The sequence below is a fragment of the Lissotriton helveticus genome (assembly GCF_964261635.1).
Source record: "Lissotriton helveticus chromosome 1_1 unlocalized genomic scaffold, aLisHel1.1 SUPER_1_unloc_5, whole genome shotgun sequence".
In the NCBI taxonomy this organism is placed as follows: domain Eukaryota; kingdom Metazoa; phylum Chordata; class Amphibia; order Caudata; family Salamandridae; genus Lissotriton; species Lissotriton helveticus.
This window is the reverse complement of record NW_027611692.1, coordinates 4,127,861-4,416,218: the sequence shown is the minus strand read 5'-3', so window position 1 is coordinate 4,416,218 and position 288,358 is coordinate 4,127,861. Positions and strand designations below refer to the sequence as shown.

General features: G+C 50.3%; 1 long non-coding RNA gene across 1 annotated transcript; it reads right to left on the bottom strand.

Annotated features, from left to right (window-relative positions):
- Positions 1–84,664: 84,664 nt before the first annotated feature.
- LOC144806157 (uncharacterized) lies at positions 84,665–268,608 on the bottom strand. The gene is made up of 3 exons (XR_013605705.1): positions 268,517–268,608; positions 267,152–267,280; positions 84,665–84,786 (listed from the first exon to the last, which is right to left on the bottom strand). It is a non-coding gene; the product is annotated as an uncharacterized LOC144806157 (long non-coding RNA).
- Between the last annotated feature and the right edge of the window lie 19,750 nt (positions 268,609–288,358).

The window sequence follows — 288,358 nt, the reverse complement described above, 5'->3', positions numbered from 1 at the left end:
CTTTCTGCAATTCTTGGCTGGCCTCCAGGTTTTTGGATGCTCTTTCCATGTACTCAGCCATCCTGGAGCGGAGACCAAGTACATAGTCCACTATGTCTAGTTTGGGCTTTTTGAGAGGTAACTCCCATCCTTCCTTCACCAAACACAATGGACCCCTCACAGGGTGGCCAAACAAAAGTTCAAAAGGGCTGTAGCCAACCCCCTTTTGTGGGACCTCTCTGTAAGCAAAGAGCAGGCAGGGTAAAAGAATGTCCCATTTCCGCCTGAGCTTCTCTGGTAATCCTTTTATCATGCCTTTAAGGGTCTTGTTAAATCTCTCCACAAGCCCATTGCACTGTGGATGATATGGGGTGGTAAACTTATAGTTTACTCCACATTCCTTCCACATTGCTTTCAGATAGCTGGACATAAAATTCGTCCCTCTATCTGATAGTACCTCCTTAGGAAAGCCCACTCTTGAGAAAACTGCAATGAGGGCCTTTGCCACCACAGGTGCTGTGGTGGTCCTTAGGGTAATAGCCTCTGGGTACCTGGTGGCATGATCCACTACCACCAGTATGAATCTGTTCCCAGATGCTGTTTGGGGGTCCATTGGACCCACAATATCAATTCCAACTCTCTCAAAGGGGACCCCCACCACAGGTAGTGGTATTAGGGGGGCCTTTGTTGTGCCACCTGACTTACCACTGGCTTGGCAAGTGACACAGGAGCGACAAAACTCCTTGACATCCTCTGACATGTGAGGCCAGTGAAAGTGTGGAACAAGCCTGTCCCACGTCTTGTTCTGGCCTAAGTGTCCTGCAAGGGGAATATCATGGGCCAAGGTAAGGAGGAATCCCCTAAACTGCAGAGGTATCACCAACCTCCTGGTCATGCCAGGCTTGGGGGCTCTAGCCTCTGAGTAAAGGAGTCCCTCATCCCAATACACAGTATGGGTACCTTGGGCATCCCCAGCAGCCTCAGCAGCAGCCTGCTGTCTGAGGGGTTCAAGGGAAGGGCAATCTAATTGAGCATGCCTCAGGTCTGCCCTTGAGGGTCCCCCTGTCCCCAGAAACTCAACCTGGTCAGGTTCAAGCTCCTCAGAGACAGTCTCCTCTTGGACTGCAGAATCAGTTTCCTCTGAAACCTGATCCTCAACCTGGGGCAAGGTGGAAGGCGAGGCCTTTCCTCTCTTGCTCCTTCTCTTGGGTTGTGGCTGGTCTATTGTCTCAAGATCCACCACTGGTTCAGGAAGGCACGTCTTAGCCTGAGCCCTTGTCATGGCAAGGACATGCTCTGAAATCCCTAGCATTTCTGCATGAGTCCTGTACTCCACTTCTGACCATGCTGAGCTTTCAAGGTCATTGCCTAACAGACAGTCTACTGGTAGGTCTGCACTCACCACAACTTTCTTTAGGCCATCCACCCCTCCCCAGGAGAAGTTCACAACTGCCACACTATGGGAGGTAGTGGAGTTGCTGGCGTTGGTTACTAGGTAGCTCTCTCCTAGTACAATCTGTCCAGGGTCCACAAAGTCAGGTGTCACCATTGTGACACTGGCACATGTGTCCCTGTATGCTTGAGCCAGTTTCTCATTAATTAAGGGAGTCTGCCTGTATTTGCCCAGGTTAGTGGGGCTTACTGCAGTGGGCAACTCAATGTCCACATCATACAGGAGAACTGCCTGTGTAGGGACTCTGACTAGGCCAGATCCTACTTCAATCCCCAGGGTCAACCCAGCTACACCCTTGGACTGTGTTCCACCACTGCTTACTGTACTTGGGGTTGCAGTTGCTTTAGGAGCTGTAGTGGTGGGAACTGGATTTGCCTTGGTGCACTCACTGCCCCAGTGTGAAACTGATTTGCAGGTATTACACCAAGGTGTCTTTGGACCTTTGTTCTTCTTCTTCTTGTTACCATTTTGGGAACCACCCTCCTTACTATTAGTTTGGGGGCCTGAAGACTTCTGGTCTTTTTCTTTATCTTTCTGATTCTGATTACCACCCTTCTGGTCTGTTTTCTTCTGGTCACCACCTTGGTTCTGGGGTTTCTGCTTAATCCTTGTTCTGACCCATTTGTCTGCCTTCTTTCCCAATTCTTGGGGAGAGGTCAGATCAGAGTCAATAAGGTATTGATGCAACAGCTGGTTTGTACAGTTATTAAGGATCTGTTCTCTCATCATAAGATTGTACAATCCTGTATAGTCTGAAACTTTACTTCCCTGCAACCAACCCTCCAAAGCCTTAGTGGCACACTCAACGAAATCAGTCCAGTCTTGAGTCTGTGCTTTCTGGGTGTCTCTGAACAACAACCTGTATTGCTCAGTGGTTAGGCCATACCCTTCAATGAGAGCACTCTTCAAAACAGAGTAGTTTTTGGCATCCTCAGGTCTAACTGTGAGGAGCCTGTCCCTCCCTTTCTCAGAAAAGGAGTACCACAAAATTGCAGCCCACTGTTCCTCAGGAACCTGCTGTACCATGCAGGCTCTCTCAAGAGCAGTCATCCATTTGTGGATGTCATCCCCTTCTTTGAAGGGGGCCACAATTTTAGTCAGGTTTCTATTGTCATAGGCCCTGTCTTTTTCTCTTGGAAAATTGCTGCCACCAGTGACATCTAAGCCACTTAATTTCTGCTCTCTTGCCAAGGCAAGTTTAGCTTGAGCTAAGGTAAGCTTAGCTTGACTCAGGGCTACCTCCTCTCTCTCTATCTGGAGTCTGACAGTCCTCATTCTAGCCCTATGCTCAGCTTTCTGAGAAGCACTCATGCCTCTCTCTGATTCTCTGGAGGCACTAGAAATATGAGAGTCCCCTGAGGGAGACCTCACTCTTCTGTTGCCTGGGAGAATCCCATGTTGGGTTCTGGGGAGGTGCTGGCCCTCTCCATTCCCCAGTAGGTCCAAGTTGGCCTGGCTAAGCCTACCAACTGGAACCTGGCTACCCTGATCCTGTACTTCTAAGTCCTCAACATCTGAGTCCTCATCCAAGTCATCATCATCCTCCTCTTCAGGGGGATCAACTACAGGGGGGTTCCCTCCATTTCCTGTGTCTAGGGAAGCTGCTTTTGCCTTCTCTAAGTCATCCTGTTCTAGGATTTCTACCAGGATTAGGCAGGTGGGGCTTCTGCCCCTTTTTAACCCTCTTGCTTTGCACAAGGCAATCAAGTCTCTGCGGGTTAACTTGTCATATCCAAAAGTTGCCTGGGTAGGGTCAACTGTCGCAGGACTAGACCCTGAGGCCTTTCCTGTGTCAGACATGGTTACTAGTGAGGTGTAAGTGGTGCACTTACATACACTAAGTGTTTTCCTACTGGACCTTGCTAGTGAGTTGTAGTCAGGGGTGTGCTACTCCCTTCAACCTACAACTACTAAGTTCAGTAGAACTTAATATGCTAAGCTTTTGATTTTATATGTACCTAGAGGTACTTGATGTGATCTTTCAATTTGATATAAAGATTGCAATGGTAAAACAACAGCAAGCTCAAATCCGCACCGCTGCTCACCAATGTGAGAAGTTGGCCTGGTAGGGGATGTTTCCAATTCTGGAACCACCTACTACCTGACCAAACAATCCCTTATGGTGTCTGGTTGTAAGTCAACCTTATTAGACAAGCTATCCTAGGGGTAGCATGGACTAAGCAGCCTAAAGGCTTAACTTAAGAGGTCGTGTTAAGCGAGCTGTTTTACCACATACAATCCTGTAATATCAAATGAAAGGACACCACACAAGTATATATTATAAAAATATATGTGTTTATTACTAAAAACAATCCCCAGTATTCTTTATGAATAAAGGGGCACAAGCGTTAAATCAAAAGCACTGTTTAAACATACAAAGTTGCACAATTATGGATGAGGGCAGGGGGCCACTCAAACCATATACTAAACAAGTGGTATAAGAGAGGCCACTCGAGCAGTGGTTAGGCCTAGGGCCTAGGGAATCGCTGGGAGCAGTCAGGACAAGCAATGCTGAAGTCGGGAATGGCCCTCGGGATTCGGGAGAGGTGCGGGAAGCGCACGCACGCACCAATGTTAACCAATGGTGCGTAAAAGTTGTAAAGTTAAAGTTAAAGGACACTTCCGCTGAACCTAGAGGAACAAAACTTAACACACAGACCCTAGAGGTGTGCACCAGTGTGGGAACACCGGCGGAGCAAAGTTACCTCACCCACAGGAAGTGGGTGCACAGGGTCGAAGTGGCGTCGGGTTCTGACACGCAGGCTCTTGGTGCTTGGAGCTGAAAGGGCTGCAGGCGGGTTAAAGATGAAGTGTCCGGTGGAGTCCAAGGGTGGACTCAAGTCGAAGAGTACCTGAAAGCAGAGGGGACAGAGTCTGGGTCACTCAGCAGTGACCAGGGTGGAACCAGGACGGAACCAGGCAATGTCGGGCGCAATCAGGTGGTCGTCGAGGAGCTTCTCTCCGCTGTCACGTGGGCTCTGGGGCATCTGCGACGTCCAGGAGCAGGTCACGATCTGTCCCACGCAGGCTCTCACCGTCGGTGCAGTCGGCTTCAAGTTTGGAGCAAACAAGCCTTGGCAAGAGCGATCCACGCGGGATCAGAAGATTGCTTCTCACTCGGACCAGGAAGGTCAGAGTCGGGGCTCCTTTTCAGGGGAGCTGGTGTGGATCTGGAGCAACCAGGTTCACGAGTCTTCTTAGTCGTTTCGTCGGCACAGGGACCACTAGCCAGCTGGCAAGTGACTGGGCCAACGCGTTGAGCCAAATAGAGCCAAAGGGCCCCACGCAGCACTCGTCGAGTGTGGAGGGCTGAACTTCGGCTCAGGAGCAGCTCAGGGTGGGGGCTTCTCAAACCCCGGTGCACAGCTTCGAGGATCACTCGTGGGCTGCACGGTCAGCGTCTCGTGGTCAATTCAAGATGGCGTGCCCCACGCTTCCGGTCGCCTCCACGGGTCTCAGCTTTGCAGGGACTGTGGATCGGGCTGTTAAAAGGCAGGCAGGCTTGATCTCGTCAATCTCAGTCGCTCGAGTTCCGGCGGGAACTGCAACTAAGTAGACGTCGAGGGCTGGATGGTGCCTGCTGCTGCAGGGTGGTCACTCCTTGACCACAAGGGAGATTCTTCGGGCTTCCACGTTGAGATGGAGGGCGAAGGGTCCAGAATTTCGTTTCAAATGTTTCTTCCAGGAAATCTGATGTGCATTGGCACTGCTCCCACTCTTATTCGAATCTGGGGGGCGTGATTACCTGCTAGGTCCCCTCCTATGGGTGGGACCCAGGAAGTGGGTGGATACACCCCCTTCCTTTGATCCAGGCCGCCCTGGCACGAGGGCTGGAGTGCCCCAGAACCGGTTTGGCCGGATTATGCAAGGGGCAGCCTTGTGCGCCCCAAGCAGTGTCTGGTTTCTTTCAAACCTCCCTGCTACAATCCACTATCTCCTGTCTGGAGGGCGGTGACACCCTCCTGTGACAGGAAACCCTTTGTCCAGGACCCATTTGGTTGAGTTTCGGTCAACTGCAGGGGTCCAGACATTTGTCTGTGGCAGAGGCATCCATTTTGTGGATCTTAAGGTCTTTGGAGAAATTAACCGCATTTAAGTGAAGTAACATGTCTTACCCCTCTAGAGGGGTGGAATGCCATCCCCGTCGCCAGAACTGGCGAGGGGATGGTATTCCAAATCGTATGACACCTTACACGACATGTTTTGATAAAGCCAAACCAAAGTTGCTATTTAACCGCGAGGATTATAAGGCACTTAAGAGTATATGGTATGGCATTATCCTGAAACAGCTTAGGGAGTTGTTCCCGACAGCTGCAGACAGGCTCAGCTCATGCTAGAGCTCCATCTCACATAAAACCACGCACTCTGCCTCCAGGATTGATGAGGCCTTCCATAGGAGTGGCTCACAGGTTTACATGTGTCCAGATATAGGTTTAGACATAGGTATACTATATCTAAGCAAGGGGTGTGTACACCACCTTACCCCAGCTGAGTGATCAGCCAGTTGTGTCAATTTAAGAACCAGCCAGGGGTGGCAAAAGATAGGCTGCAGCCCCTGGTAGGCCTTGGTGGCCCCTATGCCCTGGGCACCTATAGTGCATTATACAGGGGCTGACAAGGAGTCCATTTCCAATTGGTATGTGCCTATAGCACATGTGTGAGAAGTTGGCCTGGTAGGAGATGTTTCCAATTCTGGAACCACCTACTACCTGACCAAACAATCCCTTATGGTGTCTGGTTGTAAGTCAACCTTATTAGACAAGCTATCCTAGGGGTAGCATGGACTAAGCAGCCTAAAGGCTTAACTTAAGAGGTCGTGTTAAGCGAGCTGTTTTACCACATACAATCCTGTAATACCAAATGAAAGGACACCACACAAGTATATATTATAAAAATATATGTGTTTATTACTAAAAACAATCCCCAGTATTCTTTATGAATAAAGGGGCACAAGCGTTAAATCAAAAGCACTGTTTAAACATACAAAGTTGCACAATTATGGATGAGGGCAGGGTGCCACTCAAACCATATACTAAACAAGTGGTATAAGAGATGCCACTCGAGCAGTGGTTAGGCCTAGGGCCTAGGGAATCGCTGGGAGCAGTCAGGACAAGCAATGCTGAAGTCGGGAATGGCCCTCGGGATTCGGGAGATGTGCGGAAAGCGCACGCATGCACCAATGTTAACCAATGGTGCGTAAAAGTTGTAAAGTTAAAGTTAAAGGACACTTCCGCTGAACCTAGAGGAACAAAACTTAACACACAGACCCTAGAGGTGTGCACCAGTGTGGGAACACCGGCGGAGCAAAGTTACCTCACCCACAGGAAGTGGGTGCACAGGGTCGAAGTGGCGTCGGGTTTTGACACGCAGGCTCTTGGTGCTTGAAGCTGAAAGGGCTGCAGGCGGGTTAAAGATGAAGTGTCCGGTGGAGTCCAAGGGTGGACTCAAGTTGTAGAGTACCTGAAAGCAGAGGGGACAGAGTCTGGGTCACTCAGCAGTGACCAGGGTGGAACCAGGACGGAACCAGGCAATGTCGGGCGCAATCAGGTGGTCGTCGAGGAGATTCTCTCCGCTGTCACGTGGGTTCTGGGGCATCTGCGACGTCCAGGAGCAGGTCACGATCTGTCCCACGCAGGCTCTCACCGTCGGTGCAGTCGGCTTCAAGTTTGGAGCAAACAAGCCTTGGCAAGAGCAATCCACGCGGGATCGGAAGATTGCTTCTCACTCGGACCAGGAAGGTCAGAGTCGGGGCTCCTTTTCAGGGGAGCTGGTGTGGATCTGGAGCAACCAGATTCACGAGTCTTCTTAGGTAGTTCGTCGGCACAGGGACCACAAGCCAGCTGGCAAGTGACCGGGCCAACGCGTTGAGCCAAATCGTGCCAAAGGGCCCCACGCAGCACTCGTCGAGTGTGGAGGGCTGAACTTCGGCTCAGGAGTAGCTCAGGGTGGGGGCTTCTCAAACCCCGGTGCACAGCTTCGAGGATCACTCGTGGGCTGCACGGTCAGCGTCTCGTGGTCAATTCAAGATGGCGTGCCCCACGCTTCCGGTCGCCTCCACGGGTCTCAGCTTTGCAGGGACTGTGGATCGGGCTGTTAGAAGCTGGGCAGGCTTGATCTCGTTGATCTCAGTCGCTCGAGTTCCGGCGGGAACTGCAACTAAGTAGACGTCGAGGGCTGGATGGTGCCTGCTGCTGCAGGGTGGTCACTCCTTGACCACAAGGGAGATTCTTCGGGCTTCCACGTTGAAATGGAGGGCGAAGGGTCCAGAATATCGTTTCAAATGTTTCTTCCAGGAAATCTGATGTGCCTTGGCACTGCTCCCACTCTTATTCGAATCTGGGGGGCGTGATTACCTGCTAGGTCCCCTCCTATGGGTGGGACCCAGGAAGTGGGTGGATACACCCCCTTCCTTTGATCCAGGCCGCCCTGGCACGAGGGCTGGAGTGCCCCAGAACCGGTTTGGCCGGATTATGCAAGGGGCAGCCTTGTGCGCCCCAAGCAGTGTCTGGTTTCTTTCAAACCTCCCTGCTACAATACACTATCTCCTGTCTGGAGGGCGGTGACACCCTCCTGTGACAGGAAACCCTTTGTCCAGGACCCCCTTGACTGAGTTTCGGTCAGCTCCAGGGGTCCAGACATTTGTCTGTGGCAGAGGCATCCATTTTGTGGATCTTAAGGTCTTTGGAGAAATCAACCGCATTAAAGTAAAGTAACATGTCTTACCCCTCTAGAGGGGTGGAATGCCATCCCCGTCGCCAGAACTGGCGAGGGGATGGTATTCCAAAGCGTATGACACCTTACACGACATGTTTTGATAAAGCCAAACCAAAGTTGCTAAATAACCGCGAGGATTATAAGGCACTTAATAGTATATGGTATGGCATTATCCTGAAACAGCTTAGGGATTTGTTCCCGACGGCTGCAGACAGGCTCAGCTCATGCTAGAGCTCCATCTCACATAAAACCACGCACTCAGCCTCCAGGATTGATGAGGCCTTTCTATAGGAGTGGCTCACAGGTTTACATGTGTCCAGATATAGGTTTAGACATAGGTATACTATATCTAAGCAAGGGGTGTGTACACCAGCTTACCCCAGCTGAGTGATCAGCCAGTTGTGTCAATTTAAGAACCAGCCAGGGGTGGCAAAAGATATGCTGCAGCCCCTGGTAGGCCTTAGTGGCTCCTATGCCCTGTGCACCTATAGTGCATTATACAGGGGCTGACAAGGAGTCCATTTCCAATTGGTATGTGCCTATAGCACATGTGTCATTAATTTAGTGAGAGAACAGCAGGCTGGGGGTCTGATCAGCAGGCCCACAGCCTCAGTAGTCGAAAACCAGTGAAGCAAAAAGCAAAAATTTGGGGTGACCATAGGATAGCAGACCCTACTCTCCTACACAACCCCCCCCCAAACGCAGGGACATTAAACTAACCTTGACCAGATAAGTCTTCATGTTCTAAGTGGAAGTACCTGGAGAGACCATCTGCATTACCATGGTCAGTCCCTGGGCGGTGCTCCACTGTAAAGTCCATCCCCTGTAGGGAAATGGACCACCTGAGCAGTTTGGGATTTTCACCCTTCATCTGATTAAGCCACAAGAGGGGCTTATGGTCTGTTTGCACCAGGAAGTGAGTTCCAAACAAGTAGGACCTCAACTTCTTTAATGCCCAAACCACAGCAAAGGCCTCCCTCTCAATGGCTGACCAACGTTTTTCTCTTGGGGTTAGCCTCCTGCTAATGAAAGCAATTGGCTGGTCTTGACCATCTTGATTAAGTTGTGAGAGTACAGCTCCCACCCCCAACTCAGAAGCATCTGTCTGAACAATGAACTGTTTGGAGTAGTCAGGACTCTTTAGGATAGGTGCAGAGCACATGGCCTTCTTCAGGTCTTCAAATGCCTTCTGACAGCTAACTGTCCACTGAACCTTTTTTGGCATCTTCTTGGATGTCAAGTCATTTAATGGTGTCACTATAGACCCATAGTTCTTCACAAACTTCCTGTAATACCCAGTCAGGCCCAAGAACGCTCTGACTTGTGTCTGGGTAACTGGAGGAGCCCAGTCCTGTATGGCCTGGATTTTGCTCTCCAGTGGCTGAACCTGGCCTCCACCAACTAGGTGGCCCAGGTATACAACCTTACTCTGCCCTATCTGGCACTTAGTGGCCTTGATAGTTAGGCCTGCCTTTTGCAGGGCCTCCAAAACTCTCTTCAGGTGGATCAGGTGATCCTCCCAGGTGGAGCTAAAGACAGCAATATCATCCAGATAAGCTGCACAAAAGTCATCCAACCCAGTAAGGACTTGGTTCACCAACCTTTGGAAAGTGGCAGGTGCATTCTTCAAACCAAAGGGCATTACCACAAACTGATAATGTCCACTAGGGGTAGAGAATGCTGTCTTGGCCTTTGACTCCTCAGCTAATCTGATTTGCCAGTAGCCAGCTGTCAGATCGAATGTGCTCAGAAACTTGGCAGAAGCCAATCTGTCAATGAGCTCATCTGCTCTTGGAATGGGGTGAGCATCTGTCCTAGTGACAGCATTGAGACCCCTGTAATCCACGCAAAACCTCATTTCTCTCTTACCATCTTGGGTATGAGGTTTTGGCACCAGGACTACTGGGCTGGCCCATGGGCTCTCTGATGGCTCAATCACTCCAAGCTCTAACATCTTTTGCACCTCAGCCTTGATGCAGTCTCTGACATGGTCAGGTTGCCTGTAGATCTTATTCTTGACAGGCAGACTGTCACCAGTGTCCACAACATGGGTACACCAGTCAGTCTGGCTGGGTGTGAGTGAAAACAAATGCCTGTGGGCCTGCAAAACTTGTCTGCAGTCCATCTGTTGCTGGTCAGTGAGGCTGCCTGCCAAGGCTACTCCATCAACTGAACCATCATCAGGGTTCTGGGAAAGCAGGTCTGGGAGAGGGTCACTCTCTTCCTCCTGTTCCCCATCTGTGGCCATGAGCAAGCTCATGTCCTCCCTGTCCACAAATGCTTTCAAGCGATTCACATGGATTACCCTGTGAGGGCTCCTGGGTGTTCCAAAGTCTACCAAGTAGGTGACTTCCCCCTTCTTCTCAATAATAGGATAGGGTCCACTCCATTTGTCTTGGAGTGCTGCTGGAGCCACTGGCTCCAGTACCCACACCTTCTGTCCTGGTTGGAACTCTACCAGCACAGCCTTTTGGTCATGCCAAGCTTTCTGCAATTCTTGGCTGGCCTCCAGGTTTTTGGATGCTCTTTCCATGTACTCAGCCATCCTGGAGCGGAGACCAAGTACATAGTCCACTATGTCTAGTTTGGGCTTTTTGAGAGGTAACTCCCATCCTTCCTTCACCAAACACAATGGACCCCTCACAGGGTGGCCAAACAAAAGTTCAAAAGGGCTGTAGCCAACCCCCTTTTGTGGGACCTCTCTGTAAGCAAAGAGCAGGCAGGGTAAAAGAATGTCCCATTTCCGCCTGAGCTTCTCTGGTAATCCTTTTATCATGCCTTTAAGGGTCTTGTTAAATCTCTCCACAAGCCCATTGCACTGTGGATGATATGGGGTGGTAAACTTATAGTTTACTCCACATTCCTTCCACATTGCTTTCAGATAGCTGGACATAAAATTCGTCCCTCTATCTGATAGTACCTCCTTAGGAAAGCCCACTCTTGAGAAAACTGCAATGAGGGCCTTTGCCACCACAGGTGCTGTGGTGGTCCTTAGGGGAATAGCCTCTGGGTACCTGGTGGCATGATCCACTACCACCAGTATGAATCTGTTCCCAGATGCTGTTTGGGGGTCCATTGGACCCACAATATCAATTCCAACTCTCTCAAAGGGGACCCCCACCACAGGTAGTGGTATTAGGGGGGCCTTTGTTGTGCCACCTGACTTACCACTGGCTTGGCAAGTGACACAGGAGCGACAAAACTCCTTGACATCCTCTGACATGTGAGGCCAGTGAAAGTGTGGAACAAGCCTGTCCCACGTCTTGTTCTGGCCTAAGTGTCCTGCAAGGGGAATATCATGGGCCAAGGTAAGGAGGAATCCCCTAAACTGCAGAGGTATCACCAACCTCCTGGTCATGCCAGGCTTGGGGGCTCTAGCCTCTGAGTAAAGGAGTCCCTCATCCCAATACACAGTATGGGTACCTTGGGCATCCCCAGCAGCCTCAGCAGCAGCCTGCTGTCTGAGGGGTTCAAGGGAAGGGCAATCTAATTGAGCATGCCTCAGGTCTGCCCTTGAGGGTCCCCCTGTCCCCAGAAACTCAACCTGGTCAGGTTCAAGCTCCTCAGAGACAGTCTCCTCTTGGACTGCAGAATCAGTTTCCTCTGAAACCTGATCCTCAACCTGGGGCAAGGTGGAAGGCGAGGCCTTTCCTCTCTTGCTCCTTCTCTTGGGTTGTGGCTGGTCTATTGTCTCAAGATCCACCACTGGTTCAGGAAGGCACTTCTTAGCCTGAGCCCTTGTCATGGCAAGGACATGCTCTGAAATCCCTAGCATTTCTGCATGAGTCCTGTACTCCACTTCTGACCATGCTGAGCTTACAAGGTCATTGCCTAACAGACAGTCTACTGGTAGGTCTGCACTCACCACAACTTTCTTTAGGCCATCCACCCCTCCCCAGGAGAAGTTCACAACTGCCACACTATGGGAGGTAGTGGAGTTGCTGGCGTTGGTTACTAGGTAGCTCTCTCCTAGTACAATCTGTCCAGGGTCCACAAAGTCAGGTGTCACCATTGTGACACTGGCACATGTGTCCCTGTATGCTTGAGCCAGTTTCTCATTAATTAAGGGAGTCTGCCTGTATTTGCCCAGGTTAGTGGGGCTTACTGCACTGGGCAACTCAATGTCCACATCATACAGGAGAACTGCCTGTGTAGGGACTCTGACTAGGCCAGATCCTACTTCAATCCCCAGGGTCAACCCAGCTACACCCTTGGACTGTGTTCCACCACTGCTTACTGTACTTGGGGTTGCAGTTGCTTTAGGAGCTGTAGTGGTGGGAACTGGATTTGCCTTGGTGCACTCACTGCCCCAGTGTGAAACTGATTTGCAGGTATTACACCAAGGTGTCTTTGGACCTTTGTTCTTCTTCTTCTTGTTACCATTTTGAGAACCACCCTCCTTACTATTAGTTTGGGGGCCTGAAGACTTCTGGTCTTTTTCTTTATCTTTCTGATTCTGATTACCACCCTTCTGGTCTGTTTTCTTCTGGTCACCACCTTGGTTCTGGGGTTTCTGCTTAATCCTTGTTCTGACCCATTTGTCTGCCTTCTTTCCCAATTCTTGGGGAGAGGTCAGATCAGAGTCAATAAGGTATTGATGCAACAGCTGGTTTGTACAGTTATTAAGGATCTGTTCTCTCATCATAAGATTGTACAATCCTGTATAGTCTGAAACTTTACTTCCCTGCAACCAACCCTCCAAAGCCTTAGTGGCACACTCAACGAAATCAGTCCAGTCTTGAGTCTGTGCTTTCTGGGTGTCTCTGAACAACAACCTGTATTGCTCAGTGGTTAGGCCATACCCTTCAATGAGAGCACTCTTCAAAACAGAGTAGTTTTTGGCATCCTCAGGTCTAACTGTGAGGAGCCTGTCCCTCCCTTTCTCAGAAAAGGAGTACCACAAAATTGCAGCCCACTGTTCCTCAGGAACCTGCTGTACCATGCAGGCTCTCTCAAGAGCAGTCATCCATTTGTGGATGTCATCCCCTTCTTTGAAGGGGGCCACAATTTTAGTCAGGTTTCTATTGTCATAGGCCCTGTCTTTTTCTCTTGGAAAATTGCTGCCACCAGTGACATCTAAGCCACTTAATTTCTGCTCTCTTGCCAAGGCAAGTTTAGCTTGAGCTAAGGTAAGCTTAGCTTGACTCAGGGCTACCTCCTCTCTCTCTATCTGGAGTCTGACAGCCCTCATTCTAGCCCTATGCTCAGCTTTCTGAGAAGCACTCATGCCTCTCTCTGATTCTCTGGAGGCACTAGAAATATGAGAGTCCCCTGAGGGAGACCTCACTCTTCTGTTGCCTGGGAGAATCCCATGTTGGGTTCTGGGGAGGTGCTGGCCCTCTCCATTCCCCAGTAGGTCCAAGTTGGCCTGGCTAAGCCTACCAACTGGAACCTGGCTACCCTGATCCTGTACTTCTAAGTCCTCAACATCTGAGTCCTCATCCAAGTCATCATCATCCTCCTCTTCAGGGGGATCAACTACAGGGGGGTTCCCTCCATTTCCTGTGTCTAGGGAAGCTGCTTTTGCCTTCTCTAAGTCATCCTGTTCTAGGATTTCTACCAGGATTAGGCAGGTGGGGCTTCTGCCCCTTTTTAACCCTCTTGCTTTGCACAAGGCAATCAAGTCTCTGCGGGTTAACTTGTCATATCCAAAAGTTGCCTGGGTAGGGTCAACTGTCGCAGGACTAGACCCTGAGGCCTTTCCTGTGTCAGACATGGTTACTAGTGAGGTGTAAGTGGTGCACTTACCTACACTAAGTGTTTTCCTACTGGACCTTGCTAGTGAGTTGTAGTCAGGGGTGTGCTACTCCCTTCAACCTACAACTACTAAGTTCAGTAGAACTTAATATGCTAAGCTTTTGATTTTATATGTACCTAGAGGTACTTGATGTGATCTTTCAATTTGATATAAAGATTGCAATGGTAAAACAACAGCAAGCTCAAATCCGCACCGCTGCTCACCAATGTGAGAAGTTGGCCTGGTAGGGGATGTTTCCAATTCTGGAACCACCTACTACCTGACCAAACAATCCCTTATGGTGTCTGGTTGTAAGTCAACCTTATTAGACAAGCTATCCTAGGGGTAGCATGGACTAAGCAGCCTAAAGGCTTAACTTAAGAGGTCGTGTTAAGCGAGCTGTTTTACCACATACAATCCTGTAATACCAAATGAAAGGACACCACACAAGTATATATTATAAAAATATATGTGTTTATTACTAAAAACAATCCCCAGTATTCTTTATGAATAAAGGGGCACAAGCGTTAAATCAAAAGCACTGTTTAAACATACAAAGTTGCACAATTATGGATGAGGGCAGGGGGCCACTCAAACCATATACTAAACAAGTGGTATAAGAGATGCCACTCGAGCAGTGGTTAGGCCTAGGGCCTAGGGAATCGCTGGGAGCAGTCAGGACAAGCAATGCTGAAGTCGGGAATGGCCCTCGGGATTCGGGAGATGTGCGGAAAGCGCACGCATGCACCAATGTTAACCAATGGTGCGTAAAAGTTGTAAAGTTAAAGTTAAAGGACACTTCCGCTGAACCTAGAGGAACAAAACTTAACACACAGACCCTAGAGGTGTGCACCAGTGTGGGAACACTGGCGGAGCAAAGTTACCTCACCCACAGGAAGTGGGTGCACAGGGTCGAAGTGGCGTCGGGTTTTGACACGCAGGCTCTTGGTGCTTGAAGCTGAAAGGGCTGCAGGCGGGTTAAAGATGAAGTGTCCGGTGGAGTCCAAGGGTGGACTCAAGTTGTAGAGTACCTGAAAGCAGAGGGGACAGAGTCTGGGTCACTCAGCAGTGACCAGGGTGGAACCAGGACGGAACCAGGCAATGTCGGGCGCAATCAGGTGGTCGTCGAGGAGCTTCTCTCCGCTGTCACGTGGGCTCTGGGGCATCTGCGACGTCCAGGAGCAGGTCACGATCTGTCCCACGCAGGCTCTCACCGTCGGTGCAGTCGGCTTCAAGTTTGGAGCAAACAAGCCTTGGCAAGAGCAATCCACGCGGGATCGGAAGATTGCTTCTCACTCGGACCAGGAAGGTCAGAGTCGGGGCTCCTTTTCAGGGGAGCTGGTGTGGATCTGGAGCAACCAGATTCACGAGTCTTCTTAGGTAGTTCGTCGGCACAGGGACCACAAGCCAGCTGGCAAGTGACCGGGCCAACGCGTTGAGCCAAATCGTGCCAAAGGGCCCCACGCAGCACTCGTCGAGTGTGGAGGGCTGAACTTCGGCTCAGGAGTAGCTCAGGGTGGGGGCTTTTTAAACCCCGGTGCACAGCTTCGAGGATCACTCGTGGGCTGCACGGTCAGCGTCTCGTGGTCAATGCAAGATGGCGTGCCCCACGCTTCCGGTCGCCTCCACGGGTCTCAGCTTTGCAGGGACTGTGGATCGGGCTGTTAGAAGTTGGGCAGGATTGATCTCGTCGATCTCAGTCGCTCGAGTTCCGGCGGGAACTGCAACTAAGTAGACGTCGAGGGCTGGATGGTGCCTGCTGCTGCAGGGTGGTCACTCCTTGACCACAAGGGAGATTCTTCGGGCTTCCACGTTGAAATGGAGGGCGAAGGGTCCAGAATATCGTTTCAAATGTTTCTTCCAGGAAATCTGATGTGCCTTGGCACTGCTCCCACTCTTATTCGAATCTGGGGGGCGTGATTACCTGCTAGGTCCCCTCCTATGGGTGGGACCCAGGAAGTGGGTGGATACACCCCCTTCCTTTGATCCAGGCCGGCCTGGCACGAGGGCTGGAGTGCCCCAGAACCGGTTTGGCCGGATTATGCAAGGGGCAGCCTTGTGCGCCCCAAGCAGTGCCTGGTTTCTTTCAAACCTCCCTGCTACAATACACTATCTCCTGGCTGGAGGGCGGTGACACCCTCCTGTGACAGGAAACCCTTTGTCCAGGACCCCCTTGACTGAGTTTCGGTCAGCTCCAGGGGTCCAGACATTTGTCTGTGGCAGAGGCATCCATTTTGTGGATCTTAAGGTCTTTGGAGAAATCAACCGCATTAAAGTAAAGTAACATGTCTTACCCCTCTAGAGGGGTGGAATGCCATCCCCGTCGCCAGAACTGGCGAGGGGATGGTATTCCAAAGCGTATGACACCTTACACGACATGTTTTGATAAAGCCAAACCAAAGTTGCTAAATAACCGCGAGGATTATAAGGCACTTAATAGTATATGGTATGGCATTATCCTGAAACAGCTTAGGGATTTGTTCCCGACGGCTGCAGACAGGCTCAGCTCATGCTAGAGCTCCATCTCACATAAAACCACGCACTCAGCCTCCAGGATTGATGAGGCCTTTCTATAGGAGTGGCTCACAGGTTTACATGTGTCCAGATATAGGTTTAGACATAGGTATACTATATCTAAACAAGGGGTGTGTACACCACCTTACCCCAGCTGAGTGATCAGCCAGTTGTGTCAATTTAAGAACCAGCCAGGGGTGGCAAAAGATATGCTGCAGCCCCTGGTAGGCCTTAGTGGCTCCTATGCCCTGTGCACCTATAGTGCATTATACAGGGGCTGACAAGGAGTCCATTTCCAATTGGTATGTGCCTATAGCACATGTGTCATTAATTTAGTGAGAGAACAGCAGGCTGGGGGTCTGATCAGCAGGCCCACAGCCTCAGTAGTCGAAAACCAGTGAAGCAAAAAGCAAAAATTTGGGGTGACCATAGGATAGCAGACCCTACTCTCCTACAACATGTGTCAGTAATTTAGTGAGAGAACAGCAGGCTGGGGGTCTGATCAGCAGGCCCACAGCCTCAGTAGTCGAAAACCAGTGAAGCAAAAAGCAAAAATTTGGGGTGACCATAGGATAGCAGACCCTACTCTCCTACACCTGCCTTCTGCAGGGCCTCCAAAACTTTCTTCAGGTGGATCAGGTGATCCTCCCAGGTGGAGCTAAAGACAGCAATATCATCTAGATATGCTGCGCAAAAGTCATCCAACCCAGTAAGGACTTGGTTCACCAACCTTTGGAAAGTGGCAGGTGCATTCTTCAAACCAAAGGGCATTACCACAAACTGATAATGACCACTAGGGGTAGAGAATGCTGTTTTGGCTTTTGACTCCTCAGCTAGTCTGATTTGCCAGTAGCCAGCTGTCAGATCGAATGTGCTCAGAAACTTGGCAGAAGCCAATCTGTCAATGAGCTCATCTGCTCTTGGAATGGGGTGAGCATCTGTCCTAGTGACAGCATTGAGACCCCTGTAATCCACGCAAAACCTCATTTCTCTCTTTCCATCTTGGGTATGAGGTTTTGGCACCAGGACTACTGGGCTGGCCCATGGGCTCTCTGATGGCTCAATCACTCCAAGCTCCAACATCTTTTGCACCTCAGCCTTGATGCAATCCCTGACATGGTCAGGTTGCCTGTAGATCTTATTCTTGACAGGCAGACTGTCACCAGTGTCCACTACATGGGTACACCAGTCAGTCTGGCTGGGTGTGAGTGAAAACAAATGCCTGTGGGCCTGCAAAACTTGTCTGCAGTCCATCTGTTGCTGGTCAGTGAGGCTGCCTGCCAAGGCTACTCCATCCACTGAACCATCATCAGGGTTCTGAGAAAGCAGGTCTGGGAGAGGGTCACTCTCTTCCTCCTGTTCCCCATCTGTGGCCATGAGCAAGCTCATGTCCTCCCTGTCCACAAATGCTTTCAAGCGATTCACATGGATTACCCTGTGAGGGCTCCTGGGTGTTCCAAAGTCCACCAAGTAGGTGACTTCCCCCTTCTTCTCAATAATAGGATAGGGTCCACTCCATTTGTCTTGGAGTGCTGCTGGAGCCACTGGCTCCAGTACCCACACCTTCTGTCCTGGTTGGAACTCTACCAGCACAGCCTTTTGGTCATGCCAAGCTTTCTGTAATTCTTGGCTGGCCTCCAGGTTTTTGGATGCTCTTTCCATGTACTCAGCCATCCTGGAGCGGAGACCAAGTACATAGTCCACTATGTCTAGTTTGGGCTTTTTGAGAGGTAACTCCCATCCTTCCTTCACCAAACACAATGGACCCCTCACAGGGTGGCCAAACAAAAGTTCAAAAGGGCTGTAGCCAACCCCCTTCTGTGGGACCTCTCTGTAAGCAAAGAGCAGGCAGGGTAAAAGAATGTCCCATTTCCGCCTGAGCTTCTCTGGTAATCCTTTTATCATGCCTTTTAGGGTCTTGTTAAATCTCTCCACAAGCCCATTGCATTGGGGATGATATGGGGTGGTAAACTTATAGTTTACTCCACATTCCTTCCACATTGCTTTCAGATAGCTAGACATAAAATTCGTGCCTCTATCTGATAGTACCTCCTTAGGAAAGCCCACTCTTGAGAAAACTGCAATGAGGGCCTTTGCCACCACAGGGGCTGTGGTGGTCCTTAGGGGAATAGCCTCTGGATACCTGGTGGCATGATCCACTACCACCAGTATGAATCTGTTCCCAGATGCTGTTTGGGGGTCCATTGGACCCACAATATCAATTCCAACTCTTTCAAAGGGAACTCCCACCACAGGTAGTGGTATTAGGGGGGTGTGAGAAGTTGGCCTGGTAGGGGATGTTTCCAATTCTGGAACCACCTACTACCTGACCAAACAATCCCTTATGGTGTCTGGTTGTAAGTCAACCTTATTAGACAAGCTATCCTAGGGGTAGCATGGACTAAGCAGCCTAAAGGCTTAACTTAAGAGGTCGTGTTAAGCGAGCTGTTTTACCACATACAATCCTGTAATACCAAATGAAAGGACACCACACAAGTATATATTATAAAAATATATGTGTTTATTACTAAAAACAATCCCCAGTATTCTTTATGAATAAAGGGGCACAAGCGTTAAATCAAAAGCACTGTTTAAACATACAAAGCTGCACAATTATGGATGAGGGCAGGGGGCCACTCAAACCATATACTAAACAAGTGGTATAAGAGATGCCACTCGAGCAGTGGTTAGGCCTAGGGCCTAGGGAATCGCTGGGAGCAGTCAGGACAAGCAATGCTGAAGTCGGGAATGGCCCTCGGGATTCGGGAGATGTGCGGAAAGCGCACGCATGCACCAATGTTAACCAATGGTGCGTAAAAGTTGTAAAGTTAAAGTTAAAGGACACTTCCGCTGAACCTAGAGGAACAAAACTTAACACACAGACCCTAGAGGTGTGCACCAGTGTGGGAACACCGGCGGAGCAAAGTTACCTCACCCACAGGAAGTGGGTGCACAGGGTCGAAGTGGCGTCGGGTTTTGACACGCAGGCTCTTGGTGCTTGAAGCTGAAAGGGCTGCAGGCGGGTTAAAGATGGAGTGTCCGGTGGAGTCCAAGGGTGGACTCAAGTTGTAGAGTACCTGAAAGCAGAGGGGACAGAGTCTGGGTCACTCAGCAGTGACCAGGGTGGAACCAGGACGGAACCAGGCAATGTCGGGCGCAATCAGGTGGTCGTCGAGGAGCTTCTCTCCGCTGTCACGTGGGCTCTGGGGCATCTGCGACGTCCAGGAGCAGGTCACGATCTGTCCCACGCAGGCTCTCACCGTCGGTGCAGTCGGCTTCAAGTTTGGAGCAAACAAGCCTTGGCAAGAGCAATCCACGCGGGATCGGAAGATTGCTTCTCACTCGGACCAGGAAGGTCAGAGTCGGGGCTCCTTTTCAGGAGAGCTGGTGTGGATCTGGAGCAACCAGATTCACGAGTCTTCTTAGGTAGTTCCTCGGCACAGGGACCACAAGCCAGCTGGCAAGTGACCGGGCCAACGCGTTGAGCCAAATCGTGCCAAAGGGCCCCACGCAGCACTCGTCGAGTGTGGAGGGCTGAACTTCGGCTCAGGAGTAGCTCAGGGTTGGGGCTTCTCAAACCCCGGTGCACAGCTTCGAGGATCACTCGTGGGCTGCACGGTCAGCGTCTCGTGGTCAATTCAAGATGGCGTGCCCCACGCTTCCGGTCGCCTCCACGGGTCTCAGCTTTGCAGGGACTGTGGATCGGGCTGTTAGAAGCTGGGCAGGCTTGATCTCGTCGATCTCAGTCGCTCGAGTTCCGGCGGGAACTGCAACTAAGTAGACGTTGAGGGCTGGATGGTGCCTGCTGCTGCAGGGTGGTCACTCCTTGACCACAAGGGAGATTCTTCGGGCTTCCACGTTGAAATGGAGGGCGAAGGGTCCAGAGTTTCGTTTCTAATGTTTCTTCCAGGAAATCTGATGTGCATTGGCACTGCTCCCACTCTTATTCGAATCTGGGGGGCGTGATTACCTGCTAGGTCCCCTCCTATGGGTGGGACCCAGGAAGTGGGTGGATACACCCCCTTCCTTTGATCCAGGCCGCCCTGGCACGAGGGCTGGAGTGCCCCAGAACCGGTTTGGCCGGATTATGCAAGGGGCAGCCTTGTGCGCCCCAAGCAGTGTCTGGTTTCTTTCAAACCTCCCTGCTACAATACACTATCTCCTGTCTGGAGGGCGGTGACACCCTCCTGTGACAGGAAACCCTTTGTCCAGGACCCCCTTGACTGAGTTTCGGTCAGCTCCAGGGGTCCAGACATTTGTCTGTGGCAGAGGCATCCATTTTGTGGATCTTAAGGTCTTTGGAGAAATCAACCGCATTAAAGTAAAGTAACATGTCTTACCCCTCTAGAGGGGTGGAATGCCATCCCCGTCGCCAGAACTGGCGAGGGGATGGTATTCCAAAGCGTATGACACCTTACACGACATGTTTTGATAAAGCCAAACCAAAGTTGCTAAATAACCGCGAGGATTATAAGGCACTTAATAGTATATGGTATGGCATTATCCTGAAACAGCTTAGGGATTTGTTCCCGACGGCTGCAGACAGGCTCAGCTCATGCTAGAGCTCCATCTCACATAAAACCACGCACTCAGCCTCCAGGATTGATGAGGCCTTTCTATAGGAGTGGCTCACAGGTTTACATGTGTCCAGATATAGGTTTAGACATAGGTATACTACATCTAAGCAAGGGGTGTGTACACCACCTTACCCCAGCTGAGTGATCAGCCAGTTGTGTCAATTTAAGAACCAGCCAGGGGTGGCAAAAGATATGCTGCAGCCCCTGGTAGGCCTTAGTGGCTCCTATGCCCTGTGCACCTATAGTGCATTATACAGGGGCTGACAAGGAGTCCATTTCCAATTGGTATGTACCTAGGGTACATGGAATCCATTTTACAGAGAGAGCAGATGGCCTGGGGCCCTGATTAGCAGGGAACCAGGTCAACTAAGTCAAAAAACCAGCTAAACACAGGCAAAAAATATGGGGTAACCATAGTCAGGTAGCCACCTTCCTACAGGGGGCCTTTGTTGTGCCACCTGACTTACCACTGGCTTGGCAAGTGACACAGGAGCGACAAAACTCCTTGACATCCTCTGACATGTGAGGCCAGTGAAAGTGTGAAACAAGCCTGTCCCACGTCTTGTTCTGGCCTAAGTGTCCTGCAAGGGGAATATCATGGGCCAAGGTAAGGAGGAACCCCCTAAACTGCAGAGGTATAACCAACCTCCTGGTCATGCCAGGCTTGGGGGCTCTAGCCTCTGAGTAAAGGAGTCCATCATCCCAATACACAGTATGGGTACCTTGGGCATCCCCAGCAGCCTCAGCAGCAGCCTGCTGTCTGAGGGGTTCAAGGGAAGGGCAATCTAATTGAGCCTGCCTCAGGTCTGCCCTTGAGGGTCCCTCTGTCCCCAGAAACTCAACCTGGTCAGGTTCAAGCTCCTCAGAGACAGTCTCCTCTTGGACTGCAGAATCAGTTTCCTCTGAAACCTGATCCTCAACCTGGGGCAAGGTGGAAGGCGAGGCCTTTCCTCTCTTGCTCCTTCTCTTGGGTTGTGGCTGGTCTATTGTCTCAAGATCCACCACTGGTTCAGGAAGGCACTTCTTAGCCTGAGCCCTTGTCATGGCAAGGACATGCTCTGAAATCCCTAGCATTTCTGCATGAGTCCTGTACTCCACTTCTGACCATGCTGAGCTTTCAAGGTCATTGCCTAACAGACAGTCTACTGGTAGGTCTGCACTCACCACAACCTTCTTTAGGCCATCAACCCCTCCCCAGGAGAAGTTCACAACTGCCACACTATGGGAGGTAGTGGAGTTGCTTGCATTGGTTACTAGGTAGCTCTCTCCTAGTACAATCTGTCCAGGGTCCACAAAGTCAGGTGTCACCATTGTGACACTGGCACATGTGTCCCTGTAAGCTTGAGCCAGTTTCTCATTAATTAAGGGAGTCTGTCTGTATTTGCCCAGGTTACTGGGGCTTACTGCAGTGGGCAACTCAATGTCCACATCATACAGGAGAACTGCCTGTGTAGCATTGCTTGTCCTGACTGCTCCCAGCGATTCCCTAGGCCCTAGGCCTAACCACTGCTCGAGTGGCATCTCTTATACCACTTGTTTAGTATATGGTTTGAGTGGCCACCCGCCCTCATCCATAATTGTGCAACTTGTATGTTTAAACAGTGCTTTTGATTTAACGCTTGTGCCCCTTTATTCATAAAGAATACTGGGGATTGTTTTTAGTAATAAACACATATATTTTTATAATATATACTTGTGTGGTGTCCTTTCATTTGATATTACAGGATTGTATGTGGTAAAACAGCTCGCTTAACACAACCTCTTAAGTTAAGCCTTTAGGCTGCTTAGTCCATGCTACCCCTAGGATAGCTTGTCTAATAAGGTTGACTTACAACCAGACACCATAAGGGATTGTTTGGTCTGATAATAGGTGGTTCCAGAATTGGAAACATCACCTATCAGGCCAACTTCTCACACACAGCCTGGGGGACCAAGAGCAACCAGGGGGACCAAGCACAGCCTGGGGGACCAAGCACAGCCTGGTGGACCAAGAGCAACCAGGGGGACCAAGCACAGCCAGGGGTACCATGCACAGCCAGGGGGACCAAGAGCAACCAGGGGGACCAAGCACAGCCTGGGGGACCAAGCACAGCCCGGGGGACCAAGCACAGCCTGGGGGACCAAGCACAGCCTGAGGGACCAAGAGCAACCAGGGGGACCAAGCAGAGCCTGGGGGACCAAGCAGAGCCTGGGGGACCAAGCACAGCCTGGGGTACCAAGCACAGCCTGGGGGACCAAGAGCAACCAGGGGGACCAAGCACAGCCTGGGGGACCAAGCACAGCCGGGGGTACCAAGAGCAACCAGGGGGACCAAGCACAGCCAGGGGTACCAAGCACAGCCAGGGGGACCAAGAGCAACCAGGGGGACCAAGCACAGCCTGGGGGACCAAGAGCAACCAGGGGGACCAAGCACAGCCTGGGGGACCAAGCACAGCCTGGGGGACCAAGCACAGCCTGGGGGACCAAGCACAGCCTGGGGGACCAAGAGCAACTGGAGGGACCAAGCACAGCCTGGGGGACCAAGCAAAGCCTGGGGGACCAAGCACAGCCTGGGGGACCAAGAACAGCCTGGGGGACCAAGCACAGCCTGGGGGACCAAGAGCAACCAGGAGGACCAAGCACAGCCTGGGGTACCAAGCACAGCCTGGGGGACCAAGCACAGCCTGGGGGGCCAAGAGCAACCAGGGGGACCAAGCACAGCCTGGGGGACCAAGCACAGCCTGGGGGACCAAGCACAGCATGGGGGACCAAGCACAGCCTGGGGGACCAAAAGCAACCAGGGGGACTGTGAGAAGTTGGCCTGGTAGGGGATGTTTCCAATTCTGGAACCACCTACTACCTGACCAAACAATCCCTTATGGTGTCTGGTTGTAAGTCAACCTTATTAGACAAGCTATCCTAGGGGTAGCATGGACTAAGCAGCCTAAAGGCTTAACTTAAGAGGTCGTGTTAAGCGAGCTGTTTTACCACATACAATCCTGTAATACCAAATGAAAGGACACCACACAAGTATATATTATAAAAATATATGTGTTTATTACTAAATCAATCCCCAGTATTCTTTATGAATAAAGGGGCACAAGCGTTAAATCAAAAGCACTGTTTAAACATACAAGTTGCACAATTATGGATGAGGGCAGTGGCCACTCGAACCATATACTAAACAAGTGGTATAAGAGAGGCCACTCGAACAGTGGTTAGGCCTAGGGCCTAGGGAATCGCTGGGAGCAGTCAGGACAAGCAATGCTGAAGTCGGGAATGGCCCTCGGGATTCGGGAGATGTGCGGAAAGCGCACGCACGCACCAATGTTAACCAATGGTGCGTAAAAGTTGTAAAGTTAAAGTTAAAGGACACTTCCGCTGAACCTAGAGGAACAAAACTTAACACACAGACCCTAGAGGTGTGCACCAGTGTGGGAACACCGGCGGAGCAAAGTTACCTCACCCACAGGAAGTGGGTGCACAGGGTCGAAGTGGCGTCGGGTTTTGACTCGCAGGCTCTTGGTGCTTGAAGCTGAAAGGGCTGCAGGCGGGTTAAAGATGAAGTGTCCGGTGGAGTCCAAGGGTGGACTCAAGTTGTAGAGTACCTGAAAGCAGAGGGGACAGAGTCTGGGTCACTCAGCAGTGACCAGGGTGGAACCAGGACGGAACCAGGCAATGTCGGGCGCAATCAGGTGGTCGTCGAGGAGCTTCTCTCCGCTGTCACGTGGGCTCTGGGGCATCTGCGACGTCCAGGAGCAGGTCACGATCTGTCCCACGCAGGCTCTCACCGTCGGTGCAGTCGGCTTCCGGTTTGGAGCAAACAAGCCTTGGTAAGAGCAATCCACGCGGGATCGGAAGATTGCTTCTCACTCGGACCAGGAAGGTCAGAGTCGGGGCTCCTTTTCAGGGGAGCTGGTGTGGATCTGGAGCAACCAGAATCACAAGTCTTCTTAGGTAGTTCGTTGGCACAGGGACCACAAGCCAGCTGGCAAGTGACCGGGCCAACGCGTTGAGCCAAATAGTGCCAAAGGGCCCCACGCAGCACTCGTCGAGTGTGGAGGGCTGAACTTCGGCTCAGGTGTAGCTCAGGGTGGGGGCTTCTAAAACCCCGGTGCACAGCTTCGAGGGTCACTCGTGGGCTGCACGGTCAGCGTCTCGTGGTCAATACAAGATGGCGTGCCCCACGCTTCCGGTCGCCTCCACGGGTCTCAGCTTTGCAGGGACTGTGAATCGGGCTGTTAGAAGCTGGGCAGGCTTGATCTCGTCAATTTCAGTCGCTCGAGTTCCGGCGGGAACTGCAACTAAGTAGACGTCGAGGGCTGGATGGTGCCTGCTGCTGCAGGGTGGTCACTCCTTGACCACAAGGGAGATTCTTCGGGCTTCCAAGTTGAAATGGGAGTCCAAGGGTCCAGAGTTTCGTTTGTAATGTTTCTTCCAGGAAATCTGATGTGCATTGGCACTGCTCCCACTCTTATTCGAATCTGGTGGGCGTGATTACCTGCTAGGTCCCCTCCTATGGGTGGGACCCAGGAAGTGGGTGGATACACCCCCTTCCTTTGATCCAGGCCGCCCTGGCACGAGGGCTGGAGTGCCCCAGAACCGGTTTGGCCGGATTATGCAAGGGGCAGCCTTGTGCGCCCCAAGCAGTGTCTCGTTTCTTTCAAACCTCCCTGCTACAATACACTATCTCCTGTCTGGAGGGCGGTGACACCCTCCTGTGACAGGAAACCCTTTGTCCAGGACCCCCTTGACTGAGTTTCGGTCAGCTCCAGGGGTCCAGACATTTGTCTGTGGCAGAGGCATCCATTTTGTGGATCTTAAGGTCTTTGGAGAAATCAACCGCATTAAAGTAAAGTAACATGTCTTACCCCTCTAGAGGGGTGGAATGCCATCCCCGTCGCCAGAACTGGCGAGGGGATGGTATTCCAAAGCGTATGACACCTTACACGACATGTTTTGATAAAGCCAAACCAAAGTTGCTAAATAACCGCGAGGATTATAAGGCACTTAATAGTATATGGTATGGCATTATCCTGAAACAGCTTAGGGATTTGTTCCCGACGGCTGCAGACAGGCTCAGCTCATGCTAGAGCTCCATCTCACATAAAACCACGCACTCAGCCTCCAGGATTGATGAGGCCTTTCTATAGGAGTGGCTCACAGGTTTACATGTGTCCAGATATAGGTTTAGACATAGGTATACTATATCTAAGCAAGGGGTGTGTACACCACCTTACCCCAGCTGAGTGATCAGCCAGTTGTGTCAATTTAAGAACCAGCCAGGGGTGGCAAAAGATATGCTGCAGCCCCTGGTAGGCCTTAGTGGCTCCTGTGCCCTGTGCACCTATAGTGCATTCTACAGGGGCTGACAAGGAGTCCATTTCCAATTGGTATGTACCTAGGGTACATGGAATCCATTTTACAGAGAGAGCAGATGGCCTGGGGCCCTGATTAGCAGGGAACCAGGTCAACTAAGTCAAAAAACCAGCTAAACACAGGCAAAAAATCTGGGGTAACCATAGTCAGGTAGCCACCTTCCTACATAACCCCCCCCCAAACGAAAGGAGATAAGGCTATCCTTGGCCAGGTAAGCCTATATTGCCTGAGTGGCCATATAAGGAAGTACCTGCACTAGCATGGGTACCCCCTGTCTCATGGTCCACTAAGCAGTCCCTCACCCTTTGGGTATTAGAGGGTCTCCACCATAGGGAATCACTACCTTGGGTGTGTTTATGCAAAGTTAAAGGCTGGTTTGGATATGGAGTATTGAAGCGAGGCTCTACTAATTTAGGGCTTAGCTTCCTCCAATTATCTTCCACCATGTGTGCCTTTCTCTCTTTAACTGAGTTGCACTGTGCTCTCAGGGTCAACCTCTGGCTACCTAAAGCTGGAGGCTGGGTCCCTCTGTTTGGCTTGCTGGAGGGACAGTTCAGGTTTGGGCCCCTTGGGTCCCAGGTTTGGCTGTGCCCAACAGAATCCATCTGTGGGAGGTCCCTAACTGTTTTTAAGGGGGCTCCCTCAGGAGTTTTTAAAGTTTTCACCTTACTAGGGCTACTAGTTTTGGTGCACCTAATCTTTTGATGGGGGTGCTTTATTTGACAGGGGGCCCTCTGGGTCTCACTGTCCTTCTTGTCCTCTGCAGCCCTGGGCTGGCTAAGGCAAGGTAGAGAGGGGCAGGTTACCTGCTCCAGACTGGGTCCCACCTGAGAAGGGTCCACTGACATCAGAGGTTTTGTCAGGCTAGGCCCAACCACCTCTGGGGCAGTTCCTTCATCAGGGGTAAGATCAGTTCCCTGAGGAGGCTGATCCTGTCCTAAAGTCTGGTGAGGGGGAGATTTCTCTTCCTCCTCCATGCTCTCAGTTTGTGTGGAGTTATCCATCATTTCAGGTTTCACAACACACGTGTCAGTTTGAGTTTGGGCTGTGGCCATCACAGCCCCACCAACCTTTTCAGGAGGAGACTCAGTTTGGGTTTCTGCTGTTATCATAACAGCTTTGCTATTCTGTTCAGGAAGAGCTTTTGCTAAAGATGGGGCAGAGAGTTTCTCAGCCCTACCAACCTTTTCAGGAAGGACATCTTGAATTGGGGCTGTAGCCATTACAGCCCCACTAACCTTTCCATTGGAATTCACCATTCTAGAATGGGTTTCCTATTCAACCTCAGCCCAGGCTGAGATCTCCAAATCATTACCAAGTAGGCAGTCTACAGGCAAGTTTGGTGACACTGCCACTCTCTTTGGGCCAATGACACCTCCCCAGCTGAGACTTACTACTGCCATGGGATGATTGGTTTGGATTCCATCAATGTTTGTAACCTGGTATGTGGCACCAGGTAAAAGTTGCTTAGAGGGGACTATGCCATCAGCCACCATGGTGATGCTAGCCCCTGTGTCTCTAAAAGCCTCAACTTTCAAACCATTGATGATGGGTTCTTGTCTATACTTGCTCAAGGTATTTGGGCAAGCAGAGAAGTTGGCAAACCCCATGCCAGTCTCATAGACAAGATCATTGGGTGATGGGGACCTGGATAGGCCAGGGTCCACCTGAGCTCCAACAGTAAACCCACCCAGATTCCTGGGTGTGCTTCCACTTCCTGGGGGATTACTGCTGACAGTAACAGGAGGTGTGGAAGCTGGCTTTGGAGGTATATTTTCTTTATTGTTATTCTTGGGACAACAGTTGTCTGTTTTGTAATGCCCCACCTGTTTACAGGCATAACAATAAGGCTTTTTCTCAGTTGAAGAAGTGTCTTGGGACCCACCCCCATCCTTGGAGTTTTGGGGCCCTGGGGAAGTCTTTTCTTTATTTTTATCCCCACCCTTATCTTGAGGCTTGGTAGACTCCTTCTTCTGGTTACTGTCCTGATTCTTAGGCCTAATCCTGGTTCTGACCCATTTGTCTGCCTTCTTTCCCAATTCTTGGGGAGAGGTCAGATCAGAGTCTACCAGGTGCTGGTGTAAGAGCTGGTTCTGACAATTACTTAGGATCTGCTCCCTCATAATCAAATTATACAATCCTGTAAAGTCATGTACTTTGCTGCCATGTAGCCAACCCTCCAGAGCCTTAGTAGCACAATCTACAAAATCAGTCCAGTCCTGAGTCTGTGTCTTCTGGGTATCTCTGAACTTCAACCTGTACTGTTCAGTGGTTAAGCCAAACCCATCTATCAGAACACTCTTCAGGACTTTGTATTTGTTTGCATCCTCATGTCTGACAGTGAGGAGCTTGTCCCTCCCTTTCTCTGAAAAGGAGTACCATAAGATTGCTGCCCACTGTTCCTCAGGAACCTGCTGTACCATGCAGGCTCTCTCAAGAGCAGTCATCCATTTGTGGATGTCATCCCCTTCTTTGAAGGGGGGCACAATCTTTGTCAGGTTTCTACTATCATAGGACCTGGGTTTCTCTTTAGGAATATTGCTGCCACCAGTGGAATCTAAGCCACACAATTTTTTCTCTCTTGCCAAGGCAAGTTTAGCTTGGGCCATGCTAAGTTTAGCTTGAGCCAAGGCTACCTCCTCCCTCTCTATTTGGAGTTGGACAGCCCTCATTCTGGCCCTATGCTCAGCTTTTTGAGAAGCAGTCATGCCTCTCTCTGATTCTCTGGAGGCACTAGAAATATGAGAGTCCCCTGAGGGAGATCTCACTCTTCTGTTGCCTGGGAGAATCCCTTGTGGGGTTCTGGGGAGGTGCTGGCCCTCTCCATTCCCCAGTAGGTCCAAGTTGGCCTGGCTAAGCCTGCCAACTGGAACCTGGCTACCCTGATCCTGTACTTCTAAGTCCTCAACCTCTGAGTCCTCATCTTCATCATCCTCCTCCTCTTCAGGGGGATCAACTACAGGGCCGTTCCCTCCATTTCCTGTTTCTAGGGAAGCTTCCTTCACTTTCTCTAAGTCATCCTGTTCTAGGATGTCTACCAGGATTTGGCAGGTGGGGTTTCTGCCCCTTTTTAACCCTCTTGCTTTGCACAAGGCAATCAAGTCTCTGCGGGTTAACTTGTCATATCCAAAAGTTGCCTGGGTAGGGTCAACTGTCACAGGACTAGACCCTGAGGCCTTTCCTGTGTCAGACATGGTTACTAGTGAGGTGTAAGTGGTGCACTTACCTACACTAAGTGTTTTCCTACTGGACCTTTCTAGTGAGTTGTAGTCAGGGGTGTGCTACTCCCTTCAACCTACAACTACTAAGTTCAGTAGAACTTAATATGCTAAGCTTTTGATTTTATATGTACCTAGAGGTACTTGATGTGATCTTTCAATTTGATATAAAGATTGCAATGGTAAAACAACAGCAAGCTCAAATCCGCATCGCTGCTCACCAATGTGAGAAGTTGGCCTGGTAGGGGATGTTTCCAATTCTGGAACCACCTACTACCTGACCAAACAATCCCTTATGGTGTCTGGTTGTAAGTCAACCTTATTAGACAAGCTATCCTAGGGGTAGCATGGACTAAGCAGCCTAAAGGCTTAACTTAAGAGGTCGTGTTAAGCGAGCTGTTTTACCACATACAATCCTGTAATACCAAATGAAAGGACACCACACAAGTATATATTATAAAAATATATGTGTTTATTACTAAAAACAATCCCCAGTATTCTTTATGAATAAAGGGGCACAAGCGTTAAATCAAAAGCACTGTTTAAACATACAAGTTGCACAATTATGGATGAGGGCAGTGGCCACTCGAACCATATACTAAACAAGTGGTATAAGAGAGGCCACTTGAACAGTGGTTAGGCCTAGGGCCTAGGGAATCGCTGGGAGCAGTCAGGACAAGCAATGCTGAAGTCGGGAATGGCCCTCGGGATTCGGGAGATGTGCGGAAAGCGCACGCACGCACCAATGTTAACCAATGGTGCATAAAAGTTGTAAAGTTAAAGTTAAAGGACACTTCCGCTGAACCTAGAGGAACAAAACTTAACACACAGACCCTAGAGGTGTGCACCAGTGTGGGAACACCGGCGGAGCAAAGTTACCTCACCCACAGGAAGTGGGTGCACAGGGTCGAAGTGGCGTCGGGTTTTGACTCGCAGGCTCTTGGTGCTTGAAGCTGAAAGGGCTGCAGGCGGGTTAAAGATGAAGTGTCCGGTGGAGTCCAAGGGTGGACTCAAGTTGTAGAGTACCTGAAAGCAGAGGGGACAGAGTCTGGGTCACTCAGCAGTGACCAGGGTGGAACCAGGACGGAACCAGGCAATGTCGGGCGCAATCAGGTGGTCGTCGAGGAGCTTCTCTCCGCTGTCACGTGGGCTCTGGGGCATCTGCGACGTCCAGGAGCAGGTCACGATCTGTCCCACGCAGGCTCTCACCGTCGGTGCAGTCGGCTTCCGGTTTGGAGCAAACAAGCCTTGGTAAGAGCAATCCACGCGGGATCGGAAGATTGCTTCTCACTCGGACCAGGAAGGTCAGAGTCGGGGCTCCTTTTCAGGGGAGCTGGTGTGGATCTGGAGCAACCAGAATCACAAGTCTTCTTAGGTAGTTCGTTGGCACAGGGACCACAAGCCAGCTGGCAAGTGACCGGGCCAACGCGTTGAGCCAAATAGTGCCAAAGGGCCCCACGCAGCACTCGTCGAGTGTGGAGGGCTGAACTTCGGCTCAGGAGTAGCTCAGGGTGGGGGCTTCTCAAACCCCGGTGCACAGCTTCGAGGGTCACTCGTGGGCTGCACGGTCAGCGTCTCGTGGTCAATTCAAGATGGCGTGCCCCACGCTTCCGGTCGCCTCCACGGGTCTCAGCTTTGCAGGGACTGTGGATCGGGCTGTTAGAAGCTGGACAGGCTTGATCTCGTCGATCTCAGTCGCTCGAGTTCCGGCGGGAACTGCAACTAAGTAGACGTCGAGGGCTGGATGGTGCCTGCTGCTGCAGGGTGGTCACTCCTTGACCACAAGGGAGATTCTTCGGGCTTCCAAGTTGAAATGGGAGTCCAAGGGTCCAGAGTTTCGTTTCTAATGTTTCTTCCAGGAAATCTGATGTGCATTGGCACTGCTCCCACTCTTATTCGAATCTGGTGGGCGTGATTACCTGCTAGGTCCCCTCCTATGGGTGGGACCCAGGAAGTGGGTGGATACACCCCCTTCCTTTGATCCAGGCCGCCCTGGCACGAGGGCTGGAGTGCCCCAGAACCGGTTTGGCCGGATTATGCAAGGGGCAGCCTTGTGCGCCCCAAGCAGTGTCTGGTTTCTTTCAAACCTCCCTGCTACAATACACTATCTCCTGTCTGGAGGGCGGTGACACCCTCCTGTGACAGGAAACCCTTTGTCCAGGACCCCCTTGACTGAGTTTCGGTCAGCTCCAGGGGTCCAGACATTTGTCTGTGGCAGAGGCATCCATTTTGTGGATCTTAAGGTCTTTGGAGAAATCAACCGCATTAAAGTAAAGTAACATGTCTTACCCCTCTAGACGGGTGGAATGCCATCCCCGTCGCCAGAACTGGCGAGGGGATGGTATTCCAAAGCGTATGACACCTTACACGACATGTTTTGATAAAGCCAAACCAAAGTTGCTAAATAACCGCGAGGATTATAAGGCACTTAATAGTATATGGTATGGCATTATCCTGAAACAGCTTAGGGATTTGTTCCCGACGGCTGCAGACAGGCTCAGCTCATGCTAGAGCTCCATCTCACATAAAACCACGCACTCAGCCTCCAGGATTGATGAGGCCTTTCTATAGGAGTGGCTCACAGGTTTACATGTGTCCAGATATAGGTTTAGACATAGGTATACTATATCTAAGCAAGGGGTGTGTACACCACCTTACCCCAGCTGAGTGATCAGCCAGTTGTGTCAATTTAAGAACCAGCCAGGGGTGGCAAAAGATATGCTGCAGCCCCTGGTAGGCCTTAGTGGCTCCTGTGCCCTGTGCACCTATAGTGCATTCTACAGGGGCTGACAAGGAGTCCATTTCCAATTGGTATGTACCTAGGGTACATGGAATCCATTTTACAGAGAGAGCAGATGGCCTGGGGCCCTGATTAGCAGGGAACCAGGTCAACTAAGTCAAAAAACCAGCTAAACACAGGCAAAAAATCTGGGGTAACCATAGTCAGGTAGCCACCTTCCTACAGGGACCAAGCACAGCCTGGGGGACCAAGCACAGCCAGGGGGACCAAGCACAGCCTGGGGGACCAAGAGCAACCAGGGGGACCAAGCACAGCCTGGGGGACCAAGCACAGCCTGGGGGACCAAGAGCAACCAGGGGGACCAAGCACAGCCTGGGGGACCAAGCACAGCCTGAAGGACCAAGAGCAACCAGGGGGACCAAGCAGAGCCTGGGGGACCAAGCAGAGCCTGGGGGTCCAAGCACAGCCTGGGGGACCTAGCACAGCCTGGGGGACCAAGAGCAACCAGGGGGACCAAGCACAGCCTGGGGGACCAAGCACAGCCTGGGGGACCAAGAGCAACCAGGGGGACCAAGCACAGCCAGGGGGACCAAGAGCAACCAGGGGGACCAAGAGCAACCAGTGGGACCAAGCACAGCCTGGGGGACCAAGCACAGCCTGGGGGACCAAGCACAGCCTGGGGGACCAAGAGCAACCAGGGGGACCAAGCACAGCCTGGGGGACCAAGCACAGCCTGGGGGACCAAGAGCAACCAGGGGGACCAAGCACAGCCAGGGGTATCACGCACAGCCAGGGGGACCAAGAGCAACCAGGGGGACCAAGCACAGCCTGGGGGACTGTAGGAGAGTAGGGTCTGCTATCCTATGGTCACCCCAAATTTTTGCTTTTTGCTTCACTGGTTTTCGACTACTGAGGCTGTGGGCCTGCTGATCAGACCCCCAGCCTGCTGTTCTCTCACTAAATTAATGACACATGTGCTATAGGCACATACCAATTGGAAATGGACTCCTTGTCAGCCCCTGTAGAATGCACTATAGGTGCACAGGGCACAGGAGCCACTAAGGCCTACCAGGGGCTGCAGCATATCTTTTGCCACCCCTGGCTGGTTCTTAAATTGACACAACTGGCTGATCACTCAGCTGGGGTAAGGTGGTGTACACACCCCTTGCTTAGATATAGTATACCTATGTCTAAACCTATATCTGGACACATGTAAACCTGTGAGCCACTCCTATAGACAGGCCTCACCAATCCTGGAGGCTGGGTGCATGGTTTTTATGTGAGATGGAGCTCTAGCATGAGCTGAGCCTGTCTGCAGCCGTCGGGAACAAATCCCTAAGCTGTTTCAGGATAATGCCATACCATATACTATTAAGTGCCTTATAATCCTCGCGGTTATTTAGCAACTCTGGTTTGGCTTTATCAAAACATGTCGTGTAAGGTGTCATACGCTTTGGAATACCATCCCCTCGCCAGTTCTGGCGACGGGGATGGCATTCCACCCCTCTAGAGGGGTAAGACATGTTACTTCACTTTAATGCGGTTGATTTCTCCAAAGGCCTTAAGATCCCCAAAATGGATGCCTCTGCCACAGACAAATGTCTGGACCCCTGGAGCTGACCGAAACCCAGTCAAGGGGGTCCTGGACAAAGGGTTTCCTGTCACAGGAGGGTGTCACCGCCCTCCAGACAGGAGATAGTGTATTGTAGCAGGGAGGTTTGAATGAAACCAGACACTGCCTGGGGCGCACAAGGCTGCCCCTTGCATAATCCGGCCAAACCGGTTCTGGGGCACTCCAGCCCTCGTGCCAGGGCGGCCTGGATCAAAGGAAGGGGGTGTATCCACCCACTTCCTGGGTCCCACCCATAGGAGGGGACCTAGCAGGTAATCACGCCCACCAGATTCGAATAAGAGTGGGAGCAGTGCCAATGCACATCAGATTTCCTGGAAGAAACATTTTGAAACGATATTCTGGACCCTTCGCCCTCCATCTCAACGTGGAAGCCCGAAGAATCTCCCTTGTGGTCAAGGAGTGACCACCCTGCAGCAGCAGGCACCATCCAGCCCTCGACGTCTACTTAGTTGCAGTTCCCGCCGGAACTCGAGCGACTGAGATCGACGAGATCAAGCCTGCCCAGCTTCTAACAGCCCGATCCACAGTCCCTGCAAAGCTGAGACCCGTGGAGGCGACCGGAAGCGTGGGGCACGCCATCTTGAAGTGACCACGAGACGCTGACCGTGCAGCCCACGAGTGACCCTCGAAGCTGTACACCGGGGTTTGAGAAGCCCCCACCCTGAGCTACTCCTGAGCCGAAGTTCAGCCCTCCACACTCGACGAGTGCTGCGTGGGGCCCTTTGGCACGATTTGGCTCAACGCGTTGGCCCGGTCACTTGCCAGCTGGCTTGTGGTCCCTGTGCCGACGAACTACAAAGAAAGACTCGTGATTCTGGTTGCTCCAGATCCACACCAGCTCCCCTGAAAGGGAGCCCCGACTCTGACCTTCCTGGTCCGAGTGAGACGCCATCTTCCAATCCCGCGTGGATTGCTCTTACCAAGGCTTGTTTGCTCCAAACCGGAAGCCGACTGCACCGACGGTGAGAGCCTGCGTGGGACAGATCGTGACCTGCTCCTGGACGTCGCAGATGCCCCAGAGCCCACGTGACAGCGAAGAGAAGCGCCTCGACGACCACCTGATTGCGCCCGACATTGCCTGGTTCCGTCCTGGTTCCACCCTGGTCACTGCTGAGTGACCCAGACTCTGTCCCCTCTGCTTTCAGGTACTCTACAACTTGAGTCCACCCTTGGACTCCACCGGACACTTCGTCTTCACCCTGCCTGCAGCCCTTTCAGCTTCAAGCACCAAGAGCCTGCGTGTCAAAACCCGACGCCACTTCGACCCTGTGCACCCACTTCCTGTGGGTGAGGTAACTTTGCTCCGCCGGTGTTCCCACACTGGTGCACACCTCTAGGGTCTGTGTGTTAAGTTTTGTTCCTCTAGGTTCAGCGGAAGTGTCCTTAAACTTTAACTATTTGACTTTTACGCACCATTGGTTAACATTGGTGCATGCGTGCGCTTTCCGCACATCTCCCGAATCCCGAGGGCCATTCCCGACTTCAGCATTGCTTGTCCTGACTGCTCCCAGCGATTCCCTAGGCCCTAGGCCTAACCACTGCTCGAGTGGCCTTTCTTATACCACTTGTTTAGTATATGGTTTGAGTGGCCCCCTGCCCTCATCCATAATTGTGCAACTTTGTATGTTTAAACAGTGCTTTTGATTTAACGCTTGTGCCCCTTTATTCATAAAGAATACTGGGGATTGTTTTTAGTAATAAACACATATATTTTTATAATATATACTTGTGTGGTGTCCTTTCATTTGGTATTACAGGATTGTATGTGGTAAAACAGCTCGCTTAACACGACCTCTTAAGTTAAGCCTTTAGGCTGCTTAGTCCATGCTACCACTAGGATAGCTTGTCTAATAAGGTTGACTTACAACCAGACACCATAAGGGGATTGTTTGGTCAGGTAGTAGGTGGTTCCAGAATTGGAAACATCCCCTACCAGGCCAACTTCTCACATTGGTGAGCAGCGGTGCGGATTTGAGCTTGCTGTTGTTTTACCATTGCAATCTTTATATCAAATTGAAAGATCACATCAAGTACCTCTAGGTACATATAAAATCAAAAGCTTAGCATATTAAGTTCTACTGAACTTAGTAGTTGTAGGTTGAAGGGAGTAGCACACCCCTGACTACAACTCACTAGCAAGGTCCAGTAGGAAAACACTTAGTGTAGGTAAGTGCACCACTTACACCTCACTAGTAACCATGTCCGACACAGGAAAGGCCTCAGGGTCTAGTCCTGTGACAGTTGACCCTACCCAGGCAACTTCTGGATATGACAAACTAACCCGCAGAGACTTGATTGTCTTGTGCAAAGCAAGAGGGTTAAAAAGGGGCAGAAGCCCCACCTGCCTAATTCTGGTAGAACTCCTAGAACAGGATGACTTAGAGAAGGCAAGAGCAGCTTCCCTAGATACAGGAACTGGAGGGAACCCCCCTGCAGTTGATCCCCCTGAAGAGGAGGATGATGATGACTTGGATGAGGACTCAGATGCTGGGGACTTAGAAGTACAGGATCAGGGTAGCCAGGTTCCAGTTGGTAGGCTTAGCCAGGCCAACTTGGACCTACTGGGAAATGGAGAGGGCCAGCACCTCCCCAGATCCCAACAAATGATTCTCCCAGGCAACAGAAGAGTGAGATCTCCCTCAGGGGACTCTCATCTTTCTAGTGCCTCCAGAGAATCAGAGAGAGGCATGAGTGCTTCTCAGAAAGCTGAGCATAGGGCTAGAATGAGGGCTGTCAGACTCCAGATAGAGAGAGAGGAGGTAGCCCTGAGTCAAGCTAAGCTTACCTTAGCTCAAGCTAAACTTGCCTTGGCAAGAGAGCAGAAATTAAGTGGCTTAGATGTCACTGGTGGCAGCAATTTTCCAAGAGAAAAAGACAGGGCCTATGATAATAGAAACCTGACCAAAATTGTGCCCCCCTTTAAAGAAGGGGATGACATCCACAAATGGATGACTGCTCTTGAGAGAGCCTGCATGGTACAGCAGGTTCCTGAGAATCAGTGGGCTGCAATTTTGTGGTACTCCTTTTCTGAGAAAGGGAGAGACAGGCTCCTCACAGTTAGACCTGAGGATGCCAAAAACTACTCTGTTTTGAAGAGTGCTCTCATTGAAGGGTATGGCCTAACCACTGAGCAATACAGGTTGTTGTTCAGAGACACCCAGAAAGCACAGACTCAAGACTGGACTGATTTTGTGGAGTGTGCCACTAAGGCTTTGGAGGGTTGGTTACAGGGAAGTAAAGTTTCAGACTATACAGGATTGTACAATCTTATGATGAGAGAACAGATCCTTAATAACTGTACAAACCAGCTGTTGCATCAATACCTTATTGACTCTGATCTGACCTCTCCCCAAGAATTGGGAAAGAAGGCAGACAAATGGGTCAGAACAAGGATTAAGCAGAAACCCCAGAACCAAGGTGGTGACCAGAAGAAAACAGACCAGAAGGGTGGTAATCAGAATCAGAAAGATAAAGAAAAAGACCAGAAGTCTTCAGGCCCCCAAACTAATAGTAAGGAGGGTGGTTCCCAAAATGGTAACAAGAAGAAGAAGAACAAAGGTCCAAAGACACCTTGGTGTAATACCTGCAAATCAGTTTCACACTGGGGCAGTGAGTGCACCAAGGCAAATCCAGTTCCCACCACTACAGCTCCTAAAGCAACTGCAACCCCAAGTACAGTAAGCAGTGGTGGAACACAGTCCAAGGGTGTAGCTGGGTTGACCCTGGGTATTGAAGTAGGATCTGGCCTAGTCAGAGTCCCTACACAGGCAGTTCTCCTGTATGATGTGGACATTGAGTTGCCCACTGCAGTAAGCCCCACTAACCTGGGCAAATACAGGCAGACTCCCTTAATAAATGAGAAACTGGCTCAAGCTTACAGGGACACATGTGCTAGTGTCACCATGGTGACCCCTGGCTTTGTGGACCCTGGACAGATTGTACTAGGAGAGAGCTACCTAGTAACCAATGCAAGCAACTCCACTACCTCCCATAGTGTGGCAGTTGTGAACTTCTCCTGGGGAGGGGTTGATGGCCTAAAGAAAGTTGTGGTGAGTGCAGACCTACCAGTAGACTGTCTGTTAGGCAATGACCTTGAAAGCTCAGCATGGTCAGAAGTGGAGTACAGGACTCATGCAGAAATGCTAGGGATTTCAGAGCATGTCCTTGCCATGACAAGGGCTCAGGCTAAGAAGTGCCTTCCTGAACCAGTGGTGGATCTTGAGACAATAGACCAGCCACAACCCAAGAGAAGGAGCAAGAGAGGAAAGGCCTCGCCTTCCACCTTGCCCCAGGTTGAGGATCAGGTTTCAGAGGAAACTGATTCTGCAGTCCAAGAGGAGACTGTCTCTGAGGAGCTTGAACCTGACCAGGTTGAGTTTCTGGGGACAGGGGGACCCTCAAGGGCAGACCTGAGGCAGGCTCAATTAGATTGCCCTTCCCTTGAACCCCTCAGACAGCAGGCTGCTGCTGAGGCTGCTGGGGATGCCCAAGGTACCCATACTGTGTATTGGGATGAGGGACTCCTTTACTCAGAGGCTAGAGCCCCCAAGCCTGGCATGACCAGGAGGTTGGTGATACCTCTGCAGTTTAGGGGATTCCTCCTTACCTTGGCCCATGATATTCCCCTTGCAGGACACTTAGGCCAGAACAAGACGTGGGACAGGCTTGTTCCACACTTTCACTGGCCTCACATGTCAGAGGATGTCAAGGAGTTTTGTCGCTCCTGTGTCACTTGCCAAGCCAGTGGTAAGTCAGGTGGCACAACAAAGGCCCCCCTAATACCACTACCTGTGGTGGGGGTCCCCTTTGAGAGAGTTGGAATTGATATTGTGGGTCCAATGGACCCCCAAACAGCATCTGGGAACAGATTCATACTGGTGGTAGTGGATCATGCCACCAGGTACCCAGAGGCTATTCCCCTAAGGACCACCACAGCACCTGTGGTGGCAAAAGCCCTCATTGCAGTTTTCTCAAGAGTGGGCTTTCCTAAGGAGGTACTATCAGATAGAGGGACAAATTTTATGTCCAGCTATCTAAAAGCAATGTGGAAGGAATGTGGAGTAAACTATAAGTTTACCACCCCATATCATCCACAATGCAATGGGCTTGTGGAGAGATTTAACAAGACCCTTAAAGGCATGATAAAAGGATTACCAGAGAAGCTCAGGCGGAAATGGGACATTCTTTTACCCTGCCTGCTCTTTGCTTACAGAGAGGTCCCACAGAAGGGGGTTGGCTACAGCCCTTTTGAACTTTTGGTTGGCCACCCTGTGAGAGGTCCATTGTGTTTGGTGAAGGAAGGATGGGAGTTACCTCTCAAAAAGCCCAAACTAGACATAGTGGACTATGTACTTGGTCTCCGCTCCAGGATGGCTGAGTACATGGAAAGAGCATCTGTGAGAAGTTGGCCTGGTAGGGGATGTTTCCAATTCTGGAACCACCTACTACCTGACCAAACAATCCCCTTATGGTGTCTGGTTGTAAGTCAACCTTATTAGACAAGCTATCCTAGGGGTAGCATGGACTAAGCAGCCTAAAGGCTTAACTTAAGAGGTCGTGTTAAGCGAGCTGTTTTACCACATACAATCCTGTAATACCAAATGAAAGGACACCACACAAGTATATATTATAAAAATATATGTGTTTATTACTAAAAACAATCCCCAGTATTCTTTATGAATAAAGGGGCACAAGCGTTAAATCAAAAGCACTGTTTAAACATACAAAGTTGCACAATTATGGATGAGGGCAGGGGGCCACTCAAACCATATACTAAACAAGTGGTATAAGAAAGGCCACTCGAGCAGTGGTTAGGCCTAGGGCCTAGGGAATCGCTGGGAGCAGTCAGGACAAGCAATGCTGAAGTCGGGAATGGCCCTCGGGATTCGGGAGATGTGCGGAAAGCGCACGCATGCACCAATGTTAACCAATGGTGCGTAAAAGTCAAATAGTTAAAGTTTAAGGACACTTCCGCTGAACCTAGAGGAACAAAACTTAACACACAGACCCTAGAGGTGTGCACCAGTGTGGGAACACCGGCGGAGCAAAGTTACCTCACCCACAGGAAGTGGGTGCACAGGGTCGAAGTGGCGTCGGGTTTTGACACGCAGGCTCTTGGTGCTTGAAGCTGAAAGGGCTGCAGGCAGGGTGAAGACGAAGTGTCCGGTGGAGTCCAAGGGTGGACTCAAGTTGTAGAGTACCTGAAAGCAGAGGGGACAGAGTCTGGGTCACTCAGCAGTGACCAGGGTGGAACCAGGACGGAACCAGGCAATGTCGGGCGCAATCAGGTGGTCGTCGAGGCGCTTCTCTTCGCTGTCACGTGGGCTCTGGGGCATCTGCGACGTCCAGGAGCAGGTCACGATCTGTCCCACGCAGGCTCTCACCGTCGGTGCAGTCGGCTTCCGGTTTGGAGCAAACAAGCCTTGGTAAGAGCAATCCACGCGGGATTGGAAGATGGCGTCTCACTCGGACCAGGAAGGTCAGAGTCGGGGCTCCCTTTCAGGGGAGCTGGTGTGGATCTGGAGCAACCAGAATCACGAGTCTTTCTTTGTAGTTCGTCGGCACAGGGACCACAAGCCAGCTGGCAAGTGACCGGGCCAACGCGTTGAGCCAAATCGTGCCAAAGGGCCCCACGCAGCACTCGTCGAGTGTGGAGGGCTGAACTTCGGCTCAGGAGTAGCTCAGGGTGGGGGCTTCTCAAACCCCGGTGTACAGCTTCGAGGGTCACTCGTGGGCTGCACGGTCAGCGTCTCGTGGTCACTTCAAGATGGCGTGCCCCACGCTTCCGGTCGCCTCCACGGGTCTCAGCTTTGCAGGGACTGTGGATCGGGCTGTTAGAAGCTGGGCAGGCTTGATCTCGTCGATCTCAGTCGCTCGAGTTCCGGCGGGAACTGCAACTAAGTAGACGTCGAGGGCTGGATGGTGCCTGCTGCTGCAGGGTGGTCACTCCTTGACCACAAGGGAGATTCTTCGGGCTTCCACGTTGAGATGGAGGGCGAAGGGTCCAGAATATCGTTTCAAAATGTTTCTTCCAGGAAATCTGATGTGCATTGGCACTGCTCCCACTCTTATTCGAATCTGGTGGGCGTGATTACCTGCTAGGTCCCCTCCTATGGGTGGGACCCAGGAAGTGGGTGGATACACCCCCTTCCTTTGATCCAGGCCGCCCTGGCACGAGGGCTGGAGTGCCCCAGAACCGGTTTGGCCGGATTATGCAAGGGGCAGCCTTGTGCGCCCCAGGCAGTGTCTGGTTTCTTTCAAACCTCCCTGCTACAATACACTATCTCCTGTCTGGAGGGCGGTGACACCCTCCTGTGACAGGAAACCCTTTGTCCAGGACCCCCTTGACTGGGTTTCGGTCAGCTCCAGGGGTCCAGACATTTGTCTGTGGCAGAGGCATCCATTTTGGGGATCTTAAGGCCTTTGGAGAAATCAACCGCATTAAAGTGAAGTAACATGTCTTACCCCTCTAGAGGGGTGGAATGCCATCCCCGTCGCCAGAACTGGCGAGGGGATGGTATTCCAAAGCGTATGACACCTTACACGACATGTTTTGATAAAGCCAAACCAGAGTTGCTAAATAACCGCGAGGATTATAAGGCACTTAATAGTATATGGTATGGCATTATCCTGAAACAGCTTAGGGATTTGTTCCCGACGGCTGCAGACAGGCTCAGCTCATGCTAGAGCTCCATCTCACATAAAAACCATGCACCCAGCCTCCAGGATTGGTGAGGCCTGTCTATAGGAGTGGCTCACAGGTTTACATGTGTCCAGATATAGGTTTAGACATAGGTATACTATATCTAAGCAAGGGGTGTGTACACCACCTTACCCCAGCTGAGTGATCAGCCAGTTGTGTCAATTTAAGAACCAGCCAGGGGTGGCAAAAGATATGCTGCAGCCCCTGGTAGGCCTTAGTGGCTCCTGTGCCCTGTGCACCTATAGTGCATTCTACAGGGGCTGACAAGGAGTCCATTTCCAATTGGTATGTGCCTATAGCACATGTGTCATTAATTTAGTGAGAGAACAGCAGGCTGGGGGTCTGATCAGCAGGCCCACAGCCTCAGTAGTCGAAAACCAGTGAAGCAAAAAGCAAAAATTTGGGGTGACCATAGGATAGCAGACCCTACTCTCCTACACAACCCCCCCCCAAACGCAGGGACATTAAACTAACCTTGACCAGATAAGTCTTCATGTTCTAAGTGGAAGTACCTGGAGAGACCATCTGCATTACCATGGTCAGTCCCTGGGCGGTGCTCCACTGTAAAGTCCATCCCCTGTAGGGAAATGGACCACCTGAGCAGTTTGGGATTTTCACCCTTCATCTGATTAAGCCATAAGAGGGGCTTATGGTCTGTTTGCACCAGGAAGTGAGTTCCAAACAAGTAGGACCTCAACTTCTTTAATGCCCAAACCACAGCAAAGGCCTCCCTCTCAATGGCTGACCAACGTTTTTCTCTTGGGGTTAGCCTCCTGCTAATGAAAGCAATTGGCTGGTCTTGACCATCTTGATTAAGTTGTGAGAGTACAGCTCCCACCCCCAACTCAGAAGCATCTGTCTGAACAATGAACTGTTTGGAGTAGTCAGGACTCTTTAGGATAGGTGCAGAGCACATGGCCTTCTTCAGGTCTTCAAATGCCTTCTGACAGCTAACTGTCCACTGAACCTTTTTTGGCATCTTCTTGGATGTCAAGTCATTTAATGGTGTCACTATAGACCCATAGTTTTTCACAAACTTTCTGTAATACCCAGTCAGGCCCAAGAAGGCTCTGACTTGTGTCTGGGTAACTGGAGGAGCCCAGTCCTGTATGGCCTGGATTTTGCTTTCCAGTGGCTGAACCTGGCCTCCACCTACTAGGTGGCCCAGGTATACAACCTTACTCTGCCCTATCTGGCACTTTGTGGCCTTGATAGTTAGGCCTGCCTTTTGCAGGGCTTCCAAAACTTTCTTCAGGTGGATCAGGTGATCCTCCCAGGTGGAGCTAAAGACAGCAATATCATCCAGATAAGCTGCACAAAAGTCATCCAACCCAGTAAGGACTTGGTTCACCAACCTTTGAAAAGTGGCAGGTGCATTCTTCAAACCAAAGGGCATTACCACAAACTGATAATGTCCACTAGGGGTAGAGAATGCTGTTTTGGCTTTTGACTCCTCAGCTAGTCTGATTTGCCAGTAGCCAGCTGTCAGATCAAATGTGCTCAGAAACTTGGCAGAAGCCAATCTGTCAATGAGCTCATCTGCTCTTGGAATGGGGTGAGCATCTGTCCTAGTGACAGCATTGAGACCCCTGTAATCCACGCAAAACCTCATTTCTCTCTTACCATCTTGGGTATGAGGTTTTGGCACCAGGACTACTGGGCTGGCCCATGGGCTCTCTGATGGCTCAATCACTCCAAGCTCCAACATCTTTTGCACCTCAGCCTTGATGCAATCCCTGACATGATCAGGTTGCCTGTAGATCTTATTCTTGACAGGCAGACTGTCACCAGTGTCCACAACATGGGTACACCAGTCAGTTTGGCTGGGTGTGAGTGAAAACATTTGCCTGTGAGCCTGCAAAACTTGTCTGCAGTCCCTCTGTTGCTGGTCAGTGAGGCTGCCTGCCAAGGCTACTCCATCAACTGAACCATCATCAGGGTTCTGGGAAAGCAGGTCTGGGAGAGGGTCACTCTCTTCCTCCTGTTCCCCATCTGTGGCCATGAGCAAGCTCATGTCCTCCCTGTCTACAAATGCTTTCAAGCGATTCACATGGATTACCCTGTGGGGGCTCCTGGGTGTTCCAAAGTCTACCAAGTAGGTGACTTCCCCTTTCTTCTCAATAATAGGATAGGGTCCACTCCATTTGTCTTGGAGTGCTGCTGGAGCCACTGGCTCCAGTACCCATACCTTCTGTCCTGGTTGGAACTCTACCAGCACAGCCTTTTGGTCATGCCAAGCTTTCTGCAATTCTTGGCTGGCCTCCAGGTTTTTGGATGCTCTTTCCATGTACTCAGCCATCCTGGAGCGGAGACCAAGTACATAGTCCACTATGTCTAGTTTGGGCTTTTTGAGAGGTAACTCCCATCCTTCCTTCACCAAACACAATGGACCTCTCACAGGGTGGCCAAACAAAAGTTCAAAAGGGCTGTAGCCAACCCCCTTCTGTGGGACCTCTCTGTAAGCAAAGAGCAGGCAGGGTAAAAGAATGTCCCATTTCCGCCTGAGCTTCTCTGGTAATCCTTTTATCATGCCTTTAAGGGTCTTGTTAAATCTCTCCACAAGCCCATTGCATTGTGGATGATATGGGGTGGTAAACTTGTAGTTTACTCCACATTCCTTCCACATTGCTTTTAGATAGCTGGACATAAAATTTGTCCCTCTATCTGATAGTACCTCCTTAGGAAAGCCCACTCTTGAGAAAACTGCAATGAGGGCTTTTGCCACCACAGGTGCTGTGGTGGTCCTTAGGGGAATAGCCTCTGGGTACCTGGTGGCATGATCCACTACCACCAGTATGAATCTGTTCCCAGATGCTGTTTGGGGGTCCATTGGACCCACAATATCAATTCCAACTCTCTCAAAGGGGACCCCCACCACAGGTAGTGGTATTAGGGGGGCCTTTGTTGTGCCACCTGACTTACCACTGGCTTGGCAAGTGACACAGGAGCGACAAAACTCCTTGACATCCTCTGACATGTGAGGCCAGTGAAAGTGTGGAACAAGCCTGTCCCACGTCTTGTTCTGGCCTAAGTGTCCTGCAAGGGGAATATCATGGGCCAAGGTAAGGAGGAATCCCCTAAACTGCAGAGGTATCACCAACCTCCTGGTCATGCCAGGCTTGGGGGCTCTAGCCTCTGAGTAAAGGAGTCCCTCATCCCAATACACAGTATGGGTACCTTGGGCATCCCCAGCAGCCTCAGCAGCAGCCTGCTGTCTGAGGGGTTCAAGGGAAGGGCAATCTAATTGAGCCTGCCTCAGGTCTGCCCTTGAGGGTCCCCCTGTCCCCAGAAACTCAACCTGGTCAGGTTCAAGCTCCTCAGAGACAGTCTCCTCTTGGACTGCAGAATCAGTTTCCTCTGAAACCTGATCCTCAACCTGGGGCAAGGTGGAAGGCGAGGCCTTTCCTCTCTTGCTCCTTCTCTTGGGTTGTGGCTGGTCTATTGTCTCAAGATCCACCACTGGTTCAGGAAGGCACTTCTTAGCCTGAGCCCTTGTCATGGCAAGGACATGCTCTGAAATCCCTAGCATTTCTGCATGAGTCCTGTACTCCACTTCTGACCATGCTGAGCTTTCAAGGTCATTGCCTAACAGACAGTCTACTGGTAGGTCTGCACTCACCACAACTTTCTTTAGGCCATCAACCCCTCCCCAGGAGAAGTTCACAACTGCCACACTATGGGAGGTAGTGGAGTTGCTTGCATTGGTTACTAGGTAGCTCTCTCCTAGTACAATCTGTCCAGGGTCCACAAAGCCAGGGGTCACCATGGTGACACTAGCACATGTGTCCCTGTAAGCTTGAGCCAGTTTCTCATTTATTAAGGGAGTCTGCCTGTATTTGCCCAGGTTAGTGGGGCTTACTGCAGTGGGCAACTCAATGTCCACATCATACAGGAGAACTGCCTGTGTAGGGACTCTGACTAGGCCAGATCCTACTTCAATACCCAGGGTCAACCCAGCTACACCCTTGGACTGTGTTCCACCACTGCTTACTGTACTTGGGGTTGCAGTTGCTTTAGGAGCTGTAGTGGTGGGAACTGGATTTGCCTTGGTGCACTCACTGCCCCAGTGTGAAACTGATTTGCAGGTATTACACCAAGGTGTCTTTGGACCTTTGTTCTTCTTCTTCTTGTTACCATTTTGGGAACCACCCTCCTTACTATTAGTTTGGGGGCCTGAAGACTTCTGGTCTTTTTCTTTATCTTTCTGATTCTGATTACCACCCTTCTGGTCTGTTTTCTTCTGGTCACCACCTTGGTTCTGGGGTTTCTGCTTAATCCTTGTTCTGACCCATTTGTCTGCCTTCTTTCCCAATTCTTGGGGAGAGGTCAGATCAGAGTCAATAAGGTATTGATGCAACAGCTGGTTTGTACAGTTATTAAGGATCTGTTCTCTCATCATAAGATTGTACAATCCTGTATAGTCTGAAACTTTACTTCCCTGTAACCAACCCTCCAAAGCCTTAGTGGCACACTCCACAAAATCAGTCCAGTCTTGAGTCTGTGCTTTCTGGGTGTCTCTGAACAACAACCTGTATTGCTCAGTGGTTAGGCCATACCCTTCAATGAGAGCACTCTTCAAAACAGAGTAGTTTTTGGCATCCTCAGGTCTAACTGTGAGGAGCCTGTCTCTCCCTTTCTCAGAAAAGGAGTACCACAAAATTGCAGCCCACTGATTCTCAGGAACCTGCTGTACCATGCAGGCTCTCTCAAGAGCAGTCATCCATTTGTGGATGTCATCCCCTTCTTTAAAGGGGGGCACAATTTTGGTCAGGTTTCTATTATCATAGGCCCTGTCTTTTTCTCTTGGAAAATTGCTGCCACCAGTGACATCTAAGCCACTTAATTTCTGCTCTCTTGCCAAGGCAAGTTTAGCTTGAGCTAAGGTAAGCTTAGCTTGACTCAGGGCTACCTCCTCTCTCTCTATCTGGAGTCTGACAGCCCTCATTCTAGCCCTATGCTCAGCTTTCTGAGAAGCACTCATGCCTCTCTCTGATTCTCTGGAGGCACTAGAAAGATGAGAGTCCCCTGAGGGAGATCTCACTCTTCTGTTGCCTGGGAGAATCATTTGTTGGGATCTGGGGAGGTGCTGGCCCTCTCCATTTCCCAGTAGGTCCAAGTTGGCCTGGCTAAGCCTACCAACTGGAACCTGGCTACCCTGATCCTGTACTTCTAAGTCCCCAGCATCTGAGTCCTCATCCAAGTCATCATCATCCTCCTCTTCAGGGGGATCAACTGCAGGGGGGTTCCCTCCAGTTCCTGTATCTAGGGAAGCTGCTTTTGCCTTCTCTAAGTCATCCTGTTCTAGGAGTTCTACCAGAATTAGGCAGGTGGGGCTTCTGCCCCTTTTTAACCCTCTTGCTTTGCACAAGACAATCAAGTCTCTGCGGGTTAGTTTGTCATATCCAGAAGTTGCCTGGGTAGGGTCAACTGTCACAGGACTAGACCCTGAGGCCTTTCCTGTGTCGGACATGGTTACTAGTGAGGTGTAAGTGGTGCACTTACCTACACTAAGTGTTTTCCTACTGGACCTTGCTAGTGAGTTGTAGTCAGGGGTGTGCTACTCCCTTCAACCTACAACTACTAAGTTCAGTAGAACTTAATATGCTAAGCTTTTGATTTTATATGTACCTAGAGGTACTTGATGTGATCTTTCAATTTGATATAAAGATTGCAATGGTAAAACAACAGCAAGCTCAAATCCGCACCGCTGCTCACCAATGTGAGAAGTTGGCCTGGTAGGGGATGTTTCCAATTCTGGAACCACCTACTACCTGACCAAACAATCCCCTTATGGTGTCTGGTTGTAAGTCAACCTTATTAGACAAGCTATCCTAGGGGTAGCATGGACTAAGCAGCCTAAAGGCTTAACTTAAGAGGTCGTGTTAAGCGAGCTGTTTTACCACATACAATCCTGTAATACCAAATGAAAGGACACCACACAAGTATATATTATAAAAATATATGTGTTTATTACTAAAAACAATCCCCAGTATTCTTTATGAATAAAGGGGCACAAGCGTTAAATCAAAAGCACTGTTTAAACATACAAAGTTGCACAATTATGGATGAGGGCAGGGGGCCACTCAAACCATATACTAAACAAGTGGTATAAGAAAGGCCACTCGAGCAGTGGTTAGGCCTAGGGCCTAGGGAATCGCTGGGAGCAGTCAGGACAAGCAATGCTGAAGTCGGGAATGGCCCTCGGGATTCGGGAGATGTGCGGAAAGCGCACGCATGCACCAATGTTAACCAATGGTGCGTAAAAGTCAAATAGTTAAAGTTTAAGGACACTTCCGCTGAACCTAGAGGAACAAAACTTAACACACAGACCCTAGAGGTGTGCACCAGTGTGGGAACACCGGCGGAGCAAAGTTACCTCACCCACAGGAAGTGGGTGCACAGGGTCGAAGTGGCGTCGGGTTTTGACACGCAGGCTCTTGGTGCTTGAAGCTGAAAGGGCTGCAGGCAGGGTGAAGACGAAGTGTCCGGTGGAGTCCAAGGGTGGACTCAAGTTGTAGAGTACCTGAAAGCAGAGGGGACAGAGTCTGGGTCACTCAGCAGTGACCAGGGTGGAACCAGGACGGAACCAGGCAATGTCGGGCGCAATCAGGTGGTCGTCGAGGCGCTTCTCTTCGCTGTCACGTGGGCTCTGGGGCATCTGCGACGTCCAGGAGCAGGTCACGATCTGTCCCACGCAGGCTCTCACCGTCGGTGCAGTCGGCTTCCGGTTTGGAGCAAACAAGCCTTGGTAAGAGCAATCCACGCGGGATTGGAAGATGGCGTCTCACTCGGACCAGGAAGGTCAGAGTCGGGGCTCCCTTTCAGGGGAGCTGGTGTGGATCTGGAGCAACCAGAATCACGAGTCTTTCTTTGTAGTTCGTCGGCACAGGGACCACAAGCCAGCTGGCAAGTGACCGGGCCAACGCGTTGAGCCAAATCGTGCCAAAGGGCCCCACGCAGCACTCGTCGAGTGTGGAGGGCTGAACTTCGGCTCAGGAGTAGCTCAGGGTGGGGGCTTCTCAAACCCCGGTGTACAGCTTCGAGGGTCACTCGTGGGCTGCACGGTCAGCGTCTCGTGGTCACTTCAAGATGGCGTGCCCCACGCTTCCGGTCGCCTCCACGGGTCTCAGCTTTGCAGGGACTGTGGATCGGGCTGTTAGAAGCTGGGCAGGCTTGATCTCGTCGATCTCAGTCGCTCGAGTTCCGGCGGGAACTGCAACTAAGTAGACGTCGAGGGCTGGATGGTGCCTGCTGCTGCAGGGTGGTCACTCCTTGACCACAAGGGAGATTCTTCGGGCTTCCACGTTGAGATGGAGGGCGAAGGGTCCAGAATATCGTTTCAAAATGTTTCTTCCAGGAAATCTGATGTGCATTGGCACTGCTCCCACTCTTATTCGAATCTGGTGGGCGTGATTACCTGCTAGGTCCCCTCCTATGGGTGGGACCCAGGAAGTGGGTGGATACACCCCCTTCCTTTGATCCAGGCCGCCCTGGCACGAGGGCTGGAGTGCCCCAGAACCGGTTTGGCCGGATTATGCAAGGGGCAGCCTTGTGCGCCCCAGGCAGTGTCTGGTTTCTTTCAAACCTCCCTGCTACAATACACTATCTCCTGTCTGGAGGGCGGTGACACCCTCCTGTGACAGGAAACCCTTTGTCCAGGACCCCCTTGACTGGGTTTCGGTCAGCTCCAGGGGTCCAGACATTTGTCTGTGGCAGAGGCATCCATTTTGGGGATCTTAAGGCCTTTGGAGAAATCAACCGCATTAAAGTGAAGTAACATGTCTTACCCCTCTAGAGGGGTGGAATGCCATCCCCGTCGCCAGAACTGGCGAGGGGATGGTATTCCAAAGCGTATGACACCTTACACGACATGTTTTGATAAAGCCAAACCAGAGTTGCTAAATAACCGCGAGGATTATAAGGCACTTAATAGTATATGGTATGGCATTATCCTGAAACAGCTTAGGGATTTGTTCCCGACGGCTGCAGACAGGCTCAGCTCATGCTAGAGCTCCATCTCACATAAAAACCATGCACCCAGCCTCCAGGATTGGTGAGGCCTGTCTATAGGAGTGGCTCACAGGTTTACATGTGTCCAGATATAGGTTTAGACATAGGTATACTATATCTAAGCAAGGGGTGTGTACACCACCTTACCCCAGCTGAGTGATCAGCCAGTTGTGTCAATTTAAGAACCAGCCAGGGGTGGCAAAAGATATGCTGCAGCCCCTGGTAGGCCTTAGTGGCTCCTGTGCCCTGTGCACCTATAGTGCATTCTACAGGGGCTGACAAGGAGTCCATTTCCAATTGGTATGTGCCTATAGCACATGTGTCATTAATTTAGTGAGAGAACAGCAGGCTGGGGGTCTGATCAGCAGGCCCACAGCCTCAGTAGTCGAAAACCAGTGAAGCAAAAAGCAAAAATTTGGGGTGACCATAGGATAGCAGACCCTACTCTCCTACAGCATCCAAAAACCTGGAGGCCAGCCAAGAATTGCAGAAAGCTTGGCATGACCAAAAGGCTGTGCTGGTAGAGTTCCAACCAGGACAGAAGGTATGGGTACTGGAGCCAGTGGCTCCAGCAGCACTCCAAGACAAATGGAGTGGACCCTATCCTATTATTGAAAAGAAAGGGGAAGTCACCTACTTGGTAGACTTTGGAACACCCAGGAGCCCTCACAGGGTAATCCATGTGAATCGCTTGAAAGCATTTGTAGACAGGGAGGACATGAGCTTGCTCATGGCCACAGATGGGGAACAGGAGGAAGAGAGTGACCCTCTCCCAGACCTGCTTTCCCAGAACCCTGATGATGGTTCAGTTGATGGAGTAGCCTTGGCAGGCAGCCTCACTGACCAGCAACAGAGGGACTGCAGACAAGTTTTGCAGGCTCACAGGCAAATGTTTTCACTCACACCCAGCCAAACTGACTGGTGTACCCATGTTGTGGACACTGGTGACAGTCTGCCTGTCAAGAATAAGATCTACAGGCAACCTGATCATGTCAGGGATTGCATCAAGGCTGAGGTGCAAAAGATGTTGGAGCTTGGAGTGATTGAGCCATCAGAGAGCCCATGGGCCAGCCCAGTAGTCCTGGTGCCAAAACCTCATACCCAAGATGGTAAGAGAGAAATGAGGTTTTGCGTGGATTACAGGGGTCTCAATGCTGTCACTAGGACAGATGCTCACCCCATTCCAAGAGCAGATGAGCTCATTGACAGATTGGCTTCTGCCAAGTTTCTGAGCACATTTGATCTGACAGCTGGCTACTGGCAAATCAGACTAGCTGAGGAGTCAAAAGCCAAAACAGCATTCTCTACCCCTAGTGGACATTATCAGTTTGTGGTAATGCCCTTTGGTTTGAAGAATGCACCTGCCACTTTTCAAAGGTTGGTGAACCAAGTCCTTACTGGGTTGGATGACTTTTGTGCAGCTTATCTGGATGATATTGCTGTCTTTAGCTCCACCTGGGAGGATCACCTGATCCACCTGAAGAAAGTTTTGGAGGCCCTGCAAAAGGCAGGCCTAACTATCAAGGCCACAAAGTGCCAGATAGGGCAGAGTAAGGTTGTATACCTGGGCCACCTAGTAGGTGGAGGCCAGGTTCAGCCACTGGAAAGCAAAATCCAGGCCATACAGGACTGGGCTCCTCCAGTTACCCAGACACAAGTCAGAGCCTTCTTGGGCCTGACTGGGTATTACAGAAAGTTTGTGAAAAACTATGGGTCTATAGTGACACCATTAAATGACTTGACATCCAAGAAGATGCCAAAAAAGGTTCAGTGGACAGTTAGCTGTCAGAAGGCATTTGAAGACCTGAAGAAGGCCATGTGCTCTGCACCTATCCTAAAGAGTCCTGACTACTCCAAACAGTTCATTGTTCAGACAGATGCTTCTGAGTTGGGGGTGGGAGCTGTACTCTCACAACTTAATCAAGATGGTCAAGACCAGCCAATTGCTTTCATTAGCAGGAGGCTAACCCCAAGAGAAAAACGTTGGTCAGCCATTGAGAGGGAGGCCTTTGCTGTGGTTTGGGCATTAAAGAAGTTGAGGTCCTACTTGTTTGGAACTCACTTCCTGGTGCAAACAGACCATAAGCCCCTCTTATGGCTTAATCAGATGAAGGGTGAAAATCCCAAACTGCTCAGGTGGTCCATTTCCCTACAGGGGATGGACTTTACAGTGGAGCACCGCCCAGGGACTGACCATGGTAATGCAGATGGTCTCTCCAGGTACTTCCACTTAGAACATGAAGACTTATCTGGTCAAGGTTAGTTTAATGTCCCTGCGTTTGGGGGGGGGTTGTGTAGGAGAGTAGGGTCTGCTATCCTATGGTCACCCCAAATTTTTGCTTTTTGCTTCACTGGTTTTCGACTACTGAGGCTGTGGGCCTGCTGATCAGACCCCCAGCCTGCTGTTCTCTCACTAAATTAATGACACATGTGCTATAGGCACATACCAATTGGAAATGGACTCCTTGTCAGCCCCTGTAGAATGCACTATAGGTGCACAGGGCACAGGAGCCACTAAGGCCTACCAGGGGCTGCAGCATATCTTTTGCCACCCCTGGCTGGTTCTTAAATTGACACAACTGGCTGATCACTCAGCTGGGGTAAGGTGGTGTACACACCCCTTGCTTAGATATAGTATACCTATGTCTAAACCTATATCTGGACACATGTAAACCTGTGAGCCACTCCTATAGACAGGCCTCACCAATCCTGGAGGCTGGGTGCATGGTTTTTATGTGAGATGGAGCTCTAGCATGAGCTGAGCCTGTCTGCAGCCGTCGGGAACAAATCCCTAAGCTGTTTCAGGATAATGCCATACCATATACTATTAAGTGCCTTATAATCCTCGCGGTTATTTAGCAACTCTGGTTTGGCTTTATCAAAACATGTCGTGTAAGGTGTCATACGCTTTGGAATACCATCCCCTCGCCAGTTCTGGCGACGGGGATGGCATTCCACCCCTCTAGAGGGGTAAGACATGTTACTTCACTTTAATGCGGTTGATTTCTCCAAAGGCCTTAAGATCCCCAAAATGGATGCCTCTGCCACAGACAAATGTCTGGACCCCTGGAGCTGACCGAAACCCAGTCAAGGGGGTCCTGGACAAAGGGTTTCCTGTCACAGGAGGGTGTCACCGCCCTCCAGACAGGAGATAGTGTATTGTAGCAGGGAGGTTTGAATGAAACCAGACACTGCCTGGGGCGCACAAGGCTGCCCCTTGCATAATCCGGCCAAACCGGTTCTGGGGCACTCCAGCCCTCGTGCCAGGGCGGCCTGGATCAAAGGAAGGGGGTGTATCCACCCACTTCCTGGGTCCCACCCATAGGAGGGGACCTAGCAGGTAATCACGCCCACCAGATTCGAATAAGAGTGGGAGCAGTGCCAATGCACATCAGATTTCCTGGAAGAAACATTTTGAAACGATATTCTGGACCCTTCGCCCTCCATCTCAACGTGGAAGCCCGAAGAATCTCCCTTGTGGTCAAGGAGTGACCACCCTGCAGCAGCAGGCACCATCCAGCCCTCGACGTCTACTTAGTTGCAGTTCCCGCCGGAACTCGAGCGACTGAGATCGACGAGATCAAGCCTGCCCAGCTTCTAACAGCCCGATCCACAGTCCCTGCAAAGCTGAGACCCGTGGAGGCGACCGGAAGCGTGGGGCACGCCATCTTGAAGTGACCACGAGACGCTGACCGTGCAGCCCACGAGTGACCCTCGAAGCTGTACACCGGGGTTTGAGAAGCCCCCACCCTGAGCTACTCCTGAGCCGAAGTTCAGCCCTCCACACTCGACGAGTGCTGCGTGGGGCCCTTTGGCACGATTTGGCTCAACGCGTTGGCCCGGTCACTTGCCAGCTGGCTTGTGGTCCCTGTGCCGACGAACTACAAAGAAAGACTCGTGATTCTGGTTGCTCCAGATCCACACCAGCTCCCCTGAAAGGGAGCCCCGACTCTGACCTTCCTGGTCCGAGTGAGACGCCATCTTCCAATCCCGCGTGGATTGCTCTTACCAAGGCTTGTTTGCTCCAAACCGGAAGCCGACTGCACCGACGGTGAGAGCCTGCGTGGGACAGATCGTGACCTGCTCCTGGACGTCGCAGATGCCCCAGAGCCCACGTGACAGCGAAGAGAAGCGCCTCGACGACCACCTGATTGCGCCCGACATTGCCTGGTTCCGTCCTGGTTCCACCCTGGTCACTGCTGAGTGACCCAGACTCTGTCCCCTCTGCTTTCAGGTACTCTACAACTTGAGTCCACCCTTGGACTCCACCGGACACTTCGTCTTCACCCTGCCTGCAGCCCTTTCAGCTTCAAGCACCAAGAGCCTGCGTGTCAAAACCCGACGCCACTTCGACCCTGTGCACCCACTTCCTGTGGGTGAGGTAACTTTGCTCCGCCGGTGTTCCCACACTGGTGCACACCTCTAGGGTCTGTGTGTTAAGTTTTGTTCCTCTAGGTTCAGCGGAAGTGTCCTTAAACTTTAACTATTTGACTTTTACGCACCATTGGTTAACATTGGTGCATGCGTGCGCTTTCCGCACATCTCCCGAATCCCGAGGGCCATTCCCGACTTCAGCATTGCTTGTCCTGACTGCTCCCAGCGATTCCCTAGGCCCTAGGCCTAACCACTGCTCGAGTGGCCTTTCTTATACCACTTGTTTAGTATATGGTTTGAGTGGCCCCCTGCCCTCATCCATAATTGTGCAACTTTGTATGTTTAAACAGTGCTTTTGATTTAACGCTTGTGCCCCTTTATTCATAAAGAATACTGGGGATTGTTTTTAGTAATAAACACATATATTTTTATAATATATACTTGTGTGGTGTCCTTTCATTTGGTATTACAGGATTGTATGTGGTAAAACAGCTCGCTTAACACGACCTCTTAAGTTAAGCCTTTAGGCTGCTTAGTCCATGCTACCACTAGGATAGCTTGTCTAATAAGGTTGACTTACAACCAGACACCATAAGGGGATTGTTTGGTCAGGTAGTAGGTGGTTCCAGAATTGGAAACATCCCCTACCAGGCCAACTTCTCACAGGGACCAAGCACAGCCTGGGGGACCAAGAGCAACAAGGGGGACCAAGCACAGCCTGGGGGACCAAGCACAGTCTGGGGGACCAAGCACAGCCTGGGGGACCAAGAGCAACCAGGGGGACCAAGCAGAGCCTGGGGGACCAAGCACAGCCTGGGGTACCAAGCACAGCCTGGGGGACTAAGAGCAACTAGGGGGACCAAGCACAGCCTGGGGGACCAAGCACAGCCTGGGGGACCAAGAGCAACCAGGGGGACCAAGCACAGCCAGGGGTACCAAGCACAGCCAGGGGGACCAAGAGCAACCAGGGGGACCAAGCACAGCCTGGGGACCAAGCACAGCCTGGGGGACCAAGCACAGCCTGGGGGACAAAGCACAGCCTGGGGGACCAAGAGCAACCAGGGGGACCAACCACAGCCTGGGGGACCAAGCACAAGCCTGGGGGACCAAGAGCAACCAGGGGGACCAAGCACAGCCTGGGGGACCAAGCACAAGCCTGGGGGACCAAGAGCAACCAGGGGGACCAAGCACAGCCTGGGGGACCAAGCACAGCCTGGGGGACCATGAGCAACCAGGGGGACCAAGCACAGCTGGGGGACCAAGCACAGCCTGGGGGACCAGGAGCAACCATGGGGACCCAAGCACAGCCTGGGGGACCAAGAGCAACCAGGGGGACCAAGCACAGCCAGGGGTACCAAGCACAGCCCGGGGGACCAAAAGCAACCAGGGGGACCAAGCACAGCCTGGGGGACCAAGCACAGCCTGGGGGACCAAGCACAGCCTGGGGGACCAAGAGCAACCAGGGGGACCAAGCACAGCCTGGGGGACCAAGCACAGCCTGGTGGACCAAGAGCAACCAGGGGTACCATGCACAGCCAGGGGGACCAAGAGCAACCAGGGGGACCAAGCACAGCCTGGGGGACCAAGCACAGCCCGGGGGACCAAGCACAGCCTGGGGGACCAAGCACAGCCTGAGGGACCAAGAGCAACCAGGGGGACCAAGCCGAGCCTGGGGGACCAAGCAGAGCCTGGGGGACCAAGCAGAGCCTGGGGTACCAAGCACAGCCTGGGGGACCAAGAGCAACCAGGGGGACCAAGCACAGCCTGGGGGACCAAGCACAGCCTGGGGGACCAAGAGCAACCGGAGGGACCAAGCACAGCCTGGGGGACCAAGCACAGCCTGGGGGACCAAGCACAGCCTGGGGGACCAAGCACAGCCTGGGGGACCAAGAACAGCCTGGGGGACCAAGCACAGCCTGGGGGACCAAGAGCAACCAGGAGGACCAAGCACAGCCTGGGGTACCAAGCACAGCCTGGGGGACCAAGCACAGCCTGGGGGACCAAGAGCAACCAGGGGGACCAAGCACAGCCTGGGGGACCAAGCACAGCCTGGGGGACCAAGCACAGCATGGGGGACCAAGCACAGCCTGGGGGACCAAGAGCAACCAGGGGGACCAAGCACAGCCTGGGGGACCAAGCACAGCCTGGGGGACCAAGCACAGCCTGGGGGACCAAGAGCAACCAGGGGGACCAAGCACAGCCTGGGGGACAAAGCACAGCCTGGGGGACCAAGAGCAACCAGGGGGACCAAGCAGAGCCTGGGGGACCAAGCACAGCCTGAAGGACCAAGAGCAACCAGGGGGACCAAGCAGAGCCTGGGGGACCAAGCAGAGCCTGGGGGACCAAGCACAGCCTGGGGGACCAAGCACAGCCTGGGTGTAGGAAGGTGGCTACCTGACTATGGTTACCCCAGATTTTTTGCCTGTGTTTAGCTGGTTTTTTGACTTAGTTGACCTGGTTCCCTGCTAATCAGGGCCCCAGGCCATCTGCTCTCTCTGTAAAATGGATTCCATGTACCCTAGGTACATACCACAATTGGAAATGGACTCCTTGTCAGCCCCTGTAGAATGCACTATAGGTGCACAGGGCACAGGAGCCACTAAGGCCTACCAGGGGCTGCAGCATATCTTTTGCCACCCCTGGCTGGTTCTTAAATTGACACAACTGGCTGATCACTCAGCTGGGGTAAGGTGGTGTACACACCCCTTGCTTAGATATAGTATACCTATGTCTAAACCTATATCTGGACACATGTAAACCTGTGAGCCACTCCTATAGAAAGGCCTCATCAATCCTGGAGGCTGAGTGCGTGGTTTCATGTGAGATGGAGCTCTAGCATGAGCTGAGCCTGTCTGCAGCCGTCGGGAACAAATCCCTAAGCTGTTTCAGGATAATGCCATACCATATACTATTAAGTGCCTTATAATCCTCGCGGTTATTTAGCAACTCTGGTTTGGCTTTATCAAAACATGTCGTGTAAGGTGTCATACGCTTTGGAATACCATCCCCTCGCCAGTTCTGGCGACGGGGATGGCATTCCACCCCTCTAGAGGGGTAAGACATGTTACTTTGCTGTAATGCGGTTGATTTCTCCAAAGACCTTAAGATCCACAAAATGGATGCCTCTGCCACAGACAAATGTCTGGACCCCTGGAGCTGACCGAAACTCAGTCAAGGGGGTCCTGGACAAAGGGTTTCCTGTCACAGGAGGGTGTCACCGCCCTCCAGACAGGAGATAGTGTATTGTAGCAGGGAGGTTTGAAAGAAACCAGACACTGCTTGGGGCGCACAAGGCTGCCCCTTGCATAATCCGGCCAAACCGGTTCTGGGGCACTCCAGCCCTCGTGCCAGGGCGGCCTGGATCAAAGGAAGGGGGTGTATCCACCCACTTCCTGGGTCCCACCCATAGGAGGGGACCTAGCAGGTAATCACGCCCACCAGATTCGAATAAGAGTGGGAGCAGTGCCAATGCACTTCAGATTTCCTGGAAGAAACATTTGAAACGAAACTCTGGACCCTTGGACCTCCACTCCAACGTGGAAGCCCGAAGAATCTCCCTTGTGGTCAAGGAGTGACCACCCTGCAGCAGCAGGCACCATCCAGCCCTCAACGTCTACTTAGTTGCAGTTCCCGCCGGAACTCGAGCGACTGAGATCGACGAGATCAAGCCTGCCCAGCTTCTAACATCCCGATCCACAGTCCCTGCAAAGCTGAGACCCGTGGAGGCGACCGGAAGCGTGGGGCACGCCATCTTGAATTGACCACGAGACGCTGACCGCGCAGCCCACGAGTGACCCTCGAAGCTGTGCACCAGGGTTTGAGAAGCCCACACCCTGAGCTACTCCTGAGCCGAAGTTCAGCCCTCCACACTCGACGAGTGCTGCGTGGGGCCCTTTGGCACGATTTGGCTCAACGCATTGGCCCGGTAACTTGCCAGCTGGCTTGTGGTCCCTGTGCCGACGAACTACCTAAGAAGACTCATGAATCTGGTTGCTCCAGATCCACACCAGCTCCCCTGAAAAGGAGCCCCGACTCTGACCTTCCTGGTCCGAGTGAGAAGCAATCTTCCGATCCCGCGTGGATTGCTCTTACCAAGGCTTGTTTGCTCCAAACTTGAAGCCGACTGCACCGACGGTGAGAGCCTGCGTGGGACAGATCGTGACCTGCTCCTGGATATCGCAGATGCCCCAGAGCCCACGTGACAGCGGAGAGAAGCTCCTCGACGACCACCTGATTGCGCCCGACATTGCCTGGTTCCGTCCTGGTTCCACCCTGGTCACTGCTGAGTGACCCAGACTCTGTCCCCTCTGCTTTCAGGTACTTTTCTACTCGAGTCCACCCTTGGACTCCACCGGACACTTCATCTTCACCCCGCCTGCAGCCCTTTCAGCTTCAAGCACCAAGAGCCTGCGTGTCAAAACCCGACGCCACTTCGACCCTATGCACCCGCTTCCTGTGGGTGAGGTAACTTTGCTCCGCCGGTGTTCCCACACTGGTGCACACCTCTAGGGTCTGTGTGTTAAGTTTTGTTCCTCTAGGTTCAGCGGAAGTGTCCTTTAACTTTAACTTTATAACTTTTACGCACCATTGGTTAACATTGGTGCATGCGTGCGCTTTCCGCACATCTCCCGAATCCCGAGGGCCATTCCCGACTTCAGCATTGCTTGTCCTGACTGCTCCCAGCGATTCCCTAGGCCCTAGGCCTAACCACTGCTCGAGTGGCATCTCTTATACCACTTGTTTAGTATATGGTTTGAGTGGCCCCTACCCTCATCCATAATTGTGCAACTTTGTATGTTTAAACAGTGCTTTTGATTTAACGCTTGTGCCCCTTTATTCATAAAGAATACTGGGGATTGTTTTTAGTAATAAACACATATATTTTTATAATATATACTTGTGTGGTGTCCTTTCATTTGGTATTACAGGATTGTATGTGGTAAAACAGCTCGCTTAACACGACCTCTTAAGTTAAGCCTTTAGGCTGCTTAGTCCATGCTACCCCTAGGATAGCTTGTCTAATAAGGTTGACTTACAACCAGACACCATAAGGGATTGTTTGGTCAGGTAGTAGGTGGTTCCAGAATTGGAAACATCCCCTACCAGGCCAACTTCTCACATTGGTGAGCAGCGGTGCGGATTTGAGCTTGCTGTTGTTTTACCATTGCAATCTTTATATCAAATTGAAAGATCACATCAAGTACCTCTAGGTACATATAAAATCAAAAGCTTAGCATATTAAGTTCTACTGAACTTAGTATTTGTAGGTTGAAGGGAGTAGCACACCCCTGACTACAACTCACTAGCAAGGTCCAGTAGGAAAACACTTAGTGTAGGTAAGTGCACCACTTACACCTCACTAGTAACCATGTCTGACACAGGAAAGGCCTCAGGGTCTAGTCCTGTGACAGTTGACCCTACCCAGGCAACTTTTGGATATGACAAGTTAACCCGCAGAGACTTGATTGCCTTGTGCAAAGCAAGAGGATTAAAAAGGGGCAGAAACCCCACCTGCCAAATCCTGGTAGAAATCCTAGAACAGGATGACTTAGAGAAAGTGAAGGAAACTTCCCTAGAAACAGGAAATGGAGGGAACCCCCCTGTAGTTGATCCCCCTGAAGAGGAGGATGATGAAGATGAGGACTCAGAGGTTGAGGACTTGGAAGTACAGGATCAGGGTAGCCAGGTTCCAGTTGGTAGGCTTAGCCAGGCCAACTTGGACCTACTGGGGAATGGAGAGGGCCAGCACCTCCCCAGAACCCCACATGGGATTCTCCCAGGCAACAGAAGAGTGAGATCTCCCTCAGGGGACTCTCATATTTCTAGTGCCTCAAGAGAATCAGAGAGAGGCATGAGTGCTTCTCAGAAAGCTGAGCATAGGGCTAGAATGAGGGCTGTCAAACTCCAGATAGAGAGGGAGGAGGTAGCCTTGGCTCAAGCTAAACTTAGCATGGCCCAAGCTAAACTTGCCTTGGCAAGAGAGCAGAAATTGTGTGGCTTAGATGCCACTGGTGGCAGCAATATTCCTAAAGAGAAACCCAGGTACTATGATAGTAGAAACCTGACAAAGATTGTGCCCCCCTACAAGGAAGGGGATGACATCCACAAGTGGATGACTGCTCTTGAGAGAGCCTGCATGGTACAGCAGGTTCCTGAGGAACAGTGGGCAGCAATCTTATGGTACTCCTTTTCAGAGAAAGGGAGGGACAAGCTCCTCACTGTCAGACATGAGGATGCAAACAATTACAAAGTCCTGAAGAGTGTTCTGATAGATGGGTTTGGCTTAACCACTGAACAGTACAGGTTCAAGTTCAGAGACACCCAGAAGACACAGACTCAGGACTGGACTGATTTTGTTGATTGTGCAACTAAGGCTCTGGAGGGTTGGCTACATGGCAGCAAAGTACATGACTTTACAGGATTGTATAATTTGATTATGAGGGAGCAGATCCTAAGTAATTGTCAGAACCAGCTCTTACACCAGCACCTGGTGGACTCTGATCTGACCTCTCCCCAAGAATTGGGAAAGAAGGCAGACAAATGGGTCAGAACCAGGATTAGGCCTAAGAATCAGGACAGTAACCAGAAGAAGGAGTCTACCAAGCCTCAAGATAAGGGTGGGGATAAAAATAAAGAAAAGACTTCCCCAGGGCCCTAAAACTCCAAGGATGGGGGTGGGTCCCAAGACACTTCTTCAACTGAGAAAAAACCCTATTGTTATCCCTGTAAACAGGTGGGGCATTACAAAACAGACAGCTGTTGTCCCAAGAATAACAATAAAGAAAATATACCTCCAAAGCCAGCTTCAACACCTCCTGTTACTGTCAGCAGTAATCCCCCAGGAAGTGGAAGCACACCCAGGAATCTGGGTGGGTTTACTTTTGGAAATCAGGTGGACCCTGGCCTATCCAGGTCCCCATCACCCAATGATCTTGTTTATGAGGTTGGCATGGGGTTTGCCAACTTCTCTGCTTGCCCAAATACTTTGAGCAAGTATAGACAAGAACCCATCATCAATGGTTTAAGAGTTGAAGCTTTTAGAGACACAGGGGCTAGCATCACCATGGTGGCTGATGGCATAGTCCCCTCTAAGCAACTTCTACCTGGTGCCACATACCAGGTTACAAACATTGATGGAATCCAAACAAATCATCCCATGGCAGTAGTAAGTCTCAGCTGGGGAGGTGTCATTGGCCCAAAGAGAGTGGCAGTGTCACCAAACTTGCCTGTAGACTGCCTACTTGGTAATGATTTGGAGATCTCAGCCTGGGCTGAGGTTGAACAGGAAACCCATTCTAGAATGGTGAATTCCAATGGAAAGGTCAGTGGGGCTGTAATGGCTACAGCCCCAATTCAAGATGTCCTTCCTGAAAAGGTTGGTAGGGCTGAGAAACTCTCTGCCCCATCTGTAGCCAAAGCTCTTCCTGAACAGAATAGCAAAGCTGTTATGATAACAGCAGAAACCCAAACTGAGTCTCCTCCTGAAAAGGTTGGTGGGGCTGTGATGGCCACAGCCCAAACTCAAACTGACATGTGTGTTGTGAAACCTGAAATGATGGATAACTCCACACAAACTGAGAGCATGGAGGAGGAAGAGAAATCTCCCCCTCTCCAGACTTTAGGACAGGATCAGCCTCCTCAGGGAACTGATCTTACCCCTGATGAAGGAGCTGCCCCAGAGGTGGTTGGGCCTAGCCTGACAGAACCTCTGATGTCAGTGGACCCTTCTCAGGTGGGACCCAGTCTGGAGCAGGTAACCTGCCCCTCTCTACCTTGCCTTAGCCAGCCCAGGGCTGCAGAGGACAAGAAGGACAGTGAGACCCAGAGGGCCCCCTGTCAAATAAAGCACCCCCATCAAAAGATTAGGTGCACCAAAACTAGTAGCCCTAGTAAGGTGAAAACTTTAAAAACTCCTGAGGGAGCCCCCTTAAAAACAGTTAGGGACCTCCCACAGATGGATTCTGTTGGGCACAGCCAAACCTGGGACCCAAGGGGCCCAAACCTGAACTGTCCCTCCAGCAAGCCAAACAGAGGGACCCAGCCTCCAGCTTTAGGTAGCCAGAGGTTGACCCTGAGAGCACAGTGCAACTCAGTTAAAGAGAGAAAGGCACACATGGTGGAAGATAATTGGAGGAAGCTAAGCCCTAAATTAGTAGAGCCTCGCTTCAATACTCCATATCCAAACCAGCCTTTAACTTTGCATAAACACACCCAAGGTAGTGATTCCCTATGGTGGAGACCCTCTAATACCCAAAGGGTGAGGGGCTGCTTAGTGGACCATGAGACAGGGGGTACCCATGCTAGTGCAGGTACTTCCTTATATGGCCACTCAGGCAATATAGGCTTACCTGGCCAAGGATAGCCTTATCTCCTTTCGTTTGGGGGGGGTTATGTAGGAAGGTGGCTACCTGACTATGGTTACCCCAGATTTTTTGCCTGTGTTTAGCTGGGTTTTTGACTTAGTTGACCTGGTTCCCTGCTGTGAGAAGTTGGCCTGGTAGGGGATGTTTCCAATTCTGGAACCACCTACTACCTGACCAAACAATCCCTTATGGTGTCTGGTTGTAAGTCAACCTTATTAGACAAGCTATCCTAGGGGTAGCATGGACTAAGCAGCCTAAAGGCTTAACTTAAGAGGTCGTGTTAAGCGAGCTGTTTTACCACATACAATCCTGTAATACCAAATGAAAGGACACCACACAAGTATATATTATAAAAATATATGTGTTTATTACTAAAAACAATCCCCAGTATTCTTTATGAATAAAGGGGCACAAGCGTTAAATCAAAAAGCACTATTTAAACATACAAGTTGCACAATTATGGATGAGGGCAGGGGGCCACTCAAACCATATACTAAACAAGTGGTATAAGAGAGGCCACTCGAACAGTGGTTAGGCCTAGGGCCTAGGGAATCGCTGGGAGCAGTCAGGACAAGCAATGCTGAAGTCGGGAATGGCCCTCGGGATTCGGGAGATGTGCGGAAAGCGCACGCATGCACCAATGTTAACCAATGGTGCGTAAAAGTCAAATAGTTAAAGTTTAAGGACACTTCCGCTGAACCTAGAGGAACAAAACTTAACACACAGACCCTAGAGGTGTGCACCAGTGTGGGAACACCGGCGGAGCAAAGTTACCTCACCCACAGGAAGTGGGTGCACAGGGTCGAAGTGGCGTCGGGTTTTGACACGCAGGCTCTTGGTGCTTGAAGCTGAAAGGGCTGCAGGCAGGGTGAAGACGAAGTGTCCGGTGGAGTCCAAGGGTGGACTCAAGTTGTAGAGTACCTGAAAGCAGAGGGGACAGAGTCTGGGTCACTCAGCAGTGACCAGGGTGGAACCAGGACGGAACCAGGCAATGTCGGGCGCAATCAGGTGGTCGTCGAGGAGCTTCTCTCCGCTGTCACGTGGGCTCTGGGGCATCTGCGACGTCCAGGAGCAGGTCACGATCTGTCCCACGCAGGCTCTCGCCGTCGGTGCCGTCGGCTTCAGGTTTGGAGCAAACAAGCCTTGGTAAGAGCAATCCACGCAGGATCGGAAGATTGCTTCTCACTCGGACCAGGAAGGTCAGAGTCGGGGCTCCTTTTCAGGGGAGCTGGTGTGGATCTGGAGCAACCAGATTCACGAGTCTTCTTTGGTAGTTCGTCGGCACAGGGACCACAGGCCAGCTGGCAAGTGACCGGGCCAACGCGTTGAGCCAAATCGTGCCAAAGGGCCCCACGCAGCACTCGTCGAGTGTGGAGGGCTGAACTTCGGCTCAGGAGTAGCTCAGGGTGGGGGCTTCTCAAACCCCGGTGTACAGCTTCGAGGGTCACTCGTGGGCTGCACGGTCAGCGTCTCGTGGTCACTTCAAGATGGCGTGCCCCACGCTTCCGGTCGCCTCCACGGGTCTCAGCTTTGCAGGGACTGTGGATCGGGCTGTTAGAAGCTGGGCAGGCTTGATCTCGTCGATCTCAGTCGCTCGAGTTCCGGCGGGAACTGCAACTAAGTAGACGTCGAGGGCTGGATGGTGCCTGCTGCTGCAGGGTGGTCACTCCTTGACCGCAAGGGAGATTCTTCGGGCTTCCACGTTGAGATGGAGGGCGAAGGGTCCAGAATATCGTTTCAAATGTTTCTTCCAGGAAATCTGATGTGCATTGGCACTGCTCCCACTCTTATTCGAATCTGGTGGGCGTGATTACCTGCTAGGTCCCCTCCTATGGGTGGGACCCAGGAAGTGGGTGGGTACACCCCCTTCCTTTGATCCAGGCCGCCCTGGCACGAGGGCTGGAGTGCCCCAGAACCGGTTTGGCCGGATTATGCAAGGGGCAGCCTTGTGCGCCCCAGGCAGTGTCTGGTTTCTTTCAAACCTCCCTGCTACAATACACTATCTCCTGTCTGGAGGGCGGTGACACCCTCCTGTGACAGGAAACCCTTTGTCCAGGACCCCCTTGACTGGGTTTCGGTCAGCTCCAGGGGTCCAGACATTTGTCTGTGGCAGAGGCATCCATTTTGTGGATCTTAAGGCCTTTGGAGAAATCAACCGCATTAAAGTGAAGTAACATGTCTTACCCCTCTAGAGGGGTGGAATGCCATCCCCGTCGCCAGAACTGGCGAGGGGATGGTATTCCAAAGCGTATGACACCTTACACGACATGTTTTGATAAAGCCAAACCAGAGTTGCTAAATAACCGCGAGGATTATAAGGCACTTAATAGTATATGGTATGGCATTATCCTGAAACAGCTTAGGGATTTGTTCCCGACGGCTGCAGACAGGCTCAGCTCATGCTAGAGCTCCATCTCACATAGAAACCATGCACCCAGCCTCCAGGATTGGTGAGGCCTGTCTATAGGAGTGGCTCACAGGTTTACATGTGTCCAGATATAGGTTTAGACATAGGTATACTATATCTAAGCAAGGGGTGTGTACACCACCTTACCCCAGCTGAGTGATCAGCCAGTTGTGTCAATTTAAGAACCAGCCAGGGGTGGCAAAAGATATGCTGCAGCCCCTGGTAGGCCTTAGTGGCTCCTGTGCCCTGTGCACCTATAGTGCATTCTACAGGGGCTGACAAGGAGTCCATTTCCAATTGGTATGTGCCTATAGCACATGTGTCATTAATTTAGTGAGAGAACAGCAGGCTGGGGGTCTGATCAGCAGGCCCACAGCCTCAGTAGTCGAAAACCAGTGAAGCAAAAAGCAAAAATTTGGGGTGACCATAGGATAGCAGACCCTACTCTCCTACACCTGCTAATCAGGGCCCCAGGCCATCTGCACTCTCTGTAAAATGGATTCCATGTACCCTAGGTACATACCACAATTGGAAATGGACTCCTTGTCAGCCCCTGTAGAATGCACTATAGGTGCACAGGGCACAGGAGCCACTAAGGCCTACCAGGGGCTGCAGCATATCTTTTGCCACCCCTGGCTGGTTCTTAAATTGACACAACTGGCTGATCACTCAGCTGGGGTAAGGTGGTGTACACACCCCTTGCTTAGATATAGTATACCTATGTCTAAACCTATATCTGGACACATGTAAACCTGTGAGCCACTCCTATAGAAAGGCCTCATCAATCCTGGAGGCTGAGTGCGTGGTTTCATGTGAGATGGAGCTCTAGCATGAGCTGAGCCTGTCTGCAGCCGTCGGGAACAAATCCCTAAGCTGTTTCAGGATAATGCCATACCATATACTATTAAGTGCCTTATAATCCTCGCGGTTATTTAGCAACTCTGGTTTGGCTTTATCAAAACATGTCGTGTAAGGTGTCATACGCTTTGGAATACCATCCCCTCGCCAGTTCTGGCGACGGGGATGGCATTCCACCCCTCTAGAGGGGTAAGACATGTTACTTTGCTGTAATGCGGTTGATTTCTCCAAAGACCTTAAGATCCACAAAATGGATGCCTCTGCCACAGACAAATGTCTGGACCCCTGGAGCTGACCGAAACTCAGTCAAGGGGGTCCTGGACAAAGGGTTTCCTGTCACAGGAGGGTGTCACCGCCCTCCAGACAGGAGATAGTGTATTGTAGCAGGGAGGTTTGAAAGAAACCAGACACTGCTTGGGGCGCACAAGGCTGCCCCTTGCATAATCCGGCCAAACCGGTTCTGGGGCACTCCAGCCCTCGTGCCAGGGCGGCCTGGATCAAAGGAAGGGGGTGTATCCACCCACTTCCTGGGTCCCACCCATAGGAGGGGACCTAGCAGGTAATCACGCCCACCAGATTCGAATAAGAGTGGGAGCAGTGCCAATGCACTTCAGATTTCCTGGAAGAAACATTTGAAACGAAACTCTGGACCCTTGGACCTCCACTCCAACGTGGAAGCCCGAAGAATCTCCCTTGTGGTCAAGGAGTGACCACCCTGCAGCAGCAGGCACCATCCAGCCCTCGACGTCTACTTAGTTGCAGTTCCCGCCGGAACTCGAGCGACTGAGATCGACGAGATCAAGCCTGCCCAGCTTCTAACAGCCCGATCCACAGTCCCTGCAAAGCTGAGACCCGTGGAGGCGACCGGAAGCGTGGGGCACGCCATCTTGAATTGACCACGAGACGCTGACCGCGCAGCCCACGAGTGACCCTCGAAGCTGTGCACCGGGGTTTGAGAAGCCCCCACCCTGAGCTACTCCTGAGCCGAAGTTCAGCCCTCCACACTTGACGAGTGCTGCGTGGGGCCCTTTGGCACGATTTGGCTCAACGCGTTGGCCTGGTCACTTGCCAGCTGGCTTGTGGTCCCTGTGCCGACGAACTACCTAAGAAGACTCGTGAATCTGGTTGCTCCAGACCCACACCAGCTCCCCTGAAAAGGAGCCCCGACTCTGACCTTCCTGGTCCGAGTGAGAAGCAATCTTCCGATCCCGCGTGGATTGCTCTTACCAAGGCTTGTTTGCTCCAAACTTGAAGCCGACTGCACCGACGGTGAGAGCCTGCGTGGGACAGATCGTGACCTGCTCCTGGACGTCGCAGATGCCCCAGAGCCCACGTGACAGCGGAGAGAAGCTCCTCGACGACCACCTGATTGCGCCCGACATTGCCTGGTTCCGTCCTGGTTCCACCCTGGTCACTGCTGAGTGACCCAGACTCTGTCCCCTCTGCTTTCAGGTACTTTTCTACTTGAGTCCACCCTTGGACTCCACCGGACACTTCATCTTCACCCCGCCTGCAGCCCTTTCAGCTTCAAGCACCAAGAGCCTGCGTGTCAAAACCCGACGCCACTTCGACCCTATGCACCCGCTTCCTGTGGGTGAGGTAACTTTGCTCCGCCGGTGTTCCCACACTGGTGCACACCTCTAGGGTCTGTGTGTTAAGTTTTGTTCCTCTAGGTTCAGCGGAAGTGTCCTTTAACTTTAACTTTATAACTTTTACGCACCATTGGTTAACATTGGTGCATGCGTGCGCTTTCCGCACATCTCCCGAATCCCGAGGGCCATTCCCGACTTCAGCATTGCTTGTCCTGACTGCTCCCACGAATTCCCTAGGCCCTAGGCCTAACCACTGCTCGAGTGGCATCTCTTATACCACTTGTTTAGTATATGGTTCGAGTGGCCCCCTGCCCTCATCCATAATTGTGCAACTTTGTATGTTTAAACAGTGCTTTTGATTTAACGCTTGTGCCCCTTTATTCATAAAGAATACTGGGGATTGTTTTTAGTAATAAACACATATATTTTTATAATATATACTTGTGTGGTGTCCTTTCATTTGGTATTACAGGATTGTATGTGGTAAAACAGCTCGCTTAACACGACCTCTTAAGTTAAGCCTTTAGGCTGCTTAGTCCATGCTACCCCTAGGATAGCTTGTCTAATAAGGTTGACTTACAACCAGACACCATAAGGGATTGTTTGGTCAGGTAGTAGGTGGTTCCAGAATTGGAAACATCCCCTACCAGGCCAACTTCTCACAATTGGTTACTAGGTAGCTCTCACCTAGTACAATCTGTCCAGGGTCCACAAAGTCAGGTGTCACCATTGTGACACTGGCACATGTGTCCCTGTAAGCTTGAGCCAGTTTCTCATTAATTAAGGGAGTCTGTCTGTATTTGCCCAGGTTACTGGGGCTTACTGCAGTGGGCAACTCAATGTCCACATCATACAGGAGAACTGCCTGTGTAGCATTGCTTGTCCTGACTGCTCCCAGCGATTCCCTAGGCCCTAGGCCTAACCACTGCTCGAGTGGCATCTCTTATACCACTTGTTTAGTATATGGTTTGAGTGGCCACCCGCCCTCATCCATAATTGTGCAACTTGTATGTTTAAACAGTGCTTTTGATTTAACGCTTGTGCCCCTTTATTCATAAAGAATACTGGGGATTGTTTTTAGTAATAAACACATATATTTTTATAATATATACTTGTGTGGTGTCCTTTCATTTGATATTACAGGATTGTATGTGGTAAAACAGCTCGCTTAACACGACTTCTTAAGTTAAGCCTTTAGGCTGCTTAGTCCATGCTACCCCTAGGATAGCTTGTCTAATAAGGTTGACTTACAACCAGACACCATAAGGGATTGTTTGGTCTGATAATAGGTGGTTCCAGAATTGGAAACATCACCTATCAGGCCAACTTCTCACACACAGCCTGGGGGACCAAGAGCAACCAGGGGGACCAAGCACAGCCTGGGGGACCAAGCACAGCCTGGTGGACCAAGAGCAACCAGGGGGACCAAGCACAGCCAGGGGTACCATGCACAGCCAGGGGGACCAAGAGCAACCAGGGGGACCAAGCACAGCCTGGGGGACCAAGCACAGCCCGGGGGACCAAGCACAGCCTGGGGGACCAAGCACAGCCTGAGGGACCAAGAGCAACCAGGGGGACCAAGCAGAGCCTGGGGGACCAAGCAGAGCCTGGGGGACCAAGCACAGCCTGGGGTACCTTGGCCTGGTAGGGGATGTTTCCAATTCTGGAACCACCTACTACCTGACCAAACAATCCCTTATGGTGTCTGGTTGTAAGTCAACCTTATTAGACAAGCTATCCTTGGGGTAGCATGGACTAAGCAGCCTAAAGGCTTAACTTAAGAGGTCGTGTTAAGCGAGCTGTTTTACCACATACAATCCTGTAATACCAAATGAAAGGACACCACACAAGTATATATTATAAAAATATATGTGTTTATTACTAAAAACAATCCCCAGTATTCTTTATGAATAAAGGGGCACAAGCGTTAAATCAAAAAGCACTGTTTAAACATACAAGTTGCACAATTATGGATGAGGGCGGGTGGCCACTCAAACCATATACTAAACAAGTGGTATAAGAAAGGCCACTCGAGCAGTGGTTAGGCCTAGGGCCTAGGGAATCGCTGGGAGCAGTCAGGACAAGCAATGCTGAAGTCGGGAATGGCCCTCGGGATTCGGGAGATGTGCGGAAAGCGCACGCATGCACCAATGTTAACCAATGGTGCGTAAAAGTCAAAGAGTTAAAGTTTAAGGACACTTCCGCTGAACCTAGAGGAACAAAACTTAACACACAGACCCTAGAGGTGTGCACCAGTGTGGGAACACCGGCGGAGCAAAGTTACCTCACCCACAGGAAGTGGGTGCACAGGGTCGAAGTGGCGTCGGGTTTTGACACGCAGGCTCTTGGTGCTTGAAGCTGAAAGGGCTGCAGGCAGGGTGAAGACGAAGTGTCCGGTGGAGTCCAAGGGTGGACTCAAGTTGTAGAGTACCTGAAAGCAGAGGGGACAGAGTCTGGGTCACTCAGCAGTGACCAGGGTGGAACCAGGACGGAACCAGGCAATGTCGGGCGCAATCAGGTGGTCGTCGAGGAGCTTCTCTCCGCTGTCACGTGGGCTCTGGGGCATCTGCGACGTCCAGGAGCAGGTCACGATCTGTCCCACGCAGGTTCTCACCGTCGGTGCAGTCGGCTTCAAGTTTGGAGCAAACAAGCCTTGGTAAGAGCAATCCACGCAGGATCGGGAGATTGCTTCTCACTCGGACCAGGAAGGTCAGAGTCGGGGCTCCTTTTCAGGGGAGCTGGTGTGGATCTAGAGCAACCAGAATCACAAGTCTTCTTAGGTAGTTCGTCGGCACAGGGACCACAAGCCAGCTGGCAAGTGACCGGGCCAACGCGTTGAGCCAAATCGTGCCAAAGGGCCCCACGCAGCACTCGTCGAGTGTGGAGGGCTGAACTTCGGCTCAGGAGTAGCTCAGGGTGGGGGCTTCTCAAACCCCGGTGTACAGCTTCGAGGGTCACTCGTGGGCTGCACGGTCAGCGTCTCGTGGTCACTTCAAGATGGCGTGCCCCACGCTTCCGGTCACCTCCACGGGTCTCAGCTTTGCAGGGACTGTGGATCGGGCTGTTAGAAGCTGGGCAGGCTTGATCTCGTCGATCTCAGTCGCTCGAGTTCCGGCGGGAACTGCAACTAAGTAGACGTCGAGGGCTGGATGGTGCCTGCTGCTGCAGGGTGGTCACTCCTTGACCACAAGGGAGATTCTTCGGGCTTCCACGTTGAGATGGAGGGCGAAGGGTCCAGAATATCGTTTCAAATGTTTCTTCCAGGAAATCTGACGTGCATTGGCACTGCTCCCACTCTTATTCGAATCTGGTGGGCGTGATTACCTGCTAGGTCCCCTCCTATGGGTGGGACCCAGGAAGTGGGTGGATACACCCCCTTCCTTTGATCAAGGCCGCCCTGGCACGAGGGCTGGAGTGCCCCAGAACCGGTTTGGCCGGATTATGCAAGGGGCAGCCTTGTGCGCCCCAGGCAGTGTCTGGTTTCTTTCAAACCTCCCTGCTACAATACACTATCTCCTGTCTGGAGGGCGGTGACACCCTCCTGTGACAGGAAACCCTTTGTCCAGGACCCCCTTGACTGGGTTTCGGTCAGCTCCAGGGGTCCAGACATTTGTCTGTGGCAGAGGCATCCATTTTGTGGATCTTAAGGCCTTTGGAGAAATCAACCGCATTAAAGTGAAGTAACATGTCTTACCCCTCTAGAGGGGTGGAATGCCATCCCCGTCGCCAGAACTGGCGAGGGGATGGTATTCCAAAGCGTATGACACCTTACACGACATGTTTTGATAAAGCCAAACCAGAGTTGCTAAATAACCGCGAGGATTATAAGGCACTTAATAGTATATGGTATGGCATTATCCTGAAACAGCTTAGGGATTTGTTCCCGACGGCTGCAGACAGGCTCAGCTCATGCTAGAGCTCCATCTCACATAAAAACCACGCACCCAGCCTCCAGGATTGGTGAGGCCTTCCATAGGAGTGGCTCACAGGTTAATATGTGTCCAGATATAGGTTTAGATATAGGTATACTATATCTAAGCAAGGGGTGATTACACCACCTTACCCCAGCTGAGTGATCAGCCAGTTGTGTCAATTTAAGAACCAGCCAGGGGTGGCAAAAGATATGCTGCAGCCCCTGGTAGGCCTTGGTGGCTCCTATGCCCTGGGCACCTATAGTGCATTATACAGGGGCTGACAAGGAGTCCATTTCCAATTGTGGTATGTACCTAGGGTACATGGAATCCATTTTACAGAGAGAGCAGATGGCCTGGGGCCCTGATTAGCAGGGAACCAGGTCAACTAAGTCAAAAAACCAGCTAAACACAGGCAAAAAATCTGGGGTAACCATAGTCAGGTAGCCACCTTCCTACAGTGCTCATGCCTGGCTCTAGACCAGTCTTGCCCAGACAGCACGCAGGAAGGCCCAGCTCATCAGAAATGTCATAACTTCAATCGACGATACTGTAGTGTTTAAACATTCAACGTTGCAGAATATTGCACTGCTAGGCAATTACCTCTCAGCACGGGAGAATTATAGCTGATGTCCACCTTTCTGCCCAGATTTTGTTGGGTTTTTCCCAAGCACAGAGCTGTTTTCCATGGACAAGTTTCATAAGGTTTTACCTGACCAAATGTGTCCATGAGAAACCCACAAAGTGCAGTACTGTTACTCTTTTTGCAACACCCCTTAGATCAGAAACTCCAGTTTCTGCGCAAAATCGAATTTACAAACTTGTAATGAAGGTGTTTTTGGTGTCACAATGAAGGCATGATGTAATGTCAAGGCTTTTTGCTCAAATAACATTTGAGTTCTAAGATTGACAGTTCTATTTTGTAAAGGATGTTCTAAGTTTGGAATGAGAGTTCTAATTTAGAATTGAAAGAATTCCTTTAGAATGTAGATTGGAACACCGCTTCTAATTTGGAACGTTCGAACTATGTATGGAATGCAAATTCTACATTTGGAATGCCTCTTGCACAAAACATACATGTTTTTTTAAGGTTGAAGCAGCCAGCAGCTATGTGTGATATCTTAATTTTGTGAGTAGGAAACAGTACATCCCAAGACTACATATTCCTTGGGCACCATGACCCCCCAGGGTACCCAGAACTACCTTCTATTGAATGGATGTGTGTGTGCAATGCTCTTGAAGCCGTGTGTAGTTACACAAGAAGGAGTCTATGGGAGGCCAGGCCAGCAGAAAGGCTAACACAGACGAAGACTCAGAGCCCAGCCATAAGACCGCTGCCAGGCTCTGCTAGTCTGTGCAGAAGACTGATGTAAGGTGTCTTCTAACCCTTAGATCCCACCCTGCCATTTGAATACCTGAATCCCACCTGTGAAATGGGCAGAGCAGATAGGAAGAAACAGAATGACAAGCTGTGCATTCCTATGCAGTACACTAGGCCCATCTCACCATCGCCTTTACAGATTCTGTTAACATGTATGCAATAAAGAGAAAACAGGAAACCTTAATAATACGATTATTGTAACTGACTTCCTTCGCTCAATCTTCTGCTTCCGTGATGTTATGCGAAAGATGGACCTATATCTACCAACATAATGTATCACTGGTCCCCAAAGGCAGCCTTGAGTGTTATCAGCATTTCCCATCAATCGGTTGTGATGTCATCTCCTACACCACACCCCTGACCCTGGCAGGTGTAGGAAGGTGGCTACCTGACTATGGTTACCCCAGATTTTTTGCCTGTGTTTAGCTGGTTTTTGACTTAGTTGACCTGGTTCCCTGCTAATCAGGGCCCCAGGCCATCTGCTCTCTCTGTAAAATGGATTCCATGTACCCTAGGTACATACCACAAATTGGAAATGGACTCCTTGTCAGCCCCTGTATAATGCACTATAGGTGCCCAGGGCATAGGAGCCACTAAGGCCTACCAGGGGCTGCAGCATATCTTTTGCCACCCCTGGCTGGTTCTTAAATTGACACAACTGGCTGATCACTCAGCTGGGGTAAGGTGGTGTACACACCCCTTGCTTAGATATAGTATACCTATGTCTAAACCTATATCTGGACACATGTAAACCTGTGAGCCACTCCTATAGACAGGCCTCACCAATCCTGGAGGCTGGGTGCATGGTTTTTATGTGAGATGGAGCTCTAGCATGAGCTGAGCCTGTCTGCAGCCGTCGGGAACAAATCCCTAAGCTGTTTCAGGATAATGCCATACCATATACTATTAAGTGCCTTATAATCCTCGCGGTTATTTAGCAACTCTGGTTTGGCTTTATCAAAACATGTCGTGTAAGGTGTCATACGCTTTGGAATACCATCCCCTCGCCAGTTCTGGCGACGGGGATGGCATTCCACCCCTCTAGAGGGGTAAGACATGTTACTTCACTTTAATGCGGTTGATTTCTCCAAAGGCCTTAAGATCCACAAAATGGATGCCTCTGCCACAGACAAATGTCTGGACCCCTGGAGCTGACCGAAACCCAGTCAAGGGGGTCCTGGACAAAGGGTTTCCTGTCACAGGAGGGTGTCACCGCCCTCCAGACAGGAGATAGTGTATTGTAGCAGGGAGGTTTGAAAGAAACCAGACACTGCCTGGGGCGCACAAGGCTGCCCCTTGCATAATCCGGCCAAACCGGTTCTGGGGCACTCCAGCCCTCGTGCCAGGGCGGCCTGGATCAAAGGAAGGGGGTGTATCCACCCACTTCCTGGGTCCCACCCATAGGAGGGGACCTAGCAGGTAATCACGCCCACCAGATTCGAATAAGAGTGGGAGCAGTGCCAAGGCACATCAGATTTCCTGGAAGAAACATTTGAAACGATATTCTGGACCCTTCGCCCTCCATCTCAACGTGGAAGCCCGAAGAATCTCCCTTGTGGTCAAGGAGTGACCACCCTGCAGCAGCAGGCACCATCCAGCCCTCGACGTCTACTTGGTTGCAGTTCCCGCCGGAACTCGAGCGACTGAGATCGACGAGATCAAGCCTGCCCAGCTTCTAACAGCCCGATCCACAGTCCCTGCAAAGCTGAGACCCGTGGAGGCGACCGGAAGCGTGGGGCACGCCATCTTGAAGTGACCACGAGACGCTGACCGTGCAGCCCACGAGTGACCCTCGAAGCTGTACACCGGGGTTTGAGAAGCCCCCACCCTGAGCTACTCCTGAGCCGAAGTTCAGCCCTCCACACTCGACGAGTGCTGCGTGGGGCCCTTTGGCACGATTTGGCTCAACGCGTTGGCCCGGTCACTTGCCAGCTGGCTTGTGGTCCCTGTGCCGACGAACTACAAAAGAAGACTCGTGATTCTGGTTGCTCCAGATCCACACCAGCTCCCCTGAAAGGGAGCCCCGACTCTGACCTTCCTGGTCCGAGTAAGACGCCATCTTCCAATCCCGCGTGGATTGCTCTTACCAAGGCTTGTTTGCTCCAAACCGGAAGCCGACTGCACCGACGGTGAGAGCCTGCGTGGGACAGATCGTGACCTGCTCCTGGACGTCGCAGATGCCCCAGAGCCCACGTGACAGCGAAGAGAAGCGCCTCGACGACCACCTGATTGCGCCCGACATTGCCTGGTTCCGTCCTGGTTCCACCCTGGTCACTGCTGAGTGACCCAGACTCTGTCCCCTCTGCTTTCAGGTACTCTACAACTTGAGTCCACCCTTGGACTCCACCGGACACTTCGTCTTCACCCTGCCTGCAGCCCTTTCAGCTTCAAGCACCAAGAGCCTGCGTGTCAAAACCCGACGCCACTTCGACCCTGTGCACCCACTTCCTGTGGGTGAGGTAACTTTGCTCCGCCGGTGTTCCCACACTGGTGCACACCTCTAGGGTCTGTGTGTTAAGTTTTGTTCCTCTAGGTTCAGCGGAAGTGTCCTTAAACTTTAACTATTTGACTTTTACGCACCATTGGTTAACATTGGTGCATGCGTGCGCTTTCCGCACATCTCCCGAATCCCGAGGGCCATTCCCGACTTCAGCATTGCTTGTCCTGACTGCTCCCAGCGATTCCCTAGGCCCTAGGCCTAACCACTGTTCGAGTGGCCTCTCTTATACCACTTGTTTAGTATATGGTTTGAGTGGCCCCCTGCCCTCATCCATAATTGTGCAACTTTGTATGTTTAAACAGTGCTTTTGATTTAACGCTTGTGCCCCTTTATTCATAAAGAATACTGGGGATTGTTTTTAGTAATAAACACATATATTTTTATAATATACACTTGTGTGGTGTCCTTTCATTTGGTATTACAGGATTGTATGTGGTAAAACAGCTCGCTTAACACGACCTCTTAAGTTAAGCCTTTAGGCTGCTTAGTCCATGCTACCCCTAGGATAGCTTGTCTAATAAGGTTGACTTACAACCAGACACCATAAGGGATTGTTTGGTCAGGTAGTAGGTGGTTCCAGAATTGGAAACATCCCCTACCAGGCCAACTTCTCACATTGGTGAGCAGCGGTGCGGATTTGAGCTTGCTGTTGTTTTACCATTGCAATCTTTATATCAAATTGAAAGATCACATCAAGTACCTCTAGGTACATATAAAATCAAAAGCTTAGCATATTAAGTTCTACTGAACTTAGTAGTTGTAGGTTGAAGGGAGTAGCACACCCCTGACTACAACTCACTAGCAAGGTCCAGTAGGAAAACACTTAGTGTAGGTAAGTGCACCACTTACACCTCACTAGTAACCATGTCCGACACAGGAAAGGCCTCAGGGTCTAGTCCTGTGACAGTTGACCCTACCCAGGCAACTTCTGGATATGACAAACTAACCCGCAGAGACTTGATTGTCTTGTGCAAAGCAAGAGGGTTAAAAAGGGGCAGAAGCCCCACCTGCCTAATCCTGATAGGACTCCTAGAACAGGATGACTTAGAGAGGGCAAAAGCAGCTTCCCTAGATACAGGAACTGAAGGGAACCCCCCTGCAGTTGATCCCCCTGAAGAGGAGGATGATGATGACTTGGATGAGGACTCAGAAGTTGAGGACTTAGAAGTACAGGATCAGGGTAGCCAGGTTCCAGTTGGTAGGCTTAGCCAGGCCAACTTGGACCTACTGGGGAATGGAGAGGGCCAGCACCTCCCCAGAACCCAACATGTGATTCTCCCAGGCAACAGAAGAGTGAGATCTCCCTCAGGGGACTCTCATCTTTCTAGTGCCTCCAGAGAATCAGAGAGAGGCATGAGTGCTTCTCAGAAAGCTGAGCATAGGGCTAGAATGAGGGCTGTCAGACTCCAGATAGAGAGAGAGGAGGTAGCCCTGAGTCAAGCTAAGCTTACCTTAGCTCAAGCTAAACTTGCCTTGGCAAGAGAGCAAAAATTGTGTGGCTTAGATGCCACTGGTGGCAGCAATATTCCTAAAGAGAAACCCAGGTCCTATGATAGTAGAAACCTGACAAAGATTGTGCCCCCCTACAAGGAAGGGGATGACATCCACAAATGGATGACTGCTCTTGAGAGAGCCTGCATGGTACAGCAGGTTCCTGAGGAACAGTGGGCAGCAATCTTATGGTACTCCTTTTCAGAGAAAGGGAGAGACAAGCTCCTCACTGTTAGACATGAGGATGCAAACAATTACAAAGTCCTGAAGAGTGTTCTGATAGATGGGTTTGGCTTAACCACTGAACAGTACAGGTTCAAGTTCAGAGACACCCAGAAGACACAGACTCAGGACTGGACTGATTTTGTAGATTGTGCTACTAAGGCTCTGGAGGGTTGGCTACATGGCAGCAAAGTACATGACTTTACAGGATTGTATAATTTGATTATGAGGGAGCAGATCCTAAGTAATTGTCAGAACCAGCTCTTACACCAGCACCTGGTAGACTCTGATCTGACCTCTCCCCAAGAATTGGGAAAGAAGGCAGACAAATGGGTCAGAACCAGGATTAGGCCTAAGAATCAGGACAGTAACCAGAAGAAGGAGTCTACCAAGCCTCAAGATAAGGGTGGGGATAAAAGTAAAGAAAAGACTTCCCCAGGGCCCCAAAACTCCAAGGATGGGGGTGGGTCCCAAGACACTTCTTCAACTGAGAAAAAACCCTATTGTTATCCCTGTAAACAGGTGGGGCATTACAAAACAGACAGCTGTTGTCCCAAGAATAACAATAAAGAAAATATACCTCCAAAGCCAGCTTCAACACCTCCTGTTACTGTCAGCAGTAATCCCCCAGGAAGTGGAAGCACACCCAGGAATCTGGGTGGGTTTACTTTTGGAAATCAGGTGGACCCTGGCCTATCCAGGTCCCCATCACCCAATGATCTTGTTTATGAGGCTGGCATGGGGTTTGCCAACTTCTCTGCTTGCCCAAATACTTTGAGCAAGTATAGACAAGAACCCATCATCAATGGTTTAAGAGTTGAAGCTTTTAGAGACACAGGGGCTAGCATCACCATGGTGGCTGGTGGCATAGTCCCCTCTAAGCAACTTTTACCTGGTGCCACATACCAGGTAATAAACATTGATGGCATCCAAACAAATCATCCCATGGCAGTAGTAAGTCTCAGCTGGGGAGGTGTCACTGGCCCAAAGAGAGTGGCAGTGTCCCCAAACTTGCCTGTAGACTGTCTACTGGGTAATGATTTAGAAATCTCAGCCTGGGCTGGGGTTGAACAGGAAATCCATTCTAGGATGGTAAATTCCAATGGAAAGGTTAGTGGGGCTGTAATGGCTACAGCCCCAATTCAAGATGTCCTTCCTGAAAAGGTTGGTAGGGCGGAGATACTCCCTGCCCCATCTTTAGCAAAAGCTCTTCCTGAACAGAATAGCAAAGCTGTTATGATAACAGCAGAAACCCAAACTGAGTCTCCTCCTGAAAAGGTTGGTGGGGCTGTGATGGCCACAGCCCAAACTCAAACTGACACGTGTGTTGTGAAACCTGAAATGATGGATAACTCCACACAAACTGAGAGCATGGAGGAGGAAGAGAAATCTCCCCCTCACCAGACTTTAGGACAGGATCAGCCTCCTCAGGGAACTGATCTTACCCCTGATGAAGGAGCTGCCCCAGAGGTGGTTGGGCCTAGCCTGACAGAACCTCTGATGTCAGTGGACCCTTCTCAGGTGGGACCCAGTCTGGAGCAGGTAACCTGCCCCTCTCTACCTTGCCTTAGCCAGCCCAGGGCTGCAGAGGACAAGAAGGACAGTGAGACCCAGAGGGCCCCCTGTCAAATAAAGCACCCCCATCAAAAGATTAGGTGCACCAAAACTAGTAGCCCTAGTAAGGTGAAAACTTTAAAAACTCCTGAGGGAGCCCCCTTAAAAACAGTTAGGGACCTCCCACAGATGGATTCTGTTGGGCACAGCCAAACCTGGGACCCAAGGGGCCCAAACCTGAACTGTCCCTCCAGCAAGCCAAACAGAGGGGCCCAGCCTCCAGCTTTAGGTAGCCAGAGGTTGACCCTGAGAGCACAGTGCAACTCAGTTAAAGAGAGAAAGGCACACATGGTGGAAGATAATGGGAGGAAGCTAAGCCCTAAATTAGTAGGGCCTCGCTTCAATACTCCATATCCAAACCAGCCTTTAACTTTGCATAAACACACCCAAGGTAGTGATTCCCTATGGTGGAGACCCTCTAATACCCAAAGGGTGAGGGACTGCTTAGTGGACCATGAGACAGGGGGTACCCATGCTAGTGCAGGTACTTCCTTATATGGCCACTCAGGCAATATAGGCTTACCTGGCCAAGGATAGCCTTATCTCCTTTCGTTTGGGGGGGGGTTATGTAGGAAGGTGGCTACCTGACTATGGTTACCCCAGATTTTTTGCCTGTGTTTAGCTGGTTTTTGACTTAGTTGACCTGGTTCCCTGCTAATCAGGGCCCCAGGCCATCTGCTCTCTCTGTAAAATGGATTCCATGTACCCTAGGTACATACCACAAATTGGAAATGGACTCCTTGTCAGCCCCTGTATAATGCACTATAGGTGCCCAGGGCATAGGAGCCACTAAGGCCTACCAGGGGCTGCAGCATATCTTTTGCCACCCCTGGCTGGTTCTTAAATTGACACAACTGGCTGATCACTCAGCTGGGGTAAGGTGGTGTACACACCCCTTGCTTAGATATAGTATACCTATGTCTAAACCTATATCTGGACACATGTAAACCTGTGAGCCACTCCTATAGACAGGCCTCACCAATCCTGGAGGCTGGGTGCATGGTTTTTATGTGAGATGGAGCTCTAGCATGAGCTGAGCCTGTCTGCAGCCGTCGGGAACAAATCCCTAAGCTGTTTCAGGATAATGCCATACCATATACTATTAAGTGCCTTATAATCCTCGCGGTTATTTAGCAACTCTGGTTTGGCTTTATCAAAACATGTCGTGTAAGGTGTCATACGCTTTGGAATACCATCCCCTCGCCAGTTCTGGCGACGGGGATGGCATTCCACCCCTCTAGAGGGGTAAGACATGTTACTTCACTTTAATGCGGTTGATTTCTCCAAAGGCCTTAAGATCCACAAAATGGATGCCTCTGCCACAGACAAATGTCTGGACCCCTGGAGCTGACCGAAACCCAGTCAAGGGGGTCCTGGACAAAGGGTTTCCTGTCACAGGAGGGTGTCACCGCCCTCCAGACAGGAGATAGTGTATTGTAGCAGGGAGGTTTGAAAGAAACCAGACACTGCCTGGGGCGCACAAGGCTGCCCCTTGCATAATCCGGCCAAACCGGTTCTGGGGCACTCCAGCCCTCGTGCCAGGGCGGCCTGGATCAAAGGAAGGGGGTGTATCCACCCACTTCCTGGGTCCCACCCATAGGAGGGGACCTAGCAGGTAATCACGCCCACCAGATTCGAATAAGAGTGGGAGCAGTGCCAAGGCACATCAGATTTCCTGGAAGAAACATTTGAAACGATATTCTGGACCCTTCGCCCTCCATCTCAACGTGGAAGCCCGAAGAATCTCCCTTGTGGTCAAGGAGTGACCACCCTGCAGCAGCAGGCACCATCCAGCCCTCGACGTCTACTTGGTTGCAGTTCCCGCCGGAACTCGAGCGACTGAGATCGACGAGATCAAGCCTGCCCAGCTTCTAACAGCCCGATCCACAGTCCCTGCAAAGCTGAGACCCGTGGAGGCGACCGGAAGCGTGGGGCACGCCATCTTGAAGTGACCACGAGACGCTGACCGTGCAGCCCACGAGTGACCCTCGAAGCTGTACACCGGGGTTTGAGAAGCCCCCACCCTGAGCTACTCCTGAGCCGAAGTTCAGCCCTCCACACTCGACGAGTGCTGCGTGGGGCCCTTTGGCACGATTTGGCTCAACGCGTTGGCCCGGTCACTTGCCAGCTGGCTTGTGGTCCCTGTGCCGACGAACTACAAAAGAAGACTCGTGATTCTGGTTGCTCCAGATCCACACCAGCTCCCCTGAAAGGGAGCCCCGACTCTGACCTTCCTGGTCCGAGTAAGACGCCATCTTCCAATCCCGCGTGGATTGCTCTTACCAAGGCTTGTTTGCTCCAAACCGGAAGCCGACTGCACCGACGGTGAGAGCCTGCGTGGGACAGATCGTGACCTGCTCCTGGACGTCGCAGATGCCCCAGAGCCCACGTGACAGCGAAGAGAAGCGCCTCGACGACCACCTGATTGCGCCCGACATTGCCTGGTTCCGTCCTGGTTCCACCCTGGTCACTGCTGAGTGACCCAGACTCTGTCCCCTCTGCTTTCAGGTACTCTACAACTTGAGTCCACCCTTGGACTCCACCGGACACTTCGTCTTCACCCTGCCTGCAGCCCTTTCAGCTTCAAGCACCAAGAGCCTGCGTGTCAAAACCCGACGCCACTTCGACCCTGTGCACCCACTTCCTGTGGGTGAGGTAACTTTGCTCCGCCGGTGTTCCCACACTGGTGCACACCTCTAGGGTCTGTGTGTTAAGTTTTGTTCCTCTAGGTTCAGCGGAAGTGTCCTTAAACTTTAACTATTTGACTTTTACGCACCATTGGTTAACATTGGTGCATGCGTGCGCTTTCCGCACATCTCCCGAATCCCGAGGGCCATTCCCGACTTCAGCATTGCTTGTCCTGACTGCTCCCAGCGATTCCCTAGGCCCTAGGCCTAACCACTGTTCGAGTGGCCTCTCTTATACCACTTGTTTAGTATATGGTTTGAGTGGCCCCCTGCCCTCATCCATAATTGTGCAACTTTGTATGTTTAAACAGTGCTTTTGATTTAACGCTTGTGCCCCTTTATTCATAAAGAATACTGGGGATTGTTTTTAGTAATAAACACATATATTTTTATAATATACACTTGTGTGGTGTCCTTTCATTTGGTATTACAGGATTGTATGTGGTAAAACAGCTCGCTTAACACGACCTCTTAAGTTAAGCCTTTAGGCTGCTTAGTCCATGCTACCCCTAGGATAGCTTGTCTAATAAGGTTGACTTACAACCAGACACCATAAGGGATTGTTTGGTCAGGTAGTAGGTGGTTCCAGAATTGGAAACATCCCCTACCAGGCCAACTTCTCACAGCAGGTTTGTGACATCATGTACTACATCACACCCCTGGGTCTGGCAGGCTTTATGACATCATTCACCTCTTTGGTATATATAGAGTTAATGAAGGTGTTTTTGGTGTCACAATGAAGGCATGATGTAATGTCCAGGCTTTTTGCTCAAATAACATTTGAGTTCTAAGATTGACAGTTCTATTTTGTAAAGGATGTTCTAAGTTTGGAATGAGAGTTCTAATTTGGAATTGAAAGAATTCCTTTAGAATGTAGATTGGAACAGCGCTTCTAATTTGGAACGTTCGAACTATGTATGGAATGCAAATTCTACATTTGGAATGCCTCTTGCACAAAACATTCATTTTTTTAAGGTTGAAGCAGCCAGCAGCTTTGTGTGGTATCTTGATTTTGGGAGTAGAAAACAGTACATCCCAAGACTACATATTCCTTGTGCACCTTGACCCCCCAGGGTATCCAGAACTACCTTCTATTGAATGCATGTGTGTGTGCAATGCTCTTGAAGCCGTGCATAGTTACACAAGAAGGAGTCTATGGGAGGCCAGGCCAGCAGACAGGCTAACACAGACGAAGACTCAGATCCCAGCCATAAGACCGCTGCCAGGCTCTGCTAGTCAGTGCAGAAGACTGATGTAAGGTGTCTTCTAACCCTTAGATGCCACCCTGCCATTTGAATACCTGAATCACACCTGTGAAATGGGCAGAGCAGATAGGAAGAAACAGAATGACAAGCTGTGCATTCCTGTGCAGTACACTAGGCCCATCTCACCATCGATTTTACAGATTCTGTTAACATGTATGCAATAAAGAGAAAACAGGAAACCTTAATAATAAGATTATTGTAACTGACTTCCTTCGCTCAATCTTCTGCTTCCGTGATGTTATGCGAAAGATGGACCTATATCTACCAACATAATGTATCACTGGTCCCCAAAGGCAGCCTTGAGTGTTATCAGCATTTCCCATCAATCGGTTGTGATGTCATCTCCTACACCACACCCCTGACCCTGGCAGGTTTGTGACATCATGTACTACATCACACCCCTGGGTCTCGCAGGCTTTATGACATCATTCACCTCTTTGCTATATATAGAGGCATAGTCGGAGATGCCTGCAGTGTGTGTGCAGTCTGTGGACTGGGCTATGAATGGTGTGAAAGAGGGGTGAATGGGGGACTTGGGGGCACCGAGCTAACATCAGACTCACAGGATGGCCGCGGCAGTTTTGCTTCTCGTGGCCTCTGCCATGTGTTGTTTGGTCGTTCAGTGGGAGAAAACAGGCAGCACCTCGCCGACCGCCAGAGAGATGCACTTTGAGGTGGGGGCGGAGCCTTCCATAAGGTGTGGTAAGGGCTTATGAGGTTCCTTGTCGTTGCAGTAAACAGCTTTTAATAGCAATTCCTGGGGTTCTCTTTGCAGGTGAATTGAATTTTGCCTTGAGCGCCAGGAACTTTGGCACCGCCCCTATCTGGAGCTGGGTGCGGAATGTCTGTGGGTCTAATGGGAAGCACGGTAGTATGAATGAAGGTGTGAATGGGGGACTTGGGGGCACTGAGCTAACATCAGACTCACAGGATGGCCGCGGCAGTTCTGCCTCTCAAGGCCTCTGCCATGTGTTGTTTGGTTGTTCAGTGGGAGAAAACAGGCAGCACCTCGCAGACCACCAGAGAGATGCACTTTGAGGTGGGGGGGGACGGAGCTTTCCATAAGGTGTGGGAAGGCCTTATGAGGTTCCGTGTAGTTGCAGTAAACAACTTTTAATAGCAATTCCTGGGGTTCTCTTTGCAGGCAAATTGAATTTTGCCTTTCGCTCCAAGAACTCTGGCACCGCCCCTATCTGGAGCGGGGTGCGGAATGTCTGTGAGTCTAATGGGAAGCACGGTAGTATGAATGAAGGTGTGAATGGGGGACTTGACCAGATCAGATGCAATTTGTTTCCCTGACATAATTTTAGATTGAGTACAAAGAAATCAAATATTTCCCAAAAAACAATCATCCATGTTGTGTTTCATTATTTCATGATCACCAGGACCTCCCAGGGGCAAGGCGACGGCGACAGAGACTCCGGTGGCAGAAGGTGAACAGGAGCAGTCCCTTGCAGGCTCTTCTGCTGGCCCCAGTAAGTTGTTCTATTGTTATATTAATACTTATACTTCCCTAACTTTTACAGCTCCTATTCATTACAAACTGGTTCCTAATAATTCTATGTTTTACAAAATAGTCTTTGATCTTCTTCTAATGTGGACTACTTTCTACATTCTTATCCTGCCTCTACCATCACTCTCTGTGCTACTACTATTTACAATTATGAGTCGGTCTGTGTAGGTAGCTAAGCTTGTCCATTCGGCAAACGGTGTGAAACAAAACTCTGATACAGCAATAGCTCTAGGCACTGAGTGCAGTCCTCTGGGTTGCCCTTGCTGTCTATTCCAGTCTTCTTAATGTAAGTGCTTTGACAATTTCCAACAACAAAATGTCATTGTTTACACCAAGTAAAAGGTAGCAGTTGCCTTTTTGATTTGAGAGGAGCACATCCCATACCGCTACTGTTTCAGGGACTATTCTTCACACAAAGAAGTATGAACAAGATAAATAGGACATTGTTGATGATAGGTGCAGTTCGACTTTCGACATACCTCAGTCCGAACAGAAGTTGAACCCCCATTCCCCTGACCGACTATCTAGAATGTCTGACCAATGATTTTACGACCCAGAAGAACAGAAGAAGAGAGACTACCTCCGAGTCCTGGCCTATCTGAGTTACTGAAACATGACTGCCAAGTGCAGTAGTTCAAACCATTCCGCTCACTCACTCGTGAACAAAAACCACACAGTGTTTGTTAGTTTTTAATTTTTATTTTCAATTGAGAAATGAAAACATTATTTCTTTATTTTTAATAGCGTAGTATTCTTATGGATGAAGATGACGTTAAAGTTTACTTTAAACAACATTCCCATGAATGAAATTAGTATGACTCAAACTTAAAAATAGTTAACACTAACAGACACAGGAAATTAGTAGAATAACTGTGTGTGAGCCCCCACCTTCTTTAAAGTACTTAAGTACTGCTGGTGGTGACTCAGTAGTAGTTGGTGAATCGTCTGGCTGAAGGGCAATGGAATCTTCTTTCTGTAATGAGAAAAATGGTGCACGTTAAGCAAGCATTAATCAGTTGTCAAAAGAAGAAGTGTAGCATTTAATGGAATAAGCATCTAAAAGGTTAACACCCTCCCCAAAACCGTAACATTTTTCCAATCCCAGAAATACAAAATGTGTTATGTAACATTTCCTTCCATTACGAGACAAAATAGGGGGTTGTGTATGGCATCTGAAAATATGACATGTTTTTCCTAGACGTCACAACATCTGATGCGGCACAGATGACCATCCGTGCTGGGGCCAGCAGTGCGGAGGGGTCCACTCTGGATGCGGCGGTGCCAACAGGAGGAGCTGGGGGGGAAGGCTCAGCGGCGGCGGATGGTGGTAAGTTATTATAATACTTACTTATTATATTTTTTTTGAGTAGGCTCGTAAAGGAGTGTATGATGTACTGTACAGTAGTACACAGTACACTAGTATAAGTACACTGTACTGTCAAGAACATTTACTAATTTATAACTACTTTTTGGGCTATCACGGAGAAGACAGTCAACCTTGACTTGTAATAGCATTAGTGGCTGTACTTCTCTGGTAACCAATGGTCCCCTCTATTTCACTTGAACTCAGCTGGCCAATTTTTATTTTAAAGCCAAGTCATATCAGATCAGATGTAGTTTAGGGATGTGAAGAACGAAAAGCTAAAGAAGAGTGAAACGAAGGACGAGCGAGTCTTAATATTTATTTATGACTGTAAAAAATGGTTTTGTTGAATGCAATTCAACATAAGAAAGAATACAGCGGTTTCCAAAATATAATGAAAAGGGTGTAAGTTGGTTGTTAACAAAAAGAAATTTTGGTACATTTGAGACATTAAGAAGAATCATAGACGTACTTTGTAAGCCTGGATGTTATCTTCTTTATCCTCCTCGTCGATAGCAGAGGTGTATGATGTAGTAGCGCAGACGCTGAGTGGATGAAGTATGGCCAGTGGCAGTGCCACCCCTATAGAAAAGTAAGACATTCCTATTCCCACCTGCATGTACTGCTTAAAGTACTGCGAGTCTGCATCATCATGGCCTGTGTCTGTATTTCTTGGGTTAAAGCTGAGTGAGCTGCCATTATGGCGGCTACCACAAGTTCACGTACCAGTAATTTCTTTTGCAAAACAAGAGAAAAAAGTAAAAAGGCATTTTTTAGTACTATCTGACTATGTATGTACTAGTAGTGAGTCCACCTATAGTGCTGCTTGTGGAATTCCTGAAACTCACAGTGTCACAGGCTTACAAAGACGGCGGAAAGATACAGGCCAAAATGTTTTACTGTGTTTGCTACTTGCTGGTGTTACTGAGTGTCACAGGCTCTGTAGAAATGACTGTCCCCTTTTTGGAGCCTCGCTGGGCTCTGAATAAACAAATGGCCCCTGAGAATCTCTGGGCTCTCAAAGATAGTTGTGGCGCCTGAGCCCCTCGTGGGCTCTCAGTAAATCAAAATGCCCCCTTGAGCCTTTCAGGCTCATACACAAAATACGGCCGTTGGAGTCCCTCCGGGACTCAAGAGAACAAATGGCTCTGGGCGTTGGAGTCCCTCTTCGGGGGACTCGAAAGGAAATGATGCCACCCAGAGCCTCTCGCGGCCCTGAAGAAATGCCCCAGTAACGTAGGAGCCCGCCCGGGGCTCAAATCTGCAGGGAGGCCCCCCCGGGGCCTCTCAGGCTCTTTGACAACAAAGCCCTGGTACTGGAGGGGAGGGCGGGCGCCGGCAATGTGCCCCGACGCCCTCCTCCCTAGACGGGAACACCGAGCCCCACTTACCCGGTTTCTGGTGGGCGCTCCCAGGGTCTCCAGGCTCCTTCTCTTCCTCGGCAGCTGCGGGGCTCTCCCCACACCACGGTTGCCCCGCTGCTGGACAGAAGGCTTCTCTCTCTCCTGGGTGAGTGCACCGGATCCCAGGGTCGGCTCCCGGTAGCTTCCGGCTCCCTCCTTCCTGTCCCGGGCTGGCAGCCAATCAGAGCGCGGCCTGGGGAATGAGGTCACGGCCTGCCTGACTTCCTGTACGGCCGGGCGGCGACGGGGAAAACTTCACAGGGCAATGCCGGGTGGGCACCGGCCTTAAGCTCAATAAAGCGCTCCCAAAGCGCTCGTGACAGGGTAAAGCACAAGGTCCTTGGCAGGGTGGGCACCTGCCAGGGGACTGTCAAATCGGCAAAAAGTGGCGTGGGCAGCCACGAAAAGGGAAAGTAAAGCGCTCCCAGCGCTCAAAGACGATTCGCAGCGCTCTCAGCGCTAGGGGTGCAGGCACAGCGCTCCCAAGCGCTAGGGGCACAGCAAAGTTCCTTAAAGCAGGCAGGGGGCAAGGCTGGGCCCAGAGCCAGCTCACTGGGTCTCCAGGCAGGGAGATAATCCAAGTGGCGGTCTTCCTGGCCCCAGCAACAGCAGCAGCCCCCTCAGGCAGGATCCTGGCAGAGAACAGTTTGTGTGGCGACACAGCCCCATTTTTATGCACCACATTCCTTTGTCTGTAGGTGCAGGGTGGGGGAGAAAACAGTCACAGCTGGTTTTGGAGCACCCTTGATGTGCTCATCACCTCACTCTATTCACTGGCAGGGCTAGGGTCGTTAGACGCACCACAGGGGGCGGGGCCAGCATTGTGTGGGGAAAGCCCAGCCCCATCAGGAACCAGGTGCAGCCCTCCCCTCACATCAGCATGCTGATCTGAGCACTCACCACTGGGCAGACCCATCCAGACATCCTGGATCCTGGTATCCCAGCCAACTCCAGCCAATCACACACCAGCACCCTCACAGCCATCTACCACTTCGCCGCGCTGGCGCTGCTACTAGCGCTGCTACTAGCGCCGAGTACTTTTTAAAACTTCCTGTTTTGCATTTGGGTTCGTTTTTCTGTTTCATTCTTCCCTGATTTTAGCCTGCCTGCTTGCTGCCAGCGCCCCCTTCTCCCCTTACCTGCACCTTAAAAACGGCATTTTCTGCCTGCCAAGCACCACCACTTTGGTGGGTCCGGGTCCTGGGGGTCATTTTGGGCGCCATCTTTGTTTGGGCTACTTCAGCCAGCGGCGGCCGCCATCTTGGAGCGGACTCGCACGCTCAGGCTTGATTGGAGCGCCTACTGAAGGCGGGCTCTAGCGTGGTGCTGGTTAGACCATCTACCACTTCGCCGCGCTCGCGCTGCTACTAGCGCCGAGTACTTTTTAAAACTTCCTGTTTTGCATTTGGGTTCGTTTTTCTGTTTCATTCTTCCCTGATTTTAGCCTGCCTGCTTGCTGCCAGCGCCCCCTTCTCCCCTTACCTGCACCTTAAAAACGGCATTTTCTGCCTGCCAAGCACCACCACTTTGGTGGGTCCGGGTCCTGGGGGTCATTTTGGGCGCCATATTTGTTTGGGCTACTTCAGCCAGCGGCGGCCGCCATCTTGGAGCGGACTCACACGCTCAGGCTTGATTGGAGCGCCTACTTAAGGCGGGCTCTAGCGTGGTGCTGGTTAGACCATCTACCACTTCGCCGCGCTCGCGCTGCTACTAGCGCCGAGTACTTTTTAAAACTTCCTGTTTTGCATTTGGGTTCGTTTTTCTGTTTCATTCTTCCCTGATTTTAGCCTGCCTGCTTGCTGCCAGCGCCCCCTTCTCCCCTTACCTGCACCTTAAAAACGGCATTTTCTGCCTGCCAAGCACCACCACTTTGGTGGGTCCGGGTCCTGGGGGTCATTTTGGGCGCCATCTTTGTTTGGGCTACTTCAGCCAGCGGCGGCCGCCATCTTGGAGCGGACTCGCACGCTCAGGCTTGATTGGAGCGCCTACTTAAGGCAGGCTCTAGCATGGTGCTGGTTAGACCATCTACCACTTCGCCGCGCTCGCGCTGCTACTAGCGCCGAGTACTTTTTAAAACATCCTGTTTTGCATTTGGGTTCGTTTTTCTGTTTCATTCTTCCCTGATTTTAGCCTGCCTGCTTGCTGCCAGCGCCCCCTTCTCCCCTTACCTGCACCTTAAAAACGGCATTTTCTGCCTGCCAAGCACCACCACTTTGGTGGGTCCGGGTCCTGGGGGTCATTTTGGGCGCCATCTTTGTTTGGGCTACTTCAGCCAGCGGCGGCCGCCATCTTGGAGCGGACTCGCACGCTCAGGCTTGATTGGAGCGCCTACTTAAAGTCGCTCCCTCACGCGCAGCGTGACGCGCAGGTGGACGCCCTCGCTTAGCCTGAGTCGTGCCGGAGTCCTGCCCGTCTGCGCCCGTCAGCGTCCCGGAGGCGTCGGGGCGGCGGGGGACCCCGGTCCGGCAATACTCTGGCTGAGATGATTTGCTATTCCTCTGCGTCATTGCGGGACATGCGGGGCCATTCTAGCTCTTGCCGCTCCATTTTCCCGGGGCGGTTTAGGGGCAAACGACGCTGTCCGGGCTGTGGTCGGACGCCTTCCTGGATTTGTGCTACGGTTCCTCACCCGGCAACAGCTGGCGTGAAGCATCTTTGCCTGCTGCTGAACACGAGGTCGGTAGGGCGCCACGCCCTGCACATTTACGATCTTCTGGTCAGGGAAAATCCCCTGTGCTTGCTACTGACCGAAACTTGGCTGGGAGAGGCTTCCAATCCGGACGTCTTCTCAGCCATTCCTCCTGCGTACAATATCTTCCGGCAGGACAGAGTTAAGGGCAGGGGAGGGGGAGTGGCGGTTGTGGTGAAAAAGAGCGTCTCCTGCTCGGTGCTTCCCCTGAACTCCATTGGGAATGCCGAGTCGCTCGCCTTCACGCTCAGACTGTCCCCAGGTCAGGCCTTGAAGGGGTTGTTGGTTTATAGACCACCAGGCCCGGTGGGTTCCTTTTTGGAGGATCTGCAGACAGCCGTCTCTGAGCTGGCGCTGACCACACAGCATTGTGTTGTGGCCGGTGATTTCAACTTCCACCTTTACACGGCGGACGACCCTGTTGCGGCCAAATTGCTGGATGTAGCCGTACGCTATATAAAAGCTACTTAACATAACAACATAACATAACATAACAGCACACGTACAGCCATGTCTAGAAGTGGTACTTCCCCACTAGACACTGTAGGAAGGTGGCTACCTGACTATGGTTACCCCAGATTTGTTGCCTGTGTTTAGCTGGTTTTTTGACTTAGTTGACCTGGTTCCCTGCTAATCAGGGCCCCAGGCCATCTGCTCTCTCTGTAAAATGGATTCCATGTACCCTAGGTACATACCACAATTGAAAATGGACTCCTTGTCAGCCCCTGTATAATGCACTATAGGTGCCCAGGGCATAGGAGCCACCAAGGCCTACCAGGGGCTGCAGCATATCTTTTGCCACCCCTGGCTGGTTCTTAAATTTACACAACTGGCTGATCACTCAGCTGGGGTAAGGTGGTGTAATCACCCCTTACTTAGATATAGTATACCTATATCTAAACCTATATCTGGACACATATAAACCTGTGAGCCACTCCTATGGAAGGCCTCATCAATCCTGGAGGCAGAGTGCGTGGTTTAATGTGAGATGGAGCTCTAGCATGAGCTGAGCCTGTCTGCAGCTGTCGGGAACAACTCCCTAAGCTGTTTCAGGATAATGCCATACCATATACTCTTAAGTGCCTTATAATCCTCGCGGTTATATAGCAACTCTGGTTTGGCTTTATCAAAACATGTTGTGTAAGGTGTTCTGGCGACGGGGATAGCATTCCACCCCTCTAGAGGGGTAAGACATGTTACTTTACTTAAATGCGGTTAATTTCTAAAAGGACCTTAGATCCACAAAATGGATGCCTCTGCCACAGACAAGAGTCTGACCCCCTGCAGCTGACCGAAACTCAGCCAAATGGGGCCTGGACAAAGGGTTTCCTGTCGCAGGGGGGTGTTACCACCCTCCAGACAGGAGATAGTGGATTGTAGCAGGGAGGTTTGAAAGAAACCAGACACTGCTTGGGGCGCACAAGGCTGCCCCTTGCATAATCCGGTCAAACCAGTTCTGGGGCACTCCAGCCCTCGTGCCAGGGCGGCCTGGATCAAAGGAAGGGGGTGTATCCACCCACTTCCTGGGTCCCACCCATAGGAGGGGACCTAGCAGGTAATTCAGCCCCCCAAATTAGTATAAGACTGGGAGCAGTGCCAATGCACTTTAGATTTCCTGATGAAACATAAGAAACGAAACTCTGGACCCTTCGACATCCTACTCAACGTAGAAGACTGAAGAATATCCCTTGTGGTCAAGGAGTGACCACCCTGTGCAAACAGGCACCATCCAGCCATCGACATCTGCTTTGTCGCAGTTCCCGCCGGAACCCGCGCGACAGAGATCAACGAGATCAAGCTTGCCTGCCTTCCAACAGCCCGATCCACAGTCCCTGCAGAGCAGAGACCCGTGGAGGCGACCGGAAGCGTGGGGCACGCCATCTTTAATTGACCACGAGACGCTGACCGTGCAGCCCGTGAGTGACCCTCGAAGCTGTACACCGGGGTTTCAGAAGCCCCAACCCTGAGCCACTCTTGCACTGAAGTTCAGCCCTCCACACTCGACGAGTGCTGCGTGGGGCCCTTCTGCTCCATTTGGCTCAACGCGTTGGCCCGGTCACTTGCCAGCCGGCTAGTGGCCCCTGTACCGACGAACTTTGAAATTCGACCTGCAAATCTGGTTGCTCCAGATCTGCACCAGCTCCCCTGAAAAGGAGCCCCCACTCTGACCCTCCTGGTTCGAGTGAGAAGCAATCTCCCGGTTCCGCATGGATTGCTCTTGCCAAGTGTTGTTTGCTCCAAACTTGAAGCCGACTGCGCCGACGGTGAGAGCCCTTGTGGGACAGATCGTGACCCGCTCCTGGACGTCGCAGATGCCCCAGAGCCCACGTGACAGCGGAGAGAAGCTCCTCAACGACCACCTGATTGCGCCCGACATTGCCTGGTTCCGTCCTGGTTCCACCCTGGTCACTGCTGAGTGACCCAGACTCTGTCCCCTCTGCTTTCAGGTACTTTTCGACTCGAGTCCACCCTTGGACTCCACCGGACACTTCTCTTTCACCCCGCCTGCAGCCCTTTCAGCTCCAAGCACCAAGAGCCTGCGTGACGAAACCCGACTCAACTTCGACCCTGTGCACCCGCTTCCTGTGGGTGAGGTAACTTTGCTCCGCCGGTGTTCCCACACTGGTACACATCTCTAGGGTCTGTGTCTTAAGTTTTGTTCCTCTAGGTTCAGCGGAAGTGTCCTTAAACTTTAACTTTACAACTTTTACGCACCATTGGTTAACATTGGTGCACGCGTGCGCTTTCCGCACTGCTCCCGAATCCCGTGGGCCTCTCCCGACTTCAGCATTGCTTGTCTCGACTGCTCCCAGCGATTCCCTAGGCCCTAGGCCTAACCACTGTTCGATTGGTATCTCTTATACCACTTGTTTAGTATATGGTTAGAGTGGCCCCCCGCCCTCATCCATAATTGTGCAACTTTGTATGTTTAAACTGTGCTTTTGATTTAACGCTTGTGCCCCTTTATTCATAAAGAATACTGGGGATTGTTTTTAGTAATAAATACATATATTTTTATAATATATACTTGTGTGGTGTCCTTTCATTTGATATTACAGGATTGTATGTGGTAAAACAGCTCGCTTAACACGACCTCTTAAGTTAAGCCTTTAGGCTGCTTAGTCCATGCTACCCCTAGGATAGCTTGTCTAACAAGGTTGACTTACAACCAGACACCATAAGGGATTGTTTGGTCTGATAACCGGTGGTTCCAGAATTGGAAACATCACCTATCAGGCCAACTTCTCACATTGGTGGCAGCGGTGGGATTTGAGCTTGCTGTTGTTTTACCATTGCAATCTTTTATCAAATTGAAAGATCACATCAAGTACCTCAAGGTACATATAAATCAAAAGCTTAGCATATTTAAGTTCTACTGAACTTAGTAGTTGTAGATTAAAGGGATTAGCACACCCTGACTACAACTCACTAGCAAGGTACAGTAGGAAAACACTTAGTGTAGGTAAGTGCACCACTTATACCTCACTAGTAGTCATGTCTGACACAGGAAAAGCCTCAGGTTCTGCTCCTGTGACAGTTGACCTTACCAAGGCAACTTCCAGCTATGACAAATTAACCCGAAAGGACTTGATTGCCTTGTGCATATCAAGAGGGTTAAAAAGGGGCAGAAGTCCCACATGTCCTATCCTGATAGCCATTCTAGAACAGGATGACTTAGAGAAGGCGAATGAAGTTCCCTTAGAGTCAGGAGATGGAGTGAACCCCCCTGTAACTGATACCCCTCCGGAGGAAGGAGAAGAGGAGGAAGAAGAGGAGGAGGAGGACTCAGATGTAGAGGACCCAGAAGATCAGGATCAGAGGGGTAGCCAGGTCCTAGTTGCCAGGCTTAACCAGGCCAACTTAGACCTACTGGGAAATGGAGAGGGCCAGCACCTCCCCAGATCCCACCATATCATTCTCCCAGGCAACAGAAGAGTGAGATCTCCCTCAGGGGACTCTCATATTTCTAGTGCCTCAAGAGAATCTCAGAGAGGTATGACTGCCTCTCAGAAGATAGAGCATAGGTCCAGAATGAGGGCTGTCAAACTCCAAATAGAGAGGGAGGAGGTAGCCTTGGCTCAAGCTAGACTTGCCTTGGCAAGAGAGCAAAAATTGTGTGGCTTAGATGCCACTGGTGGCAGCAATATTCCTAAAGAGAAACCCAGGTCCTATGATAGTAGAAACCTGACAAAGATTGTGCCCCCCTACAAGGAAGGGGATGACATCCACAAGTGGATAACTGCTCTTGAGAGAGCCTGCATGGTACAGCAGGTTCCTGAGGAACAGTGGGCAGCAATCTTATGGTACTCCTTTTCAGAGAAAGGGAGAGATAAGCTCCTCACTGTTAGACATGAGGATGCAAACAATTACAAAGTCCTTGTAGGAAGGTGGCTACCTGACTATGGTTACCCCAGATTTTTTGCCTGTGTTTAGCTGGTTTTTTGACTTAGTTGACCTGGTTCCCTGCTAATCAGGGCCCCAGGCCATCTGCTCTCTCTGTAAAATGGATTCCATGTACCCTAGGTACATACCACAATTGGAAATGGACTCCTTGTCAGCCCCTGTATAATGCACTATAGGTGCCCAGGGCATAGGGGCCACCAAGGCCTACCAGGGGCTGCAGCATATATTTTGCCACCCCTGGCTGGTTCTTAAATTGACACAACTGGCTGATCACTCAGCTGGGGTAAGGTGGTGTAATCACCCCTTACTTAGATATAGTATACCTATATCTAAACCTATATCTGGACACATATAAACCTGTGAGCCACTCCTATGGAAGGCCTCATCAATCCTGGAGGCAGAGTGCGTGGTTTAATGTGAGATGGAGCTCTAGCATGAGCTGAGCCTGTCTGCAGCTGTCGGGAATAACTCCCTAAGCTGTTTCAGGATAATGCCATACCATATACTCTTAAGTGCATTATAATCCTTGCGGTTATATAGCAACTCTGGTTTGGCTTTATCAAAACATGTCGTGTAAGGTGTAATACGATTTGGAATACTATCCCCTCGCCAGTTCTGGCGATGGGGATAGCATTCCACCCCTCTAGAGGGGTAAGACATGTTACTTTACTTAAATGCGGTTAATTTCTAAACGGACCTTAGATCCACAAAATGGATGCCTCTGCCACAGACAAGAGTCTGACCCCCTGAAGCTGACCGAAACTCAGCCAAATGGGGCCTGGACAAAGGGTTTCCTGTCGCAGGGGGGTGTTACCACCCTCCAGACAGGAGATAGTGGATTGTAGCAGGGAGGTCTGAAAGAAACCAGACACTGCCTGGGGCGCACAAGGCTGCCCCTTGTATAATCAGGCCAAACCGGTTCTGGGGCACTCCAGCCCTCATGCCAGGGCGGCCTGGATCAAAGGAAGGGGGTGTATCCACCCACTTCCTGGGTCCCACCCATAGGAGGGGACCTAGCAGGTAATCCAGCCCCCAAAATTAGTATAAGACTGGGAGCAGTGCCAATGCACTTCAGATTTCCTGATGAAACATAAGAAACGAAACTCTGGACCCTTTGACATCCTACTCAACGTAGAAGACTGAAGAATCTCCCTTGTGGTCAAGGAGTGACCACCCTGTGCAAACAGGCACCATCCAGCCATCGACGTCTGCTTTGTCGCAGTTCCTGCCGGAACTCAAGCGACAGAGATCGACGAGATCAAGCTTGCCTGCCTTCCAACAGCCCGATCCACAGTCCCTGCAGAGCTGAGACCCGTGGAGGCGACCAGAAGCGTGGGGCATGCCATCTTGAATTGACCACAAGACGCTGACCGTGCAGCCCACGAGTGACCCTCGAAGCTGTACACCGGGGTTTGAGAAGCCCCATCCCTGAGCCACTCTTGCACCGAAGTTCAGCCCTCCACACTCGACGAGTGCTGCGTGGGGCTCTTCTGCTCCATTTGGCTCAACACGTTGGCCCGGTCACTTGCCAGCCGGCTAGTGGCCCCTGTACCGACGAACTTTGAAATTCGACCTGCAACTCTGGTTGCTCCAGATCTGCACCAGCTCCCCTGAAAAGGAGCCCCCACTCTGACCCTCCTGGTTCGAGTGAGAAGCAATCTCCCGGTTCCGCGTGGATTGCTCTTGCCAAGTGTTGTTTGCTCCAAACTTGAAGCCGACTGCGCCGACGGTGAGAGCCTTCATGGGACAGATCGTGACCCGCTCCTGGACGTCGCAGATGCCCCAGAGCCCACGTGACAGCGGAGAGAAGCTCCTCAACGACCACCTGATTGCGCCCGACATTGCCTGGTTCCGTCCTGGTTCCACCCTGGTCACTGCTGAGTGACCCAGACTCTGTCCCCTCTGCTTTCAGGTACTTTTCGACTCGAGTCCACCCTTGGACTCCACCGGACACTTCTCTTTCACCCCGCCTGCAGCCCTTTCAGCTTCAAGCACCAAGAGCCTGCGTGACGAAACCCGACTCAACTTCGACCCTGTGCACCCGCTTCCTGTGGGTGAGGTAACTTTGCTCCGCCGGTGTTCCCACACTGGTACACATCTCTAGGGTCTGTGTCTTAAGTTTTGTTCCTCTAGGTTCAGCGGAAGTGTCCTTAAACTTTAACTCTACAACTTTTACGCACCATTGGTTAACATTGGTGCATGCGTGCGCTTTCCGCACTGCACCCGAATCCCGCGGGCTTTTCCCGACTTCAGCACTGCTTGTCCCGACTGCTCCCAGCGATTCCCTAGGCCCTAGGCCTAACCACTGTTCGATTGGTATCTCTTATACCACTTGTTTAGTATATGGTTTGAGTGGCCCCCCGCCCTCATCCATAATTGTCAACTTTGTATGTTTAAACGGTGCTTTTGATATAACGCTTGTGCCCCTTTATTCATAAAGAATACTGGGGATTGTTTTTAGTAATAAATACATATATTTTTATAATATATACTTGTGTGGTGTCCTTTCATTTGATATTACAGGATTGTATGTGGTAAAACAGCTCGCTTAACACGACCTCTTAAGTTAAGCCTTTAGGCTGCTTAGTCCATGCTACCCCTAGGATAGCTTGTCTAATAAGGTTGACTTGCAACCAGACACCATAAGGGATTGTTTGGTCTGATAACCGGTGGTTCCAGAATTGGAAACATCACCTATCAGGCCAACTTCTCACAGTCCTGAAGAGTGTCCTAATAGATGGGTTTGGCTTAACCACTGAACAGTACAGGTTGAAGTTCAGAGACACCCAGAAGACACAGACTCAGGACTGGACTGATTTTGTTGATTGTGCAACTAAGGCTCTGGAGGGTTGGCTACATGGCAGCAAAGAACATGACTTTACAGGATTGTATAATTTGATTATGAGGGAGCAGATCCTAAGTAATTGTCAGAACCAGCTCTTACACCAGCACCTGGTGGACTCTGATCTGACCTCTCCCCAAGAATTGGGAAAGAAGGCAGACAAGTGGGTCAGAACCAGGATTAGGCATAAGAATCAGGACAGTAACCAGAAGAAGGAGTCTACCAAGCCTCAAGATAAGGGTGGGGATAAAAATAAAGAAAAGACTTCCACAGGGCCCCAAAACTCCAAGAATGGGGGTGGGTCCCAAGACACTTCTTCAACAGAGAAAAAGCCTTATTGTCATGTCTGTAAACAGGTTCAACAAGTTCAAAAGGGCTGTAGCCAACCCCCTTCTGTGGGACCTCTCTGTAAGCAAAGAGCAGGCAGGGTAAAAGAATGTCCCATTTCCGCCTGAGCTTCTCTGGTAATCCTTTTATCATGCCTTTTAGGGTCTTGTTAAATCTCTCCACAAGCCCATTGCATTGTGGATGATATGGGGTGGTAAACTTATAGTTTACTCCACATTCCTTCCACATTGCTTTCAGATAGCTAGACATAAAATTCGTGCCTCTATCTGATAGTACCTCCTTAGGAAAGCCCACTCTTGAGAAAACTGCAATGAGGGCCTTTGCCACCACAGGGGCTGTGGTGGTCCTTAGGGGAATAGCCTCTGGATACCTGGTGGCATGATCCACTACCACCAGTATGAATCTGTTCCCAGATGCTGTTTGGGGGTCCATTGGACCCACAATATCAATTCCAACTCTTTCAAAGGGAACTCCCACCACAGGTAGTGGTATTAGGGGGGCCTTTGTTGTGCCACCTGACTTACCACTGGCTTGGCAAGTGACACAGGAGCGACAAAACTCCTTGACATCCTCTGACATGTGAGGCCAGTGAAAGTGTGAAACAAGCCTGTCCCACGTCTTGTTCTGGCCTAAGTGTCCTGCAAGGGGAATATCATGGGCCAAGGTAAGGAGGAACCCCCTAAACTGCAGAGGTATAACCAACCTCCTGGTCATGCCAGGCTTGGGGGCTCTAGCCTCTGAGTAAAGGAGTCCATCATCCCAATACACAGTATGGGTACCTTGGGCATCCCCAGCAGCCTCAGCAGCAGCCTGCTGTCTGAGGGGTTCAAGGGAAGGGCAATCTAATTGAGCCTGCCTCAGGTCTGCCCTTGAGGGTCCCCCTGTCCCCAGAAACTCAACCTGGTCAGGTTCAAGCTCCTCAGAGACAGTCTCCTCTTGGACTGCAGAATCAGTTTCCTCTGAAACCTGATCCTCAACCTGGGGCAAGGTGGAAGGCTGAGCCTTTCCTCTCTTGCTCCTTCTCTTGGGTTGTGGCTGGTCTATTGTTTCAAGATCCACCACTGGTTCAGGAAGGCACTTCTTAGCCTGAGCCCTTGTCATGGCAAGGACATGCTCTGAAATCCCTAGCATTTCTGCATGAGTCCTGTACTCCACTTCTGACCATGCTGAGCTTTCAAGGTCATTTCCTAACAGACAGTCTACTGGTAGGTCTGCACTCACCACAACCTTCTTTAGGCCATCAACCCCTCCCCAGGAGAAGTTCACAACTGCCACACTATGGGAAGTAGTGGAGTTGCTTGCATTGGTTACTAGGTAGCTCTCACCTAGTACAATCTGTCCAGGGTCCACAAAGTCAGGTGTCACCATTGTGACACTGGCACATGTGTCCCTGTAAGCTTGAGCCAGTTTCTCATTAATTAAGGGAGTCTGTCTGTATTTGCCCAGGTTACTGGGGCTTACTGCAGTGGGCAACTCAATGTCCACATCATACAGGAGAACTGCCTGTGTAGGGATTCTGACTAGGCCAGATCCTACTTCAATACCCAGGGTCAACCCAGCTACACCCTTGGACTGTGTTCCACCACTGCTTACTGTACTTGGGGTTGCAGTTGCTTTAGGAGCTGGAGTGGTGGGGACTGGATTTGCCTTGGTGCATTCACTGCCCCAGTGTGAAACTGATTTGCAGGTATTACACCAAGGTGTCTTTGGACCTTTGTTCTTCTTCTTCTTGTTTCCATTTTGGGAACCACCCTCCTTACTATTAGTTTGGGGGCCTGAAGACTTCTGGTCTTTTTCTTTATCTTTCTGATTACCACCCTTCTGGTCTGTTTTCTTCTGGTCACCACCTTGGTTCTGGGGTTTCTGCTTAATCCTTGTTCTGACCCATTTGTCCGCCTTCTTTCCCAATTCTTGGGGAGAGGTCAGATCAGAGTCAATAAGGTATTGATGCAACAGCTGGTTTGTACAGTTATTAAGGATCTGTTCTCTCATTATAAGATTGTACAATCCTGTATAGTCTGAAACTTTACTTCCCTGCAACCAACCCTCCAAAGCCTTAGTGGCACACTCAACGAAATCAGTCCAGTCTTGAGTCTGTGCTTTTTGGGTGTCTCTGAACAACAACCTGTATTGCTCAGTGGTTAGGCCAAACCCTTCAATAAGAGCACTCTTCAAAACAGAGTCGTTTTTGTCATCCTCAGGTCTAACTGTGAGGAGCCTGTCCCTCCCTTTCTCAGAAAAGGAGTACCATAAAATTGCAGCCCACTGATCTTGAGGAACCTGCTGTACCATGCAGGCTCTCTCCAGAGCAGTCATCCATTTGTGGATGTCATCCCCTTCTTTAAAGGGGGGCACAATTTTTGTCAGGTTTCTATTGTCATAGCCCCTGTCTTTTTCTCTTGGAAAATTGCTGCCACCAGTGGCATCTAAGCCACTTAATTTCTGCTCTCTTGCCAAGGTAAATCTAGCTTGAGCCAAGGTAAGTTTAGCTTGAGCCAGGGCTACCTCCTCCCTCTCTATTTGGAGTCTGACAGCCCTCATTCTGGCCCTATGCTCAGTCTTTTGAGAGGCAGTCATACCTCTCTCAGATTCTCTGGAGGCACTAGAAATATGAGAGTCCCCTGAGGGAGATCTCACTCTTCTGTTGCCTGGGAGAATAAGACTGTGGGATCTGGGGAGGTGCTGGCCCTCTCCATTTCCCAGTAGGTCTAAGTTGGCCTGGTTAAGCCTGGCAACTAGGACCTGGCTACCCCTCTGATCCTGATCTTCGGTGTCCTCAACATCTGAGTCCTCCTCCCCCTCCTCTCCATCTTCCTCCTGAGGGGTGTCAGTTACAGGGGGTTTCTCTCCACTTCCTGACTGTAAGGGAATTCCATTCACCTTCTCTAAGTCATCCTGTTCTAGGATGTCTATCAGGATTTGGCAGGTGGGACTTCTGCCCCTTTTTAACCCTCTTGATTTGCACAAGGCAATCAAGTCCCTTTGGGTTAGTTTGTCATAGCTGGAAGTTGCCTGGGTAAGGTCAACTGTCACAGGAGCAGACCCTGAGGCTTTTCCTGTGTCAGACATGACTCTAGTGTGGTGTAAGTGATGCACCTACCTACACTAAGTGTTTTCCTACTGTACCTTACTAGTGAGTTGTAGTCAGGGTGTGCTAATCCCTTCAACCTACAACTACTAAGTTCAGTAGAACTTAATATGCTAAGCTTTTGATTTTATATGTACCTAGAGGTACTTGATGTGATCTTTCAATTTGATACAAAGATTGCAATGGTAAAACAACAGCAAGCTCAAATCCGCACCGCTGCTCACCAATGTGAGAAGTTGGCCTGGTAGGGGATGTTTCCAATTCTGGAACCACCTACTACCTGACCAAACAATCCCTTATGGTGTCTGGTTGTAAGTCAACCTTATTAGACAAGCTATCCTAGGGGTAGCATGGACTAAGCAGCCTAAAGGCTTAACTTAAGAGGTCGTGTTAAGCGAGCTGTTTTACCACATACAATCCTGTAATATCAAATGAAAGGACACCACACAAGTATATATTATAAAAATATATGTGTTTATTACTAAAAACAATCCCCAGTATTCTTTATGAATAAAGGGGCACAAGCGTTAAATCAAAAGCACTGTTTAAACATACAAAGTTGCACAATTATGGATGAGGGCAGGGGGCCACTCAAACCATATACTAAACAAGTGGTATAAGAGAGGCCACTCGAGCAGTGGTTAGGCCTAGGGCCTAGGGAATCGCTGGGAGCAGTCAGGACAAGCAATGCTGAAGTCGGGAATGGCCCTCGGGATTCGGGAGAGGTGCGGGAAGCGCACGCACGCACCAGTGTTAACCAATGGTGCGTAAAAGTTGTAAAGTTAAAGTTAAAGGACACTTCCGCTGAACCTAGAGGAACAAAACTTAACACACAGACCCTAGAGGTGTGCACCAGTGTGGGAACACCGGCGGAGCAAAGTTACCTCACCCACAGGAAGTGGGTGCACAGGGTCGAAGTGGCGTCGGGTTCTGACACGCAGGCTCTTGGTGCTTGGAGCTGAAAGGGCTGCAGGCGGGTTAAAGATGAAGTGTCCGGTGGAGTCCAAGGGTGGACTCAAGTCGAAGAGTACCTGAAAGCAGAGGGGACAGAGTCTGGGTCACTCAGCAGTGACCAGGGTGGAACCAGGACGGAACCAGGCAATGTCGGGCGCAATCAGGTGGTCGTCGAGGAGCTTCTCTCCGCTGTCACGTGGGCTCTGGGGCATCTGCGACGTCCAGGAGCAGGTCACGATCTGTCCCACGCAGGCTCTCACCGTCGGTGCAGTCGGCTTCAAGTTTGGAGCAAACAAGCCTTGGCAAGAGCGATCCACGCGGGATCAGAAGATTGCTTCTCACTCGGACCAGGAAGGTCAGAGTCGGGGCTCCTTTTCAGGGGAGCTGGTGTGGATCTGGAGCAACCAGATTCACGAGTCTTCTTAGTCGTTTCGTCGGCACAGGGACCACTAGCCAGCTGGCAAGTGACCGGGCCAACGCGTTGAGCCAAATAGAGCCAAAGGGCCCCACGCAGCACTCGTCGAGTGTGGAGGGCTGAACTTCGGCTCAGGAGCAGCTCAGGGTGGGGGCTTCTCAAACCCCGGTGCACAGCTTCGAGGATCACTCGTGGGCTGCACGGTCAGCGTCTCGTGGTCAATTCAAGATGGCGTGCCCCACGCTTCCGGTCACCTCCACGGGTCTCAGCTTTGCAGGGACTGTGGATCGGGCTGTTAGAAGGCAGGCAGGCTTGATCTCGTCAATCTCAGTCGCTCGAGTTCCGGCGGGAACTGCAACTAAGTAGACGTCGAGGGCTGGATGGTGCCTGCTGCTGCAGGGTGGTCACTCCTTGACCACAAGGGAGATTCTTCGGGCTTCCACGTTGAGATGGAGGTCGAAGGGTCCAGAATTTCGTTTCAAATGTTTCTTCCAGGAAATCTGATGTGCATTGGCACTGCTCCCACTCTTATTCGAATCTGGGGGGCGTGATTACCTGCTAGGTCCCCTCCTATGGGTGGGACCCAGGAAGTGGGTGGATACACCCCCTTCCTTTGATCCAGGCCGCCCTGGCACGAGGGCTGGAGTGCCCCAGAACCGGTTTGGCCGGATTATGCAAGGGGCAGCCTTGTGCGCCCCAAGCAGTGTCTGGTTTCTTTCAAACCTCCCTGCTACAATCCACTATCTCCTGTCTGGAGGGCGGTGACACCCTCCTGTGACAGGAAACCCTTTGTCCAGGACCCATTTGGTTGAGTTTCGGTCAACTGCAGGGGTCCAGACATTTGTCTGTGGCAGAGGCATCCATTTTGTGGATCTTAAGGTCTTTGGAGAAATTAACCGCATTTAAGTGAAGTAACATGTCTTACCCCTCTAGAGGGGTGGAATGCCATCCCCGTCGCCAGAACTGGCGAGGGGATGGTATTCCAAATCGTATGACACCTTACACGACATGTTTTGATAAAGCCAAACCAAAGTTGCTATTTAACCGCGAGGATTATAAGGCACTTAAGAGTATATGGTATGGCATTATCCTGAAACAGCTTAGGGAGTTGTTCCCGACAGCTGCAGACAGGCTCAGCTCATGCTAGAGCTCCATCTCACATAAAACCACGCACTCTGCCTCCAGAATTGATGAGGCCTTCCATAGGAGTGGCTCACAGGTTTACATGTGTCCAGATATAGGTTTAGACATAGGTATACTATATCTAAGCAAGGGGTGTGTACACCACCTTACCCCAGCTGAGTGATCAGCCAGTTGTGTCAATTTAAGAACCAGCCAGGGGTGGCAAAAGATAGGCTGCAGCCCCTGGTAGGCCTTGGTGGCCCCTATGCCCTGGGCACCTATAGTGCATTATACAGGGGCTGACAAGGAGTCCATTTCCAATTGGTATGTGCCTATAGCACATGTGTGAGAAGTTGGCCTGGTAGGAGATGTTTCCAATTCTGGAACCACCTACTACCTGACCAAACAATCCCTTATGGTGTCTGGTTGTAAGTCAACCTTATTAGACAAGCTATCCTAGGGGTAGCATGGACTAAGCAGCCTAAAGGCTTAACTTAAGAGGTCGTGTTAAGCGAGCTGTTTTACCACATACAATCCTGTAATACCAAATGAAAGGACACCACACAAGTATATATTATAAAAATATATGTGTTTATTACTAAAAACAATCCCCAGTATTCTTTATGAATAAAGGGGCACAAGCGTTAAATCAAAAGCACTGTTTAAACATACAAAGTTGCACAATTATGGATGAGGGCAGGGGGCCACTCAAACCATATACTAAACAAGTGGTATAAGAGATGCCACTCGAGCAGTGGTTAGGCCTAGGGCCTAGGGAATCGCTGGGAGCAGTCAGGACAAGCAATGCTGAAGTCGGGAATGGCCCTCGGGATTCGGGAGATGTGCGGAAAGCGCACGCATGCACCAATGTTAACCAATGGTGCGTAAAAGTTGTAAAGTTAAAGTTAAAGGACACTTCCGCTGAACCTAGAGGAACAAAACTTAACACACAGACCCTAGAGGTGTGCACCAGTGTGGGAACACCGGCGGAGCAAAGTTACCTCACCCACAGGAAGTGGGTGCACAGGGTCGAAGTGGCGTCGGGTTTTGACACGCAGGCTCTTGGTGCTTGAAGCTGAAAGGGCTGCAGGCGGGTTAAAGATGAAGTGTCCGGTGGAGTCCAAGGGTGGACTCAAGTTGTAGAGTACCTGAAAGCAGAGGGGACAGAGTCTGGGTCACTCAGCAGTGACCAGGGTGGAACCAGGATGGAACCAGGCAATGTCGGGCGCAATCAGGTGGTCGTCGAGGAGATTCTCTCCGCTGTCACGTGGACTCTGGGGCATCTGGGACGTCCAGGAGCAGGTCACGATCTGTACCACGCAGGTTCTCACCGTCGGTGCAGTCGGCTTCAAGTTTGGAGCAAACAAGCCTTGGCAAGAGCAATCCACGCGGGATCGGAAGATTGCTTCTCACTCGGACCAGGAAGGTCAGAGTCCGGGCTCCTTTTCAGGGGAGCTGGTGTATGTAGGAAGGTGGCTACCTGACTATGGTTACCCCAGATTTTTTTGCCTGTGTTTAGCTGGTTTTTTGACTTAGTTGACCTGGTTCCCTGCTAATCAGGGCCCCAGGCCATCTGCTCTCTCTGTAAAATGGATTCCATGTACCCTAGGTACATACCAATTGGAAATGGACTCCTTGTCAGCCCCTGTAGAATGCACTATAGGTGCACAGGGCACAGGAGCCACTAAGGCCTACCAGGGGCTGCAGCATATCTTTTGCCACCCCTGGCTGGTTCTTAAATTGACACAACTGGCTGATCACTCAGCTGGGGTAAGGTGGTGTACACACCCCTTGCTTAGATATAGTATACCTATGTCTAAACCTATATCTGGACACATGTAAACCTGTGAGCCACTCCTATAGACAGGCCTCACCAATCCTGGAGGCTGGGTGCATGGTTTTTATGTGAGATGGAGCTCTAGCATGAGCTGAGCCTGTCTGCAGCCGTCGGGAACAAATCCCTAAGCTGTTTCAGGATAATGCCATACCATATACTATTAAGTGCCTTATAATCCTCGCGGTTATTTAGCAACTCTGGTTTGGCTTTATCAAAACATGTCGTGTAAGGTGTCATACGCTTTGGAATACCATCCCCTCGCCAGTTCTGGCGACGGGGATGGCATTCCACCCCTCTAGAGGGGTAAGACATGTTACTTCACTTTAATGCGGTTGATTTCTCCAAAGGCCTTAAGATCCACAAAATGGATGCCTCTGCCACAGACAAATGTCTGGACCCCTGGAGCTGACCGAAACCCAGTCAAGGGGGTCCTGGACAAAGGGTTTCCTGTCACAGGAGGGTGTCACCGCCCTCCAGACAGGAGATAGTGTATTGTAGCAGGGAGGTTTGAAAGAAACCAGACACTGCCTGGGGCGCACAAGGCTGCCCCTTGCATAATCCGGCCAAACCGGTTCTGGGGCACTCCAGCCCTCGTGCCAGGGCGGCCTGGATCAAAGGAAGGGGGTGTATCCACCCACTTCCTGGGTCCCACCCATAGGAGGGGACCTAGCAGGTAATCACGCCCACCAGATTCGAATAAGAGTGGGAGCAGTGCCAATGCACATCAGATTTCCTGGAAGAAACATTTGAAACGATATTCTGGACCCTTCGCCCTCCATCTCAACGTGGAAGCCCGAAGAATCTCCCTTGTGGTCAAGGAGTGACCACCCTGCAGCAGCAGGCACCATCCAGCCCTCGACGTCTACTTAGTTGCAGTTCCCGCCGGAACTCGAGCGACTGAGATCGACGAGATCAAGCCTGCCCAGCTTCTAACAGCCCGATCCACAGTCCCTGCAAAGCTGAGACCCGTGGAGGCGACCGGAAGCGTGGGGCACGCCATCTTGAAGTGACCACGAGACGCTGACCGTGCAGCCCACGAGTGACCCTCGAAGCTGTACACCGGGGTTTGAGAAGCCCCCACCCTGAGCTACTCCTGAGCCGAAGTTCAGCCCTCCACACTCGACGAGTGCTGCGTGGGGCCCTTTGGCACGATTTGGCTCAACGCGTTGGCCCGGTCACTTGCCAGCTGGCTTGTGGTCCCTGTGCCGACGAACTACAAAAGAAGACTCGTGATTCTGGTTGCTCCAGATCCACACCAGCTCCCCTGAAAGGGAGCCCCGACTCTGACCTTCCTGGTCCGAGTGAGACGCCATCTTCCAATCCCGCGTGGATTGCTCTTACCAAGGCTTGTTTGCTCCAAACCGGAAGCCGACTGCACCGACGGTGAGAGCCTGCGTGGGACAGATCGTGACCTGCTCCTGGACGTCGCAGATGCCCCAGAGCCCACGTGACAGCGGAGAGAAGCGCCTCGACGACCACCTGATTGCGCCCAACATTGCCTGGTTCCGTCCTGGTTCCACCCTGGTCACTGCTGAGTGACCCAGACTCTGTCCCCTCTGCTTTCAGGTACTCTACAGCTTGAGTCCACCCTTGGACTCCACCGGACACTTCGTCTTCACCCTGCCTGCAGCCCTTTCAGCTCCAAGCACCAAGAGCCTGCGTGTCAAAACCCGACGCCACTTCGACCCTGTGCACCCACTTCCTGTGGGTGAGGTAACTTTGCTCCGCCGGTGTTCCCACACTGGTGCACACCTCTAGGGTCTGTGTGTTAAGTTTTGTTCCTCTAGGTTCAGCGGAAGTGTCCTTAAACTTTAACTCTTTGACTTTTACGCACCATTGGTTAACATTGGTGCATGCGTGCGCTTTCCGCACATCTCCCGAATCCCGAGGGCCATTCCCGACTTCAGCATTGCTTGTCCTGACTGCTCCCAGCGATTCCCTAGGCCCTAGGCCTAACCACTGTTCGAGTGGCCTCTCTTATACCACTTGTTTAGTATATGGTTTGAGTGGCCCCCCGCCCTCATCCATAATTGTGCAACTTGTATGTTTAAACAGTGCTTTTGATTTAACGCTTGTGCCCCTTTATTCATAAAGAATACTGGGGATTGTTTTTAGTAATAAACACATATATTTTTATAATATATACTTGTGTGGTGTCCTTTCGTTTGGTATTACAGGATTGTATGTGGTAAAACAGCTCGCTTAACACGACCTCTTAAGTTAAGCCTTTAGGCTGCTTAGTCCATGCTACCCCTAGGATAGCTTGTCTAATAAGGTTGACTTACAACCAGACACCATAAGGGGATTGTTTGGTCAGGTAGTAGGTGGTTCCAGAATTGGAAACATCCCCTACCAGGCCAACTTCTCACAGTGTGGATCTGGAGCAACCAGATTCACGAGTCTTCTTAGGTAGTTCGTCGGCACAGGGACCACAAGCCAGCTGGCAAGTGACCGGGCCAACGCGTTGAGCCAAATCGTGCCAAAGGGCCCCACGCAGCACTCGTTGAGTGTGGAGGGCTGAACTTCGGCTCAGGAGTAGCTCAGGGTGGGGGCTTCTCAAACCCCGGTGCACAGCTTCGAGGATCACTCGTGGGCTGCACGGTCAGCGTCTCGTGGTCAATTCAAGATGGCGTGCCCCACGCTTCCGGTCGCCTCCACGGGTCTCAGCTTTGCAGGGACTGTGGATCGGGCTGTTAGAAGCTGGGCAGGCTTGATCTCGTCGATCTCAGTCGCTAGAGTTCCGGCGGGAACTGCAACTAAGTAGACGTCGAGGGCTGGATGGTGCCTGCTGCTGCAGGGTGGTCACTCCTTGACCACAAGGGAGATTCTTCGGGCTTCCACGTTGAAATGGAGGGCGAAGGGTCCAGAATATCGTTTCAAATGTTTCTTCCAGGAAATCTGATGTGCCTTGGCACTGCTCCCACTCTTATTCGAATCTGGGGGGCGTGATTACCTGCTAGGTCCCCTCCTATGGGTGGGACCCAGGAAGTGGGTGGATACACCCCCTTCCTTTGATCCAGGCCGCCCTGGCACGAGGGCTGGAGTGCCCCAGAACCGGTTTGGCCGGATTATGCAAGGGGCAGCCTTGTGCGCCCCAAGCAGTGTCTGGTTTCTTTCAAACCTCCCTGCTACAATACACTATCTCCTGTCTGGAGGGCGGTGACACCCTCCTGTGACAGGAAACCCTTTGTCCAGGACCCCCTTGACTGAGTTTCGGTCAGCTCCAGGGGTCCAGACATTTGTCTGTGGCAGAGGCATCCATTTTGTGGATCTTAAGGTCTTTGGAGAAATCAACCGCATTAAAGTAAAGTAACATGTCTTACCCCTCTAGAGGGGTGGAATGCCATCCCCGTCGCCAGAACTGGCGAGGGGATGGTATTCCAAAGCGTATGACACCTTACACGACATGTTTTGATAAAGCCAAACCAAAGTTGCTAAATAACCGCGAGGATTATAAGGCACTTAATAGTATATGGTATGGCATTATCCTGAAACAGCTTAGGGATTTGTTCCCGACGGCTGCAGACAGGCTCAGCTCATGCTAGAGCTCCATCTCACATAAAACCACGCACTCAGCCTCCAGGATTGATGAGGCCTTTCTATAGGAGTGGCTCACAGGTTTACATGTGTCCAGATATAGGTTTAGACATAGGTATACTATATCTAAGCAAGGGGTGTGTACACCACCTTACCCCAGCTGAGTGATCAGCCAGTTGTGTCAATTTAAGAACCAGCCAGGGGTGGCAAAAGATATGCTGCAGCCCCTGGTAGGCCTTAGTGGCTCCTATGCCCTGTGCACCTATAGTGCATTATACAGGGGCTGACAAGGAGTCCATTTCCAATTGGTATGTGCCTATAGCACATGTGTCATTAATTTAGTGAGAGAACAGCAGGCTGGGGGTCTGATCAGCAGGCCCACAGCCTCAGTAGTCGAAAACCAGTGAAGCAAAAAGCAAAAATTTGGGGTGACCATAGGATAGCAGACCCTACTTTCCTACACAACCCCCCCCCAAACGCAGGGACATTAAACTAACCTTGACCAGATAAGTCTTCATGTTCTAAGTGGAAGTACCTGGAGAGACCATCTGCATTACCATGGTCAGTCCCTGGGCGGTGCTCCACTGTAAAGTCCATCCCCTGTAGGGAAATGGACCACCTGAGCAGTTTGGGATTTTCACCCTTCATCTGATTAAGCCACAAGAGGGGCTTATGGTCTGTTTGCACTAGGAAGTGAGTTCCAAACAAGTAGGACCTCAACTTCTTTAATGCCCAAACCACAGCAAAGGCCTCCCTCTCAATGGCTGACCAACGTTTTTCTCTTGGGGTTAGCCTCCTGCTAATGAAAGCAATTGGCTGGTCTTGACCATCTTGATTAAGTTGTGAGAGTACAGCTCCCACCCCCAACTCAGAAGCATCTGTCTGAACAATGAACTGTTTGGAGTAGTCAGGACTCTTTAGGATAGGTGCAGAGCACATGGCCTTCTTCAGGTCTTCAAATGCCTTCTGACAGCTAACTGTCCACTGAACCTTTTTTGGCATCTTCTTGGATGTCAAGTCATTTAATGGTGTCACTATAGACCCATAGTTCTTCACAAACTTCCTGTAATACCCAGTCAGGCCCAAGAAGGCTCTGACTTGTGTCTGGGTAACTGGAGGAGCCCAGTCCTGTATGGCCTGGATTTTGCTCTCCAGTGGCTGAACCTGGCCTCCACCAACTAGGTGGCCCAGGTATACAACCTTACTCTGCCCTATCTGGCACTTAGTGGCCTTGATAGTTAGGCCTGCCTTTTGCAGGGCCTCCAAAACTCTCTTCAGGTGGATCAGGTGATCCTCCCAGGTGGAGCTAAAGACAGCAATATCATCCAGATAAGCTGCACAAAAGTCATCCAACCCAGTAAGGACTTGGTTCACCAACCTTTGGAAAGTGGCAGGTGCATTCTTCAAACCAAAGGGCATTACCACACACTGATAATGTCCACTAGGGGTAGAGAATGCTGTCTTGGCCTTTGACTCCTCAGCTAATCTGATTTGCCAGTAGCCAGCTGTCAGATCGAATGTGCTCAGAAACTTGGCAGAAGCCAATCTGTCAATGAGCTCATCTGCTCTTGGAATGGGGTGAGCATCTGTCCTAGTGACAGCATTGAGACCCCTGTAATCCACGCAAAACCTCATTTCTCTCTTACCATCTTGGGTATGAGGTTTTGGCACCAGGACTACTGGGCTGGCCCATGGGCTCTCTGATGGCTCAATCACTCCAAGCTCTAACATCTTTTGCACCTCAGCCTTGATGCAGTCTCTGACATGGTCAGGTTGCCTGTAGATCTTATTCTTGACAGGCAGACTGTCACCAGTGTCCACAACATGGGTACACCAGTCAGTCTGGCTGGGTGTGAGTGAAAACAAATGCCTGTGGGCCTGCAAAACTTGTCTGCAGTCCATCTGTTGCTGGTCAGTGAGGCTGCCTGCCAAGGCTACTCCATCAACTGAACCATCATCAGGGTTCTGGGAAAGCAGGTCTGGGAGAGGGTCACTCTCTTCCTCCTGTTCCCCATCTGTGGCCATGAGCAAGCTCATGTCCTCCCTGTCCACAAATGCTTTCAAGCGATTCACATGGATTACCCTGTGAGGGCTCCTGGGTGTTCCAAAGTCTACCAAGTAGGTGACTTCCCCCTTCTTCTCAATAATAGGATAGGGTCCACTCCATTTGTCTTGGAGTGCTGCTGGAGCCACTGGCTCCAGTACCCACACCTTCTGTCCTGGTTGGAACTCTACCAGCACAGCCTTTTGGTCATGCCAAGCTTTCTGCAATTCTTGGCTGGCCTCCAGGTTTTTGGATGCTCTTTCCATGTACTCAGCCATCCTGGAGCGGAGACCAAGTACATAGTCCACTATGTCTAGTTTGGGCTTTTTGAGAGGTAACTCCCATCCTTCCTTCGCCAAACACAATGGACCCCTCACAGGGTGGCCAAACAAAAGTTCAAAAGGGCTGTAGCCAACCCCCTTTTGTGGGACCTCTCTGTAAGCAAAGAGCAGGCAGGGTAAAAGAATGTCCCATTTCCGCCTGAGCTTCTCTGGTAATCCTTTTATCATGCCTTTAAGGGTCTTGTTAAATCTCTCCACAAGCCCATTGCACTGTGGATGATATGGGGTGGTAAACTTATAGTTTACTCCACATTCCTTCCACATTGCTTTCAGATAGCTGGACATAAAATTCGTCCCTCTATCTGATAGTACCTCCTTAGGAAAGCCCACTCTTGAGAAAACTGCAATGAGGGCCTTTGCCACCACAGGTGCTGTGGTGGTCCTTAGGGGAATAGCCTCTGGGTACCTGGTGGCATGATCCACTACCACCAGTATGAATCTGTTCCCAGATGCTGTTTGGGGGTCCATTGGACCCACAATATCAATTCCAACTCTCTCAAAGGGGACCCCCACCACAGGTAGTGGTATTAGGGGGGCCTTTGTTGTGCCACCTGACTTACCACTAGCTTGGCAAGTGACACAGGAGCGACAAAACTCCTTGACATCCTCTGACATGTGAGGCCAGTGAAAGTGTGGAACAAGCCTGTCCCACGTCTTGTTCTGGCCTAAGTGTCCTGCAAGGGGAATATCATGGGCCAAGGTAAGGAGGAATCCCCTAAACTGCAGAGGTATCACCAACCTCCTGGTCATGCCAGGCTTGGGGGCTCTAGCCTCTGAGTAAAGGAGTCCCTCATCCCAATACACAGTATGGGTACCTTGGGCATCCCCAGCAGCCTCAGCAGCAGCCTGCTGTCTGAGGGGTTCAAGGGAAGGGCAATCTAATTGAGCCTGCCTCAGGTCTGCCCTTGAGGGTCCCCCTGTCCCCAGAAACTCAACCTGGTCAGGTTCAAGCTCCTCAGAGACAGTCTCCTCTTGGACTGCAGAATCAGTTTCCTCTGAAACCTGATCCTCAACCTGGGGCAAGGTGGAAGGCGAGGCCTTTCCTCTCTTGCTCCTTCTCTTGGGTTGTGGCTGGTCTATTGTCTCAAGATCCACCACTGGTTCAGGAAGGCACTTCTTAGCCTGAGCCCTTGTCATGGCAAGGACATGCTCTGAAATCCCTAGCATTTCTGCATGAGTCCTGTACTCCACTTCTGACCATGCTGAGCTTTCAAGGTCATTGCCTAACAGACAGTCTACTGGTAGGTCTGCACTCACCACAACTTTCTTTAGGCCATCCACCCCTCCCCAGGAGAAGTTCACAACTGCCACACTATGGGAGGTAGTGGAGTTGCTGGCGTTGGTTACTAGGTAGCTCTCTCCTAGTACAATCTGTCCAGGGTCCACAAAGTCAGGTGTCACCATTGTGACACTGGCACATGTGTCCCTGTATGCTTGAGCCAGTTTCTCATTAATTAAGGGAGTCTGCCTGTATTTGCCCAGGTTAGTGGGGCTTACTGCAGTGGGCAACTCAATGTCCACATCATACAGGAGAACTGCCTGTGTAGGGACTCTGACTAGGCCAGATCCTACTTCAATCCCCAGGGTCAACCCAGCTACACCCTTGGACTGTGTTCCACCACTGCTTACTGTACTTGGGGTTGCAGTTGCTTTAGGAGCTGTAGTGGTGGGAACTGGATTTGCCTTGGTGCACTCACTGCCCCAGTGTGAAACTGATTTGCAGGTATTACACCAAGGTGTCTTTGGACCTTTGTTCTTCTTCTTCTTGTTACCATTTTGGGAACCACCCTCCTTACTATTAGTCTGGGGGCCTGAAGACTTCTGGTCTTTTTCTTTATCTTTCTGATTCTGATTACCACCCTTCTGGTCTGTTTTCTTCTGGTCACCACCTTGGTTCTGGGGTTTCTGCTTAATCCTTGTTCTGACCCATTTGTCTGCCTTCTTTCCCAATTCTTGGGGAGAGGTCAGATCAGAGTCAATAAGGTATTGATGCAACAGCTGGTTTGTACAGTTATTAAGGATCTGTTCTCTCATCATAAGATTGTACAATCCTGTATAGTCTGAAACTTTACTTCCCTGCAACCAACCCTCCAAAGCCTTAGTGGCACACTCAACGAAATCAGTCCAGTCTTGAGTCTGTGCTTTCTGGGTGTCTCTGAACAACAACCTGTATTGCTCAGTGGTTAGGCCATACCCTTCAATGAGAGCACTCTTCAAAACAGAGTAGTTTTTGGCATCCTCAGGTCTAACTGTGAGGAGCCTGTCCCTCCCTTTCTCAGAAAAGGAGTACCACAAAATTGCAGCCCACTGTTCCTCAGGAACCTGCTGTACCATGCAGGCTCTCTCAAGAGCAGTCATCCATTTGTGGATGTCATCCCCTTCTTTGAAGGGGGCCACAATTTTAGTCAGGTTTCTATTGTCATAGGCCCTGTCTTTTTCTCTTGGAAAATTGCTGCCATCAGTGACATCTAAGCCACTTAATTTCTGCTCTCTTGCCAAGGCAAGTTTAGCTTGAGCTAAGGTAAGCTTAGCTTGACTCAGGGCTACCTCCTCTCTCTCTATCTGGAGTCTGACAGCCCTCATTCTAGCCCTATGCTCAGCTTTCTGAGAAGCACTCATGCCTCTCTCTGATTCTCTGGAGGCACTAGAAATATGAGAGTCCCCTGAGGGAGACCTCACTCTTCTGTTGCCTGGGAGAATCCCATGTTGGGTTCTGGGGAGGTGCTGGCCCTCTCCATTCCACAGTAGGTCCAAGTTGGCCTGGCTAAGCCTACCAACTGGAACCTGGCTACCCTGATCCTGTACTTCTAAGTCCTCAACATCTGAGTCCTCATCCAAGTCATCATCATCCTCCTCTTCAGGGGGATCAACTACAGGGGGGTTCCCTCCATTTCCTGTGTCTAGGGAAGCTGCTTTTGCCTTCTCTAAGTCATCCTGTTCTAGGATTTCTACCAGGATTAGGCAGGTGGGGCTTCTGCCCCTTTTTAACCCTCTTGCTTTGCACAAGGCAATCAAGTCTCTGCGGGTTAACTTGTCATATCCAAAAGTTGCCTGGGTAGGGTCAACTGTCACAGGACTAGACCCTGAGGCCTTTCCTGTGTCAGACATGGTTACTAGTGAGGTGTAAGTGGTGCACTTACCTACACTAAGTGTTTTCCTACTGGACCTTGCTAGTGAGTTGTAGTCAGGGGTGTGCTACTCCCTTCAACCTACAACTACTAAGTTCAGTAGAACTTAATATGCTAAGCTTTTGATTTTATATGTACCTAGAGGTACTTGATGTGATCTTTCAATTTGATATAAAGATTGCAATGGTAAAACAACAGCAAGCTCAAATCCGCACCGCTGCTCACCAATGTGAGAAGTTGGCCTGGTAGGGGATGTTTCCAATTCTGGAACCACCTACTACCTGACCAAACAATCCCTTATGGTGTCTGGTTGTAAGTCAACCTTATTAGACAAGCTATCCTAGGGGTAGCATGGACTAAGCAGCCTAAAGGCTTAACTTAAGAGGTCGTGTTAAGCAAGCTGTTTTACCACATACAATCCTGTAATACCAAATGAAAGGACACCACACAAGTATATATTATAAAAATATATGTGTTTATTACTAAAAACAATCCCCAGTATTCTTTATGAATAAAGGGGCACAAGCGTTAAATCAAAAGCACTGTTTAAACATACAAAGTTGCACAATTATGGATGAGGGCAGGGGGCCACTCAAACCATATACTAAACAAGTGGTATAAGAGATGCCACTCGAGCAGTGGTTAGGCCTAGGGCCTAGGGAATCGCTGGGAGCAGTCAGGACAAGCAATGCTGAAGTCGGGAATGGCCCTCGGGATTCGGGAGATGTGCGGAAAGCGCACGCATGCACCAATGTTAACCAATGGTGCGTAAAAGTTGTAAAGTTAAAGTTAAAGGACACTTCCGCTGAACCTAGAGGAACAAAACTTAACACACAGACCCTAGAGGTGTGCACCAGTGTGGGAACACCGGCGGAGCAAAGTTACCTCACCCACAGGAAGTGGGTGCACAGGGTCGAAGTGGCGTCGGGTTTTGACACGCAGGCTCTTGGTGCTTCAAGCTGAAAGGGCTGCAGGCGGGTTAAAGATGAAGTGTCCGGTGGAGTCCAAGGGTGGACTCAAGTTGTAGAGTACCTGAAAGCAGAGGGGACAGAGTCTGGGTCACTCAGCAGTGACCAGGGTGGAACCAGGACGGAACCAGGCAATGTCGGGCGCAATCAGGTGGTCGTCGAGGAGCTTCTCTCCGCTGTCACGTGGGCTCTGGGGCATCTGCGACGTCCAGGAGCAGGTCACGATCTGTCCCACGCAGGCTCTCACCGTCGGTGCAGTCGGCTTCAAGTTTGGAGCAAACAAGCCTTGGCAAGAGCAATCCACGCGGGATCGGAAGATTGCTTCTCACTCGGACCAGGAAGGTCAGAGTCGGAGCTCCTTTTCAGGGGAGCTGGTGTGGATCTGGAGCAACCAGATTCACGAGTCTTCTTAGGTAGTTCGTCGGCACAGGGACCACAAGCCAGCTGGCAAGTGACCGGGCCAACGCATTGAGCCAAATCGTGCCAAAGGGCCCCACGCAGCACTCGTCGAGTGTGGAGGGCTGAACTTCGGCTCAGGAGCAGCTCAGGGTGGGGGCTTCTCAAACCCCAGTGCACAGCTTCGAGGATCACTCGTGAGCTGCACGGTCAGCGTCTCGTGGTCAATTCAAGATGGCGTGCCCCACGCTTCCGGTCGCCTCCACGGGTCTCAGCTTTGCAGGGACTGTGGATCGGGCTGTTAGAAGCTGGGCAGGCTTGATCTCGTCGATCTCAGTCGCTCGAGTTCCGGCGGGAACTGCAACTAAGTAGACGTCGAGGGCTGGATGGTGCCTGCTGCTGCAGGGTGGTCACTCCTTGACCACAAGGGAGATTCTTCGGGCTTCCACGTTGAAATGGAGGGCGAAGGGTCCAGAATATCGTTTCAAATGTTTCTTCCAGGAAATCTGATGTGCCTTGGCACTGCTCCCACTCTTATTCGAATCTGGGGGGCGTGATTACCTGCTAGGTCCCCTCCTATGGGTGGGACCCAGGAAGTGGGTGGATACACCCCCTTCCTTTGATCCAGGCCGGCCTGGCACGAGGGCTGGAGTGCCCCAGAACCGGTTTGGCCGGATTATGCAAGGGGCAGCCTTGTGCGCCCCAAGCAGTGCCTGGTTTCTTTCAAACCTCCCTGCTACAATACACTATCTCCTGGCTGGAGGGCGGTGACACCCTCCTGTGACAGGAAACCCTTTGTCCAGGACCCCCTTGACTGAGTTTCGGTCAGCTCCAGGGGTCCAGACATTTGTCTGTGGCAGAGGCATCCATTTTGTGGATCTTAAGGTCTTTGGAGAAATCAACCGCATTAAAGTAAAGTAACATGTCTTACCCCTCTAGAGGGGTGGAATGCCATCCCCGTCGCCAGAACTGGAGAGGGGATGGTATTCCAAAGCGTATGACACCTTACACGACATGTTTTGATAAAGCCAAACCAAAGTTGCTAAATAACCGCGAGGATTATAAGGCACTTAATAGTATATGGTATGGCATTATCCTGAAACAGCTTAGGGATTTGTTCCCGACGGCTGCAGACAGGCTCAGCTCATGCTAGAGCTCCATCTCACATAAAACCACGCACTCAGCCTCCAGGATTGATGAGGCCTTTCTATAGGAGTGGCTCACAGGTTTACATGTGTCCAGATATAGGTTTAGACATAGGTATACTATATCTAAGCAAGGGGTGTGTACACCACCTTACCCCAGCTGAGTGATCAGCCAGTTGTGTCAATTTAAGAACCAGCCAGGGGTGGCAAAAGATATGCTGCAGCCCCTGGTAGGCCTTAGTGGCTCCTATGCCCTGTGCACCTATAGTGCATTATACAGGGGCTGACAAGGAGTCCATTTCCAATTGGTATGTGCCTATAGCACATGTGTCATTAATTTAGTGAGAGAACAGCAGGCTGGGGGTCTGATCAGCAGGCCCACAGCCTCAGTAGTCGAAAACCAGTGAAGCAAAAAGCAAAAATTTGGGGTGACCATAGGATAGCAGACCCTACTCTCCTACAACATGTGTCAGTAATTTAGTGAGAGAACAGCAGGCTGGGGGTCTGATCAGCAGGCCCACAGCCTCAGTAGTCGAAAACCAGTGAAGCAAAAAGCAAAAATTTGGGGTGACCATAGGATAGCAGACCCTACTCTCCTACACCTGCCTTCTGCAGGGCCTCCAAAACTTTCTTCAGGTGGATCAGGTGATCCTCCCAGGTGGAGCTAAAGACAGCAATATCATCTAGATATGCTGCGCAAAAGTCATCCAACCCAGTAAGGACTTGGTTCACCAACCTTTGGAAAGTGGCAGGTGCATTCTTCAAACCAAAGGGCATTACCACAAACTGATAATGACCACTAGGGGTAGAGAATGCTGTTTTGGCTTTTGACTCCTCAGCTAGTCTGATTTGCCAGTAGCCAGCTGTCAGATCGAATGTGCTCAGAAACTTGGCAGAAGCCAATCTGTCAATGAGCTCATCTGCTCTTGGAATGGGGTGAGCATCTGTCCTAGTGACAGCATTGAGACCCCTGTAATCCACGCAAAACCTCATTTCTCTCTTTCCATCTTGGGTATGAGGTTTTGGCACCAGGACTACTGGGCTGGCCCATGGGCTCTCTGATGGCTCAATCACTCCAAGCTCCAACATCTTTTGCACCTCAGCCTTGATGCAATCCCTGACATGGTCAGGTTGCCTGTAGATCTTATTCTTGACAGGCAGACTGTCACCAGTGTCCACTACATGGGTACACCAGTCAGTCTGGCTGGGTGTGAGTGAAAACAAATGCCTGTGGGCCTGCAAAACTTGTCTGCAGTCCATCTGTTGCTGGTCAGTGAGGCTGCCTGCCAAGGCTACTCCATCCACTGAACCATCATCAGGGTTCTGAGAAAGCAGGTCTGGGAGAGGGTCACTCTCTTCCTCCTGTTCCCCATCTGTGGCCATGAGCAAGCTCATGTCCTCCCTGTCCACAAATGCTTTCAAGCGATTCACATGGATTACCCTGTGAGGGCTCCTGGGTGTTCCAAAGTCCACCAAGTAGGTGACTTCCCCCTTCTTCTCAATAATAGGATAGGGTCCACTCCATTTGTCTTGGAGTGCTGCTGGAGCCACTGGCTCCAGTACCCACACCTTCTGTCCTGGTTGGAACTCTACCAGCACAGCCTTTTGGTCATGCCAAGCTTTCTGTAATTCTTGGCTGGCCTCCAGGTTTTTGGATGCTCTTTCCATGTACTCAGCCATCCTGGAGCGGAGACCAAGTACATAGTCCACTATGTCTAGTTTGGGCTTTTTGAGAGGTAACTCCCATCCTTCCTTCACCAAACACAATGGACCCCTCACAGGGTGGCCAAACAAAAGTTCAAAAGGGCTGTAGCCAACCCCCTTCTGTGGGACCTCTCTGTAAGCAAAGAGCAGGCAGGGTAAAAGAATGTCCCATTTCCGCCTGAGCTTCTCTGGTAATCCTTTTATCATGCCTTTTAGGGTCTTGTTAAATCTCTCCACAAGCCCATTGCATTGGGGATGATATGGGGTGGTAAACTTATAGTTTACTCCACATTCCTTCCACATTGCTTTCAGATAGCTAGACATAAAATTCGTGCCTCTATCTGATAGTACCTCCTTAGGAAAGCCCACTCTTGAGAAAACTGCAATGAGGGCCTTTGCCACCACAGGGGCTGTGGTGGTCCTTAGGGGAATAGCCTCTGGATACCTGGTGGCATGATCCACTACCACCAGTATGAATCTGTTCCCAGATGCTGTTTGGGGGTCCATTGGACCCACAATATCAATTCCAACTCTTTCAAAGGGAACTCCCACCACAGGTAGTGGTATTAGGGGGGTGTGAGAAGTTGGCCTGGTAGGGGATGTTTCCAATTCTGGAACCACCTACTACCTGACCAAACAATCCCTTATGGTGTCTGGTTGTAAGTCAACCTTATTAGACAAGCTATCCTAGGGGTAGCATGGACTAAGCAGCCTAAAGGCTTAACTTAAGAGGTCGTGTTAAGCGAGCTGTTTTACCACATACAATCCTGTAATATCAAATGAAAGGACACCACACAAGTATATATTATAAAAATATATGTGTTTATTACTAAAAACAATCCCCAGTATTCTTTATGAATAAAGGGGCACAAGCGTTAAATCAAAAGCACTGTTTAAACATACAAAGTTGCACAATTATGGATGAGGGCAGGGGGCCACTCAAACCATATACTAAACAAGTGGTATAAGAGAGGCCACTCGAGCAGTGGTTAGGCCTAGGGCCTAGGGAATCGCTGGGAGCAGTCAGGACAAGCAATGCTGAAGTCGGGAATGGCCTTTGGGATTCGGGAGAGGTGCGGGAAGCGCACGCACGCACCAGTGTTAACCAATGGTGCGTAAAAGTTGTAAAGTTAAAGTTAAAGGACACTTCCGCTGAACCTAGAGGAACAAAACTTAACACACAGACCCTAGAGGTGTGCACCAGTGTGGGAACACCGGCGGAGCAAAGTTACCTCACCCACAGGAAGTGGGTGCACAGGGTCGAAGTGGCGTCGGGTTCTGACACGCAGGCTCTTGGTGCTTGGAGCTGAAAGGGCTGCAGGCGGGTTAAAGATGAAGTGTCCGGTGGAGTCCAAGGGTGGACTCAAGTCGAAGAGTACCTGAAAGCAGAGGGGACAGAGTCTGGGTCACTCAGCAGTGACCAGGGTGGAACCAGGACGGAACCAGGCAATGTCGGGCGCAATCAGGTGGTCGTCGAGGAGCTTCTCTCCGCTGTCACGTGGGCTCTGGGGCATCTGCGACGTCCAGGAGCAGGTCACGATCTGTCCCACGCAGGCTCTCACCGTCGGTGCAGTCGGCTTCAAGTTTGGAGCAAACAAGCCTTGGCAAGAGCGATCCACGCGGGATCAGAAGATTGCTTCTCACTCGGACCAGGAAGGTCAGAGTCGGGGCTCCTTTTCAGGGGAGCTGGTGTGGATCTGGAGCAACCAGATTCACGAGTCTTCTTAGTCGTTTCGTCGGCACAGGGACCACTAGCCAGCTGGCAAGTGACCGGGCCAACGCGTTGAGCCAAATAGAGCCAAAGGGCCCCACGCAGCACTCGTCGAGTGTGGAGGGCTGAACTTCGGCTCAGGAGCAGCTCAGGGTGGGGGCTTCTCAAACCCCGGTGCACAGCTTCGAGGATCACTCGTGGGCTGCACGGTCAGCGTCTCGTGGTCAATTCAAGATGGCGTGCCCCACGCTTCCGGTCACCTCCACGGGTCTCAGCTTTGCAGGGACTGTGGATCGGGCTGTTAGAAGGCAGGCAGGCTTGATCTCGTCAATCTCAGTCGCTCGAGTTCCGGCGGGAACTGCAACTAAGTAGACGTCGAGGGCTGGATGGTGCCTGCTGCTGCAGGGTGGTCACTCCTTGACCACAAGGGAGATTCTTCGGGCTTCCACGTTGAGATGGAGGGCGAAGGGTCCAGAATTTCGTTTCAAATGTTTCTTCCAGGAAATCTGATGTGCATTGGCACTGCTCCCACTCTTATTCGAATCTGGGGGGCGTGATTACCTGCTAGGTCCCCTCCTATGGGTGGGACCCAGGAAGTGGGTGGATACACCCCCTTCCTTTGATCCAGGCCGCCCTGGCACGAGGGCTGGAGTGCCCCAGAACCGGTTTGGCCGGATTATGCAAGGGGCAGCCTTGTGCGCCCCAAGCAGTGTCTGGTTTCTTTCAAACCTCCCTGCTACAATCCACTATCTCCTGTCTGGAGGGCGGTGACACCCTCCTGTGACAGGAAACCCTTTGTCCAGGACCCATTTGGTTGAGTTTCGGTCAACTGCAGGGGTCCAGACATTTGTCTGTGGCAGAGGCATCCATTTTGTGGATCTTAAGGTCTTTGGAGAAATTAACCGCATTTAAGTGAAGTAACATGTCTTACCCCTCTAGAGGGGTGGAATGCCATCCCCGTCGCCAGAACTGGCGAGGGGATGGTATTCCAAATCGTATGACACCTTACACGACATGTTTTGATAAAGCCAAACCAAAGTTGCTATTTAACCGCGAGGATTATAAGGCACTTAAGAGTATATGGTATGGCATTATCCTGAAACAGCTTAGGGAGTTGTTCCCGACAGCTGCAGACAGGCTCAGCTCATGCTAGAGCTCCATCTCACATAAAACCACGCACTCTGCCTCCAGAATTGATGAGGCCTTCCATAGGAGTGGCTCACAGGTTTACATGTGTCCAGATATAGGTTTAGACATAGGTATACTATATCTAAGCAAGGGGTGTGTACACCACCTTACCCCAGCTGAGTGATCAGCCAGTTGTGTCAATTTAAGAACCAGCCAGGGGTGGCAAAAGATAGGCTGCAGCCCCTGGTAGGCCTTGGTGGCCCCTATGCCCTGGGCACCTATAGTGCATTATACAGGGGCTGACAAGGAGTCCATTTCCAATTGGTATGTGCCTATAGCACATGTGTGAGAAGTTGGCCTGGTAGGAGATGTTTCCAATTCTGGAACCACCTACTACCTGACCAAACAATCCCTTATGGTGTCTGGTTGTAAGTCAACCTTATTAGACAAGCTATCCTAGGGGTAGCATGGACTAAGCAGCCTAAAGGCTTAACTTAAGAGGTCGTGTTAAGCGAGCTGTTTTACCACATACAATCCTGTAATACCAAATGAAAGGACACCACACAAGTATATATTATAAAAATATATGTGTTTATTACTAAAAACAATCCCCAGTATTCTTTATGAATAAAGGGGCACAAGCGTTAAATCAAAAGCACTGTTTAAACATACAAAGTTGCACAATTATGGATGAGGGCAGGGGGCCACTCAAACCATATACTAAACAAGTGGTATAAGAGATGCCACTCGAGCAGTGGTTAGGCCTAGGGCCTAGGGAATCGCTGGGAGCAGTCAGGACAAGCAATGCTGAAGTCGGGAATGGCCCTCGGGATTCGGGAGATGTGCGGAAAGCGCACGCATGCACCAATGTTAACCAATGGTGCGTAAAAGTTGTAAAGTTAAAGTTAAAGGACACTTCCGCTGAACCTAGAGGAACAAAACTTAACACACAGACCCTAGAGGTGTGCACCAGTGTGGGAACACCGGCGGAGCAAAGTTACCTCACCCACAGGAAGTGGGTGCACAGGGTCGAAGTGGCGTCGGGTTTTGACACGCAGGCTCTTGGTGCTTGAAGCTGAAAGGGCTGCAGGCGGGTTAAAGATGAAGTGTCCGGTGGAGTCCAAGGGTGGACTCAAGTTGTAGAGTACCTGAAAGCAGAGGGGACAGAGTCTGGGTCACTCAGCAGTGACCAGGGTGGAACCAGGATGGAACCAGGCAATGTCGGGCGCAATCAGGTGGTCGTCGAGGAGATTCTCTCCGCTGTCACGTGGACTCTGGGGCATCTGGGACGTCCAGGAGCAGGTCACGATCTGTACCACGCAGGTTCTCACCGTCGGTGCAGTCGGCTTCAAGTTTGGAGCAAACAAGCCTTGGCAAGAGCAATCCACGCGGGATCGGAAGATTGCTTCTCACTCGGACCAGGAAGGTCAGAGTCCGGGCTCCTTTTCAGGGGAGCTGGTGTATGTAGGAAGGTGGCTACCTGACTATGGTTACCCCAGATTTTTTTGCCTGTGTTTAGCTGGTTTTTTGACTTAGTTGACCTGGTTCCCTGCTAATCAGGGCCCCAGGCCATCTGCTCTCTCTGTAAAATGGATTCCATGTACCCTAGGTACATACCAATTGGAAATGGACTCCTTGTCAGCCCCTGTAGAATGCACTATAGGTGCACAGGGCACAGGAGCCACTAAGGCCTACCAGGGGCTGCAGCATATCTTTTGCCACCCCTGGCTGGTTCTTAAATTGACACAACTGGCTGATCACTCAGCTGGGGTAAGGTGGTGTACACACCCCTTGCTTAGATATAGTATACCTATGTCTAAACCTATATCTGGACACATGTAAACCTGTGAGCCACTCCTATAGACAGGCCTCACCAATCCTGGAGGCTGGGTGCATGGTTTTTATGTGAGATGGAGCTCTAGCATGAGCTGAGCCTGTCTGCAGCCGTCGGGAACAAATCCCTAAGCTGTTTCAGGATAATGCCATACCATATACTATTAAGTGCCTTATAATCCTCGCGGTTATTTAGCAACTCTGGTTTGGCTTTATCAAAACATGTCGTGTAAGGTGTCATACGCTTTGGAATACCATCCCCTCGCCAGTTCTGGCGACGGGGATGGCATTCCACCCCTCTAGAGGGGTAAGACATGTTACTTCACTTTAATGCGGTTGATTTCTCCAAAGGCCTTAAGATCCACAAAATGGATGCCTCTGCCACAGACAAATGTCTGGACCCCTGGAGCTGACCGAAACCCAGTCAAGGGGGTCCTGGACAAAGGGTTTCCTGTCACAGGAGGGTGTCACCGCCCTCCAGACAGGAGATAGTGTATTGTAGCAGGGAGGTTTGAAAGAAACCAGACACTGCCTGGGGCGCACAAGGCTGCCCCTTGCATAATCCGGCCAAACCGGTTCTGGGGCACTCCAGCCCTCGTGCCAGGGCGGCCTGGATCAAAGGAAGGGGGTGTATCCACCCACTTCCTGGGTCCCACCCATAGGAGGGGACCTAGCAGGTAATCACGCCCACCAGATTCGAATAAGAGTGGGAGCAGTGCCAATGCACATCAGATTTCCTGGAAGAAACATTTGAAATGATATTCTGGACCCTTCGCCCTCCATCTCAACGTGGAAGCCCGAAGAATCTCCCTTGTGGTCAAGGAGTGACCACCCTGCAGCAGCAGGCACCATCCAGCCCTCGACGTCTACTTAGTTGCAGTTCCCGCCGGAACTCGAGCGACTGAGATCGACGAGATCAAGCCTGCCCAGCTTCTAACAGCCCGATCCACAGTCCCTGCAAAGCTGAGACCCGTGGAGGCGACCGGAAGCGTGGGGCACGCCATCTTGAAGTGACCACGAGACGCTGACCGTGCAGCCCACGAGTGACCCTCGAAGCTGTACACCGGGGTTTGAGAAGCCCCCACCCTGAGCTACTCCTGAGCCGAAGTTCAGCCCTCCACACTCGACGAGTGCTGCGTGGGGCCCTTTGGCACGATTTGGCTCAACGCGTTGGCCCGGTCACTTGCCAGCTGGCTTGTGGTCCCTGTGCCGACGAACTACAAAAGAAGACTCGTGATTCTGGTTGCTCCAGATCCACACCAGCTCCCCTGAAAGGGAGCCCCGACTCTGACCTTCCTGGTCCGAGTGAGACGCCATCTTCCAATCCCGCGTGGATTGCTCTTACCAAGGCTTGTTTGCTCCAAACCGGAAGCCGACTGCACCGACGGTGAGAGCCTTCGTGGGACAGATCGTGACCTGCTCCTGGACGTCGCAGATGCCCCAGAGCCCACGTGACAGCGGAGAGAAGCGCCTCGACGACCACCTGATTGCGCCCGACATTGCCTGGTTCCGTCCTGGTTCCACCCTGGTCACTGCTGAGTGACCCAGACTCTGTCCCCTCTGCTTTCAGGTACTCTACAGCTTGAGTCCACCCTTGGACTCCACCGGACACTTCGTCTTCACCCTGCCTGCAGCCCTTTCAGCTCCAAGCACCAAGAGCCTGCGTGTCAAAACCCGACGCCACTTCGACCCTGTGCACCCACTTCCTGTGGGTGAGGTAACTTTGCTCCGCCGGTGTTCCCACACTGGTGCACACCTCTAGGGTCTGTGTGTTAAGTTTTGTTCCTCTAGGTTCAGCGGAAGTGTCCTTAAACTTTAACTCTTTGACTTTTACGCACCATTGGTTAACATTGGTGCATGCGTGCGCTTTCCGCACATCTCCCGAATCCCGAGGGCCATTCCCGACTTCAGCATTGCTTGTCCTGACTGCTCCCAGCGATTCCCTAGGCCCTAGGCCTAACCACTGTTCGAGTGGCCTCTCTTATACCACTTGTTTAGTATATGGTTTGAGTGGCCCCCCGCCCTCATCCATAATTGTGCAACTTGTATGTTTAAACAGTGCTTTTGATTTAACGCTTGTGCCCCTTTATTCATAAAGAATACTGGGGATTGTTTTTAGTAATAAACACATATATTTTTATAATATATACTTGTGTGGTGTCCTTTCATTTGGTATTACAGGATTGTATGTGGTAAAACAGCTCGCTTAACACGACCTCTTAAGTTAAGCCTTTAGGCTGCTTAGTCCATGCTACCCCTAGGATAGCTTGTCTAATAAGGTTGACTTACAACCAGACACCATAAGGGGATTGTTTGGTCAGGTAGTAGGTGGTTCCAGAATTGGAAACATCCCCTACCAGGCCAACTTCTCACATTGGTGAGCAGCGGTGCGGATTTGAGCTTGCTGTTGTTTTACCATTGCAATCTTTATATCAAATTGAAAGATCACATCAAGTACCTCTAGGTACATATAAAATCAAAAGCTTAGCATATTAAGTTCTACTGAACTTAGTAGTTGTAGGCTGAAGGGAGTAGCACACCCCTGACTACAACTCACTAGCAAGGTCCAGTAGGAAAACACTTAGTGTAGGTAAGTGCACCACTTACACCTCACTAGTAACCATGTCTGACACAGGAAAGGCCTCAGGGTCTAGTCCTGTGACAGTTGACCCTACCCAGGCAACTTTTGGATATGACAAACTAACCCGCAGAGACTTGATTGCCTTGTGCAAAGCAAGAGGGTTAAAAAGGGGCAGAAGCCCCACCTGCCTGACCCTGGTAGAAATCCTAGAACAGGATGACTTAGAGAAGGCTAAAGCAGCTTCCCTAGATACAGGAACTGGAGGGAACCCCCCTGCAGTTGATCCCCTTGAAGAGGAGGATGATGATGACTTGGATGAGGACTCAGATGCTGGGGACTTAGAAGTACAGGATCAGGGTAGCCAGGTTCCAGTTGGTAGGCTTAGCCAGGCCAACTTGGACCTACTGGGGAATGGAGAGGGCCAGCACCTCCCCAGAACCCAACATACGATTCTCCCAGGCAACAGAAGAGTGAGATCTCCCTCAGGGGACTCTCATCTTTCTAGTGCCTCCAGAGAATCAGAGAGAGGCATGAGTGCTTCTCAGAAAGCTGAGCATAGGGCTAGAATGAGGGCTGTCAGACTCCAGATAGAGAGAGAGGAGGTAGCCCTGAGTCAAGCTAAGCTTACCTTAGCCCAAGCTAAACTTGCCTTGGCAAGAGAGCAAAAATTGTGTGGCTTAGATGCCACTGGTGGCAGCAATATTCCTAAAGAGAAACCCAGGTCCTATGATAGTAGAAACCTGACAAAGATTGTGCCCCCCTACAAGGAAGGGGATGATATCCACAAATGGATAACTGCTCTTGAGAGAGCCTGCATGGTACAGCAGGTTCCTGAGGAACAGTGGGCAGCAATCTTATGGTACTCCTTTTCAGAGAAAGGGAGAGATAAGCTCCTCACTGTTAGACATGAGGATGCAAACAATTACAAAGTCCTGAAGAGTGTTCTGATAGATGGGTTTGGCTTAACCACTGAACAGTACAGGTTGAAGTTCAGAGACACCCAGAAGACACAGACTCAGGACTGGACTGATTTTGTTGATTGTGCAACTAAGGCTCTGGAGGGTTGGCTACATGGCAGCAAAGTACATGACTTTACAGGATTGTATAATTTGATTATGAGGGAGCAGATCCTAAGTAATTGTCAGAACCAGCTCTTACACCAGCACCTGGTAGACTCTGATCTGACCTCTCCCCAAGAATTGGGAAAGAAGGCAGACAAATGGGTCAGAACCAGGATTAGGCCTAAGAATCAGGACAGTAACCAGAAGGAGTCTACCAAGCCTCAAGATAAGGGTGGGGATAAAAGTAAAGAAAAGACTTCCCCAGGGCCCCAAAACTCCAAGGATGGGGGTGGGTCCCAAGACACTTCTTCAACTGAGAAAAAGCCCTATTGTTATCCCTGTAAACAGGTGGGGCATTACAAAACAGACAGCTGTTGTCCCAAGAATAACAATAAAGAAAATATACCTCCAAAGCCAGCTTCAACACCTCCTGTTACTGTCAGCAGTAATCCCCCAGGAAGTGGAAGCACACCCAGGAATCTGGGTGGGTTTACTTTTGGAAATCAGGTGGACCCTGGCCTATCCAGGTCCCCATCACCCAATGATCTTGTTTATGAGGCTGGCATGGGGTTTGCCAACTTCTCTGCTTGCCCAAATACTTTGAGCAAGTATAGACAAGAACCCATCATCAATGGTTTAAGAGTTGAAGCTTTTAGAGACACAGGGGCTAGCATCACCATGGTGGCTGATGGCATAGTCCCCTCTAAGCAACTTTTACCTGGTGCCACATACCAGGTTACAAACATTGATGGAATCCAAACAAATCATCCCATGGCAGTAGTAAGTCTCAGCTGGGGAGGTGTCATTGGCCCAAAGAGAGTGGCAGTGTCACCAAACTTGCCTGTAGACTGCCTACTTGGTAATGATTTGGAGATCTCAGCCTGGGCTGAGGTTGAACAGGAAACCCATTCTAGAATGGTGAATTCCAATGGAAAGGTTAGTGGGGCTGTAATGGCTACAGCCCCAATTCAAGATGTCCTTCCTGAAAAGTTTGGTAGGGCTGAGAAACTCTCTGCCCCATCTTTAGCAAAAGCTCTTCCTGAACAGAATAGCAAAGCTGTTATGATAGCAGCAGAAACCCAAACTGAGTCTCCTCCTGAAAAGGTTGGTGGGGCTGTGATGGCCACAGCCCAAACTCAAACTGACACGTGTGTTGTGAAACCTGAAATTATGGATAACTCCACACAAACTGAGAGCATGGAGGAGGAAGAGAAATCTCCCCCTCACCAGACTTTAGGACAGGATCAGCCTCCTCAGGGAACTGATCTTACCCCTGATGAAGGAACTGCCCCAGAGGTGGTTGGGCCTAGCCTGACAGAACCTCTGATGTCAGTGGAACCTTCTCAGGTGGGACCCAGTCTGGAGCAGGTAACCTGCCCCTCTCTACCTTGCCTTAGCCAGCCCAGGGCTGCAGAGGACAGGAAGGACAGTGAGACCCAGAGGGCCCCCTGTCAAATAAAGCACCCCCATCAAAAGATTAGGTGCACCAAAACTAGTAGCCCTAGTAAGGTGAAAACTTTAAAAACTCCTGAGGGAGCCCCCTTAAAAACAGTTAGGGACCTCCCACAGATGGATTCTGTTGGGCACAGCCAAACCTGGGACCCAAGGGGCCCAAACCTGAACTGTCCCTCCAGCAAGCCAAACAGAGGGACCCAGCCTCCAGCTTTAGGTAGCCAGAGGTTGACCCTGAGAGCACAGTGCAACTCAGTTAAAGAGAGAAAGGCACACATGGTGGAAGATAATTGGAGGAAGCTAAGCCCTAAATTAGTAGAGCCTCGCTTCAATACTCCATATCCAAACCAGCCTTTAACTTTGCATAAACACACCCAAGGTAGTGATTCCCTATGGTGGAGACCCTCTAATACCCAAAGGGTGAGGGACTGCTTAGTGGACCATGAGACAGGGGGTACCCATGCTAGTGCAGGTACTTCCTTATATGGCCACTCAGGCAATATAGGCTTACCTGGCCAAGGATAGCCTTATCTCCTTTCGTTTGGGGGGGGGTTATGTAGGAAGGTGGCTACCTGACTATGGTTACCCCAGATTTTTTTGCCTGTGTTTAGCTGGTTTTTTGACTTAGTTGACCTGGTTCCCTGCTAATCAGGGCCCCAGGCCATCTGCTCTCTCTGTAAAATGGATTCCATGTACCCTAGGTACATACCAATTGGAAATGGACTCCTTGTCAGCCCCTGTAGAATGCACTATAGGTGCACAGGGCACAGGAGCCACTAAGGCCTACCAGGGGCTGCAGCATATCTTTTGCCACCCCTGGCTGGTTCTTAAATTGACACAACTGGCTGATCACTCAGCTGGGGTAAGGTGGTGTACACACCCCTTGCTTAGATATAGTATACCTATGTCTAAACCTATATCTGGACACATGTAAACCTGTGAGCCACTCCTATAGACAGGCCTCACCAATCCTGGAGGCTGGGTGCATGGTTTTTATGTGAGATGGAGCTCTAGCATGAGCTGAGCCTGTCTGCAGCCGTCGGGAACAAATCCCTAAGCTGTTTCAGGATAATGCCATACCATATACTATTAAGTGCCTTATAATCCTCGCGGTTATTTAGCAACTCTGGTTTGGCTTTATCAAAACATGTCGTGTAAGGTGTCATACGCTTTGGAATACCATCCCCTCGCCAGTTCTGGCGACGGGGATGGCATTCCACCCCTCTAGAGGGGTAAGACATGTTACTTCACTTTAATGCGGTTGATTTCTCCAAAGGCCTTAAGATCCACAAAATGGATGCCTCTGCCACAGACAAATGTCTGGACCCCTGGAGCTGACCGAAACCCAGTCAAGGGGGTCCTGGACAAAGGGTTTCCTGTCACAGGAGGGTGTCACCGCCCTCCAGACAGGAGATAGTGTATTGTAGCAGGGAGGTTTGAAAGAAACCAGACACTGCCTGGGGCGCACAAGGCTGCCCCTTGCATAATCCGGCCAAACCGGTTCTGGGGCACTCCAGCCCTCGTGCCAGGGCGGCCTGGATCAAAGGAAGGGGGTGTATCCACCCACTTCCTGGGTCCCACCCATAGGAGGGGACCTAGCAGGTAATCACGCCCACCAGATTCGAATAAGAGTGGGAGCAGTGCCAATGCACATCAGATTTCCTGGAAGAAACATTTGAAACGATATTCTGGACCCTTCGCCCTCCATCTCAACGTGGAAGCCCGAAGAATCTCCCTTGTGGTCAAGGAGTGACCACCCTGCAGCAGCAGGCACCATCCAGCCCTCGACGTCTACTTAGTTGCAGTTCCCGCCGGAACTCGAGCGACTGAGATCGACGAGATCAAGCCTGCCCAGCTTCTAACAGCCCGATCCACAGTCCCTGCAAAGCTGAGACCCGTGGAGGCGACCGGAAGCGTGGGGCACGCCATCTTGAAGTGACCACGAGACGCTGACCGTGCAGCCCACGAGTGACCCTCGAAGCTGTACACCGGGGTTTGAGAAGCCCCCACCCTGAGCTACTCCTGAGCCGAAGTTCAGCCCTCCACACTCGACGAGTGCTGCGTGGGGCCCTTTGGCACGATTTGGCTCAACGCGTTGGCCCGGTCACTTGCCAGCTGGCTTGTGGTCCCTGTGCCGACGAACTACAAAAGAAGACTCGTGATTCTGGTTGCTCCAGATCCACACCAGCTCCCCTGAAAGGGAGCCCCGACTCTGACCTTCCTGGTCCGAGTGAGACGCCATCTTCCAATCCCGCGTGGATTGCTCTTACCAAGGCTTGTTTGCTCCAAACCGGAAGCCGACTGCACCGACGGTGAGAGCCTGCGTGGGACAGATCGTGACCTGCTCCTGGACGTCGCAGATGCCCCAGAGCCCACGTGACAGCGGAGAGAAGCGCCTCGACGACCACCTGATTGCGCCCGACATTGCCTGGTTCCGTCCTGGTTCCACCCTGGTCACTGCTGAGTGACCCAGACTCTGTCCCCTCTGCTTTCAGGTACTCTACAGCTTGAGTCCACCATTGGACTCCACCGGACACTTCGTCTTCACCCTGCCTGCAGCCCTTTCAGCTCCAAGCACCAAGAGCCTGCGTGTCAAAACCCGACGCCACTTCGACCCTGTGCACCCACTTCCTGTGGGTGAGGTAACTTTGCTCCGCCGGTGTTCCCACACTGGTGCACACCTCTAGGGTCTGTGTGTTAAGTTTTGTTCCTCTAGGTTCAGCGGAAGTGTCCTTAAACTTTAACTCTTTGACTTTTACGCACCATTGGTTAACATTGGTGCATGCGTGCGCTTTCCGCACATCTCCCGAATCCCGAGGGCCATTCCCGACTTCAGCATTGCTTGTCCTGACTGCTCCCAGCGATTCCCTAGGCCCTAGGCCTAACCACTGTTCGAGTGGCCTCTCTTATACCACTTGTTTAGTATATGGTTTGAGTGGCCCCCCGCCCTCATCCATAATTGTGCAACTTGTATGTTTAAACAGTGCTTTTGATTTAACGCTTGTGCCCCTTTATTCATAAAGAATACTGGGGATTGTTTTTAGTAATAAACACATATATTTTTATAATATATACTTGTGTGGTGTCCTTTCATTTGGTATTACAGGATTGTATGTGGTAAAACAGCTCGCTTAACACGACCTCTTAAGTTAAGCCTTTAGGCTGCTTAGTCCATGCTACCCCTAGGATAGCTTGTCTAATAAGGTTGACTTACAACCAGACACCATAAGGGGATTGTTTGGTCAGGTAGTAGGTGGTTCCAGAATTGGAAACATCCCCTACCAGGCCAACTTCTCACATTGGTGAGCAGCGGTGCGGATTTGAGCTTGCTGTTGTTTTACCATTGCAATCTTTATATCAAATTGAAAGATCACATCAAGTACCTCTAGGTACATATAAAATCAAAAGCTTAGCATATTAAGTTCTACTGAACTTAGTAGTTGTAGGCTGAAGGGAGTAGCACACCCCTGACTACAACTCACTAGCAAGGTCCAGTAGGAAAACACTTAGTGTAGGTAAGTGCACCACTTACACCTCACTAGTAACCATGTCTGACACAGGAAAGGCCTCAGGGTCTAGTCCTGTGACAGTTGACCCTACCCAGGCAACTTTTGGATATGACAAACTAACCCGCAGAGACTTGATTGCCTTGTGCAAAGCAAGAGGGTTAAAAAGGGGCAGAAGCCCCACCTGCCTGACCCTGGTAGAAATCCTAGAACAGGATGACTTAGAGAAGGCTAAAGCAGCTTCCCTAGATACAGGAACTGGAGGGAACCCCCCTGCAGTTGATCCCCTTGAAGAGGAGGATGATGATGACTTGGATGAGGACTCAGATGCTGGGGACTTAGAAGTACAGGATCAGGGTAGCCAGGTTCCAGTTGGTAGGCTTAGCCAGGCCAACTTGGACCTACTGGGGAATGGAGAGGGCCAGCACCTCCCCAGAACCCAACATACGATTCTCCCAGGCAACAGAAGAGTGAGATCTCCCTCAGGGGACTCTCATCTTTCTAGTGCCTCCAGAGAATCAGAGAGAGGCATGAGTGCTTCTCAGAAAGCTGAGCATAGGGCTAGAATGAGGGCTGTCAGACTCCAGATAGAGAGAGAGGAGGTAGCCCTGAGTCAAGCTAAGCTTACCTTAGCCCAAGCTAAACTTGCCTTGGCAAGAGAGCAAAAATTGTGTGGCTTAGATGCCACTGGTGGCAGCAATATTCCTAAAGAGAAACCCAGGTCCTATGATAGTAGAAACCTGACAAAGATTGTGCCCCCCTACAAGGAAGGGGATGATATCCACAAATGGATAACTGCTCTTGAGAGAGCCTGCATGGTACAGCAGGTTCCTGAGGAACAGTGGGCAGCAATCTTATGGTACTCCTTTTCAGAGAAAGGGAGAGATAAGCTCCTCACTGTTAGACATGAGGATGCAAACAATTACAAAGTCCTGAAGAGTGTTCTGATAGATGGGTTTGGCTTAACCACTGAACAGTACAGGTTGAAGTTCAGAGACACCCAGAAGACACAGACTCAGGACTGGACTGATTTTGTTGATTGTGCAACTAAGGCTCTGGAGGGTTGGCTACATGGCAGCAAAGTACATGACTTTACAGGATTGTATAATTTGATTATGAGGGAGCAGATCCTAAGTAATTGTCAGAACCAGCTCTTACACCAGCACCTGGTAGACTCTGATCTGACCTCTCCCCAAGAATTGGGAAAGAAGGCAGACAAATGGGTCAGAACCAGGATTAGGCCTAAGAATCAGGACAGTAACCAGAAGGAGTCTACCAAGCCTCAAGATAAGGGTGGGGATAAAAGTAAAGAAAAGACTTCCCCAGGGCCCCAAAACTCCAAGGATGGGGGTGGGTCCCAAGACACTTCTTCAACTGAGAAAAAGCCCTATTGTTATCCCTGTAAACAGGTGGGGCATTACAAAACAGACAGCTGTTGTCCCAAGAATAACAATAAAGAAAATATACCTCCAAAGCCAGCTTCAACACCTCCTGTTACTGTCAGCAGTAATCCCCCAGGAAGTGGAAGCACACCCAGGAATCTGGGTGGGTTTACTTTTGGAAATCAGGTGGACCCTGGCCTATCCAGGTCCCCATCACCCAATGATCTTGTTTATGAGGCTGGCATGGGGTTTGCCAACTTCTCTGCTTGCCCAAATACTTTGAGCAAGTATAGACAAGAACCCATCATCAATGGTTTAAGAGTTGAAGCTTTTAGAGACACAGGGGCTAGCATCACCATGGTGGCTGATGGCATAGTCCCCTCTAAGCAACTTTTACCTGGTGCCACATACCAGGTTACAAACATTGATGGAATCCAAACAAATCATCCCATGGCAGTAGTAAGTCTCAGCTGGGGAGGTGTCATTGGCCCAAAGAGAGTGGCAGTGTCACCAAACTTGCCTGTAGACTGCCTACTTGGTAATGATTTGGAGATCTCAGCCTGGGCTGAGGTTGAACAGGAAACCCATTCTAGAATGGTAAATTCCAATGGAAAGGTTAGTGGGGCTGTAATGGCTACAGCCCCAATTCAAGATGTCCTTCCTGAAAAGGTTGGTAGGGCTGAGAAACTCTCTGCCCCATCTTTAGCAAAAGCTCTTCCTGAACAGAATAGCAAAGCTGTTATGATAGCAGCAGAAACCCAAACTGAGTCTCCTCCTGAAAAGGTTGGTGGGGCTGTGATGGCCACAGCCCAAACTCAAACTGACACGTGTGTTGTGAAACCTGAAATTATGGATAACTCCACACAAACTGAGAGCATGGAGGAGGAAGAGAAATCTCCCCCTCACCAGACTTTAGGACAGGATCAGCCTCCTCAGGGAACTGATCTTACCCCTGATGAAGGAACTGCCCCAGAGGTGGTTGGGCCTAGCCTGACAGAACCTCTGATGTCAGTGGAACCTTCTCAGGTGGGACCCAGTCTGGAGCAGGTAACCTGCCCCTCTCTACCTTGCCTTAGCCAGCCCAGGGCTGCAGAGGACAGGAAGGACAGTGAGACCCAGAGGGCCCCCTGTCAAATAAAGCACCCCCATCAAAAGATTAGGTGCACCAAAACTAGTAGCCCTAGTAAGGTGAAAACTTTAAAAACTCCTGAGGGAGCCCCCTTAAAAACAGTTAGGGACCTCCCACAGATGGATTCTGTTGGGCACAGCCAAACCTGGGACCCAAGGGGCCCAAACCTGAACTGTCCCTCCAGCAAGCCAAACAGAGGGACCCAGCCTCCAGCTTTAGGTAGCCAGAGGTTGACCCTGAGAGCACAGTGCAACTCAGTTAAAGAGAGAAAGGCACACATGGTGGAAGATAATTGGAGGAAGCTAAGCCCTAAATTAGTAGAGCCTCGCTTCAATACTCCATATCCAAACCAGCCTTTAACTTTGCATAAACACACCCAAGGTAGTGATTCCCTATGGTGGAGACCCTCTAATACCCAAAGGGTGAGGGACTGCTTAGTGGACCATGAGACAGGGGGTACCCATGCTAGTGCAGGTACTTCCTTATATGGCCACTCAGGCAATATAGGCTTACCTGGCCAAGGATAGCCTTATCTCCTTTCGTTTGGGGGGGGGTTATGTAGGAAGGTGGCTACCTGACTATGGTTACCCCAGATTTTTTTGCCTGTGTTTAGCTGGTTTTTTGACTTAGTTGACCTGGTTCCCTGCTAATCAGGGCCCCAGGCCATCTGCTCTCTCTGTAAAATGGATTCCATGTACCCTAGGTACATACCAATTGGAAATGGACTCCTTGTCAGCCCCTGTAGAATGCACTATAGGTGCACAGGGCACAGGAGCCACTAAGGCCTACCAGGGGCTGCAGCATATCTTTTGCCACCCCTGGCTGGTTCTTAAATTGACACAACTGGCTGATCACTCAGCTGGGGTAAGGTGGTGTACACACCCCTTGCTTAGATATAGTATACCTATGTCTAAACCTATATCTGGACACATGTAAACCTGTGAGCCACTCCTATAGACAGGCCTCACCAATCCTGGAGGCTGGGTGCATGGTTTTTATGTGAGATGGAGCTCTAGCATGAGCTGAGCCTGTCTGCAGCCGTCGGGAACAAATCCCTAAGCTGTTTCAGGATAATGCCATACCATATACTATTAAGTGCCTTATAATCCTCGCGGTTATTTAGCAACTCTGGTTTGGCTTTATCAAAACATGTCGTGTAAGGTGTCATACGCTTTGGAATACCATCCCCTCGCCAGTTCTGGTGACGGGGATGGCATTCCACCCCTCTAGAGGGGTAAGACATGTTACTTCACTTTAATGCGGTTGATTTCTCCAAAGGCCTTAAGATCCACAAAATGGATGCCTCTGCCACAGACAAATGTCTGGACCCCTGGAGCTGACCGAAACCCAGTCAAGGGGGTCCTGGACAAAGGGTTTCCTGTCACAGGAGGGTGTCACCGCCCTCCAGACAGGAGATAGTGTATTGTAGCAGGGAGGTTTGAAAGAAACCAGACACTGCCTGGGGCGCACAAGGCTGCCCCTTGCATAATCCGGCCAAACCGGTTCTGGGGCACTCCAGCCCTCGTGCCAGGGCGGCCTGGATCAAAGGAAGGGGGTGTATCCACCCACTTCCTGGGTCCCACCCATAGGAGGGGACCTAGCAGGTAATCACGCCCACCAGATTCGAATAAGAGTGGGAGCAGTGCCAATGCACATCAGATTTCCTGGAAGAAACATTTGAAACGATATTCTGGACCCTTCGCCCTCCATCTCAACGTGGAAGCCCGAAGAATCTCCCTTGTGGTCAAGGAGTGACCACCCTGCAGCAGCAGGCACCATCCAGCCCTCGACGTCTACTTAGTTGCAGTTCCCGCCGGAACTCGAGCGACTGAGATCGACGAGATCAAGCCTGCCCAGCTTCTAACAGCCCGATCCACAGTCCCTGCAAAGCTGAGACCCGTGGAGGCGACCGGAAGCGTGGGGCACGCCATCTTGAAGTGACCACGAGACGCTGACCGTGCAGCCCACGAGTGACCCTCGAAGCTGTACACCGGGGTTTGAGAAGCCCCCACCCTGAGCTACTCCTGAGCCGAAGTTCAGCCCTCCACACTCGACGAGTGCTGCGTGGGGCCCTTTGGCACGATTTGGCTCAACGCGTTGGCCCGGTCACTTGCCAGCTGGCTTGTGGTCCCTGTGCCGACGAACTACAAAAGAAGACTCGTGATTCTGGTTGCTCCAGATCCACACCAGCTCCCCTGAAAGGGAGCCCCGACTCTGACCTTCCTGGTCCGAGTGAGACGCCATCTTCCAATCCCGCGTGGATTGCTCTTACCAAGGCTTGTTTGCTCCAAACCGGAAGCCGACTGCACCGACGGTGAGAGCCTGCGTGGGACAGATCGTGACCTGCTCCTGGACGTCGCAGATGCCCCAGAGCCCACGTGACAGCGGAGAGAAGCGCCTCGACGACCACCTGATTGCGCCCGACATTGCCTGGTTCCGTCCTGGTTCCACCCTGGTCACTGCTGAGTGACCCAGACTCTGTCCCCTCTGCTTTCAGGTACTCTACAGCTTGAGTCCACCCTTGGACTCCACCGGACACTTCGTCTTCACCCTGCCTGCAGCCCTTTCAGCTCCAAGCACCAAGAGCCTGCGTGTCAAAACCCGACGCCACTTCGACCCTGTGCACCCACTTCCTGTGGGTGAGGTAACTTTGCTCCGCCGGTGTTCCCACACTGGTGCACACCTCTAGGGTCTGTGTGTTAAGTTTTGTTCCTCTAGGTTCAGCGGAAGTGTCCTTAAACTTTAACTCTTTGACTTTTACGCACCATTGGTTAACATTGGTGCATGCGTGCGCTTTCCGCACATCTCCCGAATCCCGAGGGCCATTCCCGACTTCAGCATTGCTTGTCCTGACTGCTCCCAGCGATTCCCTAGGCCCTAGGCCTAACCACTGTTCGAGTGGCCTCTCTTATACCACTTGTTTAGTATATGGTTTGAGTGGCCCCCCGCCCTCATCCATAATTGTGCAACTTGTATGTTTAAACAGTGCTTTTGATTTAACGCTTGTGCCCCTTTATTCATAAAGAATACTGGGGATTGTTTTTAGTAATAAACACATATATTTTTATAATATATACTTGTGTGGTGTCCTTTCATTTGGTATTACAGGATTGTATGTGGTAAAACAGCTCGCTTAACACGACCTCTTAAGTTAAGCCTTTAGGCTGCTTAGTCCATGCTACCCCTAGGATAGCTTGTCTAATAAGGTTGACTTACAACCAGACACCATAAGGGGATTGTTTGGTCAGGTAGTAGGTGGTTCCAGAATTGGAAACATCCCCTACCAGGCCAACTTCTCACAGTGTGGATCTGGAGCAACCAGATTCACGAGTCTTCTTAGGTAGTTCGTCGGCACAGGGACCACAAGCCAGCTGGCAAGTGACCGGGCCAACGCGTTGAGCCAAATCGTGCCAAAGGGCCCCACGCAGCACTCGTTGAGTGTGGAGGGCTGAACTTCGGCTCAGGAGTAGCTCAGGGTGGGGGCTTCTCAAACCCCGGTGCACAGCTTCGAGGATCACTCGTGGGCTGCACGGTCAGCGTCTCGTGGTCAATTCAAGATGGCGTGCCCCACGCTTCCGGTCGCCTCCACGGGTCTCAGCTTTGCAGGGACTGTGGATCGGGCTGTTAGAAGCTGGGCAGGCTTGATCTCGTCGATCTCAGTCGCTAGAGTTCCGGCGGGAACTGCAACTAAGTAGACGTCGAGGGCTGGATGGTGCCTGCTGCTGCAGGGTGGTCACTCCTTGACCACAAGGGAGATTCTTCGGGCTTCCACGTTGAAATGGAGGGCGAAGGGTCCAGAATATCGTTTCAAATGTTTCTTCCAGGAAATCTGATGTGCCTTGGCACTGCTCCCACTCTTATTCGAATCTGGGGGGCGTGATTACCTGCTAGGTCCCCTCCTATGGGTGGGACCCAGGAAGTGGGTGGATACACCCCCTTCCTTTGATCCAGGCCGCCCTGGCACGAGGGCTGGAGTGCCCCAGAACCGGTTTGGCCGGATTATGCAAGGGGCAGCCTTGTGCGCCCCAAGCAGTGTCTGGTTTCTTTCAAACCTCCCTGCTACAATACACTATCTCCTGTCTGGAGGGCGGTGACACCCTCCTGTGACAGGAAACCCTTTGTCCAGGACCCCCTTGACTGAGTTTCGGTCAGCTCCAGGGGTCCAGACATTTGTCTGTGGCAGAGGCATCCATTTTGTGGATCTTAAGGTCTTTGGAGAAATCAACCGCATTAAAGTAAAGTAACATGTCTTACCCCTCTAGAGGGGTGGAATGCCATCCCCGTCGCCAGAACTGGCGAGGGGATGGTATTCCAAAGCGTATGACACCTTACACGACATGTTTTGATAAAGCCAAACCAAAGTTGCTAAATAACCGCGAGGATTATAAGGCACTTAATAGTATATGGTATGGCATTATCCTGAAACAGCTTAGGGATTTGTTCCCGACGGCTGCAGACAGGCTCAGCTCATGCTAGAGCTCCATCTCACATAAAACCACGCACTCAGCCTCCAGGATTGATGAGGCCTTTCTATAGGAGTGGCTCACAGGTTTACATGTGTCCAGATATAGGTTTAGACATAGGTATACTATATCTAAGCAAGGGGTGTGTACACCACCTTACCCCAGCTGAGTGATCAGCCAGTTGTGTCAATTTAAGAACCAGCCAGGGGTGGCAAAAGATATGCTGCAGCCCCTGGTAGGCCTTAGTGGCTCCTATGCCCTGTGCACCTATAGTGCATTATACAGGGGCTGACAAGGAGTCCATTTCCAATTGGTATGTGCCTATAGCACATGTGTCATTAATTTAGTGAGAGAACAGCAGGCTGGGGGTCTGATCAGCAGGCCCACAGCCTCAGTAGTCGAAAACCAGTGAAGCAAAAAGCAAAAATTTGGGGTGACCATAGGATAGCAGACCCTACTCTCCTACACAACCCCCCCCCAAACGCAGGGACATTAAACTAACCTTGACCAGATAAGTCTTCATGTTCTAAGTGGAAGTACCTGGAGAGACCATCTGCATTACCATGGTCAGTCCCTGGGCGGTGCTCCACTGTAAAGTCCATCCCCTGTAGGGAAATGGACCACCTGAGCAGTTTGGGATTTTCACCCTTCATCTGATTAAGCCACAAGAGGGGCTTATGGTCTGTTTGCACTAGGAAGTGAGTTCCAAACAAGTAGGACCTCAACTTCTTTAATGCCCAAACCACAGCAAAGGCCTCCCTCTCAATGGCTGACCAACGTTTTTCTCTTGGGGTTAGCCTCCTGCTAATGAAAGCAATTGGCTGGTCTTGACCATCTTGATTAAGTTGTGAGAGTACAGCTCCCACCCCCAACTCAGAAGCATCTGTCTGAACAATGAACTGTTTGGAGTAGTCAGGACTCTTTAGGATAGGTGCAGAGCACATGGCCTTCTTCAGGTCTTCAAATGCCTTCTGACAGCTAACTGTCCACTGAACCTTTTTTGGCATCTTCTTGGATGTCAAGTCATTTAATGGTGTCACTATAGACCCATAGTTCTTCACAAACTTCCTGTAATACCCAGTCAGGCCCAAGAAGGCTCTGACTTGTGTCTGGGTAACTGGAGGAGCCCAGTCCTGTATGGCCTGGATTTTGCTCTCCAGTGGCTGAACCTGGCCTCCACCAACTAGGTGGCCCAGGTATACAACCTTACTCTGCCCTATCTGGCACTTAGTGGCCTTGATAGTTAGGCCTGCCTTTTGCAGGGCCTCCAAAACTCTCTTCAGGTGGATCAGGTGATCCTCCCAGGTGGAGCTAAAGACAGCAATATCATCCAGATAAGCTGCACAAAAGTCATCCAACCCAGTAAGGACTTGGTTCACCAACCTTTGGAAAGTGGCAGGTGCATTCTTCAAACCAAAGGGCATTACCACACACTGATAATGTCCACTAGGGGTAGAGAATGCTGTCTTGGCCTTTGACTCCTCAGCTAATCTGATTTGCCAGTAGCCAGCTGTCAGATCGAATGTGCTCAGAAACTTGGCAGAAGCCAATCTGTCAATGAGCTCATCTGCTCTTGGAATGGGGTGAGCATCTGTCCTAGTGACAGCATTGAGACCCCTGTAATCCACGCAAAACCTCATTTCTCTCTTACCATCTTGGGTATGAGGTTTTGGCACCAGGACTACTGGGCTGGCCCATGGGCTCTCTGATGGCTCAATCACTCCAAGCTCTAACATCTTTTGCACCTCAGCCTTGATGCAGTCTCTGACATGGTCAGGTTGCCTGTAGATCTTATTCTTGACAGGCAGACTGTCACCAGTGTCCACAACATGGGTACACCAGTCAGTCTGGCTGGGTGTGAGTGAAAACAAATGCCTGTGGGCCTGCAAAACTTGTCTGCAGTCCATCTGTTGCTGGTCAGTGAGGCTGCCTGCCAAGGCTACTCCATCAACTGAACCATCATCAGGGTTCTGGGAAAGCAGGTCTGGGAGAGGGTCACTCTCTTCCTCCTGTTCCCCATCTGTGGCCATGAGCAAGCTCATGTCCTCCCTGTCCACAAATGCTTTCAAGCGATTCACATGGATTACCCTGTGAGGGCTCCTGGGTGTTCCAAAGTCTACCAAGTAGGTGACTTCCCCCTTCTTCTCAATAATAGGATAGGGTCCACTCCATTTGTCTTGGAGTGCTGCTGGAGCCACTGGCTCCAGTACCCACACCTTCTGTCCTGGTTGGAACTCTACCAGCACAGCCTTTTGGTCATGCCAAGCTTTCTGCAATTCTTGGCTGGCCTCCAGGTTTTTGGATGCTCTTTCCATGTACTCAGCCATCCTGGAGCGGAGACCAAGTACATAGTCCACTATGTCTAGTTTGGGCTTTTTGAGAGGTAACTCCCATCCTTCCTTCGCCAAACACAATGGACCCCTCACAGGGTGGCCAAACAAAAGTTCAAAAGGGCTGTAGCCAACCCCCTTTTGTGGGACCTCTCTGTAAGCAAAGAGCAGGCAGGGTAAAAGAATGTCCCATTTCCGCCTGAGCTTCTCTGGTAATCCTTTTATCATGCCTTTAAGGGTCTTGTTAAATCTCTCCACAAGCCCATTGCACTGTGGATGATATGGGGTGGTAAACTTATAGTTTACTCCACATTCCTTCCACATTGCTTTCAGATAGCTGGACATAAAATTCGTCCCTCTATCTGATAGTACCTCCTTAGGAAAGCCCACTCTTGAGAAAACTGCAATGAGGGCCTTTGCCACCACAGGTGCTGTGGTGGTCCTTAGGGGAATAGCCTCTGGGTACCTGGTGGCATGATCCACTACCACCAGTATGAATCTGTTCCCAGATGCTGTTTGGGGGTCCATTGGACCCACAATATCAATTCCAACTCTCTCAAAGGGGACCCCCACCACAGGTAGTGGTATTAGGGGGGCCTTTGTTGTGCCACCTGACTTACCACTGGCTTGGCAAGTGACACAGGAGCGACAAAACTCCTTGACATCCTCTGACATGTGAGGCCAGTGAAAGTGTGGAACAAGCCTGTCCCACGTCTTGTTCTGGCCTAAGTGTCCTGCAAGGGGAATATCATGGGCCAAGGTAAGGAGGAATCCCCTAAACTGCAGAGGTATCACCAACCTCCTGGTCATGCCAGGCTTGGGGGCTCTAGCCTCTGAGTAAAGGAGTCCCTCATCCCAATACACAGTATGGGTACCTTGGGCATCCCCAGCAGCCTCAGCAGCAGCCTGCTGTCTGAGGGGTTCAAGGGAAGGGCAATCTAATTGAGCCTGCCTCAGGTCTGCCCTTGAGGGTCCCCCTGTCCCCAGAAACTCAACCTGGTCAGGTTCAAGCTCCTCAGAGACAGTCTCCTCTTGGACTGCAGAATCAGTTTCCTCTGAAACCTGATCCTCAACCTGGGGCAAGGTGGAAGGCGAGGCCTTTCCTCTCTTGCTCCTTCTCTTGGGTTGTGGCTGGTCTATTGTCTCAAGATCCACCACTGGTTCAGGAAGGCACTTCTTAGCCTGAGCCCTTGTCATGGCAAGGACATGCTCTGAAATCCCTAGCATTTCTGCATGAGTCCTGTACTCCACTTCTGACCATGCTGAGCTTTCAAGGTCATTGCCTAACAGACAGTCTACTGGTAGGTCTGCACTCACCACAACTTTCTTTAGGCCATCCACCCCTCCCCAGGAGAAGTTCACAACTGCCACACTATGGGAGGTAGTGGAGTTGCTGGCGTTGGTTACTAGGTAGCTCTCTCCTAGTACAATCTGTCCAGGGTCCACAAAGTCAGGTGTCACCATTGTGACACTGGCACATGTGTCCCTGTATGCTTGAGCCAGTTTCTCATTAATTAAGGGAGTCTGCCTGTATTTGCCCAGGTTAGTGGGGCTTACTGCAGTGGGCAACTCAATGTCCACATCATACAGGAGAACTGCCTGTGTAGGGACTCTGACTAGGCCAGATCCTACTTCAATCCCCAGGGTCAACCCAGCTACACCCTTGGACTGTGTTCCACCACTGCTTACTGTACTTGGGGTTGCAGTTGCTTTAGGAGCTGTAGTGGTGGGAACTGGATTTGCCTTGGTGCACTCACTGCCCCAGTGTGAAACTGATTTGCAGGTATTACACCAAGGTGTCTTTGGACCTTTGTTCTTCTTCTTCTTGTTACCATTTTGGGAACCACCCTCCTTACTATTAGTTTGGGGGCCTGAAGACTTCTGGTCTTTTTCTTTATCTTTCTGATTCTGATTACCACCCTTCTGGTCTGTTTTCTTCTGGTCACCACCTTGGTTCTGGGGTTTCTGCTTAATCCTTGTTCTGACCCATTTGTCTGCCTTCTTTCCCAATTCTTGGGGAGAGGTCAGATCAGAGTCAATAAGGTATTGATGCAACAGCTGGTTTGTACAGTTATTAAGGATCTGTTCTCTCATCATAAGATTGTACAATCCTGTATAGTCTGAAACTTTACTTCCCTGCAACCAACCCTCCAAAGCCTTAGTGGCACACTCAACGAAATCAGTCCAGTCTTGAGTCTGTGCTTTCTGGGTGTCTCTGAACAACAACCTGTATTGCTCAGTGGTTAGGCCATACCCTTCAATGAGAGCACTCTTCAAAACAGAGTAGTTTTTGGCATCCTCAGGTCTAACTGTGAGGAGCCTGTCCCTCCCTTTCTCAGAAAAGGAGTACCACAAAATTGCAGCCCACTGTTCCTCAGGAACCTGCTGTACCATGCAGGCTCTCTCAAGAGCAGTCATCCATTTGTGGATGTCATCCCCTTCTTTGAAGGGGGCCACAATTTTAGTCAGGTTTCTATTGTCATAGGCCCTGTCTTTTTCTCTTGGAAAATTGCTGCCATCAGTGACATCTAAGCCACTTAATTTCTGCTCTCTTGCCAAGGCAAGTTTAGCTTGAGCTAAGGTAAGCTTAGCTTGACTCAGGGCTACCTCCTCTCTCTCTATCTGGAGTCTGACAGCCCTCATTCTAGCCCTATGCTCAGCTTTCTGAGAAGCACTCATGCCTCTCTCTGATTCTCTGGAGGCACTAGAAATATGAGAGTCCCCTGAGGGAGACCTCACTCTTCTGTTGCCTGGGAGAATCCCATGTTGGGTTCTGGGGAGGTGCTGGCCCTCTCCATTCCCCAGTAGGTCCAAGTTGGCCTGGCTAAGCCTACCAACTGGAACCTGGCTACCCTGATCCTGTACTTCTAAGTCCTCAACATCTGAGTCCTCATCCAAGTCATCATCATCCTCCTCTTCAGGGGGATCAACTACAGGGGGGTTCCCTCCATTTCCTGTGTCTAGGGAAGCTGCTTTTGCCTTCTCTAAGTCATCCTGTTCTAGGATTTCTACCAGGATTAGGCAGGTGGGGCTTCTGCCCCTTTTTAACCCTCTTGCTTTGCACAAGGCAATCAAGTCTCTGCGGGTTAACTTGTCATATCCAAAAGTTGCCTGGGTAGGGTCAACTGTCACAGGACTAGACCCTGAGGCCTTTCCTGTGTCAGACATGGTTACTAGTGAGGTGTAAGTGGTGCACTTACCTACACTAAGTGTTTTCCTACTGGACCTTGCTAGTGAGTTGTAGTCAGGGGTGTGCTACTCCCTTCAACCTACAACTACTAAGTTCAGTAGAACTTAATATGCTAAGCTTTTGATTTTATATGTACCTAGAGGTACTTGATGTGATCTTTCAATTTGATATAAAGATTGCAATGGTAAAACAACAGCAAGCTCAAATCCGCACCGCTGCTCACCAATGTGAGAAGTTGGCCTGGTAGGGGATGTTTCCAATTCTGGAACCACCTACTACCTGACCAAACAATCCCTTATGGTGTCTGGTTGTAAGTCAACCTTATTAGACAAGCTATCCTAGGGGTAGCATGGACTAAGCAGCCTAAAGGCTTAACTTAAGAGGTCGTGTTAAGCAAGCTGTTTTACCACATACAATCCTGTAATACCAAATGAAAGGACACCACACAAGTATATATTATAAAAATATATGTGTTTATTACTAAAAACAATCCCCAGTATTCTTTATGAATAAAGGGGCACAAGCGTTAAATCAAAAGCACTGTTTAAACATACAAAGTTGCACAATTATGGATGAGGGCAGGGGGCCACTCAAACCATATACTAAACAAGTGGTATAAGAGATGCCACTCGAGCAGTGGTTAGGCCTAGGGCCTAGGGAATCGCTGGGAGCAGTCAGGACAAGCAATGCTGAAGTCGGGAATGGCCCTCGGGATTCGGGAGATGTGCGGAAAGCGCACGCATGCACCAATGTTAACCAATGGTGCGTAAAAGTTGTAAAGTTAAAGTTAAAGGACACTTCCGCTGAACCTAGAGGAACAAAACTTAACACACAGACCCTAGAGGTGTGCACCAGTGTGGGAACACCGGCGGAGCAAAGTTACCTCACCCACAGGAAGTGGGTGCACAGGGTCGAAGTGGCGTCGGGTTTTGACACGCAGGCTCTTGGTGCTTCAAGCTGAAAGGGCTGCAGGCGGGTTAAAGATGAAGTGTCCGGTGGAGTCCAAGGGTGGACTCAAGTTGTAGAGTACCTGAAAGCAGAGGGGACAGAGTCTGGGTCACTCAGCAGTGACCAGGGTGGAACCAGGACGGAACCAGGCAATGTCGGGCGCAATCAGGTGGTCGTCGAGGAGCTTCTCTCCGCTGTCACGTGGGCTCTGGGGCATCTGCGACGTCCAGGAGCAGGTCACGATCTGTCCCACGCAGGCTCTCACCGTCGGTGCAGTCGGCTTCAAGTTTGGAGCAAACAAGCCTTGGCAAGAGCAATCCACGCGGGATCGGAAGATTGCTTCTCACTCGGACCAGGAAGGTCAGAGTCGGAGCTCCTTTTCAGGGGAGCTGGTGTGGATCTGGAGCAACCAGATTCACGAGTCTTCTTAGGTAGTTCGTCGGCACAGGGACCACAAGCCAGCTGGCAAGTGACCGGGCCAACGCATTGAGCCAAATCGTGCCAAAGGGCCCCACGCAGCACTCGTCGAGTGTGGAGGGCTGAACTTCGGCTCAGGAGCAGCTCAGGGTGGGGGCTTCTCAAACCCCAGTGCACAGCTTCGAGGATCACTCGTGAGCTGCACGGTCAGCGTCTCGTGGTCAATTCAAGATGGCGTGCCCCACGCTTCCGGTCGCCTCCACGGGTCTCAGCTTTGCAGGGACTGTGGATCGGGCTGTTAGAAGCTGGGCAGGCTTGATCTCGTCGATCTCAGTCGCTCGAGTTCCGGCGGGAACTGCAACTAAGTAGACGTCGAGGGCTGGATGGTGCCTGCTGCTGCAGGGTGGTCACTCCTTGACCACAAGGGAGATTCTTCGGGCTTCCACGTTGAAATGGAGGGCGAAGGGTCCAGAATATCGTTTCAAATGTTTCTTCCAGGAAATCTGATGTGCCTTGGCACTGCTCCCACTCTTATTCGAATCTGGGGGGCGTGATTACCTGCTAGGTCCCCTCCTATGGGTGGGACCCAGGAAGTGGGTGGATACACCCCCTTCCTTTGATCCAGGCCGGCCTGGCACGAGGGCTGGAGTGCCCCAGAACCGGTTTGGCCGGATTATGCAAGGGGCAGCCTTGTGCGCCCCAAGCAGTGCCTGGTTTCTTTCAAACCTCCCTGCTACAATACACTATCTCCTGGCTGGAGGGCGGTGACACCCTCCTGTGACAGGAAACCCTTTGTCCAGGACCCCCTTGACTGAGTTTCGGTCAGCTCCAGGGGTCCAGACATTTGTCTGTGGCAGAGGCATCCATTTTGTGGATCTTAAGGTCTTTGGAGAAATCAACCGCATTAAAGTAAAGTAACATGTCTTACCCCTCTAGAGGGGTGGAATGCCATCCCCGTCGCCAGAACTGGAGAGGGGATGGTATTCCAAAGCGTATGACACCTTACACGACATGTTTTGATAAAGCCAAACCAAAGTTGCTAAATAACCGCGAGGATTATAAGGCACTTAATAGTATATGGTATGGCATTATCCTGAAACAGCTTAGGGATTTGTTCCCGACGGCTGCAGACAGGCTCAGCTCATGCTAGAGCTCCATCTCACATAAAACCACGCACTCAGCCTCCAGGATTGATGAGGCCTTTCTATAGGAGTGGCTCACAGGTTTACATGTGTCCAGATATAGGTTTAGACATAGGTATACTATATCTAAGCAAGGGGTGTGTACACCACCTTACCCCAGCTGAGTGATCAGCCAGTTGTGTCAATTTAAGAACCAGCCAGGGGTGGCAAAAGATATGCTGCAGCCCCTGGTAGGCCTTAGTGGCTCCTATGCCCTGTGCACCTATAGTGCATTATACAGGGGCTGACAAGGAGTCCATTTCCAATTGGTATGTGCCTATAGCACATGTGTCATTAATTTAGTGAGAGAACAGCAGGCTGGGGGTCTGATCAGCAGGCCCACAGCCTCAGTAGTCGAAAACCAGTGAAGCAAAAAGCAAAAATTTGGGGTGACCATAGGATAGCAGACCCTACTCTCCTACAACATGTGTCAGTAATTTAGTGAGAGAACAGCAGGCTGGGGGTCTGATCAGCAGGCCCACAGCCTCAGTAGTCGAAAACCAGTGAAGCAAAAAGCAAAAATTTGGGGTGACCATAGGATAGCAGACCCTACTCTCCTACACCTGCCTTCTGCAGGGCCTCCAAAACTTTCTTCAGGTGGATCAGGTGATCCTCCCAGGTGGAGCTAAAGACAGCAATATCATCTAGATATGCTGCGCAAAAGTCATCCAACCCAGTAAGGACTTGGTTCACCAACCTTTGGAAAGTGGCAGGTGCATTCTTCAAACCAAAGGGCATTACCACAAACTGATAATGACCACTAGGGGTAGAGAATGCTGTTTTGGCTTTTGACTCCTCAGCTAGTCTGATTTGCCAGTAGCCAGCTGTCAGATCGAATGTGCTCAGAAACTTGGCAGAAGCCAATCTGTCAATGAGCTCATCTGCTCTTGGAATGGGGTGAGCATCTGTCCTAGTGACAGCATTGAGACCCCTGTAATCCACGCAAAACCTCATTTCTCTCTTTCCATCTTGGGTATGAGGTTTTGGCACCAGGACTACTGGGCTGGCCCATGGGCTCTCTGATGGCTCAATCACTCCAAGCTCCAACATCTTTTGCACCTCAGCCTTGATGCAATCCCTGACATGGTCAGGTTGCCTGTAGATCTTATTCTTGACAGGCAGACTGTCACCAGTGTCCACTACATGGGTACACCAGTCAGTCTGGCTGGGTGTGAGTGAAAACAAATGCCTGTGGGCCTGCAAAACTTGTCTGCAGTCCATCTGTTGCTGGTCAGTGAGGCTGCCTGCCAAGGCTACTCCATCCACTGAACCATCATCAGGGTTCTGAGAAAGCAGGTCTGGGAGAGGGTCACTCTCTTCCTCCTGTTCCCCATCTGTGGCCATGAGCAAGCTCATGTCCTCCCTGTCCACAAATGCTTTCAAGCGATTCACATGGATTACCCTGTGAGGGCTCCTGGGTGTTCCAAAGTCCACCAAGTAGGTGACTTCCCCCTTCTTCTCAATAATAGGATAGGGTCCACTCCATTTGTCTTGGAGTGCTGCTGGAGCCACTGGCTCCAGTACCCACACCTTCTGTCCTGGTTGGAACTCTACCAGCACAGCCTTTTGGTCATGCCAAGCTTTCTGTAATTCTTGGCTGGCCTCCAGGTTTTTGGATGCTCTTTCCATGTACTCAGCCATCCTGGAGCGGAGACCAAGTACATAGTCCACTATGTCTAGTTTGGGCTTTTTGAGAGGTAACTCCCATCCTTCCTTCACCAAACACAATGGACCCCTCACAGGGTGGCCAAACAAAAGTTCAAAAGGGCTGTAGCCAACCCCCTTCTGTGGGACCTCTCTGTAAGCAAAGAGCAGGCAGGGTAAAAGAATGTCCCATTTCCGCCTGAGCTTCTCTGGTAATCCTTTTATCATGCCTTTTAGGGTCTTGTTAAATCTCTCCACAAGCCCATTGCATTGGGGATGATATGGGGTGGTAAACTTATAGTTTACTCCACATTCCTTCCACATTGCTTTCAGATAGCTAGACATAAAATTCGTGCCTCTATCTGATAGTACCTCCTTAGGAAAGCCCACTCTTGAGAAAACTGCAATGAGGGCCTTTGCCACCACAGGGGCTGTGGTGGTCCTTAGGGGAATAGCCTCTGGATACCTGGTGGCATGATCCACTACCACCAGTATGAATCTGTTCCCAGATGCTGTTTGGGGGTCCATTGGACCCACAATATCAATTCCAACTCTTTCAAAGGGAACTCCCACCACAGGTAGTGGTATTAGGGGGGTGTGAGAAGTTGGCCTGGTAGGGGATGTTTCCAATTCTGGAACCACCTACTACCTGACCAAACAATCCCTTATGGTGTCTGGTTGTAAGTCAACCTTATTAGACAAGCTATCCTAGGGGTAGCATGGACTAAGCAGCCTAAAGGCTTAACTTAAGAGGTCGTGTTAAGCGAGCTGTTTTACCACATACAATCCTGTAATACCAAATGAAAGGACACCACACAAGTATATATTATAAAAATATATGTGTTTATTACTAAAAACAATCCCCAGTATTCTTTATGAATAAAGGGGCACAAGCGTTAAATCAAAAGCACTGTTTAAACATACAAAGCTGCACAATTATGGATGAGGGCAGGGGGCCACTCAAACCATATACTAAACAAGTGGTATAAGAGATGCCACTCGAGCAGTGGTTAGGCCTAGGGCCTAGGGAATCGCTGGGAGCAGTCAGGACAAGCAATGCTGAAGTCGGGAATGGCCCTCGGGATTCGGGAGATGTGCGGAAAGCGCACGCATGCACCAATGTTAACCAATGGTGCGTAAAAGTTGTAAAGTTAAAGTTAAAGGACACTTCCGCTGAACCTAGAGGAACAAAACTTAACACACAGACCCTAGAGGTGTGCACCAGTGTGGGAACACCGGCGGAGCAAAGTTACCTCACCCACAGGAAGTGGGTGCACAGGGTCGAAGTGGCGTCGGGTTTTGACACGCAGGCTCTTGGTGCTTGAAGCTGAAAGGGCTGCAGGCGGGTTAAAGATGGAGTGTCCGGTGGAGTCCAAGGGTGGACTCAAGTTGTAGAGTACCTGAAAGCAGAGGGGACAGAGTCTGGGTCACTCAGCAGTGACCAGGGTGGAACCAGGACGGAACCAGGCAATGTCGGGCGCAATCAGGTGGTCGTCGAGGAGCTTCTCTCCGCTGTCACGTGGGCTCTGGGGCATCTGCGATGTCCAGGAGCAGGTCACGATCTGTCCCACGCAGGCTCTCACCGTCGGTGCAGTCGGCTTCAAGTTTGGAGCAAACAAGCCTTGGCAAGAGCAATCCACGCGGGATCGGAAGATTGCTTCTCACTCGGACCAGGAAGGTCAGAGTCGGAGCTCCTTTTCAGGGGAGCTGGTGTGGATCTGGAGCAACCAGATTCACGAGTCTTCTTAGGTAGTTCGTCGGCACAGGGACCACAAGCCAGCTGGCAAGTGACCGGGCCAACGCATTGAGCCAAATCGTGCCAAAGGGCCCCACGCAGCACTCGTCGAGTGTGGAGGGCTGAACTTCGGCTCAGGAGCAGCTCAGGGTGGGGGCTTCTCAAACCCCAGTGCACAGCTTCGAGGATCACTCGTGAGCTGCACGGTCAGCGTCTCGTGGTCAATTCAAGATGGCGTGCCCCACGCTTCCGGTCGCCTCCACGGGTCTCAGCTTTGCAGGGACTGTGGATCGGGCTGTTAGAAGCTGGGCAGGCTTGATCTCGTCGATCTCAGTCGCTCGAGTTCCGGCGGGAACTGCAACTAAGTAGACGTCGAGGGCTGGATGGTGCCTGCTGCTGCAGGGTGGTCACTCCTTGACCACAAGGGAGATTCTTCGGGCTTCCACGTTGAAATGGAGGGCGAAGGGTCCAGAATATCGTTTCAAATGTTTCTTCCAGGAAATCTGATGTGCCTTGGCACTGCTCCCACTCTTATTCGAATCTGGGGGGCGTGATTACCTGCTAGGTCCCCTCCTATGGGTGGGACCCAGGAAGTGGGTGGATACACCCCCTTCCTTTGATCCAGGCCGGCCTGGCACGAGGGCTGGAGTGCCCCAGAACCGGTTTGGCCGGATTATGCAAGGGGCAGCCTTGTGCGCCCCAAGCAGTGCCTGGTTTCTTTCAAACCTCCCTGCTACAATACACTATCTCCTGGCTGGAGGGCGGTGACACCCTCCTGTGACAGGAAACCCTTTGTCCAGGACCCCCTTGACTGAGTTTCGGTCAGCTCCAGGGGTCCAGACATTTGTCTGTGGCAGAGGCATCCATTTTGTGGATCTTAAGGTCTTTGGAGAAATCAACCGCATTAAAGTAAAGTAACATGTCTTACCCCTCTAGAGGGGTGGAATGCCATCCCCGTCGCCAGAACTGGAGAGGGGATGGTATTCCAAAGCGTATGACACCTTACACGACATGTTTTGATAAAGCCAAACCAAAGTTGCTAAATAACCGCGAGGATTATAAGGCACTTAATAGTATATGGTATGGCATTATCCTGAAACAGCTTAGGGATTTGTTCCCGACGGCTGCAGACAGGCTCAGCTCATGCTAGAGCTCCATCTCACATAAAACCACGCACTCAGCCTCCAGGATTGATGAGGCCTTTCTATAGGAGTGGCTCACAGGTTTACATGTGTCCAGATATAGGTTTAGACATAGGTATACTATATCTAAGCAAGGGGTGTGTACACCACCTTACCCCAGCTGAGTGATCAGCCAGTTGTGTCAATTTAAGAACCAGCCAGGGGTGGCAAAAGATATGCTGCAGCCCCTGGTAGGCCTTAGTGGCTCCTATGCCCTGTGCACCTATAGTGCATTATACAGGGGCTGACAAGGAGTCCATTTCCAATTGGTATGTGCCTATAGCACATGTGTCATTAATTTAGTGAGAGAACAGCAGGCTGGGGGTCTGATCAGCAGGCCCACAGCCTCAGTAGTCGAAAACCAGTGAAGCAAAAAGCAAAAATTTGGGGTGACCATAGGATAGCAGACCCTACTCTCCTACAACATGTGTCAGTAATTTAGTGAGAGAACAGCAGGCTGGGGGTCTGATCAGCAGGCCCACAGCCTCAGTAGTCGAAAACCAGTGAAGCAAAAAGCAAAAATTTGGGGTGACCATAGGATAGCAGACCCTACTCTCCTACACCTGCCTTCTGCAGGGCCTCCAAAACTTTCTTCAGGTGGATCAGGTGATCCTCCCAGGTGGAGCTAAAGACAGCAATATCATCTAGATATGCTGCGCAAAAGTCATCCAACCCAGTAAGGACTTGGTTCACCAACCTTTGGAAAGTGGCAGGTGCATTCTTCAAACCAAAGGGCATTACCACAAACTGATAATGACCACTAGGGGTAGAGAATGCTGTTTTGGCTTTTGACTCCTCAGCTAGTCTGATTTGCCAGTAGCCAGCTGTCAGATCGAATGTGCTCAGAAACTTGGCAGAAGCCAATCTGTCAATGAGCTCATCTGCTCTTGGAATGGGGTGAGCATCTGTCCTAGTGACAGCATTGAGACCCCTGTAATCCACGCAAAACCTCATTTCTCTCTTTCCATCTTGGGTATGAGGTTTTGGCACCAGGACTACTGGGCTGGCCCATGGGCTCTCTGATGGCTCAATCACTCCAAGCTCCAACATCTTTTGCACCTCAGCCTTGATGCAATCCCTGACATGGTCAGGTTGCCTGTAGATCTTATTCTTGACAGGCAGACTGTCACCAGTGTCCACTACATGGGTACACCAGTCAGTCTGGCTGGGTGTGAGTGAAAACAAATGCCTGTGGGCCTGCAAAACTTGTCTGCAGTCCATCTGTTGCTGGTCAGTGAGGCTGCCTGCCAAGGCTACTCCATCCACTGAACCATCATCAGGGTTCTGAGAAAGCAGGTCTGGGAGAGGGTCACTCTCTTCCTCCTGTTCCCCATCTGTGGCCATGAGCAAGCTCATGTCCTCCCTGTCCACAAATGCTTTCAAGCGATTCACATGGATTACCCTGTGAGGGCTCCTGGGTGTTCCAAAGTCCACCAAGTAGGTGACTTCCCCCTTCTTCTCAATAATAGGATAGGGTCCACTCCATTTGTCTTGGAGTGCTGCTGGAGCCACTGGCTCCAGTACCCACACCTTCTGTCCTGGTTGGAACTCTACCAGCACAGCCTTTTGGTCATGCCAAGCTTTCTGTAATTCTTGGCTGGCCTCCAGGTTTTTGGATGCTCTTTCCATGTACTCAGCCATCCTGGAGCGGAGACCAAGTACATAGTCCACTATGTCTAGTTTGGGCTTTTTGAGAGGTAACTCCCATCCTTCCTTCACCAAACACAATGGACCCCTCACAGGGTGGCCAAACAAAAGTTCAAAAGGGCTGTAGCCAACCCCCTTCTGTGGGACCTCTCTGTAAGCAAAGAGCAGGCAGGGTAAAAGAATGTCCCATTTCCGCCTGAGCTTCTCTGGTAATCCTTTTATCATGCCTTTTAGGGTCTTGTTAAATCTCTCCACAAGCCCATTGCATTGGGGATGATATGGGGTGGTAAACTTATAGTTTACTCCACATTCCTTCCACATTGCTTTCAGATAGCTAGACATAAAATTCGTGCCTCTATCTGATAGTACCTCCTTAGGAAAGCCCACTCTTGAGAAAACTGCAATGAGGGCCTTTGCCACCACAGGGGCTGTGGTGGTCCTTAGGGGAATAGCCTCTGGATACCTGGTGGCATGATCCACTACCACCAGTATGAATCTGTTCCCAGATGCTGTTTGGGGGTCCATTGGACCCACAATATCAATTCCAACTCTTTCAAAGGGAACTCCCACCACAGGTAGTGGTATTAGGGGGGTGTGAGAAGTTGGCCTGGTAGGGGATGTTTCCAATTCTGGAACCACCTACTACCTGACCAAACAATCCCTTATGGTGTCTGGTTGTAAGTCAACCTTATTAGACAAGCTATCCTAGGGGTAGCATGGACTAAGCAGCCTAAAGGCTTAACTTAAGAGGTCGTGTTAAGCGAGCTGTTTTACCACATACAATCCTGTAATACCAAATGAAAGGACACCACACAAGTATATATTATAAAAATATATGTGTTTATTACTAAAAACAATCCCCAGTATTCTTTATGAATAAAGGGGCACAAGCGTTAAATCAAAAGCACTGTTTAAACATACAAAGCTGCACAATTATGGATGAGGGCAGGGGGCCACTCAAACCATATACTAAACAAGTGGTATAAGAGATGCCACTCGAGCAGTGGTTAGGCCTAGGGCCTAGGGAATCGCTGGGAGCAGTCAGGACAAGCAATGCTGAAGTCGGGAATGGCCCTCGGGATTCGGGAGATGTGCGGAAAGCGCACGCATGCACCAATGTTAACCAATGGTGCGTAAAAGTTGTAAAGTTAAAGTTAAAGGACACTTCCGCTGAACCTAGAGGAACAAAACTTAACACACAGACCCTAGAGGTGTGCACCAGTGTGGGAACACCGGCGGAGCAAAGTTACCTCACCCACAGGAAGTGGGTGCACAGGGTCGAAGTGGCGTCGGGTTTTGACACGCAGGCTCTTGGTGCTTGAAGCTGAAAGGGCTGCAGGCGGGTTAAAGATGGAGTGTCCGGTGGAGTCCAAGGGTGGACTCAAGTTGTAGAGTACCTGAAAGCAGAGGGGACAGAGTCTGGGTCACTCAGCAGTGACCAGGGTGGAACCAGGACGGAACCAGGCAATGTCGGGCGCAATCAGGTGGTCGTCGAGGAGCTTCTCTCCGCTGTCACGTGGGCTCTGGGGCATCTGCGATGTCCAGGAGCAGGTCACGATCTGTCCCACGCAGGCTCTCACCGTCGGTGCAGTCGGCTTCAAGTTTGGAGCAAACAAGCCTTGGCAAGAGCAATCCACGCGGGATCGGAAGATTGCTTCTCACTCGGACCAGGAAGGTCAGAGTCGGGGCTCCTTTTCAGGAGAGCTGGTGTGGATCTGGAGCAACCAGATTCACGAGTCTTCTTAGGTAGTTCGTCGGCACAGGGACCACAAGCCAGCTGGCAAGTGACCGGGCCAACGCGTTGAGCCAAATCGTGCCAAAGGGCCCCACGCAGCACTCGTCGAGTGTGGAGGGCTGAACTTCGGCTCAGGAGTAGCTCAGGATGGGGGCTTCTCAAACCCCGGTGCACAGCTTCGAGGATCACTCGTGGGCTGCACGGTCAGCGTCTCGTGGTCAATTCAAGATGGCGTGCCCCACGCTTCCGGTCGCCTCCACGGGTCTCAGCTTTGCAGGGACTGTGGATCGGGCTGTTAGAAGCTGGGCAGGCTTAATCTCGTCGATCTCAGTCGCTCGAGTTCCGGCGGGAACTGCAACTAAATAGACGTCGAGGGCTGGATGGTGCCTGCTGCTGCAGGGTGGTCACTCCTTGACCACAAGGGAGATTCTTCGGGCTTCCACGTTGAAATGGAGGGCGAAGGGTCCAGAGTTTCGTTTCTAATGTTTCTTCCAGGAAATCTGATGTGCATTGGCACTGCTCCCACTCTTATTCGAATCTGGGGGGCGTGATTACCTGCTAGGTCCCCTCCTATGGGTGGGACCCAGGAAGTGGGTGGATACACCCCCTTCCTTTGATCCAGGCCGCCCTGGCACGAGGGCTGGAGTGCCCCAGAACCGGTTTGGCCGGATTATGCAAGGGGCAGCCTTGTGCGCCCCAAGCAGTGTCTGGTTTCTTTCAAACCTCCCTGCTACAATACACTATCTCCTGTCTGGAGGGCGGTGACACCCTCCTGTGACAGGAAACCCTTTGTCCAGGACCCCCTTGACTGAGTTTCGGTCAGCTCCAGGGGTCCAGACATTTGTCTGTGGCAGAGGCATCCATTTTGTGGATCTTAAGGTCTTTGGAGAAATCAACCGCATTAAAGTAAAGTAACATGTCTTACCCCTCTAGAGGGGTGGAATGCCATCCCCGTCGCCAGAACTGGCGAGGGGATGGTATTCCAAAGCGTATGACACCTTACACGACATGTTTTGATAAAGCCAAACCAAAGTTGCTAAATAACCGCGAGGATTATAAGGCACTTAATAGTATATGGTATGGCATTATCCTGAAACAGCTTAGGGATTTGTTCCCGACGGCTGCAGACAGGCTCAGCTCATGCTAGAGCTCCATCTCACATAAAACCACGCACTCAGCCTCCAGGATTGATGAGGCCTTTCTATAGGAGTGGCTCACAGGTTTACATGTGTCCAGATATAGGTTTAGACATAGGTATACTACATCTAAGCAAGGGGTGTGTACACCACCTTACCCCAGCTGAGTGATCAGCCAGTTGTGTCAATTTAAGAACCAGCCAGGGGTGGCAAAAGATATGCTGCAGCCCCTGGTAGGCCTTAGTGGCTCCTATGCCCTGTGCACCTATAGTGCATTATACAGGGGCTGACAAGGAGTCCATTTCCAATTGGTATGTACCTAGGGTACATGGAATCCATTTTACAGAGAGAGCAGATGGCCTGGGGCCCTGATTAGCAGGGAACCAGGTCAACTAAGTCAAAAAACCAGCTAAACACAGGCAAAAAATCTGGGGTAACCATAGTCAGGTAGCCACCTTCCTACAGGGGGCCTTTGTTGTGCCACCTGACTTACCACTGGCTTGGCAAGTGACACAGGAGCGACAAAACTCCTTGACATCCTCTGACATGTGAGGCCAGTGAAAGTGTGAAACAAGCCTGTCCCACGTCTTGTTCTGGCCTAAGTGTCCTGCAAGGGGAATATCATGGGCCAAGGTAAGGAGGAACCCCCTAAACTGCAGCGGTATAACCAACCTCCTGGTCATGCCAGGCTTGGGGGCTCTAGCCTCTGAGTAAAGGAGTCCATCATCCCAATAAACAGTATGGGTACCTTGGGCATCCCCAGCAGCCTCAGCAGCAGCCTGCTGTCTGAGGGGTTCAAGGGAAGGGCAATCTAATTGAGCCTGCCTCAGGTCTGCCCTTGAGGGTCCCTCTTGTGAGAAGTTGGCCTGGTAGGGGATGTTTCCAATTCTGGAACCACCTACTACCTGACCAAACAATCCCCTTATGGTGTCTGGTTGTAAGTCAACCTTATTAGACAAGCTATCCTAGTGGTAGCATGGACTAAGCAGCCTAAAGGCTTAACTTAAGAGGTCGTGTTAAGCGAGCTGTTTTACCACATACAATCCTGTAATACCAAATGAAAGGACACCACACAAGTATATATTATAAAAATATATGTGTTTATTACTAAAAACAATCCCCAGTATTCTTTATGAATAAAGGGGCACAAGCGTTAAATCAAAAGCACTGTTTAAACATACAAAGTTGCACAATTATGGATGAGGGCAGGGGGCCACTCAAACCATATACTAAACAAGTGGTATAAGAGAGGCCACTCGAACAGTGGTTAGGCCTAGGGCCTAGGGAATCGCTGGGAGCAGTCAGGACAAGCAATGCTGAAGTCGGGAATGGCCCTCGGGATTCGGGAGATGTGCGGAAAGCGCACGCATGCACCAATGTTAACCAATGGTGCGTAAAAGTCAAATAGTTAAAGTTTAAGGACACTTCCGCTGAACCTAGAGGAACAAAACTTAACACACAGACCCTAGAGGTGTGCACCAGTGTGGGAACACCGGCGGAGCAAAGTTACCTCACCCACAGGAAGTGGGTGCACAGGGTCGAAGTGGCGTCGGGTTTTGACACGCAGGCTCTTGGTGCTTGAAGCTGAAATGGCTGCAGGCAGGGTGAAGACGAAGTGTCCGGTGGAGTCCAAGGGTGGACTCAAGTTGTAGAGTACCTGAAAGCAGAGGGGACAGAGTCTGGGTCACTCAGCAGTGACCAGGGTGGAACCAGGACGGAACCAGGCAATGTCGGGCGCAATCAGGTGGTCGTCGAGGCGCTTCTCTTCGCTGTCACGTGGGCTCTGGGGCATCTGCGACGTCCAGGAGCAGGTCACGATCTGTCCCACGCAGGCTCTCACCGTCGGTGCAGTCGGCTTCCGGTTTGGAGCAAACAAGCCTTGGTAAGAGCAATCCACGCGGGATTGGAAGATGGCGTCTTACTCGGACCAGGAAGGTCAGAGTCGGGGCTCCCTTTCAGGGGAGCTGGTGTGAATCTGGAGCAACCAGAATCACGAGTCTTCTTTTGTAGTTCGTCGGCACAGGGACCACAAGCCAGCTGGCAAGTGACCGGGCCAACGCGTTGAGCCAAATCGTGCCAAAGGGCCCCACGCAGCACTCGTCGAGTGTGGAGGGCTGAACTTCGGCTCAGGAGTAGCTCAGGGTGGGGGCTTCTCAAACCCCGGTGTACAGCTTCGAGGGTCACTCGTGGGCTGCACGGTCAGCGTCTCGTGGTCACTTCAAGATGGCGTGCCCCACGCTTCCGGTCGCCTCCACGGGTCTCAGCTTTGCAGGGACTGTGGATCGGGCTGTTAGAAGCTGGGCAGGCTTGATCTCGTCGATCTCAGTCGCTCGAGTTCCGGCGGGAACTGCAACTAAGTAGACGTCGAGGGCTGGATGGTGCCTGCTGCTGCAGGGTGGTCACTCCTTGACCACAAGGGAGATTCTTCGGGCTTCCACGTTGAGATGGAGGGCGAAGGGTCCAGAATATCGTTTCAAATGTTTCTTCCAGGAAATCTGATGTGCATTGGCACTGCTCCCACTCTTATTCGAATCTGGTGGGCGTGATTACCTGCTAGGTCCCCTCCTATGGGTGGGACCCAGGAAGTGGGTGGATACACCCCCTTCCTTTGATCCAGGCCGCCCTGGCACGAGGGCTGGAGTGCCCCAGAACCGGTTTGGCCGGATTATGCAAGGGGCAGCCTTGTGCGCCCCAGGCAGTGTCTGGTTTCTTTCAAACCTCCCTGCTACAATACACTATCTCCTGTCTGGAGGGCGGTGACACCCTCCTGTGACAGGAAACCCTTTGTCCAGGACCCCCTTGACTGGGTTTCGGTCAGCTCCAGGGGTCCAGACATTTGTCTGTGGCAGAGGCATCCATTTTGTGGATCTTAAGGCCTTTGGAGAAATCAACCGCATTAAAGTGAAGTAACATGTCTTACCCCTCTAGAGGGGTGGAATGCCATCCCCGTCGCCAGAACTGGCGAGGGGATGGTATTCCAAAGCGTATGACACCTTACACGACATGTTTTGATAAAGCCAAACCAGAGTTGCTAAATAACCGCGAGGATTATAAGGCACTTAATAGTATATGGTATGGCATTATCCTGAAACAGCTTAGGGATTTGTTCCCGACGGCTGCAGACAGGCTCAGCTCATGCTAGAGCTCCATCTCACATAAAAACCAAGCACCCAGCCTCCAGGATTGGTGAGGCCTGTCTATAGGAGTGGCTCACAGGTTTACATGTGTCCAGATATAGGTTTAGACATAGGTATACTATATCTAAGCAAGGGGTGTGTACACCACCTTACCCCAGCTGAGTGATCAGCCAGTTGTGTCAATTTAAGAACCAGCCAGGGGTGGCAAAAGATATGCTGCAGCCCCTGGTAGGCCTTAGTGGCTCCTGTGCCCTGTGCACCTATAGTGCATTCTACAGGGGCTGACAAGGAGTCCATTTCCAATTGGTATGTGCCTATAGCACATGTGTCATTAATTTAGTGAGAGAACAGCAGGCTGGGGGTCTGATCAGCAGGCCCACAGCCTCAGTAGTCGAAAACCAGTGAAGCAAAAAGCAAAAATTTGGGGTGACCATAGGATAGCAGACCCTACTCTCCTACACACAACCCCCCCCCAAACGCAGGGACATTAAACTAACCTTGACCAGATAAGTCTTCATGTTCTAAGTGGAAGTACCTGGAGAGACCATCTGCATTACCATGGTCAGTCCCTGGGCGGTGCTCCACTGTAAAGTCCATCCCCTGTAGGGAAATGGACCACCTGAGCAGTTTGGGATTTTCACCCTTCATCTGATTAAGCCATAAGAGGGGCTTATGGTCTGTTTGCACCAGGAAGTGAGTTCCAAACAAGTAGGACCTCAACTTCTTTAATGCCCAAACCACAGCAAAGGCCTCCCTCTCAATGGCTGACCAACGTTTTTCTCTTGGGGTTAGCCTCCTGCTAATGAAAGCAATTGGCTGGTCTTGACCATCTTGATTAAGTTGTGAGAGTACAGCTCCCACCCCCAACTCAGAAGCATCTGTCTGAACAATGAACTGTTTGGAGTAGTCAGGACTCTTTAGGATAGGTGCAGAGCACATGGCCTTCTTCAGGTCTTCAAATGCCTTCTGACAGCTAACTGTCCACTGAACCTTTTTTGGCATCTTCTTGGATGTCAAGTCATTTAATGGTGTCACTATAGACCCATAGTTTTTCACAAACTTTCTGTAATACCCAGTCAGGCCCAAGAAGGCTCTGACTTGTGTCTGGGTAACTGGAGGAGCCCAGTCCTGTATGGCCTGGATTTTGCTTTCCAGTGGCTGAACCTGGCCTCCACCTACTAGGTGGCCCAGGTATACAACCTTACTCTGCCCTATCTGGCACTTTGTGGCCTTGATAGTTAGGCCTGCCTTTTGCAGGGCCTCCAAAACTTTCTTCAGGTGGATCAGGTGATCCTCCCAGGTGGAGCTAAAGACAGCAATATCATCCAGATAAGCTGCACAAAAGTCATCCAACCCAGTAAGGACTTGGTTCACCAACCTTTGAAAAGTGGCAGGTGCATTCTTCAAACCAAAGGGCATTACCACAAACTGATAATGTCCACTAGGGGTAGAGAATGCTGTTTTGGCTTTTGACTCCTCAGCTAGTCTGATTTGCCAGTAGCCAGCTGTCAGATCAAATGTGCTCAGAAACTTGGCAGAAGCCAATCTGTCAATGAGCTCATCTGCTCTTGGAATGGGGTGAGCATCTGTCCTAGTGACAGCATTGAGACCCCTGTAATCCACGCAAAACCTCATTTCTCTCTTACCATCTTGGGTATGAGGTTTTGGGACCAGGACTACTGGGCTGGCCCATGGGCTCTCTGATGGCTCAATCACTCCAAGCTCCAACATCTTTTGCACCTCAGCCTTGATGCAATCCCTGACATGATCAGGTTGCCTGTAGATCTTATTCTTGACAGGCAGACTGTCACCAGTGTCCACAACATGGGTACACCAGTCAGTTTGGCTGGGTGTGAGTGAAAACATTTGCCTGTGAGCCTGCAAAACTTGTCTGCAGTCCCTCTGTTGCTGGTCAGTGAGGCTGCCTGCCAAGGCTACTCCATCAACTGAACCATCATCAGGGTTCTGGGAAAGCAGGTCTGGGAGAGGGTCACTCTCTTCCTCCTGTTCCCCATCTGTGGCCATGAGCAAGCTCATGTCCTCCCTGTCTACAAATGCTTTCAAGCGATTCACATGGATTACCCTGTGAGGGCTCCTGGGTGTTCCAAAGTCTACCAAGTAGGTGACTTCCCCTTTCTTCTCAATAATAGGATAGGGTCCACTCCATTTGTCTTGGAGTGCTGCTGGAGCCACTGGCTCCAGTACCCATACCTTCTGTCCTGGTTGGAACTCTACCAGTACAGCCTTTTGGTCATGCCAAGCTTTCTGCAATTCTTGGCTGGCCTCCAGGTTTTTGGATGCTCTTTCCATGTACTCAGCCATCCTGGAGCGGAGACCAAGTACATAGTCCACTATGTCTAGTTTGGGCTTTTTGAGAGGTAACTCCCATCCTTCCTTCACCAAACACAATGGACCTCTCACAGGGTGGCCAAACAAAAGTTCAAAAGGGCTGTAGCCAACCCCCTTCTGTGGGACCTCTCTGTAAGCAAAGAGCAGGCAGGGTAAAAGAATGTCCCATTTCCGCCTGAGCTTCTCTGGTAATCCTTTTATCATGCCTTTAAGGGTCTTGTTAAATCTCTCCACAAGCCCATTGCATTGTGGATGATATGGGGTGGTAAACTTATAGTTTACCCCACATTCCTTCCACATTGCTTTTAGATAGCTGGACATAAAATTTGTCCCTCTATCTGATAGTACCTCCTTAGGAAAGCCCACTCTTGAGAAAACTGCAATGAGGGCTTTTGCCACCACAGGTGCTGTGGTGGTCCTTAGGGGAATAGCCTCTGGGTACCTGGTGGCATGATCCACTACCACCAGTATGAATCTGTTCCCAGATGCTGTTTGGGGGTCCATTGGACCCACAATATCAATTCCAACTCTCTCAAAGGGGACCCCCACCACAGGTAGTGGTATTAGGGGGGCCTTTGTTGTGCCACCTGACTTACCACTGGCTTGGCAAGTGACACAGGAGCGACAAAACTCCTTGACATCCTCTGACATGTGAGGCCAGTGAAAGTGTGGAACAAGCCTGTCCCACGTCTTGTTCTGGCCTAAGTGTCCTGCAAGGGGAATATCATGGGCCAAGGTAAGGAGGAATCCCCTAAACTGCAGAGGTATCACCAACCTCCTGGTCATGCCAGGCTTGGGGGTTCTAGCCTCTGAGTAAAGGAGTCCCTCATCCCAATACACTGTATGGGTACCTTGGGCATCCCCAGCAGCCTCAGCAGCAGCCTGCTGTCTGAGGGGTTCAAGGGAAGGGCAATCTAATTGAGCCTGCCTCAGGTCTGCCCTTGAGGGTCCCCCTGTCCCCAGAAACTCAACCTGGTCAGGTTCAAGCTCCTCAGAGACAGTCTCCTCTTGGACTGCAGAATCAGTTTCCTCTGAAACCTGATCCTCAACCTGGGGCAAGGTGGAAGGCGAGGCCTTTCCTCTCTTGCTCCTTCTCTTGGGTTGTGGCTGGTCTATTGTCTCAAGATCCACCACTGGTTCAGGAAGGCACTTCTTAGCCTGAGCCCTTGTCATGGCAAGGACATGCTCTGAAATCCCTAGCATTTCTGCATGAGTCCTGTACTCCACTTCTGACCATGCTGAGCTTTCAAGGTCATTGCCTAACAGACAGTCTACTGGTAGGTCTGCACTCACCACAACTTTCTTTAGGCCATCAACCCCTCCCCAGGAGAAGTTCACAACTGCCACACTATGGGAGGTAGTGGAGTTGCTTGCATTGGTTACTAGGTAGCTCTCTCCTAGTACAATCTGTCCAGGGTCCACAAAGCCAGGGGTCACCATGGTGACACTAGCACAGGTGTCCCTGTAAGCTTGAGCCAGTTTCTCATTTATTAAGGGAGTCTGCCTGTATTTGCCCAGGTTAGTGGGGCTTACTGCAGTGGGCAACTCAATGTCCACATCATACAGGAGAACTGCCTGTGTAGGGACTCTGACTAGGCCAGATCCTACTTCAATACCCAGGGTCAACCCAGCTACACCCTTGGACTGTGTTCCACCACTGCTTACTGTACTTGGGGTTGCAGTTGCTTTAGGAGCTGTAGTGGTGGGAACTGGATTTGCCTTGGTGCACTCACTGCCCCAGTGTGAAACTGATTTGCAGGTATTACACCAAGGTGTCTTTGGACCTTTGTTCTTCTTCTTCTTGTTACCATTTTGGGAACCACCCTCCTTACTATTAGTTTGGGGGCCTGAAGACTTCTGGTCTTTTTCTTTATCTTTCTGATTCTGATTACCACCCTTCTGGTCTGTTTTCTTCTGGTCACCACCTTGGTTCTGGGGTTTCTGCTTAATCCTTGTTCTGACCCATTTGTCTGCCTTCTTTCCCAATTCTTGGGGAGAGGTCAGATCAGAGTCAATAAGGTATTGATGCAACAGCTGGTTTGTACAGTTATTAAGGATCTGTTCTCTCATCATAAGATTGTACAATCCTGTATAGTCTGAAACTTTACTTCCCTGTAACCAACCCTCCAAAGCCTTAGTGGCACACTCCACAAAATCAGTCCAGTCTTGAGTCTGTGCTTTCTGGGTGTCTCTGAACAACAACCTGTATTGCTCAGTGGTTAGGCCATACCCCTCAATGAGAGCACTCTTCAAAACAGAGTAGTTTTTGGCATCCTCAGGTCTAACTGTGAGGAGCCTGTCCCTCCCTTTCTCAGAAAAGGAGTACCACAAAATTGCAGCCCACTGGTTCTCAGGAACCTGCTGTACCATGCAGGCTCTCTCAAGAGCAGTCATCCATTTGTGGATGTCATCCCCTTCTTTAAAGGGGGGCACAATTTTGGTCAGGTTTCTATTATCATAGGCCCTGTCTTTTTCTCTTGGAAAATTGCTGCCACCAGTGACATCTAAGCCACTTAATTTCTGCTCTCTTGCCAAGGCAAGTTTAGCTTGAGCTAAGGTAAGCTTAGCTTGACTCAGGGCTACCTCCTCTCTCTCTATCTGGAGTCTGACAGCCCTCATTCTAGCCCTATGCTCAGCTTTCTGAGAAGCACTCATGCCTCTCTCTGATTCTCTGGAGGCACTAGAAAGATGAGAGTCCCCTGAGGGAGATCTCACTCTTCTGTTGCCTGGGAGAATCACATGTTGGGTTCTGGGGAGGTGCTGGCCCTCTCCATTCCCCAGTAGGTCCAAGTTGGCCTGGCTAAGCCTACCAACTGGAACCTGGCTACCCTGATCCTGTACTTCTAAGTCCTCAACCTCTGAGTCCTCATCCAAGTCATCATCATCCTCCTCTTCAGGGGGATCAACTGCAGGGGGGTTCCCTTCAGTTCCTGTATCTAGGGAAGCTGCTTTTGCCCTCTCTAAGTCATCCTGTTCTAGGAGTCCTATCAGGATTAGGCAGGTGGGGCTTCTGCCCCTTTTTAACCCTCTTGCTTTGCACAAGACAATCAAGTCTCTGCGGGTTAGTTTGTCATATCCAGAAGTTGCCTGGGTAGGGTCAACTGTCACAGGACTAGACCCTGAGGCCTTTCCTGTGTCGGACATGGTTACTAGTGAGGTGTAAGTGGTGCACTTACCTACACTAAGTGTTTTCCTACTGGACCTTGCTAGTGAGTTGTAGTCAGGGGTGTGCTACTCCCTTCAACCTACAACTACTAAGTTCAGTAGAACTTAATATGCTAAGCTTTTGATTTTATATGTACCTAGAGGTACTTGATGTGATCTTTCAATTTGATATAAAGATTGCAATGGTAAAACAACAGCAAGCTCAAATCCGCACCGCTGCTCACCAATGTGAGAAGTTGGCCTGGTAGGGGATGTTTCCAATTCTGGAACCACCTACTACCTGACCAAACAATCCCCTTATGGTGTCTGGTTGTAAGTCAACCTTATTAGACAAGCTATCCTAGTGGTAGCATGGACTAAGCAGCCTAAAGGCTTAACTTAAGAGGTCGTGTTAAGCGAGCTGTTTTACCACATACAATCCTGTAATACCAAATGAAAGGACACCACACAAGTATATATTATAAAAATATATGTGTTTATTACTAAAAACAATCCCCAGTATTCTTTATGAATAAAGGGGCACAAGCGTTAAATCAAAAGCACTGTTTAAACATACAAAGTTGCACAATTATGGATGAGGGCAGGGGGCCACTCAAACCATATACTAAACAAGTGGTATAAGAGAGGCCACTCGAACAGTGGTTAGGCCTAGGGCCTAGGGAATCGCTGGGAGCAGTCAGGACAAGCAATGCTGAAGTCGGGAATGGCCCTCGGGATTCGGGAGATGTGCGGAAAGCGCACGCATGCACCAATGTTAACCAATGGTGCGTAAAAGTCAAATAGTTAAAGTTTAAGGACACTTCCGCTGAACCTAGAGGAACAAAACTTAACACACAGACCCTAGAGGTGTGCACCAGTGTGGGAACACCGGCGGAGCAAAGTTACCTCACCCACAGGAAGTGGGTGCACAGGGTCGAAGTGGCGTCGGGTTTTGACACGCAGGCTCTTGGTGCTTGAAGCTGAAATGGCTGCAGGCAGGGTGAAGACGAAGTGTCCGGTGGAGTCCAAGGGTGGACTCAAGTTGTAGAGTACCTGAAAGCAGAGGGGACAGAGTCTGGGTCACTCAGCAGTGACCAGGGTGGAACCAGGACGGAACCAGGCAATGTCGGGCGCAATCAGGTGGTCGTCGAGGCGCTTCTCTTCGCTGTCACGTGGGCTCTGGGGCATCTGCGACGTCCAGGAGCAGGTCACGATCTGTCCCACGCAGGCTCTCACCGTCGGTGCAGTCGGCTTCCGGTTTGGAGCAAACAAGCCTTGGTAAGAGCAATCCACGCGGGATTGGAAGATGGCGTCTTACTCGGACCAGGAAGGTCAGAGTCGGGGCTCCCTTTCAGGGGAGCTGGTGTGAATCTGGAGCAACCAGAATCACGAGTCTTCTTTTGTAGTTCGTCGGCACAGGGACCACAAGCCAGCTGGCAAGTGACCGGGCCAACGCGTTGAGCCAAATCGTGCCAAAGGGCCCCACGCAGCACTCGTCGAGTGTGGAGGGCTGAACTTCGGCTCAGGAGTAGCTCAGGGTGGGGGCTTCTCAAACCCCGGTGTACAGCTTCGAGGGTCACTCGTGGGCTGCACGGTCAGCGTCTCGTGGTCACTTCAAGATGGCGTGCCCCACGCTTCCGGTCGCCTCCACGGGTCTCAGCTTTGCAGGGACTGTGGATCGGGCTGTTAGAAGCTGGGCAGGCTTGATCTCGTCGATCTCAGTCGCTCGAGTTCCGGCGGGAACTGCAACTAAGTAGACGTCGAGGGCTGGATGGTGCCTGCTGCTGCAGGGTGGTCACTCCTTGACCACAAGGGAGATTCTTCGGGCTTCCACGTTGAGATGGAGGGCGAAGGGTCCAGAATATCGTTTCAAATGTTTCTTCCAGGAAATCTGATGTGCATTGGCACTGCTCCCACTCTTATTCGAATCTGGTGGGCGTGATTACCTGCTAGGTCCCCTCCTATGGGTGGGACCCAGGAAGTGGGTGGATACACCCCCTTCCTTTGATCCAGGCCGCCCTGGCACGAGGGCTGGAGTGCCCCAGAACCGGTTTGGCCGGATTATGCAAGGGGCAGCCTTGTGCGCCCCAGGCAGTGTCTGGTTTCTTTCAAACCTCCCTGCTACAATACACTATCTCCTGTCTGGAGGGCGGTGACACCCTCCTGTGACAGGAAACCCTTTGTCCAGGACCCCCTTGACTGGGTTTCGGTCAGCTCCAGGGGTCCAGACATTTGTCTGTGGCAGAGGCATCCATTTTGTGGATCTTAAGGCCTTTGGAGAAATCAACCGCATTAAAGTGAAGTAACATGTCTTACCCCTCTAGAGGGGTGGAATGCCATCCCCGTCGCCAGAACTGGCGAGGGGATGGTATTCCAAAGCGTATGACACCTTACACGACATGTTTTGATAAAGCCAAACCAGAGTTGCTAAATAACCGCGAGGATTATAAGGCACTTAATAGTATATGGTATGGCATTATCCTGAAACAGCTTAGGGATTTGTTCCCGACGGCTGCAGACAGGCTCAGCTCATGCTAGAGCTCCATCTCACATAAAAACCAAGCACCCAGCCTCCAGGATTGGTGAGGCCTGTCTATAGGAGTGGCTCACAGGTTTACATGTGTCCAGATATAGGTTTAGACATAGGTATACTATATCTAAGCAAGGGGTGTGTACACCACCTTACCCCAGCTGAGTGATCAGCCAGTTGTGTCAATTTAAGAACCAGCCAGGGGTGGCAAAAGATATGCTGCAGCCCCTGGTAGGCCTTAGTGGCTCCTGTGCCCTGTGCACCTATAGTGCATTCTACAGGGGCTGACAAGGAGTCCATTTCCAATTGGTATGTGCCTATAGCACATGTGTCATTAATTTAGTGAGAGAACAGCAGGCTGGGGGTCTGATCAGCAGGCCCACAGCCTCAGTAGTCGAAAACCAGTGAAGCAAAAAGCAAAAATTTGGGGTGACCATAGGATAGCAGACCCTACTCTCCTACACCTCTGTCCCCAGAAACTCAACCTGGTCAGGTTCAAGCTCCTCAGAGACAGTCTCCTCTTGGACTGCAGAATCAGTTTCCTCTGAAACCTGATCCTCAACCTGGGGCAATGTGGAAGGCTGAGCCTTTCCTCTCTTGCTCCTTCTCTTGGGTTGTGGCTGGTCTATTGTTTCAAGATCCACCACTGGTTCAGGAAGGCACTTCTTAGCCTGAGCCCTTGTCATGGCAAGGACATGCTCTGAAATCCCTAGCATTTCTGCATGAGTCCTGTACTCCACTTCTGACCATGCTGAGCTTTCAAGGTCATTGCCTAACAGACAGTCTACTGGTAGGTCTGCACTCACCACAACCTTCTTTAGGCCATCAACCCCTCCCCAGGAGAAGTTCACAACTGCCACACTATGGGAAGTAGTGGAGTTGCTTGCATTGGTTACTAGGTAGCTCTCACCTAGTACAATCTGTCCAGGGTCCACAAAGTCAGGTGTCACCATTGTGACACTGGCACATGTGTCCCTGTAAGCTTGAGCCAGTTTCTCATTAATTAAGGGAGTCTGCCTGTATTTGCCCAGGTTACTGGGGCTCACTGCAGTGGGCAACTCAATGTCCACATCATACAGGAGAACTGCCTGTGTAGCATTGCTTGTCCTGACTGCTCCCAGCGATTCCCTAGGCCCTAGGCCTAACCACTGCTCGAGTGGCATCTCTTATACCACTTGTTTAGTATATGGTTTGAGTGGCCACCCGCCCTCATCCATAATTGTGCAACTTGTATGTTTAAACAGTGGTTTTGATTTAACGCTTGTGCCCCTTTATTCATAAAGAATACTGGGGATTGTTTTTAGTAATAAACACATATATTTTTATAATATATACTTGTGTGGTGTCCTTTCATTTGATATTACAGGATTGTATGTGGTAAAACAGCTCGCTTAACACGACCTCTTAAGTTAAGCCTTTAGGCTGCTTAGTCCATGCTACCCCTAGGATAGCTTGTCTAATAAGGTTGACTTACAACCAGACACCATAAGGGATTGTTTGGTCTGATAATAGGTGGTTCCAGAATTGGAAACATCACCTATCAGGCCAACTTCTCACACACAGCCTGGGGGACCAAGAGCAACCAGGGGGACCAAGCACAGCCTGGGGGACCAAGCACAGCCTGGTGGACCAAGAGCAACCAGGGGGACCAAGCACAGCCAGGGGTACCATGCACAGCCAGGGGGACCAAGAGCAACCAGGGGGACCAAGCACAGCCTGGGGGACCAAGCACAGCCCGGGGGACCAAGCACAGCCTGGGGGACCAAGCACAGCCTGAGGGACCAAGAGCAACCAGGGGGACCAAGCAGAGCCTGGGGGACCAAGCAGAGCCTGGGGGACCAAGCACAGCCTGGGGTACCAAGCACAGCCTGGGGGACCAAGAGCAACCAGGGGGACCAAGCACAGCCTGGGGGACCAAGCACAGCCGGGGGTACCAAGAGCAACCAGGGGGACCAAGCACAGCCAGGGGTACCAAGCACAGCCAGGGGGACCAAGAGCAACCAGGGGGACCAAGCACAGCCTGGGGGACCAAGAGCAACCAGGGGGACCAAGCACAGCCTGGGGGACCAAGCACAGCCTGGGGGACCAAGAGCAACTGGAGGGACCAAGCACAGCCTGGGGGACCAAGCAAAGCCTGGGGGACCAAGCACAGCCTGGGGGACCAAGAACAGCCTGGGGGACCAAGCACAGCCTGGGGGACCAAGAGCAACCAGGAGGACCAAGCACAGCCTGGGGGCCAAGAGCAACCAGGGGGACCAAGCATAGCCTGGGGGACCAAGCACAGCCTGGGGGACCAAGCACAGCATGGGGGACCAAGCACAGCCTGGGGGACCAAAAGCAACCAGGGGGACCAAGCACAGCCTGGGGGACCAAGCACAGCCAGGGGGACCAAGCACAGCCTGGGGGACCAAGAGCAACCAGGGGGACCAAGCACAGCCTGGGGGACCAAGCACAGCCTGGGGGACCAAGAGCAACCAGGGGGACCAAGCACAGCCTGGGGGACCAAGCACAGCCTGAAGGACCAAGAGCAACCAGGGGGACCAAGCACAGCCTTGGGGACCTAGCACAGCCTGGGGGACCAAGAGCAACCAGGGGGACTGTGAGAAGTTGGCCTGGTAGGGGATGTTTCCAATTCTGGAACCACCTACTACCTGACCAAACAATCCCTTATGGTGTCTGGTTGTAAGTCAACCTTATTAGACAAGCTATCCTAGGGGTAGCATGGACTAAGCAGCCTAAAGGCTTAACTTAAGAGGTCGTGTTAAGCGAGCTGTTTTACCACATACAATCCTGTAATACCAAATGAAAGGACACCACACAAGTATATATTATAAAAATATATGTATTTATTACTAAAAACAATCCCCAGTATTCTTTATGAATAAAGGGGCACAAGCGTTAAATCAAAAGCACTGTTTAAACATGCAAAGTTGCACAATTATGGATGAGGGCAGGGGGCCACTCAAACCATATACTAAACAAGTGGTATAAGAGATGCCACTCGAGCAGTGGTTAGGCCTAGGGCCTAGGGAATCGCTGGGAGCAGTCAGGACAAGCAATGCTGAAGTCGGGAATGGCCCTCGGGATTCGGGAGATGTGCGGAAAGCGCACGCATGCACCAATGTTAACCAATGGTGCGTAAAAGTTGTAAAGTTAAAGTTTAAGGACACTTCCGCTGAACCTAGAGGAACAAAACTTAACACACAGACCCTAGAGATGTGCACCAGTGTGGGAACACCGGCGGAGCAAAGTTACCTCACCCACAGGAAGTGGGTGCACAGGGTCGAAGAGGCGTCGGGTTTTGACACGCAGGTTCTTGGCGCTTGAAGCTGAAGACGCTGCAGGCGATGTGAAGGAGAAGTGTCCGGTGGATCCAAGGGTGGATCTGAAGTGGTGAAGACCTGAAAGCAGAGGGGACAGTGTTCAAAGTCACTGGCCAGTGACCACCGTGGAACCAGATTGGAACCAGGCAAAGTCGGGTGCAAACAGGTGATGAGGTGTTGCTTCTCTCTGCAGCCACGTGGACACGAAGAGGTCAAGGACGTCCAAGAGTCGATCACGAGCTGTCCCTCGAAGGCTCTAGCTGATGGCGGTGTCGGCAACTCGATTGAAGCAAACAAGCCTTGGCTAATGCAAGCCACGGGGAAAGTGAAAAAGGCTTATTACTCGGACCAGCAAGGTCAGAGCGGGTACTCCTTTCTACAGGAGCGAGGGCAGGTCTGGTGCAATCAGACCCACAGTGTAAATTGTAGGTTTCTTCGCCAAGATGGCCGCTGACCACGTGACAAGCGGCCGGGATGGCGAGTCGAGTGGCACAAAGCAAAAGGGCCCCACGCAGATTGTGGAGATGCTGGAGGGCTGATCTTTGGTGCAAATGCTGCTCGATTGTGGGGCTTCTCAAACCCCAAAGCACAGAGTCGAGGGTGCCTCGGGTGCTGCGCAGTCAGCGTCTCGGGGTCTTTCAAGATGTCCGCTCCCACGTCTCTCGGTGCCTCCACGGGTCCCTTCTTTGCAGGGACTGTGGATCGGGCTGGGAAAAGTCTGGGAAGCTGGGTCTTGTCAGGCTCTGCACTCGGGCTCCGGCGGGAGGCGGCGGCAAAGCAGACGTCGAGGTGCTGGGTGGTGCCTGTGTTCACAGGGTGGCCCCTCCTAGGCCACAAGGGAGATGCTCTTCAGTCTTCTGTTCATCAGAATGTCGAAGTCCAGTTGTCTTCTTAGTTTAAAGGTGATTTCAGGATGATCTGCTGTGCTAGGGCACTGCTCCCACTCTTATTCCAATCTGAGGGGTGGATCTCCTGCTAGGTCCCTCCCTATGGGTGGGACCAGGAAGGGGGGTGGTTACACCCCCTTTCCTTTGTCCAGGTCTCACTGGAGCTGGGGCTGGGCTGCCCCAGAACCGGTTTGACCGGATTATGCAAGGGGAAGCCTTGTGCTCCCCAGGCACTGTCTGGTTTCTTTCAAACCTCCCTGCTACAATACACTATCTCCTGTCTGGAGGGCGGTGACACCCTCCTGTGACAGGAAACCCTTTGTCCAGGACCCATTTGGTCGAGTTTCAGTCAACTGCAGGGGTCCAGACATTTGTCTGTGGCAGAGGCATCCATTTTGTGGATCTTAAGGTCTTTGGAGAAATCAACCGCATTAAAGCAAAGTAACATGTCTTACCCCTCTAGAGGGGTGGAATGCCATCCCCGTCGCCAGAACTGGCGAGGGGATGGTATTCCAAAGCGTATGACACCTTACACGACATGTTTTGATAAAGCCAAACCAAAGTTGCTAAATAACCGCGAGGATTATAAGGCACTTAATAGTATATGGTATGGCATTATCCTGAAACAGCTTAGGGATTTGTTCCCGATGGCTGCAGACAGGCTCAGCTCATGCTAGAGCTCCATCTCACATAAAACCACGCACTCAGCCTCCAGGATTGATGAGGCCTGACTATAGGAGTGGCTCACAGGTTTACATGTGTCCAGATATAGGTTTAGACATAGGTATACTATATCTAAGCAAGGGGTGTGTACACCACCTTACCCCAGCTGAGTGATCAGCCAGTTGTGTCAATTTAAGAACCAGCCAGGGGTGGCAAAAGATATGCTGCAGCCCCTGGTAGGCCTTAGTGGCTCCTATGCCCTGTGCACCTATAGTGCATTCTACAGGGGCTGACAAGGAGTCCATTTCCAATTGTGGTATGTACCTAGGGTACATGGAATCCATTTTACAGAGAGAGCAGATGGCCTGGGGCCCTGATTAGCAGGGAACCAGGTCAACTAAGTCAAAAAACCAGCTAAACACAGGCAAAAAATCCGGGGTAACCATAGTCAGGTAGCCACCTTCCTACATAACCCCCCCCCCAAACGAAAGGAGATAAGGCTATCCTTGGCCAGGTAAGCCTATATTGCCTGAGTGGCCATATAAGGAAGTACCTGCACTAGCATGGGTACCCCCTGTCTCATGGTCCACTAAGCAGTCCCTCACCCTTTGGGTATTAGAGGGTCTCCACCATAGGGAATCACTACCTTGGGTGTGTTTATGCAAAGTTAAAGGCTGGTTTGGATATGGAGTTTTGAAGTGAGGCTCTACTAAGTTAGGGCTTGGCTTCCTCCAATTATCTTCCACCATGTGTGCCTTTCTTTCTTTAACTGAGTTGCACTGTGCTCTCAGGGTCAACCTCTGGCTACCTAAAGCTGGAGGCTGGGTCCCTCTGTTTGGCTTGCTGGAGGGACAGTTCAGGTTTGGGCCCTTTGGGTCCCAGGTTTGGCTGTGCCCAACAGAATCCATCTGTGGGAGGTCCCTAACTGTTTTTAAGGGGGCTCCCTCAGGAGTTTTTAAAGTTTTCACCTCACTAGGGCTACTAGTTTTGGTGCCCCTAATCTGTTGATGGGGGAGCTTTATTTGACAGGGGGCCCTCTGGGTCTCACTGTCCTTCTTGTCCTCTGCAGCCCTGGGCTGGCTAAGGCAAGGGAGAGAGGGGCAGGTTACCTGCTCCAGACTGGGTCCCACCTGAGAAGGGTCCACCGCCATCAGAGGCTCTGTCAGGCCAGGCCTAACAACCTCTGGGGCAGTTCCTTCATCAGGGGTGTAGGAGAGTAGGGTCTGCTATCCTATGGTCACCCCAAATTTTTGCTTTTTGCTTCACTGGTTTTCGACTACTGAGGCTGTGGGCCTGCTGATCAGACCCCCAGCCTGCTGTTCTCTCACTAAATTAATGACACATGTGCTATAGGCACATACCAATTGGAAATGGACTCCTTGTCAGCCCCTGTAGAATGCACTATAGGTGCACAGGGCACAGGAGCCACTAAGGCCTACCAGGGGCTGCAGCATATCTTTTGCCACCCCTGGCTGGTTCTTAAATTGACACAACTGGCTGATCACTCAGCTGGGGTAAGGTGGTGTACACACCCCTTGCTTAGATATAGTATACCTATGTCTAAACCTATATCTGGACACATGTAAACCTGTGAGCCACTCCTATAGACAGGCCTCACCAATCCTGGAGGCTGGGTGCTTGGTTTTTATGTGAGATGGAGCTCTAGCATGAGCTGAGCCTGTCTGCAGCCGTCGGGAACAACTCCCTAAGCTGTTTCAGGATAATGCCATACCATATACTATTAAGTGCCTTATAATCCTCGCGGTTATTTAGCAACTCTGGTTTGGCTTTATCAAAACATGTCGTGTAAGGTGTCATACGCTTTGGAATACCATCCCCTCGCCAGTTCTGGCGACGGGGATGGCATTCCACCCCTCTAGAGGGGTAAGACATGTTACTTCACTTTAATGCGGTTGATTTCTCCAAAGGCCTTAAGATCCACAAAATGGATGCCTCTGCCACAGACAAATGTCTGGACCCCTGGAGCTGGCCGAAACCCAGTCAAGGGGGTCCTGGACAAAGGGTTTCCTGTCACAGGAGGGTGTCACCGCCCTCCAGACAGGAGATAGTGTATTGTAGCAGGGAGGTTTGAAAGAAACCAGACACTGCCTGGGGCGCACAAGGCTGCCCCTTGCATAATCCGGCCAAACCGGTTCTGGGGCACTCCAGCCCTCGTGCCAGGGCGGCCTGGATCAAAGGAAGGGGGTGTATCCACCCACTTCCTGGGTCCCACCCATAGGAGGGGACCTAGCAGGTAATCACGCCCACCAGATTCGAATAAGAGTGGGAGCAGTGCCAATGCACATCAGATTTCCTGGAAGAAACATTTGAAACGATATTCTGGACCCTTCGCCCTCCATCTCAACGTGGAAGCCCGAAGAATCTCCCTTGTGGTCAAGGAGTGACCACCCTGCAGCAGCAGGCACCATCCAGCCCTCGACGTCTACTTAGTTGCAGTTCCCGCCGGAACTCGAGCGACTGAGATCGACGAGATCAAGCCTGCCCAGCTTCTAACAGCCCGATCCACAGTCCCTGCAAAGCTGAGACCCGTGGAGGCGACCGGAAGCGTGGGGCACGCCATCTTGAAGTGACCACGAGACGGTGACCGTGCAGCCCACGAGTGACCCTCGAAGCTGTACACCGGGGTTTGAGAAGCCCCCACCCTGAGCTACTCCTGAGCCGAAGTTCAGCCCTCCACACTCGACGAGTGCTGCGTGGGGCCCTTTGGCACGATTTGGCTCAACGCGTTGGCCCGGTCACTTGCCAGCTGGCTTGTGGTCCCTGTGCCGACGAACTACAAAAGAAGACTCGTGATTCTGGTTGCTCCAGATCCACACCAGCTCCCCTGAAAGGGAGCCCCGACTCTGACCTTCCTGGTCCGAGTGAGACGCCATCTTCCAATCCCGCGTGGATTGCTCTTACCAAGGCTTGTTTGCTCCAAACCGGAAGCCGACTGCACCGACGGTGAGAGCCTGCGTGGGACAGATCGTGACCTGCTCCTGGACGTCGCAGATGCCCCAGAGCCCACGTGACAGCGGAGAGAAGCGCCTCGACGACCACCTGATTGCGCCCGACATTGCCTGGTTCCGTCCTGGTTCCACCCTGGTCACTGCTGAGTGACCCAGACTCTGTCCCCTCTGCTTTCAGGTACTCTACAACTTGAGTCCACCCTTGGACTCCACCGGACACTTCGTCTTCACCCTGCCTGCAGCCCTTTCAGCTTCAAGCACCAAGAGCCTGCGTGTCAAAACCCGACGCCACTTCGACCCTGTGCACCCACTTCCTGTGGGTGAGGTAACTTTGCTCCGCCGGTGTTCCCACACTGGTGCACACCTCTAGGGTCTGTGTGTTAAGTTTTGTTCCTCTAGGTTCAGCGGAAGTGTCCTTAAACTTTAACTATTTGACTTTTACGCACCATTGGTTAACATTGGTGCATGCGTGCGCTTTCCGCACATCTCCCGAATCCCGAGGGCCATTCCCGACTTCAGCATTGCTTGTCCTGACTGCTCCCAGCGATTCCCTAGGCCCTAGGCCTAACCACTGTTCGAGTGGCCTCTCTTATACCACTTGTTTAGTATATGGTTTGAGTGGCCCCCCGCCCTCATCCATAATTGTGCAACTTGTATGTTTAAACAGTGCTTTTGATTTAACGCTTGTGCCCCTTTATTCATAAAGAATACTGGGGATTGTTTTTAGTAATAAACACATATATTTTTATAATATATACTTGTGTGGTGTCCTTTCATTTGGTATTACAGGATTGTATGTGGTAAAACAGCTCGCTTAACACGACCTCTTAAGTTAAGCCTTTAGGCTGCTTAGTCCATGCTACCCCTAGGATAGCTTGTCTAATAAGGTTGACTTACAACCAGACACCATAAGGGGATTGTTTGGTCAGGTAGTAGGTGGTTCCAGAATTGGAAACATCCCCTACCAGGCCAACTTCTCACATTGGTGAGCAGCGGTGCGGATTTGAGCTTGCTGTTGTTTTACCATTGCAATCTTTATATCAAATTGAAAGATCACATCAAGTACCTCTAGGTACATATAAAATCAAAAGCTTAGCATATTAAGTTCTACTGAACTTAGTAGTTGTAGGTTGAAGGGAGTAGCACACCCCTGACTACAACTCACTAGCAAGGTCCAGTAGGAAAACACTTAGTGTAGGTAAGTGCACCACTTACACCTCACTAGTAACCATGTCCGACACAGGAAAGGCCTCAGGGTCTAGTCCTGTGACAGTTGACCCTACCCAGGCAACTTCTGGATATGACAAACTAACCCGCAGAGACTTGATTGTCTTGTGCAAAGCAAGAGGGTTAAAAAGGGGCAGAAGCCCCACCTGCCTAATCCTGATAGGACTCCTAGAACAGGATGACTTAGAGAGGGCAAAAGCAGCTTCCCTAGATACAGGAACTGAAGGGAACCCCCCTGCAGTTGATCCCCCTGAAGAGGAGGATGATGATGACTTGGATGAGGACTCAGAAGTTGAGGACTTAGAAGTACAGGATCAGGGTAGCCAGGTTCCAGTTGGTAGGCTTAGCCAGGCCAACTTGGACCTACTGGGGAATGGAGAGGGCCAGCACCTCCCCAGAACCCAACATATGATTCCCCCAGGCAACAGAAGAGTGAGATCTCCCTCAGGAGACTCTCATCTTTCTAGTGCCTCCAGGGAATCACAGAGAGGCATGAATGCTTCTCAAAAGTTAGAGCATAGGGCCAGAATGAGGGCTGTCAAACTCCAGATAGAGAGGGAGGAGGTAGCCTTGGCTCAAGCTAAACTTGCCTTGGCAAGAGAGCAGAAATTAAGTGGCTTAGATGTCACTGGTGGCAGCAATTTTCCAAGAGAAAAAGACAGGGCCTATGATAATAGAAACCTGACCAAAATTGTGCCCCCCTTTAAAGAAGGGGATGACATCCACAAATGGATGACTGCTCTTGAGAGAGCCTGCATGGTACAGCAGGTTCCTGAGAATCAGTGGGCTGCAATTTTGTGGTACTCCTTTTCTGAGAAAGGGAGAGACAGGCTCCTCACAGTTAGACCTGAGGATGCCAAAAACTACTCTGTTTTGAAGAGTGCTCTCATTGAAGGGTATGGCCTAACCACTGAGCAATACAGGTTGTTGTTCAGAGACACCCAGAAAGCACAGACTCAAGACTGGACTGATTTTGTGGAGTGTGCCACTAAGGCTTTGGAGGGTTGGTTACAGGGAAGTAAAGTTTCAGACTATACAGGATTGTACAATCTTATGATGAGAGAACAGATCCTTAATAACTGTACAAACCAGCTGTTGCATCAATACCTTATTGACTCTGATCTGACCTCTCCCCAAGAATTGGGAAAGAAGGCAGACAAATGGGTCAGAACAAGGATTAAGCAGAAACCCCAGAACCAAGGTGGTGACCAGAAGAAAACAGACCAGAAGGGTGGTAATCAGAATCAGAAAGATAAAGAAAAAGACCAGAAGTCTTCAGGCCCCCAAACTAATAGTAAGGAGGGTGGTTCCCAAAATGGTAACAAGAAGAAGAAGAACAAAGGTCCAAAGACACCTTGGTGTAATACCTGCAAATCAGTTTCACACTGGGGCAGTGAGTGCACCAAGGCAAATCCAGTTCCCACCACTACAGCTCCTAAAGCAACTGCAACCCCAAGTACAGTAAGCAGTGGTGGAACACAGTCCAAGGGTGTAGCTGGGTTGACCCTGGGTATTGAAGTAGGATCTGGCCTAGTCAGAGTCCCTACACAGGCAGTTCTCCTGTATGATGTGGACATTGAGTTGCCCACTGCAGTAAGCCCCACTAACCTGGGCAAATACAGGCAGACTCCCTTAATAAATGAGAAACTGGCTCAAGCTTACAGGGACACATGTGCTAGTGTCACCATGGTGACCCCTGGCTTTGTGGACCCTGGACAGATTGTACTAGGAGAGAGCTACCTAGTAACCAATGCAAGCAACTCCACTACCTCCCATAGTGTGGCAGTTGTGAACTTCTCCTGGGGAGGGGTTGATGGCCTAAAGAAAGTTGTGGTGAGTGCAGACCTACCAGTAGACTGTCTGTTAGGCAATGACCTTGAAAGCTCAGCATGGTCAGAAGTGGAGTACAGGACTCATGCAGAAATGCTAGGGATTTCAGAGCATGTCCTTGCCATGACAAGGGCTCAGGCTAAGAAGTGCCTTCCTGAACCAGTGGTGGATCTTGAGACAATAGACCAGCCACAACCCAAGAGAAGGAGCAAGAGAGGAAAGGCCTCGCCTTCCACCTTGCCCCAGGTTGAGGATCAGGTTTCAGAGGAAACTGATTCTGCAGTCCAAGAGGAGACTGTCTCTGAGGAGCTTGAACCTGACCAGGTTGAGTTTCTGGGGACAGGGGGACCCTCAAGGGCAGACCTGAGGCAGGCTCAATTAGATTGCCCTTCCCTTGAACCCCTCAGACAGCAGGCTGCTGCTGAGGCTGCTGGGGATGCCCAAGGTACCCATACTGTGTATTGGGATGAGGGACTCCTTTACTCAGAGGCTAGAGCCCCCAAGCCTGGCATGACCAGGAGGTTGGTGATACCTCTGCAGTTTAGGGGATTCCTCCTTACCTTGGCCCATGATATTCCCCTTGCAGGACACTTAGGCCAGAACAAGACGTGGGACAGGCTTGTTCCACACTTTCACTGGCCTCACATGTCAGAGGATGTCAAGGAGTTTTGTCGCTCCTGTGTCACTTGCCAAGCCAGTGGTAAGTCAGGTGGCACAACAAAGGCCCCCCTAATACCACTACCTGTGGTGGGGGGTCCCCTTTGAGAGAGTTGGAATTGATATTGTGGGTCCAATGGACCCCCAAACAGCATCTGGGAACAGATTCATACTGGTGGTAGTGGATCATGCCACCAGGTACCCAGAGGCTATTCCCCTAAGGACCACCACAGCACCTGTGGTGGCAAAAGCCCTCATTGCAGTTTTCTCAAGAGTGGGCTTTCCTAAGGAGGTACTATCAGATAGAGGGACAAATTTTATGTCCAGCTATCTAAAAGCAATGTGGAAGGAATGTGGAGTAAACTATAAGTTTACCACCCCATATCATCCACAATGCAATGGGCTTGTGGAGAGATTTAACAAGACCCTTAAAGGCATGATAAAAGGATTACCAGAGAAGCTCAGGCGGAAATGGGACATTCTTTTACCCTGCCTGCTCTTTGCTTACAGAGAGGTCCCACAGAAGGGGGTTGGCTACAGCCCTTTTGAACTTTTGTTTGGCCACCCTGTGAGAGGTCCATTGTGTTTGGTGAAGGAAGGATGGGAGTTACCTCTCAAAAAGCCCAAACTAGACATAGTGGACTATGTACTTGGTCTCCGCTCCAGGATGGCTGAGTACATGGAAAGAGCATCCAAAAACCTGGAGGCCAGCCAAGAATTGCAGAAAGCTTGGCATGACCAAAAGGCTGTACTGGTAGAGTTCCAACCAGGACAGAAGGTATGGGTACTGGAGCCAGTGGCTCCAGCAGCACTCCAAGACAAATGGAGTGGACCCTATCCTATTATTGAGAAGAAAGGGGAAGTCACCTACTTGGTAGACTTTGGAACACCCAGGAGCCCTCACAGGGTAATCCATGTGAATCGCTTGAAAGCATTTGTAGACAGGGAGGACATGAGCTTGCTCATGGCCACAGATGGGGAACAGGAGGAAGAGAGTGACCCTCTCCCAGACCTGCTTTCCCAGAACCCTGATGATGGTTCAGTTGATGGAGTAGCCTTGGCAGGCAGCCTCACTGACCAGCAACAGAGGGACTGCAGACAAGTTTTGCAGGCTCACAGGCAAATGTTTTCACTCACACCCAGCCAAACTGACTGGTGTACCCATGTTGTGGACACTGGTGACAGTCTGCCTGTCAAGAATAAGATCTACAGGCAACCTGATCATGTCAGGGATTGCATCAAGGCTGAGGTGCAAAAGATGTTGGAGCTTGGAGTGATTGAGCCATCAGAGAGCCCATGGGCCAGCCCAGTAGTCCTGGTGCCAAAACCTCATACCCAAGATGGTAAGAGAGAAATGAGGTTTTGCGTGGATTACAGGGGTCTCAATGCTGTCACTAGGACAGATGCTCACCCCATTCCAAGAGCAGATGAGCTCATTGACAGATTGGCTTCTGCCAAGTTTCTGAGCACATTTGATCTGACAGCTGGCTACTGGCAAATCAGACTAGCTGAGGAGTCAAAAGCCAAAACAGCATTCTCTACCCCTAGTGGACATTATCAGTTTGTGGTAATGCCCTTTGGTTTGAAGAATGCACCTGCCACTTTTCAAAGGTTGGTGAACCAAGTCCTTACTGGGTTGGATGACTTTTGTGCAGCTTATCTGGATGATATTGCTGTCTTTAGCTCCACCTGGGAGGATCACCTGATCCACCTGAAGAAAGTTTTGGAGGCCCTGCAAAAGGCAGGCCTAACTATCAAGGCCACAAAGTGCCAGATAGGGCAGAGTAAGGTTGTGTACCTGGGCCACCTAGTAGGTGGAGGCCAGGTTCAGCCACTGGAAAGCAAAATCCAGGCCATACAGGACTGGGCTCCTCCAGTTACCCAGACACAAGTCAGAGCCTTCTTGGGCCTGACTGGGTATTACAGAAAGTTTGTGAAAAACTATGGGTCTATAGTGACACCATTAAATGACTTGACATCCAAGAAGATGCCAAAAAAGGTTCAGTGGACAGTTAGCTGTCAGAAGGCATTTGAAGACCTGAAGAAGGCCATGTGCTCTGCACCTATCCTAAATCGTCCTGACTACTCCAAACAGTTCATTGTTCAGACAGATGCTTCTGAGTTGGGGGTGGGAGCTGTACTCTCACAACTTAATCAAGATGGTCAAGACCAGCCAATTGCTTTCATTAGCAGGAGGCTAACCCCAAGAGAAAAACGTTGGTCAGCCATTGAGAGGGAGGCCTTTGCTGTGGTTTGGGCATTAAAGAAGTTGAGGTCCTACTTGTTTGGAACTCACTTCCTAGTGCAAACAGACCATAAGCCCCTCTTATGGCTTAATCAGATGAAGGGTGAAAATCCCAAACTGCTCAGGTGGTCCATTTCCCTACAGGGGATGGACTTTACAGTGGAGCACCGCCCAGGGACTGACCATGGTAATGCAGATGGTCTCTCCAGGTACTTCCACTTAGAACATGAAGACTTATCTGGTCAAGGTTAGTTTAATGTCCCTGCGTTTGGGGGGGGGGTTGTGTAGGAGAGTAGGGTCTGCTATCCTATGGTCACCCCAAATTTTTGCTTTTTGCTTCACTGGTTTTCGACTACTGAGGCTGTGGGCCTGCTGATCAGACCCCCAGCCTGCTGTTCTCTCACTAAATTAATGACACATGTGCTATAGGCACATACCAATTGGAAATGGACTCCTTGTCAGCCCCTGTAGAATGCACTATAGGTGCACAGGGCACAGGAGCCACTAAGGCCTACCAGGGGCTGCAGCATATCTTTTGCCACCCCTGGCTGGTTCTTAAATTGACACAACTGGCTGATCACTCAGCTGGGGTAAGGTGGTGTACACACCCCTTGCTTAGATATAGTATACCTATGTCTAAACCTATATCTGGACACATGTAAACCTGTGAGCCACTCCTATAGACAGGCCTCACCAATCCTGGAGGCTGGGTGCATGGTTTTTATGTGAGATGGAGCTCTAGCATGAGCTGAGCCTGTCTGCAGCCGTCGGGAACAAATCCCTAAGCTGTTTCAGGATAATGCCATACCATATACTATTAAGTGCCTTATAATCCTCGCGGTTATTTAGCAACTCTGGTTTGGCTTTATCAAAACATGTCGTGTAAGGTGTCATACGCTTTGGAATACCATCCCCTCGCCAGTTCTGGCGACGGGGATGGCATTCCACCCCTCTAGAGGGGTAAGACATGTTACTTCACTTTAATGCGGTTGATTTCTCCAAAGGCCTTAAGATCCACAAAATGGATGCCTCTGCCACAGACAAATGTCTGGACCCCTGGAGCTGACCGAAACCCAGTCAAGGGGGTCCTGGACAAAGGGTTTCCTGTCACAGGAGGGTGTCACCGCCCTCCAGACAGGAGATAGTGTATTGTAGCAGGGAGGTTTGAAAGAAACCAGACACTGCCTGGGGCGCACAAGGCTGCCCCTTGCATAATCCGGCCAAACCGGTTCTGGGGCACTCCAGCCCTCGTGCCAGGGCGGCCTGGATCAAAGGAAGGGGGTGTATCCACCCACTTCCTGGGTCCCACCCATAGGAGGGGACCTAGCAGGTAATCACGCCCACCAGATTCGAATAAGAGTGGGAGCAGTGCCAATGCACATCAGATTTCCTGGAAGAAACATTTGAAACGATATTCTGGACCCTTCGCCCTCCATCTCAACGTGGAAGCCCGAAGAATCTCCCTTGTGGTCAAGGAGTGACCACCCTGCAGCAGCAGGCACCATCCAGCCCTCGACATCTACTTAGTTGCAGTTCCCGCCGGAACTCGAGCGACTGAGATCGACGAGATCAAGCCTGCCCAGCTTCTAACAGCCCGATCCACAGTCCATGCAAAGCTGAGACCCGTGGAGGCGACCGGAAGCGTGGGGCACGCCATCTTGAAGTGACCACGAGACGCTGACCGTGCAGCCCACGAGTGACCCTCGAAGCTGTACACCGGGGTTTGAGAAGCCCCCACCCTGAGCTACTCCTGAGCCGAAGTTCAGCCCTCCACACTCGACGAGTGCTGCGTGGGGCCCTTTGGCACGATTTGGCTCAACGCGTTGGCCCGGTCACTTGCCAGCTGGCTTGTGGTCCCTGTGCCGACGAACTACAAAAGAAGACTCGTGATTCTGGTTGCTCCAGATCCACACCAGCTCCCCTGAAAGGGAGCTCCGACTCTGACCTTCCTGGTCCGAGTGAGACGCCATCTTCCAATCCCGCGTGGATTGCTCTTACCAAGGCTTGTTTGCTCCAAACCGGAAGCCGACTGCACCGACGGTGAGAGCCTGCGTGGGACAGATCGTGACCTGCTCCTGGACGTCGCAGATGCCCCAGAGCCCACGTGACAGCGAAGAGAAGCGCCTCGACGACCACCTGATTGCGCCCGACATTGCCTGGTTCCGTCTTGGTTCCACCCTGGTCACTGCTGAGTGACCCAGACTCTGTCCCCTCTGCTTTCAGGTACTCTACAACTTGAGTCCACCCTTGGACTCCACCGGACACTTCGTCTTCACCCTGCCTGCAGCCCTTTCAGCTTCAAGCACCAAGAGCCTGCGTGTCAAAACCCGACGCCACTTCGACCCTGTGCACCCACTTCCTGTGGGTGAGGTAACTTTGCTCCGCCGGTGTTCCCACACTGGTGCACACCTCTAGGGTCTGTGTGTTAAGTTTTGTTCCTCTAGGTTCAGCGGAAGTGTCCTTAAACTTTAACTATTTGACTTTTACGCACCATTGGTTAACATTGGTGCATACGTGCGCTTTCCGCACATCTCCCGAATCCCGAGGGCCATTCCCGACTTCAGCATTGCTTGTCCTGACTGCTCCCAGCGATTCCCTAGGCCCTAGGCCTAACCACTGTTCGAGTGGCCTCTCTTATACCACTTGTTTAGTATATGGTTTGAGTGGCCCCCTGCCCTCATCCATAATTGTGCAACTTTGTATGTTTAAACAGTGCTTTTGATTTAACGCTTGTGCCCCTTTATTCATAAAGAATACTGGGGATTGTTTTTAGTAATAAACACATATATTTTTATAATATATACTTGTGTGGTGTCCTTTCATTTGGTATTACAGGATTGTATGTGGTAAAACAGCTCGCTTAACACGACCTCTTAAGTTAAGCCTTTAGGCTGCTTAGTCCATGCTACCACTAGGATAGCTTGTCTAATAAGGTTGACTTACAACCAGACACCATAAGGGGATTGTTTGGTCAGGTAGTAGGTGGTTCCAGAATTGGAAACATCCCCTACCAGGCCAACTTCTCACAGAAATGGACTCCTTGTCAGCCCCTGTATAATGCACTATAGGTGCCCAGGGCATAGGAGCCACCAAGGCCTACCAGGGGCTGCAGCATATCTTTTGCCACCCCTGGCTGGTTCTTAAATTGACACAACTGGCTGATCACTCAGCTGGGGTAAGGTGGTGTAAGCACCCCTTGCTTAGATATAGTATACCTATATCTAAACCTATATCTGGACACATATTAACCTGTGAGCCACTCCTATGGAAGGCCTCATCAATCCTGGAGGCAGAGTGCGTGGTTTAATGTGAGATGGAGCTCTAGCATGAGCTGAGCCTGTCTGCAGCTGTCGGGAACAACTCCCTAAGCTGTTTCAGGATAAGGCCATACCATATACTCTTAAGTGCCTTATAATCCTCGCGGTTATATAGCAACTTTGGTTTGGCTTTATCAAAACATGTCGTGTAAGGTGTCATACGATTTGGAATACTATCCCCTCGCCAGTTCTGGCGACGGGGATAGCATTCCACCCCTCTAGAGGGGTAAGACATGTTACTTTGCTTAAATGCGGTTAATTTCAAAAAGGACCTTAGATCCACAAAATGGATGCCTCTGCCACAGACAAATGTCTGGACCCCTGCAGTTGACCGAAACTCAGCAGATGGGGCCTGGACAAAGGGTTTCCTGTCACAGGAGGGTGTCACCGCCCTCCAGACAGGAGATAGTGTATTGTAGCAGGGAGGTTTGAAAGAAACCAGACAGTGCCTGGGGAGCACAAGGCTTCCCCTTGCATAATCCGGTCAAACCGGTTCTGGGGCAGCCCAGCCCCAGCTCCAGTGAGACCTGGACAAAGGAAAGGGGGTGTAACCACCCCCCTTCCTGGTCCCACCCATAGGGAGGGACCTAGCAGGAGATCCACCCCTCAGATTGGAATAAGAGTGGGAGCAGTGCCCTAGCACAGCAGATCATCCTGAAATCACCTTTAAACTAAGAAGACGACTGGACTTCGACATTCTGATGAAAAGAAGACTGAAGAGCATCTCCCTTGTGGCCTAGGAGGGGCCACCCTGTGAACACAGGCACCACCCAGCACCTCGATGTCTGCTTTGCCGCCGTCTCCCGCCGGAGCCCGAGTGCAGAGCCTGACAAGACTCAGCTTCCCAGACGTCTCCCAGCCCGATCCACAGTCCCTGCAAAGAAGGGACCCGTGGAGGCACCGAGAGACGTGGGAGCGGACATCTTGAAAGACCCCCGAGACGCTGACTGCGCAGCACCCGAGGTACCCTCGACTCTGTGCTTTGGGAATTTAGAAGCCCCACAATCGAGCAGCATTTGCACCAAAGATCAGCCCTCCAGCATCTCCACGATCTGCGTTGTGCCCTTTTGCTTTGTGCCACTCGACTCGCCATCCCGGCCGCTTGTCACGTGGTCAGCGGCCATCTTGGCGACGAAACCTACGATTTACACTGTGGGTCTGGTTGCTCCAGACCTGCCCTCGCTCCTGTAGAAAGGAGTACCCGCTCTGACCTTGCTGGTCCGAGTAATAAGCCTTTTTCACTTTCCCCATGGCTTGCATTAGCCAAGGCTTGTTTGCTTCAATCGAGTTGCCGCCACCGCCATCAGCTAGAGCCTTTGAGGGACAGCTCGTGATTGACTCCTGGACGTCCTTGACCTCTTCGTGTCCACGTGGCTGCAGAGAGAAGCAACACCTCATCACCTGTTTGCACCCGACTTTGCCTGGTTCCAATCTGGTTCCACGGTGGTCACTGGTCAGTGACTTTGAACACTGTCCCCTCTGCTTTCAGGTCTTCACCACTTCAGATCCACCCTTGGATCCACCGGACACTTCTCCTTCACATCGCCTGCAGCGTCTTCAGCTTCAAGCGCCAAGAACCTGCGTGTCAAAACCCGACGCCACTTCGACCCTGTGCACCCGCTTCCTGTGGGTGAGGTAACTTTGCTCCGCCAGTGTTCCCACACTGGTACACATCTCTAGGGTCTGTGTCTTAAGTTTTGTTCCTCTAGGTTCAGCGGAAGTGTCCTTAAACTTTAACTTTACAACTTTTACGCACCATTGGTTAACATTGGTGCATGCGTGCGCTTTCCGCACATCTCCCGAATCCCGAGGGCCATTCCCGACTTCAGCATTGCTTGTCCTGACTGCTCCCAGCGATTCCCTAGGCCCTAGGCCTAACCACTGCTCGAGTGGCATCTCTTATACCACTTGTTTAGTATATGGTTTGAGTGGCCCCCTGCCCTCATCCATAATTGTGCAACTTTGTATGTTTAAACAGTGCTTTTGATTTAACGCTTGTGCCCCTTTATTCATAAAGAATACTGGGGATTGTTTTTAGTAATAAACACATATATTTTTATAATATATACTTGTGTGGTGTCCTTTCATTTGGTATTACAGGATTGTATGTGGTAAAACAGCTCGCTTAACACGACCTCTTAAGTTAAGCCTTTAGGCTGCTTAGTCCATGCTACCCCTAGGATAGCTTGTCTAATAAGGTTGACTTACAACCAGACACCATAAGGGATTGTTTGGTCAGGTAGTAGGTGGTTCCAGAATTGGAAACATCCCCTACCAGGCCAACTTCTCACATTGGTGAGCAGCGGTGCGGATTTGAGCTTGCTGTTGTTTTACCATTGCAATCTTTATATCAAATTGAAAGATCACATCAAGTACCTCTAGGTACATATAAATCAAAAGCTTAGCATATTAAGTTCTACTGAACTTAGTAGTTGTAGGTTGAAGGGATTAGCACACCCTGACTACAACTCACTAGCAAGGTCCAGTAGGAAAACACTTAGTGTAGGTAAGTGCACCACTTACACCTCACTAGTAACCATGTCTGACACAGGAAAAGCCTCAGGGTCTACTCCTGTGACAGTTGACCTTACCCAGGCAACTTTTGGATATGACAAGTTAACCCGCAGAGACTTGATTGCCTTGTGCAAAGCAAGAGGGTTAAAAAGGGGCAGAAGCCCCACCTGCCAAATCCTGGTAGAAATCCTAGAACAGGATGACTTAGAGAAGGCAAAGGCAGCTTCCCTAGACACAGGAAATGGAGGGAACCCCCCTGAAACTGATCCCCCTCAGGAGGAGGAGGATGATGATGACTTAGATGAGGACTCAGACATTGAGGACTTAGGAGTTCAGGATCAGGGTAGCCAGGTTCCAGTTGCCAGGCTTAGCCAGGCCAACTTGGACCTACTGGGGAATGGAGAGGGCCAGCACCTCCCCAGAACCCAACATGTTATTCTCCCAGGCAACAGAAGAGTGAGATCTCCCTCAGGGGACTCTCATGTTTCTAGTGCCTCCAGAGAATCACAGAGAGGCATGAGTGCTTCTCAAAAGCTAGAGCATAGGGCCAGAATGAGGGCTGTCAAACTCCAGATAGAGAGGGAGGAGGTAGCCTTGGCTCAAGCTAAACTTGCCTTGGCAAGAGAGCAGAAATTGTGTGGCTTAGATGCCACTGGTGGCAGCAATATTCCTAAAGAGAAACTGTGAGAAGTTGGCCTGGTAGGGGATGTTTCCAATTCTGGAACCACCTACTACCTGACCAAACAATCCCCTTATGGTGTCTGGTTGTAAGTCAACCTTATTAGACAAGCTATCCTAGGGGTAGCATGGACTAAGCAGCCTAAAGGCTTAACTTAAGAGGTCGTGTTAAGCGAGCTGTTTTACCACATACAATCCTGTAATACCAAATGAAAGGACACCACACAAGTATATATTATAAAAATATATGTGTTTATTACTAAAAACAATCCCCAGTATTCTTTATGAATAAAGGGGCACAAGCGTTAAATCAAAAGCACTGTTTAAACATACAAGTTGCACAATTATGGATGAGGGCGGGGGGCCACTCAAACCATATACTAAACAAGTGGTATAAGAGAGGCCACTCGAACAGTGGTTAGGCCTAGGGCCTAGGGAATCGCTGGGAGCAGTCAGGACAAGCAATGCTGAAGTCGGGAATGGCCCTCGGGATTCGGGAGATGTGCGGAAAGCGCACGCATGCACCAATGTTAACCAATGGTGCGTAAAAGTCAAATAGTTAAAGTTTAAGGACACTTCCGCTGAACCTAGAGGAACAAAACTTAACACACAGACCCTAGAGGTGTGCACCAGTGTGGGAACACCGGCGGAGCAAAGTTACCTCACCCACAGGAAGTGGGTGCACAGGGTCGAAGTGGCGTCGGGTTTTGACACGCAGGCTCTGGGTGCTTGAAGCTGAAAGGGCTGCAGGCAGGGTGAAGACGAAGTGTCCGGTGGAGTCCAAGGGTGGACTCAAGTTGTAGAGTACCTGAAAGCAGAGGGGACAGAGTCTGGGTCACTCAGCAGTGACCAGGGTGGAACCAGGACGGAACCAGGCAATGTCGGGCGCAATCAGGTGGTCGTCGAGGCGCTTCTCTTCGCTGTCACGTGGGCTCTGGGGCATCTGCGACGTCCAGGAGCAGGTCACGATCTGTCCCACGCAGGCTCTCACCGTCGGTGCAGTCGGCTTCCGGTTTGGAGCAAACAAGCCTTGGTAAGAGCAATCCACGCGGGATTGGAAGATGGCGTCTTACTCGGACCAGGAAGGTCAGAGTCGGGGCTCCCTTTCAGGGGAGCTGGTGTGGATCTGGAGCAACCAGAATCACGAGTCTTCTTTTGTAGTTCGTCGGCACAGGGACCACAAGCCAGCTGGCAAGTGACCGGGCCAACGCGTTGAGCCAAATCGTGCCAAAGGGCCCCACGCAGCACTCGTCGAGTGTGGAGGGCTGAACTTCGGCTCAGGAGTAGCTCAGGGTGGGGGCTTCTCAAACCCCGGTGTACAGCTTCGAGGGTCACTCGTGGGCTGCACGGTCAGCGTCTCGTGGTCACTTCAAGATGGCGTGCCCCACGCTTCCGGTCGCCTCCACGGGTCTCAGCTTTGCAGGGACTGTGGATCGGGCTGTTAGAAGCTGGGCAGGCTTGATCTCGTCGATCTCAGTCGCTCGAGTTCCGGCGGGAACTGCAACTAAGTAGACGTCGAGGGCTGGATGGTGCCTGCTGCTGCAGGGTGGTCACTCCTTGACCACAAGGGAGATTCTTCGGGCTTCCACGTTGAGATGGAGGGCGAAGGGTCCAGAATATCGTTTCAAATGTTTCTTCCAGGAAATCTGATGTGCATTGGCACTGCTCCCACTCTTATTCGAATCTGGTGGGCGTGATTACCTGCTAGGTCCCCTCCTATGGGTGGGACCCAGGAAGTGGGTGGATACACCCCCTTCCTTTGATCCAGGCCGCCCTGGCACGAGGGCTGGAGTGCCCCAGAACCGGTTTGGCCGGATTATGCAAGGGGCAGCCTTGTGCGCCCCAGGCAGTGTCTGGTTTCTTTCAAACCTCCCTGCTACAATACACTATCTCCTGTCTGGAGGGCGGTGACACCCTCCTGTGACAGGAAACCCTTTGTCCAGGACCCCCTTGACTGGGTTTCGGTCAGCTCCAGGGGTCCAGACATTTGTCTGTGGCAGAGGCATCCATTTTGTGGATCTTAAGGCCTTTGGAGAAATCAACCGCATTAAAGTGAAGTAACATGTCTTACCCCTCTAGAGGGGTGGAATGCCATCCCCGTCGCCAGAACTGGCGAGGGGATGGTATTCCAAAGCGTATGACACCTTACACGACATGTTTTGATAAAGCCAAACCAGAGTTGCTAAATAACCGCGAGGATTATAAGGCACTTAATAGTATATGGTATGGCATTATCCTGAAACAGCTTAGGGATTTGTTCCCGACGGCTGCAGACAGGCTCAGCTCATGCTAGAGCTCCATCTCACATAAAAACCATGCACCCAGCCTCCAGGATTGGTGAGGCCTGTCTATAGGAGTGGCTCACAGGTTTACATGTGTCCAGATATAGGTTTAGACATAGGTATACTATATCTAAGCAAGGGGTGTGTACACCACCTTACCCCAGCTGAGTGATCAGCCAGTTGTGTCAATTTAAGAACCAGCCAGGGGTGGCAAAAGATATGCTGCAGCCCCTGGTAGGCCTTAGTGGCTCCTGTGCCCTGTGCACCTATAGTGCATTCTACAGGGGCTGACAAGGAGTCCATTTCCAATTGGTATGTGCCTATAGCACATGTGTCATTAATTTAGTGAGAGAACAGCAGGCTGGGGGTCTGATCAGCAGGCCCACAGCCTCAGTAGTCGAAAACCAGTGAAGCAAAAAGCAAAAATTTGGGGTGACCATAGGATAGCAGACCCTACTCTCCTACACAACCCCCCCCCAAACGCAGGGACATTAAACTAACCTTGACCAGATAAGTCTTCATGTTCTAAGTGGAAGTACCTGGAGAGACCATCTGCATTACCATGGTCAGTCCCTGGGCGGTGCTCCACTGTAAAGTCCATCCCCTGTAGGGAAATGGACCACCTGAGCAGTTTGGGATTTTCACCCTTCATCTGATTAAGCCATAAGAGGGGCTTATGGTCTGTTTGCACCAGGAAGTGAGTTCCAAACAAGTAGGACCTCAACTTCTTTAATGCCCAAACCACAGCAAAGGCCTCCCTCTCAATGGCTGACCAACGTTTTTCTCTTGGGGTTAGCCTCCTGCTAATGAAAGCAATTGGCTGGTCCTGACCATCTTGATTAAGTTGTGAGAGTACAGCTCCCACCCCCAACTCAGAAGCATCTGTCTGAACAATGAACTGTTTGGAGTAGTCAGGACTCTTTAGGATAGGTGCAGAGCACATGGCCTTCTTCAGGTCTTCAAATGCCTTCTGACAGCTAACTGTCCACTGAACCTTTTTTGGCATCTTCTTGGATGTCAAGTCATTTAATGGTGTCACTATAGACCCATAGTTTTTCACAAACTTTCTGTAATACCCAGTCAGGCCCAAGAAGGCTCTGACTTGTGTCTGGGTAACTGGAGGAGCCCAGTCCTGTATGGCCTGGATTTTGCTTTCCAGTGGCTGAACCTGGCCTCCACCTACTAGGTGGCCCAGGTATACAACCTTACTCTGCCCTATCTGGCACTTTGTGGCCTTGATAGTTAGGCCTGCCTTTTGCAGGGCCTCCAAAACTTTCTTCAGGTGGATCAGGTGATCCTCCCAGGTGGAGCTAAAGACAGCAATATCATCCAGATAAGCTGCACAAAAGTCATCCAACCCAGTAAGGACTTGGTTCACCAACCTTTGAAAAGTGGCAGGTGCATTCTTCAAACCAAAGGGCATTACCACAAACTGATAATGCCCACTAGGGGTAGAGAATGCTGTCTTGGCCTTTGACTCCTCAGCTAGTCTGATTTGCCAGTAGCCAGCTGTCAGATCAAATGTGCTCAGAAACTTGGCAGAAGCCAATCTGTCAATGAGCTCATCTGCTCTTGGAATGGGGTGAGCATCTGTCCTAGTGACAGCATTGAGACCCCTGTAATCCACGCAAAACCTCATTTCTCTCTTACCATCTTGGGTATGAGGTTTTGGTACCAGGACTACTGGGCTGGCCCATGGGCTCTCTGATGGCTCAATCACTCCAAGCTCCAACATCTTTTGCACCTCAGCCTTGATGCAATCCCTGACATGATCAGGTTGCCTGTAGATCTTATTCTTGACAGGCAGACTGTCACCAGTGTCCACAACATGGGTACACCAGTCAGTTTGGCTGGGTGTGAGTGAAAACATTTGCCTGTGAGCCTGCAAAACTTGTCTGCAGTCCCTCTGTTGCTGGTCAGTGAGGCTGCCTGCCAAGGCTACTCCATCAACTGAACCATCATCAGGGTTCTGGGAAAGCAGGTCTGGGAGAGGGTCACTCTCTTCCTCCTGTTCCCCATCTGTGGCCATGAGCAAGCTCATGTCCTCCCTGTCTACAAATGCTTTCAAGCGATTCACATGGATTACCCTGTGAGGGCTCCTGGGTGTTCCAAAGTCTACCAAGTAGGTGACTTCCCCTTTCTTCTCAATAATAGGATAGGGTCCACTCCATTTGTCTTGGAGTGCTGCTGGAGCCACTGGCTCCAGTACCCATACCTTCTGTCCTGGTTGGAACTCTACCAGCACAGCCTTTTGGTCATGCCAAGCTTTCTGCAATTCTTGGCTGGCCTCCAGGTTTTTGGATGCTCTTTCCATGTACTCAGCCATCCTGGAGCGGAGACCAAGTACATAGTCCACTATGTCTAGTTTGGGCTTTTTGAGAGGTAACTCCCATCCTTCCTTCACCAAACACAATGGACCTCTCACAGGGTGGCCAAACAAAAGTTCAAAAGGGCTGTAGCCAACCCCCTTCTGTGGGACCTCTCTGTAAGCAAAGAGCAGGCAGGGTAAAAGAATGTCCCATTTCCGCCTGAGCTTCTCTGGTAATCCTTTTATCATGCCTTTAAGGGTCTTGTTAAATCTCTCCACAAGCCCATTGCATTGTGGATGATATGGGGTGGTAAACTTATAGTTTACTCCACATTCCTTCCACATTGCTTTTAGATAGCTGGACATAAAATTTGTCCCTCTATCTGATAGTACCTCCTTAGGAAAGCCCACTCTTGAGAAAACTGCAATGAGGGCTTTTGCCACCACAGGTGCTGTGGTGGTCCTTAGGGGAATAGCCTCTGGGTACCTGGTGGCATGATCCACTACCACCAGTATGAATCTGTTCCCAGATGCTGTTTGGGGGTCCATTGGACCCACAATATCAATTCCAACTCTCTCAAAGGGGACCCCCACCACAGGTAGTGGTATTAGGGGGGCCTTTGTTGTGCCACCTGACTTACCACTGGCTTGGCAAGTGACACAGGAGCGACAAAACTCCTTGACATCCTCTGACATGTGAGGCCAGTGAAAGTGTGGAACAAGCCTGTCCCACGTCTTGTTCTGGCCTAAGTGTCCTGCAAGGGGAATATCATGGGCCAAGGTGAGGAGGAATCCCCTAAACTGCAGAGGTATCACCAACCTCCTGGTCATGCCAGGCTTGGGGGCTCTAGCCTCTGAGTAAAGGAGTCCCTCATCCCAATACACAGTATGGGTACCTTGGGCATCCCCAGCAGCCTCAGCAGCAGCCTGCTGTCTGAGGGGTTCAAGGGAAGGGCAATCTAATTGAGCCTGCCTCAGGTCTGCCCTTGAGGGTCCCCCTGTCCCCAGAAACTCAACCTGGTCAGGTTCAAGCTCCTCAGAGACAGTCTCCTCTTGGACTGCAGAATCAGTTTCCTCTGAAACCTGATCCTCAACCTGGGGCAAGGTGGAAGGCGAGGCCTTTCCTCTCTTGCTCCTTCTCTTGGGTTGTGGCTGGTCTATTGTCTCAAGATCCACCACTGGTTCAGGAAGGCACTTCTTAGCCTGAGCCCTTGTCATGGCAAGGACATGCTCTGAAATCCCTAGCATTTCTGCATGAGTCCTGTACTCCACTTCTGACCATGCTGAGCTTTCAAGGTCATTGCCTAACAGACAGTCTACTGGTAGGTCTGCACTCACCACAACTTTCTTTAGGCCATCAACCCCTCCCCAGGAGAAGTTCACAACTGCCACACTATGGGAGGTAGTGGAGTTGCTTGCATTGGTTACTAGGTAGCTCTCTCCTAGTACAATCTGTCCAGGGTCCACAAAGCCAGGGGTCACCATGGTGACACTAGCACATGTGTCCCTGTAAGCTTGAGCCAGTTTCTCATTGATTAAGGGAGTCTGCCTGTATCTGCCCAGGTTAGTGGGGCTTACTGCAGTGGGCAACTCAATGTCCACATCATACAGGAGAACTGCCTGTGTAGGGACTCTGACTAGGCCAGATCCTACTTCAATACCCAGGGTCAACCCAGCTACACCCTTGGACTGTGTTCCACCACTGCTTACTGTACTTGGGGTTGCAGTTGCTTTAGGAGCTGTAGTGGTGGGAACTGGATTTGCCTTGGTGCACTCACTGCCCCAGTGTGAAACTGATTTGCAGGTATTACACCAAGGTGTCTTTGGACCTTTGTTCTTCTTCTTCTTGTTACCATTTTGGGAACCACCCTCCTTACTATTAGTTTGGGGGCCTGAAGACTTCTGGTCTTTTTCTTTATCTTTCTGATTCTGATTACCACCCTTCTGGTCTGTTTTCTTCTGGTCACCACCTTGGTTCTGGGGTTTCTGCTTAATCCTTGTTCTGACCCATTTGTCTGCCTTCTTTCCCAATTCTTGGGGAGAGGTCAGATCAGAGTCAATAAGGTATTGATGCAACAGCTGGTTTGTACAGTTATTAAGGATCTGTTCTCTCATCATAAGATTGTACAATCCTGTATAGTCTGAAACTTTACTTCCCTGTAACCAACCCTCCAAAGCCTTAGTGGCACACTCCACAAAATCAGTCCAGTCTTGAGTCTGTGCTTTCTGGGTGTCTCTGAACAACAACCTGTATTGCTCAGTGGTTAGGCCATACCCTTCAATGAGAGCACTCTTCAAAACAGAGTAGTTTTTGGCATCCTCAGGTCTAACTGTGAGGAGCCTGTCCCTCCCTTTCTCAGAAAAGGAGTACCACAAAATTGCAGCCCACTGATTCTCAGGAACCTGCTGTACCATGCAGGCTCTCTCAAGAGCAGTCATCCATTTGTGGATGTCATCCCCTTCTTTAAAGGGGGGCACAATCTTGGTCAGGTTTCTATTGTCATAGGCCCTGTCTTTTTCTCTTGGAAAATTGCTGCCACCAGTGACATCTAAGCCACTTAATTTCTGCTCTCTTGCCAAGGCAAGTTTAGCCTGAGCTAAGGTAAGCTTAGCTTGACTCAGGGCTACCTCCTCTCTCTCTATCTGGAGTCTGACAGCCCTCATTCTAGCCCTATGCTCAGCTTTCTGAGAAGCACTCATGCCTCTCTCTGATTCTCTGGAGGCACTAGAAAGATGAGAGTCTCCTGAGGGAGATCTCACTCTTCTGTTGCCTGGGAGAATCACATGTTGGGTTCTGGGGAGGTGCTGGCCCTCTCCATTCCCCAGTAGGTCCAAGTTGGCCTGGCTAAGCCTACCAACTGGAACCTGGCTACCCTGATCCTGTACTCCTAAGTCCTCAACATCTGAGTCCTCATCCAAGTCATCATCATCCTCCTCTTCAAGGGGATCAACTGCAGGGGGGTTCCCTCCAGTTCCTGTATCTAGGGAAGCTGCTTTTGCCTTCTCTAAGTCATCCTGTTCTAGGATTTCTACCAGGATTAGGCAGGTGGGGCTTCTGCCCCTTTTTAACCCTCTTGCTTTGCACAAGGCAATCAAGTCTCTGCGGGTTAGTTTGTCATATCCAAAAGTTGCCTGGGTAGGGTCAACTGTCACAGGACTAGACCCTGAGGCCTTTCCTGTGTCAGACATGGTTACTAGTGAGGTGTAAGTGGTGCACTTACCTACACTAAGTGTTTTCCTACTGGACCTTGCTAGTGAGTTGTAGTCAGGGGTGTGCTACTCCCTTCAACCTACAACTACTAAGTTCAGTAGAACTTAATATGCTAAGCTTTTGATTTTATATGTACCTAGAGGTACTTGATGTGATCTTTCAATTTGATATAAAGATTGCAATGGTAAAACAACAGCAAGCTCAAATCCGCACCGCTGCTCACCAATGTGAGAAGTTGGCCTGGTAGGGGATGTTTCCAATTCTGGAACCACCTACTACCTGACCAAACAATCCCCTTATGGTGTCTGGTTGTAAGTCAACCTTATTAGACAAGCTATCCTAGGGGTAGCATGGACTAAGCAGCCTAAAGGCTTAACTTAAGAGGTCGTGTTAAGCGAGCTGTTTTACCACATACAATCCTGTAATACCAAATGAAAGGACACCACACAAGTATATATTATAAAAATATATGTGTTTATTACTAAAAACAATCCCCAGTATTCTTTATGAATAAAGGGGCACAAGCGTTAAATCAAAAGCACTGTTTAAACATACAAGTTGCACAATTATGGATGAGGGCGGGGGGCCACTCAAACCATATACTAAACAAGTGGTATAAGAGAGGCCACTCGAACAGTGGTTAGGCCTAGGGCCTAGGGAATCGCTGGGAGCAGTCAGGACAAGCAATGCTGAAGTCGGGAATGGCCCTCGGGATTCGGGAGATGTGCGGAAAGCGCACGCATGCACCAATGTTAACCAATGGTGCGTAAAAGTCAAATAGTTAAAGTTTAAGGACACTTCCGCTGAACCTAGAGGAACAAAACTTAACACACAGACCCTAGAGGTGTGCACCAGTGTGGGAACACCGGCGGAGCAAAGTTACCTCACCCACAGGAAGTGGGTGCACAGGGTCGAAGTGGCGTCGGGTTTTGACACGCAGGCTCTGGGTGCTTGAAGCTGAAAGGGCTGCAGGCAGGGTGAAGACGAAGTGTCCGGTGGAGTCCAAGGGTGGACTCAAGTTGTAGAGTACCTGAAAGCAGAGGGGACAGAGTCTGGGTCACTCAGCAGTGACCAGGGTGGAACCAGGACGGAACCAGGCAATGTCGGGCGCAATCAGGTGGTCGTCGAGGCGCTTCTCTTCGCTGTCACGTGGGCTCTGGGGCATCTGCGACGTCCAGGAGCAGGTCACGATCTGTCCCACGCAGGCTCTCACCGTCGGTGCAGTCGGCTTCCGGTTTGGAGCAAACAAGCCTTGGTAAGAGCAATCCACGCGGGATTGGAAGATGGCGTCTTACTCGGACCAGGAAGGTCAGAGTCGGGGCTCCCTTTCAGGGGAGCTGGTGTGGATCTGGAGCAACCAGAATCACGAGTCTTCTTTTGTAGTTCGTCGGCACAGGGACCACAAGCCAGCTGGCAAGTGACCGGGCCAACGCGTTGAGCCAAATCGTGCCAAAGGGCCCCACGCAGCACTCGTCGAGTGTGGAGGGCTGAACTTCGGCTCAGGAGTAGCTCAGGGTGGGGGCTTCTCAAACCCCGGTGTACAGCTTCGAGGGTCACTCGTGGGCTGCACGGTCAGCGTCTCGTGGTCATTTCAAGATGGCGTGCCCCACGCTTCCGGTCGCCTCCACGGGTCTCAGCTTTGCAGGGACTGTGGATCGGGCTGTTAGAAGCTGGGCAGGCTTGATCTCGTCGATCTCAGTCGCTCGAGTTCCGGCGGGAACTGCAACTAAGTAGACGTCGAGGGCTGGATGGTGCCTGCTGCTGCAGGGTGGTCACTCCTTGACCACAAGGGAGATTCTTCGGGCTTCCACGTTGAGATGGAGGGCGAAGGGTCCAGAATATCGTTTCAAATGTTTCTTCCAGGAAATCTGATGTGCATTGGCACTGCTCCCACTCTTATTCGAATCTGGTGGGCGTGATTACCTGCTAGGTCCCCTCCTATGGGTGGGACCCAGGAAGTGGGTGGATACACCCCCTTCCTTTGATCCAGGCCGCCCTGGCACGAGGGCTGGAGTGCCCCAGAACCGGTTTGGCCGGATTATGCAAGGGGCAGCCTTGTGCGCCCCAGGCAGTGTCTGGTTTCTTTCAAACCTCCCTGCTACAATACACTATCTCCTGTCTGGAGGGCGGTGACACCCTCCTGTGACAGGAAACCCTTTGTCCAGGACCCCCTTGACTGGGTTTCGGTCAGCTCCAGGGGTCCAGACATTTGTCTGTGGCAGAGGCATCCATTTTGTGGATCTTAAGGCCTTTGGAGAAATCAACCGCATTAAAGTGAAGTAACATGTCTTACCCCTCTAGAGGGGTGGAATGCCATCCCCGTCGCCAGAACTGGCGAGGGGATGGTATTCCAAAGCGTATGACACCTTACACGACATGTTTTGATAAAGCCAAACCAGAGTTGCTAAATAACCGCGAGGATTATAAGGCACTGTGAGAAGTTGGCCTGGTAGGGGATGTTTCCAATTCTGGAACCACCTACTACCTGACCAAACAATCCCCTTATGGTGTCTGGTTGTAAGTCAACCTTATTAGACAAGCTATCCTAGGGGTAGCATGGACTAAGCAGCCTAAAGGCTTAACTTAAGAGGTCGTGTTAAGCGAGCTGTTTTACCACATACAATCCTGTAATACCAAATGAAAGGACACCACACAAGTATATATTATAAAAATATATGTGTTTATTACTAAAAACAATCCCCAGTATTCTTTATGAATAAAGGGGCACAAGCGTTAAATCAAAAGCACTGTTTAAACATACAAAGTTGCACAATTATGGATGAGGGCAGGGGGCCACTCAAACCATATACTAAACAAGTGGTATAAGAGAGGCCACTCGAACAGTGGTTAGGCCTAGGGCCTAGGGAATCGCTGGGAGCAGTCAGGACAAGCAATGCTGAAGTCGGGAAAGGCCCTCGGGATTCGGGAGATGTGCGGAAAGCGCACGCATGCACCAATGTTAACCAATGGTGCGTAAAAGTCAAATAGTTAAAGTTTAAGGACACTTCCGCTGAACCTAGAGGAACAAAACTTAACACACAGACCCTAGAGGTGTGCACCAGTGTGGGAACACCGGCGGAGCAAAGTTACCTCACCCACAGGAAGTGGGTGCACAGGGTCGAAGTGGCGTCGGGTTTTGACACGCAGGCTCTTGGTGCTTGAAGCTGAAAGGGCTGCAGGCAGGGTGAAGACGAAGTGTCCGGTGGAGTCCAAGGGTGGACTCAAGTTGTAGAGTACCTGAAAGCAGAGGGGACAGAGTCTGGGTCACTCAGCAGTGACCAGGGTGGAACCAGGACGGAACCAGGCAATGTCGGGCGCAATCAGGTGGTCGTCGAGGCGCTTTTCTTCGCTGTCACGTGGGCTCTGGGGCATCTGCGACGTCCAGGAGCAGGTCACGATCTGTCCCACGCAGGCTCTCACCGTCGGTGCAGTCGGCTTCCGGTTTGGAGCAAACAAGCCTTGGTAAGAGCAATCCACGCGGGATTGGAAGATGGCGTCTCACTCGGACCAGGAAGGTCAGAGTCGGGGCTCCCTTTCAGGGGAGCTGGTGTGGATCTGGAGCAACCAGAATCACGAGTCTTCTTTTGTAGTTCGTCGGCACAGGGACCACAAGCCAGCTGGCAAGTGACCGGGCCAACGCGTTGAGCCAAATCGTGCCAAAGGGCCCCACGCAGCACTCGTCGAGTGTGGAGGGCTGAACTTCGGCTCAGGAGTAGCTCAGGGTGGGGGCTTCTCAAACCCCGGTGTACAGCTTCGAGGGTCACTCATGGGCTGCACGGTCAGCGTCTCGTGGTCACTTCAAGATGGCGTGCCCCACGCTTCCGGTCGCCTCCACGGGTCTCAGCTTTGCAGGGACTGTGGATCGGGCTGTTAGAAGCTGGGCAGGCTTGATCTCGTCGATCTCAGTCGCTCGAGTTCCGGCGGGAACTGCAACTAAGTAGACGTCGAGGGCTGGATGGTGCCTGCTGCTGCAGGGTGGTCACTCCTTGACCACAAGGGAGATTCTTCGGGCTTCCACGTTGAGATGGAGGGCGAAGGGTCCAGAATATCGTTTCAAATGTTTCTTCCAGGAAATCTGATGTGCATTGGCACTGCTCCCACTCTTATTCGAATCTGGTGGGCGTGATTACCTGCTAGGTCCCCTCCTATGGGTGGGACCCAGGAAGTGGGTGGATACACCCCCTTCCTTTGATCCAGGCCGCCCTGGCACGAGGGCTGGAGTGCCCCAGAACCGGTTTGGCCGGATTATGCAAGGGGCAGCCTTGTGCGCCCCAGGCAGTGTCTGGTTTCTTTCAAACCTCCCTGCTACAATACACTATCTCCTGTCTGGAGGGCTGTGACACCCTCCTGTGACAGGAAACCCTTTGTCCAGGACCCCCTTGACTGGGTTTCGGTCAGCTCCAGGGGTCCAGACATTTGTCTGTGGCAGAGGCATCCATTTTGGGGATCTTAAGGTCTTTGGAGAAATCAACCGCATTAAAGTAAAGTAACATGTCTTACCCCTCTAGAGGGGTGGAATGCCATCCCCGTCGCCAGAACTGGCGAGGGGATGGTATTCCAAAGCGTATGACACCTTACACGACATGTTTTGATAAAGCCAAACCAGAGTTGCTAAATAACCGCGAGGATTATAAGGCACTTAATAGTATATGGTATGGCATTATCCTGAAACAGCTTAGGGATTTGTTCCCGACGGCTGCAGACAGGCTCAGCTCATGCTAGAGCTCCATCTCACATAAAAACCAAGCACCCAGCCTCCAGGATTGGTGAGGCCTGTCTATAGGAGTGGCTCACAGGTTTACATGTGTCCAGATATAGGTTTAGACATAGGTATACTATATCTAAGCAAGGGGTGTGTACACCACCTTACCCCAGCTGAGTGATCAGCCAGTTGTGTCAATTTAAGAACCAGCCAGGGGTGGCAAAAGATATGCTGCAGCCCCTGGTAGGCCTTAGTGGCTCCTGTGCCCTGTGCACCTATAGTGCATTCTACAGGGGCTGACAAGGAGTCCATTTCCAATTGGTATGTGCCTATAGCACATGTGTCATTAATTTAGTGAGAGAACAGCAGGCTGGGGGTCTGATCAGCAGGCCCACAGCCTCAGTAGTTGAAAACCAGTGAAGCAAAAAGCAAAAATTTGGGGTGACCATAGGATAGCAGACCCTACTCTCCTACACAACCCCCCCCCAAACGCAGGGACATTAAACTAACCTTGACCAGATAAGTCTTCATGTTCTAAGTGGAAGTACCTGGAGAGACCATCTGCATTACCATGGTCAGTCCCTGGGCGGTGCTCCACTGTAAAGTCCATCCCCTGTAGGGAAATGGACCACCTGAGCAGTTTGGGATTTTCACCCTTCATCTGATTAAGCCATAAGAGGGGCTTATGGTCTGTTTGCACTAGGAAGTGAGTTCCAAACAAGTAGGACCTCAACTTCTTTAATGCCCAAACCACAGCAAAGGCCTCCCTCTCAATGGCTGACCAACGTTTTTCTCTTGGGGTTAGCCTCCTGCTAATGAAAGCAATTGGCTGGTCTTGACCATCTTGATTAAGTTGTGAGAGTACAGCTCCCACCCCCAACTCAGAAGCATCTGTCTGAACAATGAACTGTTTGGAGTAGTCAGGACTCTTTAGGATAGGTGCAGAGCACATGGCCTTCTTCAGGTCTTCAAATGCCTTCTGACAGCTAACTGTCCACTGAACCTTTTTTGGCATCTTCTTGGATGTCAAGTCATTTAATGGTGTCACTATAGACCCATAGTTTTTCACAAACTTTCTGTAATACCCAGTCAGGCCCAAGAAGGCTCTGACTTGTGTCTGGGTAACTGGAGGAGCCCAGTCCTGTATGGCCTGGATTTTGCTTTCCAGTGGCTGAACCTGGCCTCCACCTACTAGGTGGCCCAGGTATACAACCTTACTCTGCCCTATCTGGCACTTTGTGGCCTTGATAGTTAGGCCTGCCTTTTGCAGGGCCTCCAAAACTTTCTTCAGGTGGATCAGGTGATCCTCCCAGGTGGAGCTAAAGACAGCAATATCATCCAGATAAGCTGCACAAAAGTCATCCAACCCAGTAAGGACTTGGTTCACCAACCTTTGAAAAGTGGCAGGTGCATTCTTCAAACCAAAGGGCATTACCACAAACTGATAATGTCCACTAGGGGTAGAGAATGCTGTTTTGGCTTTTGACTCCTCAGCTAGTCTGATTTGCCAGTAGCCAGCTGTCAGATCAAATGTGCTCAGAAACTTGGCAGAAGCCAATCTGTCAATGAGCTCATCTGCTCTTGGAATGGGGTGAGCATCTGTCCTAGTGACAGCATTGAGACCCCTGTAATCCACGCAAAACCTCATTTCTCTCTTACCATCTTGGGTATGAGGTTTTGGCACCAGGACTACTGGGCTGGCCCATGGGCTCTCTGATGGCTCAATCACTCCAAGCTCCAACATCTTTTGCACCTCAGCCTTGATGCAATCCCTGACATGATCAGGTTGCCTGTAGATCTTATTCTTGACAGGCAGACTGTCACCAGTGTCCACAACATGGGTACACCAGTCAGTTTGGCTGGGTGTGAGTGAAAACATTTGCCTGTGAGCCTGCAAAACTTGTCTGCAGTCCCTCTGTTGCTGGTCAGTGAGGCTGCCTGCCAAGGCTACTCCATCAACTGAACCATCATCAGGGTTCTGGGAAAGCAGGTCTGGGAGAGGGTCACTCTCTTCCTCCTGTTCCCCATCTGTGGCCATGAGCAAGCTCATGTCCTCCCTGTCTACAAATGCCTTCAAGCGATTCACATGGATTACCCTGTGAGGGCTCCTGGGTGTTCCAAAGTCTACCAAGTAGGTGACTTCCCCTTTCTTCTCAATAATAGGATAGGGTCCACTCCATTTGTCTTGGAGTGCTGCTGGAGCCACTGGCTCCAGTACCCATACCTTCTGTCCTGGTTGGAACTCTACCAGTACAGCCTTTTGGTCATGCCAAGCTTTCTGCAATTCTTGGCTGGCCTCCAGGTTTTTGGATGCTCTTTCCATGTACTCAGCCATCCTGGAGCGGAGACCAAGTACATAGTCCACTATGTCTAGTTTGGGCTTTTTGAGAGGTAACTCCCATCCTTCCTTCACCAAACACAATGGACCTCTCACAGGGTGGCCAAACAAAAGTTCAAAAGGGCTGTAGCCAACCCCCTTCTGTGGGACCTCTCTGTAAGCAAAGAGCAGGCAGGGTAAAAGAATGTCCCATTTCCGCCTGAGCTTCTCTGGTAATCCTTTTATCATGCCTTTAAGGGTCTTGTTAAATCTCTCCACAAGCCCATTGCATTGTGGATGATATGGGGTGGTAAACTTGTAGTTTACTCCACATTCCTTCCACATTGCTTTTAGATAGCTGGACATAAAATTTGTCCCCCTATCTGATAGTACCTCCTTAGGGAAGCCCACTCTTGAGAAAACTGCAATGAGGGCTTTTGCCACCACAGGTGCTGTGGTGGTCCTTAGGGGAATAGCCTCTGGGTACCTGGTGGCATGATCCACTACCACCAGTATGAATCTGTTCCCAGATGCTGTTTGGGGGTCCATTGGACCCACAATATCAATTCCAACTCTCTCAAAGGGGACCCCCACCACAGGTAGTGGTATTAGGGGGGCCTTTGTTGTGCCACCTGACTTACCACTGGCTTGGCAAGTGACACAGGAGCGACAAAACTCCTTGACATCCTCTGACATGTGAGGCCAGTGAAAGTGTGGAACAAGCCTGTCCCACGTCTTGTTCTGGCCTAAGTGTCCTGCAAGGGGAATATCATGGGCCAAGGTAAGGAGGAATCCCCTAAACTGCAGAGGTATCACCAACCTCCTGGTCATGCCAGGCTTGGGGGCTCTAGCCTCTGAGTAAAGGAGTCCCTCATCCCAATACACAGTATGGGTACCTTGGGCATCCCCAGCAGCCTCAGCAGCAGCCTGCTGTCTGAGGGGTTCAAGGGAAGGGCAATCTAATTGAGCCTGCCTCAGGTCTGCCCTTGAGGGTCCCCCTGTCCCCAGAAACTCAACCTGGTCAGGTTCAAGCTCCTCAGAGACAGTCTCCTCTTGGACTGCAGAATCAGTTTCCTCTGAAACCTGATCCTCAACCTGGGGCAAGGTGGAAGGCGAGGCCTTTCCTCTCTTGCTCCTTCTCTTGGGTTGTGGCTGGTCTATTGTCTCAAGATCCACCACTGGTTCAGGAAGGCACTTCTTAGCCTGAGCCCTTGTCATGGCAAGGACATGCTCTGAAATCCCTAGCATTTCTGCATGAGTCCTGTACTCCACTTCTGACCATGCTGAGCTTTCAAGGTCATTGCCTAACAGACAGTCTACTGGTAGGTCTGCACTCACCACAACTTTCTTTAGGCCATCAACCCCTCCCCAGGAGAAGTTCACAACTGCCACACTATGGGAGGTAGTGGAGTTGCTTGCATTGGTTACTAGGTAGCTCTCTCCTAGTACAATCTGTCCAGGGTCCACAAAGCCAGGGGTCACCATGGTGACACTAGCACATGTGTCCCTGTAAGCTTGAGCCAGTTTCTCATTTATTAAGGGAGTCTGCCTGTATTTGCCCAGGTTAGTGGGGCTTACTGCAGTGGGCAACTCAATGTCCACATCATACAGGAGAACTGCCTGTGTAGGGACTCTGACTAGGCCAGATCCTACTTCAATACCCAGGGTCAACCCAGCTACACCCTTGGACTGTGTTCCACCACTGCTTACTGTACTTGGGGTTGCAGTTGCTTTAGGAGCTGTAGTGGTGGGAACTGGATTTGCCTTGGTGCACTCACTGCCCCAGTGTGAAACTGATTTGCAGGTATTACACCAAGGTGTCTTTGGACCTTTGTTCTTCTTCTTCTTGTTACCATTTTGGGAACCACCCTCCTTACTATTAGTTTGGGGGCCTGAAGACTTCTGGTCTTTTTCTTTATCTTTCTGATTCTGATTACCACCCTTCTGGTCTGTTTTCTTCTGGTCACCACCTTGGTTCTGGGGTTTCTGCTTAATCCTTGTTCTGACCCATTTGTCTGCCTTCTTTCCCAATTCTTGGGGAGAGGTCAGATCAGAGTCAATAAGGTATTGATGCAACAGCTGGTTTGTACAGTTATTAAGGATCTGTTCTCTCATCATAAGATTGTACAATCCTGTATAGTCTGAAACTTTACTTCCCTGTAACCAACCCTCCAAAGCCTTAGTGGCACACTCCACAAAATCAGTCCAGTCTTGAGTCTGTGCTTTCTGGGTGTCTCTGAACAACAACCTGTATTGCTCAGTGGTTAGGCCATACCCTTCAATGAGAGCACTCTTCAAAACAGAGTAGTTTTTGGCATCCTCAGGTCTAACTGTGAGGAGCCTGTCTCTCCCTTTCTCAGAAAAGGAGTACCACAAAATTGCAGCCCACTGGTTCTCAGGAACCTGCTGTACCATGCAGGCTCTCTCAAGAGCAGTCATCCATTTGTGGATGTCATCCCCTTCTTTAAAGGGGGGCACAATCTTGGTCAGGTTTCTATTGTCATAGGCCCTGTCTTTTTCTCTTGGAAAATTGCTGCCACCAGTGACATCTAAGCCACTTAATTTCTGCTCTCTTGCCAAGGCAAGTCTAGCTTGAGCCAAGGCTACCTCCTCCCTCTCTATCTGGAGTTTGACAGCCCTCATTCTGGCCCTATGCTCTAACTTTTGAGAAGCATTCATGCCTCTCTGTGATTCCCTGGAGGCACTAGAAAGATGAGAGTCTCCTGAGGGAGATCTCACTCTTCTGTTGCCTGGGAGAATCATTTGTTGGGATCTGGGGAGGTGCTGGCCCTCTCCATTTCCCAGTAGGTCCAAGTTGGCCTGGCTAAGCCTACCAACTGGAACCTGGCTACCCTGATCCTGTACTTCTAAGTCCTCAACTTCTGAGTCCTCATCCAAGTCATCATCATCCTCCTCTTCAGGGGGATCAACTGCAGGGGGGTTCCCTCCAGTTCCTGTATCTAGGGAAGCTGCTTTTGCCCTCTCTAAGTCATCCTGTTCTAGGAGTCCTATCAGGATTAGGCAGGTGGGGCTTCTGCCCCTTTTTAACCCTCTTGCTTTGCACAAGACAATCAAGTCTCTGCGGGTTAGTTTGTCATATCCAGAAGTTGCCTGGGTAGGGTCAACTGTCACAGGACTAGACCCTGAGGCCTTTCCTGTGTCGGACATGGTTACTAGTGAGGTGTAAGTGGTGCACTTACCTACACTAAGTGTTTTCCTACTGGACCTTGCTAGTGAGTTGTAGTCAGGGGTGTGCTACTCCCTTCAACCTACAACTACTAAGTTCAGTAGAACTTAATATGCTAAGCTTTTGATTTTATATGTACCTAGAGGTACTTGATGTGATCTTTCAATTTGATATAAAGATTGCAATGGTAAAACAACAGCAAGCTCAAATCCGCACCGCTGCTCACCAATGTGAGAAGTTGGCCTGGTAGGGGATGTTTCCAATTCTGGAACCACCTACTACCTGACCAAACAATCCCCTTATGGTGTCTGGTTGTAAGTCAACCTTATTAGACAAGCTATCCTAGGGGTAGCATGGACTAAGCAGCCTAAAGGCTTAACTTAAGAGGTCGTGTTAAGCGAGCTGTTTTACCACATACAATCCTGTAATACCAAATGAAAGGACACCACACAAGTATATATTATAAAAATATATGTGTTTATTACTAAAAACAATCCCCAGTATTCTTTATGAATAAAGGGGCACAAGCGTTAAATCAAAAGCACTGTTTAAACATACAAAGTTGCACAATTATGGATGAGGGCAGGGGGCCACTCAAACCATATACTAAACAAGTGGTATAAGAGAGGCCACTCGAACAGTGGTTAGGCCTAGGGCCTAGGGAATCGCTGGGAGCAGTCAGGACAAGCAATGCTGAAGTCGGGAAAGGCCCTCGGGATTCGGGAGATGTGCGGAAAGCGCACGCATGCACCAATGTTAACCAATGGTGCGTAAAAGTCAAATAGTTAAAGTTTAAGGACACTTCCGCTGAACCTAGAGGAACAAAACTTAACACACAGACCCTAGAGGTGTGCACCAGTGTGGGAACACCGGCGGAGCAAAGTTACCTCACCCACAGGAAGTGGGTGCACAGGGTCGAAGTGGCGTCGGGTTTTGACACGCAGGCTCTTGGTGCTTGAAGCTGAAAGGGCTGCAGGCAGGGTGAAGACGAAGTGTCCGGTGGAGTCCAAGGGTGGACTCAAGTTGTAGAGTACCTGAAAGCAGAGGGGACAGAGTCTGGGTCACTCAGCAGTGACCAGGGTGGAACCAGGACGGAACCAGGCAATGTCGGGCGCAATCAGGTGGTCGTCGAGGCGCTTTTCTTCACTGTCACGTGGGCTCTGGGGCATCTGCGACGTCCAGGAGCAGGTCACGATCTGTCCCACGCAGGCTCTCACCGTCGGTGCAGTCGGCTTCCGGTTTGGAGCAAACAAGCCTTGGTAAGAGCAATCCACGCGGGATTGGAAGATGGCGTCTCACTCGGACCAGGAAGGTCAGAGTCGGGGCTCCCTTTCAGGGGAGCTGGTGTGGATCTGGAGCAACCAGAATCACGAGTCTTCTTTTGTAGTTCGTCGGCACAGGGACCACAAGCCAGCTGGCAAGTGACCGGGCCAACGCGTTGAGCCAAATCGTGCCAAAGGGCCCCACGCAGCACTCGTCGAGTGTGGAGGGCTGAACTTCGGCTCAGGAGTAGCTCAGGGTGGGGGCTTCTCAAACCCCGGTGTACAGCTTCGAGGGTCACTCGTGGGCTGCACGGTCAGCGTCTCGTGGTCACTTCAAGATGGCGTGCCCCACGCTTCCGGTCGCCTCCACGGGTCTCAGCTTTGCAGGGACTGTGGATCGGGCTGTTAGAAGCTGGGCAGGCTTGATCTCGTCGATCTCAGTCGCTCGAGTTCCGGCGGGAACTGCAACTAAGTAGACGTCGAGGGCTGGATGGTGCCTGCTGCTGCAGGGTGGTCACTCCTTGACCACAAGGGAGATTCTTCGGGCTTCCACGTTGAGATGGAGGGCGAAGGGTCCAGAATATCGTTTCAAATGTTTCTTCCAGGAAATCTGATGTGCATTGGCACTGCTCCCACTCTTATTCGAATCTGGTGGGCGTGATTACCTGCTAGGTCCCCTCCTATGGGTGGGACCCAGGAAGTGGGTGGATACACCCCCTTCCTTTGATCCAGGCCGCCCTGGCACGAGGGCTGGAGTGCCCCAGAACCGGTTTGGCCGGATTATGCAAGGGGCAGCCTTGTGCGCCCCAGGCAGTGTCTGGTTTCTTTCAAACCTCCCTGCTACAATACACTATCTCCTGTCTGGAGGGCGGTGACACCCTCCTGTGACAGGAAACCCTTTGTCCAGGACCCCCTTGACTGGGTTTCGGTCAGCTCCAGGGGTCCAGACATTTGTCTGTGGCAGAGGCATCCATTTTGGGGATCTTAAGGTCTTTGGAGAAATCAACCGCATTAAAGTAAAGTAACATGTCTTACCCCTCTAGAGGGGTGGAATGCCATCCCCGTCGCCAGAACTGGCGAGGGGATGGTATTCCAAAGCGTATGACACCTTACACGACATGTTTTGATAAAGCCAAACCAGAGTTGCTAAATAACCGCGAGGATTATAAGGCACTTAATAGTATATGGTATGGCATTATCCTGAAACAGCTTAGGGATTTGTTCCCGACGGCTGCAGACAGGCTCAGCTCATGCTAGAGCTCCATCTCACATAAAAACCAAGCACCCAGCCTCCAGGATTGGTGAGGCCTGTCTATAGGAGTGGCTCACAGGTTTACATGTGTCCAGATATAGGTTTAGACATAGGTATACTATATCTAAGCAAGGGGTGTGTACACCACCTTACCCCAGCTGAGTGATCAGCCAGTTGTGTCAATTTAAGAACCAGCCAGGGGTGGCAAAAGATATGCTGCAGCCCCTGGTAGGCCTTAGTGGCTCCTGTGCCCTGTGCACCTATAGTGCATTCTACAGGGGCTGACAAGGAGTCCATTTCCAATTGGTATGTGCCTATAGCACATGTGTCATTAATTTAGTGAGAGAACAGCAGGCTGGGGGTCTGATCAGCAGGCCCACAGCCTCAGTAGTTGAAAACCAGTGAAGCAAAAAGCAAAAATTTGGGGTGACCATAGGATAGCAGACCCTACTCTCCTACAGGCACTTAATAGTATATGGTATGGCATTATCCTGAAACAGCTTAGGGATTTGTTCCCGACGGCTGCAGACAGGCTCAGCTCATGCTAGAGCTCCATCTCACATAACAACCATGCACCCAGCCTCCAGGATTGGTGAGGCCTGTCTATAGGAGTGGCTCACAGGTTTACATGTGTCCAGATATAGGTTTAGACATAGGTATACTATATCTAAGCAAGGGGTGTGTACACCACCTTACCCCAGCTGAGTGATCAGCCAGTTGTGTCAATTTAAGAACCAGCCAGGGGTGGCAAAAGATATGCTGCAGCCCCTGGTAGGCCTTAGTGGCTCCTGTGCCCTGTGCACCTATAGTGCATTCTACAGGGGCTGACAAGGAGTCCATTTCCAATTGGTATGTGCCTATAGCACATGTGTCATTAATTTAGTGAGAGAACAGCAGGCTGGGGGTCTGATCAGCAGGCCCACAGCCTCAGTAGTCGAAAACCAGTGAAGCAAAAAGCAAAAATTTGGGGTGACCATAGGATAGCAGACCCTACTCTCCTACAGAAACCCAGGTCCTATGGTAGTAGAAACCTGACAAAGATTGTGCCCCCCTACAAGGAAGGGGATGACATCCACAAGTGGATAACTGCTCTTGAGAGAGCCTGCATGGTACAGCAGGTTCCTGAGGAACAGTGGGCAGCAATCTTATGGTACTCCTTTTCAGAGAAAGGGAGAGATAAGCTCCTCACTGTTAGACATGAGGATGCAAACAATTACAAAGTCCTGAAGAGTGTTCTGATAGATGGGTTTGGCTTAACCACTGAACAGTACAGGTTGAAGTTCAGAGACACCCAGAAGACACAGACTCAGGACTGGACTGATTTTGTTGATTGTGCAACTAAGGCTCTGGAGGGTTGGCTACATGGCAGCAAAGTACATGACTTTACAGGATTGTATAATTTGATTATGAGGGAGCAGATCCTAAGTAATTGTCAGAACCAGCTCTTACACCAGCACCTGGTGGACTCTGATCTGACCTCTCCCCAAGAATTGGGAAAGAAGGCAGACAAGTGGGTCAGAACCAGGATTAGGCCTAAGAATCAGGACAGTAACCAGAAGAAGGAGTCTACCAAGCCTCAAGATAAGGGTGGGGATAAAAATAAAGAAAAGACTTCCCCAGGGCCCCAAAACTCCAAGAATGGGGGTGGGTCCCAAGACACTTCTTCAACTGAGAAAAAGCCTTATTGTTATGCCTGTAAACAGGTGGGGCATTACAAAACAGACAACTGTTGTCCCAAGAATAACAATAAAGAAAATATACCTCCAAAGCCAGCTTCAACACCTCCTGTTACTGTCAGCAGTAATCCCCCAGGAAGTGGAAGCACACCCAGGAATCTGGGTGGGTTTACTGTTGGAGCTCAGGTGGACCCTGGCCTATCCAGGTCCCCATCACCCAATGATCTTGTTTATGAGACTGGCATGGGGTTTGCCAACTTCTCTGCTTGCCCAAATACTTTGAGCAAGTATAGACAAGAACCCATCATCAATGGTTTGAGAGTTGAAGCTTTTAGAGACACAGGGGCTAGCATCACCATGGTGGCTGATGGCATAGTCCCCTCTAAGCAACTTTTACCTGGTGCCACATACCAGGTTACAAACATTGATGGAATCCAAACAAATCATCCCATGGCAGTAGTAAGTCTCAGCTGGGGAGGTGTCATTGGCCCAAAGAGAGTGGCAGTGTCACCAAACTTGCCTGTAGACTGCCTACTTGGTAATGATTTGGAAATCTCAGCCTGGGCTGAGGTTGAACAGGAAACCCATTCTAGAATGGTGAATTCCAATGGAAAGGTTAGTGGGGCTGTAATGGCTACAGCCCCAATTCAAGATGTCCTTCCTGAAAAGGTTGGTAGGGCTGAGAAACTCTCTGCCCCATCTTTAGCAAAAGCTCTTCCTGAACAGAATAGCAAAGCTGTTATGATAACAGCAGAAACCCAAACTGAGTCTCCTCCTGAAAAGGTTGGTGGGGCTGTGATGGCCACAGCCCAAACTCAAACTGATATGTGTGTTGTGAAGCCTGAAATGATGGATAACTCCACACAAACTGAGAGCATGGAGGAGGAAGAGAAATCTCCCCCTCACCAGACTTTAGGACAGGATCAGCCTCCTCAGGGAACTGATCTTACCCCCGATGAAGGAACTGCCCCAGAGGTGGTTGGGCCTAGCCTGACAGAACCTCTGATGTCAGTGGACCCTTCTCAGGTGGGACCCAGTCTGGAGCAGGTAACCTGCCCCTCTCTACCTTGCCTTAGCCAGCCCAGGGCTGCAGAGGACAAGAAGGACAGTGAGACCCAGAGGGCCCCCTGTCAAATAAAGCACCCCCATCAAAAGATTAGATGCACCAAAACTAGTAGCCCTAGTAAGGTGAAAACTTTAAAAACTCCTAAGGGAGCCCCCTTAAAAACAGTTAGGGACCTCCCACAGATGGATTCTGTTGGGCACAGCCAAACCTGGGACCCAAGGGGCCCAAACCTGAACTGTCCCTCCAGCAAGCCAAACAGAGGGACCCAGCCTCCAGCTTTAGGTAGCCAGAGGTTGACCCTGAGAGCACAGTGCAACTCAGTTAAAGAAAGAAAGGCACACATGGTGGAAGATAATTGGAGGAAGCTAAGCCCTAAATTAGTAGAGCCTCACTTCAATACTCCATATCCAAACCAGCCTTTAACTTTGCATAAACACACCCAAGGTAGTGATTCCCTATGGTGGAGACCCTCTAATACCCAAAGGGTGAGGGACTGCTTAGTGGACCATGAGACAGGGGGTACCCATGCTAGTGCAGGTACTTCCTTATATGGCCACTCAGGCAATATAGGCTTACCTGGCCAAGGATAGCCTTATCTCCTTTCGTTTGGGGGGGGGTTATGTAGGAAGGTGGCTACCTGACTATGGTTACCCCAGATTTTTTGCCTGTGTTTAGCTGGTTTTTTGACTTAGTTGACCTGGTTCCCTGCTAATCAGGGCCCCAGGCCATCTGCTCTCTCTGTAAAATGGATTCCATGTACCCTAGGTACATACCACAATTGGAAATGGACTCCTTGTCAGCCCCTGTATAATGCACTATAGGTGCCCAGGGCATAGGAGCCACCAAGGCCTACCAGGGGCTGCAGCATATCTTTTGCCACCCCTGGCTGGTTCTTAAATTGACACAACTGGCTGATCACTCAGCTGGGGTAAGGTGGTGTAAGCACCCCTTGCTTAGATATAGTATACCTATATCTAAACCTACATCTGGACACATATTAACCTGTGAGCCACTCCTATGGAAGGCCTCATCAATCCTGGAGGCAGAGTGCGTGGTTTAATGTGAGATGGAGCTCTAGCATGAGCTGAGCCTGTCTGCAGCTGTCGGGAACAACTCCCTAAGCTGTTTCAGGATAAGGCCATACCATATACTCTTAAGTGCCTTATAATCCTCGCGGTTATATAGCAACTTTGGTTTGGCTTTATCAAAACATGTCGTGTAAGGTGTCATACGATTTGGAATACTATCCCCTCGCCAGTTCTGGCGACGGGGATAGCATTCCACCCCTCTAGAGGGGTAAGACATGTTACTTTGCTTAAATGCGGTTAATTTCAAAAAGGACCTTAGATCCACAAAATGGATGCCTCTGCCACAGACAAATGTCTGGACCTCTGCAGTTGACCGAAACTCAGCAGATGGGGCCTGGACAAAGGGTTTCCTGTCACAGGAGGGTGTCACCGCCCTCCAGACAGGAGATAGTGTATTGTAGCAGGGAGGTTTGAAAGAAACCAGACAGTGCCTGGGGAGCACAAGGCTTCCCCTTGCATAATCCGGTCAAACCGGTTCTGGGGCAGCCCAGCCCCAGCTCCAGTGAGACCTGGACAAAGGAAAGGGGGTGTAACCACCCCCCTTCCTGGTCCCACCCATAGGGAGGGACCTAGCAGGAGATCCACCCCTCAGATTGGAATAAGAGTGGGAGCAGTGCCCTAGCACAGCAGATCATCCTGAAATCACCTTTAAACTAAGAAGACGACTGGACTTCGACATTCTGATGAAAAGAAGACTGAAGAGCATCTCCCTTGTGGCCTAGGAGGGGCCACCCTGTGAACACAGGCACCACCCAGCACCTCGACGTCTGCTTTGCCGCCGCCTCCCGCTGGAGCCCGAGTGCAGAGCCTGACAAGACTCAGCTTCCCAGACTTCTCCCAGCCCGATCCACAGTCCCTGCAAAGAAGGGACCCGTGGAGGCACCGAGAGACGTGGGAGCGGACATCTTGAAAGACCCCCGAGACGCTGACTGCGCAGCACCCGAGGTACCCTCGACTCTGTGCTTTGGGAATTGAGAAGCCCCACAATCGAGCAGCATTTGCACCAAAGATCAGCCCTCCAGCATCTCCACGATCTGCGTTGTGCCCTTTTGCTTTGTGCCACTCGACTCGCCATCCCGGCCGCTTGTCACGTGTTCAGCGGCCATCTTGGCGACGAAACCTACGATTTACACTGTGGGTCTGGTTGCTCCAGACCTGCCCTCGCTCCTGTAGAAAGGAGTACCCGCTCTGACCTTGCTGGTCCGAGTAATAAGCCTTTTTCACTTTCCCCGTGGCTTGCATTAGCCAAGGCTTGTTTGCTTCAATCGAGTTGCCGACACCGCCATCAGCTAGAGCCTTTGAGGGACAGCTCGTGATTGACTCCTGGACGTCCTTGACCTCTTCGTGTCCACGTGGCTGCAGAGAGAAGCAACACCTCATCACCTGATTGCACCCGACTTTGCCTGGTTCCAATCTGGTTCCACGGTGGTCACTGGCCAGTGACTTTGAACACTGTCCCCTCTGCTTTCAGGTCTTCACCACTTCAGATCCACCCTTGGATCCACCGGACACTTCTCCTTCACATCGCCTGCAGCGTCTTCAGCTTCAAGCGCCAAGAACCTGCGTGTCAAAACCCGACGCCACTTCGACCCTGTGCACCCGCTTCCTGTGGGTGAGGTAACTTTGCTCCGCCAGTGTTCCCACACTGGTACACATCTCTAGGGTCTGTGTCTTAAGTTTTGTTCCTCTAGGTTCAGCGGAAGTGTCCTTAAACTTTAACTTTACAACTTTTACGCACCATTGGTTAACATTGGTGCATGCGTGCGCTTTCCGCACATCTCCCGAATCCCGAGGGCCATTCCCGACTTCAGCATTGCTTGTCCTGACTGCTCCCAGCGATTCCCTAGGCCCTAGGCCTAACCACTGCTCGAGTGGCATCTCTTATACCACTTGTTTAGTATATGGTTTGAGTGGCCCCCTGCCCTCATCCATAATTGTGCAACTTTGTATGTTTAAACAGTGCTTTTGATTTAACGCTTGTGCCCCTTTATTCATAAAGAATACTGGGGATTGTTTTTAGTAATAAACACATATATTTTTATAATATATACTTGTGTGGTGTCCTTTCATTTGGTATTACAGGATTGTATGTGGTAAAACAGCTCGCTTAACACGACCTCTTAAGTTAAGCCTTTAGGCTGCTTAGTCCATGCTACCCCTAGGATAGCTTGTCTAATAAGGTTGACTTACAACCAGACACCATAAGGGATTGTTTGGTCAGGTAGTAGGTGGTTCCAGAATTGGAAACATCCCCTACCAGGCCAACTTCTCACACATATCTTTTGCCACCCCTGGCTGGTTCTTAAATTGACACAACTGGCTGATCACTCAGCTGGGGTAAGGTGGTGTAAGCACCCCTTGCTTAGATATAGTATACCTATATCTAAACCTATATCTGGACACATATTAACCTGTGAGCCACTCCTATGGAAGGCCTCATCAATCCTGGAGGCAGAGTGCGTGGTTTAATGTGAGATGGAGCTCTAGCATGAGCTGAGCCTGTCTGCAGCTGTCGGGAACAACTCCCTAAGCTGTTTCAGGATAAGGCCATACCATATACTCTTAAGTGCATTATAATCCTCGCGGTTATATAGCAACTTTGGTTTGGCTTTATCAAAACATGTCGTGTAAGGTGTCATACGATTTGGAATACTATCCCCTCGCCAGTTCTGGCGACGGGGATAGCATTCCACCCCTCTAGAGGGGTAAGACATGTTACTTTGCTTAAATGCGGTTAATTTCAAAAAGGACCTTAGATCCACAAAATGGATGCCTCTGCCACAGACAAATGTCTGGACCCCTGCAGTTGACCGAAACTCAGCAGATGGGGCCTGGACAAAGGGTTTCCTGTCACAGGAGGGTGTCACCGCCCTCCAGACAGGAGATAGTGTATTGTAGCAGGGAGGTTTGAAAGAAACCAGACAGTGCCTGGGGAGCACAAGGCTTCCCCTTGCATAATCCGGTCAAACCGGTTCTGGGGCAGCCCAGCCCCAGCTCCAGTGAGACCTGGACAAAGGAAAGGGGGTGTAACCACCCCCCTTCCTGGTCCCACCCATAGGGAGGGACCTAGTAGGAGATCCACCCCTCAGATTGGAATAAGAGTGGGAGCAGTGCCCTAGCACAGCAGATCATCCTGAAATCACCTTTAAACTAAGAAGACGACTGGACTTCGACATTCTGATGAAAAGAAGACTGAAGAGCATCTCCCTTGTGGCCTAGGAGGGGCCACCCTGTGAACACAGGCACCACCCAGCACCTCGACGTCTGCTTTGCCGCCGCCTCCCGCCGGAGCCCGAGTGCAGAGCCTGACAAGACTCAGCTTCTCAGACTTCTCCCAGCCCGATCCACAGTCCCTGCAAAGAAGGGACCCGTGGAGGCACCGAGAGACGTGGGAGCGGACATCTTGAAAGACCCCCGAGACGCTGACTGCGCAGCACCCGAGGTACCCTCGACTCTGTGCTTTGGGTATTGAGAAGCCCCACAATCGAGCAGCATTTGCACCAAAGATCAGCCCTCCAGCATCTCCACGATCTGCGTTGTGCCCTTTTGCTTTGTGCCACTCGACTCGCCATCCCGGCCGCTTGTCACGTGGTCAGCGGCCATCTTGGCGACGAAACCTACGATTTACACTGTGGGTCTGGTTGCTCCAGACCTGCCCTCGCTCCTGTAGAAAGGAGTACCCGCTCTGACCTTGCTGGTCCGAGTAATAAGCCTTTTCCACTTTCCCCATGGCTTGCATTAGCCAAGGCTTGTTTGCTTCAATCGAGTTGCCGACACCGCCATCAGCTAGAGCCTTCGAGGGACAGCTCGTGATTGACTCCTGGACGTCCTTGACCTCTTCGTGTCCACGTGGCTGCAGAGAGAAGCAACACCTCATCACCTGATTGCACCCGACTTTGCCTGGTTCCAATCTGGTTCCACGGTGGTCACTGGCCAGTGACTTTGAACACTGTCCCCTCTGCTTTCAGGTCTTCACCACTTCAGATCCACCCTTGGATCCACCGGACACTTCTCCTTCACATCGCCTGCAGCGTCTTCAGCTTCAAGCGCCAAGAACCTGCGTGTCAAAACCCGACGCCACTTCGACCCTGTGCACCCGCTTCCTGTGGGTGAGGTAACTTTGCTCCGCCAGTGTTCCCACACTGGTACACATCTCTAGGGTCTGTGTCTTAAGTTTTGTTCCTCTAGGTTCAGCGGAAGTGTCCTTAAACTTTAACTTTACAACTTTTACGCACCATTGGTTAACATTGGTGCGTGCGTGCGCTTCCCGCACCTCTCCCGAATCCCGAGGGCCATTCCCGACTTCAGCATTGCTTGTCCTGACTGCTCCCAGCGATTCCCTAGGCCCTAGGCCTAACCACTGCTCGAGTGGCCTCTCTTATACCACTTGTTTAGTATATGGTTTGAGTGGCCCCCTGCCCTCATCCATAATTGTGCAACTTTGTATGTTTAAACAGTGCTTTTGATTTAACGCTTGTGCCCCTTTATTCATAAAGAATACTGGGGATTGTTTTTAGTAATAAACACATATATTTTTATAATATATACTTGTGTGGTGTCCTTTCATTTGGTATTACAGGATTGTATGTGGTAAAACAGCTCGCTTAACACGACCTCTTAAGTTAAGCCTTTAGGCTGCTTAGTCCATGCTACCCCTAGGATAGCTTGTCTAATAAGGTTGACTTACAACCAGACACCATAAGGGATTGTTTGGTCAGGTAGTAGGTGGTTCCAGAATTGGAAACATCCCCTACCAGGCCAACTTCTCACACATATCTTTTGCCACCCCTGGCTGGTTCTTAAATTGACACAACTGGCTGATCACTCAGCTGGGGTAAGGTGGTGTAAGCACCCTTTGCTTAGATATAGTATACCTATATCTAAACCTATATCTGGACACATATTAACCTGTGAGCCACTCCTATGGAAGGCCTCATCAATCCTGGAGGCAGAGTGCGTGGTTTAATGTGAGATGGAGCTCTAGCATGAGCTGAGCCTGTCTGCAGCTGTCGGGAACAACTCCCTAAGCTGTTTCAGGATAAGGCCATACCATATACTCTTAAGTGCATTATAATCCTCGCGGTTATATAGCAACTTTGGTTTGGCTTTATCAAAACATGTCGTGTAAGGTGTCATACGATTTGGAATACTATCCCCTCGCCAGTTCTGGGGACGGGGATAGCATTCCACCCCTCTAGAGGGGTAAGACATGTTACTTTGCTTAAATGCGGTTAATTTCAAAAAGGACCTTAGATCCACAAAATGGATGCCTCTGCCACAGACAAATGTCTGGACCCCTGCAGTTGACCGAAACTCAGCAGATGGGGCCTGGACAAAGGGTTTCCTGTCACAGGAGGGTGTCACCGCCCTCCAGACAGGAGATAGTGTATTGTAGCAGGGAGGTTTGAAAGAAACCAGACAGTGCCTGGGGAGCACAAGGCTTCCCCTTGCATAATCCGGTCAAACCGGTTCTGGGGCAGCCCAGCCCCAGCTCCAGTGAGACCTGGACAAAGGAAAGGGGGTGTAACCACCCCCCTTCCTGGTCCCACCCATAGGGAGGGACCTAGTAGGAGATCCACCCCTCAGATTGGAATAAGAGTGGGAGCAGTGCCCTAGCACAGCAGATCATCCTGAAATCACCTTTAAACTAAGAAGACGACTGGACTTCGATATTCTGATGATAGAAGACTGAAGAGAATCTCCCTTGTGGCCTAGGAGGGGCCACCCTGTGAACACAGGCACCACCCAGCACCTCGACGTCTGCTTTGCCGCCGCCTCCCGCCGGAGCCCGAGTGCAGAGCCTGACAAGACCCAGCTTCCCAGACTTCTCCCAGCCCGATCCACAGTCCCTGCAAAGAAGGGACCCGTGGAGGCACCAAGAGACGTGGGAGCGGACATCTTGAAAGACCCCCGAGACGCTGACTGCGCAGCACCCGAGGCACCCTCGACTCTGTGCTTTGGGGATTTAAAAGCCCCACAATCGAGCAGCATTTGCACCAAAGATCAGCCCTCTAGCATCTCCACGATCTGCGTGGGGCCCTTTTGCTTTGTGCCACTTGACTCACCATCCCGGCCGCTTGTCACGTGGTCAGCGGCCATCTTGGCGACGAAACCTACGATTTACACTATGGGTCTGGTTGCTCCAGAGCTGCCCTCGCTCCTGTAGAAAGGAGTACCCGCTCTGACCTTGCTGGTCCGAGTAATAAGCCTTTTTCACTTTCCCCGTGGCTTGCATTAGCCAAGGCTTGTTTGCTTCAATCGAGTTGCCGACACCGCCATCAGCTAGAGCCTTCGAGGGACAGCTCGTGATCGACTCCTGGACGTCCTTGACCTCTTCGTGTCCACGTGGCTGCAGAGAGAAGCAACACCTCATCACCTGTTTGCACCCGACTTTGCCTGGTTCCAATCTGGTTCCACGGTGGTCACTGGCCAGTGACTTTGAACACTGTCCCCTCTGCTTTCAGGTCTTCACCACTTCAGATCCACCCTTGGATCCACCGGACACTTCTCCTTCACATCGCCTGCAGCGTCTTCAGCTTCAAGCGCCAAGAACCTGCGTGTCAAAACCCGACGCCTCTTCGACCCTGTGCACCCACTTCCTGTGGGTGAGGTAACTTTGCTCCGCCGGTGTTCCCACACTGGTGCACACCTCTAGGGTCTGTGTGTTAAGTTTTGTTCCTCTAGGTTCAGCGGAAGTGTCCTTAAACTTTAACTCTATGACTTTTACGCACCATTGGTTAACATTGGTGCATGCGTGCGCTTTCCGCACATCTCCCGAATCCCGAGGGCCATTCCCGACTTCAGCATTGCTTGTCCTGACTGCTCCCAGCGATTCCCTAGGCCCTAGGCCTAACCACTGTTCGAGTGGCCTCTCTTATACCACTTGTTTAGTATATGGTTTGAGTGGCCACCCGCCCTCATCCATAATTGTGCAACTTTGTATGTTTAAACAGTGCTTTTGATTTAACGCTTGTGCCCCTTTATTCATAAAGAATACTGGGGATTGTTTTTAGTAATAAACACATATATTTTTATAATATATACTTGTGTGGTGTCCTTTCATTTGGTATTACAGGATTGTATGTGGTAAAACAGCTCGCTTAACACGACCTCTTAAGTTAAGCCTTTAGGCTGCTTAGTCCATGCTACCCCTAGGATAGCTTGTCTAATAAGGTTGACTTACAACCAGACACCATAAGGGATTGTTTGGTCAGGTAGTAGGTGGTTCCAGAATTGGAAACATCCCCTACCAGGCCAACTTCTCACACAGACCTACCAGTAGACTGTCTGTTAGGCAATGACCTTGAAAGCTCAGCATGGTCAGAAGTGGAGTACAGGACTCATGCAGAAATGCTAGGGATTTCAGAGCATGTCCTTGCCATGACAAGGGCTCAGGCTAAGAAGTGCCTTCCTGAACCAGTGGTGGATCTTGAAACAATAGACCAGCCACAACCCAAGAGAAGGAGCAAGAGAGGAAAGGCTCAGCCTTCCACCTTGCCCCAGGTTGAGGATCAGGTTTCAGAGGAAACTGATTCTGCAGTCCAAGAGGAGACTGTCTCTGAGGAGCTTGAACCTGACCAGGTTGAGTTTCTGGGGACAAAGGGACCCTCAAGGGCAGACCTGAGGCAGGCTCAATTAGATTGCCCTTCCCTTGAACCCCTCAGACAGCAGGCTGCTGCTGAGGCTGCTGGGGATGCCCAAGGTACCCATACTGTGTATTGGGATGATGGACTCCTTTACTCAGAGGCTAGAGCCCCCAAGCCTGGCATGACCAGGAGGTTGGTTATACCTCTGCAGTTTAGGGGGTTCCTCCTTACCTTGGCCCATGATATTCCCCTTGCAGGACACTTAGGCCAGAACAAGACGTGGGACAGGCTTGTTTCACACTTTCACTGGCCTCACATGTCAGAGGATGTCAAGGAGTTTTGTCGCTCCTGTGTCACTTGCCAAGCCAGTGGTAAGTCAGGTGGCACAACAAAGGCCCCCCTAATACCACTACCTGTGGTGGGAGTTCCCTTTGAAAGAGTTGGAATTGATATTGTGGGTCCAATGGACCCCCAAACAGCATCTGGGAACAGATTCATACTGGTGGTAGTGGATCATGCCACCAGGTATCCAGAGGCTATTCCCCTAAGGACCACCACAGCCCCTGTGGTGGCAAAGGCCCTCATTGCAGTTTTCTCAAGAGTGGGCTTTCCTAAGGAGGTACTATCAGATAGAGGCACGAATTTTATGTCTAGCTATCTGAAAGCAATGTGGAAGGAATGTGGAGTAAACTATAAGTTTACCACCCCATATCATCCCCAATGCAATGGGCTTGTGGAGAGATTTAACAAGACCCTAAAAGGCATGATAAAAGGATTACCAGAGAAGCTCAGGCGGAAATGGGACATTCTTTTACCCTGCCTGCTCTTTGCTTACAGAGAGGTCCCACAGAAGGGGGTTGGCTACAGCCCTTTTGAACTTTTGTTTGGCCACCCTGTGAGGGGTCCATTGTGTTTGGTGAAGGAAGGATGGGAGTTACCTCTCAAAAAGCCCAAACTAGACATAGTGGACTATGTACTTGGTCTCCGCTCCAGGATGGCTGAGTACATGGAAAGAGCATCCAAAAACCTGGAGGCCAGCCAAGAATTACAGAAAGCTTGGCATGACCAAAAGGCTGTGCTGGTAGAGTTCCAACCAGGACAGAAGGTGTGGGTACTGGAGCCAGTGGCTCCAGCAGCACTCCAAGACAAATGGAGTGGACCCTATCCTATTATTGAGAAGAAGGGGGAAGTCACCTACTTGGTGGACTTTGGAACACCCAGGAGCCCTCACAGGGTAATCCATGTGAATCGCTTGAAAGCATTTGTGGACAGGGAGGACATGAGCTTGCTCATGGCCACAGATGGGGAACAGGAGGAAGAGAGTGACCCTCTCCCAGACCTGCTTTCTCAGAACCCTGATGATGGTTCAGTGGATGGAGTAGCCTTGGCAGGCAGCCTCACTGACCAGCAACAGATGGACTGCAGACAAGTTTTGCAGGCCCACAGGCATTTGTTTTCACTCACACCCAGCCAGACTGACTGGTGTACCCATGTAGTGGACACTGGTGACAGTCTGCCTGTCAAGAATAAGATCTACAGGCAACCTGACCACTTCTGCCCCTTTTTAACCCTCTTGATTTGCACAAGGCAATCAAGTCCCTTCGGGTTAGTTTGTCATAGCTGGAAGTTGCCTGGGTAAGGTCAACTGTCACAGGAGCAGACCCTGAGGCTTTTCCTGTGTCAGACATGACTCTAGTGTGGTGTAAGTGATGCACCTACCTACACTAAGTGTTTTCCTACTGTACCTTACTAGTGAGTTGTAGTCAGGGTGTGCTAATCCCTTCAACCTACAACTACTAAGTTCAGTAGAACTTAATATGCTAAGCTTTTGATTTTATATGTACCTAGAGGTACTTGATGTGATCTTTCAATTTGATACAAAGATTGCAATGGTAAAACAACAGCAAGCTCAAATCCGCACCGCTGCTCACCAATGTGAGAAGTTGGCCTGGTAGGGGATGTTTCCAATTCTGGAACCACCTACTACCTGACCAAACAATCCCTTATGGTGTCTGGTTGTAAGTCAACCTTATTAGACAAGCTATCCTAGGGGTAGCATGGACTAAGCAGCCTAAAGGCTTAACTTAAGAGGTCGTGTTAAGCGAGCTGTTTTACCACATACAATCCTGTAATATCAAATGAAAGGACACCACACAAGTATATATTATAAAAATATATGTGTTTATTACTAAAAACAATCCCCAGTATTCTTTATGAATAAAGGGGCACAAGCGTTAAATCAAAAAGCACTGTTTAAACATACAAGTTGCACAATTATGGATGAGGGCGGGTGGCCACTCAAACCATATACTAAACAAGTGGTATAAGAGAGGCCACTCGAACAGTGGTTAGGCCTAGGGCCTAGGGAATCGCTGGGAGCAGTCAGGACAAGCAATGCTGAAGTCGGGAATGGCCCTCGGGATTCGGGAGATGTGCGGAAAGCGCACGCATGCACCAATGTTAACCAATGGTGCGTAAAAGTCACAGAGTTAAAGTTTAAGGACACTTCCGCTGAACCTAGAGGAACAAAACTTAACACACAGACCCTAGAGGTGTGCACCAGTGTGGGAACACCGGCGGAGCAAAGTTACCTCACCCACAGGAAGTGGGTGCACAGGGTCGAAGAGGCGTCGGGTTTTGACACGCAGGTTCTTGGCGCTTGAAGCTGAAGACGCTGCAGGCGATGTGAAGGAGAAGTGTCCGGTGGATCCAAGGGTGGATCTGAAGTGGTGAAGACCTGAAAGCAGAGGGGACAGTGTTCAAAGTCACTGGCCAGTGACCACCGTGGAACCAGATTGGAACCAGGCAAAGTCGGGTGCAAACAGGTGATGAGGTGTTGCTTCTCTCTGCAGCCACGTGGACACGAAGAGGTCAAGGACGTCCAGGAGTCGATCACGAGCTGTCCCTCGACGGCTCTAGCTGATGGCGGTGTCGGCAACTCGATTAAAGCAAACAAGCCTTGGCTAATGCAAGCCACGGGGAAAGTGAAAAAGGCTTATTACTCGTACCAGCAAGGTCAGAGCGGGTACTCCTTTCTACAGGAGCGAGGGAAGGTCTGGAGCAACCAGACCCACAGTGTAAATTGTAGGTTTCGTCGCCAAGATGGCCGCTGACCACGTGACAAGCAGCCGGGATGGCAAGTCGAGTGGCACAAAGCAAAAGGGCCCCACGCAGATCGTGGAGATGCTGGAGAGCTGATCTTTGGTGCAAATGCTGCTCGATTGTGGGCTTCTTAAACCCCAAAGCACAGAGTCAAGGATGACTCGGGTGCTGCACAGTCAGCGTCTCGGGGGTCTTTCAAGATGTCCGCTCCCACGTCTCTCAGTGCCTCCACGGGTCCCTTCTTTGCAGGGACTGTGGATCGGGCTGGGAGAAGTCTGGGAAGCTGGGTCTTGTCAGGCTCTGCACTCGGGCTCCGGCGGGAGGCGGCGGTAAAGCAGACGTCGAGGTGCTGGGTGGTGCCTGTGTTCACAGGGTGGCCCCTCCTAGGCCACAAGGGAGATTCTCTTCAGTCTTCTATCATCAGAATGTCGAAGTCCAGTCGTCTTCTTAGTTTAAAGGTGATTTCAGGATGATCTGATGTGCATTGGCACTGCTCCCACTCTTATTCGAATCTGGTGGGCGTGATTACCTGCTATGTGGTAAATAAATAAATAATACCCTATTTTTGACTAGACTTATAGCATAACAGATAGCTCAATAAATAAGAGTCAAGATTCGAGGTAGTAGGAGTTTCTGCAGGTTTATTACAGCATAAGGACAGGATCAGGACAACCTGCATAGGAACAGAGTGACAGGGCCCAGCAGGACAACTGGGGCCCAGCAAGGGAAAAGAGGCCCAGCAGCTGCTGGGGCTAGGTCTGGGATGAGCGCGCTAACATTCAATAACAAAACACAGGCATATATACATAGCGCAAACACATAGCATTACATTGCAGTAGGCGTAGCAGTGGGTGGAGCAGAAGGCGTGACGCGTAGCAGTCGCGAAAGATAACAATAAAAGAGGTGTAACTGGGCGTATACATAGACATGTGATGCAAATGTAACAGAATATGTCATGAATGGGCGGAAACATAGGAGGGGGCTACCTAAGGAGCCGGGACCTCTAACCTAATGGTGCGCGAAAACTGGCAATGACGTGTTACTAGGAGAAACTGGGGGCTACGAACTCTGTGCTAGGAGCAGAGACTAGAGTCTGGAGGGTCGGAGCGACATGTACCTAAACCCTATCTGGTATCTGATGTTTAGGGAACATGTTGATATAAACTAGGAGTCATGAAGGGAGAGGCTAACTTGACTCTAAGACTGGACCATGCATTATTCTACATGAAATGCGTGATGAAGAATACTAAATGACCATTAAATACAGTATTTCTCTAACGTGGAGACGAGAAGGCTAGACAATGACGGAAACTATTGATGCAGTTCAGTAGCTTAGGAATGCAGAGAGGAGGACTGAACTGATAACTGGAACTATAACATACTTTTGGCAGACTCAGAGGCAGAGCCGGGCTGCACCGGGCACTGCGAGGCAGGAAGTAAGTGAAGGGTCGAGGATACAGGTGGGGGCTGTATCGCTCCTCAGCGAGGCTTTCAGGAGACAGGAGCTGAATCCAGGGTCCGGGCCCTTTTGAGGCCTAGAAACGGGGACTTTATAACGGAGTAACGTGCACACTGGGAAACGTGGCAACATTACTTTACATAGGCCTGATATTCGTAGTATTCACGAGGACTGGAAAATAGCATACTAGAGGTGGACACAACTGAAATTGCGTCATTAATCGGACATGGGGAATAACATATGCATATTGGTCATGCACACATAACATATGATGGATGAGGCGTAGGGACACAGAACATGGCAAAATTTACTTTTCCACATTCCCTCCTTGTCACTACGTTTCCATCAGGAAACATCAATTTTCATGATACCATCTATCATTTCATACAGTACCATTTGTTCGTCTCGAATTATCTTGGAACGGGATTTGGAACGGGGCTTGGGACTAGGAATACAAGAGGTAGCACACATACTGCAAATCGCAGGGCCACATTGTATACAGAGGCAGCAGCTAAATATGATCGCTACTGCAATACCTAGAAAGGACAGGACTTTCCATCCCCATGCGGAAATTATATTCCAGAACCAACCGGACCATGTCCAGGTGCCTGGATCTTGATGTAACAGATGGGCAATTTTATGGAGTCTGGTTATAGCTGAATAAACAGACGGCGCGTTATTTGGAATGAAAATGCAGCAACTAGATCCGATGACTCTACAGGCCCCGCCCCTATCGGCCAGTATGACGTCAAGGACGAGACGATTTTGCAAAACGACAAATCTCATAGCAGATTGTTCTTCGGTTAGGTTACCTAGAGCAGAAGCAGTCTCATTAACTACAGCTTCAAGGGTTCTTGTTAACCTACGGATCAGTTTACTATTCTGGACAGGTCCTACAAAGAAGAAGAAACCTTTATTGAAATCTGTATACTGTTCTAGAGTAGTTTCAGTATAATCGACAATTGGGGACTCCCTTCTATGTCTAATGTGTACTAGATGTGTGTTTCTGTGATAATCAGATGGGGCTAGGAAAACAGGTGGCAGTAGGAAGGCAATGTAACAGGTTCCCTCCCAATCGAGGGGCAGACGGACATATGCGGTCTGACCACAAATAAAATAAGAATGACGTGAAGCTTTGAAAACAGATTTCCCACTGTCACTATACTGGATAACAGTAGTACATTCACTATGACCTACATGTACAGAACCATAACTACGGACACATAATTCGCCTTTGACTGGTAGTACTGAAATAGCAGGTAAGTCTGGAGTAGTATCAGACTGAACATTCAGGACCATGAAATTCGACGAATAATTACCTAAATTATATACTTCGTTTTCTAGATCTAAACCTGTTCTGTGGGGGAAACCTTGCTTGTCTGAAAAACATGTACTGTTAAGAAAAGACATATCTGTTGAGGATGACGTTAACGTGGACCATGCTCCACACGAACCATTATGTGAGAATGGATAAGGAAACAGTGGCAGAACTCCCTTCGGTGTCTGGAAAGGGGGGAGTCGACCACACACCCAACAATTAGTGGCATTGCTGGTCTGGTGTGAATAATGTAACATACGGATAAATGTGTTGTTACGCATAGCGAGGCGGTATGAATATTCGTGAGGAGGCAGATCACTAAACGTGTGCTCTACTGTAGCATTAGTAGACATATTAGCATGAGGAACTGGAAAACACAGGAAAAGTGCGTAGCTGGTGCAGGAAATCATTATGCTGAGAAATAATATGAAACTCAGAAAAACGATACATTGGAGTGAACTTCGACTGACTCTCTCACTATGGGGGTCTATTTTATACATGTCAGAAACAGTCCAACCGTTTCACCTAGGGGAGGACTTATACAATCAAACTGACTGACTTATTTTACTAGACCTGAGCTTTAACTTATACTCCTGCTGCGGAGTTTTCTCTAATAAGGGAGGGGTTGTAATAATGTCTTGTGCGGGACAGTCCTTTAAAACAATGTTCTGGCAATCTTTCGAATCCTGGAAATCCTTGGAAATGTTCTTGGAGACTGGTTTCAATCCTTTGAAAAGTTTTACATGAGAAAGGTGGACCCACCCCTTCCTGCCTTCCAACTTGACGGCAGTACGGGTGGTCAAGAGGACCTGACGTGGCTCCTTCCAACGTGGTTCCAGCGGACTTGATATGTCAAAATTTCTGATCATCACAAGGGAGCCTGGAACGATCTCGTGCGGTGCCACCTCGGTATTGTCTGGAAATGCGGCAGCAACCTGTGAACGACATGAGTTGAGGGCAGACATCAAGGAAGCTAGGTAATCTGTCAGCATATTACATGAAACATCGGTAATACTTCGGGGTCTAGGAGTACCCCACATGTTAGGGGGGCGGCCGAATACGACCTCATACGGGGACAGACCTGATCTGGAATGTGCGACCATGCGCATATAAAACAAAGCGACTGGCAGAGCTATTAACCAGTCCACACCTTTGTCTTTACAGACTTTTGCAATACGGATTTTCAGAGTCTGATTATGTCTCTCTACGAGTCCGGCTGCTTCAGGATGGCGTACACAATGAAACTTCCACTGGTACCCTAACAAAAGGGAAACGTGTTTCATGAGTTCAGATGAAAATGGCTGACCGTTGTCAGAATATACGACTCTAGGGAGTCCGTATCTAGGGAAAAATTCACGAACCAACTGCTTGGCAGTGGTCGCGGCTGTGTAATCTGGGACTGGATATGCTTCTGTCCACCTGGACAAAGCGCATACAACTACAAGGACATACTTGAAACCTCGACATCGCTCCATTTGAATATAATCCATCTGGAGGACCTCAAAAGGGTGGTCAGGGGGCTGGAAACCACCTTGTTCCACCGGGACACTTTTACCTGGATTAAACTGACAACATATCATACAGGTACGGACTTTCTGCTTGGCTGCAGCTCGTAAATGCTTGTTGAACCAAATGTTCTGGATACTGTCTAACATAGCTTTTTCTCCTAAATGTGCTGGACTATGTGCGGTATTGATAATGACTTGAACCATAGAATCGGGGAGAAACCATGTGGCTCTACCCTTCGTTAACCATCCTTGATCTGTCTGGACCCCTCCTTGTTCAGACCATTTCTTGATTTCATCGGGAGTAGCATGTAACTGTATATCTATGACATCTTGTGTAGGGTCCTTAACTGTCATGCATGTAATCAGATCTGGAGTACGTGTCTGATTAACTGGAATGTCTGGAGTCTGTGCTGTAAGCTTGGCTGTGCGGTCTGCTAGATCATTACCTTGGGAAATAATGTCTGTAACTTTCGTATGTGCTTTGCATTTCATGATAGCAATGGATGTCGGTAAATGTATGGCATCTAACAGGGCTTGAATAAGGAGACCATGCTGAATCTTGGTTCCATGAGAAGTCATGAAACCTCTCTCCTGCCAGAGCACTCCGAAGTCGTGTACAACTCCGAATGCATAACGTGAATCTGTGTAAACATTAACTTTCAGGTTCTTGGCATTTATACAGGCTTGTGTCAGAGCGACTAGCTCTGCTGCTTGAGCGGACAGGGTGTCAATACGGTGTGTTTCAATAACTTCAGTGTCAGTAGTCACTGCATACGCGGCGACTAGTTCTCCTGTACTAGTTCTCATACATGAACCATCCACATAAAGTGTCAGGTCCGGATCTGATAACGGAATATCTGTCAGGTCTTGTCTTGGTTTTGTCGTAATATTAACTACTTCCACACAGTCGTGTGGGTCTGGATTTGAATTAACTGATGGTAACAGTGTAGCGGGATTCAGAACGTTGCAGCGTCTAATTTCTATGTGTGGCTGGAACAGTGTCAATTCATAACCTGTTAAACGTGCAATTGTCAAGTGCTGTGTTTGTGTTCGGTTTAAAAGAACTTCTACGGAGTGTGGAACTTGTACTGTCAGGGAATGTCCTAAAACTATGGAATCACTTTGTCTGATAGCTAGAGCTGTGGCTGCAACTGATTTGAGGCACGCAGGCAACGCCTGGGCGACTGGATCTAATGTGCTCGAAAAATAAGCACAGGGCTTGTATTGTCCTGCTTGATCTTGTGTGAGAACAGATAATGCTGTACCTTCGCGTTCTGTAACAAAAAGTGTAAAAGGCTTACTGTAGTTCGGTGTAGCTAGAACTGGAGCTTGACATAGGGCTTTCTTTAACTCGTTGAAACTAAGTGTATGTTCAGATGTCCAAGGGAGGACAGTCGATACGGCTGCCTCCTGTGTCGTTAACTGTATCAGTGGCTTGGCTAGAAATGCATACTGGGGAATCCATTGTCTACAATAAGAAGTAAGGCCGATAAAGGCACGTACCTCCTTCTGGGTTCTGGGCTGGGGAAGACTCGCTATTAACTGGATACGGTCGGGTGTCAACTGCCTACCCCTCTTGGACAGCAAGTGTCCTAAGTATACCACTTGCTGGACACAGAATTGAAGCTTCGAAGGTGACACCTTGTGCCCCATCTCGGCTGGAAAATACAGAACTGTAAGGGATGCTCGTTCGCAGTCACGTTCAGAACGGGCAGTGATCAGTAGATCATCGACATACTGGAGCAGGGCAGTGTCAGTTGGCATGTGAATGTTGTCTAGTTGTCTCTTAAGTGCTTGACTATAAATACTAGGACTTTCTGTGAAACCTTGAGGAGCGCGTGTGAACATATAGCTCCTTCCATTTAAACAAAATCCGAAAAGAAACTGGCTGTCTGGATGAATTGGAACACTGAAAAATGCATTCTTGAGGTCTATGACAGTGAAAAACATGGCTTCGGAATCAATGGCTGTTAACAGGGAAGAAATATCTGGGACCACTGGGTACTGAGGAATAATACATTTATTAAGCTCTCGTAAATCAATCACTAATCGATATACTGGGGGTGCATTCGGATCAGTACGTTTCATGACTGGAATGATCGGAGAATTGCATACATTGGAGTCAGTTTCTACAACTACTCCTTGAGCCATGAGCTCGTCAATAATTTTGGATAAGGCTGCTACAGCCTCGGGTGGCAATCTGTACTGTCTGATTCGTGGTAACACTACACCTGGCTTGAGAGTCACACGATGGGGTGTGATTTGCATGTAACCTACATCAGTTGGACCTTGCGCCCATAAATGCTGTGGAACATTAGACAATCTTGAATCAAAATCTCGTAATACATAGTGACCCTTAAAGTCACGTAGGAACAGACGTATTCCCTCTGGGGAACAGCAAATAACTGCACCTAATTCTTTCAGTGTCTTAATGCCTAATAGATTTTCTGGACATGACTTAGTAAGTAACAGATCAGTAGTGCGGGACAATGGACCTACTTCTAGAGTGACTGGCTTTGATATCTCGTTAACTATTGGTTTTCCTGAAAATCCAAGGGAAACATTTCTTGAGCCTGAGAGCGGAGCCCCTGGAACTTCGGCATGACTAATTGTGGTCCTACTTGCCCCTGTATCAATCAAAAACTTTCTGTCTTTCCCTAATACTTGACTATGAACATAGGGACCTTCTTGATCTACAGGTATCTCGATGAGAGGCAAGCCTACCTCCCTCTCTAGGCTGTTTCATGAATATGACTGGTACTCTGGATACTCAGACTGTGCATACTGGTACATCTGCGATGTAACATGCTGTGTTGCAGCAATAGGCTGCGGTACTGAAACTGTCTGTTGTGCATTCTGTGGCTGAGGAATCTGTGAAACTTGTTCTTGTCTAGGCGGACGTGGTCTTTCTTTAGTCTTACCAGTAGCTATGTTATGTTTCAGAACTGCACACTCGTTTATAAAATGACCTGGCTGTTTACAATAATTGCAGTTCCCTTTAACGGGAGCTGCAGGATGACTGGCTTGATTCGGACCCCTCTTCTGACTGTCTTGAGGAATAGATTGTGCAACTAGCACTTTCATTTTCGTGTCTTTCATACGTTTTCTTTCGTGTTCTTGCTCTTCTCTGATTCTATTCTGGTGGTACTGGAGCATCTGGAGCATCTGGGACGGAGTATTTGCTTGCCAGGTGCTTTCTACTTTCAAGACTCGATTTTTAATTTGTGGACTAGAATTCTCGACTAATTTGGTGACGAAAAGATGAGGGTATGACTCACTACTTGTCTTGAGACCACTATTGATACTGAAACATTTTTCAAATCTAGAATAAAAATCACTAATATCTTCATCTTGTTTCTGTTTACAGGCTGAGATTGCATCCCAGTCTTCTTTTCTCGTTGTCAATAATCTGGGTAAAACTTGAATCAATAATTCTGGTAATTCTTTACATTTATCTCCAAGACCGGTACCTGGTACTCGTGCCTTGTCTTCAGCTTCTAGAGCTGCCCATTCGATCTTTTTCTCTCCCACCTCCCATTCTTTTTCCTTTAACTTTTCATACACCCCTGCGGGTAACAGGACCTTTAACATTTTAATGATATCTGGGTAAGTGTATTCTCCCATACGGAGCATGTCTTTTAATTCTCTATGGAACCCTGCTGGATCTTTGTCATGACAGGGGATTAATTTCTTCATTTCAAGAAGTTCCATCTTCGATATTGGAGTGTATACAAACACTCGTTGCATTACGCCACCCGCCCCTTGGACTGGGTGGACTTCTCGTAACGGATTCTGTCTGTCTATGTAGAATGGTTTACTTTCTGGGGGTGAGACATGAACAAAATGCGGGTTCAGGAACGTTCTATATTTGTGGCGCTGTTCTAGAATGACACTAATTAAATCGGTACCTAGACCTCTCCATCTATACTGGAGTAACTCGTTCAGGACATCGTGTAACGGACCTGGATCAGAATGTTGACCCTCATACAGAGTAATGAGGTACTGGATCATATACATACCCACCAGTCGTTGCTCGGCTGGGGGCAGTTTCAGAAACATTTGTGCCACTATTTCGTCTGGAAAAGTGGTAGAATCAGTAATCCATCGGACTGCTGATCGGGCTAGTTCTTGTTCATGCATAGTACTTAATTCACTGTAACCGATTCGTGATTTCAGAATGTAATCGGTAGCTTGAAATACTTGTTCTAGAGAACCTTGTTCTGGCGCTGAATGATGAAAAATAGACTTGGGTTCTAGGCGTAAATGGCGATCTGGAAATCTGGATTTTCCTACATACGCTATTCTGGCGGGATTCTCGTTCTCTTCCTCTTCAGGATCAGAGATACTTTCTTTCTCGCTTACTTGTGCTGCTTTACGCTGGTCGTGTAACCTTATTATTTCTTTACGAATTTTCTTGTACATACTCTCCATGGCACTGACGGTCTTGTGCTTACCCTCGGCTATATTATCACTCCACCTTGTCAGGATTCTCATTTCGGCGGGATCTTTAGACGGGTAATCTTGTTCTCTTATTAGACAATTGATCAGGAACTTTAATATCATGAGCTGAATCTCGGCTTTCCTTTGAGACATAATCTCGCCAATACTTTCTGGATCATCCCCTGTACGGATGAAACGATATATTCTGTCTAGATCTTCTTTCATGTTCGGCAAGGTGACTAGATACTCGGTCACTCTCCTTACACGTAAGGAATATAAAACCATAGTATATTCGCCTGGAACTGGATCATAGACACATTCGTTGAGGGCTTGCCTGATTTCTGTAACAGACTTATTACTTTTAGGAGTACGCTGTGATGCTTGAGCATGTAATTCGAGTGCTGATAAACGCTTGTGTGGCGGCGGGGTTTGAGGAGTAGCTCCTCCTGCGGCCCCTAAACTGGAGTCATCTACTGAGGCTCTACGTCCTGGCAGAGTGGGAAGTGGAATTGTAGGCTGGACCGGGGGTACTGTAACAGGTACTCCGGTGTCTGGAGGAGCATGCATTACCTGGTTTACAGGGACTGGCGGAGCGCGAACAGGATTTGCATATTCGGGGACTGTGTCGTCCAGATAGGACGAAATAAAAATATCAGCTGCGGTCGGTTTATGACGTAGCTTGGTCGGAATTAATGGTGGCGGGAAATTACTAGATGCCTCTGGGGTCGCTTTTGGCACTCCTTCGGCAAGAAGAGGATACATACCCTTAATAAGGGCATGCCTCTGTCTGTCTGACTGTTCGGCTTTGACTTGTTCACCTATCTCGATTAATTCTCTTTCTTGAGCTCGTTCTTGGGATTCTCTACTTAACTCTGACTTTCTGACTTCCTTTTCCGTTCTTTTATGCGCCTCTTTACGCCATAACTCGATGGCATCTTTCTGTGACTGTCTGGCTTTCTTTTTCCATAATGCTTCTTCTACTCGCATGATACATTCGGCATCCCATGTACCCGATACGGGCCATCTATACATTTCTTCTAACTGTTTGGTATACTCTACCCATAAATCTAGATACATTATGGCGCTTATGCCATGTTTCTGATACATAAAGTGACCTGGACTGTCCCTAGGCGGGACAGGAACCGCTTCCTCTAACAGACCCTTTCTAGTTTTTAACTGACGTAACTTGGAAAATATAGGCATGACTGAACTGTAATCTGGACACAATACAATACACAATAAAAACACGAAATCACATCGCACTCATACCACAACATTAAAATACATAAAGAACATTATAAATAACAGTTCGAACAGAATATTACCTGGAATACTGAGAACAGAAATAGAACAGATTTTCTCGAGAACGGAACAGACTAGAATTACTGGATGCACTGCTGTAACAGTACGGAACATACCGGTCCCATAAAGGGACGCATCAAGACCCGTATCCACCTAGGTGAACACTTCGTTTGTGAGTCTGGGCACCACCAACCCACGGACCAGGAGTCAATTTAGATTGGTCCTGTCTAGATACTACCCCAGCAATGGTACTCACCGGGCAGCACGGAACGGAAGGCCTCGGACGGGACTGGACGACGGACGACGAACTTCGGACTTCAGACTTCAGTTACAGGTGGGCCTCCGGATACCTCGGACCTTGGACTCTCGGCTTGGGCTCTGGTCGGGACTCGCCGCGTTCCTCCACCGTCTCGTTCGGATGCTGGACCGCCTCCTCCGTCTCCTCCGTGGGCCTGAGGGATACTTGAGCAGAAATATCTGCCACTGCGCAGAAGAGTTCCGTCACGACTGCAGAGGGTCAGGGGGTCGGCGTGGCTTCACCGACGCGTGGGGAAAGGGCAAGTCCCTATTCGGGCGCCATTATGTGGTAAATAAATAAATAATACCCTATTTTTGACTAGACTTATAGCATAACAGATAGCTCAATAAATAAGAGTCAAGATTCGAGGTAGTAGGAGTTTCTGCAGGTTTATTACAGCATAAGGACAGGATCAGGACAACCTGCATAGGAACAGAGTGACAGGGCCCAGCAGGACAACTGGGGCCCAGCAAGGGAAAAGAGGCCCAGCAGCTGCTGGGGCTAGGTCTGGGATGAGCGCGCTAACATTCAATAACAAAACACAGGCATATATACATAGCGCAAACACATAGCATTACATTGCAGTAGGCGTAGCAGTGGGTGGAGCAGAAGGCGTGACGCGTAGCAGTCGCGAAAGATAACAATAAAAGAGGTGTAACTGGGCGTATACATAGACATGTGATGCAAATGTAACAGAATATGTCATGAATGGGCGGAAACATAGGAGGGGGCTACCTAAGGAGCCGGGACCTCTAACCTAATGGTGCGCGAAAACTGGCAATGACGTGTTACTAGGAGAAACTGGGGGCTACGAACTCTGTGCTAGGAGCAGAGACTAGAGTCTGGAGGGTCGGAGCGACATGTACCTAAACCCTATCTGGTATCTGATGTTTAGGGAACATGTTGATATAAACTAGGAGTCATGAAGGGAGAGGCTAACTTGACTCTAAGACTGGACCATGCATTATTCTACATGAAATGCGTGATGAAGAATACTAAATGACCATTAAATACAGTATTTCTCTAACGTGGAGACGAGAAGGCTAGACAATGACGGAAACTATTGATGCAGTTCAGTAGCTTAGGAATGCAGAGAGGAGGACTGAACTGATAACTGGAACTATAACATACTTTTGGCAGACTCAGAGGCAGAGCCGGGCTGCACCGGGCACTGCGAGGCAGGAAGTAAGTGAAGGGTCGAGGATACAGGTGGGGGCTGTATCGCTCCTCAGCGAGGCTTTCAGGAGACAGGAGCTGAATCCAGGGTCCGGGCCCTTTTGAGGCCTAGAAACGGGGACTTTATAACGGAGTAACGTGCACACTGGGAAACGTGGCAACATTACTTTACATAGGCCTGATATTCGTAGTATTCACGAGGACTGGAAAATAGCATACTAGAGGTGGACACAACTGAAATTGCGTCATTAATCGGACATGGGGAATAACATATGCATATTGGTCATGCACACATAACATATGATGGATGAGGCGTAGGGACACAGAACATGGCAAAATTTACTTTTCCACAGCTAGGTCCCCTCCTATGGGTGGGACCCAGGAAGTGGGTGGATACACCCCCTTCCTTTGATCCAGGCCGCCCTGGCACGAGGGCTGGAGTGCCCCAGAACCGGTTTGGCCGGATTATGCAAGGGGCAGCCTTGTGCGCCCCAGGCAGTGTCTGGTTTCTTTCAAACCTCCCTGCTACAATACACTATCTCCTGTCTGGAGGGCGGTGACACCCTCCTGTGACAGGAAACCCTTTGTCCAGGACCCCCTTGACTGAGTTTCGGTCAGCTCCAGGGGTCCAGACATTTGTCTGTGGCAGAGGCATCCATTTTGTGGATCTTAAGGCCTTTGGAGAAATCAACCGCATTAAAGTGAAGTAACATGTCTTACCCCTCTAGAGGGGTGGAATGCCATCCCCGTCGCCAGAACTGGCGAGGGGATGGTATTCCAAAGCGTATGACACCTTACACAACATGTTTTGATAAAGCCAAACCAAAGTTGCTAAATAACCGCGAGGATTATAAGGCACTTAATAGTATATGGTATGGCATTATCCTGAAACAGCTTAGGGATTTGTTCCCGACGGCTGCAGACAGGCTCAGCTCATGCTAGAGCTCCATCTCACATAAAACCATGCACCCAGCCTCCAGGATTGGTGAGGCCTGACTATAGGAGTGGCTCACAGGTTTACATGTGTCCAGATATAGGTTTAGACATAGGTATATTATATCTAAGCAAGGGGTGTGTACACCACCTTACCCCAGCTGAGTGATCAGCCAGTTGTGTCAATTTAAGAACCAGCCAGGGGTGGCAAAAGATATGCTGCAGCCCCTGGTAGGCCTTAGTGGCCCCTATGCCCTGTGCACCTATAGTGCATTCTACAGGGGCTGACAAGGAGTCCATTTCCAATTGGTATGTACCTAGGGTACATGGAATCCATTTTACAGAGAGAGCAGATGGCCTGGGGCCCTGATTAGCAGGGAACCAGGTCAACTAAGTCAAAAAACCAGCTAAACACAGGCAAAAAATCTGGGGTAACCATAGTCAGGTAGCCACCTTCCTACATAACCCCCCCCCCAAACGAAAGGAGATAAGGCTATCCTTGGCCAGGTAAGCCTATATTGCCTGAGTGGCCATATAAGGAAGTACCTGCACTAGCATGGGTACCCCCTGTCTCATGGTCCACTAAGCAGTCCCTCACCCTTGGGGTATCAGAGGGTCTCCACCATAGGGAATCACTACCTTGGGTGTGTTTATGCAAAGTTAAAGGCTGGTTTGGATATGGAGTACTGAAGCGAGGCTCTACTAATTTAGGGCTTAGCTTCCTCCAATTATCTTCCACCATGTGTGCCTTTCTCTCTTTAACTGAGTTGCACTGTGCTCTCAGGGTCAACCTCTGGCTACCTAAAGCTGGAGGCTGGGTCCCTCTGTTTGGCTTGCTGGAGGGACAGTTCAGGTTTGGGCCCTTTGGGTCCCAGGTTTGGCTGTGCCCAACAGAATCCATCTGTGGGAGGTCCCTAACTGTTTTTAAGGGGGCTCCCTCAGGAGTTTTTAAAGTTTTCACCTTACTAGGGCTACTAGTTTTGGTGCCCCTAATCTTTTGATGGGGGTGCTTCATTTGACAGGGGGCCCTCTGGGTCTCACTGTCCTTCTTGTCCTCTGCAGCCCTGGGCTGGCTAAGGCAAGGTAGAGAGGGGCAGGTTACCTGCTCCAGACTGGGTCCCACCTGAGAAGGGTCCACCGCCATCAGAGGCTCTCTCAGGCCAGGCCCAACAACCTCTGGGGCAGTTCCTTCATCAGGGGTAAGATCAGTTCCCTGAGGAGGCTGATCCTGTCCTAAAGTCTGGTGAGGGGGAGATTTCTCTTCCTCCTCCATGCTCTCAGTTTGTGTGGAGTTATCCATCATTTCAGGCTTCACAACACACATATCAGTTTGAGTTTGGGCTGTGGCCATCACAGCCCCACCAACCTTTTCAGGAGGAGACTCAGTTTGGGTTTCTGCTGTTATCATAACAGCTTTGCTATTCTGTTCAGGAAGAGCTTTTGCTAAAGATGGGGCAGGGAGTTTCTCAGCCCTACCAACCTTTTCAGGAAGGACATCTTGCATTGGGGCTGTAGCCATTACAGCCCCACTAACCTTTCCATTGGAATTTACCATTCTAGAATGGATTTCCTGTTCAACCTCAGCCCAGGCTGAGATTTCCAAATCATTACCAAGTAGACAGTCCACAGGCAAGTTTGGTGACACTGCCACTCTCTTTGGGCCAGTGACACCTCCCCAGCTGAGACTTACTACTGCCATTGGATGATTTGTTTGGATGCCATCAATGTTTATTACCTGGTATGTGGCACCAGGTAAAAGTTGCTTAGAGGGGACTATGCCATCAGCCACCATGGTGATGCTAGCCCCTGTGTCTCTAAAAGCTTCAACTCTTAAACCATTGATGATGGGTTCTTGTCTATACTTGCTCAAAGTATTTGGGCAAGCAGAGAAGTTGGCAAACCCCATGCCAGCCTCATAAACAAGATCATTGGGTGATGGGGACCTGGATAGGCCAGGGTCCACCTGATTTCCAAAAGTAAACCCACCCAGATTCCTGGGTGTGCTTCCACTTCCTGGGGGATTACTGCTGACAGTAACAGGAGGTGTTGAAGCTGGCTTTGGAGGTATATTTTCTTTATTGTTATTCTTGGGACAACAGCTGTCTGTTTTGTAATGCCCCACCTGTTTACAGGGATAACAATAGGGCTTTTTCTCAGTTGAGGAAGTGTCTTGGGACCCACCCCCATCCTTGGAGTTTTGGGGCCCCTGGGGAAGTCTTTTCTTTACTTTTATCCCCACCCTTATCTTGAGGCTTGGTAGACTCCTTCTTCTGGTTACTGTCCTGATTCTTAGGCCTAATCCTGGTTCTGACCCATTTGTCTGCCTTCTTTCCCAATTCTTGGGGAGAGGTCAGATCAGAGTCTACCAGGTGCTGGTGTAAGAGCTGGTTCTGACAATTACTTAGGATCTGCTCCCTCATAATCAAATTATACAATCCTGTAAAGTCATGTACTTTGCTGCCATGTAGCCAACCCTCCCGAGCCTTAGTAGCACAATCTACAAAATCAGTCCAGTCCTGAGTCTGTGTCTTCTGGGTATCTCTGAACTTCAACCTGTACTGTTCAGTGGTTAAGCCAAACCCATCTATCAGAACACTCTTCAGGACTTTGTAATTGTTTGCATCCTCATGTCTAACAGTGAGGAGCTTGTCTCTCCCTTTCTCTGAAAAGGAGTACCATAAGATTGCTGCCCACTGTTCCTCAGGAACCTGCTGTACCATGCAGGCTCTCTCAAGAGCAGTCATCCACTTGTGGATGTCATCCCCTTCCTTGTAGGGGGGCACAATCTTTGTCAGGTTTCTACTATCATAGGACCTGGGTTTCTCTTTAGGAATATTGCTGCCACCAGTGGCACCTAAGCCACACAATTTTTGCTCTCTTGCCAAGGCAAGTCTAGCTTGAGCCAAGGCTACCTCCTCCCTCTCTATCTGGAGTTTGACAGCCCTCATTCTGGCCCTATGTTCTAGCTTTTGAGAAGCACCCATGCTTCTCTGTGATTCTCTGGAGGCACTAGAAATATGAGAGTCCCCTGAGGGAGATCTCACTCTTCTGTTGCCTGGGAGAATAACATGTTGGGTTCTGGGGAGGTGCTGGCCCTCTCCATTCCCCAGTAGGTCCAAGTTGGCCTGGCTAAGCCTACCAACTGGAACCTGGCTACCCTGATCCTGTACTTCTAAGTCCTCAACATCTGAGTCCTCATCCAAGTCATCATCATCCTCCTCTTCAGGGGTGTGAGAAGTTGGCCTGGTAGGGGATGTTTCCAATTCTGGAACCACCTACTACCTGACCAAACAATCCCCTTATGGTGTCTGGTTGTAAGTCAACCTTATTAGACAAGCTATCCTAGGGGTAGCATGGACTAAGCAGCCTAAAGGCTTAACTTAAGAGGTCGTGTTAAGCGAGCTGTTTTACCACATACAATCCTGTAATACCAAATGAAAGGACACCACACAAGTATATATTATAAAAATATATGTGTTTATTACTAAAAACAATCCCCAGTATTCTTTATGAATAAAGGGGCACAAGCGTTAAATCAAAAATCACTGTTTAAACATACAAGTTGCACAATTATGGATGAGGGCGGGTGGCCACTCAAACCATATACTAAACAAGTGGTATAAGAAAGGCCACTCGAGCAGTGGTTAGGCCTAGGGCCTAGGGAATCGCTGGGAGCAGTCAGGACAAGCAATGCTGAAGTCGGGAATGGCCCTCGGGATTCGGGAGATGTGCGGAAAGCGCACGCATGCACCAATGTTAACCAATGGTGCGTAAAAGTCAAAGAGTTAAAGTTTAAGGACACTTCCGCTGAACCTAGAGGAACAAAACTTAACACACAGACCCTAGAGGTGTGCACCAGTGTGGGAACACCGGCGGAGCAAAGTTACCTCACCCACAGGAAGTGGGTGCACAGGGTCGAAGTGGCGTCGGGTTTTGACACGCAGGCTCTTGGTGCTTGAAGCTGAAAGGGCTGCAGGCAGGGTGAAGACGAAGTGTCCGGTGGAGTCCAAGGGTGGACTCAAGTTGTAGGGTACCTGAAAGCAGAGGGGACAGAGTCTGGGTCACTCAGCAGTGACCAGGGTGGAACCAGGACGGAACCAGGCAATGTCGGGCGCAATCAGGTGGTCATCGAGGAGCTTCTCTCCGCTGTCACGTGGGCTCTGGGGCATCTGCGACGTCCAGGAGCAGGTCACGATCTGTCCCACGCAGGCTCTCACCGTCGGTGCAGTCGGCTTCAAGTTTGGAGCAAACAAGCCTTGGTAAGAGCAATCCACGCAGGATCGGAAGATTGCTTCTCACTCGGACCAGGAAGGTCAGAGTCGGGGCTCCTTTTCAGGGGAGCTGGGGTGGATCTGGAGCAACCAGAATCACAAGTCTTTTTAGGTAGTTCGTCGGCACAGGGACCACAAGCCAGCTGGCAAGTGACCGGGCCAACGCGTTGAGCCAAATCGTGCCAAAGGGCCCCACGCAGCACTCGTCGAGTGTGGAGGGCTGAACTTCGGCTCAGGAGTAGCTCAGGGTGGGGGCTTCTCAAACCCCGGTGTACAGCTTCGAGGGTCACTCGTGGGCTGCACGGTCAGCGTCTCGTGGTCACTTCAAGATGGCGTGCCCCACGCTTCCGGTCGCCTCCACGGGTCTCAGCTTTGCAGGGACTGTGGATCGGGCTGTTAGAAGCTGGGCAGGCTTGATCTCGTCGATCTCAGTCGCTCGAGTTCCGGCGGGAACTGCAACTGAGTAGACGTCGAGGGCTGGATGGTGCCTGCTGCTGCAGGGTGGTCACTCCTTGACCACAAGGGAGATTCTTCGGGCTTCCACGTTGAGATGGAGGGCGAAGGGTCCAGAATATCATTTCAAATGTTTCTTCCAGGAAATCTGATGTGCATTGGCACTGCTCCCACTCTTATTCGAATCTGGTGGGCGTGATTACCTGCTAGGTCCCCTCCTATGGGTGGGACCCAGGAAGTGGGTGGATACACCCCCTTCCTTTGATCCAGGCCGCCCTGGCACGAGGGCTGGAGTGCCCCAGAACCGGTTTGGCCGGATTATGCAAGGGGCAGCCTTGTGCGCCCCAGGCAGTGTCTGGTTTCTTTCAAACCTCCCTGCTACAATACACTATCTCCTGTCTGGAGGGCGGTGACACCCTCCTGTGACAGGAAACCCTTTGTCCAGGACCCCCTTGACTGAGTTTCGGTCAGCTCCAGGGGTCCAGACATTTGTCTGTGGCAGAGGCATCCATTTTGTGGATCTTAAGGCCTTTGGAGAAATCAACCGCATTAAAGTGAAGTAACATGTCTTACCCCTCTAGAGGGGTGGAATGCCATCCCCGTCGCCAGAACTGGCGAGGGGATGGTATTCCAAAGCGTATGACACCTTACACGACATGTTTTGATAAAGCCAAACCAAAGTTGCTAAATAACCGCGAGGATTATAAGGCACTTAATAGTATATGGTATGGCATTATCCTGAAGCAGCTTAGGGATTTGTTCCCGACGGCTGCAGACAGGCTCAGCTCATGCTAGAGCTCCATCTCACATAAAAACCATGCACCCAGCCTCCAGGATTGGTGAGGCCTGTCTATAGGAGTGGCTCACAGGTTTACATGTGTCCAGATATAGGTTTAGACATAGGTATACTATATCTAAGCAAGGGGTGTGTACACCACCTTACCCCGGCTGAGTGATCAGCCAGTTGTGTCAATTTAAGAACCAGCCAGGGGTGGCAAAAGATATGCTGCAGCCCCTGGTAGGCCTTAGTGGCTCCTGTGCCCTGTGCACCTATAGTGCATTCTACAGGGGCTGACAAGGAGTCCATTTCCAATTGGTATGTGCCTATAGCACATGTGTCATTAATTTAGTGAGAGAACAGCAGGCTGGGGGTCTGATCAGCAGGCCCACAGCCTCAGTAGTCGAAAACCAGTGAAGCAAAAAGCAAAAATTTGGGGTGACCATAGGATAGCAGACCCTACTCTCCTACACAACCCCCCCCAAACGCAGGGACATTAAACTAACCTTGACCAGATAAGTCTTCATGTTCTAAGTGGAAGTACCTGGAGAGACCATCTGCATTACCATGGTCAGTCCCTGGGCGGTGCTCCACTGTAAAGTCCATCCCCTGTAGGGAAATGGACCACCTGAGCAGTTTGGGATTTTCACCCTTCATCTGATTAAGCCATAAGAGGGGCTTATGGTCTGTTTGCACCAGGAAGTGAGTTCCAAACAAGTAGGACCTCAACTTCTTTAATGCCCAAACCACAGCAAAGGCCTCCCTCTCAATGGCTGACCAACGTTTTTCTCTTGGGGTTAGCCTCCTGCTAATGAAAGCAATTGGCTGGTCTTGACCATCTTGATTAAGTTGTGAGAGTACAGCTCCCACCCCCAACTCAGAAGCATCTGTCTGAACAATGAACTGTTTGGAGTAGTCAGGACTCTTTAGGATAGGTGCAGAGCACATGGCCTTCTTCAGGTCTTCAAATGCCTTCTGACAGCTAACTGTCCACTGAACCTTTTTTGGCATCTTCTTGGATGTCAAGTCATTTAATGGTGTCACTATAGACCCATAGTTTTTCACAAACTTTCTGTAATACCCAGTCAGGCCCAAGAAGGCTCTGACTTGTGTCTGGGTAACTGGAGGAGCCCAGTCCTGTATGGCCTGGATTTTGCTTTCCAGTGGCTGAACCTGGCCTCCACCTACTAGGTGACCCAGGTATACAACCTTACTCTGCCCTATCTGGCACTTTGTGGCCTTGATAGTTAGGCCTGCCTTTTGCAGGGCCTCCAAAACTTTCTTCAGGTGGATCAGGTGATCCTCCCAAGTGGAGCTAAAGACAGCAATATCATCCAGATAAGCTGCACAAAAGTCATCCAACCCAGTAAGGACTTGGTTCACCAACCTTTGGAAAGTGGCAGGTGCATTCTTCAAACCAAAGGGCATTACCACAAACTGATAATGTCCACTAGGGGTAGAGAATGCTGTCTTGGCCTTTGACTCCTCAGCTAGTCTGATTTGCCAGTAGCCAGCTGTCAGATCAAATGTGCTCAGAAACTTGGCAGAAGCCAATCTGTCAATGAGCTCATCTGCTCTTGGAATGGGGTGAGCATCTGTCCTAGTGACAGCATTGAGACCCCTGTAATCCACGCAAAACCTCATTTCTCTCTTACCATCTTGGGTATGAGGTTTTGGCACCAGGACTACTGGGCTGGCCCATGGGCTCTCTGATGGCTCAATCACTCCAAGCTCCAACATCTTTTGCACCTCAGCCTTGATGCAATCCCTGACATGATCAGGTTGCCTGTAGATCTTATTCTTGACAGGCAGACTGTCACCAGTGTCCACAACATGGGTACGCCAGTCAGTTTGGCTGGGTGTGAGTGAAAACATTTGCCTGTGAGCCTGCAAAACTTGTCTGCAGTCCCTCTGTTGCTGGTCAGTGAGGCTGCCTGCCAAGGCTACTCCATCAACTGAACCATCATCAGGGTTCTGGGAAAGCAGGTCTGGGAGAGGGTCACTCTCTTCCTCCTGTTCCCCATCTGTGGCCATGAGCAAGCTCATGTCCTCCCTGTCTACAAATGCTTTCAAGCGATTCACATGGATTACCCTGTGAGGGCTCCTGGGTGTTCCAAAGTCTACGAAGTAGGTGACTTCCCCTTTCTTCTCAATAATAGGATAGGGTCCACTCCATTTGTCTTGGAGTGCTGCTGGAGCCACTGGCTCCAGTACCCATACCTTCTGTCCTGGTTGGAACTCTACCAGCACAGCCTTTTGGTCATGCCAAGCTTTCTGCAATTCTTGGCTGGCCTCCAGGTTTTTGGATGCTCTTTCCATGTACTCAGCCATCCTGGAGCGGAGACCAAGTACATAGTCCACTATGTCTAGTTTGGGCTTTTTGAGAGGTAACTCCCATCCTTCCTTCACCAAACACAATGGACCTCTCACAGGGTGGCCAAACAAAAGTTCAAAAGGGCTGTAGCCAACCCCCTTCTGTGGGACCTCTCTGTAAGCAAAGAGCAGGCAGGGTAAAAGAATGTCCCATTTCCGCCTGAGCTTCTCTGGTAATCCTTTTATCATGCCTTTAAGGGTCTTGTTAAATCTCTCCACAAGCCCATTGCATTGTGGATGATATGGGGTGGTAAACTTATAGTTTACTCCACATTCCTTCCACATTGCTTTTAGATAACTGGACATAAAATTTGTCCCTCTATCTGATAGTACCTCCTTAGGAAAGCCCACTCTTGAGAAAACTGCAATGAGGGCTTTTGCCACCACAGGTGCTGTGGTGGTCCTTAGGGGAATAGCCTCTGGGAACCTGGTGGCATGATCCACTACCACCAGTATGAATCTGTTCCCAGATGCTGTTTGGGGGTCCATTGGACCCACAATATCAATTCCAACTCTCTCAAAGGGGACCCCCACCACAGGTAGTGGTATTAGGGGGGCCTTTGTTGTGCCACCTGACTTACCACTGGCTTGGCAAGTGACACAGGAGCGACAAAACTCCTTGACATCCTCTGACATGTGAGGCCAGTGAAAGTGTGGAACAAGCCTGTCCCACGTCTTGTTCTGGCCTAAGTGTCCTGCAAGGGGAATATCATGGGCCAAGGTAAGGAGGAATCCCCTAAACTGCAGAGGTATCACCAACCTCCTGGTCATGCCAGGCTTGGGGGCTCTAGCCTCTGAGTAAAGGAGTCCCTCATCCCAATACACAGTATGGGTACCTTGGGCATCCCCAGCAGCCTCAGCAGCAGCCTGCTGTCTGAGGGGTTCAAGGGAAGGGCAATCTAATTGAGCCTGCCTCAGGTCTGCCCTTGAGGGTCCCCCTGTCCCCAGAAACTCAACCTGGTCAGGTTCAAGCTCCTCAGAGACAGTCTCCTCTTGGACTGCAGAATCAGTTTCCTCTGAAACTTGATCCTCAACCTGGGGCAAGGTGGAAGGCGAGGCCTTTCCTCTCTTGCTCCTTCTCTTGGGTTGTGGCTGGTCTATTGTCTCAAGATCCACCACTGGTTCAGGAAGGCACTTCTTAGCCTGAGCCCTTGTCATGGCAAGGACATGCTCTGAAATCCCTAGCATTTCTGCATGAGTCCTGTACTCCACTTCTGACCATGCTGAGCTTTCAAGGTCATTGCCTAACAGACAGTCTACTGGTAGGTCTGCACTCACCACAACTTTCTTTAGGCCATCAACCCCTCCCCAGGAGAAGTTCACAACTGCCACACTATGGGAGGTAGTGGAGTTGCTTGCATTGGTTACTAGGTAGCTCTCTCCTAGTACAATCTGCCCAGGGTCCACAAAGCCAGGGGTCACCATGGTGACACTAGCACATGTGTCCCTGTAAGCTTGAGCCAGTTTCTCATTTATTAAGGGAGTCTGCCTGTATTTGCCCAGGTTAGTGGGGCTTACTGCAGTGGGCAACTCAATGTCCACATCATACAGGAGAACTGCCTGTGTAGGGACTCTGACTAGGCCAGATCCTACTTCAATACCCAGGGTCAACCCAGCTACACCCTTGGATTGTGTTCCACCACTGCTTACTGTACTTGGGGTTGCAGTTGCTTTAGGAGCTGTAGTGGTGGGAACTGGATTTGCCTTGGTGCACTCACTGCCCCAGTGTGAAACTGATTTGCAGGTATTGCACCAAGGTGTCTTTGGACCTTTGTTCTTCTTCTTCTTGTTACCGGTTTGGGAACCACCCTCCTTACTATTAGTTTGGGGGCCTGAAGACTTCTGGTCTTTTTCTTTATCTTTCTGATTCTGATTACCACCCTTCTGGTCTGTTTTCTTCTGGTCACCACCTTGGTTCTGGGGTTTCTGCTTAATCCTTGTTCTGACCCATTTGTCTGCCTTCTTTCCCAATTCTTGGGGAGAGGTCAGATCAGAGTCAATAAGGTATTGATGCAACAGCTGGTTTGTACAGTTATTAAGGATCTGTTCTCTCATCATAAGATTGTACAATCCTGTATAGTCTGAAACTTTACTTCCCTGCAACCAACCCTCCAAAGCCTTAGTGGCACACTCCACAAAATCAGTCCAGTCTTGAGTCTGTGCTTTCTGGGTGTCTCTGAACAACAACCTGTATTGCTCAGTGGTTAGGCCATACCCTTCAATGAGAGCACTCTTCAAAACAGAGTAGTTTTTGGCATCCTCAGGTCTAACTGTGAGGAGCCTGTCCCTCCCTTTCTCAGAAAAGGAGTACCACAAAATTGCAGCCCACTGATTCTCAGGAACCTGCTGTACCATGCAGGCTCTCTCAAGAGCAGTCATCCATTTGTGGATGTCATCCCCTTCTTTAAAGGGGGGCACAATTTTGGTCAGGTTTCTATTATCATAGGCCCTGTCTTTTTCTCTTGGAAAATTGCTGCCACCAGTGACATCTAAGCCACTTAATTTCTGCTCTCTTGCCAAGGCAAGTCTAGCTTGAGCCAAGGCTACCTCCTCCCTCTCTATCTGGAGTTTGACAGCCCTCATTCTGGCCCTATGCTCTAACTTTTGAGAAGCATTCATGCCTCTCTGTGATTCTCTGGAGGCACTAGAAAGATGAGAGTCCCCTGAGGGAGATCTCACTCTTCTGTTGCCTGGGGGAATCATATGTTGGGTTCTGGGGAGGTGCTGGCCCTCTCCATTCCCCAGTAGGTCCAAGTTGGCCTGGCTAAGCCTACCAACTGGAACCTGGCTACCCTGATCCTGTACTCCTAAGTCCTCAACATCTGAGTCCTCATCCAAGTCATCATCATCCTCCTCTTCAAGGGGATCAACTGCAGGGGGGTTCCCTCCAGTTCCTGTATCTAGGGAAGCTGCTTTTGCCTTCTCTAAGTCATCCTGTTCTAGGATTTCTACCAGGATTAGGCAGGTGGGGCTTCTGCCCCTTTTTAACCCTCTTGCTTTGCACAAGGCAATCAAGTCTCTGCGGGTTAGTTTGTCATATCCAAAAGTTGCCTGGGTAGGGTCAACTGTCACAGGACTAGACCCTGAGGCCTTTCCTGTGTCAGACATGGTTACTAGTGAGGTGTAAGTGGTGCACTTACCTACACTAAGTGTTTTCCTACTGGACCTTGCTAGTGAGTTGTAGTCAGGGGTGTGCTACTCCCTTCAACCTACAACTACTAAGTTCAGTAGAACTTAATATGCTAAGCTTTTGATTTTATATGTACCTAGAGGTACTTGATGTGATCTTTCAATTTGATATAAAGATTGCAATGGTAAAACAACAGCAAGCTCAAATCCCACCGCTGCCACCAATGTGAGAAGTTGGCCTGGTAGGGGATGTTTCCAATTCTGGAACCACCTACTACCTGACCAAACAATCCCCTTATGGTGTCTGGTTGTAAGTCAACCTTATTAGACAAGCTATCCTAGGGGTAGCATGGACTAAGCAGCCTAAAGGCTTAACTTAAGAGGTCGTGTTAAGCGAGCTGTTTTACCACATACAATCCTGTAATACCAAATGAAAGGACACCACACAAGTATATATTATAAAAATATATGTGTTTATTACTAAAAACAATCCCCAGTATTCTTTATGAATAAAGGGGCACAAGCGTTAAATCAAAAATCACTGTTTAAACATACAATTTGCACAATTATGGATGAGGGCGGGTGGCCACTCAAACCATATACTAAACAAGTGGTATAAGAAAGGCCACTCGAGCAGTGGTTAGGCCTAGGGCCTAGGGAATCGCTGGGAGCAGTCAGGACAAGCAATGCTGAAGTCGGGAATGGCCCTCGGGATTCGGGAGATGTGCGGAAAGCGCACGCATGCACCAATGTTAACCAATGGTGCGTAAAAGTCAAAGAGTTAAAGTTTAAGGACACTTCCGCTGAACCTAGAGGAACAAAACTTAACACACAGACCCTAGAGGTGTGCACCAGTGTGGGAACACCGGCGGAGCAAAGTTACCTCACCCACAGGAAGTGGGTGCACAGGGTCGAAGTGGCGTCGGGTTTTGACACGCAGGCTCTTGGTGCTTGAAGCTGAAAGGGCTGCAGGCAGGGTGAAGACGAAGTGTCCGGTGGAGTCCAAGGGTGGACTCAAGTTGTAGGGTACCTGAAAGCAGAGGGGACAGAGTCTGGGTCACTCAGCAGTGACCAGGGTGGAACCAGGACGGAACCAGGCAATGTCGGGCGCAATCAGGTGGTCTTTGAGGAGCTTCTCTCCGCTGTCACGTGGGCTATGGGGCATCTGCGACGTCCAGGAGCAGGTCACGATCTGTCCCACGCAGGCTCTCACCGTCGGTGCAGTCGGCTTCAAGTTTGGAGCAAACAAGCCTTGGTAAGAGCAATCCACGCAGGATCGGAAGATTGCTTCTCACTCGGACCAGGAAGGTCAGAGTCGGGGCTCCTTTTCAGGGGAGCTGGGGTGGATCTGGAGCAACCAGAATCACAAGTCTTTTTAGGTAGTTCGTCGGCACAGGGACCACAAGCCAGCTGGCAAGTGACCGGGCCAACGCGTTGAGCCAAATCGTGCCAAAGGGCCCCACGCAGCACTCGTCGAGTGTGGAGGGCTGAACTTCGGCTCAGGAGTAGCTCAGGGTGGGGGCTTCTCAAACCCCGGTGTACAGCTTCGAGGGTCACTCGTGGGCTGCACGGTCAGCGTCTCGTGGTCACTTCAAGATGGCGTGCCCCACGCTTCCGGTCGCCTCCACGGGTCTCAGCTTTGCAGGGACTGTGGATCGGGCTGTTAGAAGCTGGGCAGGCTTGATCTTGTCGATCTCAGTCGCTCGAGTTCCGGCGGGAACTGCAACTGAGTAGACGTCGAGGGCTGGATGGTGCCTGCTGCTGCAGGGTGGTCACTCCTTGACCACAAGGGAGATTCTTCGGGCTTCCACGTTGAGATGGAGGGCGAAGGGTCCAGAATATCGTTTCAAATGTTTCTTCCAGGAAATCTGATGTGCATTGGCACTGCTCCCACTCTTATTCGAATCTGGTGGGCGTGATTACCTGCTAGGTCCCCTCCTATGGGTGGGACCCAGGAAGTGGGTGGATACACCCCCTTCCTTTGATCCAGGCCGCCCTGGCACGAGGGCTGGAGTGCCCCAGAACCGGTTTGGCCGGATTATGCAAGGGGCAGCCTTGTGCGCCCCAGGCAGTGTCTGGTTTCTTTCAAACCTCCCTGCTACAATACACTATCTCCTGTCTGGAGGGCGGTGACACCCTCCTGTGACAGGAAACCCTTTGTCCAGGACCCCCTTGACTGAGTTTCGGTCAGCTCCAGGGGTCCAGACATTTGTCTGTGGCAGAGGCATCCATTTTGTGGATCTTAAGGCCTTTGGAGAAATCAACCGCATTAAAGTGAAGTAACATGTCTTACCCCTCTAGAGGGGTGGAATGCCATCCCCGTCGCCAGAACTGGCGAGGGGATGGTATTCCAAAGCGTATGACACCTTACACGACATGTTTTGATAAAGCCAAACCAAAGTTGCTAAATAACCGCGAGGATTATAAGGCACTTAATAGTATATGGTATGGCATTATCCTGAAGCAGCTTAGGGATTTGTTCCCGACGGCTGCAGACAGGCTCAGCTCATGCTAGAGCTCCATCTCACATAAAAACCATGCACCCAGCCTCCAGGATTGGTGAGGCCTGTCTATAGGAGTGGCTCACAGGTTTACATGTGTCCAGATATAGGTTTAGACATAGGTATACTATATCTAAGCAAGGGGTGTGTACACCACCTTACCCCGGCTGAGTGATCAGCCAGTTGTGTCAATTTAAGAACCAGCCAGGGGTGGCAAAAGATATGCTGCAGCCCCTGGTAGGCCTTAGTGGCTCCTGTGCCCTGTGCACCTATAGTGCATTCTACAGGGGCTGACAAGGAGTCCATTTCCAATTGGTATGTGCCTATAGCACATGTGTCATTAATTTAGTGAGAGAACAGCAGGCTGGGGGTCTGATCAGCAGGCCCACAGCCTCAGTAGTCGAAAACCAGTGAAGCAAAAAGCAAAAATTTGGGGTGACCATAGGATAGCAGACCCTACTCTCCTACAAGGGGGATCAACTGCAGGGGGGTTCCCTCCAGTTCCTGTATCTAGGGAAGCTGCTTTTGCCTTCTCTAAGCCATCCTGTTCTAGGATTTCTACCAGGATTAGGCAGGTGGGGCTTCTGCCCCTTTTTAACCCTCTTGCTTTGCACAAGGCAATCAAGTCTCTGCGGGTTAGTTTGTCATATCCAAAAGTTGCCTGGGTAGGGTCAACTGTCACAGGACTAGACCCTGAGGCCTTTCCTGTGTCAGACATGGTTACTAGTGAGGTGTAAGTGGTGCACTTACCTACACTAAGTGTTTTCCTACTGGACTGTAGGAAGGTGGCTACCTGACTATGGTTACCCCAGATTTTTTGCCTGTGTTTAGCTGGTTTTTTGACTTAGTTGACCTGGTTCCCTGCTAATCAGGGCCCCAGGCCATCTGCTCTCTCTGTAAAATGGATTCCATGTACCCTAGGTACATACCAATTGGAAATGGACTCCTTGTCAGCCCCTGTAGAATGCACTATAGGTGCACAGGGCACAGGAGCCACTAAGGCCTACCAGGGGCTGCAGCATATCTTTTGCCACCCCTGGCTGGTTCTTAAATTGACACAACTGGCTGATCACTCAGCTGGGGTAAGGTGGTGTACACACCCCTTGCTTAGATATAGTATACCTATGTCTAAACCTATATCTGGACACATGTAAACCTGTGAGCCACTCCTATAGAAAGGCCTCATCAATCCTGGAGGCAGGGTGCGTGGTTTTATGTGAGATGGAGCTCTAGCATGAGCTGAGCCTGTCTGCAGCCGTCGGGAACAAACCCCTAAGCTGTTTCAGGATAATGCCATACCATATACTATTAAGTGCCTTATAATCCTCGCGGTTATTTAGCAACTTTGGTTTGGCTTTATCAAAACATGTCGTGTAAGGTGTCATACGCTTTGGAATACCATCCCCTCGCCAGTTCTGGCGACGGGGATGGCATTCCACCCCTCTAGAGGGGTAAGACATGTTACTTCACTTTAATGCGGTTGATTTCTCCAAAGGCCTTAAGATCCACAAAATGGATGCCTCTGCCACAGACAAATGTCTGGACCCCTGGAGCTGACCGAAACTCAGTCAAGGGGGTCCTGGACAAAGGGTTTCCTGTCACAGGAGGGTGTCACCGCCCTCCAGACAGGAGATAGTGTATTGTAGCAGGGAGGTTTGAAAGAAACCAGACACTGCCTGGGGCGCACAAGGCTGCCCCTTGCATAATCCGGCCAAACCGGTTCTGGGGCACTCCAGCCCTCGTGCCAGGGTGGCCTGGATCAAAGGAAGGGGGTGTATCCACCCACTTCCTGGGTCCCACCCATAGGAGGGGACCTAGCAGGTAATCACGCCCACCAGATTCGAATAAGAGTGGGAGCAGTGCCAATGCACATCAGATTTCCTGGAAGAAACATTTGAAACGATATTCTGGACCCTTCGCCCTCCATCTCAACGTGGAAGCCCGAAGAATCTCCCTTGTGGTCAAGGAGTGACCACCCTGCAGCAGCAGGCACCATCCAGCCCTCGACGTCTACTTAGTTGCAGTTCCCGCCGGAACTCGAGCGACTGAGATCGACGAGATCAAGCCTGCCCAGCTTCTAACAGCCCGATCCACAGTCCCTGCAAAGCTGAGACCCGTGGAGGCGACCGGAAGCGTGGGGCACGCCATCTTGAAGTGACCACGAGACGCTGACCGTGCAGCCCACGAGTGACCCTCGAAGCTGTACTCCGGGGTTTGAGAAGCCCTCACCCTGAGCTACTCCTGAGCCGAAGTTCAGCCCTCCACACTCGACGAGTGCTGCGTGGGGCCCTTTGGCACGATTTGGCTCAACGCGTTGGCCCGGTCACTTGCCAGCTGGCTTGTGGTCCCTGTGCCGACGAACTACCTAAAAAGACTTGTGATTCTGGTTGCTCCAGATCCACACCAGCTCCCCTAAAAAGGAGCCCCGACTCTGACCTTCCTGGTCCGAGTGAGAAGCAATCTTCCGATCCTGCGTGGATTGCTCTTACCAAGGCTTGTTTGCTCCAAACTTGAAGCCGACTGCACCGACGGTGAGAGCCTGCGTGGGACAGATCGTGACCTGCTCCTGGACGTCGCAGATGCCCCAGAGCCCACGTGACAGCGGAGAGAAGCTCCTCGACGACCACCTGATTGCGCCCGACATTGCCTGGTTCCGTCCTGGTTCCACCCTGGTCACTGCTGAGTGACCCAGACTCTGTCCCCTCTGCTTTCAGGTACCCTACAACTTGAGTCCACCCTTGGACTCCACCGGACACTTCGTCTTCACCCTGCCTGCAGCCCTTTCAGCTTCAAGCACCAAGAGCCTGCGTGTCAAAACCCGACGCCACTTCGACCCTGTGCACCCACTTCCTGTGGGTGAGGTAACTTTGCTCCACCGGTGTTCCCACACTGGTGCACACCTCTAGGGTCTGTGTGTTAAGTTTTGTTCCTCTAGGTTCAGCGGAAGTGTCCTTAAACTTTAACTCTTTGACTTTTACGCACCATTGGTTAACATTGGTGCATGCGTGCGCTTTCCGCACATCTCCCGAATCCCGAGGGCCATTCCCGACTTCAGCATTGCTTGTCCTGACTGCTCCCAGCGATTCCCTAGGCCCTAGGCCTAACCACTGCTCGAGTGGCCTCTCTTATACCACTTGTTTAGTATATGGTTTGAGTGGCCACCCGCCCTCATCCATAATTGTGCAACTTGTATGTTTAAACAGTGCTTTTTGATTTAACGCTTGTGCCCCTTTATTCATAAAGAATACTGGGGATTGTTTTTAGTAATAAACACATATATTTTTATAATATATACTTGTGTGGTGTCCTTTCATTTGGTATTACAGGATTGGATGTGGTAAAACAGCTCGCTTAACACGACCTCTTAAGTTAAGCCTTTAGGCTGCTTAGTCCATGCTACCCCTAGGATAGCTTGTCTAATAAGGTTGACTTACAACCAGACACCATAAGGGGATTGTTTGGTCAGGTAGCAGGTGGTTCCAGAATTGGAAACATCCCCTACCAGGCCAACTTCTCACATGGACCTTGCTAGTGAGTTGTAGTCAGGGGTGTGCTACTCCCTTCAACCTACAACTACTAAGTTCAGTAGAACTTAATATGCTAAGCTTTTGATTTTATATGTACCTAGAGGTACTTGATGTGATCTTTCAATTTGATATAAAGATTGCAATGGTAAAACAACAGCAAGCTCAAATCCGCACCGCTGCTCACCAATGTGAGAAGTTGGCCTGGTAGGGGATGTTTCCAATTCTGGAACCACCTACTACCTGACCAAACAATCCCTTATGGTGTCTGGTTGTAAGTCAACCTTATTAGACAAGCTATCCTAGGGGTAGCATGGACTAAGCAGCCTAAAGGCTTAACTTAAGAGGTCGTGTTAAGCGAGCTGTTTTACCACATACAATCCTGTAATATCAAATGAAAGGACACCACACAAGTATATATTATAAAAATATATGTGTTTATTACTAAAAACAATCCCCAGTATTCTTTATGAATAAAGGGGCACAAGCGTTAAATCAAAAAGCACTGTTTAAACATACAAGTTGCACAATTATGGATGAGGGCGGGTGGCCACTCAAACCATATACTAAACAAGTGGTATAAGAGAGGCCACTCGAACAGTGGTTAGGCCTAGGGCCTAGGGAATCGCTGGGAGCAGTCAGGACAAGCAATGCTGAAGTCGGGAATGGCCCTCGGGATTCGGGAGATGTGCGGAAAGCGCACGCATGCACCAATGTTAACCAATGGTGCGTAAAAGTCACAGAGTTAAAGTTTAAGGACACTTCCGCTGAACCTAGAGGAACAAAACTTAACACACAGACCCTAGAGGTGTGCACCAGTGTGGGAACACCGGCGGACCAAAGTTACCTCACCCACAGGAAGTGGGTGCACAGGGTCGAAGAGGCGTCGGGTTTTGACACGCAGGTTCTTGGCGCTTGAAGCTGAAGACGCTGCAGGCGATGTGAAGGAGAAGTGTCCGGTGGATCCAAGGGTGGATCTGAAGTGGTGAAGACCTGAAAGCAGAGGGGACAGTGTTCAAAGTCACTGGCCAGTGACCACCGTGGAACCAGATTGGAACCAGGCAAAGTCGGGTGCAAACAGGTGATGAGGTGTTGCTTCTCTCTGCAGCCACGTGGACACGAAGAGATCAAGGACGTCTAGGAGTCGATCACGAGCTGTCCCTCGAAGGCTCTAGCTGATGGCGGTGTCGGCAACTCGATTGAAGCAAACAAGCCTTGGCTAATGCAAGCCACGGGGAAAGTGAAAAAGGCTTATTACTCGTACCAGCAAGGTCAGAGCGGGTACTCCTTTCTACAGGAGCGAGGGCAGGTCTGGAGCAACCAGACCCACAGTGTAAATCGTAGGTTTCGTCGCCAAGATGGCCACTGACCACGTGACAAGCGGCCGGGATGGCAAGTCGAGTGGCACAAAGCAAAAGGGCCCCACGCAGATCGTAGAGATGCTGGAGGGCTGATCCTTGGTGCAAATGCTGTTCGATTGTGGGGCTTCTTTAACCCCAAAGCACAGAGTCAAGGATGTCTCGGGTGCTGCACAGTCAGCGTCTCGGGGGTCTTTCAAGATGTCCGCTCCCACGTCTCTCGGTGCCTCCACGGGTCCCTTCTTTGCAGGGACTGTGGATCGGGCTGGGAGAAGTCTGGGAAGCTGAGTCTTGTCTGGCTCTGCACTCAGGCTCCGGCGGGAGATGGCGGCAAAGCAGACATCGAGGTGCTGGGTGGTGCCTGTGTTCACAGGGTGGCCCCTCCTAGGCCACAAGGGAGATGCTCTTCAGTCTTCTATCATCAGAATGTCGAAGTCCAGTCGTCTTCTTAGTTTAAAGGTGATTTCAGGATGATCTGATGTGCATTGGCACTGCTCCCACTCTTATTCGAATCTGGTGGGCGTGATTACCTGCTAGGTCCCCTCCTATGGGTGGGACCCAGGAAGTGGGTGGATACACCCCCTTCCTTTGATCCAGGCCGCCCTGGCACGAGGGCTGGAGTGCCCCAGAACCGGTTTGGCCGGATTATGCAAGGGGCAGCCTTGTGCGCCCCAGGCAGTGTCTGGTTTCTTTCAAACCTCCCTGCTACAATACACTATCTCCTGTCTGGAGGGCGGTGACACCCTCCTGTGACAGGAAACCCTTTGTCCAGGACCCCCTTGACTGAGTTTCGGTCAGCTCCAGGGGTCCAGACATTTGTCTGTGGCAGAGGCATCCATTTTGTGGATCTTAAGGCCTTTGGAGAAATCAACCGTATTAAAGTGAAGTAACATGTCTTACCCCTCTAGAGGGGTGGAATGCCATCCCCGTCGCCAGAACTGGCGAGGGGATGGTATTCCAAAGCGTATGACACCTTACACGACATGTTTTGATAAAGCCAAACCAAAGTTGCTAAATAACCGCGAGGATTATAAGGCACTTAATAGTATATGGTATGGCATTATCCTGAAACAGCTTAGGGATTTGTTCCCGACGGCTGCAGACAGGCTCAGCTCATGCTAGAGCTCCATCTCACATAAAACCATGCACCCAGCCTCCAGGATTGGTGAGGCCCGACTATAGGAGTGGCTCACAGGTTTACATGTGTCCAGATATAGGTTTAGACATAGGTATACTATATGTAAGCAAGGGGTGTGTACACCACCTTACCCCAGCTGAGTGATCAGCCAGTTGTGTCAATTTAAGAACCAGCCAGGGGTGGCAAAAGATATGCTGCAGCCCCTGGTAGGCCTTAGTGGCCCCTATGCCCTGTGCACCTATAGTGCATTCTACAGGGGCTGACAAGGAGTCCATTTCCAATTGGTATGTACCTAGGGTACATGGAATCCATTTTACAGAGAGAGCAGATGGCCTGGGGCCCTGATTAGCAGGGAACCAGGTCAACTAAGTCAAAAAACCAGCTAAACACAGGCAAAAAATCTGGGGTAACCATAGTCAGGTAGCCACCTTCCTACACCCAAGTACAGTAAGCAGTGGTGGAACACAGTCCAAGGGTGTAGCTGGGTTGACCCTGGGTATTGAAGTAGGATCTGGCCTAGTCAGAATCCCTACACAGGCAGTTCTCCTGTATGATGTGGACATTGAGTTGCCCACTGCAGTAAGCCCCAGTAACCTGGGCAAATACAGACAGACTCCCTTAATTAATGAGAAACTGGCTCAAGCTTACAGGGACACATGTGCCAGTGTCACAATGGTGACACCTGACTTTGTGGACCCTGGACAGATTGTACTAGGTGAGAGCTACCTAGTAACCAATGCAAGCAACTCCACTACTTCCCATAGTGTGGCAGTTGTGAACTTCTCCTGGGGAGGGGTTGATGGCCTAAAGAAGGTTGTGGTGAGTGCAGACCTACCAGTAGACTGTCTGTTAGGAAATGACCTTGAAAGCTCAGCATGGTCAGAAGTGGAGTACAGGACTCATGCAGAAATGCTAGGGTTTTCAGAGCATGTCCTTGCCATGACAAGGGCTCAGGCTAAGAAGTGCCTTCCTGAACCAGTGGTGGATCTTGAAACAATAGACCAGCCACAACCCAAGAGAAGGAGCAAGAGAGGAAAGGCTCAGCCTTCCACCTTGCCCCAGGTTGAGGATCAGGTTTCAGAGGAAACTGATTCTGCAGTCCAAGAGGAGACTGTCTCTGAGGAGCTTGAACCTGACCAGGTTGAGTTTCTGGGGACAGGGGGACCCTCAAGGGCAGACCTGAGGCAGGCTCAATTAGATTGCCCTTCCCTTGAACCCCTCAGACAGCAGGCTGCTGCTGAGGCTGCTGGGGATGCCCAAGGTACCCATACTGTGTATTGGGATGATGGACTCCTTTACTCAGAGGCTAGAGCCCCCAAGCCTGGCATGACCAGGAGGTTGGTTATACCTCTGCAGTTTAGGGGGTTCCTCCTTACCTTGGCCCATGATATTCCCCTTGCAGGACACTTAGGCCAGAACAAGACGTGGGACAGGCTTGTTTCACACTTTCACTGGCCTCACATGTCAGAGGATGTCAAGGAGTTTTGTCGCTCCTGTGTCACTTGCCAAGCCAGTGGTAAGTCAGGTGGCACAACAAAGGCCCCCCTAATACCACTACCTGTGGTGGGAGTTCCCTTTGAAAGAGTTGGAATTGATATTGTGGGTCCAATGGACCCCCAAACAGCATCTGGGAACAGATTCATACTGGTGGTAGTGGATCATGCCACCAGGTATCCAGAGGCTATTCCCCTAAGGACCACCACAGCCCCTGTGGTGGCAAAGGCCCTCATTGCAGTTTTCTCAAGAGTGGGCTTTCCTAAGGAGGTACTATCAGATAGAGGCACGAATTTTATGTCTAGCTATCTGAAAGCAATGTGGAAGGAATGTGGAGTAAACTATAAGTTTACCACCCCATATCATCCACAATGCAATGGGCTTGTGGAGAGATTTAACAAGACCCTAAAAGGCATGATAAAAGGATTACCAGAGAAGCTCAGGCGGAAATGGGACATTCTTTTACCCTGCCTGCTCTTTGCTTACAGAGAGGTCCCACAGAAGGGGGTTGGCTACAGCCCTTTTGAACTTGTTGAACCTGTTTACAGACATGACAATAAGGCTTTTTCTCTGTTGAAGAAGTGTCTTGGGACCCACCCCCATTCTTGGAGTTTTGGGGCCCTGTGGAAGTCTTTTCTTTATTTTTATCCCCACCCTTATCTTGAGGCTTGGTAGACTCCTTCTTCTGGTTACTGTCCTGATTCTTATGCCTAATCCTGGTTCTGACCCACTTGTCTGCCTTCTTTCCCAATTCTTGGGGAGAGGTCAGATCAGAGTCCACCAGGTGCTGGTGTAAGAGCTGGTTCTGACAATTACTTAGGATCTGCTCCCTCATAATCAAATTATACAATCCTGTAAAGTCATGTTCTTTGCTGCCATGTAGCCAACCCTCCAGAGCCTTAGTTGCACAATCAACAAAATCAGTCCAGTCCTGAGTCTGTGTCTTCTGGGTGTCTCTGAACTTCAACCTGTACTGTTCAGTGGTTAAGCCAAACCCATCTATTAGGACACTCTTCAGGACTGTGAGAAGTTGGCCTGATAGGTGATGTTTCCAATTCTGGAACCACCGGTTATCAGACCAAACAATCCCTTATGGTGTCTGGTTGCAAGTCAACCTTATTAGACAAGCTATCCTAGGGGTAGCATGGACTAAGCAGCCTAAAGGCTTAACTTAAGAGGTCGTGTTAAGTGAGCTGTTTTACCACATACAATCCTGTAATATCAAATGAAAGGACACCACACAAGTATATATTATAAAAATATATGTATTTATTACTAAAAACAATCCCCAGTATTCTTTATGAATAAAGGGGCACAAGCGTTAAATCAAAAGCACAGTTTAAACATACAAAGTTGACAATTATGGATGAGGGCGGGGGGCCACTCAAACCATATACTAAACAAGTGGTATAAGAGATACCAATCGAACAGTGGTTAGGCCTAGGGCCTAGGGAATCGCTGGGAGCAGTCGGGACAAGCAGTGCTGAAGTCGGGAAAAGCCCGCGGGATTCGGGTGCAGTGCGGAAAGCGCACGCATGCACCAATGTTAACCAATGGTGCGTAAAAGTTGTAGAGTTAAAGTTTAAGGACACTTCCGCTGAACCTAGAGGAACAAAACTTAAGACACAGACCCTAGAGATGTGTACCAGTGTGGGAACACCGGCGGAGCAAAGTTACCTCACCCACAGGAAGCGGGTGCACAGGGTCGAAGTTGAGTCGGGTTTCGTCACGCAGGCTCTTGGTGCTTGAAGCTGAAAGGGCTGCAGGCGGGGTGAAAGAGAAGTGTCCGGTGGAGTCCAAGGGTGGACTCGAGTCGAAAAGTACCTGAAAGCAGAGGGGACAGAGTCTGGGTCACTCAGCAGTGACCAGGGTGGAACCAGGACGGAACCAGGCAATGTTGGGCGCAATCAGGTGGTCGTCGAGGAGCTTCTCTCCGCTGTCACGTGGGCTCTGGGGCATCTGCGACGTCCAGGAGCGGGTCACGATCTGTCCCACGAGGGCTCTCACCGTCGGCGTAGTCAGCTTCAAGTTTGGAGCAAACAACACTTGGCAAGAGCAATCCACGCGGAACCGGGAGATTGCTTCTCACTCGAACCAGGAGGGTCAGAGTGGGGGCTCCTTTTCAGGGGAGCTGGTGCAGATCTGGAGCAACCAGAGTTGCAGGTCGAATTTCAAAGTTCGTCGGTACAGGGGCCACTAGCTGGCTGGCAAGTGACCGGGCCAACGTGTTGAGCCAAATGGAGCAGAAGGGCCCCACGCAGCACTCGTCGAGTGTGGAGGGCTGAACTTCGGTGCAAGAGTGGCTCAGGGTTGGGGCTTCTCAAACCCCGGTGTACAGCTTCGAGGGTCACTCGTGGGCTGCACGGTCAGCGTCTTGTGGTCAATTCAAGATGGCATGCCCCACGCTTCTGGTCGCCTCCACGGGTCTCAGCTCTGCAGGGACTGTGGATCGGGCTGTTGGAAGGCAGGCAAGCTTGATCTCGTCGATCTCTGTCGCTTGAGTTCCGGCAGCAACTGCGACAAAGCAGACGTCGATGGCTGGATGGTGCCTGTTTGCACAGGGTGGTCACTCCTTGACCACAAGGGAGATTCTTCAGTCTTCTACGTTGAGTAGGATGTCGAAGGGTCCAGAGTTTCGTTTCTTATGTTTCATCAGGAAATCTGAAGTGCATTGGCACTGCTCCCAGTCTTATACTAATTTTGGGGGCTGGATTACCTGCTAGGTCCCCTCCTATGGGTGGGACCCAGGAAGTGGGTGGATACACCCCCTTCCTTTGATCCAGGCCGCCCTGGCATGAGGGCTGGAGTGCCCCAGAACCGGTTTGGCCTGATTATACAAGGGGCAGCCTTGTGCGCCCCAGGCAGTGTCTGGTTTCTTTCAGACCTCCCTGCTACAATCCACTATCTCCTGTCTGGAGGGTGGTAACACCCCCCTGCGACAGGAAACCCTTTGTCCAGGCCCCATTTGGCTGAGTTTCGGTCAGCTTCAGGGGGTCAGACTCTTGTCTGTGGCAGAGGCATCCATTTTGTGGATCTAAGGTCCTTTTAGAAATTAACCGCATTTAAGTAAAGTAACATGTCTTACCCCTCTAGAGGGGTGGAATGCTATCCCCATCGCCAGAACTGGCGAGGGGATAGTATTCCAAATCGTATTACACCTTACACGACATGTTTTGATAAAGCCAAACCAGAGTTGCTATATAACCGCAAGGATTATAATGCACTTAAGAGTATATGGTATGGCATTATCCTGAAACAGCTTAGGGAGTTGTTCCCGACAGCTGCAGACAGGCTCAGCTCATGCTAGAGCTCCATCTCACATTAAACCACGCACTCTGCCTCCAGGATTGATGAGGCCTTCCATAGGAGTGGCTCACAGGTTTATATGTGTCCAGATATAGGTTTAGATATAGGTATACTATATCTAAGTAAGGGGTGATTACACCACCTTACCCCAGCTGAGTGATCAGCCAGTTGTGTCAATTTAAGAACCAGCCAGGGGTGGCAAAATATATGCTGCAGCCCCTGGTAGGCCTTGGTGGCCCCTATGCCCTGGGCACCTATAGTGCATTATACAGGGGCTGACAAGGAGTCCATTTCCAATTGTGGTATGTACCTAGGGTACATGGAATCCATTTTACAGAGAGAGCAGATGGCCTGGGGCCCTGATTAGCAGGGAACCAGGTCAACTAAGTCAAAAAACCAGCTAAACACAGGCAAAAAATCTGGGGTAACCATAGTCAGGTAGCCACCTTCCTACAAGGACTTTGTAATTGTTTGCATCCTCATGTCTAACAGTGAGGAGCTTATCTCTCCCTTTCTCTGAAAAGGAGTACCATAAGATTGCTGCCCACTGTTCCTCAGGAACCTGCTGTACCATGCAGGCTCTCTCAAGAGCAGTTATCCACTTGTGGATGTCATCCCCTTCCTTGTAGGGGGGCACAATCTTTGTCAGGTTTCTACTATCATAGGACCTGGGTTTCTCTTTAGGAATATTGCTGCCACCAGTGGCATCTAAGCCACACAATTTTTGCTCTCTTGCCAAGGCAAGTCTAGCTTGAGCCAAGGCTACCTCCTCCCTCTCTATTTGGAGTTTGACAGCCCTCATTCTGGACCTATGCTCTATCTTCTGAGAGGCAGTCATACCTCTCTGAGATTCTCTTGAGGCACTAGAAATATGAGAGTCCCCTGAGGGAGATCTCACTCTTCTGTTGCCTGGGAGAATGATATGGTGGGATCTGGGGAGTTGCTGGCCCTCTCCATTTCCCAGTAGGTCTAAGTTGGCCTGGTTAAGCCTGGCAACTAGGACCTGGCTACCCCTCTGATCCTGATCTTCTGGGTCCTCTACATCTGAGTCCTCCTCCTCCTCTTCTTCCTCCTCTTCTCCTTCCTCTGGAGGGGTATCAGTTACAGGGGGGTTCACTCCATCTCCTGACTCTAAGGGAACTTCATTCGCCTTCTCTAAGTCATCCTGTTCTAGAATGGCTATCAGGATAGGACATGTGGGACTTCTGCCCCTTTTTAACCCTCTTGATATGCACAAGGCAATCAAGTCCTTTCGGGTTAATTTGTCATAGCTGGAAGTTGCCTTGGTAAGGTCAACTGTCACAGGAGCAGACCCTGAGGCTTTTCCTGTGTCAGACATGACTACTAGTGAGGTGTAAGTGGTGCACTTACCTACACTAAGTGTTTTCCTACTGTACCTTGCTAGTGAGTTGTAGTCAGGGTGTGCTAATCCCTTTAATCTACAACTACTAAGTTCAGTAGAACTTAAATATGCTAAGCTTTTGATTTATATGTACCTTGAGGTACTTGATGTGATCTTTCAATTTGATAAAAGATTGCAATGGTAAAACAACAGCAAGCTCAAATCCCACCGCTGCCACCAATGTGAGAAGTTGGCCTGATAGGTGATGTTTCCAATTCTGGAACCACCGGTTATCAGACCAAACAATCCCTTATGGTGTCTGGTTGTAAGTCAACCTTGTTAGACAAGCTATCCTAGGGGTAGCATGGACTAAGCAGCCTAAAGGCTTAACTTAAGAGGTCGTGTTAAGCGAGCTGTTTTACCACATACAATCCTGTAATATCAAATGAAAGGACACCACACAAGTATATATTATAAAAATATATGTATTTATTACTAAAAACAATCCCCAGTATTCTTTATGAATAAAGGGGCACAAGCGTTAAATCAAAAGCACAGTTTAAACATACAAAGTTGCACAATTATGGATGAGGGCGGGGGGCCACTCTAACCATATACTAAACAAGTGGTATAAGAGATACCAATCGAACAGTGGTTAGGCCTAGGGCCTAGGGAATCGCTGGGAGCAGTCGAGACAAGCAATGCTGAAGTCGGGAGAGGCCCACGGGATTCGGGAGCAGTGCGGAAAGCGCACGCGTGCACCAATGTTAACCAATGGTGCGTAAAAGTTGTAAAGTTAAAGTTTAAGGACACTTCCGCTGAACCTAGAGGAACAAAACTTAAGACACAGACCCTAGAGATGTGTACCAGTGTGGGAACACCGGCGGAGCAAAGTTACCTCACCCACAGGAAGCGGGTGCACAGGGTCGAAGTTGAGTCGGGTTTCGTCACGCAGGCTCTTGGTGCTTGGAGCTGAAAGGGCTGCAGGCGGGGTGAAAGAGGAGTGTCCGGTGGAGTCCAAGGGTGTCCTCGAGTCGAAAAGTACCTGAAAGCAGAGGGGACAGAGTCTGGGTCACTCAGCAGTGACCAGGGTGGAACCAGGACGGAACCAGGCAATGTCGGGCGCAATCAGGTGGTCGTTGAGGAGCTTCTCTCCGCTGTCACGTGGGCTCTGGGGCATCTGCGACGTCCAGGAGCGGGTCACGATCTGTCCCACAAGGGCTCTCACCGTCGGCGCAGTCGGCTTCAAGTTTGGAGCAAACAACACTTGGCAAGAGCAATCCATGCAGAACCGGGAGATTGCTTCTCACTCGAACCAGGAGGGTCAGAGTGAGGGCTCCTTTTCAGGGGAGCTGGTGCAGATCTGGAGCAACCAGATTTGCAGGTCGAATTTCAAAGTTCGTCGGTACAGGGGCCACTAGCCGGCTGGCAAGTGACCGGGCCAACGCGTTGAGCCAAATGGAGCAGAAGGGCCCCACGCAGCACTCGTCGAGTGTGGAGGGCTGAACTTCAGTGCAAGAGTGGCTCAGGGTTGGGGCTTCTCAAACCCCGGTGTACAGCTTCGAGGGTCACTCACGGGCTGCACGGTCAGCGTCTCGTGGTCAATTAAAGATGGCGTGCCCCACGCTTCCGGTCGCCTCCACGGGTCTCTGCTCTGCAGGGACTGTGGATCGGGCTGTTGGAAGGCAGGCAAGCTTGATCTCGTCGATCTCTGTCGCTCAGGTTCCGGCGGGAACTGCGACAAAGCAGATGTCGATGGCTGGATGGTGCCTGTTTGCACAGGGTGGTCACTCCTTGACCACAAGGGAGATTCTTCAGTCTTCTACGTTGAGTAGGATGTCGAAGGGTCCAGAGTTTCGTTTCTTATGTTTCATCAGGAAATCTAAAGTGCATTGGCACTGCTCCCAGTCTTATACTAATTTGGGGGGCTGGATTACCTGCTAGGTCCCCTCCTATGGGTGGGACCCAGGAAGTGGGTGGATACACCCCCTTCCTTTGATCCAGGCCGCCCTGGCACGAGGGCTGGAGTGCCCCAGAACTGGTTTGACCGGATTATGCAAGGGGCAGCCTTGTGCGCCCCAAGCAGTGTCTGGTTTCTTTCAAACCTCCCTGCTACAATCCACTATCTCCTGTCTGGAGGGTGGTAACACCCCCCTGCGACAGGAAACCCTTTGTCCAGGCCCCATTTGGCTGAGTTTCGGTCAGCTGCAGGGGGTCAGACTCTTGTCTGTGGCAGAGGCATCCATTTTGTGGATCTAAGGTCCTTTTAGAAATTAACCGCATTTAAGTAAAGTAACATGTCTTACCCCTCTAGAGGGGTGGAATGCTATCCCCGTCGCCAGAACACCTTACACAACATGTTTTGATAAAGCCAAACCAGAGTTGCTATATAACCGCGAGGATTATAAGGCACTTAAGAGTATATGGTATGGCATTATCCTGAAACATCTTAGGGAGTTGTTCCCGACAGCTGCAGACAGGCTCAGCTCATGCTAGAGCTCCATCTCACATTAAACCATGCACTCTGCCTCCAGGATTGATGAGGCCTTCCATAGGAGTGGCTCACAGGTTTATATGTGTCCAGATATAGGTTTAGATATAGGTATACTATATCTAAGTAAGGGGTGATTACACCACCTTACCCCAGCTGAGTGATCAGCCAGTTGTGTAAATTTAAGAACCAGCCAGGGGTGGCAAAAGATATGCTGCAGCCCCTGGTAGGCCTTGGTGGCTCCTATGCCCTGGGCACCTATAGTGCATTATACAGGGGCTGACAAGGAGTCCATTTTCAATTGTGGTATGTACCTAGGGTACATGGAATCCATTTTACAGAGAGAGCAGATGGCCTGGGGCCCTGATTAGCAGGGAACCAGGTCAACTAAGTCAAAAAACCAGCTAAACACAGGCAACAAATCTGGGGTAACCATAGTCAGGTAGCCACCTTCCTACAGTGTCTAGTGGGGAAGTACCACTTCTAGACATGGCTGTACGTGTGCTGTTATGTTATGTTATGTTGTTATGTTAAGTAGCTTTTATATAGCGTACGGCTACATCCAGCAATTTGGCCGCAACAGGGTCGTCCGCCGTGTCAAGGTGGAAGTTGAAATCACCGGCCACAACACAATGCTGTGTGGTCAGCGCCAGCTCAGAGACGGCTGTCTGCAGATCCTCCAAAAAGGAACCCACCGGGCCTGGTGGTCTATAAACCAACAACCCCTTCAAGGCCTGACCTGGGGACAGTCTGAGCGTGAAGGCGAGCGACTCGGCATTCCCAATGGAGTTCAGGGGAAGCACCGAGCAGGAGACGCTCTTTTTCACCACAACCGCCACTCCCCCTCCCCTGCCCTTAACTCTGTCCTGCCGGAAGATATTGTACGCAGGAGGAATGGCTGAGAAGACATCCGGATTGGAAGCCTCTCCCAGCCAAGTTTCGGTCAGTAGCAAGCACAGGGGATTTTCCCTGACCAGAAGATCGTAAATGTGCAGGGCGTGGCGCCCTACCGACCTCGTGTTCAGCAGCAGGCAAAGATGCTTCACGCCAGCTGTTGCCGGGTGAGGAACCGTAGCACAAATCCAGGAAGGCGTCCAACCACAGCCCGGACAGCGTCATTTGCCCCTAAACCGCCCCGGGAAAATGGAGCGGCAAGAGCTAGAATGGCCCCGCATGTCCCGCAATGACGCAGAGGAATAGCAAATCATCTCAGCCAGAGTATTGCCGGACCGGGGTCCCCCGCCGCCCCGACGCCTCCGGGACGCTGACGGGCGCAGACGGGCAGGACTCCGGCACGACTCAGGCTAAGCGAGGGCGTCCACCTGCGCGTCACGCTGCGCGTGAGGGAGCGACTTTAAGTAGGCGCTCCAATCAAGCCTGAGCGTGCGAGTCCGCTCCAAGATGGCGGCCGCCGCTGGCTGAAGTAGCCCAAACAAAGATGGCGCCCAAAATGACCCCCAGGACCCGGACCCACCAAAGTGGTGGTGCTTGGCAGGCAGAAAATGCCGTTTTTAAGGTGCAGGTAAGGGGAGAAGGGGGCGCTGGCAGCAAGCAGGCAGGCTAAAATCAGGGAAGAATGAAACAGAAAAACGAACCCAAATGCAAAACAGGATGTTTTAAAAAGTACTCGGCGCTAGTAGCAGCGCGAGCGCGGCGAAGTGGTAGATGGTCTAACCAGCACCATGCTAGAGCCTGCCTTAAGTAGGCGCTCCAATCAAGCCTGAGCGTGCGAGTCCGCTCCAAGATGGCGGCCGCCGCTGGCTGAAGTAGCCCAAACAAAGATGGCGCCCAAAATGACCCCCAGGACCCGGACCCACCAAAGTGGTGGTGCTTAACAGGCAGAAAATGCCGTTTTTAAGGTGCAGGTAAGGGGAGAAGGGGGCGCTGGCAGCAAGCAGGCAGGCTAAAATCAGGGAAGAATGAAACAGAAAAACGAACCCAAAAGCAAAACAGGAAGTTTTAAAAAGTACTCGCCGCTAGTAGCAGCGCGAGCGCGGCGAAGTGGTAGATGGTCTAACCAGCACCACGCTAGAGCCCGCCTTAAGTAGGCGCTCCAATCAAGCCTGAGCGTGCGAGTCCGCTCCAAGATGGCGGCCGCCGCTGGCTGAAGTAGCCCAAACAAATATGGCGCCCAAAATGACCCCCAGGACCCGGACCCACCAAAGTGGTGGTGCTTGGCAGGCAGAAAATGCCGTTTTTAAGGTGCAGGTAAGGGGAGAAGGGGGCGCTGGCAGCAAGCAGGCAGGCTAAAATCAGGGAAGAATGAAACAGAAAAACGAACCCAAATGCAAAACAGGAAGTTTTAAAAAGTACTCGGCGCTAGTAGCAGCGCGAGCGCGGCGAAGTGGTAGATGGTCTAACCAGCACCATGCTAGAGCCCGCCTTCAGTAGGCGCTCCAATCAAGCCTGAGCGTGCGAGTCCGCTCCAAGATGGCGGCCGCCGCTGGCTGAAGTAGCCCAAACAAAGATGGCGCCCAAAATGACCCCCAGGACCCGGACCCACCAAAGTGGTGGTGCTTGGCAGGCAGAAAATGCCGTTTTTAAGGTGCAGGTAAGGGGAGAAGGGGGCGCTGGCAGCAAGCAGGCAGGCTAAAATCAGGGAAGAATGAAACAGAAAAACGAACCCAAATGCAAAACAGGAAGTTTTAAAAAGTACTCGGCGCTAGTAGCAGCGCTAGTAGCAGCGCCAGCGCGGCGAAGTGGTAGATGGCTGTGAGGGTGCTGGTGTGTGATTGGCTGGAGTTGGCTGGGATACCAGGATCCAGGATGTCTGGATGGGTCTGCCCAGTGGTGAGTGCTCAGATCAGCATGCTGATGTGAGGGGAGGGCTGCACCTGGTTCCTGATGGGGCTGGGCTTTCCCCACACATTGCTGGCCCCGCCCCCTGTGGTGCGTCTAACGACCCTAGCCCTGCCAGTGAATAGAGTGAGGTGATGAGCACATCAAGGGTGCTCCAAAACCAGCTGTGACTGTTTTCTCCCCCTACAGACAAAGGAATGTGGTGCATAAAAATGGGGCTGTGTCGCCACACAAACTGTTCTCTGCCAGGATCCTGCCTGAGGGGGCTGCTGCTGTTGCTGGGGCCAGGAAGACCGCCACTTGGATTATCTCCCTGCCTGGAGACCCAGTGAGCTGGCTCTGGGCCCAGCCTTGCCCCCTGCCTGCTTTAAGGAACTATGCTGTGCCCCTAGCGCTTGGGAGCGCTGTGCCTGCACCCCTAGCGCTGAGAGCGCTGCGAATCGTCTTTGAGCGCTGGGAGCGCTTTACTTTCCCTTTTCGTGGCTGCCCACGCCACTTTTTGCCGATTTGACAGTCCCCTGGCAGGTGTCCACCCTGCCAAGGACCTTGTGCTTTACCCTGTCACGAGCGCTTTGGGAGCGCTTTATTGAGCTTAAGGCCGGTGCCCACCCGGCATTGCCCTGTGAAGTTTTCCCCGTCGCCGCCCGGCCGTACAGGAAGTCAGGCAGGCCGTGACCTCATTCCCCAGGCCGCGCTCTGATTGGCTGCCAGCCCGGGACAGGAAGGAGGGAGCCGGAAGCTACCGGGAGCCGACCCTGGGATCCGGTGCACTCACCCAGGAGAGAGAGAAGCCTTCTGTCCAGCATCGGGGCAACCGTGGTGTGGGGAGAGCCCCGCAGCTGCCGAGGAAGAGAAGGAGCCTGGAGACCCTGGGAGCGCCCACCAGAAACCGGGTAAGTGGGGCTCGGTGTTCCCGACTAGGGAGGAGGGCGTCGGGGCACATTGCCGGCGCCCGCCCTCCCCTCCAGTACCAGGGCTTTGTTGTCAAAGAGCCTGAGAGGCCCCGGGGGGGCCTCCCTGCAGATTTGAGCCCCGGGCGGGCTCCTACGTTACTGGGGCATTTCTTCAGGGCCGCGAGAGGCTCTGGGTGGCATCATTTCCTTTCGAGTCCCCCGAAGAGGGACTCCAACGCCCAGAGCCATTTGTTCTCTTGAGTCCCGGAGGGACTCCAACGGCCGTATTTTGTGTATGAGCCTGAAAGGCTCAAGGGGGCATTTTGATTTACTGAGAGCCCACGAGGGGCTCAGGCGCCACAACTATCTTTGAGAGCCCAGAGATTCTCAGGGGCCATTTGTTTATTCAGAGCCCAGCGAGGCTCCAAAAAGGGGACAGTCATTTCTACAGAGCCTGTGACACTCAGTAACACCAGCAAGTAGCAAACACAGTAAAACATTTTGGCCTGTATCTTTCCGCCGTCTTTGTAAGCCTGTGACACTGTGAGTTTCAGGAATTCCACAAGCAGCACTATAGGTGGACTCACTACTAGTACATACATAGTCAGATAGTACTAAAAAATGCCTTTTTACTTTTTTCTCTTGTTTTGCAAAAGAAATTACTGGTACGTGAACTTGTGGTAGCCGCCATAATGGCAGCTCACTCAGCTTTAACCCAAGAAATACAGACACAGGCCATGATGATGCAGACTCGCAGTACTTTAAGCAGTACATGCAGGTGGGAATAGGAATGTCTTACTTTTCTATAGGGGTGGCACTGCCACTGGCCATACTTCATCCACTCAGCGTCTGCGCTACTACATCATACACCTCTGCTATCGACGAGGAGGATAAAGAAGATAACATCCAGGCTTACAAAGTACGTCTATGATTCTTCTTAATGTCTCAAATGTACCAAAATTTATTTTTGTTAACAACCAACTTACACCCTTTTCATTATATTTTGGAAACCGCTGTATTCTTTCTTATGTTGAATTGCATTCAACAAAACCATTTTTTACAGTCATAAATAAATATTAAGACTCGCTCGTCCTTCGTTTCACTCTTCTTTAGCTTTTCGTTCTTCACATCCCTAAACTACATCTGATCTGATATGACTTGGCTTTAAAATAAAAATTGGCCAGCTGAGTTCAAGTGAAATAGAGGGGACCATTGGTTACCAGAGAAGTACAGCCACTAATGCTATTACAAGTCAAGGTTGACTGTCTTCTCCGTGATAGCCCAAAAAGTAGTTATAAATTAGTAAATGTTCTTGACAGTACAGTGTACTTATACTAGTGTACTGTGTACTACTGTACAGTACATCATACACTCCTTTACGAGCCTACTCAAAAAAAATATAATAAGTAAGTAGTATAATAACTTACCACCATCCGCCGCCGCTGAGCCTTCCCCCCCAGCTCCTCCTGTTGGCACCGCCGCATCCAGAGTGGACCCCTCCGCACTGCTGGCCCCAGCACGGATGGTCATCTGTGCCGCATCAGATGTTGTGACGTCTAGGAAAAACATGTCATATTTTCAGATGCCATACACAACCCCCTATTTTGTCTCGTAATGGAAGGAAATGTTACATAACACATTTTGTATTACTGGGATTGAAAAAATGTTACGGTTTTGGGGAGGGTGTTAACCTTTTAGATGCTTATTCCATTAAATGCTACACTTCTTCTTTTGACAACTGATTAATGCTTGCTTAACGTGCACCATTTTTCTCATTACAGAAAGAAGATTCCATTGCCCTTCAGCCAGACGATTCACCAACTACTACTGAGTCACCACCAGCAGTACTTAAGTACTTTAAAGAAGGTGGGGGCTCACACACAGTTATTCTACTAATTTCCTGTGTCTGTTAGTGTTAACTATTTTTAAGTTTGAGTCATACTAATTTCATTCATGGGAATGTTGTTTAAAGTAAACTTTAACGTCATCTTCATCCATAAGAATACTACGCTATTAAAAATAAAGAAATAATGTTTTCATTTCTCAATTGAAAATAAAAATTAAAAACTAACAAACACTGTGTGGTTTTTGTTCACGAGTGAGTGAGCGGAATGGTTTGAACTACTGCACTTGGCAGTCATGTTTCAGTAACTCAGATAGGCCAGGACTCGGAGGTAGTCTCTCTTCTTCTGTTCTTCTGGGTCGTAAAATCATTGGTCAGACATTCTAGATAGTCGGTCAGGGGAATGGGGGTTCAACTTCTGTTCGGACTGAGGTATGTCGAAAGTCGAACTGCACCTATCATCAACAATGTCCTATTTATCTTGTTCATACTTCTTTGTGTGAAGAATAGTCCCTGAAACAGTAGCGGTATGGGATGTGCTCCTCTCAAATCAAAAAGGCAACTGCTACCTTTTACTTGGTGTAAACAATGACATTTTGTTGTTGGAAATTGTCAAAGCACTTACATTAAGAAGACTGGAATAGACAGCAAGGGCAACCCAGAGGACTGCACTCAGTGCCTAGAGCTATTGCTGTATCAGAGTTTTGTTTCACACCGTTTGCCGAATGGACAAGCTTAGCTACCTACACAGACCGACTCATAATTGTAAATAGTAGTAGCACAGAGAGTGATGGTAGAGGCAGGATAAGAATGTAGAAAGTAGTCCACATTAGAAGAAGATCAAAGACTATTTTGTAAAACATAGAATTATTAGGAACCAGTTTGTAATGAATAGGAGCTGTAAAAGTTAGGGAAGTATAAGTATTAATATAACAATAGAACAACTTACTGGGGCCAGCAGAAGAGCCTGCAAGGGACTGCTCCTGTTCACCTTCTGCCACCGGAGTCTCTGTCGCCGTCGCCTTGCCCCTGGGAGGTCCTGGTGATCATGAAATAATGAACCACAACATGGATGATTGTTTTTTGGGAAATATTTGATTTCTTTGTACTCAATCTAAAATTATGTCAGGGAAACAAATTGCATCTGATCTGGTCAAGTCCCCCATTCACACCTTCATTCATACTACCGTGCTTCCCATTAGACTCACAGACATTCCGCACCCCGCTCCAGATAGGGGCGGTGCCAGAGTTCTTGGAGCGAAAGGCAAAATTCAATTTGCCTGCAAAGAGAACCCCAGGAATTGCTATTAAAAGTTGTTTACTGCAACTACACGGAACCTCATAAGGCCTTCCCACACCTTATGGAAAGCTCCGTCCCCCCCCACCTCAAAGTGCATCTCTCTGGTGGTCTGCGAGGTGCTGCCTGTTTTCTCCCACTGAACAACCAAACAACACATGGCAGAGGCCTTGAGAGGCAGAACTGCCGCGGCCATCCTGTGAGTCTGATGTTAGCTCAGTGCCCCCAAGTCCCCCATTCACACCTTCATTCATACTACCGTGCTTCCCATTAGACCCACAGACATTCCGCACCCAGCTCCAGATAGGGGCGGTGCCAAAGTTCCTGGCGCTCAAGGCAAAATTCAATTCACCTGCAAAGAGAACCCCAGGAATTGCTATTAAAAGCTGTTTACTGCAACGACAAGGAACCTCATAAGCCCTTACCACACCTTATGGAAGGCTCCGCCCCCACCTCAAAGTGCATCTCTCTGGCGGTCTGCGAGGTGCTGCCTGTTTTCTCCCACTGAACGACCAAACAACACATGGCAGAGGCCACGAGAAGCAAAACTGCCGCGGCCATCCTGTGAGTCTGATGTTAGCTCGGTGCCCCCAAGTCCCCCATTCACCCCTCTTTCACACCATTCATAGCCCAGTCCACAGACTGCACACACACTGCAGGCATCCCCGACTATGCCTCTATATATAGCAAAGAGGTGAATGATGTCATAAAGCCTGCGAGACCCAGGGGTGTGATGTAGTACATGATGTCACAAACCTGCCAGGGTCAGGGGTGTGGTGTAGGAGATGACATCACAACCGATTGATGGGAAATGCTGATAACACTCAAGGCTGCCTTTGGGGACCAGTGATACATTATGTTGGTAGATATAGGTCCATCTTTCGCATAACATCACGGAAGCAGAAGATTGAGCGAAGGAAGTCAGTTACAATAATCGTATTATTAAGGTTTCCTGTTTTCTCTTTATTGCATACATGTTAACAGAATCTGTAAAGGCGATGGTGAGATGGGCCTAGTGTACTGCACAGGAATGCACAGCTTGTCATTCTGTTTCTTCCTATCTGCTCTGCCCATTTCACAGGTGTGATTCAGGTATTCAAATGGCAGGGTGGGATCTAAGGGTTAGAAGACACCTTACATCAGTCTTCTGCACAGACTAGCAGAGCCTGGCAACGGTCTTATGGCTGGGCTCTGAGTCTTCGTCTGTGTTAGCCTTTCTGCTGGCCTGGCCTCCCATAGACTCCTTCTTGTGTAACTACACACGGCTTCAATAGCATTGCACACACACATCCATTCAATAGAAGGTAGTTCTGGGTACCCTGGGGGGTCATGGTGCCCAAGGAATATGTAGTCTTGGGATGTACTGTTTCCTACTCCCAAAATTAAGATATCACACATAGCTGCTGGCTGCTTCAACCTTAAAAAAACATGTATGTTTTGTGCAAGAGGCATTCCAAATGTAGAATTTGCATTCCATACATAGTTCGAACGTTCCAAATTAGAAGCGGTGTTCCAATCTACATTCTAAAGGAATTCTTTCAATTCTAAATTAGAACTCTCATTCCAAACTTAGAACATCCTTTACAAAATAGAACTGTCAATCTTAGAACTCAAATGTTATTTGAGCAGAAAGCCTTGACATTACATCATGCCTTCATTGTGACACCAAAAACACCTTCATTACAAGTTTGTAAATTCGATTTTGCGCAGAAACTGGAGTTTCTGATCTAAGGGGTGTTGCAAAAAGAGTAACAGTACTGCACTTTGTGGGTTTCTCATGGACACATTTGGTCAGGTAAAACCTTATGAAACTTGTCCATGGAAAACAGCTCTGTGCTTGGGAAAAACCCAACAAAATCTGGGCAGAAAGGTGGACATCAGCTATAATTCTCCCGTGCTGAGAGGTAATTGCCTAGCAGTGCAATATTCTGCAACGTTGAATGTTTAAACACTACAGTATCGTCGATTGAAGTTATGACATTTCTGATGAGCTGGGCCTTCCTGCGTGCTGTCTGGGCAAGACTGGTCTAGAGCCAGGCATGAGCACCAACATCATATTTAACCTTGACAGCCTCCATGCTCAATAATGGACCCCATAATATATCTCAGATTATATAAGAAGAGTGGCTAGGGCTCATTTCCAGCCTCCAGGTACATGTCTGACTCCTATTTGTGACATTTTGAGGTGTTTGGTGTCAAATTCTTTTTTTTCCATTATAGCTTCTAGATATCAGAGTCACATCAGATTTCTAGTTCTGGACCCAAGAAGACCATAGTATACCTCAGATGACATACCAAGAGTGTCTAAGACCCATTTCTGGCCTCCAGGGGTGACTTTTTGAAGTTTTTGGGTTTAAGGGGGCAAAGTGACTTTTTCCACCCAGCCCAATGTTCTCAAAATCGGGTACGATATCAGGTGTTTCCCTTGGCTGGTAGCGGAAAAAAAACTTTATATAATATCAAAGTTATATATATCACATGAAAGCATCAGAGCTGACCTTTCTAACAAGTGTATTCGTATCTTGCGCACTCAAACAGTGTCTCTGATATCCATTCTGAGCTATTTGGAAAATTAGCAAATCTTGTCAAAAAAATGTTTTGGACCATTTTTGCTAATTTTCAGTATCAACCCACCTGACTGTTTTTGGGTCCCTGTGGCCACCAGGACCCTATATTATATCTCAGGTGATATAGCAAGAGTGTCTAGGGCTTATTTCCAGCCTCCAGGTACATGTCTGAGTCCTATTTCAGACATTTTGAGGTGTTTGGTGTCAAATTCATTTTTTCCATTATAGGCCTTAGATATCAGAGTCACATCACATTTCTAGTTCTGGACCCAAGAACACCATAGTATACCTCAGATGACATACCAAGAGTGTCTAAGACCCATTTCTGGCCTCCAGGGGTGACTTTTTGAAGTTTTTGGGTTTAAGGGGGCAAAGTCACTTTTTCCACCCGAGGTCGTGGAACTCGGAGCTGGGTAAATGTTTAGCTTGAGTGCCCTCCCCATGGAGGTCAAAAATGTTATTGCATCAAAATCATTTAAAAACTATATAGGTGTAATTGTAGTGCCCTGAATTCTATATGGCTGCATTTGCACCGTTCTAGGTATTTACAAAATGAATTTCTAACACTTTTGAAGTCTCCATGAAGTGAAAAATGACCAAGTCCTAAAACTTCACTGGTGCATCAAAGTGGTCAAAAAAGGTCAACATTGGGTTAAAATTAACAAAACATAGTGCTGCAGTGGTCCAATAGCAGGCTAAAGACATAACGAATGACACAGAATGAACAGTTTTACTAAACACTTTGAAAATTCGATTTTCAATTTCAGGGGGACAAGGTCATGGAAGTCATGGAACTCCGAGCTGGGTAAAAGTTCAGCTTAAGGGCCCTCCCCATGGAGGTCAAAAATGTTATTACATCAAAATCTTTTAAAAACTATATAGGTGTAATTGCAGTGTCCTGAATGCTATGTAACTGCATTTGCACTGTTCTGTGTGCCTCCAAAATGGATTTCTAACACTTTTGAAGTCTCCATGAAGTGAAAAATGACGAAGTACAAAGACATCATTGGTGCATGAAAGTGTTTAAAAACGGTCACAAATGCATAAAAATGAAAAAAACAAAGTGCTACACTGGCCCAATAGCAAGCTAAACACACAATGAATGACCCAGAATGAATATATTTACAAATTACTTGGAAAATGCTATTTTAAATTTCAGGGGGACGAGGTCACAGAAGTCATGGAACTCCGAGCGGGGTAAAAGTTCAAACTTTCCACCCCTCATGGAGGTCAAAATTTTTAATCCATCAAAATCATTTAAAAACTATATAGGTGTGATTGGAGTGTCCTGATTGCTATATAGGTGCATTTGCACTGTCCTGTGTGCCTCCAAAGTGACTTTCTAACACTTTGAAGTCTCCATGAAGCAAAAAGTGACTAAGTCCAAAGACCATTTGGAGCATCAAAGTGTTCAAAAACGGTAAAAAATGCATAAAAACGAAAAAAAACAAGTGCTACAGTGGCCCAATAGCATGCTAAACACACAATGAATGACACAGAATGAATAGTTGTACACATTACTTTGAAAATGCAATTTTAAATTTCAGGGGGACAAGGTCACGAAAGTCATGGAACTCCGAGCGGGGTAAAAGTTCAACCTTTCCCCCCTTAAGGAGGTCAAAATTTTAATACATCAAAATCATTTAAAAACTATATAGGTGTGATTGCAGTGTCTTGGATACATCCCACATGAATTTTAAACACATTAGGAGCATCTCTGATCAAAATAACCATAAAAATCCCAAAGCTGCATCAGTGCTTCAAAGTGCTCCAAAACGGTCAAAAATGGACGAAAATGAAAAATATTCTCCATATCTGAGTTTTTATAACATTCCTTAGATAATGTATATCTTGAATTAGTTTTAAATCCTTTTATTAAAAAGTTTCTTTTCTATGCTGCACTGGTGCAACGCCTCAAGTCTGAGAAGCTGCACCAGTGCAGCCGAAGCAGCACTGGTGCAGCCGAAGCAGCACTGGTGCAACAAGAGTCAAGCTGGTAGCCTGACCTTTGACCAATCCGAGAAAAAAAAAGGTGTTTTTTTCCCTGGGCCCCTCCCCCAAACGAAAACACATTGACCTGAAGCCTAAGTGTATTCTGAGTCATAAAAAGTTTATTAGATGAAAAAATATTGTACAGGCACTTTTTTGCACAAAAAGTCACTTTTTGGCACTTTTTTGAGAGAAATAAAATAGTTCGCAGATTTTTTTTAAATCGACCGAATTAAAAAAAAATGCTCTTGTTGGATGGCTTTGGACATAAGGCCGCATAAACAAAAGGAATTTTTCAAATATCTGTTTTTCTCACTTTTTTATTGCTGTTTGAAATTTCTGACTTGACTTTTTGCATCATTGGTGATGCATGTGTTTAACATTGAGCTTGGGAAAATTGAAAAAAAAATAGACTTTGGGGATTGTTTACTAGGGCAAGTGATACATCAAATTAAGACTCATATTAAACTGAACCTCAAGCTGAAAAAAAAAACAAAATAGCATTTACGATCACTTTTTTATAAGCGACTTTAACAATTGTTTTTTAGCTATATTAAAAAACAAGGTAACGCCGTAAATTTTAGAAAAGAGATTTTTTCAAAGTAAAACATAGGTGTGACCTGCCTTCACATTAGGCTTCATAAACAAAAGAAAAAACATCTCTATGTGTTATATTCACTTTTTAATAACACATTTTCGTTTTAGGCACAAGCAAAAAGCAGCATTGGTGATGCATGTGTTTTTCAATGGGGTTTTTTAAAGTCTACCAAAATACGGTTTACCAATACATTTTCATTATTTTCTCTTTGGTATCTCATTATGCACATGTTAATAAACAGGTTCATGCATTATTAGCTAAATAGCATAAAAACACACTGAATTATTAACAATAATCTTTGAGATTCGGGTGACCAGATGGCCGGAAATCGAAAATCGCCTCGTATGGATTCAACTTCCATTTCGTGCACTTTCTATGTGGGCCACATGCATAAGAATTGGTACAATAATGCATACGAATCTTAGCTAGAATCTGCAATTGGAATTAAGTCTTTAACTTATATGCTTCAAGAATTATAGGGCACATTCTGCTATGTATAATATCCTATCCATTTCAATGGGACGACCAGATGGCCGCAAATTGAAAATCGCGTCGTATGGAAAGAAAATTTAGCTTGAAACAACCTGGAAAGAAAGGAATGGGAAACGAAATCAGTAAGCCACTGATGAACACAAACTTTTAATTAACATAACAAGCAAGGAACAATAACGCTAGAAACAAGAACGGTAAACTGTAGAAAATGAAAGTCAACAGAACATTCCTCCCCCCCCCCCCACCCCCCCCCCCACATTCTGGAACCTTCCAAAGTAGGGCAGGGTTACGGCTACGCCCAACTGGCGGCAACCCATATAAGGTGGGCCCTGCTGCCAACACTTGGTCAGGAAATCTTAACATATGGGGGAGCCGGAGGAGAGGCAGGGGCCAGCGGAGTCCAGCCGCAGCGGCCCTGGGTAGTTGCAGGTAGTCCCGCCACATGTCCACCCGGTCCGACCACCCATGGCCAGGGACCGACGGGGGGCCAACTGAGGCCGGCTGCAGCCGATAACCTAAGGAAGCCCGGTCCAGAGAAGAACGAGACACCTCTTCCTTTTCCCCTCCGTGACAGCCGCAGCAGCTCTGGGCGGCGGGATGTCCTGTCCATACCTCTGCAGAAATTTGTCCAAGTTGGGCTGGGAGGGAGAGGCGACGCGGACAAGCCTCTCCCACCTCCACGGATAGGAGGTCTCCCAGCCCCCGGCCCAACGCCGAACTCCCCCAGCCAGGCGGTGGTGCCATATTTTCGTAGCACCGAACATACCATGGTGGTGCCCCAGTACTTGCGCAGCACCGAACGTGCAACGGTGCCCATATTTTCGGAGCACCGAATATGCAATGACTGCACCGATACTTGCGCAGCACCGAACGTGCGCCGCAGGTGGCCATACCTCCGTAGCACTGGGCATGGGCCTTGTGGAGCACAGGGTGTGGAGAGACCATCGTGCATGCCCATGAAAGAGAACGGCCTAGAGTGCACCGGGAGAAGGAGACGGTGCGAACGAGTCTCCCTTGCCCCCCCCAGGCGGGGGCATCACAGCCGCACCCCAGCCGAATGTCCCGCTTCCACAACACAGAGTTCCACTCCCTATTTTGTCCTCAGAAAGGTCTCTTCCACTCTTGCAGACTCGATGAGAGGGGACTGCTGCAGGGCCTCAAAATGGCGTCTGGGTCCGCTGGAAGGCGGGTCTCGGCCGCTAGAGTAACTTTGAACAGCAATGTAACTCGGTCGCTTGCCCACCGGGACACGAGCCCCCACCTCCGACAACATCTCCACAGCCTTGAAGAGTCTGCAAAGGTACCCGGCGGAGCCCTCGGCCCCTGCAGGCTTCCGGTAAGGGACAACTGCCTTGATCGCCAACAAAATAAACATGACATTGCCACTCCTTCTGTTAGCATGAATTCTTGAACTGCCGAAAAGGACTCTGGTCCAACTGCCGGTTGTAGGAAACTTTTTCCTGATGCTACTTCCGGACTGACCCGGCCCCGCCCAAAATGGCGCCGGTATCAATAGGAACTTACGAACACCTCGTGGTGTTTCTTTTTGCTAAATAAAAAAAAACTTGATGTTCTGAGACATGTATATGATCCTTTGTACACTTGACAAGAAGAAAGGAGAGCTCACTCGACGAACATGTAAAAAGGATCCCGTTAAAAATGATGATTACAAATGTACAATGTATTATATTTTTTATATATATATAGCTGATGTATAACCTCGCTTATGACGCACGCACACGGTATGCATATAGGAAATCTGATTGCAACTAGTCTGACTATGCTTCTAAATTATGAAATAAATGCCCCCGAACCCCCCCAGCCAGTTGATAGACGTTTTAGTTTGCTACAAATGAATTGATAAAACTTTCTAATGTTTTTTATTGCTGCAAAACAACACCCCCCACTGTACGCACTTTAGCCATTGCCGTGTCCGGCCAAATACGACTGCACCCTCATAAATCCACGTACTATGATTTTGCAAAAATAAAGGTTTTCGAAATTATGAACGGGTATTGCATGCTTTATTTGAAATATGGGATCGGCGGGAGAGTTCTTTTCTGTGCACCCTACCCTGCTCTCTCTTTAAGGTTATTAGAAGATGGTTGCCCAGCCCCGGAGGAAGGATCGGATCTACGACACGATACTCTGCCTTCAAGGTACGCGACTGACTCATGAACTCTCGCGTGGAGAAAAGACCTCGACTTCTGAGGATGGGTAAAACGAAACGGTATAAATAATGGAATGTAAAAGAAGGGTAAAATAAAACGATGTAAATGTTATAAAGTACGACGCTCAAAGGTATTAGGGAACAGAGCTGACCAAAGAACTGAAGAACCTTAGAACGTCACAGCATTGAAGGAGATTTAAGGATCCCGATAGTGAGATACATCTACTAACTAGATACCTCGCACTAGGTACCTCTGGTTTCCTTTTTACGTTTCCCTGCACACGACCTATAAGGACACACTGCCCCCCCCCGACTCCAGAAACCATACCCCAGGGATTCTACCCCGAGGAGGAAAGACGAGTATGAGGTAAGTAAAGGACTCTCGAATCCATGTATTTGATATGCGCAAATGTTGTCCCCCTCCCTTCCCCTCTTTTCCCTCCCTCTACAGGTTACATCAGGGGCCGCAACCGAGGTATGGCGAAGATCTGAAGCCTTGCCCCGTCTGATACGCGAAGCGGACCAACGCTGCAAGGTGGCGCCTAAGCACGCCCACAAACTACTCACGTAGCAAATGAGCCCATAAATTTAGTATGATCTGATGAAAAATGATCACCCTTAACCCATGCTGCACGAATGAACCCATGTCACGTATGATTCGAAACTATGAGAGAATGTGTGTGTGTGACTGAAGCGTTGACTCAACTGGTCGAAGGACCAAGAATGCAAGAAAGTGCGACACAGTGGTACCCGTTTTCCTTTTTCTCAAAGCATGTCCCCTCTACCCTGTCTAATGCTCGTCCACCTCAAACTGCATGCTTTCAAGATTCTAACGCAGACCCGTAAATGTCCTTTGCTGTGTAATGCACTAAATAGCCTTTCTTAAATACACTGCCACTCTCCATGTCGCACGTGTAGTATTTAGCCTGCTGTTGCACTCTCTCTCTCTCTCTCTCTCTCCTTCACACTCCCACTCTTCCGAGCGATTAGCTCCGAAATTGGCAGACTGCCACCCCTAGCGCACCACCCAATTGGCTCCAAATACCGCCAGTATTTGCACAAAACTTGTCTTTAATAAAATCACCATGAGACCGTGTCACTACCTCTCCTTTCTGCTAAATTGACGAAACCGAGAATTGGCCATAAGGGAAAGGACAGGTAAGACGACTGAGGTTCCCTAATCTGACCCGTAATGAGGGAACTACATGTCAGCGGCTCCTATTATGAGATAAAATGCCTCAGATGACGCAACCTTCCCCGTTCCGAATTGTCGCAATACCCAAACCGTAAAGGTAATCGAAACCTCCCCATCTTCCCAGGACGCACCCAGTATTGCGTTCAGTTGCCCCCGATAAGAGTTTTTAACTATCCTTCACCCCCCGATCGTAAGAGATGGGTCGACTTGCGACTAACGCAGGCCAGCTGTGGTCCCTAGAAATGATTTTTTCGATAGGCAAATTTCAGAGTTTGGAATTCGAGAAATGCCACTGAACGCTCACCAACTGAACTGTGGCCTTCTGCCGATAGTACCCTTATAACCCAAAGTAAGATGATGCCCCCCCATCACAGTTTTCTATGTCCCTAGTTATTTTCCCAGGAGACCCCTGTCTTTTCTAATTTAGTAATCAGGCCGCGAGAGGCTGCATAGGAACCAGAATGATGTTTTACAAAGTTAAAGATTAGACCGAAGCGAAGAAAACCATTACAATGAACCTTGTCGAAAGCGAAAATGTTTAGTTAAAAGGCAGGATGCATTGATAAAATGAAAGATGTTTAGCCTATGTTCGTCCCTCAGCGAGATACCTATTAGTACCATGTTGATAGCTCACAACACCCTTTTGTAAATATAAACCCCTAGAGAACGGTATAGCTTTGTCAGGCTTGTATTACGAAGGTGGGTCTCCATCAGATGAACTGTCGTGACTATAGTAAACAGTTGTGAAGGAAAGTCATAGTAAATCCAGCAGGCCCACCATCGATCATTTATATGTCAGTTGTGAACCCTAATATAACGGACGTTTCTATTGTCATTTACCTGGAGCTGGGAGAGAAATAGACTTGTGTGATTACCTTCCTCTGCCCATTCTCTAAAGACTGTCTTTTCAAACTCCTTCAAGGGTACAGCTGTCGGAGGAAAGAAGGACCGGATGTGGGAGCACGTGGCCTGACTACAGACTATGGAACGTCTGCGGCATGGGCCAAGGCGAGACCGCGACAGAACGGAGCTGCAGGACGAGGCACTATTTCCGACAAAACAAGAGGAGAGGGCTGACCTGATGCCCCTGTCCAATGTTCAAATGTGTGCCGAAAGGTCCCCGCTCCCTAAACTCGGTCATAAGCCCGCCTACCTGAAATCTCTCGTTCCCCTAGTTTGTTCCCGACCTGGCCATTGCTCCACCCCCCTTTTTCTCCGACCTACCCTATGGACTATTTGTACACTCTTCTTCCACCTGAACTTTTTGACTATCGACTCCGAAAGACACAGGGCGAAAAAGACCTTTTCGACCAGAAACGCGAGAAAAAGGTCGTGCCCTGCAACACGGGACCTAGAATAGAGCTGGACCCTTAGCTCCACCGCCGGTGCTCCACAGCGCCAACAAAGGACTGAGAACTCAGTAACTTCGAACATTGACACCCTCAATCATCGTTTCTGCTACGTCTCGTTTCTCTCCCAGCCACCATTGTATTGATTATGCTCCAACCAAATATATACGGAGCCTGTATATAATAACCTGTATGCAATGTACTGACTGCTCGCTACAGAATCATTTTTTGTATTACCTTACTATGACTTTCCTGCTAACAAGTTTATCAAAGTTTTTCAATAGGCCCGCCTCCTAAAACTAGAGATCTTAAATGTAGTGTTTACGACTCCTTCACCTGGGGTCCTACTGCTTTTTCTTATGCCCACCATAATAGACTTGAATAGGAAATAGATCAGCAAGATGTCTTGAATATGTTAAAGGGAGGACTGTGGAAAATTAGTACGGTTTGGTAAACATTATCTGCGCCATCTTGCCTTTTCCCCTGATGCCACACTTTTGTCGTGCGCGCCCGCCATTTTTTTAGGTGCCTCGATCAGGACCATCCCTTTTGCACGCCACTGGCCCCCAACATAGCCCTTCGCCCTCGCCAAGCCTGCACGCTGACCAACCCCCCCTCGCTCGCACATGCTTTGAGTCATAAACCCCTCTTCAGCGCAGTTCTGCCTCAAAGCCCCATCCTGTTCCCAGCGCGACCCCTCCCTTCATTCTTTTCATAGTCCCCGGCCCTTTGATACAAAAAAACCCCCTTTTCCTGTGCCCGTTTGTCTTCCTTGTTCCCAGGCCGACACCTAGCTCTGCCGATACTATTCCTTGCCCCTCCCCGTACAGTTGAAAGCTTCCCTCATCAAAGGACCCCCGAGTTGATCAGAGCCCCCACCCCACGAGATCCGATCGAACCCCCCACACTCCATGAATCGGCGGAATATCCAGCTGCGCGATAACCATCACCTGTTGTGACCGGGGTGGGGACTTCTACTGTAAATGTGTGTGGGAACGGGCCCGAAGGGGAGATTCCGGGAATGTCTTTCCGTACATCAAAGCATTGCCGTGAATATGTAAACTGTAATAAAGCCACAAAAACCTGTATATAAGGGGCCAGGCCTCAGAAATAAGTTAGAGCACCTCATGACGATACCTGCTGTCTGATTTGTCGTGTTCTCCTCCGGAGAGAATAAACCTTGTTTCCTGCCTTCCAGTCTCCAGCGCCTGCCTCTTCATTGATTAATGTTTCGTGGGTTAAAGAGGCGATACCGCCGGGCAAATACCGATTGTCCCCGACCTTAGTTTCTACACTAGCACCATTGGTTTTGCAAATGCTTGCTTGATCTTGTTATTAGCTACTGTTGGTAAGAACTCCTGCAGCAAGCTAGAGCCTCGAAGGGCGGCATGAATCGAGGGATTTGTTATTTGTAGACGTGCAATGAAGTCTGTGCTGGCCAGCCTGTGGCATGTTTATGCAGACTCGAGGTGGCGCTTTTCCTATAGTCCCCACTTTGTTTCTGGAACTCAGAGTTTGTTGCTTCGGCCTGCATGGGGGGGCTCTCAGGGGGCACTGTGGATGGTAATCCCCACCCCAGGTGACCCCTAAATGTACATCATTCAAGGTGATCAGTAAAAGGCGATGTTGATGAGATGATGTCTGAAGGGTGTGATCGTAACCTTGGCTTCCCCACTTGACCACGATTGCATGAACCTGTGACACGAATGTCTCGTCCTGCACCTCTCGCTCTCTACCTGGCGAGCACCGGCAGCAGACTGAACCTCAACATCAAGAGTATCTGTTTGGGACCAGCCATGCCTAGAAGTGTCTCCCTTGCCTTATATTGTACTAGTCTCACTATTCACCATCTGGTGAAGTGAGACCACGAGAGCTGTCTCGTCTGCTACAATAATAACCTTTATGAAGTGCTACGCCGGCGTCTAGGCGCTGTTCATCGGGTGAGGTGCATGCTATGTGGAGGCCACGATCATGAAAGGCTTCTGCTGTGTCTTAAGAGGTTGGCGAGATGCTGCTTGCTTGCGCTGCCGCAGTCCACAGGTGACCGGTCACTTCGACATGTACAGTGGAGTTGTAGTCCGTGTGTGCTGTGCGGTGCATCCTGCTTTTTCCTTCCACACCGGCTGTTTTTGAGTGGAGTTGGAGTTGTAGTCCGTGTTTGCTGTGCGGTGCATCCTGCTTTTTCCTTCCACACCGGCTGTTTTTGAGTGGAGTGGGAGTTGTAGTCCATGTGTGCTGTGCGGTGCATCCTGCTTTTTCCTTTCACACTGGCTGTTTTTGAAAGGAGTGGGAGTTGTAGGCCGTGCGTGCTGTACGGTGCATCCTGCTTTTTCCTTCCCCACCGGCTGTTTTTGAGTGGAGTGGGAGTTGTAGGCCGTGTGTGCTGTGCGGTGCATCCTGCTTTTTCCTTCCCCACTGGCTGTTTTGAGTGGAGTGGGAGTTGTAGGCCGTGTGTGCTGTGCAGTGCATCCTGCTTTTTCCTTCCACACCGGCTCTTTTTGAGTGGATTGGGAGTTGTAGTCTGTGTGTATTGTACGGTGCATCCTGCTTTGTCCTTCCACACCCGCTGCTTTTCAGTGGAGTGGGAGTTGTAGTCCGTGTGTGCTGTGCAGTGCATCCTGCTTTTTCCTTCCACACCGGCTGTTTTTGAGTGGAGTGGGAGTTGTAGTCCGTGTGTGCTGTGCAGTGCATCCTGCTTTTTCCTTCCACACCGGCTGCTTTTGAGTAGAGGGGGAGTTGTAGTCCGTGTGTACTGTGCAGTGCATCCTGCTTTTTCCTTCCACACCGGCTGCTTTTGAGTGGAGTGGGAGTTGTAGTCCGTGTGTGCTGTGCGGTGCATCCTGCTTTTTCCTTCACACCGGCTGCTTTTGAGTGGAGTGGGAGTTGTAGTCCGTGTGTGCTGTGCGGTGCATCCTGCTTTTTCCTTCCACACCGGCTGTTTTTGAGTGGAGTGGGTGTTGAAGGCCTTGTAGCTACCTGCTGGTGTCCCTTCTATCCACCTGGCCCACCCCCTCCCATGCATACTGTTTGCACTACGCGCCTGCACCACTGAAATCCTTGCACTGCCCCTACCTGCCCGCCACTGCCAGGGCGTTGAGCTCTGGTGTCTGTTGAATGGCAGAAAGGCAAATTCCTCTTCTTGCCATTACATCTTCGCTGGATGGGGCTTGGAATAAAGCAGATCCTTCTCTGCACCCCTCTTCCAAGTCAGTCATCTATTAAACTTTACTCCTCCCAGAGCAGGGTCTGCTATCCACCCCTGCTAGGGGAGCTCCTGTTGCTCCGGGGTGGACCTTACAAAGCATGTTAACAAATTGCTGTATTTTGTGCATGCCTTCGGGTCCCTCACCTCTGTCCTGAGTAGACTCGGCCTTGGATGCTGTATCCTGTCCTTGCCGTTGGGTGGACAGAGTAGAGAATTTACCGTCTGTAGCCTGTCCCTGTAGAGGGTGCTTCACCGTCACGCCGGTGTGGCCCCGGTACAACTTTACTGGCTGTCTGTAGTTAGTGTATGACATGGGTTAGTGGAGTTGTTGTTTTTTCTTTACTCCTGGGTGGAGTAAACCGGAGCAATGAAATTCTGACATTCCCATTTCACTTATAATTGGTGATCATAACTAACTCACTCTCAATAACTCACTCGCTAACTCTCTCACTCTCACTAACTAAATCTCACTCACTCTCACTAACTCAATAACTCTCTCTCACTAACTAACTCACTCGCTAACTCTCTCACTCTCACTAACTCTCTCACTAATTTCATCACTCTTACTAACTCTCTCAATCTCTCACTAACTATCTCCCACTAATTAACTCACTAAATCTATCACTCTCAATAACAAAGTAAGTAACCTTCACTCTCCTGTTATTTATACCCACCCCTTTGTGGAAAAGTAAATTTTGCCATGTTGTATGTGCCTACGTGTTCCCTATGTTATGTTATATGTGCATGATCGATATGCATGTATTCCCCTATGATCGATTAAAGACGCAATTATAGTTGTGTCCATCTCTAGTATGCCAGTTTCCAGTTTTCGTGAATACAACGAATATCGGGCCTATGTAAAGCTACGTTGCCACGTTTTACAGTGTGCACGTTAATTCATTGAATTATCCCCGTTTCTAGGCCTCAAAAGGGCCCGGACTTAGATTCAGCGCCTGTTTTCTGAACCCTCTCCAAGGAGCGATACAGCCCCCACCTGTATCCCTGACTCTTAGCTTACTTTCATGCCTCGCAGTGCCCGGCTCGGCCTGGCTCTGCCTCCCAGTCTGCCAAGAATATGTTATGTTTCTAGTTATCAGTCCAGCCCTCCTTCTCTGCATTCCTAAGCTACTGAATCGCATCAATAGTTTCCGTCATGGTCTAGCCTTTATGTCTCCATGTAAGAGAAATACTGTATTAATATTTATAGAATATTCCCCGCACACGCACTACATGTAGAATTATGCATGCACCAGTCTTAATGTCTGTTAGCCTTTACTCTGATAACTTTTGGATTCTATCAACATGTACTCTAAACACCAGATACTAGATATGCCTGGGTACATGTCGCTCTGACACTCCAGACTTTAGTCTCCTCTTCTAGCGCAGAAGTCATAGCCCCCCAGTTCTCCCTGGTAACACATCATTGTCAGTTTGCGCGCACCACTAGGTTAGAGGTCCCAGCTGCTCAGGTAGCCCCCTCCATGTTTCCGCCCCGTTTATGACATATTCTGTTACGTTTACATCACATGTCTGTGTATACGCCCTGTACACGCCTTCTTGTTACCTCATTTTGCCCTTATCTTTCGCGACTGCTACAAACTCCGCCTACTGCTACGCCTACTGTATTGAATGCAATGTATTTTGTTTAACTATATATACTAATGTTCTGTTATTAAAAGTTATGCGCATCATTCCCAGATCCTGCCCCCGGCAGCTGTCGGGCCCTGCCATCCCATTCCCATGCAGGCTGTCCTGTTCCTGTCCTTTTATGCCTGATTAAAGCCTGTACACTCTAGCTACCTCGAATCTTGACTCTTATTTATTGAGCTATCTGTTTGTATGAGTATCCCGAAAAATAGAACCGGTAATTAATTATTTATTTACCACATAATGGCGCCCGAATAGGGACTTGCCCTTTCCCCACGCGCCGGAGAAGCCACGCAGGCCCCCTGATCCTCTGCAGCCGTGACGGAACCATACCGTGCACGTGCAGATATTTCTGCTTCAAGTATCCCTCAGGCCCACGGAGGAGACGGAGGTTGCGGTCCAGCGTCCAGACGAGGTGGTGGAGGAACGCGGCGAGTCCCGACCAGAGCCCAAGCCGAGAGTCCAAGGTCCGAGGTATCCGGAGGCCCACCTGTAACTAAAGTCCGAGGTTCGTCCGTCCGTCGTCGTAGCAGTCCAGTCCAGTCCGAGGCCTTCCGTTCTTGCTGCCCGGTGAGTACCATTGCTGGGGTAGTATCTAGACAGGGTCAATTGATTTGTCTCTGGTCCGTGGGTTTGGGTACACAGATCCAACACGAAGTGTCCACTTAGGTGGATGCGGGTCCTGACGTGTCTCTTTATGGGACCGGTAAGTTTCGTACTGTTTTAGCAGTGCATCTAGTCATTCTAGTAAGTTTCTGTTCCAGTAAGTTCTGTTTTTGAGAAATTCATGTATTCTGTTTTCAGTATTTCAGGTAATATTCTGTCCAAAATGTTATTTCATGTGTTTTCAATGTCGTGGTATGAATGATTCTTTTTCAGTTCTTATTGTGTTTATCGTGTATTGTATTGTGTCCAGACTCCAGCCTAGTTATGCCTCTGTTCTCAAAGTTACGTCAGTTAAAAACTAGAAAAGGTCTGCTCGAGGAAGCAGTTCCTGTCCCGCCTAGGGACAGTCCAGGTCATTTTATGTATCAAAAGCATGGCATAAGTGCCATATTATATCTAGATTTATGGGTGGAGTACACCAAGGAATTAGAGGAAAAGTATAGATGGCCCGTATCAGGTACGTGGGATGCCGAGTGCATCATGCGAGTAGAAGAAGCATTATGGAAAAAGAAAGCCAGACAGTCCCAGAGAGACGCCATCGAGTTATGGCGCAAAGAATCTCATAAAAGAACAGAAAAAGAAATCATAAAGTCTGAATTAAGTAGAGAATCCTCAGAAAGAGCCCAAGAAAGGGAATTAATTGAAGTAGGTGAACGAGTTAAAGCCGAACAGTCAGACAGACAGAGAAATGCCCTCATTAAGGGTATGTATCCTCTTCTTGCCGAGGGTTTGCCAAAAGCAACCCCGGAAGCACCATGTAATTTTCCGCCGCCATTAGTTCCGATTAAGCTACGTCACAAACCGACCGCAGCTGATATTTTTCTCTCGTCCTATTTGGACGACACAGTCCCAGAATATGCGAATCCTGCTCCGCCAGCTCCGGTAAATAATGTAATTCCTGTTCCTCCAGCCACCGGGGCACCTGTTACAGCACCTGTTACGGTACCCCCGGTCCAGTCCATAGTACAAGTTCCCGCTACATCGGTCACTCTGCCAGCACGAAGAGTATCAGTCGACGATTCCAGTTTAGGGGCCGCGGGAGGAGGTCCTCCGGGTACCCCGCCGCCACACAAACGTATAACGTTAGTCGAGTTACATGAACGTGCGTTACAGCGTACGCCCAAACATCAGTCCGTTGCAGATATCAGGCGAGCTCTCACCGAATGCCGTTATGATCCAGTCCCAGGCGATGATAATATGGTTATATATTCATTGCGCGCAAGACGGGTGACCGAGTATTTGGACACCCTACCGAATATGAAAGAAGATCTAGACAGAATATATGGTTTCATCCGTACAGGAGAAGATCCAGAAAGTATTGGCGAAATCATGTCTCTAAGGAAAGCTGAGACTCAGCTCATGCTATTAAAGTTTCTAATCAATTGTTTAATAAGGGAACAAGATTATCCAGACAAAGATCCAATCGAAATGAAAGTCCTGACAAAGTGGAGTGATCATATAGCCGAGGGAAGACACAAGACACTCAGTAGTATAGACAGTATGTACAAGAAAATTCGTAAGGAAATAATAAGGTTACACGAGAAACGCAAAACAGCACAAGTAAGCGAGAAAGAAGATAACTCTGATACTGAAGAAGTAGAAGACGAGAATACCGGCAGAATAGCGTATGTAGGTAAATCTAGATTTCCAGACCGACATTCACGCCTAGAACACAAGAAAGTCTTTCATCTTCCAGCACCAGAACAATATTCTCTAGAACAAGTATTTCAAGCTACCGATCACATTCTGAAATCACGAATCGGTTATAGTGAACTTAGTACCATGCATGAACAAGAACTAGCCCGATCAGCAGTCCGATGGATTACTGATTCTACCACTTTTCCAGACGAAATAGTGGCACAAATGTTTCTGAAACTGCCCCCAGCCGAGCAACGACTGGTGGGTATGTATATGATCCAGCACCTCATTACACTATATGAAGGACAACATTCTGATCCAGATCCGTTACATGATATTCTGAACGAGTTACTCCAGTATAAATGGAAAGGTTTAGGTACCGATTTAAGTAGTGTCATTCTAGAACAGCGCCACAAATATAGAACGTTTCTGAACCCGCATTTTGTTCACGTCTCACCTCCAGAAAGTAAACCATTTTACATAGATAGACAGCATCCGTTACGAGAAGTACACCCAGTTAGGACACCGGGTGGTGAAATGCAACGAGTATTTGTTTACACCCCTATCACATAGATGGAACTCTTAGAGATGAAGAAATTAATTCCCTGTCACGACAAAGATCCAGCAGGGTTCCATCGAGAATTAAAAGACATGCTCCGTATGGGAGAATACACGTATCCAGATATCATTAAAATGTTAAAGGTCCTGTTGCCCGCAGGGGTATATGAAAAACTCAAGGAAAAGGAATGGGAGGTGGGAGAGAAAAAGATTGATTGGACAGCTCTAGAAGCTGAAGATAAAATACGAGTACCAGGTACCGGTCTTGGGGACAAATGTAAAGAATTGCCCGAGTTATTGATACAAGTTTTGCCAAGGTTATTAGCCACGAAAAAGGAAGATTGGGATGCAATCTCAGCATGTAAACAGAAACAGGATGAAGATACTAGTGATTTTTATTCTAGATTTGAAAAATGTTTTATTATTAACAGTGGTTTGAAGACAGGTAGCGAGTCATACCCTCATCTTTTTGTTACTAAACTAGTCGAGAATTCAAGCCCACAAGTTAAAAATCGAGTTTTGAAAGTCGAAAGTACCTGGCAAGCTAGTACCCCGTCACAAATGTTACAGATGCTCCAGTATCACCAGAATAGAATCAGGGAAGAGCAAGAACACGAAAGGAGACGTATGAAAGACACGAAAATGAAAGTACTAGTTGCACAATCTGTTCCACAAGACAGTCAGAAGAGGGGTCCGAATCAAGCCAGTCATCCTGCAGCTCCCGTTAAAGGGACATGCAATTATTGTAAACAACCAGGTCATTTTATAAACGAGTGTGCAGTTCTGAAACACAACATAGCAACTGGTAAGACTAAAGAAAGACCACGTCCGCCTAGACAAGAACAAGTTTCACAGACTTCCCAGACACCACAGAATGCACAACAGACAGTTCCAGCACCGCAGCCTATTGCTGCAACACAGCATGTTACACAGCAGATGTACCAGTATGCCCAGACAGAGTATCCAGAGTATCAACCGTATTCATGAAACAGCCTAGAGAGGGAGGTAGGCTTGCCTCTCATCGAGATACCTGTAGATCAAGAGGGTCCCTATGTACATAGTCAAGTATTGGGGAAAGACAGAAAGTTTTTGATTGATACAGGGGCAAGTAGGACTACTATCAGTCATGACGAGGTTCCAGGGGCTCCGCTCTCAGGCTCTAGAAATGTTTCCCTTGGATTTTCAGGAAAGCCTATTGTTAACGAGATTTCAAAGCCAGTTACTCTAGAAGTTGGTCCATTGTCCCGAACTACTGATTTGTTACTTACGAAGTCATGTCCAGAAAATTTGTTAGGCATTAAAACATTAAAAGAATTAGGTGCAGTTATTTGCTGCTCTCCAGAAGGAATACGATTGTTTTTAAGAGACTTTAAAGGTCATTATGTATTACGTGATTTTGATCCAAGATTGTCCAATGTTC